This window comes from Lepidochelys kempii, chromosome 6, assembly GCF_965140285.1.
Source record: "Lepidochelys kempii isolate rLepKem1 chromosome 6, rLepKem1.hap1, whole genome shotgun sequence".
Lineage (NCBI taxonomy): Eukaryota > Metazoa > Chordata > Testudines > Cheloniidae > Lepidochelys > Lepidochelys kempii.
Window position 1 is genome coordinate 65,729,153 of NC_136385.1, and position 288,358 is coordinate 66,017,510.

A 288,358-nucleotide genomic window follows, 5' to 3' on the forward strand; every position below is an offset into this window, starting at 1 on the left:
CTGCAGGACCTAGCAATAAGAAAATCTGCCAAAGATGGTCCAGCAATTGATATGCAACAGGGCACAGCAACACCACCCAACGCTTTAGTACACAGACTGAAGAAGAATATTGGATCCAGCTGAAACTGAAAGAGGAATGTAGGAAGGCAGAGTGTAATGGCCCACAGTGGAATCTGACCAGGATGGGAGGACTGAATCCCTACTCTTGCGAAGGGGACAATGGAACTCATAAGACCACAAGTTCTCAAGACCTTGGCTTCACGTCTCACCAGAAAGCCAGCACGTCCAGCCAGCCGTGTAGCATCCCCTATCGTCATGCTGGGCATGTGCTCAGGCAGCTCTGACTCAGAGAGAGGAGTGTGAGTCACTGACAGCACAATTGCTTGCCAAAGGCACGGAGGGCAGAGGCATTCCATCTGTAACCACTGGTCCGCTTCAGGACACTGTAGAAGCCTATTTGACATTAGGTTAGTTCTCTTCTCTTCTTTTCACCTGGACCCACAGGCCACGGGAGACAGAGTCCTCTGCTCCACAGACCCTTCATTTGTGATGGTCCCAGGTAAATGTCTTGATGTATGATTTCAGAGTAACAGCCGTGTTAGTCTGTATTCACAAAAAGAAAAGGAGTACTTGTGGCACCTTAGAGACTAACCAGTTTATCTGAGCATCCGATGAAGTGAGCTGTAGCTCACGAAAGCTCATGCTCAAATAAATTGGTTAGTCTCTAAGGTGCCACAAGTCCTCCTTTTCGTCTTGATGTATGTTTGAAATGGATCCCAGGCACCTTCTCTCCAGCCGATTGTTACCTGTTGTTGTGCAAATCATAGGGTACGCCCTTGTACCCATAAATGCAAAACTACCCCCCCACTCCCACTTCTGCGGTTGATAATTAACCCTTAGCTCTCGTGTCCCCTAAAACACCAGCACTAAACCAAACCCTTATACAGTCCCGCCCACTCCAGGAGCTCCAGAGGGGCCGCTGGGGAGGAGATCATCTGAACTCGGGGTGGAAACGCCCCATTAGCGCGTTGGGTCCATTCCCGCCACGCGAGTCCAGTGCTGGCCTGGCACCGCGCGGGGCTCGGCTCCCGGCGTGCGCCTGATCCCAGCTGTGCGCTGGAGAGTACAGGGCATTAGGACCCTGCGGCTCTCGCTCTCTTTTTCTGCTCCGCAGGACTGAGCCGCGAGAGCAGAGCTAAAACAAACAGCTGTGACGGGGTAAGAGCCGGCCGAACGGGGAGAGGGCGAATCCTGTCACCAGCACCCTCCTCTCCCCCACCTCCCTCACACAGAGCGCGGACCCTTCCCTCGTCTGATCCCTGGGAAACCTCTTCTCCAGGTTATCTGGCTCCCAGGCTCCACTGGGGCTTTCGGGATGAGGCGGATCAGGGCTAATGCCATTGCAATCCTGACGGTAGCCTGGATCCTGGGCACTTTCTATTACTTATGGCAGGACAACAAGCCGCATTCGGCAGCCTCCAGCAGATCCCCTAGCAGCAGCGGCAGGAATGGGCAGAGATCAGCTGCGAGGCTGGAGAGCCACAGGGAAGATGGGACCATCCCCCTCATTGTGAGTGAGACACGCTCGCCGAGCGGGTTACATTTTAATTCTTCAGCAGCGGTTGTTGCGGGGAAATTGCATTGCGCGTCGTGCCGGGTGAGGTGTTGTGAGGACCATTCATCTAGTTTGTCAGAGATTGGTGGGGGCTGGTGAATGGGGGGGGGGCGGGGATACATTAGAGGAGGTGTTAGATGTGCATGGGTTTCTTTCTATTTATTTTAGCATTCTGGCTTGTAACCATGACAGCACTTGCAATTGGGGAGCACTACCCAAAGGCTTGGAGAAATAGGCTAGCGCTGAATGTAAAGTCATGTCCACTGGATGGCCAGGGTCTGTTTCTCTGGCTAGGAGCTGGATTTCCTTTTTGGCTAAGAAAGGGGTGGATGAAACAGCCGTGAAGGCTTGTTGGGTTGTGTTCAAGCTGCGTGTTTTAAATGAGGCCAGAACGATTTGCATTTGCAGAAAACAGTTTCTTAGGTCCTGGGCTCCATGATCCTTGCTCTGGAAGGATTGTGAGGGTCAGGGCCTGGGGGAATAATGTTGCAACACCCACACTGCCATGTGGCCGGTTTGGTGGTCTCAGCTGCATCATCCATTAGTTGTTGTAGGTCCTAATGTGAGAGCACAGCAGAGCGTGCGAGCTTGGAAGTTAAAACTGAATTGAGCCAGAGGAAGCAAGACTCATATTTCGGTTGAGCTCAGAGCGAGACAGGAGGGGTAGGCAGCCCTGGTTTATCCCTGCTTACATCCAAACTGGCTCCCTCCCCCGTTTTATTTCTAATTTGAGGCACTGTATCAAAAAGACCTGTCCTCCACTTTTCCTGGGGATGTCCAGGGGTTTGGCAGGGGGGTCAAATAGAGCTTCTGCTCTCTCTATATTAGGGGAGATGATAACCATTCAGCTCTATCAGGTGGAGAAGGTTTTTCCTCTTTCAGGCTACAAGGTAAAAATAAAAAGCCACTATTTACTGTAAGAAAAATACAAGTAACCAAATAAAAAACTCATTGAGCCCATTCTTACTGGAAACCTGGGCAAGACCACTCAGAAATTGGGAGATGTGTCATTGTTTATGTTTGTCTGCGAATCATCTGGTTGCACAGACATGGAAAGGAACAGAAACAGCCTGGTCTAATAGTTAGAGCAGAAGCCTGGACACCAGGATTCTTGTCTTTTCTTAGTGACTTGCTTTGTAACTTTGGCCAATATCTCAGTTTTTCCATCTGTAAAATAGGGCTGTGTGACCATCACATGGGGGTCATGATGCTTAATTTATTAATGTTTATAAAACACCGTGAGATCCTACAATGAGAGATGCTTTAACAAGTGGGGTGTGTGTGTGTATGAGGGAGAGGGAGAGAGAAAAAAGAGGGGGTGGGGGGAACCCTACAAACACATAAGAACAGCCATACTGGGTCAGACCAAAGATCCATCTAGCCCAGGATCCTGCATTCCGACAGTGGCCAATGCCAGGTGCCTCTGAGGGAATGAACAGAACAGACAATCATCAAGTGATCCATCCCCTGCCACTCACTTCCAGCTTCTGGCAAACAGAGGCTAGGGACACCATCCCTGCCCATCCTGGCTAATAGTTATTGATGGACCTCTCCTCCATGAACTTATCTAGTTCTTTTTTGACCCCTGTTATAGTCCTGGCCTTCACAACATCCTCTGGCAAGGAGTTTCCCTGGTTGACTTCCATGTATTGCCTTACAACCCAGGAACTCTACAGGAAAGGTCATGTGGTGAAGGCATAGGGCTAGGAGTCAGGAGACCTGGGTCTGTTCCTAGCTGGGCCACAGAGATCCCAATTTCTGGTGTGCTCTTGGACAAGTCATTTTGCCTGTTTCATAGTTTCTCCATCTGTAAAATGAGGGAAATCATATGAACTTAGCTACCTCTCTGAGGGGTTGTGTGGCTTCATGCCTTCATGTTTGCAAAGCCCCTTGAAATCCTCAGAGGGAAGATGCTGTAGAAGTGCCAAGTCTTATTATATTACTAATGTGTGGTATGTAAGTGCACATGCTCATACACATACACAAATGGTGTGATGATAAGCTTTAGTCATTTTTGAGTCATTATTATTAAAATATGGCATTACTGGTGGAGTACCATAGACATTGTCATTAAAAAAAAATAGGGATGGGTCAGCCTGACCTGGGCTTCTGTCCCAAGCCCATTAATAGAGCGGGATAATGCCGCTCTCTGCCTCCCCATTCCTCTCTGTAATTGGGGTCAGAGGATTTGCTACCATACTGGTCTATCTACTCCAGATTCTTGTCTCCAGTAATGGCCAATAGGTAATGGGAGAAAGGAAGGTGAAATGTAATGCACTTGACTGACTGTGCAGTGCTGTACATGGAATACTCCTTCCTGACCCCTGCAATGATCAGTTTATACAAGGAAGCAGGAGAATGGAAGCAGTTGGATCTTCTGAGTAACCGCATTTCTCAAATATATTCTATACACAGTGTGCTTTCCAAAATGTTCTGTCTGCTGCTGTGAGAGTCAAGCCAATCAAATGCCGTATTCTTGCTGATGTGACCCCTTGCAGTGGCATTACTGTTGATTTGGCACCACAGTGAGAGAGTAACGGGACTTTACTGTGATGGAATGTGAATAACAAGCAGTCAGCCCCATTTGTAGCAGTCTCATTGGATTGCTAGAGACAGCTCTGGGAGGAGGTGAGGCAGAGAAATAAGCAAGGAGCCAGTCTGGGGTGGGAGGGGGAAGATCTGTGGGCAGAGAAGCTGGAGAGCAGGGTGGTTGACATGCATTCCTGCAGGCTCTGTCCTAGGCACACTTGGCATAGGTTCTGATTTTTCAAGGCATATAAAATGTGCCTTTGTAGTTGCTTTTATGTGGGAACAGAAGCTATTAATATATAGAGAAACAGGTGCTCCTGGGTTTGTAGTGCGGTCAGCTCTGGTCTCCTTAGGAGTTAATTACTTTGCATAATAAACAATGTCAACACTATTTGTTTACTAGGTGTATCTATTGGCTGTTAACTTTTCCAAAGTTCCAGGGTGTTTGGATCTGCAGTTTTGGTTTGGCCCATGATAGAATTGTTAAGGTAAGCCACACAGTTTGGCTCCAGATCCAGATGTATCTCTGGTTTTTGTGGTTGGCATCTGGAGATTTGTTTGGGGCTTGTACTAAGATTCTTTGGAAGCACATTGTTTTGCAGTTTTAAAACCCTCTTTGTACTGATTTTGTCTGCAAATCTCTTCTTTGACCAAGTGAGTCCAGAAGTTCTGCTCTGTGCCATTGCAAATCCCAGGTGAATGACATGTTTAAAAAATGGAAATGCCTTTGGGGGTTTTACAGGACTCTTTTTATCCCCTCTTGAGTTGGAAAATAAAAATCTACAGCTAACTAAATGGAGAATGAGCAGGTAGGAAGGCCACTAAATAACTGCCTGACTTCTGATGGCCAATGTGAGCCTGACTTTCAAACTTGGATGCCTAAAATTTTGAGTCTGCTATGGAAATCTCTATATCAACCCTAATCATTAGCGGGAGGTCAGGTGTTACAGTGATGGGTCTCCAAGAAATACCTGAGATTCGATAATGTTGGACACTCAAATCCCTGTTCTAGGCACAGAAGTTTTAAAAATTTGGCCTCTCTGGGTCAAAAGTCATCCTTGGTTTCATCCCACTGAAATCAACAGATTTAAAAAAATAAATGAAAAGACTGACTAGGTCAGCTTTGGAAATCATCTGCAAAGCTGTGTCCCCTTTTGAAATAAACATGGAGATGAACTAGTAAAAATCTGCTACAGGCCATGTCTACACTACGCAGCTTTTAGCGACACAGCTGTGCGTGCCGCTACACGGTACACAGTGTAGCAGCTGTTTGTCGGTTCTCCGGCCGACAAAAAACTTCCACCCACAACGAGCGGCCAACAGAGCACTGTTCACACAGACGCTTATCATCGACAAAACTTTTCTCTGTCGGGGGGGGGGGGGGGTTAACACCTCTGAACAACAAAAGTTTTCTTTCACTTGCCATTGTAGACCTAGCCATAGTTACAGGCAAAGCTCAACTCCTGTGTGTTTGGCTTTCCAAATTCCCTCTCCAAAGACCACAAAGGATCTGCAAATAGCTGGTGGTTGTTCCTCTAGGATGGGGGAACCAAAATACAGCCCAAGGGCCAAAGGCAAATGCTCAGGGCTGAGTTGCTGTTATTATTTAGTATTAAATACAGCCCACAGAATCCAATGGGGCAAGCTCATTCCCATGCAGTTATCACAAAGCTATGGGCACCACTGTGTAGTGATGAGGCGTGTGTAAACGAAACAGCTGCATGAAGAGGATCATGGCATTCCTAGAGAGGCTGTAGAGGGGGCCCTGCACCAATCCCAAACAGGCTAGCACAGAGTGGTTATTGGGGTAACTGTGGGAATCCATCCTTACCGGATGTCAGTGGTCCAGAAGAGCAGTGGATGATACTGACTCGTAGGCTGAAAGAACAGCAGTGAAAGGAGTGAGGTGCAGCCCTGCTGCCTAGGTACAGGTTGGGGGTAAATTCCAACCCTCCTTGGAGTAACCCACCCACAGCTTGATTAACCCAGACTAGTATGAGGAGGATTAAAAGTTCACCCAAAATATAGTCTCTCTGGCCACTCTTTTTTTAATAAACTGCAGGCTGAGAACAAATCAGAATCTGATGAGCTGAGCCCCAGGACTTGGTTGCTGGTGAATTGAGCCAACAAGCACTCCCTGCTCATCTCTCAAGGAAGGCGCAAATACCACAGTCCTGGGTATTTATTTTTTATGTTTAACAACGTGGTACTTTTTTTAGGAGTAGCCCTGGGGCTCCTGCACGTTGCTCACATGGCTCTCTCTGTTGCAGCGTTTGGGCTTTTCTGAAAAACAGCATTCCAATACATGTGCCCTCCTTTCTCTTTCTCCCCAGTGGGATGTTGTCTTCAGCTCCCCATAGGTCTCCTTTACACAGAAGCTTTAAAATGGGTGATCAAAGGGTTCTTGGCAATACTTACACACTGAATTTCAATGGGTTAATCATTCGCCTCTTTTCTTCCATCTCCGTTAGCACAGATGTGATGGACGCTTGCTTCCCTTTCCAAAAGACTGAGAAAGCTGCCCAGTACATTTATTCCATGTAAAATCCGTGGTCCTAAACGTGAGCCCATTGAGGAGAGTAAAGACCCTGTTGTCACGCAGCGAATGCTGCCTGCATGTCAGAAACATGGCTGATGCACAGTTTTGAAAATGGAGCCCCACTGCTGTCTCTCCATGTGGTGGTGGTGATGATGCAAAAGGCATAGTAATAATAGCTCACCTAGACCACTGACTAGAGAATTACTAAAAAGAAAAGGAGGACTTGTGGCACCTTAGAGACTAAATGTGTTAGTCTCTAAGATGCCACAAGTTCTCCTTTTCTTTTTGTGGATACAGACTAACACGGCTGCTACTCTGAAACCAAGAGAATTACTGAAGATTGAGATAGGAAAGACTTGTTGGATGATCTTGTCCAGTGATGCTGGAATGATTTGTATAGGTGCTGAGAGCCTTTGAACCAAATAGTGAACCCTCTATATTATGGAAACCACTTCAAGCCATGGGTGCGGTAGTACCCCTGGTTCCAGCATCTATGATCTTGTCTGTCCTGCAGGGCTGGTAAAGGATTGTTCCCTATGGTTTGTTCTCCCATTCTCTTGTCCTGTCCAGTTTTATACATCCTAAGCAATGTCCCTCACATCCCTTAGGAGACTATTCTACAACTGATAGATCTCACTGTCTAATATTCTGTCTACATTTCCTTCCATAAAATCCCATTACTCTTTGGTGTGGTAGAAAGAGAGCCTGAGACATACGGCTTTGTATCCATTTCCATTTTGTATCAATATCAATTTTGACCAGCCTAAATAATACATCTCCCCTGTTGGTGTTTGTTAACAAAACCTTTATCCTTCTTTCCTTCCATCTGAAGATTTCAAAATACTCTGCAAAGATTAGTGGATTAAGCTTCACCACCCACTGTGAGATAGGGAACAGTATTATCCCCATTTTACAGATGGGGAAAGTGAGGCATAGAGGTTAAGTGACTTGCCTGAGGTCACATAGTGAGTCGGTGGCAGAGTTGGGTAAAGGACACAGATCTTCTTATTCCCAGTCCTGCGTTTTAGCTGTAAGACCATTCTCTCTGCTCTCCCCTTTACTATCCTCTTACACCCTTCAGATCCTGATAGATTTAACTGTAATTTAGCCACGCTACCGATAATCAGTTTTATTTATTTTTAACACATTATTGGGGAAATAGAGTGTGTGTATTTGCATTTTAAAAAGCTCCCTGCTAGATCTGATACTCTCAAACTCATTACACTTCACACATCTGAATCAGCTGTTTCCAGCTCCTGAGCTCCCTGACAGTCCTGTGAAATGGTTATGTCCCCCTCTTCCCACTTGCTGCTGTCAAAACCAGATATGATATTTCACTCACAACTGAGATAAACTGCATCTTTCATGGTTCAATAGCTGATCTCTTTTATTCTGCAGAGGTTTCTATCCCACTGGGCTCCCTAGGGTTGTGTGCCTGCCTGGAGGCAGTTCTTGTCAGTTTCAGTGCTGTAGCTATGGGAATACAGGTGGCTTCCAAATAAATAAATAAAATAACTGCAAGAGAAAGAACTCCCTGTAGTGGCACTTTGCCATACTCATGATATACAGGTTTTATTTCACGTCCTGCTGTGCTGCTAAGGAGGTAGAACCTAATAATTAAAGATATATCACAGCTCATAAAAGCGTCCTCTTGAGCTGGGGGAAATCTGGTTTCTGTAGAATTTTACTCTTCCTAGCTAATTTGTGACTGACCGTCCCATAGTCAATAATTTGCCTTGGTGTTCCAGTTTAAGAATTTAACCAAGTTTCTTCTTCTACCCCTCTGGGTCGATACAAATTGATTTTCATCTGTACATGATCATAAAGTGGCAGTCCCTGCTAGACTGTTTGATCTCTTAAAGGCTGCTCATTGAATTTGTATTTTTGTATAAGATGTGCTCTACAAAGTAGGTGATCAGACTCTGGATTCGGAGAGAGTCCAAAGCAGTTCAGGCTTTTGGGCAAACCTTTGAACGCCTCATAATATTCAGTGTATTGTGAACTATTGATGTTTCTCTTAAAATGACTTTTTCCCCCACAGGAAATGATTTCTCCTCCTGCATCACTAAAGGAAAGAGGAATGTTGCAGAGTTCTTGGGCTCTTCCTCGTGCTAGAATGCAGGACTGTCTTGCAGGAGGAGTTGTTCGGCTAGTACCTGCATACCTTCACAGATTCTGCATTCTAGAACCTGGCCTGCTTTGATGGAGACCTATAGTTCGGATCTCAAATTCTTCCCTTCTTATAGCTGGTTCACCAGAAGGCATAGGACTTTATGAGAACCATCCCTAGAGTCCAAATCCTGGGTGAACGTAAACTGATCTGTCCATACTGTTGCTAACACTGTTGCCCACAGTTCTGCTAGTGTCCTTCACAGAATTCCTGTATCATCTGGATATGAAGAAGGGGATTCTTCCCTGGATACCAGTAGGATCAAAAGAGCATTTTCCCTTTCTTTGGGTTTACTCCGGTAGTATAGCTGAGGATAAGTGTGTGTAAACAGAGTTTACCAACTTCTTGTTTGGGGAATATGGTATTTACCACAGCCAAGTCTGGAGTGCCAAAAAATTTATTAATCTTCACCCACTTTTTTTTTTTTTTTAAACCTCTACACTGCTGGTCTATCCTGTTTAATACTTGGTTGGGAGACCCCTCTGGAAAAGCAAAATGCTAATGGGAAACCCTCATGGAAAATCCAGATGCCACATGAAGTTGTGTTGGTGATTAAGTAGGTTTTGCTCTTCCCTTGCATACTGGATGGGGCCAATGTCCCAGCGCGGGAAGAGGTATTGTGCTGCTGATGGAGGTACTGTCACGTTCTGGGGTGCAATCCAGACACGTGAGAGGTTGTATCACCACCTGCCCTATAGCCCTGAATGTCTCCAAATGCTGTGCTGCCAAAGCTCTCTTGTCTGGACGCTTCCAGCTAGCAAACAAGCCTGCACTGAGTGCCGGTGAGTTAAGCAGCCCTGGTTCAGTGCTCTGACCCCAGCAGCCTGCCTACAATACCACAGTCCCACTCTGGTAACACCTGGCAAAATGGACCCCACTGCCCCCCTGTGACAAAGTTCCTCCTCTACCTTGGTGCGTCTTGTGCTTATTGGCGGATTTGCTCGCCTTGGAGCTTCACGGCAGCCCTCAGCTTGGCCGTTTTCGTGAACCCACAGTCCAGTTTGACTCATCCTGCGTCTGACCAAGAGTTGGGAGGTTTGGGGGGAACCCGGGCCCGCCCTCTACTCCGGGTTCCAGCCCAGGGCCCTGTGGAATGCAGCTGTCTACAGTGCCTCCTGGAACAGCTGTGCGACAGCTACAACTCACTGGGCTACTTCCCCATGGCCTCCTCCCAACACCTTTATTCTCACCATAGGACCTTCCTCCTGGTGTCTGATAATGCTTGTACTCCTCAGTCCTCCAACAGTCCACGTTCTCACTCTCAGCTCCTAGCATCTCTTGCTCCCAGCTCCTTCCACATGCACCACAAACTGAAGTGAGCTCCTTTTTAAACCCAGGTGCCCTGATTAGCCTGCCTTAATTGATTCTAGCAGCTTCTTGATTGGCTGCAGGTGTTCTAATCAGCCTGTTTGTCTTAATTGTCTGCAGAAGGTTCCTGATTGTTCTGGAATCTTTCCTCTTACCTTACCCAGGGAAAAGGGACCTACTTAACCTGGGGCTAATATATCTGCCTTCTATTACTCTACTGTAGCCATCTGGCCCGACCCTGTCACACCCCCAATACTAAATTTTCCCAAATCCATGTGCTCTGCAGTGTCCAGCCCTCTCCTAGAACACTCAGAGGAATAATAAGGTCCGTTTGCACCTTTAAAGAGACAAAGTTGGGGATTGGCCCTGCTTTAAGCAGGGTGTTGGACTAGATGAGCTCCTGAGGTCCCTTCCAACTCTGATATTCTATGATTCTAAAAGAACATCACAGCTTATTAAATTAACTGGGGTAAATAAACCCTTCCCTTCAAGTACAGCACTGACTTGGTTTATTGTAAAACAAACAAACAAACAAACAAAAGGACATAGGATAAGTGATACCAAGTAGAAGAACTAAAGTTAGAAAGGATTACAAACAGATAAAATCAAATACACTTTCTAATGGCTAAGACCTGACTTAAACAAGCTATAGTCTTTGTTCAAGGTAGTTTCCTTACCAGTCTTCCATTCCCAGAACTTTGTCTCCCTTGGCTGAAGGACCCATTTTTATAAGCTTGCAGAGCTCAGTCCAGTGATGTTGGTGAGATGTGAAAATGTGTCCCTGAGCAGGGCTAGTCATTAATGTTTTTATGGCATCTTTTGCAAGAGTAGAGGTACTAGAAATTTCTGCAGAACACTAAATCTATCTGTGTAATTAAATTCTCCTTGTGTTTTCAACTGCATAAAATATACTACATTTTCTGTCCTGCAGATCTATAAGTGTTGCATTTCATCCCAAAGGTAGTTGGCTTCTTTTCAGAGGTGGTTGAAAATTGTTTACCTCATGGGAAGGCCCATGAAGTCTGTGGTTTATTGTAGGCAGATATTCACTCCAGGGGACAAGGCCTCTAACACTTAAGGTTTGTTGTATATATTCCTGTTGCGGCAAGGCCCACAATGCTTGTGGTTGCTGCTGTCCTTTGGATGTTTCTCACAAACCACAGGTGAGTGGGCTATGCCAGCTCCGTAGAATAAGAATGGTTGATAAATGCGTCTCTGGGAGTGTTACTGCACAAGAAAGATTCTGTAAGAGTTTGACAGCTTTATATTTTATTTACAGTGCTTACATTTTGGAACTGTGGAAATGCTATTTGCCTAAATGGCAGCAAATTATTTCATATTTAATTTGTTCCAGTGGTATACATGGGGCTTAAAAAATTAAAGTAAAATAAACAAAACAAACCCATCACAAAAATGTAAAAAATCCTGTCAGCTGTGTCTGAGGGCTTCCCTCAGTAACTTAATTCTGAATTCAAGTGGCTAGGTGGTTCTACAAATATTCTGTTCTTGAAAAGCGTGCTGCTCTGCCTGTGGCATGATTTTTTGGTGAGGCCAAAGGTGAGGTGCTTCTTAAATTAATCCCACATTCTACTTATTATTTATATTTTAGCAGTGTCTAGGAGCATGAGCCAAGGACCAGGACCCCTTCATGCTAAGTGCTGTATGAACACAGAACAGAAAGATAATCCCTGCTCTGACCCTTTCCACCTAAGTTGGTGGGAGCATATGGGGTAGGGAACACATCCTTTACTTGCTCCAAAGTTTAGGTAGCTTGTGCTTCAATAATACACAGCCACTTCCCAAGTGAGGCTCTCCCGATGGTCTTTGCCTCAGTCTGCAAAATGGCCCCCATCAGAGATCATAGTACTAAAACCTGGTAATACACCTGCACACATGGAGTCAGGGAGCTTTCCAGTTTGCCTTACAATCCTGATTGGATGGAGCATAGGCGAAGGGGAGGATTCCCAAATCCTTGGCTCTTTTAAAGGAGCCTGCAATAGCGTAGTCATTACATGTAATACTGTAATACCAGATCTGCTTGCAGGCACTGCAAAGTGAAGCCTGGATCCTGTCTCTTGATGCTCACTTGAGGAGAATATGAACTGCCATATGCCTGAAGATGAAGTCAGGACAGGAAAAAAAAAACACTCTTTCCATTTTAACTGAGCTGTATTATGGTTGTCAGTGTTGAGGAGCTTTCCAGCTCTGAAATATGACTTAATTATCCTTGCTGGCAAAACACAGCCCAGCAGAAAGGGAGTAAAAGAAACAGAGTCAATTGTGTTGAGGATGAAAAAATATTCTGGCCATTTGCTTACTGTTCTTATTTTTGTCTGTGTCTTTCTCTATGGAACTGAGCTGCCGTATCAGATAGGAAGTAAATTCAGTGGTTGGAACTAGCATCTACCCTCATAATGGATAAAATAACTTTCTAAAGGAGAGGCTGACTCGGCCTGTTTCTGTTTGTCCTGGGAACTGCTGCAAAACACCTTCACAGCATAGGAGCCTCTCTAGATCCCATCTTCTAAGAAGTTCTACATGTCCCAGGGTCTAGTTGGTTCTAACTTGGTAATCCTTTCCCTCTTCTCTGGCTGGCTTTATTCTCTTGCACTTCCCTTCCTTTCACTGCTTCAAACAAATCTTCCATTGTTTTTCTCCTTCCTCCTCGTTGGCTTTCATGCCATGAAGTGTGATAAGGTGTGAATTGATCATTCTTAACCTGTACCTCAGTTAGGTAGAAATGCAGGATGGTTTTGTGGTTAAGGCACGGGACTGGGAATCAGGAGACCTTGCTTCTGTTCTTGGTTGAAGTGCAGACTCGGACTGTGACAATGGGTAATGCCTCAATTTTCCCATCTGTAAAATGGAGCTGTTGTGAGGCTTAGTTCATGAATGTTTTTTAAGTGCTTTGAGATCTTCAGGTGAAAGGAGCTTTACAGGGCTGGCTAATAGGTGAACCTGTGTTGGATGGCATGAGAGTGGCTCAGCTGTATGTGCTGTCATCTTAGATGCTGTTTGTCTGAGCATTTCCAGTGCATGCTCCAGCAAGGTTAGAGCTGGTCAGCATTTTTCCAGCAGAATGTTTTTGCATTGGAAAATGCTGTTTCATTGAAATCAAAACTTTCCTTGGGAACATGTTTATTTTGACTAAATTTCCTTTTGAAAAACAAGAGCTGGAAAAGTATTTTGATATAACTGAAACATTTCAACCTTCTCAGAATGGAACATTTTGATTTTTTGTTTAGAAATTACTTTTTGTTTCAATATTTATTTTATATGATAAATTGTAATTTAAAAAGAGACAAAGTCAGAAAGCAATGTTTCAGTTTTCTCAAAATGGAACATTGCGATTGACCTGAAATGAATTGTTTTCAAAAAAATTTATTTCATGAGAATTTTTTTTTGTTCTGATTTGAATGAAAACAGATTTTGAAATGCTGGAATTTCCTGTTGAACAGAAATTCCAGATTTCGAGCAGCTCTTATCAGGTTATTGGTGTGTTCGCATCCCAAACTACTACATCATCTAGTATGATTGTTGTAAGCCTGAGCGACCATAATACTGAAAGCGCTGCAAATCAGAATGGAGGTGCACTAGTAAAGCTGGGGGTGGGGGCGGCAGATGGTGTCTCAGCAGCAGAATAGCAGAGGCTGCTGCAGGTCAGGAATGAAGTGCTTTGACAGAGCTGTGTGAAAAGCCAAGGACTGCATTCAAGAGGGCTGACAGTTGAGGATTGACTGGTAAAGCTTACACACTGCCTGCTGGTCTCTACCATTCACTACTATAGATCACACTTTCACTTTTGTGAGCACCTTTTTTGTTTTTGGGTTTGTTTTTTTTTTTTAATCCAGAAAAGGAAAAGAGGGATTAGAGCCTGGCCATTCCCCACTGATGCTCACGAGGCCAGATTGTGCTTGTCGTTGTATGCCGTTATTTAGACAGTGAGATGTGTGTGTGTGCTCACGTATGTGTATACATAAAAATGAGAGAGAGAGGTCTTCAGGGCCCCATTCATGCAGAGAAATTGCCCATGGTGTGAAATGTGGTTTCAGAGCATGGGCAATTTTCCAGTGCCGATTGAACCTAGTCGTTTGATAGGCAGCTGTGTGTTCCTTTTGGAATTGCCTTCTCTTGACTGCTTATAGAGGGGTCCTTTCTGCTCTTTTGAATTGGGTAATGCAAATCTGGCAGATGTGTCTGTTTCTTAGCTACGTCCTACTTTCTGACTTGAAAGAAAAGAGGAGAGGGCTCGCTGTCTGCAGAGAAATGGTTCTAGTCAACCTGAAGAGGCAATGTTAGACTTTCCTGGTGTGTTGTGGAGGGGCTCTTGGTTATAAGATTTGACTCTCTGGATACTTGGCCTCCAAAAAGTCTCTGAGCTCTTTGGGTTAAAGCCGTACTTTCTCATTTAATTATATGAGGGCCAATAGTGACCACTCTGTTAGAGCTGCCTGAAATTTTCCATTACCAGCCCCTTGTTTTCAATCTCTTATAACTTCCCAAATTTGTCACCTTTTGAGCTGAACGTTTCCAGTCTTGTCTCTCTGTGCAGGTGACTAAATTTTTTATAATAATAATAATAATAATAATAATAAATAAGTTAATAATAAAACAAACGTTATTTTGGGGCACTGGGAAAATGGGGGAATATATTTTCCTCACTATTAAAGCAATACAAATTAAACCTTTTTTTGAACAGGCCTTTTGTCGAAACAGCTGTGGGTTGAAGCTTGGCCGGGGAAAGAGCTCTTATTGAGGAGAGGTGATATTGAGTGTTCCCATAAAAGTTCTTTTTGATAGACTCAGTTATGAATCATTGAAAATTGCACTTTGTCCATGTGCAGAATGTTCTGAATGGAGTTTTCTCACTCACCTCAAAGTGCCTGGCTAACTTAAGTGAATGGTGAAAAATCTAGTGAATGGCACAATGAATGCAGTAAGGCTTGTGCATTTCGTAAAGAGACGAGTGCATGGCTCCTAAGGCTTAGCTTACAGGAGAGGGGCTCTCTGGAAAGTGAATGGGATGGGGTGTTCCAGCCAACTAATTCCATATAATAGAGTTTCTTTTTTACATCTATTTTTCTTAAGAAATTTCATTAGAGAATTGTAAAGATGGTAAAGCACTCCAATTAGGAACGTTGAAGTTATATGTGTAACCTTGTCTAACCCATGGCATACCTATATAGCACAACAACATGGTAATTAATTACATGATCACATACTATTTCTCAAACAATATAATACAGGCTTTTATATTGTCTTAGAGTACGTCTTTGCTGCAGAGTTAATTCAAGTTATCTGCATTTGAGTTACGTCTCTTACAGTAGCCTAGCTTGCATCAGAGTGGCCACACTGAAATAACACTTGAGTTGCCAGGGCTGCCCTGGTGCTGCACTCACTTGTGTGGCAGGCAGTAGCACTTTGAGGGCCATATCCCATGGTTCTTTGCGCTGCAGTAAACTGATCTGCTTGAGGAATTCTTTCCAAGTGCATTATGGGAGAAGCTGCTTGTCTTTTCTGGGAACATGGGGGGAATTGTGGGAAGGCACTGGTGCATTAGCAGCACTCCCGGGGCGCTAGTCTGTGTCCACCCTGCAGTGCAGTTGTTTTAGCATCTGCTGAGTTGTGTTAACTGAAGCTTTAGGCTATACCCCCCCTGTATAAGCCACCAGACTTGAGTTAAGGGTTTTTGTGTGTGGATGGGACTCAAGTTTGGGGCAACAATCAAATTATAACTTGAGTTAACTTTGCAAAAAACAATCTCCTGGATGCACGTGTGTTGCATCTGACAGTACTGTGTATGCTAGAGATAGTCCATTTAAAGTAATTGTAAATGAAAATAACCAATAAACCATATTTACACTACATACTACAGATTAAACACAACCACATAGAGTAGTAGTGAAAACTTGCTGGTCTACTTAGGTCACCTAAGCTTGTCATTAAACTAGTTTTGTAGCTAACTTCCTCGTGCTCCAAACTGCATCCAAAGAGAGCTGCGCAGTGAGCCGAAAAGGAAACCTGTAGGCTGGAATGAGTGGCTGTGCTTGGGGCGTGCCTGCTGGGAGATAGCTCTGCTGAGACGGCTTCCTCCTTTTCCCCTCCGGTAAAGTCATCAATGCAGCAGGTGTTAAGAGCTCTCCACCATAGAACTTGCTGGGACAACATGCTGAGTGGACATCTTTTGAGGCATAGGATATCCCTGGACTCCTTTCGATGAATCCTCTTACCATTTTGAATCTTTGTGTCTTAGTTAATGGGGATTTAGTCCTCTCAATTTGTCCCAACTCATCTCCGTTTCCTCCTTTTCTTGTTAAAGAGTTATACTGTCATATTAAGCTTTAAAGGGGATTGGATTGTTGTATATCTTTCCTCTCTTCTAAATGTCTGCTAGGAGACCTTATGAATTAGGGGCAGGAATGGATAAAAAGATGACATCACTGTCTCCTGAAGGAAAAGAGGGCAATTAGATTCTCTAACCTTTTCTTCTCCTTTACATTCTCCTTGCAGCTACTGCATTGGATACTCTTTGAGCTGCTAACCAGTGACAACACCATGTCAAATTTCCTATAAGTCATCCTCCGCAATTACATTACACAGAGGGAGGGATTCCTTGCAGTCAGCTGGGGGAGAATTCTTCAGCACAGGCACTGCATGGGGCTACTTTAGGCGGCCCAGTGCAAACCACCTCACCAGCCTCCAGGGTAAAAATGTGCTAGGGACATGACTGTGTGTTGGAATGGCTTTCCCAAACTGCATGCTCTTACAGAGATTCTGGGGTGCAGATCTTCCCATAAGAGTCTGACATAATGTAGAGTAGCCACCCCATGTGTGTCAATCTGACCCCTCACCAGCCCAGACTCCAGAGGGCACAAAGGTAACCTAAACCACCCTTGTGCCTTCCATCTCCCGGGCTTCTCTCATGCGTGCTGCAACTCCTAGAGACACAGCACGCAATCTTACTTAGTGTTTATAGCGCAGTTTCTTCCATTTGGTTCAGTGGAATTTTAACATTGAATCATTTCATTTAAAATGAAGAGATTTTAATTAAAAAGAAAATCTGTGGCAGAATCTTCACCCGCATTGGAAAACAGAATTCCAGGACTGCAGGATGACAGTTAAAAAACTCCCTAAATAGTGTAACAGCAAAATTGAGCTCTTGGTACATAATGCTACCATGTGCAATCTTCATTTATTAGGTGCACCAGCACATCCTGAAACTGCGTCTTGTGACAGATTAAGTGTTTGGAATCCACATTACATCATCATATCTTGCTCTCCTGTAATACCTCAGAATTCCGCCAAATTATGTCTCTCTCTGCTATGCCTAACTCTCCAAAGTGGCGTAGAGCTTTTGTTGTGGCTTTTATAATTCTCTGTAACAAGGACAGAATTATGAAGCGTGGAAGCGGAAGGGTATTTTGAAATATCAGAGCAAAAGATTCACATCTTTCCAGACCTGACGAAGGCAGCTGAGTCTCAGTGGAAAAGATTTTTAAATTTTGGATCAGAATTTTCTTTTATCTAAAGGTATCAATTGTTTAGTATTTTTCTTCCAGGTAAACTCCAGGTCATCATCACTGGAAACGTTAGTAGCATATAAAAAAAGTTTGGATTGATGGTGTGAAAAATAAATCTTAGAAATAAAAATGACAAAATAGGCGATCTGTAAGCAAATGTGTATATATATATATATTCATATTTCCCACATACTTGTGTGGCTTATTTGTGTATAGTCTTCATGTTCAGTTGTGTTTTTTGTGTATCTGGGAATCTCACTTGGATCCCTTTTTAATAGAGATATTTTTAAGCATCGAGACTGGGGACCCCCTTGTACTAGGCGCTGTATGTGCAAAAGAGAGCCTCTGCGCCCCCACCCCCGCCCACCAATTTACAATCTACATGGACAAAGCAGACAAAGAGTAGGGGAAAGGAAGTATTCATCTCCTCACCTTACAGATGAGGAGCTGAGGTTAAGTGGCTTGCCTGGGTTCGCACTGGAATTCAGTGCTGTTGCAGAACCAGCAACAGGACTCAACTTGCCTGAGGCTCAGTCCAGTGCCTGGATTGCAAAGCCATCCTTCCTTTCTAAGGTCATGGTTAGGCTAGGAAAATAGGTCATGCTTCAAAACATGTTATCTAATATGTTTTAATTAACATTTTAAAATACTTCCTGTTCAAGAGGAATCTCCATGGGCCTGCTACCATTGGAATCTGTTCCATTTGTGCTGGAACAGACCAGAAAATCTGTATGCCATTGGCCTACAAGTATTATCTCAGGCATCCGTGGTTGTGGCATGGCTTACTGAAGGAGAATGTGAATGTCAGCTTCTCTACAATGCCAAAGGGAATGTTTTATGCACATTGTTGCATGGACAAATTTCTATCTGAAAGGTCACTTGGCCACTAATCAGAAAGCAATAGTTTATGTGTCAAAAATTTGAAAATAGGGGGCTGTTATCACGTTAGCTGGAACTAATTGGCATTTAACAGAGCATTAAACCAGGAACCTAAGGGTATGTCTACACAGCAAGTAGACACCTGCGGCTGGCCCATGCCAGCTGACTTGAGCTGGAGTTGTGGGACTGTTTCACTGCAGTGTAGACACCTGGCCTTGGGCTGGAGCCTGAGCTCTAGGACCCTCCCACACATCACAGAGTCCTAGAGCCTGGAGCCCAGCCTGAGCCCAGATGACATACAGCAATGGAACAGCCCCGCAGCCCAACCCTGCAAGCCTGAGTCAGCTGGCATGGGCCAGCCGCCGGTGTCTACTTGCTGTGTAGACATACTCTTACTGTCTCAGGATGTATCAGTTGAAGTTCAATCTGTAATTTTATTGTTACCTGATCATGGTAGATTATTATTGGCACTGTGCAGTGGTTAGTGGAGGAATAATTCCAGAAGGCAATAAGTTTTAGGCGCTTCAGTATTTGCTTATTGCTAACATAATGATGCTTTGCACTTACATATTTGCATGAAGATCTCAGAAAATGCTTTACAAAGATGGTAAATATCATTCTATTTTATAGTTGAGAAACCAGGGGCACAGAAAGGTTAAGGACCTGATTTACAAAGGTGACAAGCACTCGCAGATGCCATTGATTTCACTTTGACATCTGTCATGCAAATCATTTGATTGACATCTCTCAGCTGGAATTTAGGCATACTTTTGATTATCCATAGTTCTATGAAAAACTTCTTTAACTTGCTGGCAAGAATACTATGGGAAACTGTGTCAAAAGCTTTGCTAAAGTCAAGGAATAACACATCCACTGCTTTCCCCTCATCCACAGAGCCAGTTATCTCGACATAGAAGGCAAATAGATTAGTCAGGCATGACTGTCCCTTGGTGAATCCATGCTGATTGTTCCTGGTCACTTTCCTCTCCTCTAAGTGTTTCAGAATTGATTCTTTGAGGACCTGCTCTATGATTTTTCCAGGGACTGAGGTGAGGCTGACTGGCCTGTAGTTGCCCGGATCCTCCTCCTTCCCTTTTTTAAAGATGGGCACTACATTAGCCTTTTTCCAGTCATCCGGGACCTCCCCCGATAGCCATGAGTTGGCAGCCGGTATCAAGCGGAGTGCCCCAAGGGTTGGTCCTCAGGCCGGTTTTGTTCAATATCTTCAATAATGATCTGGAGGATGGTGTGGATTGCACCCGCAGCAAGTTTGCAGATGACACTAAACTGGGGGGAGGAGTGGTAGATACACTGGAGGGTAGGGATAGGATACAGAGGGACCTAGACAAATTAGAGGATTGGGCCAAAAGAAATCTGATGAGGTTGAACAAGGACAAGTGCAGAGTCCTGCACTTAGGACGGAAGAATCCAATGCACCGCTACAGACTAGGGACCGAATGGCTAGGCAGCAGTTGTGAAGAAAAGGACCTAGGGGTTACAGTGGACAAGAAGCTGGATATGAGTCAACAGTGTGCCCTTGTTACCAAGAAGGCCAATGGCATTTTGGGCTGTATAAGTAGGGGCATTGCCAGCAGATCGAGGGATGTGATCGTTCCCCTCTATTTGACATTGGTAAGGTCTCATCTGGAGTACTGTGTCCAGTTTTGGGCCCCACACTACAAGAAGAATGTGGAAAAATTGGAAAGCATCCAGCGGAGGACAACAAAAATGATTAGGGGACCCAGAACACATGACTTATGAGGAGAGGCTGAGGGAGCTGGGATTGTTTAGCCTGCAGAAGAGAAGAATGAGGGGGGATTTGATAGCTGCTTTCAACTACCTGAAGGGGGGTTCCAAAGAGGATGGATCTAGACTATTCTCAGTGGTTGAAGATGACAGAACAAGGAGTAATGGTCTCAAGTTGCAGTGTGGGAGGTTTAGGTTGGATATTAGGAAAAACTTTTTCACTAGGAGGGTGGTGAAACACTGGAATGCGTTACCTGGGGAGGTGGTGGAATCTCCTTCCTTTGAAGTTTTTAAGGTCAGGTTTGACAAAGCCCTGGCTGGGATGATTTAGTTGAGGATTGGTCCTGCTTTGAGCAGGGGGTTGGACTAGATGACCTCCTGAGGTCCCTTCCAACCCTGATATTCTATGATTCTATGAGATAATATATCCCACATGCGGCATGAAGGATTTCAGTGTTTCATATAAACCGATGCCATTTTTCCAGATTTGATGGCTTTTGGATCTGGCATTCCAAATCCATTGCCTCTACTGTATGTGTTACAAGGTGAAAGTTCTTCACTCTTGACTGGAACAAGATGAGCAATAGTAAGTCATTTCAGGTATGTTTCACTGGCATCTACATAAAAAGACAAAGGTGTCAATGAGAGGCTTATTTACATAAATGTACGACCGTATTTATCTTTGAGCCAGTTTCCAGATTAGAGTAAAATCCTTCAGGTGAGACATATGCCATTTGCACTGAGTTTTTAATTAGAAAAAATGCAGCATAAACACAGTTCTTTCTCTCTCTCTCTTTAATATGGTGTGGGATAGGGATTTTGTATATCAGCAGAAGTGTGTATTTCATCCTGTTGTTGTTGTTATTTATTACTTAGCTGTATAGTGGCAGAGCCTAGGGGCCCCAGTCAGGGATAGGGGCTCCAAGTGATCTCTCTGTGCTGACACACACATAATTTTTCATTATTTAATGAATGTACTCAATAGCTGTCTTTGAGTTGGGACAGTTCCACGAGACTGTTCTTTGTTGAGAAGATTTTTAAAATTTGCACATTGAAAAACTTCTTGATCCCAAAAGTTAAAAATGTAAACTGTGGGGAGAAGTGGGATCTTAACAACAACTCTTTAATAAAACAGATTTGCCCCTTCCCCAAGCCTTGCCCAAGGGGGGGAAAATACACTACCAAAGGAAAATCTTCCTCAAATTTAGTAGTTTAGGTTTGGTGCTAAGGTACCTACCAAATTTAATTGTATTGGACAATGGCTTTCAGTATTATGACACCCTAAACACAGAGCTGTTCACCAGAGTTTAAAAAGTCCAATTTCTTTTAGCACTTTATAGCAAAAGAAGAAGAAGAAGGAAAGAGATTAAATGTAGCTTACTGGACTCATCTAGTTGAAATCTAGTGCACAGCACTGAGCAGTAATTTATTAGACTTCTAATTTGAAAAGTTATTACCATTTTAAAGAGTCATGTAATAATGGCTCACTGACGCCAGGGAACTTAAAACAGGACTCTACATGGCTACAGGAGCTGTCGGGTGAGATTGTCAGAAGCACTCAGCATTGGCCTAACTCTGCTCCCATTGAAGTCAGTGGGAGTGCTATCCCTGACATCAGTGGGAGCAGTTAAACCAAAGGAGAGCACATTTGCAAATCCTACCCTTAAGTGCTTATATTTATTATTTTAGTGGATGTTTTTAGCCCTTTCCCTTGCAGAGACAGACATCAAAGTATAAACCAATTGCTAAGCAGACTTGCCAAGGGTCAAAAGAGAATTTTTCTAACAAAATTGGATCAGACAAGCTGAGTTTATTAAGACATTTTCAAAAATAAAAAGTTACCACATTTAAACACTGCTAAGATTTATTTTTCCCCTGATCTTAGCTGAGAGTTTGGGATGTGCCTGGATATGCCTCCCTGCTGTTCAGTGTCCCCTTCACCCCACCCTGCACCCAAGATGACCTGCTAGCCCCAGTGGCCCCATTCTTTGGGCTTCTTAAGGTGTTCACTTTCTAGGTGACTCTTAAGAGATGTATGTGGTGGTAGGACTGGTTAGAACACATAGGCAGGGCCATCCTTATCCATACGCAAAGTATGCAGCTGTGTAGGGCACCAGGAAATTTGGGGCATCAAGTTTCCTGGTGCCCTGCACAGCTGTGAGTTGCTCCAGCCTTTGCTCTGCCTCTTCCCCATGGCCCCCACCCCTTCCCCGCCTCTTCCTGCCCCTGATCCACCCCAGACCCACCCCCACTCCCCTGAGGACTACAGCAGGGCTGGGCCTGCACTCACCGGCGGCGGGAAGTGCAGCGACCTGGCCCCAGCTGCGCTGCCGGTGAGTGCTGGGGGGTGGTTCCCCCTTGTCCCCCAAACCAGCCTCCACCCTGCGGAGGTCTGGGGCCAGCTCCCCCACTCTAGGGGAGGCCTGCCCCCCCCCACACCCCATGGGGGGCCTGCATAGGGCCCCAGAATAGCTAGAGACGACCCTGCACATAGGTTAGGAGAGCAGCAGAAAAGAGGAACATGAATGGTGTCAGCAGAACAAAGGGCAATGGAAAAGAGAGGAAGCGGTGTGCACCAGAGCGAGGGGAAATGGAGAAGGGTAGCCTGGGGGACAGCAGAATGGGAGGCATTTCTCCCCTTCTACGGCCCTTAAGAGGCTCATTTGCACCCCAAACAGCTACCGCCTGCAAGCTTTGGAATGCTTGTTGGAGTCTTACAACTATTCTGCAAGCCTTTGTTGGCTTGTCAGGGGCCTTAACCCTGCCCCTGGAGCCTTGTGGACAAACTCAAGATAGGGGTGCTGGATGCAGAAGGGGTGGTATACAAGAAGTACAAAGATCGTTGTGGGAGTAGTGGACAAACGGTGTTTCAATGCTGGCTTTGTTGGTGGAGTGAATATGGGGACAAATCCCTTTGGCCTTGAGTCCTGTGAGCTGGACTGGGGCCATCACCAGAGTTAATTATTATCAACCTGTGCTTGTGTGCTAGGGAATGGATACGTGATACATATTACTAATGGAGAGGGAGAGACGACCTCTCCCTTACAGTGACAGAATGTTTCACCATATGCTTTAATTCAAGTTGAAGTAGTAATTGAAAAGTATATCCTAAGAGGAGTTTTTCCTCTCTTATGTTGGGATTAAAGGCTTGAGAGCAATTTTCTCTTACCTAAGAAAAAAGTTAAGAGAGGGTAAAAGTCCCTTCTCCACCAGTCTTGATATTCAGTAGGTCTTGGCTTTCAGGTCTTGGGAAGATAACTTTGAGCACAAGTTATTCAGCTCCAGTGGATAAGTAATTGTTACCTGTTTGATTTGAGAATATCTCTTCAGCTCTTTATTCCCCAAGAGAGTGGCTCTATTACAACTTATACCACTTGGAGAAATGAAATGGGAATTCCCCATAACTCTTGTTCTCAGAAGATGTGTAGTTATACCAACGCTGCATTCAGCCACCTGCCTTCCCAAGAGAGGAGTGGATTGTCGTGTGGTTTTTACATCGCTTGAAAAGGAACTGCCATTTGGGTTCTGGTGCATTCTCTCTCTGCTCTGGAGTGGCCTACGTGTGGCTTTGGCTGCGGGTTCTAATTTTGTAGCTTACAAGTCAAGGGGCATGGACATAGGATTGTGGTGGATCTAGACATACCTTGTGAGGACAGGAGATACAGGTCAATAATTAGAAGTAAATAGGAACTTATTTATACTGAATAGTCATTTGTTATGAGGCAGGGGGGCACCACAATTTCTTTTTAATTATAGGACATTAAAGGACAAGGCTGTCCTTAGAAAACTGGACAAGCCAAGCCTCTCATATCTTAAAGTTAGAGTGTATCAATTAATTAAAACAAATCTGCATGGGTTTTATATTTGCAGGGTCTCTTGTGCTGAAGGACCCAGGTGAATCTGAAGAGGGATGCTGCACAAAGCTGTATCCTGGCCCTTCCCACAACTGAGAGTGGAATGAGAGTTCTGATTGTTAATCAGCATTGCCTCTCCAGTTAAGGGGAGAGAGCTGCAGCTCTGATGTCAGCCTTGTTCAACGTCCCTGATAATGTTCTCCAAAGTTCTGGTCAAGGTCCTCTAGCTAAGAGAAGAGCGGGAGGACTCTGATATCTGTAACATCAGAAGGAAGAATAGTTTTAAAAAAAGTTAAGGCAACTGTGTGGTGAAAAAGAAGCAAAAAACCAGCACTGTTGTTTTTGCTTCACATTGAGAATTAGCCAGTTCTACAAGGTTGCCTGTGGATACTGGTTGGGGTGGTCATGCTTCTGGAAGACGTGACATGTCAGGACTTACGGGAGAAGCTGGCTTTGACAAGCACCCACTTTGGACACCCCTGCCTGCCTGGTCTGTATGTGGTGTGCCCTGCTTTCCCTGCCACTGGGTACTCCCAGGTGGAGATATCTGATTGGGGACCTATTGCCCCAGATTAATTCCTCTCATTCCAGTCAAATCCAGCCACTATGCTGGCTCCGAGCATTGCCTTGGTTTGTGGAGGGGAAGAGTCTATAGCTTGCCCAGCCCCATGAGAGTGCCCGGCAAAGGATGAATTTAAATTGCTAAGAAGTAAAGGGACGAGAAGGGATCTCTTGCCTCTTGGTTTAAAATTTCTTTCCTTGGTATAGGTGAATGCTTTGTTCTGGGAAGAGGTGGAATTGGGGTGTGTAATGTGCACAGGTAGATGGTGGGATGATGTTTCACGGCTTCCCGTGACAGAACATATCAGTCATTTGGGGATTGGTTCTAGTACATTGGTTTTTCCTCGCTGAGGAAAGCTCTTAAAGCCACAGCTCTGGTGGGTGATGAAAGACCCTCATAAGCTTGTTTTTCTAAAAGACATTATCAATTTTAAGATTTGAAACTGCTCTGGAATGGTAATTGTCCTGAGATAGGTTTTCACTCAGTGTCAGGTGGAGCCAATAGGCTGCTTTTCAGCTTCAGGATCTCAGTTCAGTTCCAAATGCTGAATGGATAGCCTTGGATGAAATGACCTTGTTGCTTGAACAGCTACCATGAAGACTCACAGTCCCATACCACAGCCTTCAGTGTGCAGTGGGCAGGGTGCAAATAGAGGAGTGCCATTTATGACAAACAGGGCAATCTCCTGGATGAACCTTATTGAATTAAGTTTAATATCTTTGGAGTCTATTGTATTAAATGAATGGTTTACATAACCTTGTGGGTCAGGAAATTATGTATTTTAGTTTAGTAAATTGGTAAATACAGCTCCTCCAGGAACTGAGAACAGAGTGAGGTGATTAGTCAAAGTCACCCACATTGTAACATCTCCAGGGAAGCACCACCTCATGGAGAAATTCACATAAACTTGTTCAAACTGGATTCTACAGGGACCAACAGACCCAGAAAGCATTTTTGAATCAATAGCCTGGCGGTAAACTGACTGATGGCCTCCTTTCTGATCCAGCAAATAGACAGGACCGTTAGTCCAGGGAGGGCACCAATCTTTAGGGACGGGTTGGAAGGACTTTGGCCTGCTGAGGCCCCATAGGACTATGTGCTTGTTCTTGTTCTGAGCAAAAAGTGTTACAAATTTGAAACCACAAGAAAACCTCTGTGTGGGGTTTGAAGGCCTGCTGACCTGCCAGAGCCCATGGTGGAGTTGGGATGATCTCTGGTAAGCTCATTAGCATGCATGTTCTCTTATAGTTTTTAATATGTTTTCTCTGTATTGCTTTTACCTTAAGATTAAAATGTGCTTGCTTAGAAAGAGTTGTGTGGTAGATTAACTATGATGTTTACACTGTTAACCATCTCTGAAGAGAAGGCAAAAGAAGCCTACTTAGGCAGCCTGTCTTGGCTAGTATATCACAATGAAGGCAGAGATCTGTTCATCCTGGAAATACCCTGCTCAGAAGGGAGAGAGATGCAGGTCTCCATCCTTGAGAGGCAAAGGCTGGGGAGCCGGAAGCCTGAAGTGGGTGCCCTTGCTGGGCCATCGAAAGGGAAATACCCATGTAGTTGCCCTGTAGTGCGACACCAGTCATGAGCATCAGAGATGGAGAAGACTGAATGGCCACAGGTTCTTCTACCCTGACCTCAGTTGCAACTCTACTGTATATGTCTCTACTGCTCACCAAGGAACACAGCCAGGCAGAACTCTGAGTTTAGCTGGTGCTGCAATGCTTAGGAAGGTTGTAGGCAGGGCCTGTCCAGCACTTTCCTACCCTATCTTCACTGTCACTGTTGCATGTGGCACAGTTCTCTCTGGGTGGTGCATGGAGGCTTCAGCTGCAGGGGAAGGGGTGAAGCTCAGAGTACAAAGCAGAGGAACATTATAGCATCACCACCATAGCAGGAGGCTTAATTAGTGGTGTTTCCCTCAGGACAACATTTATACCTCTTTTAACTTAGGTCTGAGTTGGTAGTAGGGTTGCTAGGCGTCTGGTCTTCGACTGGAATGCCCAGTCAGAAAGGGACCCTGGTGGCTCCAGTCAGCACTGTCGTTAAAAGGGAGTGCAGCGGAGCTAAGGCAGACTCCCTGCCTTCCCTGGCTCTGCGAGGCTCCTGGAAGCAGCCAGCATGTCCCTGTGGCCCCTAGGCACAGGGGCGATCGGGGAAGCTCTGCATGCTATCCCTGCCCTGAGCGTCGGTTCTGCAGCTCCCATTGGCTGGGAACCTCAGCCAATGGGATCTGTGGGGGTGGTGCCTGCAGGCGCAGAGTTGCCTGGCTGCCCCTGCGCCTAGGAGCTGGGCTGCACATGCCGGTTGCTTCCAGAAGCCTTAGCACCCCAACCTCCTACCCCAGCCCTGAGCTCCCTCCTGCACCCAAAACCACTCATCTCCTGCCCCACACCCCTAACAGGAGTCCACATCCCCTCCTGCACCCCAACCCTCAGCCCAGAGCCACCTTCTGAACCCTGAACCCCTCATTTCTGGCCCCACCCAGGAGCCCATATTCCCAGCCGGAGCCCTCACCCCCTCTTGCATGTCAACCCCCTGCCCCAGCCCAGTGAAAGTGAATGAGGGTGGGGGAGAGCGAACAATGGAGGGAGGGGGGATGGAGTGAGTGGGGCCTCGGGGAAGGGGCGGGATAGGGGTTGGGGCAAAGGTGTTCGGTTTTGTGCAATTAGAATAAAAGTTTTGTAAATGCGGCCACCAGGGGCTTTTCTTGCAGACACAGCCTTCTTGGTGGTGATTGTGGAGGGGAGGGCAAAGCAGCGTCCCCTCCCCCAGGGCCACCAGCAGGTTGGGCCCTGCCCCCTGTGGAGCTAGCTTGTGTGAGTTCCCCATCTTCCTGGGGGCGATGGGGCTCAGGCTTCCTGCTTCAGCCCTGGGATGGCGGGTGGCATGCTCCCACTGTGCGGTGGCAGGCTCTGAGCTTTGGGCTCCAGTACCGGCCCTGGGTTTACCACCTCCCTCGTCGCCGCTGGCCCCTGCTGCCTCCCTAGCCACTTCCCCATCCAAGGCTTAATTTGTCCCCTGGCTTGCTAGGAATGAGTAAGTCTGCTGAGAAAAGTGACATTTGTATGTTTGCTGTGAAAAGTGATATTAACAAACATACAAATGTCACTTTTCATAGAAGCAGACTTACTAGCTAGCAAGTCTGAAAAGAAAATGCAACCAAAAAAGCAAAAGAAAAAAATAACAAAAAAAGACAAGAACACGCAAAGCACCTGAATTGTGTTTCTATTCTGTTTAGGTCCAGTAAAGAAATAGAGACTGCTGTATGTTATTTTTATTATTGAGTCTGCAAAAAAACCCTACATAAATAAATTACTTTGATGTGGACATATATATGTGCATGTTTATTTGTCTTTCCCAAAGTTAATTAAGTATTTTAGGAAAAATTGTCATACCGGCCACCAGCAAGAGTTCCTGGCTGCACTCTGAGGCCACCAACGGTTTGTTCTTGGTGAGAACCCTGACTAGCCTAACCTCTAAAGAGCAAAGGACTTGCCTACATAAAAGACTTCACCCAGTTCATCTCTTGTGTCTTTTTCTTACCTATCTCGGGGTGGAATCATGCGATACTTCTACTCCTAGACCGGGACATGGCTATGGCACCAGGTGTATACCAGCCGCTTATCACCCTGCAAGTCTAACTGGGTTTCACACACCTGCATTTCTTCCCTTCAGTGGCCTGTGACCAGTGATATACTGACCAACAGCCTTATTCAAACAAATAATGTTTTCATTTAGCAGTTGGAACAAAGCATTGGAGAAAAAAGGATTTTAAAACAATAAACACCCTTCCCCCCCCCCCCCATTTAGTCTCATCTAAACTTATACTTCACTACAAACAAAGCTAGATGGGCTGTCCTGTTAGGTTACAAGAAGTGCAGAACAGAACCAACTTTTATTTGCAGTGCTCTAGCCATGTTGATCCCAGGATGGTAGAAAGACAAGGTAGGGGAGGTAATATCTTTTATTGGACCAACTTCTGTTGGTGGAAGACACAAACTTTTGAGCCATGGAAAAAGTGAGTGACTCTAGAGCCAGGTGGTTGGGTCTCTCCCCTCAGACATACGAGATTGAAGTCCATGCTCCAGTGACTAGTTTTTTATAAAAAATGGAATGGCTTCAACAAGAGGGACTGAGAGAGCCTCTTTCCAGGGAATCTCATAGCCCAGTTCTTAGGGCACTCACCTGCACTGTGGAAGACACAAGTTCAGAGCCCTTCTCGACCTGACAGGGGAGGGGGCCGAGGGAGAGTGAAACCCCACTTTCCACATACCAGGTGCATGCTCTAACCACTGGGCTCAAAGATCTAAGCATGGCTGCTTCTCCTCTGCCTGTCCTGTGAAGGGCATGTAAATTCTTTTCCAAAAAATTTGCCCAAAACTATTTGACAAATTTGTGTCAAATCTGCAGATAGTTCTGGGTTGACCAAAACTACATTTTTTAGGGGGAGAAATAAACTCTTTTTCAGAAGGCTGGGAGAACGGTAAGTAGGCCTCATCTACCTCCCCAAGCCCCATGTTGAATGCAGCTCCATGGCATGCAGAGGGGCTGCTCTCAGAGACCTCTGTGTTTGGGGAATCAGGACCAGGATTTGGCCTGGGACGTGCCAAACAGGCACATAGATTTAAAGAAGGGAAGGGTGCTGGGGAAGGAAGAGTGATTGTGCCTGGGGGATGGAGTTCCTGTTTAATACACTTTCTACCTTCAGCTTTGGCTCACCCCCTTCTTGTTTTGGGTCACCTAGTGCATCACGCAGGGCCAACGCAGGGTTGTTCTCTAGTGCTATTTCCAATCTAGAATCCTATGTCTCAGGCAATGGAGCTTCCTTCAAGAGATTATCCCACAGTCCAGTGAATTTCACTGTCAGGAACATTTTCCTGAGCTTTAGCCAAAATCGTCCTTTGCTCCATTTAATGTCATTAATTTGAGAATGCTCTTCTGTGTTGACGAGCAGGAGACTCAACAGGAGCAAACTGAACTGTTTGTTGGTTTGCTAACCTTCCCCAGTGCTGCTGCTTGGATAAATGAGGTGTCTTTGGTTTCCGTCGCTCACACGAGCACGCAGCTGTTGACCAAAACTGGGCTGGGTGTGAGATGTGAGAAGGAAAAGAATTGAATGAAAAGTTGGAATAGCAGTGTATTTAGAGAGAGAGAGAAGTTGGTTAAAATAAAGAGAATAGCAGGAAGATTTGCTATTGAATAAGTTTATACTTTGTTAGTGCTTTCCATCTGAAGATCTCAAAGGGCGCAATTTAAGGAAACCTCTCCTTTCAGGGCGGCATGTGCTGAGGTGTGTTCCGGAATGGGGCCAAAGTGCTGAGCAAACATTAATGATTTAAGCCCTCACACCCTAGCCTCAGGGGCAGGTCAATATTCCTGCTCCTAGAGGTGGAGAAAATTGTCCAAGGTGAAATTAGGAATGCTGTAGCAGAACTGGGAATGCAGCTCAGATCTGCCTTCTAGTTCTGTACCTATGCAACAAGACCATCCTTCCTGTAACAAAGGGCTCCTTTCTGACTGGAATTTGAAGTGCCTTCTTGACTTCTTTGGGTGAACCATGTGGCATCTTCGAGCCTTTTAACCCTCAGCTATGAGGAAAAGGTTTAAGAAGCCCTGTTGGCACCATGTCAGCAGAACGTGTATCTTCTAGGAACCCCGTGGCTATGTTGGTAAAGTTATTAGCTTTAGTGAGGCCTGAAATGTGAAGCTCGTAGTAGAAACAAACTCAGTGGGTTACGCTGGTGAAGCATGCATCTTCCATAAGGCCTCAAATATGGTTTTGCTTACACAGAGTGTGCCCTCAGAACCACAGCTGAGGCTTTAGGGAAGTTACAAATTGTGGTATTTTAACCTGCCCAGCTTGTAATCCACATGACTGCTAGTGATAAAATAAAGACCTCACTGTAATTTATAAGTATAATTAATTTGGCTAACTTTGTTATGTGATCACAACAAATGATTTTTCTTCACTTTAATAAAATCTAAGGAAATTCCCAGACAAAAAACTTGAAAGTAGTTATGTTTAAGAATATATTGCCCTTTACAGCAACAACATATTATGTTTAACACCCTCCACCGCAAAAAGCGTTAGAAACGCAGGAAATTCGTATATAAACTCACACCAACCATACACGCTAAAAAGCTTAGAGGAAACTTAGATTACAGTATATATTGTTATATTACACTGCTGTTTTAACGGCAATCACTTCCTGGATCCTTTCATCTGCTTCCCCATATGTATTTAAATAAAACAAGAAATTTATTTGTAATCTTGTTCTCCAAGTGATGATTCACAGAGACCTGGTTTCACTGCTGGAGTGTTGCTGCTGTACTGAGTGATACATATAACAGATTAAAAACACTGCCGGTCAAAGGGCTGCTTCCTCCTTAGCTACAGAGAGGACATAGCTACTGACATAACTAATGAAATGGGATTGGTTTGAGTGGTGTGGGCTATGTGCCATACAACTTGTTTTCCATTAAAAGCTGCTGTCATTCTGTTCTCATCACCTGTTTAAAATAGGTCTTTGGCCAGAATGTTCTTGCTGGGATCTGACAGACAGGGTAATAGGTGTGCTGGTGTGTGCTTTTGTGATAAGGATAATTGTCTACTCGGAACCTGACTGAGCCCAACAACCCCTCCACACTGGCCACTGGATGATGACAGCTTTGGCTCAGTATCACCTTGGAGCCAGTTTTGAACTTGCTGTCTAGTGTGTAAGGCATTATAGCCCATTGTCAGTCCCCTTCCCCCCCTTCTCCTCCCCAGCCTATCTTTTAAATCTATCTGTTTCAGAATCTGTGGAGTGCTGACAGTGTAGAGCGGACTCAGTCCTGAAAAAGGTGACATAGCTGGCAGACCTGCCCTGCAATACTGAACCCCAGAATGTTGCTGCACCTGGCAGAGAAGCCCCCTGTAATTCTGGGAGGGGGAGTCCCTAGAATGTTGATGAACCTGGGAGGGGTAACCTCCCACATCTTCCAAAACATGGGCAGTAGAATAAAGGGCTGTCTGTTCAGTATTTTGGTCTTTAAAAAAAAAAAATTGATAAGGCTTCCAAATGGCTTGACAGGGAACTTGGTGCCCAGGTATGCAGCGATAGCACTGTTTGGGGTCCTATGATCTTTACCTTAGTTTCCAAATATACCTTCCCAAAGATTCGTAGACTTTAAGGCCAGAAGAGACCATAATGATCATCTAGTCTGACTTCCTGCACATCCAGGCCACAGAACCTTACCCACCCACTCCTGTAATAGGCCCATAATCTCTGGCTGAGTTACTGAAGTCCTCACATCCTGATTTAAAGACTTTAAGTTACAGAGAATCCATTATTTACTCTAGTTTAAACCAGTAAGTAACCTGTGCCCCATGCTGCAGAGGAAGGTGAAAACCCCAGGGTCTCTCCCAATGTGACCTGGGGGAGAAATTCCTTCCCAACCCCCAAAATAGTAATCAGTTGGACCCTGAGCATGTCAGCAAGACCCACCAGCCGGACACCTGGGAAAGAATTCTCTGTAGTAACTCAGAGCCCTCCCCATCTAGTGTCATGTCTCTGGCCATTGGGGATATTTACTACAATGCCTACAATGGTACGTGGCCCATCTCATCATACCATCTCTGTGATGGGTTGCCCCCCCTTTTGGGGTGCCACCTGCTGTACTGGGGTACCACTGAGCCTGCCTGTTCCTCCAGCCTGGGCTCTCTCACCCTGTCCTGCTAATCAGGCCCTCAAGCCTCCTCTAGCATACACACAGGTAGGGACACACCCAGCTGCAGAAAGACACAGACACTGAAATCAGTACTGCATGGGAAGGCTTTCCGCTAAGGAATTGCCCAGCACTCAAGTGCACTCCCCCTCTGGAGAGTAAACCCAAAATTGTATTGTCTTGCGCTGCACAGAGAACTGTACAGCATAAGCTAATTGAAATTTGCCCTCTCCCTCAGTGTGGAGAGAGATACGCACAACTTTTTTTGCTGCTCCCAGTTATGAATGACACAAACTGGGTTTAAAACAAAACAAGTTTATTAAGTACAAGAAGTAGCTTTTAAGTGATTATAAGGGATAGCCAACAGATCAAAGCAGATTACCTTAGTAAATAAACAAAAAACGCAAATTGAGCTTAACTGCCCACACTAGATAGGTAGGATATACATTAGCAAATTCTCACCCTGAGTGATAAACAAGCTGGCAGACTCTTAAGGCACAGGTTGCCTTGGCTTTCCCAGGTTTTCATACACAGGCTAAAGACCCTTCTAGCCTGGGACCATCACTTCCCACAGTTCAATCCTTGTCCTTCAGGTGTTTTCAGGTGTGTTGTTGCAGGGAGAGTGAGGTCCCATCATGATGTCATAGTCCCCCTTTTATATCTTCTTCCCACTTGCTGGAAAGTTCTTTTGCTGTGACCTTGGTCAAACAGTTCCCACTGTATAGTGCTATCTCTGAGAGGTTTCTATTGTACACAGTTCCTGGGGTAATCCTGTGTTTGTGTGAATTTCCTCAATAAGCCATTAACATTGTTTGGCCTTTTTACTGTTGTACCTGAAAGGCTGCTTGTGGGTGTTTTCAGCCTCACAACATGTTTCAGTAACACATACACAGCCAAACTTCATAAAGTCACACACAACAATAACACATACTATCCAACGAGATATTAATGTATAGCAGATCAAGACTTTTAGAATGATACTTCACAAGACATACTTTGTACAAAATATATCCTAGTTACATGACAGTGGTGAATACTGGGGTGTCAGGGTGTCACAATCTCCTCTATAAATTTATCAAGCTCAGTCTTAAAACAAGTTAGGTTTTTTGCCCCCACTGCTCCCCTTGGAAGGCTGATCCAGAACTTCACTTCTCTGATGGTCAGAAACCTACATTTAATTTCAAGCCTAAACTTGCTGCTGGTCAGTTTATATCCATTTGTTCTTGTGTCAACATTGGCACTTAACTATAAATAATTCCTCTTTCTCCCTGGCATTTATCCCTCTGATGTATTTATAGAGAGCAATCAGATCTCCCCTCAGCCTTTGTTTGGTTAGGCTAAACAAGCCAACCTCCTTGAGCTGGGTCTGGTAAGGTAGGTTTTCCATTCCTCTGATCAGCCAGTAGCCTGTTCCTGTTCCAGTTTGAATTCATCTTTCTTAAACGTGGCAGAACAGAACTGTACACAGTACTCCAGATGAAGTGTGACCAATACTTTTGTATAAGGGTAATAACACTTCCTTATCTCCACTGGAAATACCTCCCCTGATGCAACCTAGGATTGCATTAGCCTTTTTCTCAGCCGCATCACCTTGGCAGATCATAGGCTTTATCTACACTAGAGAGTTTACAGCAGCACAGCTGTATTCATGCAGGTGCAGTGCTGTAAGATATCTACTGTAGCCGCTGTATGCTGATGGGAGAGAGCTCTCCCATCAACATAATTAAGCCACCCCCAACGAGCTTTGTCCACCGACATAGCGCTGTCCACACTGGCACTTATGTCGGTGTAACTTATGTCACTAAGTGTAACTTATGTCACTAAGTGACATACGGTATACCAACGTAAGTGGTAGTGTAGACATATCCTTATTCATCCTGTAACAGACCACAAGCACCATCCCAGTGGAGCCCCTGTAACCTTTCTTCCACAAAATGATTTTGACCCAAATAATTCTGTTTTATCCATTCCATCACTTCTAATTTCTTTGCAGTCTACTTCATCATTAACATGCAATGCTACTCCACCACCTTTACCTTTTATTTCTGTCTTTCCTGAACAGCACATACCATTCAGTACCTGTACTCCAGTCATGACTACTATTTCACTATGTTTCTGCTATCCCTATAATATCTTGTTTCACTTTCTGCACCAGTTCGTCCTTTTTGTTACCCAGGTTCCTTGTATTGGTGTATAGACATCTTAGTTGTTTCTGTTCGGCTTTGCCCAGATTTCTCACTCAATTAGGTACAATCATTCTACGTCCGGTATCGCCTACCTGACTGTTAATGTCACTGGTATTAGCCTTGTCTTTCCTCTTGATGCCCATTCGCCTACCCTCTGTTGTTCCTTTCTCTATTGCTGTTTCCTCTTACTTGATTTTCCTTCTGCTCAGTGTTAGAATCAGATATGGAGATTACATAAGCATCTCCCAACCATCTCCCCCGAATTCCTAGTTTAAAGCTTTTTAAATCAGTTGTGGCCATCTCCATCCCAGAAGTCTATTTCCCTTCCTACTCAAGTGGAGTCCATCTCATGAGAACAGTCCTCTGTCTGTGAATACCTCCCAGTTGTCAAACATCCCAAAGCTCTCCTTTACCTGAGCCATCTGTTGATAATCATAATCTTGTCTCCCCTTTGTTCTTCTCCTCTAGGGACAGGTAGAATTCCACTGAAGATCACTTGAGCCTCCATTTCTTTATTGGTCTTCTCCAGCCTGGCATAGTCTCCCTTGATGCATTCCAGTGGGAATCTAGCTGTATTATTTGTTCCCACATGAAGGACACTCATTGGATTCTTTCCAGCTTCCATTAGGATCCTGTTCAGCCTTGAGTCCACATCCCGTATCTTAGTTCCCGGTAGACAGCACAGAACCCTTCTGTTCTCTGAATCTGCTCTCGTGACAGGCCTGTCTGTTGTTCTTAGTAGGGAGTCTGCAATCACGCAGACCTGCCTCTTCCTGGTGTTGGTGCGATTCTCCAGCTTTCCCTTTCTGTTCTTTCTGGCTGCAATTCCTCTTGTCTTTTGTTCTCACTGGCAATCTTGCAATTCATCCTCTATCCTCCTGGGGCTCCAAACTCTGGTGATCTCCATTGACACTTTTGCTCTTCTTGTAAGACTAGCTGCTCTTCTCTTCTTCCTTGCCCTCCCACCTTCCATCACTCCTGCCTCTCCCTTTCCTTTTCCAACTCAGCAAACGTTCCTCAGTTCTTTTTCTCCTTTGCTAGTCAGTCTTTTCCTCTGCCTGGTTCTTGTAGTCACATGCTTCCACTGGCCACTTTCCTCACCTGCCAGTCTACCCTCACAATTCTCCAGCCAAGCTTGCATCTGTGAGTCTTGAGTTTTCCCTTCCACCTCCTCTCGCCTTCCCTCCATTATCTGCTCGACTCCCCTTTGAAACTCAACCATAGTTTCTACCCGCGTCTCCAAACCTCGGAACTTCTCTTCCGTCAGCTCTAGCAGGCCTCACGTCATACACACAAAGGACTTTTCAGGACCCACGCCAGGATAATGTTTGTGCCACAGCGTCCACAATCAGTCATCTTCATTGTCTCTTCCATTCCTTGGGTCACTACTGTGGCTGCCTCTGTAGGTGTCCTCGCCTTCCCGCCTAAGCTCCTGTCAAGGAGAGAGAAAAAACACACACACACAAAACAGAAACACAGAACCCCACATAGCCCCTCCTCTAAACTCTCCTTACAAACGCCCACTCAAACTCCCCTGTTCCCATCTCTGTTTACTGGTTCCTTGGGTTGCCAGTTCTGGTCGGATGTATTCCTGGAGGTTTCATCACATGACATAATATTTAATTGAATATTAATCTTTAATTCCTGGAGACCCCAGGACAATCCTGGAGGGTTGGCAACCCTACCAGTGGTTCCTGTGCCACTGCTCCCAGGGACCTTCTTGTCTTGCCCCGAAGGAAGTCCCCAATTTCTCAACCACGCTCTCGCAGTGCCTGTCTGTCTGGTGGTGCAGCAGGTACGCATACAGCAGCTTGACTCTCAGATATTATTGTTCAGGGGTCATTTTCCTTTTGAATGAAGCTCTGTAGACCTTCACAAGAGGCCTGTCTTTTCCCCATAGCCCTGCCTGTGAATGCTATTTCATCTATTGACAAAAAAATAGCTGATGTGGAGGAGGATGTTGACTCATTTCTAACCCCTGGCTGGCAGTCAACACCATCCTGGAAATATTTACCTTACCAGCCATCGGAACTCCCCTGGCTATTCTGAAGAAATAGATCTCTGCATAAAGCTACTGGAAGGAGTGTTTTCTGCTTCCTTCAGTTCACTTGCTGGTGCTGAGAGCATAGGGGGTCCACCACTCTGGGTGAAAGAAGCTGCAGTGCATCATGTTTTTTAGGACCCGCAAAGTGGGGAGAATTTCCCTTGGGTCTGGGGGGTTTGAAGGTGTGGTGTCTGCTGGGGATGGGCAAGGTTACAGCCACATACTCTACACATGTATTTGTCCATGAGGGCCTTGTTGAGTTGTTTGCATTTTCTAATACAGCCACTGGCGTAACAATACTGGGTTATATATGCAGGTCCCAAACTATTCTGAGGCAGTGCTCTGTGCTGACCGTGCTGGCAGGAGTTCGCAATGACTGACCAGGGTCTCCCAACTCATGCAGCTGTTAAATAGCATAAGTGCGCTTTCACTACTAGGTCCCTTGGGAGACTGCACTAGTAGGGACCAAACTGTCATGGCTTCTTTCTTTCTTTCTTTCTTTCTTTCTTTCTTTCTTTCTTTCTTTTCTTTTTCTCCTGTTAAACTGACCACATGTTACAATCACCTCCTTTTCCAGAACTTGCAAGCCAGACCCCATTTTCAGGCTTCGGTCTAGCATCCTTCCAGTCCAGCTTGCCCAGTAATTATGCATTTTGATGGGTATAAAACATGTTTATCCTGTAGGTTTGTACAAAACTCAATTAACAATACAGCAAATCTAAAATTGGGCCAATGCCAGTTAGAGGGCTCCTAACTAATTTTGGACATTGCCATATGGTGATATGACATCCTAGTGCTGTCTTCCTGATACAAGAGAGAGACTGAGGAAGAGAAGATGTTTTCTAGGGAACAAGGAGTCAGACTCCTGGGTTCTATTCCTAACTTGGCTGCGAATTAACCTTTTGGCCTTTGCAAGTCACTTAGGACCTGATTTTTAAAGGTGCAGAGCCCCTACAGCTCCCATTGACTTCACCTGGAATTGTGGGTGCTCAGCACTTCTGAAAATCAAGCCCTTAACCAATCTGTTTCTCAGTGACCAACTCTGCAAAGTGGGGATAACAACCATGACCTACCTCAGAGAAGGCACCACTGATCAAAACTTGTAAAGCATTTTAAAATGTGGGGATTAAAGGTGGCTACAGATGGGCATATTTTTGGTTGTTATTATTCGTGGACTATGATAGAGGGACAGATGCAGCACCTCAGCATGTGAGATTTTGTTTGTTGTTTCAGCTCTCCAGGGTAATGAGTCTGCTTGAGCTAGCTAGCAATTTGCCCAACATCCGCCATCAAGTTTCAAGGCTTCTTGGGTGGGAACTGTATAAATGAGGTTAATGGTTGTGATATAAAATTGCTATTACATTGCCTTCTCCACAGTGCATGGACTGTGTCCATTCAGGTCACCACACTTTGGGAATCTCAAATGCAGCTGTTTTTATGAGCAGTCCATTGTGCTGTGCAAATACAGTTTTGCTGAGGAAGATCTCTTGTTGCCTCTGAAGAGAAAAATGTGGTCCAAGCACAGCACTGGGAACCAGGAAATTAGGGCTGGGGTTTTAAAAATGTAATTTCCTAGTTTTCTTTTAAAGAAAATACAAATGCTATCATGTGTCAGCTGGGTCATCAGCAAGGTTTGAGCCCTAGGCCTTCAGCACTGCGGTACAAACCTCTACCACTTGCACTTAAAGACTGACTATGTTAGGGAGCAGCAGAAGTAGCTATTATTCTCTGTGAGTGAGGCATGACAGTAGTGGGGGAGAGGTAATGGATGCAGGAGTAGCCCCATTTTACAGAGAGTATATGTAACATTGGCCCATACTAGACAGTTATTTTCTGTTCTATCCTTTGAGTTAGTTGTTAGCTTGTGACTTTGAGAACATCTTGCTGGCATCTTCTTCTGGCCCATTGAATTGAAGGGTGTTTTGGGAAAGAGGTGGGTTTTGGAGTGCAATGAATATGGTAATGGTTTGGCTCTATCTGATCTCTTTTTCAGGGAGACTTCTAGGGCCTTGGTTCGGTTGTTGGGGCAGTTCTACTGAGGGGTCCCTCAAGTCTGAACCTGATCTCTGTTAGCTGTAATGTGCTAGATGCCCATAGCTTACATAGCAGTTCCAGAAGACCTCTGCCTTGAGATAGCATGGATCTGTCCTATTAAGTGCTTTGTAGATCATTCACTATTAGATGCACTTCAAGGTTCTGTAACTGAAGAGCCAGTGAAAGTTGTGGAGACCCATGTGACATGCCTTTTCTGGCTGGTCCTGCTTGGGAGAGAGGCTGCTAATAGGTGTACTAGCTGCAACCTTGTGATCTTCCCCTGTAGTCCTCGGATGAGTGACTTGCAATAGCACAGTGGGGAGGTGATGGACACATGAACCACGGTAGTCAGATACTCGTCAGAGAGTAAGAGGTGGAGTGCTTTTGCTAACTGTAGATGGGAGAAGTGCTTCTGATGAGGGTGAGATAGTGAAGTTTGCCACCTCCTCAAAGCATTCCTCTCTTCCATTTAATATCCCTTCATGCTTTCCCAGATTTAGCATGAGCCAGGAGTTCTTTATCCAGGTGTCAGTTTCCTTCATGCAATGGCATAGCTCTGGCTGCACTGTAAGAGAATCTAGATAACCCCCACCCCAGGTGGTTATCGCTATGGTAACTAAGCACCTAAAAAAGAACACCAAGCTCTGCATCATCTGCAGACTGCTGGCTTTGCAGCCCAGGCCCTAGCAATTGCACATTGATGTGAAATAATATCAGCAACAGGACTGGGTGTGAGGGGAGGAGCTGCTAGCCATCATGACTCTTTGGGATCTCTCTGTAGGAATGAGCGTCACCAGTTTAACCATTACCATTGACTCCTAGAAAGTCTTGTAGGTGGATCAGCAGCTTCTCCTGCTTGATGGTGTCAAAAACAGCTGAAAAATATCAAGCAGTGTGGGAAGTGTTTTCCTTCTGTCAGTCACTGTGGCGAGACCCTATGTTACAGCTAGCAACATCCTTTTAGTGCTCTACTCTGGCCTGAAGCCAGGCCAGGAAGGGTTTTAAGATATTAATAAAAGTTTGCTACCACCGTGTCAGTAATCATGCCCAGGATTGTGAGATTTGAGACTGAATTCTACTTAATAAGATTGCTTGGCCTGAGCAGTTGTGGGTGTGGATGGAGGAGACTGTGGCTTATTGTGTTAATGTTTTAATAGAACGGGGATCACATTTTTAAAGGCAGTTGGTAGAATGCCTACTCGAGGGAGGCACAGTTGATCTTTGTCAGCATTTGCCAAGGCATCTCCTGCTGGTTTTGATTAGCCAGGGAAGGCATGAGTACTGTTTGCATGTGGTGTGTCTTCTTCAGCTTCCAGCACCTCTATCAGTGGGACTGTGCCAAGTTCCAACAAGGTGGGCAGTGTGAGTCCAGTGGGAGAAGAGCTCCTAGCAGCCAGAGGTGAGAGGTGATGAGGTCTGTGGGTGATATTTCAAAGTACTTCAGACTGTCCAAAGGATCACTGCATTCATCACTGAAATGCAGGCATCTCTGGAGTGGAGTAGGGCAGTTGTGTTCAAGAGCCCATGGCAACAGTGCATAACACTGTTGGAGAGGACGTGAAGAATTCCACATCCAATGAAACTGCAGTGGTGTCTGGGAAGCAAAATGTAATTACTGAGGTAGGAATTGAGTTGGGAACCTGACACTACCAGAAAGGAGGGACGCTGTCCTGGAAAGGGCTGCCATTGCAAAAGAGGAAAGAACTAGCGATTATTAACAAAGTTGGTGCCATTTTCAAATGCTATCCTGTGAAAGGATTTATGTTTCTCTGAAACATTTCCTCTTGGGATGATTCTGACAGGAGCACAACTGTGTGTGTGTGTTGTGTAAATGACACTGTCTCTCCTTTGAGTGCCAAGAGTTCTGTGGCCTGATAGATCTGGGATTGCCTCTAGGGACCCAGTGGCAGGGTGATTCTTCCTCATTACAACTTCTGGCATCTAAATAAGTTGAAGATTCCCAGTCAGATGCCACTTGGGGATTTGATTTGGATATATTGGCTCTCCACTGCTTTCTGTTGTATTTTGCAGGAGATAGGAAGAATCCATGATAGGAGAACTCTATAGGGAATACAGTCTCATGGCGGAGGGAACATGTTGGCATGTAACTGCATGTGATCATAACGCATGGACATAAGGGGAATGAATTAAGGTTGCATGGAGGGTCTGAATTCTGGCCTTTCCTTACTTCTGAGTGCTCAACTCTGCAACCTAAATAACATTATTGGGGGGATTGTATGTAATTATACATTGATTGACAAGACCCTCAGCATCCCTACTCTCTGACTGGGAGAGCTCCAAGACTCCTGATTGGGCTACAGCCCCTATTTAATCCAGAGGAGAAAACAAGAAGTTCTTTGTACAACTGGATTTCACCTTGATCTGGTGTTTACCTGGTCCTGCCTTCTGATCCTGACCTCTTGGTATGCTGACTTAGCCTGACTCTTGGTAACTGCTTCCTGGTTTCTGTCCTCTGATTCCTTTGCCTGAACCTGACTTCCTGGTGTCCTGGCTTGCTTGACTCTAGGTAACTGATTCTTGATCCCTGTCCTCTGGTTTATCTCTTGTTTTTGATCTCCTGGCATTCTAACCCGGCCTGATTCCAGGTGATTGGATCCTGGATTCTGGACCCTGGTCTTGTGCCTCATGCAAACTCTTAGGCTAGGCAGCCCATGGTCTGGTCCTGACAGCATTACATGAAATTCACCCCACCACATTGAAAATGTAATCCTGAATGGGGCATTCCAACAGGAACTTAGTATGCCACTCCTTATTAGCTTGTGACATTGGGTGAAACCCACTGCATTGCTTGGGCCTCTGGTTGTTGTTTTTCCTGAAGGATCCTAGAACACTTTACTTTCGGACAGAGACATCCCTTAGTGGAGGATCTACGAATGGAGAGTCTCTATGTCCTAGTAAAGAGGAGAGGATGGAAGATGATGAAATACAGGTAGGATTTGATGAGAAACAGTCAAATGAAAAAAAGTCTCATTCAATTACATCATGTAATGGGAGACAGCTAAAAAGTAACAAGTTTTTAACGTGCTTATATACCAATGCTAGAAGTCTAAATAACAAAATGGGTGAACTAGAGTACCTCGTATTAAATGAGGATATTGATATAATAGGCATCTGTGGAGGGGTTTGGCCAGGGCTCGTCCCTCTCCGGGGCGGCGGGAAACCACACTGCCTCACTACTTCCTTCCAGTTGTTGACGGGGAATTAGCCTGGCTGCGGGAATTTCTTGCTGCAGCAGTAGTAGAGGCAAACACAGACAGTTATTCGTGCCTGGCCTGTGGTCGGCGAGCAATAGTGAGTCAAGGGCTCAGGCCGGGGCTGAGCAAAGAGTTATGTAATTAGCAGGCCCAGGCCCGAGCCCTGGCTCCGTGCAGGGCAGCAGAGGGTCAATGGTTCAGGTCCTCAGGCAGGGGCTGACCAAAGGCAGGTAAACAACAAGCCCAGGCCCTCAGCTCAGAGGGGCCTGGGAGAGCGGGAGACTGCCACCCACAAGCTGGGTGGCAGGGGGGATGCAGGCCCTCCCACTCCACTGCATCCCAGCCCGGGGCCCTAGCAGCGGCAGAAGGCCTACTGCTGAGTCAGTGTGGATACTGGTCGCAACACACTGACATAGGTTCTGGCAGTGCTGCAGCCAGACTAGGGTCGGCTGCCCCTGGGCTACTTCTGAACTCCCCCTCTGGAGGTACCTGGGTCTGGACGGTGTCCTCCGGTGGGGTCAAACACCATGGGGTCCTCTGGGTAACTGGTGAGGGGCAGGCTGGGCAGCTCCTCCAGGTTTTGGTCAGCGTCAGTCATCAGCAGGTCAGGCCAGACCTCGGGTCCACCGTAGGTTGCCAGGGTCTCCCAACTGGGAGCTAGGCCAGAGGCATCTGGCCTCTCCAGCGGCTGCCTCCCGAGTGAACTCTGGGATCGGGCTTTTATATTTCCTGTCCTGTGCCTTGACCTCTGGGGGGTGCGTGAGGGACTTGCTAGCTCCACCCACTTTGGTGTCGGTGGCTTGTCCCTCTCCAGGGCAGTGGGGAACCACACTGCCTCGCTACAGCATCACAGAAACTTTGTGAAATGAGGATAATCAATGGGACACAGTAATACCAGGGTACAAAATATATCAAAAGGACAGAACAGGTTGTGTTTGTGGGGGAGTTGGTGGGGGAGTGGCACTATATGTGAAAGGAAGCGTAGAATCAAATGAAGTAAAAATCTTAAATGAACCAAACTGTACCATAGAATCTCTATGGATAGTAATTCCATACTCGAATAATAAGAATATAGCAGTAGGCACATATTACCAACCACCTGACCAGGATGGTGATAGTCACTGTGAAATGCTCAGGGAGATTAGAGAAGCTATTAAAATTAAAAAATCAATAATAATGGGGAATTTCAATATCCCCATATTGACTGGGTACATGTCACCACAGGATGGGATGCAGAGATAAAGTTTCTTGACACCTTAAATGACTGCTTCTTGGAACAGCTGGTCCTGGAACCCACAAGAGGAGAGGCAATTCTTGATTTAGTCCTAAGTGGAGCACAGGATCAGATCCAAGAGGGGAATATAGCTGGACCAGGTAATAGTGACCATAATATAATTAAATTTAACATCCCTGTGGCAGCACAGTGGTCCAACACTGTAGCATTTAATTTCAGCAAGGGGAACTACACAAAAGTGAGGAGGCTCGTTAAACAGAAATTAAAAGGTACAGCACCAAAAGTAAAATCCCTGGAAGCTGCATGGAAACTTTTTAAAGACACTGTAATAGAGGTTCAACTTAAATGTATACCCCAAATTAAAAAACATGGTAAGAGAACCAAAAAAACATGGCTAAACAACAAAGTAAGGAAGCTGTGAGAGGCAAAAAGGCATCCTTTAAAAAGTGGAAGTTAAATCCTAGTGAGGAAAATAGAAAGGAGCATAAACTCTGGCAAACGAAGTGTAAAAATATGTTTAGGAAGGCCAAAAAATAATTTGAAGAACAGTTAGCCAAAGACTCAAAAAATAATAGCAAAATTTTTTTTAAGTACATCAGAAGCAGGAAGCCTGCTAACAACCAGTGGGCCCTGGCTCATCGAGATGCTAAAAGAGCACTCAAGGACGATAAGGCCATTGCGGAGAAACTAAATGAATTCTTTGCATTGGTCTTCACAGTTGATGATGTGAGGGAGATTCCCAAATCTGAGCCATTCTTTTAGGTGACAAATCTGAAGAACTGTCCCAGATAAGGTGTCATTAGAGGAGGTTTTGGAACAAATTGATAAACTAAATGGTAATAAGTCACCAGGACCAGATGGTATTCACCCAAGAGTTCTGAAGAAACTCAAATGTGAAATTGCAGGACTACTAACTGTAGTCTGTAACCTATCATTTAAATCAGCTTCACCAATCTACTAGAATTCTTTGAGGGGGTCAACAAGCATGTGGACAAGGGGGATCCAGTGGATATAGTGTATTTAGATTTTCAGAAAGCCTTTGACAAGGTCCTTCACCAAAGGCTCTGAAGCAAACTAAGCAGTCATGGGATAAGAGGGAAGGTCCTCTCATGGATCGGTAACTGGTTAAAAGGTAGGAAAAACAAAGGGTAGGAATAAATTATCAGTTTTCAGAATGGAGAGAGGTAAATTGTGGTGTCCCTCAGGGGGTCTGTACTGGGCACAGTCCTATTCAACATATTCATAAATGATTTGGAAAAAGGAGTAAACAGTGAGGTGGCAACATTTGCAGATTATACAAAACTACTCAAGATAGTTAAGAACTATGCAGACTGTGATGAGTTACAAAGGGACGTTATGAAACTGTGGGACTGGGCAACAAAATGGCAGATTAAATTCAATGTTGATAAATGCAAAGTAATGCACATTGGAAAACATAATCCCAACTATACATATAAAATGATGGGATCTAAATGTTACTACTCAAGAAAGAAATCTTGCAGTCATTGTGGATAGTTCTCTGAAAACATCCACTCAATGTGCAGCGGCAGTCAAAAAAGTGAACAGAATGTTGGGAATCATTAGGAAGGGGATAGATAATAAGACAGAAAATATCATATTGTCTCGAAATAAATCCATGGTACAACCACATCTTGAATACTGTGTGCAGATGTGGTCACTCCATCTCAAAAAAGATATACTGGAATTGGAAAAGGTTCAGGAAAGGGCTACAAAAATGATTAGAGGTATGAAATGCCTGCCATAATCAGGAGAGATTAATAAGACTGGGAATTTTCAGCCTGGAAAAGAGACAACTAAGGGGGAATATGATTGAGGTCTATAAATTCATAATGGGTGTGGAGAAAGTAAATAAGGAAGTGTTATTTACTCCGTCTCATAACACAAGAACTAGGTGTCACCAAATGAAATTAATAGGCAGCAGGTTTAAAACAAACAAAGGAAGTATTTTTCACACAACGCACAGTCAACCTATGGAACTCCTTGCCAGAGGATGCTGTGAAGGCCAAGACTATAACAGGGTTCAAAAAAGAACTAGATAAGTTCATGGAGGATAGGTCCATCAATGGCTATTAGCCAGGGTGGGCAGCGATGATGTCCCTAGCCTCTGTTTGCCAGAAGCTGCGAATGGTGACAAGGAAGATTACCTGTTCTGTTCATTCCCTCTGGGGCACCTGTCACTGGCCACTGTTGGAAGACAGGATACTGGGCCAGATGGACCTTTGGTCTGACCCAGTATGGTCGTTCTTATGTTCTTACAAACTACTGACTGGATCCTGAGAAGTACACTTAGGCATTGGAGGTGTGCCACATCTTCAGGATCAGGCCTAAAATATACAAGAATCATTGTGGCAGCTATTTTAATGTTATGTTAATGTGGTACAGTAACTCTTTGTTTTGTTTTAGTTTCTTAAGAAAATCCCTTCGGATGCAGTCTTGTCCCATTGACCTCAGTGGGAGTTTTGCCTTTAAGCCAAGACTTCACCCTTAATCTGCAACATAATTCAATTTTACATTGTATTCATGTGAGTAAAAACAAGGTCTGTGTTTTTTGCCCCATTCAACTCCATCTGAGGAGATGGAACAAAAGAATGCAATGAGCCAACTTCATCCTGGAGAGGACCCCACTGAATTCTGTGGAGTTCTAGCCGGGATGAATTTTTCATTTCCTTCTTGGGATTTTGGAGGAGTCATGAAGGCCCCCTATGTTGGATTTAGGCTTCAAACCCCTGCTCTGACCCTCCCAACACCAGTCACTTTCGAGGGCTGGTCAGTCTCCTCAGTGAAATAAGAGTGTTTTAAAAAATATCCTGACAAACTCACCAAAGAAGGAAAAACCCTGTTCATCAGCAGCAGAATTTGCTGGATAATGCAGCCTTCACACACACACACACACCCTTCCCCTTCCCTCTTGGGAGATCAGAATTTGGAGTTGCAGCCTCAAATAACTGGACTAAGTTACCCATCTTGAAACAAGCATTCATGTTGTTTGATTTTAATAAATGAACAATCTTTTATTTGAGGAAGCCACTGCAGAGCAAAATGAATGGAAACGGTCGCTGCTTAGTGGTGATGTCTGCTGTTTTAGATTGTGGGTCCTGCATTAAATAGTATGGTGACAGGCATGTTAGAAATGCTTCTAGACTATAGTGTTTGTATTGTACTGAAGGCGGCTGCAGTAAAACAGTAAAATTACTGTCCTCCTGGGACCCTTATGAAAATGTGGTTTGTACAGGAATTCATTAGCTACACTAGTAAACAACATTTTAAGTCCATTTCCTTTGATGCCCAAAACTCAGGGCTCCCAAACTTAGCATGATCAAAACCCTCACTGACAGCTAGCCAGGAGCCCAAGGGCTGCCTGCATCTACAGTACTGACGGCCCCAACCTTTCAAACTTCATGATGGGTCAGGCCCTGTCGGGGTGAGGGAGGATGGGGGGGAAAGGGGCTGGTTGAGTGCTCTGGGCTGATAGTGCCACCTAATGGTGATGCTCCAGGATATAATGCCTAAGGTGAGAGTCCAAGGACTGTTTTGCCTAGCCGCATATCACAGGGGTAGTGTGTCACCCACTGCTGAAAGAGGGGAGGGGAACCCAGATCCACCCTACTCCACTAGGTTCTGACCCAGGGCCATTCAAAACAGTGGACCCTGACAGAGGGTTCAAGTCCTGATCCCACCAAGCATGTTCCATGGGTCACTTCCTACCCTCGTTCCAGTCCCTCTGGCGTCATGCCAGGGTTGGACGTGGGGTCCCTTTTGTGTTCCCTCTGAGTTGTCTCCAGAGTCTTCTCTGTTGGCAACAGCGAGTCGTTCTTGTGGTCGACTGGCTTCCTACAACGCAGCTAGGAGGCTCAACCCCAGCAGCTTGGAGTCATGGTGGCTTCCCAGCAGGAGGCTGCTGCACACAAGTGCTCTCCTCCTCAGTCCACCCAGACTGAGCTGAGCTGCTCCCTTTTGAATGCTCCCTCCACCAGGAGCATGCCCAGCAGGGGTGAGGGCTGTGTGGCCTCTTGGGCCCAGAGCAGTCCATTAATCCTCACCTCTCCAGTGTGGGATTGGTTCACCCTGGCACAGGCCCCCAAAACCATTGGCTTCAAAATAATGAGATTTTTAAAATAATAAATTTGGGATCTTTATATTTGTCTTCTATTTTTTTTTTAATCTTTAGCTTTCACCTTTCCCGGCTTTATTCTACAACACAGAGGGCTAGAAACTTACTTTTTTAAAAAGAAAGCTGATATTCTCACATAATCTTAAAAAGAAAAGGAGTACTTGTGGTACCTTAGGTTTCAGAGTAGCAGCCGTGTTAGTCTGTATTCGCAAAAAGAAAAGGAGGGCTTGTGGCACCTTAGAGACTAACCAATTTATTTGAGCATGAGCTTTCATGAGCTACAGCTCACTTCATCGGTTGCAATTTATTTGAGCATAAGCTTTCGTGAGCTACAGCTCACTTCATCGGATGCATCCGATGAAGTAGCTCACGAAAGCTTATGCTCAAATAAATTGGTTAGTCTCTAAGGTGCCACAAGTACTCCTTTTCTTTTTGTGGTACCTTAGAGATGCATACGATGAAGTGAGCTGTAGCTCACGAAAGCTTATGCTCAAATAAATTTGTTAGTCTCTAAAGTGCCACAAATACTCCTTTTCTTTTTGCGAATACAGACTAACACGGCTGCTACTCTGAAACCCGTCACATAATCTTGTGAAGTTTTAAGAAAGACACCAAATATTGCAAGACTCGCAGTTAAAATTGCAAGAGGTGACAACACTGTGACTTGTGTATACTCAAGTAGATTGCTCAAGTAAAACTCCTCATGTTGAATGGGGGTTAATAAATTAATAGATTTTTAAGACTGAAAGAGGCCATTCTGATCATCTAGGACAGTGGTTCTCAACCTGCAGCCCGTGGGCCGCCTGCAGCCCAATCAGCATACAGCTGCGGCCCATGTGACATCCTCAGGGCCAAATCGGTAGTATATATAATGTGTGGATGTCACCCACATAACACACAGAGAACTGCATATGTGCCCACAGTGGTAAATAGGTTGAGAACCGTTGATCTAGTCTGATCTTCTACATACCACTGACCACAGAATTCCTCCAATGATAGCTTGTGGCTCTACAGTTCTTAACATGCAGTGTTCCCTCTTGAGCTGAGATGATTGTAGAATTCAATTACCCATATTTTGGTCACACCAAAATGTCTCAGAACTCTGCCAAATTCTTGAGTTTGCTGTTAACAGCAACTCAATAGTTCTACCCAGACAATGGGTTTAGGAAAGTACCAACTCTTTCTTAGTTGACAGTGATTAAAATGCGGAACAGGAATGCAGTTATGGGCCTTTGTTAATAGTGCAACTGAAATCTGGTGTGGCAAAGGCCTGAATAGCATAACAGGTTTTGGGGTTTTTTTTTAATCTTTGACAGGCATATATGAGCCCATTGCTCTGCTTCTTATTGGTATGCACCATCCTTGATTAAATTTGCAATGGGGTTGGGTGGATTTAATGCCATTGCAAATGGAGACCCAGGCAAGCACAGAACGCAGCACTGAGGGTCTTGTCAGTTCAAATTGATTGCCTGGAATTGAAGCAGCAGAGTAAGTGAAAAATTCAATCAACTCCATTGAATTTCATTTGGCTTCTAAACAAAATGCCAACGGCCTGATATTCTCAAATCTCTGCTGACAAATGGACAATGACCAGTGGGAAAATATGCTGCATGTTACAAACCTAAGCGCATGTGAGATAATGCATGTCAGAGCACATATGGAAAGCCTTGCACCAGAGTGTTCATTGTGTAATAAATCCATGGCTGCGTATGCACAGTCACTATGGTCATCAGGATAAATAGCATCTACGCAGCACTGAGGATAAAACCCAGGGCTTTTGGCTCCCAGAATGCAGGCATTTACCACTTGTGTTAAAGGATAGCCAAGGGCTTGTCTTCACTAGAAAATCAGAACACAACTTTGAGGAGTTACAAGGGTTTTTTTCAGTATAGACCAGGACAAGTTGTGTTTACCATTGTCAGCTTCTTGTGCATAAACCTGTGGTCCAAGCAGGATTGACCCATAGCCAGCTGACATGATGTTAAAAATCCCCTTGCTCTGTCTACACTTACTGCCAAAGTTGTGTTTAACATCATGTTAGTTAACATGACTTCTCCAGGTCATGTTCTAACATGACCTAATTTTCTAGTGAAGACAATCCCATTGTTGGCAGTAGTGGCAGATTGGCCTGTGGGCCAGCCTCTAGAGCAGGGGTGGCCAACCTGAGCCTGAGAAGGAGCCAGAATTTACCAATGTACATTTTTGCCAAAGAGTCACAGTAATATGTCAGCAGACCCCCGTCAGCTCCCCACCCCCCTGCTCCCAACGCCTCCTGTCCACCGGCAGCCCCGTCGATCAGCGCCTCCCCTTTCCTCCCCATGCCTCCTGATCAGCTGTTTCATGGCTGCAAGAGGCTGGGGGGGAGAGGGGGGACGGGGCAGGGCAGGGGAGCAAGGGCATGGCAGGCTTGGCAGGGGGCAGGAAGGGGTGGAGTTGGGGCAGAGCGGGGGGTTGAGCAGTGAGCACCCCCTGGCACATTGGAAAGTTGGCACCTATAGCTCCAGCCCCGGAGTCGGTGCCTATACAAGGAGCCGCATATTAACTTCTGAAGAGCCGCACGCGGCTCCGGAGCCACAGGTTGGCCACCCCTGTGCTAGAGAAACAACTGTGATCTCTCTCACTGAGCCAGGACATAACAGTGGCTCCTGGAAGTCGGTGGCCACTGTTCCCCATGCTCAGGGCATGTCATATTGCGTGCTGCATAGAGGGGTCAGAGGGATTATCTGTGGTGGGCCAGTATTTCTCTGGTGGCCCCAGCAATTAATTAAAAGGGGTGGGGGAGTAGTCTCCAGCCCTTATGATTTTGAATGTAACCTGATGCTGCTCTCTCTGACTGAATTTATAAGACCCTCAGACAGAAACAAAGCAATAAGAGCCAAATTGTGGTCCCACTGAAATTAGGATTGCCAGGCGTCTGGTTTTCAACCAGAACGCCCAGTCGAAAAGGGACCCTGGCGGCTCCAATCAGCACTGCTGATTGGGACACTAAAAGTCCAGTTGGTGACGCAGCAGGGTTAAGGCAGGCTCCCTGCCTGCCCTGGCTCCGCATGGCTCCCAGAAGCGGCGGCATGCCCCCCTCCGGCTCCTAGGCACAGGGTCAGCTAGGGGGCTCTGTGCGCTGCCCCCGCCCCGAGTGCCGGCTCCACAGCTCCCATTGGCCGAGAACTCTGGTCACTAGAGCTACAGGGGCAATGCCTATAGATGGGGCAGGGCGCGGAGCCAGAGGGACATGCTGGCCACTTCTGGGAACTGCTTGAGGTAAATGCCATCCAGAGCCCACATCCCGTACCTCCTCCCACACCCCAACCCCTTGCCTCAGCCCAGAGCCCCCTCCAACACCCAAACTCCCTCCCAGAGCCTGTACCCTGCACCCCCTGCTGCACCTTAACGCCCTGCCCGAGCCTGAAGCTCCCTCCCGCACTCTGAACCCCTCGGCCCCACCCTCCAGCCCGTAGCCCCCTCCTATGCCCCAAACCCCACATCCCCGTCCTCACCCCAGAGCCCGCACCCCCATCCCAAGCCCTTACCCCCTCCTGCACCCCTGCCCCAGCCTGGTGAAAATGAGTGAGTAAGCGAGGGTGGGGGAGAGCGAGCGACGGAGGGAGGGGGATGAAGTGAGCAGGGGCATGGCCTTGGAGAAGGGGTGAGGCTTCAGGGCAGGCAGAGGGCGGGGCAAGGGTGTTCGATTTTCTGCAGTCAGAAAGTTCACAACCCTAACTAAAATCTATGGCAAAACTCCCTGATTTCAGTGGGAGCAGTCCGGTCCCTAAGGGTATGTCCACACTGCAGTCAGGGGTGTGTAACTGCAGCATGTATCTGAGATAAACATAATCTAGCTAGCTGGTGTGCCAATAGCTGTGAAACAATGTCACAGGCTTCAGTGTGGGCTGTACAAGCCCTCCTGGAACCCTCTGTAGTTCTTCGGGCAGCTTGCCTGCACCGAAGTCCGGGCTGCCATGGTTTTACTGCCATTGCTATGTTAGTTAAAACTGATGAGGCTTGGGTATGCCTACCTGTAATGCAATTGCATGCCCCTTCCCAACTGCAGTGCAGACATATCTGAAGAGAGACGTGAGTTGGCCTGCCCTCTCCCCCTGCCAAGCACGTGCACGCATCTCTGAGAGGTGTGATCAACGTTGTGAACTCTTGCTGTGTTACTAAAAAGAAAAGGAGGACTTGTGGCACCTTAGAGACTAACAAATTTATTTGAGCATAAGCTTTCGTGAGCTACAGCTCACTTCATCGTCTTTCAATATTGAGTGTTTTTCTTAAGGCCTCGGCTGCTGGAGACAAGTAATCAAGGGAATATCTCAGCTTACTTTTCTAACATCACAGTTTCTAGCCCTCACAGTTGCAGAGAAAAACTTCAAAATGTGACCCCAGCGCACCCTAAAGGAACAGAAAGAAAGCTCCATACTTATTCATTTTAAATCTCATTTTTGAACACTTGGGGTTGACCTGGCCTGTTCACCTCAACTGGTGTTAACTTAACCCTATGCGGATAATTGTAAATGCCTATATGGTTAACTATTTCACTGCTGATTACGTTAGGATGAAGTATCCAGCTACTCTGGGACTAGAGACAGATAGTTAGCAGAAAAGCAACACAATATTTTTTTTCAATTACTCCCTGGGATTCACAGTCTAGGAGACCTCACCAGAGAGCTTTCGTGGACCTGTAGTATGAAGAATGCTTTGGGACATTTTTTTTCTGAATTAAAATAAAATATCTTTAAAACATGAACATATGTTTGGTTTTTTACTGCACTTCCACTGCAGTCCTAGGACAACGTGATGTGGCTATTAAATTGCAGCTAGTGCATTTGCAATGCTATAGATATGTTACATTCCCTAACTTGGCCTATTTTATCCATTTGAATTTCAGTGCAAAAAGAAACCAGAGGCTAAGCTTTGTCTCTCTTCTTGACTCAAGGATGCATGCAAAACCTACTCTGATTTCAGTGACTGCGGCCAGGTCTACCCTACAAACTACATCGGTATAACAATGTTGCTCAGGGGTGTGAAAAATCCACACCCCTGAGTGACGCAGCTATACTGACATAACCCCCAGTGTACACAGTGCTAAGTCGATGGGAGGGCGTCTCTCGTCAACATAGCTACTGCCTCTCACAGAGGTGGCACAACTGTGCTGGTGCAACATTTAAATGTAGACCTGCACAGAGGTGTGCTTATTTCCCTCTAGGAGGCTGTCCCCTGCTACACCCGTCTCTAGTCAGTCAGTCATTCAGACTGACTTTTACCCTCGGCTGCATGTAGACCTGCACAGAGGTGTGCTTATTTCCCTCTAGGAGGCTGTCCCCTGCTACACCCGTCTCTAGTCAGTCAGTCATTCAGACTGACTTTTACCCTCGGCTGCCAGAAGAGTACAAGTTACCCTGAATGATCCTGCAGCCTGGCAGGTCTGAAGTAGCTTCCACCTTATCTGTGAACCAATACCTCTGGGGACAGCTGTCACTCTAGACAGTCATGATTCAAGCCATTTGAGTTCAAAGGGACTAGGTTAGTAAAACAGCAAGGGAGATACATACATACACTGTGTCTGTGCAGGCAGTGTGGGTGGGGATGTGAACATACATCTTTCATGACTGATACTTTTAACTGTTGTCTGCAGTGTTGTTGCAGCTGGATTGGTCCCAGGATATTAGAGTAACAAGGTGGGTGAGGTAATATCTTTTATTGGACCAACTTCTGTGGGTGAGAGAGACAAGCTTTGAGTTCAAAAGCTTCTCTCTCTCACCCACAGAAGTTGGTCCAATAAAAGATATTACCTCACCCACCTTGTCTTTCTGTCCTAGCCCTCATTCATGGGAGTTGCCTTATTGACTTCAGTGGGACTACAGACATGATCATGCAGTCCTCATTCAGGTGGCAATAGTGGACCAAATCCTACCACCCTTATTTAGCTCCTTACTCAGGCAAAACTCTGGCTTGGATGGGGCTGCAGGATTTTGTCCATGATGTACATTTTGAAATGGGAGCACCCAAATCTGGGTTGAGGAGCTCAGGTCCAGCATATGGGCACTTAATGGCCATTTAAGTGTCAAACATTTGGAAAACCTCTCCCCTGCTTACAAATTCATTTTGAAAGAACCCACCCTGTCTGGTAAAACCATGTGGATGTCTCATATTTAAAAATGAGATGCACATTCTGTGTGTGTATGTAAAACATACAAGATTGATAGATTATCCCAGAAATAACTTCCCTTTCTATGTGGCCTTTTGTTCCAAGGGACCCAACACCACTTTACAGATTTTATATATGGAATACAGATAAACATTAAATAAAACATCTCTATACCATAAAACACATTAGTACGTCACAAGTGCTGGCAGTGTAGTTAGACTTTGATAAAAGGTTCTCCATGTGATGCTTAACAGATGTCTGAACTCAGACAGTTCTCTGGCTAAAACCTTCATCTTTGAAGCTTGTACTCAGTTTGTTCCCACCGAGATCTCATTTTGATGGTGCTGGCAGGGGTCTTGCTGAAAGTTTTGTTCTGTGTCCAGTGTGGATGGTCTAATCCCTTAGTTATTCCATGTGTGCACTTTCACCTCAGTCTTGCCTTGCTGTGGCTAGCTGTCATCAAGGAAATATACAGTCTAGAGAGGTGTCCTCAGACACTGGCTCTGTGGATGAGGGGAAAGCAGTGGACGTGTTGTTCTTTGACTTTAGCAAAGCTTTTGACATGGTCTCCTACAGTATTCTTGCCAGTAAATTAAAGAAGTATGGGCTGGATGAATGGACTATAAGGTGGATAGAAAGTTGGCTAGATTGTCGGGCTCAACGGGTGGTGATCAATGGCTCCATGTCTAGTTGGCAGCCGGTATCAAGTGGAGTGCCCCAAGGGTCGGTCCTCAGGCCGGTTTTGTTCAGTATCTTCATAAATGATCCGGAGGATGGTGTGGATTGCACCCTCAGCAAGTTTGCAGATGACACTAAACTGGGAGGAGAGGTAGATACGTTGGAGGGTAGGGATAGGATACATAGGGACCTAGACAAATTAGAGGATTGGGCCAAAAGAAATCTGATGAGGTTGAACAAGGACAAGTGCAGAGTCCTGCACTTAGGACGGAAGAATCCCATGCACCGCTACAGACTAGGGACCAAATGGCTAGGCAGCAGTTGTGCAGAAAAGGACCTAGGGGTTACAGTGGACGAGAAGCTGGATATGAGTCAGCGGTGTGTCCTTGTTGCCAAGAAGGCCAATGGCATTTTGAGCTGTATAAGTAGGGGCATTGCCAGCAGATCGAGGGACGTGATCGTTCCCTTCTATTCGACATTGGTGAGGCCTCATCTGGAGTACTGTGTCCAGTTTTGGGCCCCGCACTACAAGAAGGATGTGGAAAAATTGGAAAATGTTCAGCGGAGGGCAACAAAAATGATTAGGGGACTGGAACACATGACTTATGAGGAGAGGCTGAGGGAACTGGGATTGTTTAGTCTGCGGAAGAGAAGAATGAGGGGGAACTTGATAGCTGCTTTCAACTACCTGAAAGGGTGTTCCAAAGAGAATGGATCTAGACTGTTCTCAGTGGTAGCAGATGACAGAACAAGGAGTAATGGTCTCAAGTTGCAGTGCGGGAGGTTTAGGTTGGATATTAGGAAAAACTTTTTCACTAGGAGGGTGGTGAAACACTGGAATGCGTTACCTGGGGAGGTGGTGGAATCTCTTTCCTTTCAAGTTTTTAAGGTCAGGCTTGACAAAGCCCTGGCTGGGATGATTTAGTTGGGTCCTTCTTTGAGCAGGGGGTTGGACTAGATGACCTCCTGAAGTCCCTTCCAATCCTGATATTCTATGATTCTATGACTCTATGAAACAGGAGTGAATTCAGATAAAAACAAAAGAAAAACCATGACACATGCTTCCTTTTCATGTTGTTACTCAGCATTTTTGAAGAATCACCCCCGCTCTGTTTTTCAGTGTCTTTCCATGTTTCTATTTTTTTCCCACTAGATAGTTTTTTTAAAAAAACCTTTAAACTATAAGAAATGAATAGGAATGGCAACCTTTGTATAGGAGCAAGAATTTACCCAAACCAAAAGCGCTTATCCCCATCAGTATGTTCAAAATCAAATATGTATGAACTATATTTGTGTGTGTGTATATATGAAATACACATGCACTTTTTACATAATTAAATTAAAAACTCAAACATTGGAGTATATACAACAACATGTCAATGTGTGCATTGGAGATAGGTGCAAAGACTGAAACAGACCTTAGGCAGTCACTTAACCTCACCTGGCCCCTGAACCTGTGAGGTTCTGAGCATTCTCATTTCCCACAGAAGACATTTGTAGGTAAAGGCACTAAACTATCTTGCAAGTTCTAGCCCTTGCTTACCACCCAGGCCGAGGTGGTGATTAAGCAGCTAATGACATAAGATAGCAATGGGTAATAATGATGTTAATAATGTTAGAGTCTGTATCATTGAGCAGTAAAGCATGGCATAGACAGTACAGTGTGTCTACTGCATGTAAGACTCCCTTCTGATCTTATACAACTTCAGCTGGTGTAACTTACAAACCGAGGAGCTAGAAGAGCAAGGTTGTAACAGGAAAATCAGATAACGGGAGGATGGAAGAGAGCCAGCCCTGTTTTATTTTCTTCTGACTCTTCGGAGTGCAAGCCAAACGATTCTTAAAAGGTGACTTGATCATGGGTGACCTATAGGGTGACCAGACAGCAAGTGTGAAAAATCGGGGGAGGGGGTGGGGGAGACTATATCAGAAAAAGACCCAAAAATCGGGACGGTCCCTATAAAATTGGAACATCTGGCCACCCTAATGGTCTATAAGTATCTAGATGGGGAGAAGTTTTCTGATAGTAGAGACCACTTTAATCAAGCAAAGATATAACAAAATCCAGTGGCTGGGAGTTGAAGCTAGACAAATTTAAACTGGAGATAACAGATTTTTAAGAGTGAGGGTAATTAACCATTGGAACAATTTACCTAGGGACGTGGTGGATAATCAATCACTTAGAATCATAGAATATCAGGGTTGGAAGGGACCTCAGGAGATCGTTTAGTCCAACCCCCTGCTCAAAGCAGGACCAATCCCCAATTTTTGCCCCAGATCCCTAAATGGCCCCCTTAAGGATTGAACTCACAATCCTGGGTTTAAGCAGGCTAATGCTCAAACCACTGAGCTATCCCTCCACTCTTGAAGTCTTTAAATCAAGACTGGATGTTTTTCTAAAAGATAACTTCCAGTTGAACTAGGACATATGGGCTGCATGCAGGAATCATTGACTGGTGAAAGTCTGTGATCCGTGGGAAATCAGACTGGATCATGAGAGTCCCTTCTGTCCTTAAAAATCTGTGAAACTTGTGACTCCCTTGCACCCACTTGTGGGCATAGACTGCCTCACATATCACCTCTCAATCTGGTCCTTTAGTTTTAGTCCTGTGCATGAGGCCTTGGAATTAAGGTTGAATATTAACTGCATTTCCTGATTTTGAATGCATGCTTTCCCTCTACCTGAATGCTGTATTGACCTTAGGGGTGAAATCCTGGCTCTACTGAAGTCAAGGGGAGTTGTGTCACTGACTGTAGTGGAGCCAGGATTTTACTCTAGACTTGTGCGTGTGCAATTTTCTTGACTTGTTTTTCTTTTCTATATAAAAAAACATGTAACATATTACTGTCACACTGTCGGGATGGCTCAGAACCATGAGTGCCAGCCTCAGGACAGACTGTCAAAAAAGCAGAGCTGAGACTGCAAACTGGTTGGTTTCAGAGTAACAGCCGTGTTAGTCTGTATTTGCAAAAAGAAAAGGAGGACTTGTGGCACCTTCGAGACTAACCAATTTATTTGAGCATCCGATGAAGTGAGCTGTAGCTCACGAAAGCTTATGCTCAAATAAATTGGTTAGTCTCTAAGGTGCCACGAGTCCTCCTTTTCTTTTTGCAAACTGATTGTGTTCTGTAATTAGATTTAACCAACCTAGTAGCAAGTGTGAACTCTTAAAGCACTATAACAGTCTTACCATGGAGCCACAGACAGTCCCCTTGGGCTCTCCAGTCTATCTTGCCACCCAGGCAAGCTGGACTTAGTGATAGATGGTTGATTTACACCAAAAATCACAATAATAATCAGGGCACTCCCAATCCCAAAGGACTAGTCGTTTACCCCAGGTCAATTTGCACCTTAGATTTTACTGCAAAGACAATGCTTGTAGCCAATCCTATAGTAAACTACCTAAAGATTTATGAACTAAGAAAAGAAATGAGAGAGTTATTACAAGGCTAAAGCGGGCAAGCATATATATACAAATGAGTTACAGTCTGTGGTTTCAAAAGGTGACAGAGTTGTAGTAATCTGTCAGCTGTGAATGTCTTTTAGGGCTAAAAGACAGGTTGACCCTAGGGATCTCTACTTCGGTTTCATAGCTCCGGCCCTGGGAGAGTCCAAACAGTAAAAGAGGTGAAACATTTTCTTATCAGCTATTTTTATTTCCTTCTTCCAGAATTCAAGCTGATGGCATGAGCCCCTTTGCAGCATCCTCTTCATGGGTGTGAGGTGGGCAATTTAAAAAGTCTTTGTATTGTGAAGTCCCACAATGGCCCATTTAGTTTTGATGGGCCTTCTTGATGGTAGGAGATATTCTTCCTGACTGGATTTGCAGCTTCAGAGCAAACATTTTTACAGTTACAAAGCAAAACTTAAATATGACCTTATAGCATGTGAGAAAGATATGAGATTAATGCATGCAGCAGCTTACACGCATTTCATAACGTCTAAACACATTGTTATAAGTCCAATACTCATCTTAACCATACTAAGACACAAGTGAAACAGACTGGTTTCCAGTAATGAATTTGTCAGTGCTCAGCAGAGGCCTAAAGCCTTGGCAAGAGCTGGCATCTGGTCTGCTGGCCTCACACCTCTGGCACCAATTTAAGTGACCTGAAGGATGGCCAAAGGGCAATTGCGTCCAGAAGGGACTAGACTCTGGGGTGCCTGTGTCACGTCCTGCATTTTCTTTGCCACATCCTCTACAAATTGGGCTGGGAGAGGGAACGGTGCAGGTGCCAGTCTGACATTCTGCGCCCCAGCAGAATCCGCCAGGGCCCAGCTCTGCCTGTTCTAGCCCTGCTTTGCTGTATTCTCTGTGTAAGGGTGCAAAGAGACGTGTGCACATGCGCCAAAGAGAGAAATGAAAAAGCATAACCCCTCCCCACAATGTGGTGTGCAGTGCTGGCAGTTTGCAAAAATCGAATGCAAGTTTAAACAGCTGGCACTCTTCACAACCATTCTCTGCTCCTATGCCTGCTGCACCATGCAGATAATCATTTACAAGAAACTGCTAGCAGGGAGCCTGTAGCCTTAGCTGAACAGCTGGCTGTCCTCTTGGTCACCATAGCAACATCTGTCTAAGTGAGGTTGGCAAGCTCTCTCGTCTGAGGTAATTTATTAAATCAAGTAGTTTGTCAGGGTTGCAAAGCCGGGGGATGTTTGGAAGGATTATTATTTCTGATTTTGTTTGTGTGTATGTGTTCATTTGTAGGGGAAGGATGTAAGGTAGGCCTGTTCCTTTCTTCCTGGCAAACCGTGTTTATTGGGGCAGACGCACAGCAAATCCATTTCATGTTCTCTGGTCCAGCAGACCTGCTGCAAGCATGACAATGAGCTTGGGAAGAAAAACCAGCTTTCATTTGTTAGCTTGGACAAATATAGGGTTGATAACTTTCTATTTGCAGAAAACCAAACACCCTTGTGCTGCCCCCTGCCCCGCCCCTTCTCCGAGGCTCCACCCCACCCCTTCTCCAAGGCCCCGCCCCCACTCACTCACGCTCCCATCCCTCCATTCCTCGCTCTCCCCCATCCTCGCTCACTTGCTTATTTTCACTGGGCTGAGGCAGGGGGTTGGAGTGCGAGGGGGCTGAGGGCTCCAACTGGGGGTGCGGGCTCTGGGGTGGCACCAGAGATGAGGGGTTGGGGGTGTAAGAGGGGGCTCTGGGCTGGGAGTGTGTGGGAGGGGGTACAGGCTCTGGGCTGGGGTGTGGGCTCCGGAATGGGGCCAGAAATGAGGGGTTCAGAGTGCAGGAGGGGGTATTGTCTATGGGCTGGGGATGCAGGCTCTGGAGGGGGGCCAGGGATAAGGAGTTTGGGGTGCACAAGGGGGCTTAGGGCTGGGGCAGGGGGTTGCGGTGCGGGAGGGGGTGTGGGGTGCAGGCTCAAGGAGGGAGTTTGGGTGCAGGAGGGATCTTAGGGCAGGGGTTTGGGATTGGGATTGGGCTAAGGATTCAGTATCTGGGCGGCACTTACCTTAGGCAGCTCCTGGAAAGCTGTTGGCATTTCCCTCTGTCTCCTAGGCTCAGGGGGAGCCAGGCAGCTCTGCGCGCTGCCCCTGTTTGCAGGCACTGCCCCTGCAGCTCCCATTGGCCAGGAACTACGGCCAATGGGAGCTGCGGAGCCGGCGCTGGGGTGGGGAGCAGCGCTCAGAGCCTCCATCACCACCCCTAAGCCTAGGAGCCAGAGTGAGATGCTGGCAGCTTTCTGGGAGCTGTGCGGAGCCGGGCAGGCTCCCTGTCTGCCATGCTGCAGGCGGCCAACCAAACTTTTTACGGCCCAATCAGCAGTGCTGACCGGAGCCGCCAGGGTCCCTTTTCAACCGAGCATTTCGGTCCAAAACTGGACACCTGGCAACCCTAGACAAATGCCTACCAGGAGGACGGCTAAGAATTCCAAAGGATATATTCTGTCAGAAGTGCTCACTAGAATCAGGTTGGAACTGAAGTGTTCGGGGCAGGGGGGAGCAGGGCATTGGTGTGGGGAGACAAAGCGGCAAGGTGATTAGAACATTGTACACTTAAAGTCTGAAATCTTACCAACTACCAGGACTAGACTATCTATACACCGTTAAAAAAAACGGGGTTCCCAGGTTTCTGGTTGTGCTTGGCACTATTCGTTTCTAACTCTGTATCTGCGATGGTTCAGATAATTGTACCTTACAGTGGCCTCTTGGGTCAAGCAAAAATACGGTCTGTTTTCCATAGAAGCTAGGATGCTTTCAGCAACCTTAACAGCCAGCACCATTCACCGACTGCTCTTCCAGTACTGGCTGGAACCAGGAAGGGGAAAGTCCATGCAAAAATAAGAAATGATGAAGGGGGAAGGGAATATTATACACATTTTTCTAATCTCAAAGTTCAATATTTGAATTCATTTGGAGGTTTGGGTCAGATCTGACTTTATCCAAATTACTTTGCTAATCCCTAGTTTAGACACTCAGATTTCAAGCACCTTGTGATCTGTACTGCTATTCTCTAGCTATTCTCTCTCCTTTGTCACAGAGAATGTTCTACCCATCAGTCAGAAGAAGCTGCTCCCCTTCTATTGCCATGCATCCCATTAATGGTTCCAGACTTGTGGCCATGGATACAGGTCTTTGGATAGAGACAGACCTTTAGGGTATTTCACAAGCGTTGGCTGCACGGTCAGTTTGCTAACAAACTTAAATTTGTACATAAGTGCACATATTGTGCCCCTTAAACATCAATATAAATGCACTCAACGCCAATATGTGTTCATACTGACTTCTTCCTTGAGCAACAAATAGAAATTTCTGGTTGCTTGAATTCACAGCTCTCATCAACCAGCTTTACAGGAAGTAGTTAGACTGTCATGTAGAGAAGAATGGGGCCTCAAAAAATTGTGAACAGAAAGTGCCCACAGCCTCCCAAGAACAACAAAATAGCAGGGTCTGGGCTATTGCCCTTAATCTTTGTGGATTCATGAATAAAACAGAACAAAATTTGAGGGCAGTTGCAGGCCACATTTTTGGGCCTCAGTGAGCTCTAGTGAACTATCTAATTAATCCTCACATTGTGGCATGCTGGGAGTGGATGTGTCATTACACAAAGTAAAACTATTCCCCCCCTCCCTTCCTCACACATTCTTATCAACTGCAGGAAATGATCCACCTTGATTATCACTACAAAAGGTTTCCCCCCCCCCCAGCTCTCCTGCTGGTAATAGCTTACCTTACCTGATCACTTGTTACAGTGTGTATGGTAACACCCATTGTTTCATGTTCTCTGTGTATATAAATCTCCCCCCTGTATTTTCCACTGCATGCATCCGATGAAGGGAGCTGTAGCTCACAAAAGCTTATGCTCAAATAAATTTGTTAGTCTCTAAGGTGCCACAAGTACTCCTTTTCTTTCTGCAGATACAGACTAACATGGCTACTACTCTGAAATGCTGGATTGGGTTATCCCTAAACCATCCCTAACTGGGTATGTCTACACTGGAGCTGGGGGTGTAAATTCCAGCTAGAGGTGACATACCCGTGCTTATTGAATGAACATGCTACAAATAGAAGTGGGAGGGAGGAGCTGCCATGAGTACAGTCCCCTCAGAGACCATAGGTACGTACTCACAGTGGCTAGCCCCTCCCATGGCTTGCACCACAACAGCTACAATCCTGTTTTTAGCACATTAACGCGATCATAGCTAGTGTATATGTCTCCTCAAGTTGGAATTTACATCTTCCAGCTCTAGTGTCTTTCTGGCATACCTAGGAAGTCTTGTTTCAGAGTAGCAGCCGTGTTAGTCTGTATTCGCAGAAAGAAAAGGAGTACTTGTGGCACCTTAGAGACTAACCAATTTATTTGAGCATGAGCTTTCGTGAGCTACAGCTCACTTCATTGGAAGTCTTGTCACTTGAATCAATGCAGGTATTGCCTCCGAGCTTGTGTGTCTTTTGAATTCACAACGATACCTGTGGTGATACGTGCTGTAGTAAAACATCTACATTCCAGGGACACTGTTTGACAAATCAGTTTCTCTTCATTTTGGATCGTGCTTTATTCGCTTTGCTGTGCCTGTCTACTGCACTTTGGTCACAGGGTATTCAGGTTTATGAAGATCCTGCAGTCTTGGAGAGTCTCATCCATCATTTTGTAAGCCAGTGCTCTGGGTGTGTTTTGGTAGAGTTTCCCAAGAGAAACATTTCAGGATATATATTAACACCGCCTCAGTTCTGAGGAAGCTTCAGTTGTCAGAGATCAGGAGAACTGGGTAAAATAAGAACCAACCGGAACCTTCACCTAGTGCTGAAATCCAAGCCAAACCCTTAATGAGGGTCTGAAAAGATCAGAGAACTTTTTTTTGACAAAAATGATAAGTTATAGTTTCACCTGCCTGTACACTGCATGGACAGGATCAGAAGTGATGACCCACAGCAAGGGGTGACTGGTCAGGACTCAGGTATGTTGGCAAAGCTGTAATGGATGGCTCAGGACTGGAATAGCACTAGGTGCTGAGAGCAGAACTATTGGTAAAGAGGTTGTGGTAAGTATGTAGTGCATATGCCTGCTTTATTTCTGCTCCAGCACTGTAACAGGGTCAACGGTAAAAAAAAAAAAAAAAAAAAGTTTGCAAACAAGGTATCAGGAAGGAGTAGTCTTATCAAATGCCAACAACTGCATAAGCAATGGGTACTGAGTTTCCTTCCCTGCTGTGGAAGTGACTCTCTTAGGAGAGGATGTTGGTGCAGGAAGCTGGATGGAATGGGGAGTCTTGCAATGTTGCCCATGTTGTAACTGTAATAAATGAGATTTCAAGGTCCAATCCTGCTTCCAATGGAAGCTTTGCCATTGACTTCAGCAGCTGGAGGCTCAGGTGTTTTTGGGTATGTCTATACTGCACACTAAGCTTGGGCTCAGGCTCAGGTTCAAGCCCAAGCCTCCCTTCCAACCACACAGAAATTAGTCCGACTCAGGCCCGTGGACCCTGGTAGGGGGCTGGGTCAGATCCCATGTCTGTGACATGGGTCAGAGTCCAGGCCCTCTGCAGTGTGAAAGCAGCTCAAGTCTGGGTTGTCAGACTTGGGCCTGGAGAGTCCGCCAACACTATCCCACACTCCCCTGGGACTGGGATACCCATTAGATTACAAAGCTTGTCACTTGCTTCCCAGGAACCGGAAGCAATCTCCTGATTAAAAACAGCTGCTCCGCGATTAACCCTTTATTGCCACACAGACTGCTCAATAGAAACAACAAACATAGTCAATGCTAACTATTATCTGTGGCCAGCAACAAGGCGAAGTCCTGCCTCAGGTGCACTGCTAGCTGACCAGGTAACCCAGCTGGATTCTGGTTAACCTCTGGCATGAGGCAAGCAAGGCATTGGACTGCAGCAAGAGCGTGAGAAATGAGCATGCGTATAAAAATGATATCCAAGTGACTGGCAGCGTTGAGGATTGACCAGACAGCCAAACAATGCCAACAGCAGATCACACAGTAGAAGACAGACTACTGGAAAATCAAGGATGCTAATGGCATCTCTGGGAACTCCCTATCTTTCAGCCACTTCTGAGGAATTTGACTGGGCAATGGGAATGGCACCAAGCACTGTGCCCCACATGATGCATGACCCTCTGCTGAGTGACGATGGTGATCTTTTATTCCTCCTATCACTGGCACCACCAGAGGAGAGCTAGGCGCTGGATGAGGCCAGTAACAGAAGAGGCTGTGTGGCTGGAATAGGTACTGCATAGCCTGGATATGTACTGTGAGGACCTTTTTGGGCACGGCCCTGGGGAGCAGCCCACTGCAAAACTGGCATCAGAATCAGCACTGGAGCTGGAGTTGAAGGCTGGTAAGTTTCAACCACTATGCTTGTTTTTATTAATGGATGAATGAGAGAGATTTCCAGTTTATGGACCTATTTAATTTTTAATACAAACCAGGATTTTGGTGCACTTCTGTTCAGGGCAGGACCCATGTCATTCTCCTATCTCCCTTCACCCCCTACTGCCACATGGGATTCAAAACGGACACCACAGAAAGATGAAATTATACAGGCAGTTATCATGACATTTTTACTAGTTACTTGCAGATTGGTTTATGTATGGGTTGGTATGCCACAACTCATTGCCTCACAAACCTCTCCCATGTAATACAGTGCACCGTACCATTCTGCCACACGCTCACTGTTCCCAACTCCCTGTTGAGACAGGCAGCGACAGAGGCTGCACAGCATGAGGGGAGATTGGCAGACAGATTCACGGAGCATGACTGCCAGTTGAGGACGAACAACAGAGCTCAGCAGCAGGAGCTGTTCAAGCACTTACTGCGGGAGGTGGCTACCAGACTGCAGGCTCCAGTGCAACCAGTATCTCCTTCTCCAGATCCATGGCCCAAGTCCCCTTAGCACTATTGCACCCTGCAGAGCGTCCATCTTTTGGGTAATTCAGGGGGTGGATGGGCCATGTCACAGGAAAACAGTGGGTCATGGAACGGACAAGTGCATCCTGTACACTCATCCATTCCCATCCAAGTGTGCCTACACGCACAAAACGTGCCAGAAAGGACAAAGAAATCATGGTCCTTTGACTGTTTTTAAACAAATTTTGTTTCACTATTCCAACCAAACCAGCTGCCATTATGATATGCAGTGCAGCATCCTGTACATACCCATGAGAAATAAAATCTTGGATTTGCACAGAAGGCAACCATAAAAATGCTTATTGTGTGTAATGGTAAAAGTGGCACAAATGTTAATGAAGGTCATCGGATACCCAATGTCAAGTTTCATAATAAAAATTGACAATCTGTGGTCACAGTAATCCACCAACTGTGAATGGCAGTACATTGCTAATATGGACAGAATGCATAACATGGAAGTTTTTATGGAATTCATCATGACACACAATACCTACACATGTATAAGAAATACCACAAACACACACACACCTCAGATACCATTTCATTCCCTCTCATGGATAGGGCCATGCATACCCATTATGTAGGCACACAAAACATCCCCGATTTCCATTGCATGCCAGGAAATCAGGACTGGCACCAGTCTTGACAGGCACACTGTCTGGCTAGGTGTACCAGTTCAGAAATCCAGCAGTGTCCTGAATCCATTCCTGGCAAAAAGAGTCCCCCTTCTCCTCACAAGCAGTGTGTAGGGTGCAGCAAGCCACAATAATGCAGACTGTGTGACACTGGCATCCAAACGGTTTGGAAGGCAGTGCCAACAGGATTTAATCGGCCAAATGCACATTCCACCACCACCCTACAGCTACTGAGTGTGTAGCTGAACCTTCTTTTGCCTGATCTTCTGAACTCAGGGTGTGGTTTCATAATGGTGGGGATAGTGACTCCATTTATAACCAAGTCATTTGGTGGGAATAATGTCCCAGCTTCTCCATGAAGGTAAAATACCCATTTCTGGAACACACTGGCATCATGCACCCTGCCGGTGCCTCCAACGTGAGGGTCCATGAATCTGTCCCTGTGGTCAACCAGGGCCTGCATAATGATGGAGTAGCACCCTTTGTGGTTTATGTGCTCCTTGTAGCGGGCAGACTATGGGCACATGAGTCCCATTAGTGGCCCCAGTGCAGTTTGGAAAGCTCAGTCTCAAAAAGCCAGCAATTATTTCAGGAATGTTTGTAAAACCTGCCCACAATTGGTAAATCTCAGTCCTGATCACCTCACAAATTTCTGCCAACAACAATCCCACAGCTGATTTGCTAGCTCCAAACTTGTTAGCCACAGACCTGTAGCTGTCTGGGACAACCAGCTTCCAGATGGCTCTCATCGACCTGCTTCTGGGTGGACATAGCTTGCCTCATGTGAGTATCCTGACACGGGAGGGTAGTGACAAGCTGATCACAAACCTCCAGGAACATCCGCTTCTTCATGCGAAAGTTCTGACCATGCTATTGGTCATCCCAGGGCCGCATGATGCTGTGATCCCTCCAGTTTGTGCTGGTGGCCCTGCTCTAGAAGTGCTGGTCGACAGAGAGGGAAATCTGCAGCTAAGGCTACAACAGGCATGAGCAGCACCACCTGGTTCACAGCCGGTATGTCAGTATCCCCCTCCAGAGGTGCCTTTGGCAGTTCAAAGACTGCTGCCAAAATGTTCACCAGCATGTTGCAGATGCTCCGCCTGTGTCCTGAAGTAGGACTGAGAGCATGAGGTGGAGCTGTTCTTCCAGCAGGGCGGGATCCATGTTGACTCTGGCTGCAGGGAGTGTGTGACACAAAATGGCTCAGCTGGATGTGATTGTGGTCAAACATCACCCAAACTTCTTTCAACAAGCTCCCGCGGGCAAGTTCTCTGACGACTCACTGTGGAGGGCTTGCAGCAGAGGGCCCCAAGAATCTTGGGATAAGATAGTAAATGCCCACAGATGCTGGAGTTCTGATTCAGGTCTGCAGAGTACAGTATGGACATACCAGCGCAGGTGCAAGGCCTGAGTTTCCACTGCAGTGCGGATGCTCGTAAATACAAGTTCACAAACCTGGGCACCGCAGACTCGGACTGTGTGTGCAGTGCAGACGTACTCTCAGTCTCCAGAGCTGACAATTATCAGCATTAAATTGACTTAAAAATGTTTATAATGAAAACAGAGTAGGCAGAGAGCCTGTCCATTTCCAAGCCAAGATAAGATCTGGGAAGGGGACACCTGAACCTTCCACTTTGCACACCTTCTCTACGTGATAATGTGTGGGTGAACCTTGATAGGTATGATATGAAGGGCATCTGAAACAATGTAAAATATTATGCAAACAATATTGGAACCTCAAGGTTTTGGTTCAGTGTTCAGTTTAAGTTCTGGGTGAAGGACGAAGACAGATTTCATTATATTTCAATAGGTTTTCCTGGCCTTACTAATTTAGGATCTGCTTCTGTTCCTACTGAAATTAATGGGAGATGAGAACTCCTATTTATTTTCCTAGAAGTTTTGGTTGTGCAAAGAAAATATAATCAGACTCTTAATGTTACATATGGGATAAAAAGATACTGACTGAGGATGAAAAACTAGAAACAATTTTGGCTAAAAAACATTCCAAACGTTTTTATTTATACAACAGATTTAAAAAGTAATAATGTGAGACAAACTCTAGATGACTTACTTGTAGCCATTTATCCTTAAATTAAATGGCTCTGAAAGGGTTGTTACCACTGGCAGAACCATGTGCATTGTTCATGCATCTATAACGCTAGAGAATGAAAGCAGTTGTTACTCTGCCAGGGCATGGAAGTGCAAGACTAACTATTGGAGGGACACTGAGTGATTGCAGAACATTTAAAGAGACATGCTCAAATAGCTTGTTCCTGGAATTTAAGCTGTGTTTTTGGGGAGTATGTCAGTTTTACCAAACCTAATAGGAATGGAAATTTAAAAAGAAAAAAGTTTCTAAGTTTTTTATGACTAGTGAAAATTTCCCTTCCAGTGAAAGTGAAATTCAAGAGTAAGAGGTTAGTGTTTGAGAACCAGGAAGTGAAACTGACTGTATACATCTCTAATATTTTTTTGAATCACACTACGCTCTTGGAATCAATTATATCTTTTGGCAATGAGTTCCACCAGTTAACTATGCTTTGTATTGAAAAATATTTCCTTTTATTGATAAGTGTGTTGCCTTTCAATTTTATCAAACATCCCCTTGCTCTTGTAGTATGAGAGAGGGTAAGCTGAGCACCTGACTGATCTTCACTATAGCATTCATTGTTTTCTGGACCTTTATTTTGTTCCCTCTTCTATTCATCTCCTTTCCAAACTAAACAATCTTAATCCTTTTAACTTTTCCTCAACCCTGTAATAATTTTTGTCATCCACCGCTGAAAGTTTTCTGTTGCTGCTATATCCTTTTGGAGATTGGTTTGACAAAACTTACACTCTCACCATGAAAATACTTATATAATGGCATTGCAGTAGTTTCAGTATTCTCTGTCTCTCTCTTCATATATCATAGAATATCAGGGTTGGAAGGGACCTAAGGAGGTCCACCCCCTACTCAAAGCAGGACCAATCCCCAAATAAATCATCCCAGCCAGGGCTTTGTCAAGCCTGACCTAGAAAACCTCTAAGGAAAAAGATTCCACCACCTCCCTAGGTAATCCATTCCAGTGCTTCACCACCCTCCTTGTGAAAAAGTTTTTCCTAACATCCAACTGTAATAGAGCCAGACTCACCCGGCGGCACCTCCTGCTGGTTGTCCTTGGGAATTAGCTTGTCAGCCTCTGGAGCGCCCTCTGCTGTCTGGTGATCTGCTTTACCGCCAGCCCCAGTCCCTCCCAGGACCCAGTGCCTCCTCCCACTTGGGTGCTGCCCCCTGGCAGTAAACCCCAACACTCCCTGAGGGTCTATCGTCCCCAGGGAACCCCCACCAACTACCCCCACCTCGCCTCAGTCTTGGCTACTGCCAGTCATCGCTTAGTCCCGCTCCCCGGGGCAGCCTGCAGTATATCAGCCACTCATCACAGATGAGGGGGTTTGGACCTGCTGCCTCTGTCTGCCCCCTTGCAACACCAGTACCTAATAGGCCCTAATCTAGGCCTTGCAGCCTGGGGTTTTCAGGCCAGAACTCCCCGGCCTTTCCCCCTCAGCCCTGCTCCAATCTAGGTACTCCCTCAGGTCTCTGCAGCCAGGTCCTTCCCTCTCTGAATGCAGGGAGAGACTGGCTAAGCTTCAGCCTAGCAGCCCCTTTTTGGCCCAGCTGCGGCCTGATTGGGCCATGGCCCAGCTGCGGTCATTTCCCCAATCAGCCTAGCTTTTCTTGCCCTCAGCCCTAGCTCTCTCCCAGGGCGGGTTTTTAAGCCCCACAGGGCAGGAGCGGATAACCACCCCACTACACAACCTAAACCTCCCCCACTGCAATTTGAGACTGTTACTCCTTGTTCTGTCATCTGGTGCCACTGAGAACAGTCTAGATCCATCCTCTTTGGAACCCCCTTCAGGTAGTTGAAAGCAGCTATCAAATCCCCCCTCATTCTTCTCTTCTGCAGACTAAACAATTCCAGTTCCCTCAGCCTCTCCTCATAAGTCATGTGTTCAGGGTCCCCTAATCATTTTTGTTGTCCTCCGCTGGACGCTTTCCAATTTTCCCACATCCTTCTTGTAGTGTGGGGTCCAAAACTGGTCACAGTACTCCAGATGAGGCCTCACCAATGTCGAATAGAGGGGAATGATCACGTCTCTCGATCTGCTGGCAATGCTCCTACTTATACAGCCCAAATTGCCGTTGGCCTTCTTGGCAACAAGGGCACACTGTTGACTCATATCCAGCTTCTCGTCCACTGTAACCCCTAGGTCCTTTTCTGCACAACTGCTGCCTAGCCATTCGGTCCCTAGTCTGTAGCGGTGCATGGGATTCTTCCTCCTAAGTGCAGGACTCTGCACTTGTCCTTGTTCAACCTCATCAGATTTCTTTTGGCTCAATCCTCTAATTTGTCTAGGTCCCTCTGTATCCTATCCCTACCCTCCAGTGTATCTACCACTCCTCCCAGTTTAGTGTCATCTGCAAACTTGCTGAGGGTGCAATCCACGCCATCCTCCAGATCGTTAATGAAGATATTGAACAAAACCGACCCAGGACCGACCCTTGGAGCACTCCACTTGATACCGGCTGCCAACTAGATATGGAGCCATTGATCAGTGGCTGTTGAGCCCGACGATCTAGCCAGCTTTCTATCCACCTTATGTCCATTCATCCAGCCCATACTTCTTTAACTTGCTGGCAAGAATACTGTGGGAGACCGTGTCAAAAGCTTTGCTAAAGTCAAGGAATAACACATCCACTGCTTTCCCCTCATCTACATAGCCATTTATCTCGTCATAGAAGGCTATTAGGTTTGTCAGGCATGACTTGCCCTTGGTGAATCCATGCTGACTGTTCCTGATCACTTTCCTCTCCTCTAAGTGCTTCAGAATTTATTACTAGAGGACCTGCACCATGATTCCTTGACGACCTGCTCCATATATTCCAATACGTTGCTTGCTGTTTTCCCACCTCTGCACATCAAGTGCAGGGTTTCCTTGATCTGTCCATGGGGATGTTCAGGTACTTACTCTGAGTGGTTATAGTCAATTTAGAATCCATTAGTGTTCATGAGTAATTCAGTTCCATTCCAGGGTTTATTACCTTGTACTTGTCCACATTGAATTTCATTTGTCTTCATGTTGCCCAGTTATCTAGCTCTTTTAGGTCTCTCTGAAGTCTTGGGGTTGCCTCCTTTTGGAAATGGCAGGAAATTTGGCACCCTAAATCTTCAGAATCCTCCAGGATCTGCAGAGGTTTTAGGTCTCTGCATTGCTTCCCATCCCACCTGTATGACAGCACAACTCCTGCAATAGCTGTGCTACTAGGGACTACTCCTAGGCCATTGCCCTCAGGCACCCTCTAAAGGGGAGTCCCATTGCAGAAGCAGAAACCTGATCAAGACTAACACTGAGGAAATCAGAATTAATGTAGACAGGGGATCCCAGTATCCCTGGATCGCCCACCTCTGTGGGGTTAGGAGAAGGTGGGAATGATGCCATAGAATCCACCCATGTTTTCCCACAGAGCTGGGATCCTACAGATTTCAATCGCTTCTTCACACGGAAGTAGAGGAAATTATTTGGCCATTATATCCAGCTGTGCATGGCTTGGCTTGTGCCATCAGATTCTGCTGCTGTATATAATTTGTTCTGGTTTTTAAACTCCTAATGTTGCACAGACACCAATAGTCCCTTTGTGTTTTTAAGCAAATAGTTTACCACTGTTTTTTCTCTTCAACCAAAACCTCTGTCTGCTCCAATGTATTTCAGTGGGGGTTGAAGCTGTGTCCTTGTCTTGTTCCACTCCCAGTGTCTGTATTACTAGTTGTCAAATGTCGGCATTACGCTGTGTTGGACATGTAATTGTGTAATCTACATTCTGGGGAAAGCAAGCTAATACCTAAGATTGCTAACTAAGGTAGACAGAGGAGGTGAAATCTGTACCCATTCCATGAACAGAATTCAGGTGCAGGGCTGCCATGCTGGCACCTGAAGCCCAGCATTAAATTCACTCCATGTGAATGTGGGAGCCGTTATTGACAACTGGCTCATCAATGGCTTTTCTCAACCACTTTAACAAATATTTTTCTTTGACCCTATCGCCTGGAACCTGCTGGCAAAACCACATCTCCTCTGAGCTGGGAGAGCGTTCAGGCAAATGGAGTCTAGCCCACTCTGTGTTATAGGTGCTAACCATGATTTGGCCCTGTCTACACTGGCAGCCAAACTATTTTCAGCCCAAGTGGGAAGTGGGATATGATGCTGACATGTCAACTCTGAGTCATAGTGTTGACAGGACTTCTGTTCTGGTTCTTACACGGCCCTCATGACCATTGTATCTGTGCATCTGCCAGAGTGCAGTGGGGGTTTGTGCACTTGGAGATGAGTCCCAGCTCGAGGAGACATACTTGTGTGAGCTCTGATCAAGCCAGCATGCTAAAAACAAAATGTAGCTGCAGCAGTGCGACTGGTGGGAGGCTAGCTGCCCTGAGTATGTACACGTCTGAAATGCTTGGCACATACTCAGGGTGGTTAGCCTCTCCAGCTGGTTGTGCTACGCTCTGCTTTTTTGTGTGCTAGCTGGATGAGAGCCAGCGCAGGTCTGTCTCCTCACGCTGGGAATCACACCACCAGCTCCAAGTATAGAAAAGCCCTCAGTGACGTGGCTGTGTGTGCGATTGTGCATCACGCTGAATTTACTTTTGACATGTTAGTACGCCTCTCTCCCATGTGCTCTGACACTTGTGTCTGTTCTAGGTGACCAGAGTCCCACAAGCAGAGAAGAGCAGCCTGAGGGGTTTGGATGAAAAGGCTTACCTGTCCTCCAAGCTGCTGAAGGCCGGAGAAGACCCATACCGACAACATGCTTTTAACCAGATGGAGAGCGACAAACTCAGCAGTGACCGGCCCATTCGGGACACCAGGCATTACAGGTACCACACTACCCTTGTTCAAAGCCAGGGCCACCTTCTTGTGCTGAGGCCTCTCGGTTCCCGTTACCCCTGCCATCCCTGTGTTGTTATGCCCCCTGTTAGTGAAGAACAGATTGTGTGCATTGGCAGGGTCTCCCTTTCACCTAGCTTTCTGTTTCTCCAACAGGATCTTGTGGGTCTTGAATGAACACACACAGACTCCTGCTATTCCAGCCCTGCACCACCCCCCATTGCCGTGCTGTGCCAATAGCCTTAACCCAGACCTAGAGCTCCGTCTTGTTATTTCAGCCCTGCATAGACCTGCCATGGCGACTCAAACCGCCCAGCCTGCACCTGTCCTTCTTGCCTCCTTCCACAGATTTCCCAGTGAACATCCATCCCGACCTGCAACACACTCTGTTAGTGCAGACCTGCACTTCTTCCCGAACACGCCTCGCCTCTCAGGCCCTAACCGTCTCTGGCCTGTAGTGTTCTGGAGCAGTGAGAGCCAGTGTTTCCACACTGTGTGGTGGGTTTGGGATGTATGCAGATGCGGTTCAGATGAGACCAACACGTTTATTTACTACTCACACCAGACATTTTTTATACATTTTGCAAAACACCCACACTCTTGGCTTTTTTCACGGTGGGGAAATTCATTCTGCTGACTAACACCCTCCTTAAGCCATTAATATCTTCACTGTCTTAAACTGTTATACATTTGGGTGAAAGGTACTACAGAAATAGAAGATCATTGTAACACAGGGCTTTGATGATGTATGTTTGATGATGGCAGGTGTGGTGTAAGGGCCTGAACAGAAACAGACCCACTCTACTCACTTCTGAAATGAACCTTTGGGGTGGAATGCAGACGCTGCCTGACACTGCACAGCAATATAGGGCAAGAAGGGAAACTGCACAGGGAATGTGTGGAGCCAAGGAGTAATTACCTAAACTGGAATCAGCACTCCAGGGTTAACAGCCACAGCCTTACAGTTGGCACGGTTGGACCTATAGTGACTGCAGGTGGTCAGGATCTTGGCTACATACCTCCTCTGAAAGATGGCTCCTCCAGCAGCACAGAGCTCTGCTCCAAGCACCATGCTAGGGACTGGTTCCTTCATGACCCAAAGGCAACAGTGCCACATATGGAATTAACAACACACCACTTCCTGCTGGGTAGAACTGCTGTTCTCTGATAATCAGCTATTGTGCTCTGTCAGAGAAATGGGTGCAGTTCACTGGTGAATTATTATTTATCTATTTTGATTGCTGTAGCACCCAACATGTAGTAAGTGCCTCTAAAACAGAGGAAGACAGTCTTTGGGCTTAACAGCAAAAAGTCTAAGGGCTTGGCTACACTTGCGAGTTACAGCGCAATAAAGGAGCCCCAGGCGCACTAGCTGACTACCCGTCCACACTGGCAAGGCACGTAGAGCGCTCTGACTTCGCGGCTACAGCGCTGCTGGTACTCCACCTCGGTGAGTGGAATAACGTTTGCTGTGTCCCCACTGGTGCGCCGCAGTGCCAGTGTGGATGAGGTGTTGCTTTACTGCGCTCTGATCGGCCTCCGGAAACGTCCCATAATCCCCTTAATACAGTGGCCACTCTTTTCATTGTTGTGAAATTGGCTGCAGGAATGCAGAAATGCCGTTTCAAAGCTCCATTTCGGAGAAGCCGGCTGCTTATCAGCTCCGAGAAAAAGCAAACATTTACTGTTTGCTTTGAGTGAGTGAGAGAGAGGAAGGGGGTCCGAACTTACAAGACAGCACACTGACACATTTTCAGCACCCCAAAAACCCACTGTCTCTCCCTCCACATACACATAACACACTCCCTGTCACACTCCACCCCACCCCACCCCACCCTCATTTGAAAAGCACATTGCAGTCACTTGCATGCTGGGATAGCTGCCCATAATGCACCGCTCCCAATGCCGCTGCAAATGTGGCCATGCCAGTGCGCTGTCAGCTGTCAGTGTGGACAGATTGCAGCGCTTTCCCTACTGCACTCTACGAAGGCTGGTTTAACTCACAGCGCTCTACATCTGCAAGTGTAGCCATGCCCTAAGGAAGAGAATACACAGTGATTTCTGTAAACCTAAGGCCAGATCCAAGGCCCCTTCTTCATCCACTTTGTGCTGCTCTCACGGAGAGCTGCAGGGCAGCTGGGGATTCCTCTTGCAGAGGAGAATCCCTGGGGCTAGGTCCACACTGCAGGTGGGAGCTGCAGCTCAGCTCGAGCTAGTACCTAAATATAGCAGGGTGGATATTGTAGCACAGCTGGCAGCTTGGGCTAGCCACCCGACCGGCCCCCTGGGTCCAAGCTTGGGCGACTAGCCCAAGCTATCACCTGTGTCACCACTTCCACACTGCTATTTTTAGGCACTACCTTGAGTTGAGCTAGTGCAAGTCTGTTTACCTAAGCTGGGAACCGCAACTCCCAGCTGCAATATAGACACATCCCGACTGGCATCAAGTCAGTGTAGGTGGCTGGCCCTCCCCTCCAGTGCAGTGGTTATTCTGGAGGCATGTTGGGGCAGAATGGGGCATGTCAGGTTACACTGTGCTGTGGCACTGCTAGGCTAATGGAACACCCCCTGAAAGTCATTTCAGATTATACAAGTTAGAAAATCCCTGAGGCTGCTCTTGCTTGTGCCAGGAGAGGAACTGGCCCCTGGCTGCCTTAAAGGTCACAGGTCAAAAGGCCACCTATGACTCTCCTCTTTTCTCAGGCACAGAAGTAGAGCTGAGACATGCCTGAACTTGTGGCCCATAGTTAGTTCATACAGTTTTTCAATCACTTTGGGATCCTTTGGATAAAAGAGACTAATATTATTCTACCCTTTCTACCCTACAAAGAGAGGCCGAACCTTTTTATATCAGCTTCTTCCTCCCCTGATGTGACTCTGAAATTTGCTGAGGAGCTGGGAACCCCTTTCCAAATAAGCATAGACAAATCTCTGTACTTGCCCACATCTTGTCACCTTAATAGTCCTTAAAAAAACAACCCACCCAGTTATTTTAAAGCAATAATAAATACAGTATGTCTCCTGCCTGGTCACAAGTCTTCCACTTTGTCTTGATCAGGGCTTCTTTATATGCCTGAAAATTGCAGTAATAAGCCACTGTCCCAGTAGTAACACTCTGTAAGGAACAAAATAGTCAGCACTTAGAATAGTTGTAAACAATGGCAATAAATGTGCGGGGAAAGAATGGCAACAGTTTAAGTAATAGTCATAAAACAATGGTAATAAATGCTGTAATGAACATAGAGCTAATAAGTCATGGGAAGAAGTCAGTTATTTCCCCTAGGTCCTGGGGTGGATTCAGTCTAAATGTGGCCTTGATTAGCCAAAAATGTCAGGCCCCAATCCTAAGGGTGGGAATTTGATCTGAAATGTGAGAGTCTGAACTGGCCGATGTTTGTCATTGCCACAAACTTGGGTGGCGGGGCTATGGAGGAGCAGATCAGCCCAAATCTGTCATTCCCAGAACATGGCAGAGGCTGGAGCTAGAATTCGTGGGCTCATGCTGGATGGGTGGGGTGGATCCCACAGTCTTTGCTCGTGTAGCAAAGAAAATTCAAAGTCTTGGATGGAGGATATAGTGCCCTGACCTAATGGTTTTATGAAATCTTGATACATTACCTCATAGAGGAAGGTCTGGGAGAGTAGCCTATTGCTACTAAATTAGCAGTGGCCGGGAATACTGTGGCTGCAGCATTCTCAGACCCGGAAGGAAGGAGGAGCACCCCATTTCACTTAACAGAGACTCCTCTGGCTTGATGAGCTTTGAAAAAATGGTTGTTGCAAGGGCCTTTATGAAGAGGGAAGTTGCGTGGGGGGAATCCATAAGGCTTTGATAAACCACCCCCTCCAGAAGGGAAGAGCTCATGTAGAGTACATTATTGTTGCTTTGCATTAGCAGTGCTGTTGGTATATAATTCAGATTTTCAGGTTCCCTTCTTTTCTCATCTCAACGTTTTATTTGTAACTACTATAAATAGCCACACATTCCACATCAGAACACCAAACTGGAATTCTGGCACAAACCGAGCTGAGTTCAAAGGTTACAAGCAAAACATACATGGTGAGCTGCAGGAGAAAACAGATTCTTGGAGTCATGGGAATGAATCCTTGTTCTCCTGGGGTGTAAGAAATCCTGGCACAAGTTCACCCTAGGCTAAATCTTGGCTCTTAGTCAGTGAATAGATTTGTGTGCTTGTCATGCAAGTAAAGTAAGACGAGAGAGTGTTTTTCATTCAAAGAAATTTAAACCTCCTCATCCCCTAGCATTTTTTTGTGGTTTCAGATTTTATGCTGGCTTCTAGTGATACAAATTCAAATTTTGATACAACCTTCCATTTGGCAACACTGTAATATCTTGATCCTGATATTTTCCTGGTAGTGTAGGGGAATCATTTTCCATTGCCAAGCAGAGATGTTGGTGGTTGAAAGAGAAGCCATTGCCCATGGGCAGATCTTTAACAAATAATGACAGTGCTTTCCCTTCTCTAGGGCCTGGCATCCAAGGATCTCAAAGTGCTTTACAAACCCCAACCATTGAAACCTCCCAACTATGCTGTATAGATACTGTGACGTACCAGGGTACAATCCAGACTAATGAGTAGCTGTGTCACCCCTACCCTCTAACCTGGGGTGCCCTTTACAATGCTTTGCTGCTGTAGCCTCTAGCCTGGACTGCTCACAAACAACCTCCAGCCTGCAAGTCACTCCCAGCAATGTCTGTGTGTGTGCTGCAGCCAGCCAGCCACATCTTGGCATTTACCAGCCTAGGTTATAGTGCAAGGTGACCCCAACACACTCCAGGTCCTAGATTTTCCCCCAGAAGTGTATGTCCTGTACTACCCAGCCCAGCCCTCTCCTGGACAATACAAATTTATCTATAGTCTGTTATTTCTTTAATAGAAATAATATGCACATAACTTGAAACCCCCAATGGAGTTTCCCAATCACTTCAGTTTAAACACACTGCATTAGATAAAACAATAAAACAAGTTTATTAACTACAAAGAGATACATTTTAAGTGAGTACAAGTAATGAGGTATAAAAATCAGAAATGTTTACAAGAAAATAAAGTTAAAACACTACTGGTGCCTAGCTTAAAAGCTATTTCAGATTCAAGCAGTTTCTCAGCATATGCTTTCAGCAGTCTTACTGATCAAACTTCATAGGTCAGGACCCCTTCTCTCATAGTTCAACGAATGCTTCCTTTGTTGCTTCTGGTGCTGTGAATGTGATGGGCAGGGAAAGAGAGGGAGGGTGCCTTGGGATGTTTGTCCTTTTAGTGTCAGTCCTCCTTTTGAAAAATATTTCCAGCTAGGTACCAGGAGAAAAAAGGTCTATATGGCAGGATGTTCCCTGCTGCTTTTTTCTCACCTGTTTGAGCTTCCTTTATCTCCCCTTCCTGCTTGATGACTGTTTACTGCTTAAATCAAATTACGCAGAGCACACATTCCTTTGTGTGAGACAGATCAATTTTCCAACCAGAGGCTTGGTCTACACTATAGAGTTAGGTCGACGTAAGGCAGCTTACATTGACCTAACTCTGTAAGCGTTTACAGTAAAATGCAGCTCCCACTAGAGTAACTGACCCACTAAACCGCCTTAATAACTCCACCTCCGTGAGAGGCATAGCACTTAGGTCGATGTAGTTAGGTCAAGGCAGTATCAGTGTAGACACTGGATTGCTTCCATCGACCGTTGCGGCCTTTCAGATGCCATTCCACAATGCCCAACCAGACAGTTAAATTGGTGCAAGCATTCCTGGTGAGGACGTGCACTGCTGACACAAGGAGCCTAGTATGGACATGCAAAAGAGATTTAATGACTGCAATGGCTGTACGTCGACATAACTTAGGTCCACTTAATTTTGTAGTGTAGACTGGTCCTCAGTTTGGAACATGTGTTAATAACACCATACAGTGGAATCTTATAACTTCAAAAAAAGTATTGCCACACATATTTTATCAGGACAATAATGAACAGCGAATTATGAGTTTTCAAATGATACCTTACATGACCTATTTTGTACAAAGATGATTACAATAGTGTGTAGCGTGTGGATGCAGGGGTACATTCTGTCACAGATACTTATTGTCCCTGTTCTACACAGGGATAAACAGACTTTATTCAACTCGCTGAATATCACACAGCAAGTTAGTGGCAAATCCAGTAGTCATGAGACCCAGTCCCTTGCTTGAACCACTAGACCTCATTCACTCCTAGTATTGTCGGTCAGACTGCAGTACTGTCAGTGTCTTTTTCTTTTTAGTAGTGACTGAACTTTTATCCTGTTGTCCTTCTTAACCCCATTGAGCTCAGCAGAGGGTCCCATGGTAGGCAGGCAGTGTGGTGGTTGCAACCCCTGCGCCACACTCGGCTGTTTTTCTTTGGGAAATTCCAGGCATCTCTCGCAAAGGGCTGCTGTGTATTGTATCTGGTTTGAATGTTTGCCCTCCCATGTTTCAGATGTGCCTCTGTGCACTATGATGCAGACCTGCCAGCAACCAGCATCATCATCACCTTTCACAACGAGGCTCGCTCCACCCTGCTCCGCACAGTGAAGAGGTAGGTACCGGTGGGAGAAACGGCTCTTAAACCACAGGAAATTGGTTGCTGGTCCTGGATCTGAGATGGCTCCTGGCAGTAAAGAGCAGGGCGGAAAAGTCCCCAAATGCAATGCCCCCCCCCCCAGGTGGTTTTTGATCTGACCATGAGCTCAGCAACCGGCAAGAGGCCAGGAGGTTGGCCAGGTGTACGTGTCTGCAAGGGTCATGCAGGGAACTGTGTGTTTCAGGGGGGCAGTTAGACAGGGAGTTTGAGGGAATTGTTAGCAGCAGGGAGGAGGCTGTTTGGGTTAGGCCCACAAACACTTTCAAGGGGCATCCAGGCAGGGAGTGTGAGGGAAGCTGAAGGGAAAACAGACTATTGGAGGTGCTTTCAGGAGGGAGATAAAGAAGTTGCGGGGGGGGGGCAGTCTCAGAGAAGAATCAGCAGCTAGGTCCTAGCCGGGTCATATATTGTAGTAGTGGTTTACACTGGGATGCAGCAGGAGTCTATTTCATGGGAGGAGGGCGGTGCACAGACGGCATGTCCGAGTGTTTGGAGTGAAAGGTGATGGCATTGAAGTCTGATGGAGACTAGGCCCCTCTCACCTGATACAACACTTGGAATCGCTCACTGATGGAATAGCACTCGAGTCCATGGCAAACCCCTGGCTAGGCTTGTGTGCACAGCCCCTGCCAACCAGAAGCACCCCAGTCCAACAATATATGTGGCTCTCTCCCCTTAGTCACAGTGGTAGCCAAAAACAAACAGGTGCATCAGGTGGGGTGGCTCTGAGTGTGGGAGTAGCCCCAAGCAGGTGGGAGCATGAAAATATCTGCTGCTATTCATACAGCAAAGAAATATTTCCACCAGCTCCTTTCCTTCCCCAAATCCCTTTCTCTGCTGCAGAGCCCAGACAGGTTTTCTGCCTTTATTTTTCCAGAGACTGTGTCCTCTGCCGTCTCTGAGATACCAAATACTCACTCAAAAGCTCCCTGAAGCAGGCAACCAGCCCAGGGAAAAGCCTCCCTCTCCTGTGGAGACTGGCCGAAGAGAAAGAACAGCTCAGCTGGAAGGTTCAGCTAAGGGTACCTGTAGCACGAATGCAGCATTCATTGGCACTCATTCTCTCACTGAGTCCCAAGGGCTTGCAGAAGTTTGCTTTGTGAATAAATAACAGACTCTTTCAAGTGTGCCGGAGCTGGACTCATGGATAGAAGGCTGGCTTTCTAAGTCTCTTCCCAGTTTGGGGCCACCTGCTTTCCAGAGGTCTGAATGTGCCAGGCTGGGCATGAGCTATTGCTGTGTGTATAATTGCTGCTGAGTTCGCCTACCCAGGCAGTGCACCCACCACTGTGTCATTACGGTAAAGCACTTTGGGATATATCAAGTATGAAAGGGACTCTTCTAGTCTATTTATCACTTGTTGTGAGTCTGCAGAGGACCACAGTGATATTAAGCAAGAGGAAGCATAAAATTGTATCAGCTACTTTTTTTTTATGGCATCTGGTCAGGCTTCCAGAACAGCTTTAGATTTAAAATTGCAGCAGGTGTGTGGGGCCCAGGATGACAATTAGAGCTTGATTGGTTAGATAACTAATCAAAATTAACCATGCAAGGAGCACCTGTTGAAAGTTCTATGTAATTACATGGTTATAACAGAGTACTTATTTTTTCCCAAACAGAACTTAAGGGATTTTAGTTGCACTTTGGGGATGATGAATGAGGAATTGGGAATGAAGAAGAATAACTGATGAAAATAAATGACAATAAGGACATTTTTAAAAGCAGCCATTGGGTTGGGTACCAAACTTGCCATTTTGGGCCTGATTTTCAGAGGTGCTGAGAACTTGCACTTACAGTTGACATTCATGGGAGCTGTGGATGCTCAAAACCTCTGAAAATAGGGCCCAGATATATCAAGTTGGGCATCCAAAATGGTGGCTGCTTTTTAAAATTTCAGCTATGCACTAGCTAGTTTTAAGAAGAACTACACAAGGGTGGTACCACTAATTCGGCTGAGCCTGTGTGAGACGGGTGGGAGCTCTCCTGTAGACAAGGTCCCACAGCCAGATGCATTTGTACCACATGGGTTTAAATTGTCTACACAGGGGATCCCATCAGGGCTAACGCAGATTCATGTGAATCGGTGGCACTGTTGGAAGGAATTTTTTCCTAAAGTTCCCTAGCATAGGGAAGACTGTTGTGTGCATGGCCTTGTGATTTGTTTAGCCGGCAAATGCTGCTGGTTCAAGGCATACAACATGTTTAGGCCACAAGGATTTGTTTTTAGCTTAGAGGTAGCTGAGGAGGAAGATACAAAGTCTGATGCTTGGATAAAGAGACCAAACAAGAGACTAAATGAGAGAGGGAATGCAGAAAAGAATTAGAAATAGCCTGGATGCCAGCAGCTATTACAGTGGCATCTTAAACAACTTGCCTGCTGGCATCCTTTGATGTGCAGGAGATATCTGTGCTGGTCTGCTTGACATCTGTTGCTTTGCAGGAGACAGTTGTCACTCATGAACTGTTTTCTCACTTGACATGCCCTACTCTGCAGGAGATGGCTATCATTCATGGACTGCTTGCCTGCTTGGTATCTCTGCCTTGCTTGTCATTAAGTGAAATTACCAGTTTCTGCCATGCTGGCCGCTCTCACTGACACAATGAGGCCTTATATAGAGGGAAGACAACAGCTGTGTTGTCTATATTTTATTTATTGATTTTTAGGGTGTGTGGATACCATTTGTCTGTGAATACAAATGTATGGGTGTACATTTGCTGTGTAAGATAACAGGGCTGTCAGTAGTTCAGTGCCCAATCTAAGTGATTGTGTAAATTCTGGTGGAAACAATGCTGTAGAATACAAACGTATTTTGTGCAGCACCTTTCATACAAGCTGCATCCCAATATGCTTTGGCAAATTCAATAAATAAGGGCAGATAAAGAGAGAAATTCAGAGTAAAAGAAGAAAGGGATGTATTTTCTGGTGAGATTTGAAATGAAATGGAGAGTCTGTGAGCCAGAGAGAGATACAAAGGAGGATTATATAGATGGTCAGATCTGCAGAGGAGAAGACTCTCACGTCAGCATTGCTGATACATCCATGATGAGGCAGCAAGAGGACACTGGTGCTGAATAAACAGAGGGAGCAATGAGAGGAGTAGAGAGACAAGAAATGCATTGGAGGGGGGAGAACAGACTGAAGTTGGTCCATGTTTCGGACACAAGGAAATTTAGAACTGGATTTTGGAATAGTAGTAATGTTTAGCTCTTTTATAGCACCTTAAGAACGTAAGAACGGCCATACTGGGTCAGACCAAAGGTCTGTCAAGCCCAGCATCCCGTCCCCGGCCAGCGGCAGGTGTCCCAAAGGGAATGAACATGGATCAAGTGATCCATGCTCTGTCACCCAATCCCAGCTTCTGGCAAACAGAAGCTAGGGACACCATTCCTGCCCATGCTGGCTAATAGCCATTGATGGACCTATCTTCCATGAATCTATCTAGCCCCCTTTTGAACTTTACATCTGAATTAACATTAACTAATTTTCATGGCACTCTTGTGAGGAAGAGACATATTATTCCCTGTTATCTACACTGGGGAAATATTGGAAGTGTTATAATCCCCATTTTGGAGATGGAGAAAATTATACACAGAGAAGTTAAGTGTCTTGCTGGAGGTCACACAATAGGTTAGTTGCAGAACTAAAATTAGAACTCAGGAATTCCTGACTCCCAGCCCTATTTGCAGGCCACTAGACCATAGTACCTCTAATGAGGAAATCAGTGGAAGTGTTGATGAAAAGGGTGTGATGTGTTTGTTTCCTTTTGCACGTGTTGGAGTCTGGAGATCTGGAACTTGTGGACAAAAGTGTTGTGGAAGTTGTAGTCATATAGGTGAGAGGAGGAGAATGCAAAGACAAGGATTTCAGAAGAGGTGGGATAAGGGAATACGCAGGCAACACTGTAGAGGAGGCAGGAAAATTTAGATGATAGGTGGGGTTAGACCAGTCTTGTTAAATATTTTCTCTAACAAAGTGGTAAACTGCCTGGGGCTGGTTCTCCACTGCCTTTCGGCTTGTGGTCACTGACACCTACGAAGAGAAGGTACAAAATGGAACCGTTTTGATTTGGGTGCATTTTACACTCACTTTACACAGCTGTGAATTACTACACAAAGCACAAGGTAGTCCTGTACATGAAACTTGCAAATGACAGTGATGTGGGAGAAGTTGCAATCATCAGAGAAAACAGAAAAGTAATGCTATGGGACCCAGAGAGGGCTGAGATGTGAACCAGATGTAGCAAATGATATCTGGCTCGCAAAAATGCAGGCTGAGACATCTAGGGAAATACAAGCTGAAACCCAAATATTCATGGGCGGTCATGTGGAAACATAACTCTGAAATAGAGTGGGGTGAGATAGTGAACAGCAAAGCGGTTATGTGTTTGCAGGGTGAGATAGCAGTAAAAAAAACACAGCAACATTAGGCTCTGTTAGCCTAGATGTGGTGGTTTTTAAATAATAATCTCACGCTCCTCTCCTCTTTATGGCCCTGATCCGGCAAGGTACTTGAGAAGGTGCTTAATTTTAAGCACATGAGTAGTCCCATTGAAGACTGGGAGTTTGTTTCCTGCTTAGGGGGCATTATGGAAGAAGGCCTGAGTGGGCAGAGGAAGCAAAGCGGTTGGTGAGGCCCGCATTGTTGACAGAGAAAAGCAGGTAAAGGGAGACATAAGGAACGATGTAGATCCAATTGGAGCTGCGCAGGGGCTTGAAGGTGAGGATGAGAAGTTTGAACTGGCTGTGGGGAGTAACGAGGTGCTAGGGGAGGGATTTGAAGAGGCGAGGGAGATGGTTGGATTGACAGGTGAGGAAGATAATTTTAGCAGTTGCATTTTGGACAGATGGGAGGGACTTGGGAAAGCCAGAGAGTTCTCTACACCTCCCTACCAGAAAGATATTGACAAGTTAGAAAGTGATCAAAGAACTGCAAAAATCATTATTTGCGCTTGAGAGAATGGCTTATGAGGACAGATTAAAAGAACTTTGGTAAATTCGTACATCTGAACTGAACAATGATGACTAACTCTGATCCCCAAGCATGGTAGAGCCCCTCATTCCTCCATCTGCAGAGGGTTGGCGACTCTCCCTAGGACAATGGGGCCTGACTGCCTTGTGCACAGTGCTCATCTAGTGGCTGGATGGGGTCCTGGTCCATGACTGCATCTCCTATGTGCGATGACAATACAAATAATAAATAATAACAACTACCACCCATGGAATATTATAATATATAACAGGACCAACAAAGAAAGATAAACAACACTTTATTTCCAGAAAGGATGGATAAACTAAAAGAAGGGCAAGGGAACAGGCAAAGGAGACAAGGATATCAAATAAACAAGTAACTAATCAATCCTGCAACACTGAAATCCCACAAACTAAGGGAATCTTTGGAGCGAGCTCTCCAAATTCTCCCCACAGCTTTATTTGGGTGCTGGAGTCAGAGCTCAGAGTGAGGGGTTAGTGTCAGTGACATAGCTACAATGGTGCAAGTGGTGCAGTCGCACCAGGGCCCACGAGGTTCTGGAGGCCCAACCAGGCAGACTGTTGCTCCAGCACTGCACCAGGCACGTGGGGTTGCAACGCCACTTGCTTAAATTTGGCCCCACCTTCCCTCCAGCACTGCTCAAGTTTAGTCAGGACAGGGGTTGGCCGGGCCAAATTCAAGTGAGTGATGTTGCCACTCGACAATGGGGTCACAGAGCCACTCAGGTGTGATCCGGCTGCGTCTCTATCATGATACTCCAAACCTGAGTAATGTTATGGCCCCGTGTGCCTGGTCACATCATTACTCATCACTCAACTTTGACCCGCACTGTGTGAATGCTGGGCGGGTGATGGGAGCCAGCATTGCTGCTGAGTGGCCAGGTTTGGGAGGAGCTGCCCTTGCCCAGGATGGGAACAGAGTGCTGAGTCAGCAGGGGTGCCAGTGAGTGGCCAGGAAGATCCTAGGGGTGGTGGGTGAGGGGCAGAGGCAAGTGGTTGAGGGAGTGTTGGGGGTGGGTGAAATTAAGAATGGGAACATTTTGGCTGAATATCAGGAAAAGCTGAGTGACAGTTAAACTTATAGGGCTGTGGAACTGTCTCACCCAAGTGATGTGACGGAAGTCCCGTCATGTGGGAATTTGGATATACAGTACATTGGGCAAAGCACTAGAAAATGTACTGCCGGCCGCAGTCCTGCCCAGGTCACTGTACGACCGAATAACTAACCCTCAGCAGGGCTCTTTACCTCTTATAGGTATGGAAGGAGAGAGGCAGTGCGGGATGCGCAGTATCACAGGTACTGGGCTGATTGCACCTCCAACCCCTCCTAACCTTGTTGAGTGCATCTCTCCCCGTCCCAGACCTCTAGCCATCACCTACCTCTGAGTGGAATCGTGATTCTTGCATTCTCAGACTGGGCCCTGGGTTGCAGCCCCCTGATATCAACTGTGATTACTTCAGCAGGTCTGACTTGTGTCCAGACCCAGCAATTCTCCTCCCTTCTCTGGAGCAATGGCAATGGTAATCAGTGACCAAACAGATTCCTTAAAGCAAAGTATTAGCTGTTTAGAACTAAAGCATTTCAGAGGAAAAGAGATTTTAAAGCAATAAAACTAAGCTTATTTTCCCTAAGGCTTACTGGTCCCTGGATGTGGGGAGCCCTGTGTCAGCCTGTCTCCCTAGACAGCTGTTGACAAGTGACTCCCTCTTCTCTCCCTGAGAAGCGCTACTTATCTCTTGCCCTGTAAAAAGAAAAGGAGTACTTGTGGCACCTTAGAGACTAACCAATTTATTTGAGCATAAGCTTTCGTGAGCTACAGCTCACTTCATGGGATGCATACTGTGGAAAGTACAGAAGATCTTTTTACACACACAAACCATGAAAAAATGGGTGTTTACCACTACAAAAGGTTTTCTCTCCCCCCACTCCACTCTCCTGCCTGGTAATAGCTTGTCTAAAGTGATCACTCTCCTTACAATGTGTATGATAATCAAGGTGGGCCATTTCCATTACAAATCCAGGTTTGTGCTGGAAATGGCCCACCTTGATTATCATACACATTGTAAGGAGAGTGATCACTTTAGATAAGCTATTACCAGCAGGAGAGTGGGGTGGGGGGAGAGAAAACCTTTTGTAGTGGTAAACACCCATTTTTTCATGCTTTGTGTGTATAAAAAGATATTCTATACTTTCCACAGTATGCATCCGATGAAGTGAGCTGTAGCCCACGAAAGCTTATGCTCAAATAAATTGGTTAGTCTCTAAGGTGCCACAAGTACTCCTTTTCTTTTTGCGAATACAGACTAACATGGCTGTTACTCTGAAATCTTGCCCTGTAGTTTTTCAGGTGTATGTTGGGGTGTCTTTATCTAAATCTATTGTGTTTCTTTGTGGTTTGCTGTTCCCACAGCCCCCTGTTAAGTTAGATCAATAAAGTCATACAAGAAATTCTAATAACCCACCATCTTCTACAGTAAGTTTACCTCACTGAACAGGTCATGGACAGTATTCATATCATTATCACATATCAGTATTCCCAAAATAAATAAAAATACAGCTTCTTGTCCATCACACCCAGGTTTAGGGTGACCAGACAGCAAGGGTGAAAAATCAGGATGGAGGTGGTGAGTAATAGCTGCCTATCTAAGACAAAGCCCTGAATACTGGGACTGTCTCTGTAAAATTGGGACATCTGGTCCCCCTACTCCGGTTACAAACAGTCAAGCAAAAGCGTTTGTTTAATAATGATGAGGTCCTTCTTTCCTTCTTGGATTCCTGCAGTGTTATGAACCGCACCCCTGCCAATCTCATTCAGGAGATCATTTTAGTGGATGACTTCAGCTCAGATCGTAAGTATCAATCCTCCCTCTCTTTCTTTTGCTTTTCTCTCTGATTTTCTCCTTCACTCACTCTGTTCTCTTTCCCTCCCTCTCAAAGATTCTCTCTCTTGCTCACTTGCCAGTTGGCGAAAGAAGAAAGAAGAAGGAAAGGAGAGAGGCTTTTCTGCACCTAGTTTAGCTTTCACCCATGGCAAAGAGGCCGTGTTTTCCTCTTTCCTGTTCTCCTTGTGTGAGGTTGGTAGTTCTGGCCAGGTTGCCAGAGTACCCAGTCTGGTCCCATTAACCACCTTTTTATGTGGTGTTTAGCCCAAATATGGTGAGTGGTGTAGGCCAGTAGTGTCTGATTATATGGGTTAAAGCAGTGGTTCTCAACCTGTTTATTATTGTGGGCCGCATATGCCCAGCACCCCAGCCCACACCCAGAGACCCCTCCACAGAGTGGGGCCAGGAGCGTACTCCGCTGCAGGGCTGAGTGGAAGGGCAGCCCCAGACCCCGCCATCGCACAGGGCAGCCTGGCAACCCGGACCCAGCATGCAGGCCCTTCGGCCTTTAGCACACAGCTAGGCCGCAGCTATGTGCTAACTGGGCCACATGCGACCCGCGGGCAGCAGGTTGAGAACCACTGTGTTAGAGAGAGAGACCACAGAGAACTGTTGCAAACTCTCATGTTCTACAGACAGACTGGCTTTTGCCCTAGGCCCGGGCTGGGATCGTCATGTAGCTAGGGCATCCCTGGAAGTAGTTCTGGGTGAGATTTTGCTTCAAGAGGCACCCGACTTCCTCCAGCAACCTGGTGCCAAGCAGGAGTGTATGCTGCATGATCCTGGCTAGCTCCACAGACTAGTGGCTGTGCCGTGACTCCGCCATGCCACCTTTTGGGTAATTCATTCCCCTAAAGGCACTAGGAGATAGTAATCTATGCACTCCCCTGAGCACAGTGCTTGCATTTGTTCCTGGCTGTTGTATAATGGGGTTGGGGTACAAGGGGCTTCCACAATGGCCCAGGACAATCTAGCACCATGTTTATTATAATAATTAATTACATCTTCAGACTATTATTAGTTTTTTACAGCATTTTGTAATGAATGTCTGCAGTGCCCCTGTGAGTTAAGGAAGTGATACTGGCTGCATTTTACATATAAATAGCTTTGCCCAAAATTTTCAAAAAGCGGCCACTGAGTTTGGGTGCCTGAGTTCCTGGGTGCCAGCTTGAGACTCCAAGAGCCTGATTTTGAGAAGTGCTGAGCACCCACAACTCCAGTGGGAGGCAATGGGAGCTGTGGGGCTCAGCACTTCTGAAAAGCAGGTCCTAAGTGTCTCAAGTTGAGCACCTGACAATTCAAACCCAGACTCCGTTGCCACTTTTGCAAATGTTGGCCTTGAGCAGCTTGAGGCCAGTTTTTCAAAAGAGCTCAGCCAGAAACTCCCATTTAGGCCTCTAAATAAATGGCAAGATTATCAAAAGTATCCATCTCCCAGATGTTCCCATTATTCTCAGCGGTAGCTCTAGGGTGTTGAGCACTTCTGCAAATCTGGCCCTTGGCGCCTCGGTTTCCCCAAGGACACACAGAGGTTAGGGTCAGAACTAGGACGTGGATTTCTGGGCCCTCTCTTCTTACATTCCTGGCGGGTGAATAACCTGAAAAGAGATTCTTGCATTCACCTGAAATGGACCTGTCCAGTGCTGGGACACAGTCTTCCCTTGTGACATCCAGCAATATCTCAATAGTTCTTTACTGAAGAGCTTCTGCCACTACATTTGAATGATACAGCAGCTGCCAAGCTGCCCACAGAAAAGCAATATTTCAGATTTGTGTCCTTGAAAATGGAAAAAGAGATGCCAAGAGAAGCACTTTGGCTGGTGGCCTTAGCGTCTCTCTCTAGAGCACTGAGGCTGTGGGAGGATGATGGCAAGCAAAGGGCTCTGCAAGATGTAGAAAAGTGCATGGGATAAAAGAGCTGCTTGTGGGGGGAGGGAGGTGGAGAGGGCTCAAGGAAAATGGGCTTGTGATGGAAACTTTTGCCCCAGTGATATCTGTTAGAGCAGGACTTGCCAAAGTGTGGCCTGTGGTCCAAATGTATCCCACAGAGTTCTAGAGCAGTGGTTCCCTAACTTTAACAACCTGTGAACCCCTTTCAATAAAATGTCAAGTCTCACGTACCCCATCCTAAAAAGGAATATTTCCAGGGATTTTCTCCTTTACCTGAGTATAAATTATAAAAGCAGTGATCTTGGAAATATAAAATTGGTTTTTATGACATGCTTGTACACTCTATTTATTATTAATTATTATTTATGATTACAGTATTTTTATTACATTATGAAAATGGCAACACGCTTCCAAGATCTCACTTTCATAGCTTGTTTCACTTTGAATGAGCCTGTAATAAGCCAAGGTTCCTATGTTTCATCAAGGAGTATCAGATGTGAAACAGCAGGAAGGTATTTAAGAAGTCAACTCAAAGAGTTCCTCCTACACAAGCCTTCAGGTCTTGAGCAGTCCAGGCAAACAACGCACTTTACAACAAAGCTTAAACTTGTTTTTCATAATAATTTTAAAAACAATACTAGCTGCCTATTTAATTTTAAAAACAGCAAAAAATATCCACCTCCATTTCCATTCCTTATAAGGAGTCTTGAAGTTTAAATCTCCTGAGTATGATAGATATGCTTGCTTTGATCTGCTTAGCTCTTGGAAGTCCAGGGCCTCCGGGCTGCTGGCCCTGTGCTGCCCAGGGTCCCTATGGACAGCTCTGTTCGCCATTAGGGAGTTTTTTCCCAAGAACCCCCTGTAACATTTCGCAACCTCCCAGGGGTTCATGAACCCCAGTTTGGGAACCACTGTTCTAGAGGGAGCCCTGTGCCTTATCTCCTCTTTCATGTGGAGATGTGGCCTTCTGAGCCTACATGGCCCAGCATGCATTGCTCCACTGTGAGCTGAGCAGAAGGTCCCTCTTACCAAATGCAGTCTGGGATGGTTCTATAATGTACTTCATTTAATGCAAATTAGGTGTGATGTGGGCTCCCAGCAAGTTACCAGTCAGACATCCCTGCATTAGACAGTGGAAAAGTGTCCCCAAGAAAGATGGTTGAATCACTATGGCTTGGATTAATTAAAACTAAGCTGAAAACTATCCCAGAGAACAGATTGTAGGGAACAACCTTGCATGATCTCGTGGGTGGAGGAAATGCACTAGATCACCTAATAGAATAGGTCTCTTTCCTCCTTAGCTTCTTGGATTCTCTGCACTTGCTCCCTGATGTCCCTCAGTTTCTCCTGCTCTCAATTCTACAACCTACAGCATATGCCCCTTTGTTCTTCTGCAGTGCTGATCTCGAGCTGGCTGCAGCCTCAGCCTTTCAGCGCATCTGGGGAGCTTTGGCTCAGCTGCCAGGGAGGAGGACTGTCAAGTGAGATCTCTTGGGTACACTTTAGACAATGGGATTAAGGTATCAGGTTGATTAAAGTGATATTAAGTGAAAGCAGCACTTTCCCTGCATGGAGACACATGAGAGCAGTTAATTGGAGCGCTCCACGGAAGCCAAATAATTCATGCATTTGTGCCAAATGTTTTCTCCTTTCCTAAGCTGAGGACTGCCAGCTCCTTACCAAGATCCCAAAGATCAAGTGTCTACGCAACAGTCGGCGAGAAGGTGAGTGTGGAAAACTTTGCAGGTACCATCTGCTCACAAAGTCACCCCTTCTGCCCTCCACTCCCCTAGATGGTATTTCTCATGGTTACAATTCATACTTGCAATACAGGTGAAGCTTTTATTTCCCAATCTGGAGGCTTTGGCAGAGCGAACCTGGGTTATCAATCCTCATGCTTCAGGGCATTTGTTGTTATTTTAAATATTTACGTTATAGTAGTGCCCACAGTCCCCAGTCAGGATCAGGACCCCATTGTGCTAGAAACATATAGGTAGACATGGTTCCTGACCTGAGAGAAGAAGACAATCAAATATACATTATATATACACACACACACACAGTTGGGGAAAGCTAATATTTCATATATATAATACACCTACAAAACGAAATGTTGACTTTCCCTAGCTGTCCTAACAGCTGTCCTTCCGCGCAGCCATTTTGTGCTGTCTGATTTCTTATAGCCAGCACAGCACAAGTGGATCTTGAGAAGGGATTTGAAGGAGGTGAGGGTAGCGGCCTTACATGGCATCCCAAGCATCAGGGGGTGGTGTGGAAGATGGAGAAGCATTTGTGGGAGAGACTGGCATCATAAAAGAGAAGAGTGAAAAGCAGTGAGGGGCCCTGAAAGTCAGGACAAGAAGCTGGAGCTCAGTACACTGGAAGGGGTGAGGGAGCTAGGTGAGAGATTGAGAGATGGGGGTGACTGAGCAGAGTGATAGGCAAGGAAAGTGATTGTAGCAGCTGTGTTTTGCAGGGAATTGAGGGCAGTGATGTGAGTGTCAGGGAAGCTGATGAGGAGGAGGTTCCAGTAATCAAGAGTGGAGGTTTAGTGGTGTAGACAGAAAAAAAAGAAAAAAAAAGCCCATGCTCCCTAGCATGTCTCCTACTCCTGTGGTGTCATGGACCTGGCTAGGGCAGCTCTATGCCATCTGGGGAGGCCCCTCTGGTAGGGGTACGTTTATGACCCATTTACACTGTTAGAGCAGTGTAAAGGGTCCAGCTTGCCCTGGAGAATCAGGCTCCCTGCACCAGTATAAATGGCTACACAAGGTGCAAGGTAGTGGAGAATTTTTATTTTTTCTAAGTTGTAGAAGTTCAGGGCTTTCCCTCCCTTATCTCACCTTTCTTTTACTCTCTGGCCTTTCCACTTCCTTCCCCTCCTCTGCCTGTTCCTCCTTTTAGGGCTGATTCGTTCTCGAGTGCGAGGGGCCGAGGTGGCAACGGCTGAGATTCTCACCTTCCTGGACAGTCACTGTGAGGTGAACAGCGAGTGGCTGCAGCCGATGCTTCAGAGAGTGAAAGAGGTGAGACCCCTTCCCCATGTCATCTTTCTCTCTCCACACAACTCCTGCCAGGATTTAGCTTCTTTTTTCCTGGCCCTGCCAGGCAGCTGACAGACAGCACCGTACACACTGTGAGCTTCAGCATCGAGGGCAAGCACCCAAATGCCTCCTTGTCCAACTCAGATGTTTTTAAGAGGAGTACGGAGCCTAAAATATTCCGTGCAACTGGCACCTGCTGTGTATTACCAGGACTCTTACCGTAGGGCCCCAGCACTTTCCTGTTGTGGGGGCGGGGATGTTCATAGATGGCAGGGGAGATGTGTGAAAATCCTTGTGCTGCTGACTGCTACTTTAACCTTCCTGGATACCTCTTCCACGTCCCCTCACATGTAGACAACACACACAACCTCTGCACGGACTACTGCTCCCTTTCCACAACCCCCTTCCATCTGTTGAACCTCTCCCCTTCCCACCCCCCAAACCCTCCTGCCATTAACACCCTCTGCAACAAGCACCGGGCCCACAAAACCACTTCCCAACACAAAGTGCCCCCAGGGACTTTCTTTCTGAGGTTCACTGGAGAAAGGATTAATCCCAGGGCAGATAGAGTGGAATATCAGACAGCAACGTTGGCAGCTCTCGCCCTGAATTCACCATGGGGTCGAAGGGAGGATGTGACAATGCTACAGTGAACCTGCAGGGAAAGAGCAGGGGGGGTGCAGAGGGGGACTGATCTCTCTGCCACCTGCAAGTGCCGCATTCTCCATCTCTGAAGAAAGGAGCCCATGAGGTAATGGGGTCCAGGAGAGGAGTGGGAGGCACTTGCGCTGCTGTACATTTCATATGTCTGCTCAGTTTAGTATCAAGGGGAGGAAGAAGGTGAAACCTTAGAACTTCTTTTTAAGCCTGCTCAATAAATCCTCCATCTCAGTAGCCCGATATAAATGTCTACTTTACTTCTGCTCGTAAAGTCAAGCTTCTGGCAGGAGCTGCAGCAGCAGCTCAGTGATGGTGTCTCTGCAGCTGGGTCTGAGTGGTTGCTAGCAGGGATGGATCTGAGCTGCAAAGTTTTTGGACCCTGATCCAACCTTTTTAGAGTTCTGGGCTGGCCTGAGCTCAGATTTTGGTTCAGCCCATTATAGATATAGGGCTCAGTTGCCACGTTCAGATCTAGGTCCAGGTTCAGATTCCAAACTTGCCCCAAATTTTGTAGTTGTTTCGGTCCGGGGGTTTGGTTCACACCTATCTCTAGCTGTGAGGAGGCTGGAATATCAGGCCACCTGGATAGATGGTAGCAGAGCACAGACCATAGAAGGGATGAACTCTGACACGGCTGTTGACAGCGCTCTTGCACGGGCAGAATTAACTCATGCCTGTCCTGTCGCTGTCGATGAAAAATCAAACAGCACACCCAGGCTCAAGGCCTGAATACAGGCCACAGCAGAAGGAACTTGTTCTGAGAATAAGTGGCTGTGTGATCAGAAGGCAAGAGGTAGTAGTGACAGATGGATGGCTAGGTACCTCTAGCATTACCGACTCTCTCAATTTTATCGTGAGTGTAGAGATAGCAGGTGTTTTTCTTAAAGCCTCTGCTCCTGGAGTCAAGAATCTCAGCTTTTTTTTAATATAAAGTAAATTTCTAGCACCCATTGTTGCAGAGAATAGCTTGAAAATGTGACTGGAGTGCTCCCTGAAGGTTCAAAAACCAGAAGGCAAATAAAAAGCACCCAATATTTCTTTCTTTATTTTAAAAATCTCATGATTTCCAAGCCTGTCTCATTATTCTCAGGGACTAGTCAATCATCATGAGTAAATACTGTCCCCACCTTTGTGGTTTATTAGTTGGCTATGTGGTTGTTTTGGGTTGGTAATGAGCATTTTTTTATTGTATTGGCCTTTTTGTTTAAAAACATCGAAGGAATGCTGGATACTGATTCCTGCCTGTGTGACAGAGATATTAACCTTTGAAACTGGGACCCATGTCATGTGATTGGGGCCAGAAAATAAAGAGCTATCACTTACCAGTGCTCCTGTGTGCTAAACCCATATTACAAGAGGGCCCTTAGTTCCATTCCCCGTGTCATAGATATAAAGTTGAGCTGACAGTTTCCCTATCTGTAGACATGTGCAGCAGCCATGGATTCGTTACCCAGCTGCCACACAGGAGGTAATGAAGGGTTGCAATGTAATATGCTGATTTATTTTTCCCTGTTGCTCTGTACATAGCCTCTTGTCTCTGATATCCTATTCTTTTGCCAGCCCCCCAAGAGAGGCCTGATTGTTCTCCCACTCTTCTGTTCTTACAGGATTATACCCGAGTGGTGAGTCCAATCATCGATGTGATCAGCCTGGATAATTTTGCCTACCTGGCAGCCTCAGCCGATCTGAGGGGAGGTGGGTAAGGCTAATGGCTGGGATAAGTTAGACCTGGGGGGGAGGTAGGCCAGGACCAGATAGTGAGTGGCAGCAGTAACAGTGCTCTGCTCTTTCTGACCTATGTGTTTTACTCCTTGGAATGACCAGCTCCAGTGGAGAAGAGGCCATGGAGCAACTTGGGGGTATCCAGAGAGGCTCTCCCCTCACTCTGTGTAACTAGCCCTGCATGTGGATGCTTCAGACACAAGACAGTAGTTTTTTAGGACTAAAGATGGCTCTCTAGGAAAGATCTGCAGGCAGATTGCAGGCCAGGCAGGTATTCAGGAGATGTGCCAGAGTCTGACCCTTACAATGCTCCAGACCAGAATTCCCAGCTCCCAGTGACACCCACAGGGCACCCAACCCAGCCCCTCCTGCTATTGCTGAGCCCTCCAGTAACCCTGCAGATGAGCGATCAGAATGCACCCTGCTTGTTCTCCAAAACTCACCACACACACACCTGCCCATCCCAAAGCATGCAGGCCAACCCCCCTCGCAACCACTAACATCACCCATCACCTGATGGATAAATGATGCAAACAATCCCTCACCAGCTCATTAGCTCTCCTTCTACTCAGCAGTGCCTAAACCCACCAATAGGTCCCTCAGGTTAGTCCCCTAACCCAACCCCATTCCCTGCTGCACCCTCTGCCTGCCTGCACCCTCTCCATGATTCCCCCAGACAAATGCCACCATCAGCTGTTGAAACCCACTGATATCGCAGATAGACTCCTGACAGCTGCAGAGCCCTCCAGCCAGCGCACTGTGCTAAGCAGACATTAGAGCTTCCTTCTATCTCTTGAAGAGCATCCCAAGGTCACTCCTCCCAGCCGCCAAACCCTCCCACAGTAGCCCCTGAAAAACAGTCTCAACTCTCTTCCTAGCTGCAAAACCCTTCCACTACCATCCCTCCAACGTCATCTGGCTCAACTCTCTCTCCCTTTCAACAGTGAATCCCACCTGCCAACACCTCCTCTCACCACCTTCCCTGCCTTTAGAACCCACCCAATTTGTGGGTGTCGATTACCTGGCAGCATTTTCAGGATTACACTGAGCTCAATTCAGAAACGTGGGGCAACTCAACAAGTGATAGACTTGGGAAAACCAATGACAATGCACTGGGGCCTTTGTTCCCAGAAATACACCGTCATCCCACCAAGAGTGCTGATTAAAACCTCATAACTTTGTCAGCCAAAGAGGCATAAGACACACTGACCAGACTGCACCAGCCTTGATTATCACCTCTACCCTGACAACACACTCAAGAAGCTCTGGAAAGTAGTTGAGCACAGCCAAGTATTGCTAAGGGAGGGGAGAGCCTGGAGGGACTCCAAATGGTACAGCAATATGTTTACATTTTGATGCAATGTAGAAGGCTCTTGCTACTTTGGGGCACGTGTGGGGTCACCTTGGGACTTCTGCTCACTTGGGTCACTGGTGGCCTCATGCATTTGCAGGTCCAGTGTGCCCCGCTGCCTCCTGCTGGTTGATGTGCAGGATAGTACTTGCAAATCTGGTATGGCACCTGCCACAGGTAGATGGGGCTGAGGGGGGCAAAACAGGCACCCTCTCAACACCACCATACAACGAAGGTGTGGGTCTGTTTCCAAGGCTAGTGGAAACCTGTGTATGCAAAACAATCACCAGGACCATCAAAAAAAAAAAAAAAAAAAAGGTGGTTTGCAGCATCCTGATAGTTTAGTTTGTTGTCCCCTAATGCCCTTGCTGCAGATTTCCTGAGTATTCTAGTAGCTGGCATTGTACTCTTACTCTATTGGCATCCCTAGTGTTTCTTTTCTTCTCAGGGTTTGACTGGAGCCTTCACTTTAAGTGGGAGCAGATCCCTATAGAGCAGAAGATGTCCAGAACGGACCCAACCCAGTCCATAAGGTACCAGTCTGTGTTGGGCTTGTGTTGCCCTCTCTTTGAATGCCATTGTTAAGACTTCATCTTTGCATCAGGAGTGCACAAGAACTTTCCTTGTGAGGACAAGATACCATCACCGTTGCTGCAGATGCTGTGCGAGGCATTTGTCCTGTGAGATGTTTGAAGCAGTCATGTGACACGGGTGAAAGCTGTAATTTATCAATTCGCTACTCCCTGAACAATGTAAGAAGTAGTGATTTTAAGTTAAACACATTTACAGACTGTTGCAGTCAGTTCAATCTGTCTACTTATGTGGCCCCTATCACTCTAGTATCTGAGTGCCTCACAAATTCATGAATTTATCCTCTTGACAGCTTGTGAGGTCTGGTTGTGCTATTATCCCCTCTTATGGATACAGAATTATGGCACAGAGGCTGAATGACTTGCCCAAGGTCGCACAGGAAGTCAATGGCAGAGTCGGGAACGAAACCCAGTCCAAGGGCTTAACTACAGAATCATCCTTCTTTCCCAGCTTTGAATGTTCAAGTTTTTGACTGAGATAGGGGTGAGGCACATAATGGCTTCTCTGTTGACCGGTGTAGTCACTAGGTGGTTCATTACTGTGTACAGAGCGTTGAGAAAACTAAAGTGTGAAAAATGCTGACAAAACCCCCAAATTCTTGTCTATTTAGACGGCAAGGTTCTTTAACTATAGCACATAGGAATTGGAAAGCATCCAATAAATAGTTTGTGAGCCCTGTAGTGGTCCTCACTGTCTCTCATGTTTCTGAAACCATCAGAACCCTGACAGAACAGCAGTGGATATATGTAGCTGAGCCTTAGTAACAGTCCAGCAGTTGTTTGGACCCCACTGTGCCCATGTGGTTCCTTCATATTGAGTATGTTGTGCAAAGAGCAAAAGACACAACACAAACCTTCTAGTGATAGAATCTAACATGGGGAGGAAGGCGGGTGAAAGCACAAGACTTGCAGCCAGGAGATTTGTGTTGTATTCCCACCTCTGCTGCAATCTCATCATGTGATTGAGGTGCGGAACTATGTCTGGCCAAATTTTCCCCATCTGTAAAATGGAGATAAGGATAATGGGGGTGGTGCATGTTTACGAGGCTTAATTAATGAATGTTTCTAAAGTGCCTTGTGATCTTCAGATGACAGATCCTGTGCAAGGACAAATTATTATTATTGTTTTGTTATGTATTTGCCCTTTCTTCCTTCTCTCCAGAACACCTGTCATAGCGGGAGGCATCTTTGTGATCGATAAGTCCTGGTTTAACCATTTGGGAAAATATGACACTCAGATGGACATCTGGGGAGGAGAGAATTTTGGTGAGTGGTGAAATTAGTCATTGCCCTCTCTTTCCCCCTACCATCTTCCTCCTCACACAGAAAGTGACGCCAGGAAATCTTTGTCAGACAAAATATGCTTTCCTGTGGGCATTTCATGTAATTAATATAATACTTGCATATAGATGGGACGCATTTCCAATCCACAAAAACACCCCACTCCAAAGATCTGTGTATCAATGTAAGGTTCTAGACATCAGACAACCACAGTGTCAGTCAGATCTATATTACTGGCTCATGTGTATATCAAAGATATAAGCTCTTCAAGGTAGGGACCATCTTTTTGTTGTATATGTGCACAGCACCTAACAAGACAGGTCATGATCTTTGAGTGGGGCCTTCTAGGTGCTACAGAAATACACATAAATAACAATTACATCTGTGGTACTTAACATCAGATCTTCGGGAGAGATTCTCTTTTCTGTCCCACTCCACAAGTCTTCAAGTGGAACATCACCACCATTCAACCTTTCTATATACATCCCTTCTTCCCCTAGTAAAGGTGAGTTCTTATCCCATGACAATTGCTTTGAAATGTAGTGTTCCTAGTATGTCAGGCCTCTTTGGGAGTGAAAGCTGGTACAGATACTCATAATGAAGACTCTTAAACTGGGACCAAGATCTAAAACCCTCTGAGGAATATCTCCCCAGGTACTGTTATTTCACATAGCAAAGCACTGAAATCTGTTTCCCCAATACTACCAAAGGTGACAATTGGAGTCATCTCTTTCTCCCAAACGAGATGATGCCATGTGCTGTAGAATCATCACATGTAGATGTAAGCAGTGTCAGGATGAGCTCCACCCTGACATCTGGTGGTGAGGTGTGGCAAGTTGTGGAAAAGAACTTCAGGGGCCGATCTCATTTGCATAGGCACACCCACCACGCCTAGAATGAGACCATAGCTGCCCAAATGGTCACTTTGGCTGCTGTGGGATCCCCAGTGTCTCTGTTATTGGGGCAGGAAGAATAAATTGTTATTACCCTGATTATGGGAACTGTGCTTGGAACTGTACTTGGCCTTTTGTTACGATGGAGGGATTCACCATCATCTAAGTAGCACTCGCTAGGCAAGGGTCATGGGTTCCAAAACTGTGTGAATGAAGAGAGGCTGGGGACAAGTATTAATACTTGGTGGCATGGGCCCCTTGGTGAGGGCCTTACATGCTGATTGCACTTCCTCCTCTCTCCACTGTGGAATATCAGAGCTAATTTTGATTTCATTAGAAGTCTAGTTATAGGCTGCTGAGCTCACTTTGGGCTGACAGTGCACTAGCACTGGGGCTCCCCTACTACAAGCTGAATTCACCTAAGAGCTGAAATCACTGAGTGTTGTGTTAAGCAGTGGGGGAGCCTGAAGATATATTGTGGAGCAGTTTGCGGGACGGCTGGTGAAGCAGTTCGACACGGAGCAGTGTGTGGATGGCAGGAGCTGCTTGTGGGCCGTGGAGCTGAGTGAAGGAGTTCGTGGGGCGGCTGGCGGAGCGGAGCGCAGCTGAGCGAAGGAGTTCGTGGGGCGGCTGGCGGAGCGGAGTGCAGCTGCGCGAAGGAGTTTTGTGGGGCGGCTGGCGGAGCGGAGCGGAGCGCCGCTATGGAGCTATGGGGCGGTCAGCTTCAGATCACATAAGGTGCCTCTTACCCCCGTCCCATTTCCACCCAGGTTGGGAGGTAAAGCTCCGCCGATAAACTTTCGAACTCTGGGGCTGCCCTGACCAGGGACAGAGACTTTTGGGGCATTGGACTTTTGGGGTTGCTGGACTCAAGAACCAAAGGGAAAAGGGCATGCCCCAATTTGCCTGGGGTGGGGTTGCTTTTGCTCATGGGTTGTGTTATGAATCCGGTTGGTGGTGTTTCCCCAACATAATGCCACATTGTTTCTCTCTGTTATTAAAAGACTTTTGCTACACTCAGACTATGTGCTTGCGAGAGGGGAAGTATTGCCTCTTGGAGGCGCCCAGCGGGGGTGGTATATATTTGTCCCAGGTCACTGGGTGGGGGCTCGAGCCGGTTTGCATTGTGTTATTGGAATGGAACCCCTAGATATTGAACCCGGCCCTTGTTGCTGCCAACTCTGACGGGCAGAAGGGTTACATAAGTGAGGGTTAGAGACAGCAAGAGAACTGAAAAGAGGAGCACAGAGAAATCAAGTATTTGGGACTCGATTAAAATGAATTGCTGGTGAGGGAGAGTGGAATTAAAATAACTAATTTATTTGTCTTTCCTGTTAACTGAAATGAATCTGTATATATCTCTTTCTGTATTTCAATACCTCATGTTGTAATAAAACTACTCCCTCTGGCCTGACTCTCTGGAATTATAAAGTGATTTTGCTCACTATTTGAGCAGTTCCAAACATGGCCTGTCTGCAGTACATATTTCTTGGGATTACCTAAGGAGTTCAGAAGAGTACTTTCCATTAGGCGGAGAGAACCCTCTCTAAGACACATAGGAAATGATGATCTGTCAGAATTCAGACATGTGGCAGTAGGAGGATCATTAAGAATGTGATAAAGCTGCCACAAATTTATTCTGTTTGCATTATTAATTAAATTGCAGATAAATTCCATTCAAAAGAATAATGCATCCCGTGCTTTCGGCTTCTGAAAGGATAAACTAGGAACAGGGAAAACAAAGTTGCGAGGTGGAGTCTTTGTTGTAAAGATCTGATGTCGGGTTACTCAATGTGATATTTCTTCAGATTTCTGTAAACCTCTGTTGGTGCCCATCTCATCAATTAAAATACAATATAAAGCTCATTCCACCTTGACACATAAATTATATATCTATTAGATAATAGGAGGATAATAAAATAGAAAATGGTAATGGATATTTTTCATTTTTGTTTTGTTTATTGAAAACCAGGTTTTTGGTATATGACAAATCTTGATGTTTTTTTATAAAATTTATATTAAAAATGCCACATTTTTTCATGAAAAACAAAATATTTTACGGACCAACCATTTTTTGTGGATTTTTTTTTAAAGGCCATTTTTTGACAAATTTCTTGTTTGAAAATTTCTCCCAGCTCTACTTGTGAGTGAGCAGGGTGAAAAAGGAGGCAGAGTGTGGGAGGCAAATGTATATCCAAAGGGATATGGTAAAAGGATGCTTCACTACACACTCCCCTACAGAATCTTGCTCCAGCTAGGAGACAGGAGTAACTTGGTCCCTAGATGCAAGCACTCCAAGCACGTTTTCATGACAGCGAGATATATTAGGTATGTGGGGTGTGTGATTCCCAGCTTGAGGACACATACCCATGCTAGCTCTGATCAAGCTAATAGAGTGTAGCCATGGCAACATGAGCAGTGGGAGGGATTAGCCATGCTCAGTACATACACATCCAAGACTATAGGCATATACTTGGGGCTGCTAGCCACTCACGCAGTTACAGCTACATTATTTTTAGCACACTACGTCGATCAAAGTTAGCGTGGGTATGTCTCCCGAAGCTAGGCATCACACTCTCCTCTCTAAGTGTAATTGTACCCTTAGTTGGTAAAAGTCTCTTAGGGGAAGTGGAGAAACTCACAGTGCTTGAGTCATCTAAAACTGCAAAGCACTTGGAAACATCCAGTACATAACAATCCAACATATGCCCCAGGAGATGGGCTAAATCACCTAGTAGATCTTCTCCATCTCCAATTTCTATTCCATATCTGAAGGAAAGAAGTCAGAATAAAATGATGTATTGTTGTGTGAACTGCATCATCTTTTTGTCCTTTTCACCTGCCTTCAAGGATCCTGCTGCTTTACGGATATGGAATAGATACGCTCTCTCTCTCTGGATGTGCATGTGTGTGCGCATGGCCGTTTGTGTCCTTCCACGTCCACCGAAAATCAAGACCTGTCTTGAAACCCATACATCAGGTTAACTGAACAAACTGGCTTCAGGATTTCACAATGGATATATTTGATATAGTTATTAGGATGCAACCTGGCCCAGAATGAGTCAGAACCTAGTTCCAGGAGTGAAAAAGCCAGTTGGACACAATGCCAAAAGAAATGTATAGCTTGGCTTTTTTCAAAGACCTTCCCTGCCTATGAGGTTGGGGAGCTTTCTTCTGCTGTTGTCTCTCAACTGATCCCTGTTGGGCACAGACTGTCTGGGATGTGTGAGAGGAATCAAAAGATAGCAGTGAAAATGTGACTTACTAACATTTTCTCCTTTATTCAGAGGCAGAAGTAGAAGCCATTTTAAAAACAAATAACCCACTCACGTTAAACAATCCTGCCCACTCCTTCCAAAGGAGCTGGACTGGCAACCTGGGGGTGGGAGGCCTGAAGTATGGTAGCCATGGGGCCTGCATGGCAGATTTCAGGCTGAAAGGATTTTTTTTTAACTTAATGTTGTATCTCCTGCCCCATGGCCTGAGGAAGACCCCAGGCGAGTAAAATTTTTGAAGGAGAATCTATATGACCTGAAGTCTGTGGAGGGCCCCATTGTTGTAGGGAATCTTATGCAATTCTTTCCAACTCCTTAGTTGATTTTTTTGCCTACTACCCTTCCTCTTTTGTTGCTTTCACCTCCACATTGAGTGCAAGTGGGGAACCCATCCAGTCTGGCACAGTGATTCAACCTGGGGGGGAGACAGACAACCCATAATCCTTAACAAGGGCCTGTCTCTTCTGTGATGCAATGAGCTTCTGCACATCAAAGTCCCCGTGTTCCTACAATTCTTTAACAAAATGTTGAATTTGACTTCTGGATCGGTTGGGTTTCTGTCAGCAATGTGTGTGTGTGTGTGTTTCTCTCAAATAAACCGGACGGAATTCTGCTCTTGCGAGAGGTAACTGTGAGCTGCGGCCCAGTGTTTTCACTCCTCTACCATTTTTGGCAGAGCCAGGTGGGTTGGGAGCGTTATAATGAGACGGTGTGAGACAACTGAAGCATTAATGTGAGATGTACTGCAACTGCTGGGATTCCAGGGGCCAGGAGAGAGAAGGGAAGGGGAGATACAGTGTTTAGATGGGCAGTGGTGGCCAACTTTGCCATGGCAAGGGGCCACAAGCACCTGAGCTAAGCAGATATATTTAATTGGATATACATAAACCTGATCAGCTGGGTCATTGCCCTGAAATTAGAGGGAGAGAGCAACCCTGGCCCACACTTGGCAGCTGTGTACGATATGCTCTGTTTCGAAACTGTACTTGAGTGATTTCAGTGGGGGCGTGGCAAAGGGAACAGGACTCCAGGCATGGACCGCTTAAGTAAACCAAAGGACCTCCCTGACTCCTCTTCTCTCTGTCATTTCCTATTCTCTCACACCTGTCCACCTTTTTCCTCAATCTGTTCCTTTTCTCCCATGCACCTACTCTTCCCTATAGACTTGGCACCCATTCTGACTTCTTCAGGGGTGTCTATTTTCCTGGGGCAGCCCCATCTCTTGTAGACAGGGCTCGTGGGCCACTGAAGTCCAGTGTCATGTCAGCAATATCTGTTGCCAGAAGCCATTCTAAGTGTCTGACAGCCAAAAGGCCCAGGATAAATGAGTAGGTCTCTTGCTAAAGGGATGGTCTCAGAGAGAGGAGAGGGACGTGAGGAAGGTTGGGAAGTCTAAGAAGGATCAACTCAATTTTAACAAAGAGAGACATGTTTTCTCTCCATCAATTCGTCCCTTCTGGTTTTGCCGGGAACTGTGTCTATGGCATCTATGCAGGGAAAGGAGGCAAAGCCATTCAGGTGCCGGGTATGAGGCGGCTTTTTCTGGCCGGTATTCTTGGAAGTTTTACTTGTATTGCTTGTCTGGCTGTACCTTCTGATGCTTGGGATCTCTTCCAGAGCTCTCCTTCCGCGTGTGGATGTGTGGTGGCAGCTTGGAGATTGTTCCCTGCAGTCGAGTCGGCCATGTGTTCAGGAAACGCCACCCCTATGACTTTCCAGAGGGCAATGCACTGACCTATATCAAGTAGGTGTTGGGATATCGCAATGGCAGGTGGATCATCTTGATATTTAGCATGTCTAAATAATCCTATATCTTTCTTTCCCCCTTTCCCTTTTTTTTTTTTTGCCTGGGGATTCAGGGAGGATGGCACGTGATTGAACATTTAACAAGATTCAACCTGAAGCCTCCTGCCTAGGCAAAGAAATGGTGCAGGTGCCCACTGCATAAAGCATATCCCCTTACTCTGGAATGCTAACCCAGAAGGACATATCCTTTGTGTCCCTTGGAATTCCAGTCCTGGGTATTCCTTGCCCCGTCCATCTCCTTCCTTCCATCTGAACCTGCCACAGGACTCAGGAGTTCTTTGTCACATTTTTTGTTACTGATTAGGAGATAGCACATGAGAGTTGCAGGTCCAGATGTACTACAGAGATGTATCTGCTGTGAAAAGAGCCAAATGGGCAGCTTCCATTGTAGCAGAGAAGGGAAGAGAATAAAAATGAGAGAAGTTGGTAGACCTGTTGGGAGGGAGAAAGAGGTTGTTACAAAAAAGCAAAGGGTGATATTGATCTGTGACTAGTCACAAAGGGCACATCTAGTCAGGGACAAAAGTGAATTAAGCTAAAGTGAACTACAGCCACCTCACTTCTGAATGAGCGTGTCCACATAGGCTTAATGCACTTTAACACTCTTTAACTTCACAACACCTTTAGACTTGGTCTGTGCTTAAAATTTAGGTCAGTATAGCTACATCAGTCAGAGGTGTGAAAAATCCACACCCATGACCAATATAGCTATGCTGACCTAACCTCCAGGGTAGGCACAACTAGAGAAACAGAAGAATGCTTCCGTCAACTTAGCTACCATTGCTTGGGGAGATGGATTACCTACAGTGATGGAAAAACCCCTTCCGTCACTGTAGGTTGCATCTACACTGTGAGTTTATGCTGGCATAGCTGTGGCGATGAGTTAACTTTCCCAAGACCTGGTCTACACTTAAAAGTTAGGTTAATATAGCCATGTTGGTCAGGGATATGAAAAATCCACACCACTGACCGATGCAGCTATACCAACCTAACCCCCAGTGTAGGTGCAGCTGTGTGGACAGAAGCGTTTTTCCATTGACAAAGCTACTGTCATTTGGGAAGGTAGTGTTCCTACACAGCCAGAAAAACCCCTTCCATCATCTTGGGCTGCATCTAGGCTGCACTGGCTGAGCTATGGTGCCATAGCTATGTCAGTATAATCTCCATAGTGTAGACATACCCTGAGTGTCTCCATGAGTACATTCCTAAGTTGCCAATGTTCCTTTATCTCCAGCTCCTGGGGGAGCTGCCACAAGCTACTAGCACTCAGCATAGCTTCTCCTTGCCTACCTGCAGGAACACCAAACGCACAGCAGAGGTATGGATGGATGAGTACAAACAGTACTACTACGAGGCCCGGCCATCTGCCATCGGGAAATCATTTGGAAGGTAAGCAGTCCCTGAGCCTGGCTAGCAGCCTTCCTGCTAATCAGCTTGTTCACTGGAAATGGCTTTCGCACTTTCACTGGGAGAGGGTAGGGAAAGGCTAAGGGCAAAGATGCCCTGCCCAGCGCTATCTCAGAACCACAGTTCATATGGCTGGTTAACGAGATTTACTTTTAATTTACTTTATTTTAAATGGCAGCATATGTCCTTCCTCCCCTGCAGTGCCCTATTTAACTTGCTCTAGAATACAAGGCCAGAGGGACCCTTAATGAAATTAAAAGGCAACACATTAAGTGGATAGAAGAAAATATGGTTTTTTACATAGCAGGTAACCAGTCTATGGAGGTCTGAGTTGAGCAGGTAACTGATCAGACATTCCTGTGCTTACGCTGCATCCAGAGCCAATGGGACTGGCTTTTATTGGTATGAATGGCCATTAGGCATTAGAGTTAGACAGGCTGTCTGCCCCACAAAAAGGTTCACATAGGTGTGGGGTAGAGGGGAAGTTGCATCAAGAACAGTGAACTTCCCAAAGAAATTTAAAAACCTAAAGCATATTTATTAACTAGGAGAGTACCCTGAAACCAAACATACCTCTGTGTATGTATCAGTTTATGGACAGCACATGGATATTACTGCATTGGCTTAAGAGATCCACGTTTGTGGTTGTCTCTCAGACACATGTACGTTCAATACTGATGTATCTCCAATATGCACTGAGCTCTGTAGATGCAATATGATGTAAGTGCCACTCTGTGTTTTACATCATGTTTTATTTCTCATGAATTAATAAATTATCTTTTTGAAATGTCTTTGCCTGCCGAATGTTTATCCATCTCTGGTCTGCCCTGAGTGCAGCCCTTGGGCCAGAGCCCAAAAACAGTTCCAATCCCCGTCCCTCTGCTCCCTGTCTGTTTGTGATGGAGAGCTCTCTGTTACACAGAGTACTTGAGCCCCTCTGAGCCCAAAGCTTACAGCGCCATTCATGCAGATCTCCTTATGGCTTCAGTAGCAGCTTTGTGTGAATAAAAGCTGAGTCAGGGCTGCAGGATTTGGCCCTTGGTAATTACATAATGTATAGTAATGGCTCTGTAAAGCTAACATGAAATGTACTTTTAGAAGGCTTATGTCACTGGTTAAAGGGACACCATCAAGGTTAATTGGGCCCTAAATGTGACCTGCTTCCCCACCAGTTACATCAGTTTATAAGATCTATGTAGTTCTTTATAAGGTATGGGCTGTATTATGGCTGATCCCAGTTGGGTCCCTGAGGATGGCAGGAGAAAGAGGATGCATAAAAACAGACTCTTTCCCTTCCACTCACCACACCCACAGAGGGTGAGTATGCTAATGAGGGGGAACCACTAACTCTGCCAGCAGCATCGCACGCCCCACGGAAGGAATGTTTGACTGGACTGGATGTGGGGCCAAAGCCCCGTTCCCCCTGATTCCTGCACACCAGCTAGAGCCAAGAGAATCGTCTGTGGAGGAGAGTGCACTGAACAGCTTTAATACAGGGCTATGGAGTGCAGCAGCAGAGGACAGTCCCTTGCTTCCCCCCCAGCCATATGGAGACATTATGCCCCCAGTGCTTTGTGCCTTCTCCACTACTCATGCACTATAGCTGCTCATCTACCCCATGCCAATAGCGCACCCTGGTCTGTAACAGCCATCATTTAACCCTTGATGTATTCTTTCCTTTAGAACAAAAGCTTCACGTCTCCTCTTCCAGGGAAAACAAAATCAGTGCCAAATGCCAGCTCCCGAGCTACTGGACGCTGATGAGCCAGTGCGTGCAGCACAGCCATAAGGAGCCCTAGAGTGACAATGCAGTTGTTTTTTTAAGTGACCATTTACATTTAAAGTTTCCAAGGAGTCACTGTGAACACAGGAAAAAATCAATTACAAAAATGATTAAACACACCCTTGATCATTGGGAGTGACCTGTTTAGCTTCCCAAGCCAGTCTGGGAACCAGCCGTTGTCTGCGTCTCTCTTCCAATAGAGCCCGAAAGGGACATACAACAGTGAAGACACCTTCTCAGCTCTCCAGTGGTGCCACTGTACTGTGCTGTTTTTCCCTGAGCTAGAGGAAGTGCAAGAAATTGCCAGAGTGTGTGTTCGTTTCTTCAGTCCCCTCCCACATCAGGAGGCCTCTGCACTCGCCCCTCCTTGTCTCTCACTTACTTCAATGTCCCTGCTCTGCCCCCATCACATTGGCCAGCAGGCCAAGGGCAAGGGGGCAACGTTATACAGCTTCACACATCCCGAAAACTAGTCCTGCCCTCCCTGCTACCCCTCATCATCTCCATTCACTGTAGCATTCTGAACAACATGCTTTTGTTTCCAGTATTGCAGACCGCATGGAGCAACGCAGGAAACTAAACTGTAAATCCTTCCAGTGGTACCTGGAGAATGTCTACCCAGAGCTCAAGTGAGTTAATCCTCAACTCTTAGAAAGCTGGAAACCAACTCTCTGAAAGGATGCAGGATCTAGGCCAGGGAGGAAAGCATTAGCCTCAGAATTGAGGAAGATCTGTGGCAGCTGGGAAGTAGGAAATCAGGACTCTCATGTTCAGAGTAAATCCTGCTCACCCCTCTCTTTTTGGCGAGAAACCCTCCTTGATTTCCTGGCCTGCACTTCCTCTTGACCCACCACCAGTTCCTGCTTGGACATTTGAGCTGGGACCTGGGAACAGGGAGGTGGAAAAGGATCTCTACAAGGGAAGTGGGGAGAGGTGGCAGCCAGGAGGCGGGCAGGTGGAAAGAGTACATTTTTGGGAGAGGGAAGGAGTGGCAAGGGCAGGTGTTTTCTTGGGATAGAGAGCTCTATTAGGAGACCTTCAGGAAGCCAGGTGGGGCAGCACCCATTGTTCATAGGGAGAGAGGACATGCAGTCCAAGGAAATCAGGATGTGTGTTGATGGGAGAAGAGCTGCAGACTAACATGCTCTGGAGCTCTGGAGAAGAGCTCCAGACTCTGGAGATGAGTCTGTTAAGATCTTAACGCTCTGTTGTGTGAATACCTGTTTCTGAATTTCGGGTGCCTCAGGGATCTGAAATAAAGTGGCTTGTTAAGGTATGGTTTGTATACATGCTTATGGCATTGCTGGAAGTGTGGAGTACAGCTCCCTCTAATCTAAGGCTCCAGCATTTTTGCTGCCCACTGTACTGAAGTCCAGGGCCAGATTAACCATTAGACCTAAGACTAGGGCCTCTGACTCTGGAGTCACAGTGACATAATCATATAGAGCCTGGAGCTCCCAAGGAACAAACTACATGGAATTGGGTCTGCCGCAGGACTTAGATGGGAGATTTTCAAGGAAAATCCCAGATTCTGTAGCAACTGGTCTTTGTGAACTGGTAACTGGCACTCTTCCTTCTGAGTCAGTACTGAACCAGTGCCCTAGCCCCGTGTTAGTGAGCAGCCATGTCTACACTAGGGCTGTGTTATTAGAACATGTTAGCTAACACAATCTAAGAACACCCCTTTAAATCCTAGTCTAGACAAAGCCTAAGACTCATTAGGGTTAAATGATGGTGGTTAAAAAGTTGATAGCCGTCTGGAGCCCTGTCCACACTAGCGGAGTGCTAGTTGTTACCACAGTGGAGATGAACTGATGGTAGCAATGGGGAAATTTGGGGCAGGGGAGGCTAGCATAGACATAGCTTTTTGCTGGAGGTGCTGTCTTTCAGAGGAGATGCAACCCTGAAGTCCTAACTCGTTGGGGATATTAAGGATCCCCCAGCACTTTTTGAAAGTAAGGGATACTAATACAGAGTTCTGGCCAAATCCTAACTCACATTCTGCCTCCTCGAATTCCCACAGACATTTCTATTGGGTATAATATTCTTCATTTGCTGGCCCCAACTATTGTGCGGTGTAACTGCATGCTGTATTCCACTCGAGAGGTGGACGCTCGATATAAATGCATACAGTGTATTGAGACATTTCTGGCTATAAGGTGCCATGCAACTGTTGTTATTTTTCTCCCAGGGTTCCTGAAAAGGAGCTGGTTCCTGGGATTATCAGACAAGGAGGACAGTGCCTGGAGTCTTGGGGCCAGGACACAGCAGGAAATTCTGTGGCTGGTGTGGGAGGCTGCAAAGGGACAGTGAGCAATCCCCCTGTCAGCCAGGTGAGGCAGGCTTGAATTTGGCTCTTTACTCCTGCTTGCTGCTTTTTAGCAGCTTTGACACAGTGGTACTGGGAGGATAAATGTTTAGGAAAGGTGTGTGTGTGTGATCTTTGGAATATCTGAGACCCTCGGCAGTGTGTCCTGACAGACAACAGTAGCCACTTCTGCACAGCCTTATAATAAGTTACAGTCTTTCTGCTGTAGGGGGTGGACAACATGCGAGTCAGAGTTTGACAATATGGCCCACAATCAAACCGCTCAGATTAAGCTGAAGCATTGCATGCTGGGACTTGTGTTCTCCACTGGCCACATTTCTGTTTCCAAGCTGGGGTGGCCTCAGGCGTCTCCATTTTATGCAAACTTGATGTGGGCTTTGGGCTTCGTGGCAAATTGTAACCATGGCCTTCAGTTTGACAAAGTTTGGGTGCTCCTGATCTACTGTATTAGATATTGATTCAGTGAGATGGACATTAATGAACATATACAGATTCACAGGCAATGCTCCATTAACCCTTGAGTGCTACAGTGAGCACTCAGGAGTTGAGCTACTTCTCATTCTCTCTGCCTATCTCATCCTTATAGTGTGAATTACCATAGTATCCAGGCACTGAAATACAGTAAAGAAGGGACACATTATTCCTGCTAAAGGTGAGCTGCACTAGGGTTCATGCATTATACTGGAGTATTTGGCCTGAGTCCATGGGAGCATACAGACACCACTTTCTGAGCACAATACAAACATTCACAGGATTTTGAAGTGGTTAATATACTCTTAACTGGCACAGATGCTGGTGGAAATTGAAATCTTTGCTATAATTACTGGAAGAATATATTTAAATACTTATTCAGGAAAGAAAGTCTGCACTTAAATAAAAATGTTGAAAGTACTTTTTAAAACAGTATTTGTAAGGGGCAGTGTCTGGTTAAAAAGCAGTTTTTAAAGAAACCTCATTTCTTTATGTTACTAATAAGACTGAACATAAATAAAACGTAAATAATTTTCCAATGCTAGCAATTGCAGCTCTGCTACCAAGTGGCATGCTACCAGAGCCATCATAGATTCTCCCCCCACTACCCCAGAATCTGTGTGGATCTGCAGGGTGTGCTTTGCAGCCCCACAGCTTATTCCATGGAAGGGGACAAACCAAAAAAAAAAGGACTTTTCCAAAAGCTACATTCTGGATCAAATTTGACCCAACACTGTCCTCTTTAAATAAAATCATACCAAAGTGCAATCCTAATCTGAGAAGTGATTTAGTAAAACAGCATTCTGGGTTATGAGAAAAAGATGTGTGGGTTGTTTCCTAGCTGCCAGCCCTGCAAACTCCACCTGGGGTCTGAAAGTCATGCACGTCACCACATGTAACGGAGATTCTCTAAGCCAGAATCTGTCCTTGATGGATTTGCTCAGGTGTAATTTGAGGGGAGAATTTGGCTCTGCAGTTGGAGTTTAGCTAATAACTCTGTTGATGATGGGTGAGCCAGAATAGAACTCAGGTCCTGCTCCTGAAGTTGTGTTGGCTCCACAGAGCTAACAAAATGTAAGACATAGGGGGAGAGAATACTTGTCACTAAAAGTCAGCAAATAATACTTAGAGGGAAAAGATCTGTTAAGTAAGAAGATGCCATTTTTACAGTGGCTTTTCTGAATAAAGCCACACTTTATGGTAAGCAGCCAGGACCCCAGCTGCTGTAAATTGGCATAGTCCCTGTTACTTCAATGGGGGACTACATTACACCAGCCCAAGATTTTCTCATTTGACAGCCTTGCTACAGCAGGGAAGCAGCCTAAGTGAACAAAGGGTCCCAGTAAGCTATTTCATGCCAGCAAATGCTCATTCACATCTGTTATCTGTTGGGAACAAGTTTGCAGCCAGCATCCAACATGCCATTTAATCAGACTCACTGTGCCATTTCACTATTGTTTAAAGTCACTGAAATGTATTGCATTCGGTCCCTCTGCTGGGCCACTGTCCCAGTGAATAATAACCTTAATACTTGATGGGATGGGTGTCTGTCAAGTGGCATGATGGATCAATGCAATGGCTTATTTTCTATGGATGTGTGTGTGCTGTATGGAAGCGTGTGGGTTTAAATGTATGTGTTTTGCCTAATTTGATAAACTGTCTGTTATCCACATTGGACAATTGCTGTTGACTCCTGGGAGAAGTAGGCAGTGCATTTGCCTATTATGTAAAATAATCAGAAACTGTTGCCCATTACCTCAATTAGGAGACAGGGTCTTAGCTGCTTTGCAGGCCAGTAGAACCCTGGTTACGTAAGGGTGCTGTGCAGGGAGACACTTGGAACCCAAGGATAATCTGACTATTGGAAGCCAGCTGGACAGGTTTTGAAGTTCACATGTCAGGGTTCCCCAAACCTGAACACAGACTTCAAAGCCTGGTGCCAGACCTGCCCAGGACCTGCCAGCTCAGTCCATGGGAGTCTCTTCTCTGGTAAGGACTGAGAGAGGACTACAGGATTTGGCTCATTTTTCTGTTATATCATTGCTACCATAATGATGGAATCTGTATCTTTTTGTTTTCTCCTCCAAAGGAGTGGGTCTTCAGTGACCCTTTAATTAGACAAGAAGACAAGTGTCTCTCCATCACCTCCTTCTCCACCGGATCTCAGATCACACTGGAAGCATGCAATCAGAAAGACGGCAGACAGGTACTGTACCGCCTTCATAATGCTGTCACTGTCCTATGTTGGTATTAGTGTTGCCTAAAGACAAAGAATTGGCACTGGCAAGGTGACCATATAAACTAAAAGGTCTCTTCCATCTCTAGATTCTAGGATTCATCCCCCACATGTACATCTCTTGTCTTTCATAAACTCTGATGTGACCCTTCCCGTTACTAGGGATGGGATACAGATCACATTGCTCTGAGATACCCAAGGGAAGTGGTGAATGCGTCGTCATTTACTTATTTAGAAATATGTAAAATGTGCTTATCACTCAAAGCTGACCTCGCCTCTTGGGGTGGGGAGACAGGTGCCTCACACAGCCAGGACCAAATTGGGTTTGAGGCCTGAGTTGTTAACTGGAATGGACAAAGCACAAGAGGGGAACGATCCTGCACTTCTAGAAAATGAATGGGACTTACTAGGGCTCTTCTATTCCTGACTTCTGTGCTTCCCTCAGCAGCAAGGGAGAACAAGCATTGCATCATCCAAGGCTGTGCTGGCATCTTTGCTAAGGTACCTATTGCCTTGGTAGCTCAGAGGCATGAAGCTGCATAGCCTATGACCAGTCCACAGCACCATCTGCTGTAAAGTACTACACGTGTCGAATTTAGCCCTTGCCAAAAGGAAAGTGATTTTAAAAGCATTCAGCCAGGCCCATCTATGGGAAATTCAGCCAGGCCCATCTATGGGAACCAGGAGCATAGATGTCTCCAGAGCGTTGGTTAATGCAGGAGTCTCTCGAAGAGCGGTCACTGTGAATATGCTGGGACAACTCTCACTGTCAAAATTAACCCTGCAAGGATAACCCAAGAGGGCTGTACTTTCCTGGGTCTTTCCCCCTCTGGGCGACCACATGTATCCCGAGCTGCATAATTAGGTCACTCAGCTCTCTGTAAGTGCCTTCCTGAGTCCTCCTCCCAGTCGCAGAGAGGATCCTTGCAGCTGCCAAGATCATCAACTGCCCCCTCCTCCAGGGAGGGGAGAACCGGGGGAGCAGTGGGGCCTAGCACCCTAACAATGGCAATATTGTGGGGGCTGATCTATGTTTCCCTCCCCACAGTATTTCCGCTGTACCTAGGGAGAGTGCAAGACAGGGCAGCCCAGGCCTTGCTCCTCCTCCAGCTCACCCCCCTCTCCTTGGCTCCAGGAAGAGGGGACTGGAGCTGGGCTGGGTGAAGAACAGCAGCAGGGTGGAGCTGCATCATTTCGGGGCGGTGGGGTATGGGGGAAGGCTGTTTCCACACCAGGGTTAAATCTGGGGCAAGGAGCAGGATGTCAGGTGTTCGTGGTGCCCGGGATGAGGCAGCAGGGACCGTTCTGCCACAGCCACCCTAACCACCTGCTTCCTCTGCCACGTGTCTCCGAGGCCAAGATGAGTGCCTGCCCTGCCACCCTCCCCCACCCCTGCAGCTGCCTTTGAACCACTCATCTGCAGCTGCGAAGCCCAGATCCTGAGAAGTCCAAATCTCTTCCTCCCCATTCACCATAGCCCTGTGCTGAGGGCACTAACAGAGAACATGTTCCTTGAGGCTCACCCTCAGACACCTTCAGTGGTGTACATCTCCCTGTTCCTACCATCTTCTCCCAAGACATTATTTGTATTGTCTAGGACCATCCCCATCAACTCTAGAGAGCAACTGAGTTCTCTTGCTTTGCTCCTTCCCCTCTCACAAAGTACCTCAATTCTCTTTCCTCTACTCTGCCCCTCCCACCTCTCCCCACTTACAGGGGGTCAGAGTGCCGCTGCTGAGCCTGGGGCCACAGAGCCCACCCCCAGCTCTCCTCCTTGTTTGGATGGCAGGACACTTGATGCCCAAGTTGCACCCTTCTTGTCCTGGACTTCTGGACAACAGGATTTTTCCCAGCCTTCTGGGAACTATATTTGAACCTAGTGGTGGCCAATATAATGCATACCTTTCAATACAGCCCCCAGCCTTGAGTATGTTAGCGGACATGGGAGTGCAGTAGAGTGACTTTGCTCAGTGCATCTTTCCCATCTCATTCTGCTCTTTAGTGCTTACAGCACTGAAAAGTTATCAGGTAGCTGACAGCTGGAAACTGAGTTAGGAACAGGGTGACCAGATGTCCCGATTTTATAGGGACAGTCCCGACTTTTGGGTCTTTTTCTTATATAGCCTCCTGTTACCCCCCATCCCCTGTCCCGATTTTTCACACTTGCTGTCTGGTCACCCGAGTTAGGAAGGCGTGGAGAGAAGCCCACTCTGCCATATCTCTGTTCCCAGACACTCTCCTTGTTAGCCCAGACTTTCGCTCACACATGAATCACCTGGTAGCTGCCAGCTTCAGTTTCCACTTGATCTGGGAGCTGGGAGAGACAGTTCCAGTCCCCAAAATGAAGTTGAGGCATTGTCTCAAATGGAAAAGGGGGAGCGTGCGGATGGGCAGAGAGGGTGTGGGGAAGGGAGGATCCTGCTAGTTAAAGATCAACATCAATATTAATAGCAGTGGTTGCCAGACCTATGGGTGTGGTTACACAATACCCTTTGTCATCCCAGGACATGCAGCCAGCTTGGACACTGCTAGTAGAGAGAGCTCCAGCTGCAAGAATCCTGATCTGGAATATGAATCCCCAAAAATTCAGAGCTGTTTGGATCTAGGGTTTACCATTAGCCCAATATATAGAGATGGGCCCAGATTCAAAATCTAGATCCAGGGTTGGATTCAGGCCCATGTATCCCATCCCCTCCCCCACAAAATTCAGGAGTGTTTGGAACTCGAGTTTTGGTTCATCCCCATATTTAATTATTTGAAGCATTTAAACAAAATCCTTGTTAACAGACTGTCAGCAAAATCATCTGCTGGGTCAAGCCCTTGATTTGAGTCCAGCTTATCCACATAAGGTAATGGAAAGCAATGACTCACATCCTTAGCAGACTGGCTCCAAAGTTTGTGTTCGCATCTTTGTAATGAGACCACTATAAAACTGTCACATCAACACTCTGTAACTCACTCCAACGGCACAGTGAATCCACGGGTGTTCGTGTGCACTGATTTTTCACTTCTGGGGAGAGGAGCCCATGTGCCTCTCTGCCGCAGAGAGGACGCTTGCCCTGCAGGGCTAGGGAAGCAGGCAGAGGTGGCAGAAGCTCGCTTTGAATGGGGGAGGGGGGGGGGTAGCCTGAAGTTTGGGACAGAGTATGCACTGAGGAGCCTGTGGTCAAGGTGCAGATAGAGCTTGGGCAGTGGCAAGTGCTCTGGCAGCTGCAGAAAGTCAGAACAGAAAGGTGAGCAACTGTTTCATTCAGTAGCCAAGCCAGAGTAGACTGTGTCACAACACTGGGAGCCTTGCTCTGTTACTGAAAGACAGTTTGATTTGACTGGTTTCAGAGTAGCAGCCGTGTTAGTCTGTATCCACAAAAAGAACAGGAGTACTTGTGACACCTTAGAGACTAACAAATGTATTTGAGCATAAGCTTTCGTGGGCTAAAACCCACCTCATCGGATGCATGCAGTGGATTTGATTTGATGTTCAGAAAGAGAATAAAGGCTTGCAAGCTGTGGGCCAGTCGGATCATTCAAAGACTGTTGTTTTTGCCAGAAAGGCAAGCAACAGTTTAACTTGCGAGCCACATCAAAATAGGCTTTGTAAAAACAAATTACTGAGTCAGAATAAGTCCATGTACATATATGCAGGAAAGCACTTGATGGAGAGATCAGAGAATGACCCAAGTCTAAAAGCATTCCAGCCCCATCAGGCTATTCTGTACTGGGCTAAAGGAGACCAGGAACAACATATATTTGGCAAAGCCATGATCACTGAACAGGAACAGCTGGTTGCTGGCAGCACTAATGGAGAGCTAGCCAAGTGCTATTCTTTATGATCAGAACTAGATTTCAAACCAGATGGACATTATCCATAATGATATTTAGATGTTAGCATTTCTACTTGAATGTCAGATAAATTATTACATAGTCTCAGACTGGTGGTGGACGTGGCATTTTAATTTGTAATAAAGTGAGGACAAATATAAGACCAAGTGAGAGTCAGACACTAAAAACAAGAGAATAGAATTGAGAAAACCTGGCATAATATTCCAAGACAGAACAAAGAGAAATCCCATTAGACAAAAGTATTTCATTGTAATTTACCTGAGAGAATGAGACCCCAGCCTGAAAATTAGGACAGTCGCGTTTTTTGAGGGACGACCAAATCTGAAGCCATAGCTGTCTGCCTTTTTCCCCAGCTTGCTGCTCAATGATGCATATTATCTGAGATAAAGACAAATGGAACTATGTGCAGACAATCAAAAAACAGAGTGAAAACCTTACAGTTTTGTAGGTGTCTGAGCCAGCGTCTTGACAGTAATAGCCAAGTAAAATGTTCCTTCAGTATACCACAGCTTGAAAGCAATTTTCAGGAGACATGAGATTTTCTCAGCTCCGATTTCCTTTTCGTTTCAGTTTTGTGAATTTCAGAGCTCACAGGGAGAGTGACAGCACTTGTTAGATTCTGGCCTAGTGCTCCAACTGCCATACAAGCTTTCCTATCAAACACCTCTGTTTACGCACAATCTTCTGTGAAAGATCTCCTCTGATTCCAGTCCTAGGCTCCCTGCAGCTCTGCAAATGCACCTCAGTCATGACCTGCAGTACCCTCTATCTCAGAGCTGGCTCATGGGCAGCCGTGCTTAGAAGTCAGAGCCAGAGCCCACAGTCATAAGATAGGAGTCAAAAGTCAGCCGAGTCAGGACACCGGAAGGTCAGAAGCAGGAGATAAACTAGAAGTCAGGAGCCACAAGTCAGATGCCAGGAAATCCAAGCTAGCGGAGCAGAAGCAGATGGTAGCAGGAGTGGGTAGTACGAGACTCACAGACCAGAGGGGAGCCCAGTTGTTCAGACAGCTTCCTGTTCTTGCTGCGGGCTTAAGTAGGGCCAGCAGGCCAATCTGTCACTCTGGGACTCTGCCAATCGGGCGTCAGGGGTGGACCCTCACACTGGGACTGGGCTTCCGGGGTCTCAGGTAAGCTGCTGCCAGGTAGATGGTTGGAGCATGGCTGCTTCCATGAACCTTGCAGACCCAGGTATGAGGCCTGTGGGTCATAACACCCGGCTATTCCAATTATCAGCTTCACCTACTGTACCTCAGTCCTGTGTCTGGTCTACACCTAAACCCTAAGTTAACCTAGCTTTGCCACTCAGGGATGTGAACAATTCAGTCCCCTAAGAGCTGAAGTCAAGCTGACCTAAGCCCCAGTGTAGACACTACTAGGTCAATACCTGTGCTGCTGTAGTGTTTCTAGTGTAAACATACCCCTAATATATAACACCCTGCTGTTCTACTCTTACTTCTTACCTGACTCGGCTGCTGCCAGTAGCTTCCTAGGTTTACTGAGCTATTTTTAGTCACTTGCAAAAATTCCAGACCCGCTAAGACCCATGATTTGCCTGTAAAATTATTTGGACTGACAGAAGTTAAAAACCAACTTGTGCTCACACTGAAAAATTATAGTACTGTTATACCTTGGGCTATATTTTACACTATCAGAGTGGAAGGACTGAATGACTTTTCCTTCAATATTATAGTAATAATATTTGCAAGACAAGGTGGATGAGGTAATAGCTTTTATTAGACCCACTTCTGTTTGTGAAAGAGACAAGCTTTTGAGCTCTGTGTGGCTCAAAAGCTTGTCTCTCTCAACATCAGAAGTGGGTCTCATAAAAGATACTATCTCACCCACCTTGTGTCTCTAATATCCTGGGGGGACCTATTTAGCTACAACACTGCAAAGAGTAATGATATTTGGCACTTACAGCACCTTCATTCATATATTGCAAAGCACTTTAGTGCACAGTAGGGCTAGTGGGACAGTTTCAAAATTTTGATGAGATTTTGATGGGTAAAAAAAGAGATAAAATATTTGTGAAAATCATGACATGTTGTCCAACCAGTTCTAGGGGGTAATCTGTATTATCTCCTTTTGACAGAAAGAGAGGCAGAGGTACAGAGAGATTCAGACCAAAACTTTTTGAAAGCTTGGCAAGCCCAAAGAGTCATTTCAGAACTGGTAACCCAAAATCTTGAGCTGGCACAAAGTGTATTTTCACTCCATGCATCTGAAGAAGTGGGTTTTTTATGCACGGAAGCTTATGTCCAAATAAATGTTAGTCTTTAAGGTGCCACCGGACTCCTTGTTGTTTTTGTGGATCTACCCCTTGATATTTGAAAGTATGTGTTGTTTCCTCTTAGCCTCAATCTCTCATTACATGTCTCTTTGCTTCAACAGGGAGTTCTTTGGGACGGGCTGCACCTTCCTGTCTGGCTGGAAAGTGCCTAGTACGTTGTGGTTGTACCATAAATAAATAATAGTAATAACATGGGTTTGAGAGCTCCACCAGGATTCTCTGCCATTCATTTACTCAGAGATGGCTGATTTCAGCAGCTACATTGAATGGAGCGCTCCAGACTGTTGGGATTTTCCTGTCTCCCTCTTCTCAGTCAAGCAGATGGCCCAGTTAGGACACAAGGTTTGAGTGCTCAGTAGGCTGACAGCCTGGGGATCTGAAGAGGATGTTTGGCCTGACTGCCTGATTGATGCAAGAAAAGGGGGACAGCCTGTCAGGCTGGCTTGAAAGGTCTGGAGCAATTGCAGACGCACCATATTCAGGGAGCAAATATCCCTAGAGAAGCTGTCAGACTTGCCTCCCCTTTTAGATTAATGTTAGAACTCTATAGGCCTTGGGTCATTCATGGGTAACTGACCCAGTGAACAGTTTTTAGGTTGCCACATATTGCAGGTATTAGGCTCCCAGCCACATTCAGTGAAAATCCAGTGGTTAAAGTTTATATCAACTCGCTAACACAGCATTTCATTACGGCACTATTTATAATTCCTACCGCAACAGTGTCCGGGTGGCTCCTCATTGTCTTCTTGCTTATCTATACACTGATTATTATTCTCGCATGACAGAGCAATTGTGCAATGTAGGGTCTTCTCCGCTCAGTCCAGTTAGACCTGAAACAGCCTGGACGTGATTTTACAAATATTAATCCTCAGCTTGCCACTGTTACCAGCTCTGACTGAGGGGTCTCCTGCTGGGGGACTGGCCTTTGCTTCACTGGGAAGAAGTCAACATGATCAGGGAGGGTGCTAGGAGGGCCAGAAATATGGTGGGGGTGGAATTATAACCCTTCCTGAAGCACAAAATGGAGCTTACAGTGCCATCAACACCTGCTGCCTCCTAGGACCCAAAATCCACGTTCCAGGTTAGGCTGGCTATCACCTGGCAGAGGCCCACTGTGTAGAGAGCCAGGGAGGAAGTAAACCACAGAAAGCAGACACCATCATGAAGGACTGGGAGAAGGGTACACCTGCTCCTGGGAATCCCCAAGAGCACATATTGTGCCTGCCCTCATTTCGGTAATACCTCTGCATGTGAAGGCCTTCTCTCCACCTTGCATCTCCCCTGTGGATGCCTTTCCTCGTATGTGCTATGGCTTCCTGTATTAGCAATTGCTGCTGTGAAGGAGAAGGCTGCAGTTTACCATGCCTTGAATATTAGAGATCTGTGACCATGGCAATTAGCAAGGGACATTTTCCTTCCTCTTCCACCCAGGAGAAACCTGGCCCCATCGGAGATTCTGTGTCATGTGATTTCTCCAGATTAGAGATCCACTGATCTGTGAGCCTCTGTGCGCTGAGCAGATGCCAGCCACTCCGTCTTCAGCAATGGCCTGCAGCAACAGCAGCAGCAGGAGGACACACAGTGAGCGTTCAGCACCACACATTTCTTCCTGCTAATAAACTACACCAAACAAATGAACTTCTCAGTTAATTGCACAACCTGAAAACCCAGCAGTTGTTTCAGAGTCATCCTGAATCTCTCAGTGCAGTAGAAAGTGGTAGGTCAGTTGTGGGGGGAGGAAGTACAGGCGTGGGATTTGGCTGTAGGAATTTTATGCAGGTAGCAGTTTGTGTGTTGACAGTTATAAGCGGAAGTTGTTGGTTCTTTTCCCTAGATGACGTAAAAACAGTGGTTTTGATCTCATTAATTTTGCCCCATACAGGCCTGGAGTTTTTATGCCCCCCTCCTCCCCTCATATTCAGGAGGAAGCAGTAAAGTGGCTAGAGACTCACTAGGCTTCACTTAAAATCTCTTATCTGATCACTCGAGGCCCCACAAGAATTATAAGAACAATCACAGGCTGTGGAGTTTGAGTGGGCTGCCCAGCTGTGGCCTGATCGCTTTTTGGCTGAGCCAAACCTGAATGGCACTGCTGCCCCATGCAACAGGTCACAATGCCACTCACTCAAATTTGGCTTGACCACCCCTCCATCTGATGGACGAGCAGCTGGGCCAAACCTGAGTGGTGCAATGCCACCCATTCAAATTTGGAGGATGTATGTTTAGGGGCTCATGAACCTCAGGGTTTAGGCTGCTGGTAGGGAAAGAGGGCGCCTGAGAGGGGAAGAGGAGGGTCAGGCACAGGGACAAATCTATCCCCCCCACCCCGGCACACTTTAAATGGTGCTCTACAGCCCCTGAGAACAACCTTGTGTTGGGGCAGCGCAGTTGGGCGTGATATCTCGGATAGATAGATGAGTAAAGGTACAGGGAGAGGGTGAAAACTGAGTGTTTGGGGGGAATCTCAAAAACCTTCACAGGAAACTACATGCAGCCTCAGGCTGTGGTCTTCCCAACTCTCATCCACCAAGCACCATTTGGCCTGGTTAGCACTTGGAGGGGAGCCTCCTATGTATACATAGGAACACCTGTGTATTGTGGGAAGCGATGCTGATGACTCAGTAGAAAGCACTCTTCCCTAGGCCCTGTCTATGCTGGGTGAAAATGCAGGTGCAGCCCGTCCCAAAGAACTCACTGTTGAAGCAAAGAGGCAAGTAATGAGAGATTGGGGCTAAGAGGAAACAACACATACTTTCAAGTATCAAGGGGTAGATCCACAAAAACAACAAGGAGTCTGGTGGCACCTTAAAGACTAACATTTATTTGGACATAAGCTTCCATGCGTAAAAAACCTGCTTCTTCAGATGCATGGAGTGAAAATTACAGATGCAGGCATTATTATACTGACACGCGAAGAGAAGGGAGTTACCTCACAAGTGGAGAGCCAGTGCTGACAGGGTCAATGCAATCAGGGTGGATGTAGTTCACTCCCAATAATTGCTGAGGAGGTGTCCATTCCAGGAGAGGCAAAATTGCTTTTGTAGTGAGCCAGCCACTCCCAGTCTCTATTCAAGCCCAAATTAATGGTGTTAAATTTGCAAATGAATTTTAGTTTTGCAGTTTCTCTTTAAAGTCTATTCCTGAAGTTTTTTTGTTCAAGTATGTATGGCTACTTTTAAATCTGTTACAGAATGTCCAGGGAGATTGAAGTGTTCTCCTACTGGCTTTTGTATGTTACCATTCCTGATGTCTGATTTGTGTCCATTTATTCTTTTACATAGAGACTGTCCGGTTTGGCCAATGTACATGGCAGAGGGGCATTGCTGGCACATGATGGCATATATCACATTGGTAGATGTGCAGGTGAATGAGTCCCTGATGGTGTGGCTGATGTGGCTGGGTCCTCTGATGGTGTCGCTAGAGTAGATATGGGGACAGAGTAGGCAATGAGGTTTGTTACAGGGAGGTTCCTGGGTTAGTGTTTCTGTGGTGTGGTGTGTAGTTGCTGGTGAGTATTTGCTTCAGGTTGAGGAGCTGTCTGTAAGCGAGGACTGGCCTGCCTCCCAAGGTCTCTGAGAGTGAGGGATCATTTTCCAGGATAGGTTGATGAGGTGCTATAACAAATTTAAAAGTAGCCATACTTGAACAAAAACCTTCAGAAACAGACTTCAAAGAGAAACTGCAGAACTAAAATTCATTTGCAAATTTAACACCATTAATTTGGGCTTGAATAGAGACTGGGAGTGGCTGGCTCACTACAAAAGCAACTTTGCCTCTCCTGGAATGGACACCTCCTCAGCAATTATTGGGAGTGAACTACATCCTCCCTGATTGCATTGGCCCTGTCAGCACTGGTTCTCCACTTGTGAGGTAACTCCCTTCTCGTCGCGTGTCAGTATAATAATGCCTGCATCTGTAATTTTTACTCCATGCATCTGAAGAAGTGGGTTTTTTACCCACAAAAGCTTATGCCCAAATAAATCTGTTAGCCTTTAAGGTGCCACCGGACTCCTAATACATACTTTGACCTTTCAGTGTAAGCATCACAACCACAGTGGGCCACCAAGAGAATTCTTTGTGGGTGGAGACCTTGCGGATGAGCCCAGGAACGTTGCTCCATGCATGGCAGAAGGCATAGAGGCATTTATTGAGATGCTGACAACGTGGCAGTCAGGGTGGAAATGCTGGCAGAGTGGAGGAATGCTGGGGCAGCATGAAGTGAGATCAGCTTGGATAAGTAGGGAGGGGCAGAGTTATAAAGAGCTTTCTAGGTGGTGATAAAAAGTTTGAATTTGATGTGCTAGCGGGTAAGGAGCCAGTGGTGGGCTTTAAAGAGGGCAGTGACATGATCAGATCAATGGGCAAGCAGATGATGACTTGCTGTGGCATTTTATATGGAGTGGAGAAAGGCAAAGTAGGCTTTGGGGAAGGCAGAGACAGAGATGTTGCTGTAACTAAGATGAGATATAATGAAGGCCTGGATCAGAGATTTAGCTGTGTGAATGGAAAGAAAATGATGGGTCTTGTCGGTACCGAGGAGGAGGAAGCAACATGATTTGGACGTAACCCAGATGCAAGGGAAAGGGAGCAGCCAAAAATACCCCAGGTCATAGGCGGGAGTCAGAGGGAGGGTGGTGATGTTGCAACAGTGACAGAGGAGGTAGAAGTGGACAGAGTTTGGGAAAGAAGATAAGGAATCTGGCTTCTCCCATGTTAAATTCAAGCCGACAAAATCTTCCAGAGGAGATGTGGGATGGGATGGAAGGGGCCTGGCTAGGACTGGAGAGATAGATTTGTGAATTGTCTTCAGAAATTAGACAGAGGAAAGAAAGGTTCTTACTTTGAAGTGACAGTTTGACTTTAAGGCAGCTCCATTGGCTTTTAAAGCCCTTAATGGAAAAGGGACTTGGCTATATCTGAGACTTCTTCCTTGAGCTGCTGCTTCATGGCAATCTGCATTGTTCGGACCCGACTCACCTTTCAGCTTTCCCCATCCTGCATTGGCTCAGCAAGGTGAAGGGCTGTTTGCAGAGGTGGTTCTGAGGGTGTGGAATTCCTGCCCTTGCTGCCTCTGCCTGGGCCTGTCCTTCCCCATGGCACTAAACAGTGATAGAACAAACACTCCCCTGCAAAACAAAGTATTCAAATGTAGGGCCAGGTTGCAGCCAGCCCCCTTTTAATACCACTTTGGCTTTCTAATATCATAGTTGGTTTTATATGGTATGTTTTATGCCATTGTAATTATTATGTGTGCCAGATTCTGCTGTGTTACAGCAGTGTAACCTCAGAGCAGCCCTAGTTTACACTAAGGTAAGCGTGAGCAGGATTTGGCCTGCACCCTGCAGCAGAGGGATTCTCCGTGGGCCAGCAGGTGCCTAGAGATGCAGATAAGGAAATTAGGAACATAACCCGCTTAGGTTCCCTTGAAAATCCCACTAGGTGTCTATGTGCATCGTTAGGCTCCTAAATACCCGTGAAAACCTGTCCCTATAAGTACAGGTGAACTCCTATCAGCCAAACCCTGATTATGGAAAATACAGAGGATCCCAGATTTTGGAAAAGTCACCACAAACCAGAATTCCAATTTCCTGAAGTTCCACTATGTCCCCCCGCCAATTGTTCCAAACCCTGCCTCCTGTTTCAAGCTGGGAGGAGCAGCCTCCATGGTGAAAGTAGGGGGAGCCTTTCATCTCACTACATTGTTTCTTCTTTCTCCTCCCTTCTTCCCACCCCTTCTCTCAGAAATGGAAGATGAAAGGCAGTTTCATTCAGCACTTTGTCAGCGGCCTCTGTCTGGAAAACCAGTCCAGCAGGGTGGTGACCAACCCATGCCAATCGGATAGATCCGGCCAACAGTGGGAGCTGCTACAAGCCACATGATGGTAGCCCGGAAACTTCTCTCTTTCTTTTTGCATGAGACTTGGGGAATGGAAGGGGTTAGGGTGGGGAGTAAAGGTTTATTATTTCTAACGCTAATGTTTCGATTGTGATCATCAGCAAGTCACCATTTCAGCTGAACATTCACTGCTTTTGAACTTTTAAGGAAGAAGTTAGGGGAGGGGGGATAAGAAGTGGCACTGAAATTGATCCATCTGTTTCTTCTTTGCGGTGACTGACATCCTCATACAACAGCAATCAAAGGTAAGAGAGGGCACAACCCAATAGCCGAATAGAGCTCGGAGCAACAAGTACTGAGTAACAGCTCTCTCCTTTCTTTGCATTGAACTTTATGATTTTCAGTCCTGTGGATTCCATGTAACCAGTGGTCTTGACAATGCTTCTACAAACTCTTGGTGGCTCCTGGGCTCCACTGACTTTCCTCTATAACATCTTGTGTTATTTGTGTGTGTTGTCTCGAACTGCTGCAATGAGGTTGCTTTGTGGGAAATGCAACATAACTAATGCATGGGTTGGGAGATGGGCAGTGGATCTGAGGGGCAGGGACTGTGTTGGGACAGGGCCTAGCACACTGGGGCATCATTCTTGGTTGGTCAGTCTGCAGACACTGCCATTGTACACATAATTTGTAGTATGGATGGAGAATGGGCCGAGGAGGGGTAATGGATGCAGGGGGGGAAGGTTTGTATTTGTGCAGTGTTCCACTGGATCATGTCAATGTCATTCCTTCCAGAGTTTCTTTTTACAGCTTCCCATTTCCTATGGGAAATAGCCATGATGGTCAGGAAGGCTTCTGTGGTGAGATCTTAGAGAGGCCAAATACCATTGCTGTAGGTGGTAATCCAAACCCAACTCTCATTAACCAGTCAGATTGGTGTGCTTCATATGACGGAGTCCTAGAATAGGATGCAAGCTTATTATGAAATGCCAGTATCTGTATAACAGCCCCTGCTCTTGTACCCTACACCCAGGGAACCGGAGAAATAGCCAGGCTTTAGTTTGTGCATTTCCTTCCTCCCCCAGTGTTACTCTGCTATGAGTTGACCTGACATTCAGAAAATGACTGGCTAAATTCTGGGATATAGGAGGTTGCTGGAGGTTACTCTGAGACTGATAGATCTGATGCTACAACCGCTAGGAAATGTCCATTAAGCCCCACCCCGAAGGCATTCCACGGCACTGCACTGACAGCGTGTGTTGGTGTATTCGGTGATGACAGGCCAAGCAATGTGGAGGGAGCCAATATCGCTCCCTTCTGCCTTTCCTCAGCTGGGATGCACTAACACAGAGAGAGTGCAATCCCCTGGGTAATTACTGTGTTCTAACTGGGGGTTATGCCAAAGGAGCGCAGTGAAATAGCAAAGAGTGTGTGTGTGTGGGTGCGCGCGCTGTCCATGTGAATACAGCCCGGGGTAGCAGCTCTCCTTTTACTAACCTTCACCCTCTCTCAAAGACAGGCAGCTAAAAGGTTTGAGGATTTTGCTGCTCTTCTTTCATTAGCTCTTCCCAGCCGAGAAGACCAGCTTTTCCCTCCAAAGGGTTAGTACTCACCCACCCACCTTCCCTTTTCTGAACCCACTCCCCATTCCATTAGTGCTCACACTAAGGCATTTCCTTGTGTTCTCTCTCACTTCTAAATGGGGATGCATACAGTCCAAGTGTTTGGTCACTCGCACCCCAACCCTTTTTGTTTTCATCCATGCATAGGTGGAGAGGGAGGGCAAGAATTCACCCTGCTGCTGTTGGCACAAAGGGGCTCTGATCACCAGAATCTGCCATTCCTAACCCTTCACTACCAGACAGACAAGGTGTGCCCGTAAAGGCCTCCAGTTCTTCTTTTACTTAAATGAATATGGTGTGGAAAGGCCTGGTACTGAGAATACTTGTGTATCCCAAGTTGTGAAGGCGTTAGCAGAGCTGAGCCTTTCTCTTTTTCATCCAGGAGACCAAAGGTCTCCTAAAGAAATAGCATCAGGATACAAATCCATACATTAAGAACTATCAGTCTGTGCTACATACCTGAAGTTATAAAAATAGGGGAAACGCTAAAAATCTAGTGAATTTTCCTTACTTATGCTGTTTGCTTTCTGTAAATAGAACAGCCAGTTTCACTTTCTGTTTCTAGTTAGTATCCCTTTTTGTTTTCTGGGAGCCCTCCAGTTGTGTGTCAGGTTTGAGTTTCCAGAGTTGCAGGAGGTGGTTTACATCTGGAAAAAAGCCAAAATTGTTTTAATTGACAAGCCTATTAAACCCTTTGTATTGCTGTTGGATTTTGTAATCCCCACAACCACCACTAGAACAGGGCAAATATAGCAAAACAATGAGCGTATTTCTTTAAATTCTAAACAGCTGTTTGCTTTGACCATATCTGTGTCTTCTTTTTAATTCTCTATTCACAAATGATTTAGTTGCACACTGGAGAATAGTAGCTCTTTGTACCTGTATCTGCATGTGAATAAGATTGCTGATATGAAAACAAGAGGATTCATCATTTGCTATTATTCTTCTGTTTAAAAAAAAAAAGTTTGTCATCCAGACAGGTGGCAGAATCCGTACCTGAGCAGTAGACAAAGCAGCAGGAGTCTGAACGTTTGGGTTCTTTTCTGGCTCTGCCAAAGTGTGTGACTTTGAGCAAGTCACTTAACCTCTCTACACTTCAGTTTCCCTATTTTAAAAATGGGGAAGAAATACAGAACCTATTTCATATGGGTGCCATGTGAATTAATTCATTAGTGTTCATAAAGTGCTTTAAGATTTTCAGATGACAGGTGCTCTAGAGGTGCAAAGTATTTATCCTTTATTAGCTCTTGTTTTGTTTTTCCAGCATATTGAAAACTGGAAGTCCTTGCTGGTTCAGGATAACATTCACTGGCTGATATTTCATTTCAGTGTAGCTAGTCATCTTAGTAATGTCCTTGGATGAATCTGATGAGTGATCTGCGTAGCGAATGAAAACTCAGGCGGCCATTCCCCACTCCCAGTTGGGGCAAGTTCCATTTGGTGCAGCACTACCTGTATGGGAGGAGGGAGTGCTGGGCAGAGTCCAGGGGTACTGCTGCCTTCTCCTCCTGTGTCCTGCAGAGATGCTTCAGTGCCATGCAAGTGCACATCAGAAGGATGAAGAAGAGCAAGGGCAAGGTCTTAGAGACAGAGAAAGAGAGAATGAATACAGGGAAAAAGAGGAAGAGCTAGGCATGTTCTTAGGATTTATGGGGCCCTATGCAGTATTATTAAACTGGTGCCCCTATGCTCCACTGAAGGAGGGCCCCAGCTGGCTCCAGTGTGACCCCAGTGTGTCGAGGGGGCACAGCCACCACCCCCACATATGGACCCCCAGAATCTCCCCCGCCCCTAGCCACTCCTGGCTCACCTTGAGCATTTTGACAGAAAGTACCAAGCAGTAACACCACCAACAATAATACAAGTGTGTGTGTGTGTGTGAGAGAGAGAGAGAGAGAACTAGTGCATGTGAGAGAGACAGAGAACCTGTGTGCGTGTGAGAGCGCGACTGTGTGTGGGGGAGTGCGAGACTGTGTGTGTGTGACAATCTGTATTGGGGGACTGTGACTGGTGAGAGGCAGAGTGCACGTGGGTGTGAGAGCCAGCCTGTGTGTGTGTTAGGGAAGTGTGAGAGACAGTGACCGCACTGTCACTTGAAGCCTCCCCCGCTCTCTCTCTCCCGCTCAGCCACCCGCCGCTGATTCCCGTGGAAGTTTCGCTCCCCGGCCCGGCCCCCACCGGAGAGCGAGCCGCGCAGGCAGGCGGGGTCCAGGGAGGGACTCCGCTCTGGGAGAGCCGGAAGCGGGAGCCCTCAGCCAAGCGGCTGAGAAGCAAGCGAGGGAGGGGGCGGGGAGAAGCCCGCCGGCTCAGCGCGGGGGGGGGGGGGGGGGCGGAGAAGAGAGGATACCAGCCGCGGCCCGCGAGGGGAATGGTGCTGCACGCAGCCGCGTGTGCCTAAGGGCGGCGCTGGGGCGAGGCAGCATCGGGAGAGGGGGCGGAGAGAACAGAGGGAGAGGAAATGAGAGCAAGGGGGAGAGGAAAACTGAAAGAGCGAGCGAACGTGGGACAGCCAGGCCCTCGGGAAAAAAGATAAAGTCCTTCGCATCCCAGCCACAGGCAGGAGGCGCTGCTTCAGGCAGTGGGGAGCAGGGAAGTCACTTACCTGGCTGACAAAACTAAAAGGAAGAAAGATTGAGAGGAAGTGGCTGGTAATTTCTTTGTGTGTTCAAATGCTTGTAGACTGCAGCTTTTTGTCAAAATATTGCCTAAGGAGACCCCCTGCGCTTCCCTATTTTCCCACCCTGCAGGTTAATATTCCTTGCTAGCAACTTATTCGTACCCCTGAGCGACCTAAGTTATGCCAACATAAGTGTTAGTTGCATCCGATGAAGTGAGCTGTAGCTCACGAAAGCTCATGCTCAAATAAATTGGTTAGTCTCTAAGGTGCCACAAGTCCTCCTTTTCTTTTTGCGAGTACAGACTAACACGGCTGCTACTCTGATAAGTGTTAGTGTGTCCATAGCCTTCCGCGTGAGACAGGGAGAGAAGCGCTGTCTTACTTGCGGTTCCCTTTTAAGAATTTGTCTGGTATCTCCACTGGGGGCTAAAGCCAGCTCTAACTCCACCTCCTCAAACAAAACAATTGTGGAGGGTTTCTCTTTGTGAGGAGACCCTCTGAAGAAACGTTGCTGCTGGCTCTGGCTCCTGAGCCCTGTATGTATGGAGTCTCCACGTTCTGAATCTTCCAAGGTTGCTGTTTGACTAAAGGTCAGACCTGGTTCAAGAGCTTCATTCACCAATAAATATTCCATGCAAAATCAACCCCAAGTGATTTCCTCATTGCCTGCGCTGGGTGTCAGGCCCAGAAGTACCTGCAGCACTGCATGCTAACAGAAGGCTGAATTCCAAAACATAACTCCCTCACACATCTTTGGTGATTTACATTACAATCAATCAATAGTTTGCAGATCTCCTGTTTGATTGTCATGATCCTTGATAAGGAACCAGCACAGAGTGCTACTTCTTTCCATTTCAGACAAACCAACCACCTTCCCAAAGCAGTTGAGGACTCGTCTAAATCGGTTATAAATGTATTTCCTCATAGATCTTACGTGAGGGATGTGATCATCACCCTTTCCACACAGGGTGCTGCTTCTGCTAGTCCAATTCCATTAGTGCCATATCTTGAAGCCCTTTCTCAGTCAAAGCTCCCACTGACTTCAGTGGGAGCTTTGGCTGGTAAAAACCTCACGGTTTGCCCCTCACTTTGTAAAAACAAACAATCAGAACAAGTAGTGACTGGTTGTTGTTTTGCCTATTGACTTTGGACATACATCTAGACTATGAGGAAGAACTTTCAGATTAATAGAAGAGAATGTCCTTAAGAAAGCGCTTATTAAATCAGATCATCCAGTGTAATTTCATGTGCAGTGTGCCAGGTGATTTAGAGTTTATTTAACAGGAGCTAAAACTACAGCTGTACAGAAATCAATTTCAAAGAGTTTATTTTCTTTCACTTGGTTAAAAAGTTTTCTTTGCCAAATGTAGTTTATGTGAAACACAGGTTGTTTTTCCTTTTTTTTCAACAAAGCATGTGCCAGAACTTGTCTATTTAAATGCCTGGAATAAAATCCACTTTGAAAAAAGCGTTCAGACTCTTTATTTTCTTTGCTTTCCGTGAAGCAGGGGTTCCTTCTCTGCTCCCCTTGCCGTTTAGCTACGTTGTGGCACTTGTAACTGCTCCTCCGCAGATGCATCCCAGAATCCTTTGCCCGGAGTCCCAGGGCACTTCAAAAGAAACACTGCGGGAGTTGACTTAGCGATTTATAGGGTGCTCCTGGCAACTAAAGAGAACTAATCACAAATAGCATAGCAAGTCCCTTTTAACAGGCTAGGAAGAAGAGCATCCTTTCTTTCCTGCAGCACAGAAGTAGTTGTGGAGAGCAGTTAACATTAAGCTACTACATCAGCAAAAAATCTTCCATGAACAGTATTTTCACAGAGCCTCTCCTCCTTAGACTGTCTCCCCTTGCCACCCAGATCCTCTCACCTAAAGCTGCGAGCCTGTCCCTTACCAGGCCATCCTTCTGCCCCTGGCTTGGGGGAGAGGAGACATGACTTACCCCTGTGGAGCTGCTTAGAGACATACATTAGGTGCTCAGGCCTTTTCATGCAGTTTGATTCCCCAGTTTCTTCCAGAAGTAATTCTACAGGATTCCTCTTGCCACCACCAGCTTCCCTGAATGGCTCAGCCAGAGCTTCCATTTTGAAATTTTGGGTTTAGAATCAGGGCTTAATCATGGCTGCCTGTTGCTACACCTGGGTGGCTCTGGCCCTGTGCCAATGGTGGCCACTCCAGGAAGTGACTGCCTGAAAGGGGGAACTGGTTTCAAGCTTCCCTGGAACTTAATAGAAGTGAGAAGACTCAGCAGTCCCTCCTCAGGCTGGTAGGTATCATATCTTGTATTTGATGTTACATGGGTGTGCTGAACAGCAAATGAAGGTGTTTTGAAATGCAGTGGGAACTCCAGGTCTTGGCTGGGCTGCAGGATATTAGCCCAACTTCTCTACATGTGTACTGAGATTTGCAAGCTCCTTAGAACCTAGGAAGCTGAGCAAACATTCACTGAGCCTGAAGGCTTTTAAAAGGCCCTATCCAAGGAAACAGGCACGGCTTTCCCAAGGGCCAAACTGGCTGCATCTGACCTGGGGAATGTGGGAGGATGATTCCCTCCTCCTTGTAGAGACGGGTTAGGCATATAGAACAGTGTAGCACAGGCACTGCTTGCAAAGGAGTATTACTCCTGTACCAGCTTCCCTGCCTGGGGGGAGGGCAGGGCTCAGCTCGGCTCTGCTCCATTTCACTGTTGGTCCCTTAGGGATGTTATAGCAGTGACCCCAGTTTGAACAAAGTCATGCTGGGGCTGGGCAGGCTGAGAATCAAGGGGCTGTACCTGGTTCCCTGGCAGCCTCCACCCTACTGCTGCACTAAGTGGAGTCTAGGCACAGGAGAGACTCAAGCTCATTGTCACTTTTCTGACAAATTAATCCATAGGCGTCTGTATCTCACCACTAAGTAAGCAGTGTGGCCAAAACAGCTGAGAAACTTAAGAGTGAGGTAACCTCCTTCATACACTGGAAATCACTCTGGGAAATGATCAAAGTAGCACTTGGTAACCTGCAAAGCTTTGGGTCAGAACTGTCCCTTCTTTGAATGGCATCTGTGATTTCTGGTTGGGATATGCTTGGTACTGTGTAATGCAAAAAGGCAGAATAAACTCAACTCCATCAATATCCTTCTGTTCAGTCACCATAGGAGAAAAGACAACAAAATAATCCACGCGGGGGAGGGGGGAACTATTTTTTAATAATGATTTCAATGGATACCAACTACTATGGTTAACATTTCCATGGAAACCAGCACAAAACACTTACTGCCATCTGACACTGAGCTAAGCCAGTATAAATACAGACTGTATCCACTTGCACATGAGCTGACCTGGGCATAAAGGGATCCTCTCATAAAATTAACAAAAATGAGTGACCAGGGCATAATTTTTCCTCCAATCTAAAATCACATACGCACAAACCCCTCTTACCTTTTTGATGCCTCCAGTCCTATGACTTTGTCTCCACTTGCTCTTCCCCAGGCCTTTTTTCCCCACCACCACTCACAGACTGGTTTCTCCAGCCACCAGGATTCCCTCAGGTCCCCACACCCTTCTCACCAGGCTCCTGAGTCTTTTCGAACCTCAGTTTGGCAGCAGGATCTCAGTGAGGGCTCTCTTTCTAAATGCCCAAGGCTTTCTTCCACCTCACTTTGACTGCTGGCTGGGCCATGATTTCTCTTGTTCTTAGCACTGTTTTGTGCTCTCACAACCTTTGTTCCAACCTCCTGATATTCTCAGTCTTCAGATCAGCTGCTGGCACATTGGTTCATTTGTCCTTGGTGCTGCCTTAGGCTACCACAGGTGTCTCTCCAGCCTCATGAGTCTCTCCTGACTTTTACACAGGATTTCCTTAGTCCTACTTCTCTCTTCTATCTGTCCCACTCATCTGTTCCTTCAATAGCTGGGTTACCATAATTGGTCATCTTATAAACCAACCCTACTTGCAATGAATGATTTACACTGATAGATTTATGCTCACATTTTAATATTGAGGAACCCTCTTAAGTTTCAAGGACATAGGACAATTGCATAAGAAATTCAGAGGACCAGATAACTTGTATCACAGTGCTTGATCTTTTGCAAGATTATTGCTCAAATACAAGATAAAGTGTTTCCTATCTAGTCTTGACTCCAGGTGCACGACAGGCAGTTAGGCACCCTGCTGTATACACAAGCATTTACTGTTGCATTTGGCTGAAATGAAAAAAGGTGGGAAATGTCAACGTGAATAGCTCTGACATTATCCAAATGAAACGTTTTGATTTTTCAGGCTAGATTCATAAGGGGATTAAGGTGCCCTTCACAAAACAGAGGAGGCAGTGATGGTAGTGCACCTCCCTCCCCACCCTTAAGAGAACAGACCAGTGGTTAGACCTCTCACCTGGGGTGTGGAGACTCAAATTCCAATTCGGGAGCAGATACTGGAACCCGGGTCTCCTCCCCTCTCACCTGAGTGCTCGAACCACTTGGCTACTCTGGAGAAGGGGGTCGCCACCATCTCCTCCTCTCTGCCTAGTCATTCTAGCTCTGCTTTTCCTTTGCTTTTGTCAAGAAGGTTTAAAATGCCAAAAATAAAACGTCTCATTTTGCGATGGGAAAAAAATATTTTGGTTTGACCTGAAACAAAAACTTTCTGACTTTTTTGATTAGCCAAAAATTTTAAAAAATCGGTTTTGGCTCCACCTGAACGCTAGGCTAACAGAAAAATCAGTTATTCACCCAGCTGTCGTGTGTATGTACACACACTCATCCATACAAACTCCCATCTACACAGCCTGGGAAAAATTCTACTCACTTGCTTTTGATAATTATAGATTATCATGGAAAAGGGCAGGCATGTAAATCTTATTCCTGGCAATTTTCTTGGCAATTTTGTACAGCTATATAGGTGCACACAGAGTCCACACTGAAAGATCACTGTGCTACGGCAGAATCTGTCATAGAAATGAAACACCACCTAGCATATGGCTTGCATTGTTCAAATAGTAAACAGAGAAGCAGCTTATGCAACCATCACAATGGTGTCTGAGTGCCTTAGAACCAGCAATAAACAGAAGAGGTACCAACCAGCAGAGAGAGATTTACATTTATTATTTGCTGTAGTGGCTGGGACCCCACTGTGCTAGGCGCTGTGCAAACTGAACAAAAAGACAGGCTCTGCCCCAAAGAGCTCACAATCTAAGTATAAGACAAGAGACAACAGATCAAAAATACATTTATTTCTATGGTATGAATCACTTTGTGAGGCTCTGAAACAAAGCAATGGTCAAGTGAGTGCGTCCAAGTCATTTTTATATAGTGCTCAAGACCTTTGTCTTCTCTCACATTGGAAAGACTGCACCTTGACTAGCACGGCACCCCCTAACACCAGGCTGGGACACAAGAGCTTCCCCTACTGAATAGCCAGTACCACTTCTTGGAGCACATGGGGTTTGCCTTGGAAGTCTCCCATCCGAGTACTGGTTTGTGCAATCTGAGAGGATTAGTCCAGAAATATTAATGGCTGAAAAGGATGTTAAAAATTTGACAGCTGTAGCTGTGTACAAAACCATACTGAACTGTTTACCTAATGCATAGAATTACAAAGCGTGAGAATTCAAGTTGGTTCTTTCAGAGCCCCTCTCAAATAACTTAAAGTGTTTAATGCAGGAATTTTTAGCTTGTTTAAACACACTATTCCATGGTTTTGTTTGTTTACTTTAAATGTAGTGGCTGTATGTTATAACACCATTGACAAAGACAACCCAACTATGTCCTTCTAATTATCCCAAGTTAAAGGGTCTTCTCTCTTTTCTGTCTAGGGAGACAAAAGCAATGTTCAAGGAGACCCATTTATTACCAGAGCATTTTTCAAGGCAAGGAGTTGCTGGAAGCTTTTTCCCTCCTAAGCAATCTAAATGCTAAATAGATCTTTAAAATAATTACTTTACATAAGACAAGGAGTCATTTTCCCCTGCAAAACACCTGATGCTCATTAGCAACATTTAATGTATCACACATCACCTCTGTGTAAACGAAACTTTCTTGGCTTGGGTTTGCCAGGCATCTGTGAAATTCTGAACCTTTCTTGAAATGCTAGGAAAGCCACTTAGGCACCAACCATTACTCGTCAAAGAAAGACTGGTTGCAAATGTTCATTTCCTCCAAATTGTCTTGCATTTTGTCTCCCAGCCCTGTTTTTATTCATCAAAGTTAATTATTTTTAGTGAAAGATGCCAGATTGACTTGGAGCCCAGTTCATCATGGTGCCAGAGATGAACTCAATACAAGGGGGTAGATCTCCCCTTTCATAGGCCAGTATAGACATAGGATTGGGCACCGGGGGCTGCCTGTGGCCCCCATGGGCCATTGTGGCTGCCAGGAATAGCCAGAGTGAAGCAATACTTTGATCACGTCTCCTTTCCTCAGGAATGCCTCTAACACACTCCCTGTAGGTGGGACTACTGTGGAATTGAGTAGAGCTGTTATTCTGGCTTGATCCCAGCCAGGCAGCCCCCTATATCAGGGAACATCCCCAGGAGATGGCTCTGCTGGCTGTGCCATGAGATCACAGGGCAATCACGATTCAGGCCCCCTGATGTAATAATGGAATACATTAGTAGGGAAAAGGGCTCTCTGAGGAATTTACGAATCTTGTCCTGTAAAACAGGCATGGCACAAGTGGCACCAATGCAAAGTTCCTCATGCGGCCCTGCAAGTTACCCCAGACCTGATCCAACAGTGGGAGGGTAATTTGATGTCTGTGCTAAGATGACCAAGAATTATGTCAGTTAGCCCTGGTGGCACCTGTTCATTAGGAACAAGGACTAAAACTTCCACCAAACAGGTTATCAGCCTATACCAGATTTGAACTGGATACCTAAAGGTAAAAGAATCTCTGTTCTGTTATCAACCCCTCCAGCTCTGCAGTGCCACTTCCAAATAGGAGGAGAATTCCTTCCACTGTAGGCTCTCTATATAAAACAAAATCTTACTGTCAAACCCCACATCCACACAACCTTTCTGTTTACATGTCAGCAACTCAAAATGCTTCTCTAAACAGAAAGAACTGGTGTGGTGTGAAGAACAGTCTGTGACTGACATTGCAACACCTCATCAAAAATTAGAGCTGCAATTGCCCTAGATCTTCTCCTTGTGCATATTTGTACAGTAGGTGACTAGTCTCATCCTTTTGCAGATTGTAACATTCATCAGCGCTTGTAATCAGTCCTCCTCAGGTGCACTCAGAATCCCTTAAACATGTTCTCTGAGTGTTTCCAGGGACACCACAGAGAATAAATTTGTTGGCTTAAGGAGCACTTCTCAGGAAGACCAGGTTGTAAGTGGCTGAGACAGTTGCTCCAGCAGAAGAGCAGAGACAAGGAATGTGAATGAGAGAGTGAACTTCCAATCACGGCTACTACTGATGACCTACATGGCTGGGGAATATGATCCCAGGTTCAGGACCACAGCTGTACATAAATTATAGTAAGGACCCCTTAGGGACACACTATGTTGCAATAAATAAATACCCACACCCTTTTCAATAATTGGACATAAAACTTAGAGGAAAACATTTACACTGACCTGTGCATTACCCGAATAACCCATACTGGGGTGAATTCACAACTCGTGTAAGATTTTGATGGAGCTTTGCCACTACTCATAACATGGAGGACCAGTTTTTTTCAAAGGGATCACACAATTCTGCCTCCAGTTGTATGAATGCAGCTTTGCACACACAAAGTCTCATGCACACATTTTTAAAGCATAAGTATTTACACACTCAACTGACAGAATTTACATGTGCAAAACCCATCACGTGCATGTACCATCATGCTCAAAGTGCACAGGCAGGTGTTTATGTACAAAATTGTCCAATATACAAGCAAAGGGCAGATGATAATGATTTCCAGAAGTTCCATCCCAATATGTATATCTTAAAGCCCCTGCATGCAGCACACTGAAGTTCAGTTGTGGTAGCCTGGAAGTAGAAATCACCAAAACGTCACTAAACTGAAGAGGATTTTCATTCCTTTGTTTACACCTGGGACTAAAACTGCCCTGGGTGGATCAAAAATAGAGTCTTGACTGCTCCTGCTAAAAGGTAATGCTTTGCACTCCTGGACCATCTTGTGTCTAACGATCATGCCTCCCCCCGCCCCCAGTGACATAAAATATTATTTTTATCCCCTCCCATGGATAGGAAAACTGAAAAACAGAGTTTGTGACTTGCCTGAGGTCACATAGCATGTCTGTGGCAGAACTGGGAATAGAACCTAGATCATTTGGCTTCAAGTCATATCACTAGCTATGCTCCCTCCATATATCTTCATGTACAACTCCTCAAAGTTTATTTAGTTGAGTAAAGTGTGCTTGACTATCTGGGTTGGGGGTGTAAAGCATTGAAGGCAAAGTAGTTGTGGTTTTCATCCCAGTCTAGATACTCTGTGAGATGGCTGAAGCTTTTATCTGAATCGAGTTCATGGGACACTTTCGTTATTTTGCATTTACATAACTGTGTTTGTAATGCTATCTGTAACCTTCAAACGAGTTCAGAATCTCCACATAATATTGTCTCAATAATAAAAGTGAGTATAAAACCTGAAAGACCAACGCTGCTCACATGGGGGTGGGTTGGGGCTACTGGAGAAAGATGTAGGAGGATGGAGTTGGTACTGACAAAAACAACCCAAAATGTATTTGTGTGTGGGAGGGGGCATATTCAGGGCTTCTTTCACAGGCCAGGGCCCATGTCAGCTGATCTGTTAAATTGTGTCTTAATCTACCCCTAGTTCTAGCAGTATAAAGAAAGGGAAACAGCAGTAGAGGTGCAATGTGTTTCCTAGCAATGAGCAAATGATCAGAGAGATACAGAAAGCTGGAAATCTTTAAAAGGTTTTAAGATGCAGATCAATTTTCTCTGTGCTTTCACTTCTAAGTGGGCAAGATGCATATCTCTGGGTCTTGCCATTCATTACATGGACCCAGATGATGTTTCCATAACAGAGTTTAAATTCCCTAGACATAGGAGTCAAAATATTCGCAACAAGCAACTGCCAAAGCCTAGCCAATGCCAGCTGGACAGTACCTGAGAGAGTGCAAGTATTAAACTTCAAAGAGCCATGAATTCCTTTTAATTAATTGCCTTTAGTTTTCTGTCCAGCAAACTAAGAGCTGCCACATTAATAGCCCAGACACTTTAAAAACCACTTAATGCCACTTATTTGTGGTACCACTTACAGTACTATTAAAGACTCTTGGAGGGAGGGAGGGATTATTTTTTGTCTTTCTCCGGCCTATTAGTAAATGCTACTTTGATCTCTAACGGCACCTGCTCAATTAGTGATCACATTGGCCCCAATGGTCCCTTCCACCACCTGATGCAGAAAGAAATCAAACCAGTGGAAAAACTATGAGAAAAATGTACAGAGAAAAGGCAGCTACATCATGTGCAATAATTCTGCTTTACTCTCATCAAATCTATCTATGCACTTTATTGCCTCTGTGAAACATCTGTGGAAGCCATCAGTCTAGTGAAAAATGGAGGCAGGTCCAGGGAGCGTTGGGCAGGAAAAGTCACTTTAAGCGCTATGTCCCCACCTCAGTGGCTCATGTGAAGTAACAAGGATTAGTTAATGCTACTCAGGCCTGGTGGTGGCCTGCTAATCAACAGCAATGATGCCATTGTGTGTGTGATAGGAATTGAACCGAACCCAAAGAAAAGTCCTGGGTGCTTAGAGTTTGGGGCAAGGTTTCTTGGCCATCCCTATTTCCTCCCTGCTTGCACTGCAGAGCTCAGTGCACATAGCAGCCACACACACGGGGAAGTGCTGTTTGTTCGTTCTCCAGGTGTTTTTGCTTTGGACAGAAACATAAGGACCATGGCAATAGAATAGCAGGTTTACTTCAGATTATGCGGATAGTGCAGGAGGTGGGATGACAGGACTGACTAGCATATGTACAAAGTTCATATTGCTAGGTAAACTCCCGCTGATGCTCTAGCAATGAGCTGGGCTAAGAAGCAAAGCTTGTTGTATTTGTATGTGTCGGACTCAATCTGAGCACGATTAAAAAGAAGAAAGAGAGCTATAAAGTGAAGCAGTGCCCAAAACTCAGCCCGCTAACCTGGTCACACAAGCATAATTCAGATTACAGTAATAAGAGCACTAATTGCTGATGTCCCATGTTTCCTTGTAACATCTCCAGATGGGCCTTTAATTAACTTCAGTGATTTTCAAATATAGTGCAGGTGAAATGATTAACAGATCATAATAAAAGCTGTCACTCATCATATGCAAAACCAAACATTTCCACTCAGGACAAGTGATGAATCCACTTCTTTGGTGTTCGATCAAACATCAGCTATTGCTATTCATCCAGTGCTAAATAAAATTACAGCAGACAAGACAGTGTGTGAAAAAAACTTTATAGGACTAGTAGCAATGCTTTAAAAGCAGTTTCTATTTCAAGTGATCATTCTTAGGCTAGCTGTAGGAAGTAAAAATATGTATTTTACAAAGATGCACCGAGGTCAATATTTTAATATCTTGCTTAAAGTTAGGCATCTGAATAAGTGGATTTTCCAAGGGGCTAAGCACCCACAGTTCCCACTGCTACTAGTCTCAGCAGAAGTGTACATGCTCTTGCATTAGTTAATGACACCGCAGGAAAAGATCCTGCGAAAACAGCAAGATTGAGAAACCAGATATCTTTATGCTTCCACCATTCTACTGGGTCAGCAAACCCCATGGGCTCCAACAGATACAAGGATGGCTCCATAATGGTTGAGGAAACCGGAACCTGAAATTACATTTGTATCCCAGCAACCACTGCCTTTCATTGTCGATCAGAGTTTTCTTGATGGGCTGTTGGATTGCATTTATTTGTCCAGCAAGGCTCTGAGTGTGATTGCATTGCAGAGATTTGTGCTGGACCTGAAATATTATAATTTAATGTGGATTATAAGAAAGGCCCTTCATTTTTGTTTTGTTTAAAATGTCTAGGGAATTTCAGTGAAAAATGAAATAGATGAAAATTGGTGCAAAAAATTAACCAGAATTTTGGGGTAAATATTGGGGGGAGGATAAAAAAAAGAGGGGGAAAAAAGTTTACTACTGTGGTTTATTTATTTAACTGTATTTAGCTGCCTAATACATATCACCACTAGATGGCAGCCAAACATATTGAGATACTGTAACAAATAATTTAATATAGTTTGCTGTTGAATTTAAATTGAACTCACACACACTGCATGCCCCCTATGAGTTTATGAAACATTATTTCTAAGCCCCCTTACAAATAAAACTTTTCTTTTCTAATATACCAACAGTAATCTGTTGACTTGATATAAGGCGCTTCACTGTTAATTCCGGAAGTCCTAGGTAGCATAGGCCCCAAACTTTGGGTGAAAAGCAGTAACAGCTACTAGCTTGCACAAAACCAAGGAAATTTTTGGTAAAAATCAGTAATATCTGAAAACAAAGGGCCTTGATTATAAATAACTGATATACTTTATTCTAATTCAAAATGGCTGAAGACAGAAGTATTAATTTTTTCTGGTTTCAGTGTAATTTTGCTTGTCAGAAGTTTCCATGTTTAAATGCATGTTCAGTGTCCACACTGCTAGTAGCGTCATAGAAATGGTCTCTGTGTAGGTCTAGTTAATGAGGTGATGCAAGTGCTGTTTATAAAACTGGGTTGTGCTTTTTCTGCTTCCTTGTGATGTATAAAGAAGGTTGGAAAGCTATTTAATTTTTCTGCTTGGTTGGTTTGTTTTTTTTTAAACATTAGAACTGTCAGGTATGGTCCACCATGGGGTTGCTGGAGTTTTCCTTGAGGTGCACGTATTATAAGCTCTCTCCTTTGAAGATGTAATGTTGAATCTTTAACAAAGGCTTCCTTTCTCCAAACGTTAGGCATTGGAGTTACAAGTAAAGCAGACTGGCAACAACTCCCTTCTCCTCAGTTGCTCTGCTTTCAGTCTCTTGATACTTGTGATGGCAATTTCACAACCTCTTCACTTACTATATTCTTCCACGATATTCCAGATTTAAATTTTTTATTTCCATCTTTCTTTATCCCTCATAAAGCACTACAAAGGGGACAAACCCAATTTTGTTTCCTTTGCAGGTCACCTTTACCTCTTCAAAAGACTTGGTATGCTGCCTACCTCTGCACTACTGCAATGTGAAGGGGGAAGCTAGGTGGCATTTAACTCTTCAGAATAAGACACTCAAAGCCTGTGGTATATGGTAACTTGAGTTCTATGTTGAATGACCTGGTTTATGGGCAGGCTTAGGGCTTTCTGCAGGCGGCAAAATTTGGAACGATGGCAATGATGTAGCTAAAGTGGCTGACAATATTCTGTCCCCTTCTCAATGGATTGCTGATTAATTAAAGCATCATTAATACAGCACAATCTATCACTTCTTGGGCACCCTGTAAAGCATCTGAAGCAGCCATACCAGTACATGCTTATTCTTGGATGTTTACTTTCCTGTTACTGTAATTAACAATATACTGTAGAAAATGTGATTAACATTGATTTGTATTGAAATCAAATGATTTTAAAAGTAGTTTTGTCAAATAAGCAGAAAAATCAATTGCAAGATAGTTGAATTGAATACAAATCAAATTTGTCCCATCTTGATAAAATTTGTGAGATATGCAACAGTGATCTTTAAGGTTATGGTTGCTACAGTCAAACATTAAAGATACTGCCCACTGAAAGCTAATTAATGAAGCAAAATCCAGGACTACGGTACTTATTCCTTTTTGAAGCTTGAGACAGTGAGAGAAACCTTGAGGCAGCACACCTGAATGAGGACATAACATTAGAGGTAACAAGTTGTGCTTTTTCCAGATCTCAGACTAGCAATTCAGGCAAGGCAAAATTACTGGCTGTGCTTTGAAAGGCGCTTGGAAATACAGAAGTTCCTCTGCAACAGTGGCTCTCAAACTTTTTTTACTGGTGACTCCTTTCACATAGCAACCCTCTGAGTGTGATTCCCCCCCTTATACATTAAAAACACTTTCTTATATATTTAACACCATTATAAATGCTGGAGGCAAAGCGGGATTTGGGGTGGAGGTTGACACCTCGCGACCCCTGAGGGGTCCTGACCCCCAGCTCTACAACTTTAGTTAAGCATGCAGTACTATGACAAAATGAGTTTTTGGAATAATGTAGCTGGAAAAAGCAGACAAGACTAGAGAGCCCATGCAAGGAAGACACTGACAAGGAACAAATATGATTTCTGGAGATCAATCAGGAGAACATGTTAAATTTAGACAAACATGCAAGAGCAACGTTTACTAATTATGGTGACCAATCCTCTCAGTGCACTTTCTTAGTCAGATGATGCTGTAGCCTCTGCAGCAGGACTGATGACAATACTTGTAACAGTTCCTGATCTGCAAAATGTCTACTCGGTTTGATACAAAAACCTGAGCTGAATTTTCCACAAAAACATGATGTAAACTACATGAATCAAGAGGGTATTGCATGGTGGCAGGAGATGGGAGACTGCATCACAGTTTACGTTCTTCACTTAAACAGAGTATGGTAAGAATATTGATATCAGAAGTTAAGGTATTACCTGCTAGAAAGCGTTAATGAATTATTTGATGCATCTCCCTAGAGGATCTTCCCATTAGTAGTACAGATAGGGTGTTAGCTGGCAGTTTAGTCTGCTCTGGGCATTGACACCTCAACCCATGCAGTGTAGCAGTGGAGTTCTTCCACCCCCATCAAGTACACAACTACAGTGGTATGGTCTGAACTGATCCAAAATATTGTTGCTATGGGGAAAAGAACTACGAGCTGCAGAACAACTTCCCAATGATGTTAGGTGTATGGGAGAAAAAACAAAGTGGCTTTTTTGCAAATTGTACTTCGAATACATGAATTTTCTAGAGCTGAAAATTGTCAGAATAAATAAATGAAAGGAGGCTTGGGCTGGAGAGTTCAGCGACCCACTGGAGAGGAGTGGCAGAATACACAGCACCTGAGCTTCCTGCATCTCCAAGAACCTAGAGCCCTTATTTCTCCCATCATAGCCTTGAAGCAGCGATCAGTTTTATGTAGTTGGAAGAAGGCTTTCTCGATAATCCTTTTAGCCATTCATAGCAGAAGATGTAGCAGTAGTTTTTCAACTCCAAAGGTGTTCTCCAGTCAGCTGTACAGCTAAGCAGTTAGTGTTAATAGGCCAAAGATTTAAAATGCTTTGTTTTGTGAACAGCTGATTGTAGGAGGCAGCTCTGAGATTACATGGAGAATACTATTTCGATATCATAATAGTATAAAACTTGCTATTTGGCTTCTCAAGCCAGCAGCCAAAAGTTTGTTTCAGGAGCAAGGGACTCACAAGAGAATCTTAGATCAGTCAGAGAAAGCTGGGACTTGGGGGAGAATTCACGCCTGTTCTGCAGCCACTTTGCTACCTATAGTGGCTCAACGGCCCCCAGGGAATTCTCCTGGCACCAAGGGGTCTCTGGCTCTGCATCCCCCTGTTCCCACAGGAGTCCTTGGCTCAGAGGATGTTCTAGAGTAGAAATGGTCATGGACTTGTTACAGCAGCCGTAGCCAGCATCTGAGCCCAAACCAGCCCCAGCAAACCCAGGATCTGGGAGGCACAAACCACCTCCCATTGTCTGGCTCTGCACCAGCACAGGGATGAATCTAGACTCAAGAGAGCAAGAATGCAGAGAAGAGCAGAGAAGGTATTATTTTATTATTTATTTTTATCTTTGTATCGGACTCCTCATGCTGAAGAAGCCATAGTCTTTGGAAACGATAGGGAAAAAAAAGTTGTGTGCAAATTAACTTTATTTAGTTCCTCTGGTGAGCAATCATTCTTTAGCTACCATAGTTAAGCCCCAATGTGTCTTCTCAAAGTGACCTGCAAAAGGAAAAAGGGCTTTTTTTTTTTTGCACTTATTTATTATGTATAAAGGCCTACAAGGTTTTCCTTCCAACTTTTTCACATTAGAAATTCAAGTCCTGTCTATGCTGGAAGAAATTACTTCAAAACTAGTGCAATGTTGCCCTCATAAGAGCAAAGACTGAAAGCTAAACAAATGAGGGGAAGGGATTTTTAGTCACTATTTAGCAAAAATGCCTTTTCTCTAAAATGTTACAGACCCAACACCTTCACCCCTTCAGCTGAAGTGGTAGAGCTCCCAATGGAGCAACAAGATGAAGGAAGACCAGACTTGACATTCCTGATTATTCTAAGTTTACAGAAAACTGTAGGGAAAAAAAACCACCTTAAAAAAAGGTTTCAGGCCCTTTACCCATAAAGTAGCAAGAAAGGACAAGCCCTATTTTAAAAAAATCCTCTGCAATCACCTTAAAGAAAGCTACATTCTATGCAGCATCCCTGAAAGACAGTCTTCCAAAACACAATGTGTCGCAGAACTTTTAAAATACATTTTTGGGGCCTCAAAAGGACACTTATCCCTCTAACTAAATTAGTATACTGAGCAGAATGTTCAAGCACTGTTTGTTTCCTCGATAGTTTACTTTGTTTATAAATACATTAAACCTTTCAACAGATAAAGGTGAGCCCCACTCATGGCAATCAGACCCCTCAATATTAAAGAACTGCCAGTTCTAGTATAAATGTAAGAGTGCTTCAGGCAACACCACTATAAACATGATGTTCTTTGTCACCACATGACCCATTAAGTATTTAAGAATTTTAGTTGTCCTTTTAAATTGTGCGTTACTTTAACCAGCATACACTCCTTCCAGACTGTTCAGTCCTACGTGTTTCAAAGATTTTTTTCTTGCATACCACATAGCTTTATACTAACAAACCTTTTCCTTTTATACTCCAAGTGGAAAGATTTTCACCAGCAATAAGTATAAATCCTGGGCGCTCTATCAAAGCCATAAGCACTCAGTCCAAGAGACCCATCAACTTTGTTTACAGACCTTGTTGTTTTGCAGCACTTAGGAAAAAGTTTGCTCATATGAAGCTATACACTATGCAACAGAAAATCTTTCAGAGTTCAGTCCACGTACTCCTTCCAATCCCTGTTATACAGCACACTGACCAGTAGGATTTAAATTACTCTAAAGTGCTTTACAAGTCAGATAAGAAGTCCAGTACACATAAGATTTAACTAAAGAGCATTCATTTTATTTTCCACTAAGTCTTTTGTCTCAATGACATAACTAATAGTTGGACATCCTGCAGAAGGGCACATACAGTGAATCTGGTGAAGCATATGAACAGCCCTAGGGGGTTGAACAAAAGTAGGATTATTAGCTAACCAGAAAGAAAGTTAAATCCCTGCCAAAGATGTTACATTTTCTTCTTCATTTACACTAAAAAGAGGGTTTCAAACTGAACAAAATCCTTGCATCTCTAACAATACATTCAGTCCTGACTAGTTTAACAAGATGACAACAGGATGACTATAATACAAAACTTCTACTACTGTACACACCTGTTGTCCAGCCCTCCCCAAGCCCCATAATGAGGCTGCCCCATTATTTGCTTGCTTGCTGAGCCTGCCTGCGGAGGAGGACGTAGATCTTCTCCTTTATCCAGTCTTTATTGTAGGGTTGGTATGTCTGAGTGTCAGCACGGTAACTAGGGAAAGAAAAAAACGGTTAATGTAACATTGCTTTGTCCTTTGGTTTTACATTTCAGAAGAGGCTTAACAACTGTTTGTAAAGCTCACAAAGTGTGTGAGATAGCAAAGTAATTATCCATGTTTTACAGACAGATAGCTGAAGCCTAATCATGCTTCCATTTGACTGAGTGGGAATTTTAGCTGAAGTAACCTTGATCAAGTTACACAGCAAATCAGTTGAAAAGCATGGAACAGAACCCAGATGTTTCAAGCACCAGTAACTACTAGATCACATTCTCTCTCTTTTACATTAAAATTCAGGAAAATGATTTTCCTCCATCTACAGAAAGTAGAAAGTGAAGAGAGAAAGCCTTTAAAAAGTGTTTAACACCTCAGAATTTGAGAATTGTACACAAGTCATGAAACATTTTAAAAAAATCAAAATGCTGGTCCTCCTTGAATTTAAGAAACAGCAGGCAAGGTATTAATTTTCAAACATTAAATAAGTGAGAAATTTGGAATTTAAGACCACAGATTTTCTACTTGTGCTTATAATCTTTAAAGAAGTTTTTTTTAAACCAAAGATCTTCAAGTCATGTGAGGCTTTATAGAGCTCTTAAGTGTTTTCTTCATTCTCCCTAACAAAAGATCAAAGCCAAGAGAATAAGGAAGCAGCTCCAGCCAGCAACCCATTCACATATCATCTGGCAATGAGAGTCTAGATCCCAGAACAAGCACGCTCCCCAAAAAAGAAGGCTGCGATCTAAGTTCTCACACATTCATTCTCTCTTTACAAGTCAGGGATTACAAATTTATTTGAGCTCATTTACTGTATAAAGTAACACAAAGTTCATCACCAAGCTCTTGACAGACCCAGGAAACATTATATTAAAACACTGCCTCCACTGCTGCCAGTCCTAGCTACTTATAGCAAAAGCAACTCAGCAAGCTGATGCATGAAGGGAGGTATCTGTGTAGATGCAGTACTAAGATTTCTCCCTTCATGCCCAGTTTTAATACTTAAATCTGGGATGTGCCTTTTAAAATATACAGTGCCTGACCTGGATACTCCAAGAAAGTGTGGTGTAACAGGATTAACAGAACATCTCTGAACACAATCCTTTCTACCCACGTGACAAGGACAAGAAAGGGATCATTAGCATTTAGCCGTGGATGAGCCAAAAATTAAGATCTGTAATGCCATTTGATTCAGTCCAAGATACTTTAGAGGTTTTACGGAACAAACAGAAAAAAAAAAATCTCACCAAAGACCTTTAAAAACCCAGCAAGACTGTGACAAGTGTTTCATTATCTCTATGCAATTGTAATAGATACATTCAGGATAAGTTACTAGGTTTTTACTAATTCTCAGAGCACTAAATGTATCTTTAAGAATCAGTAATTAAAGCTGCATTGAAAGATCTGGTATCAAGCAGCATAGGGATTTGTGTAGTCAAACTGTGCACAGTACATTACATGCTAAGTATGCCATCTGGTGGGAAACTATAAGCTAAAACAGAATTTGGCTCAAACACACTTTGGCCTTACTAGGTTTGACTAGGCTCCTGATTTAAAAAACATAACATTGTATTAGAAAACAGAGGCTCCTTTTTAAAAACAAGGATCATATCATTAATCTGTCAGAGGGGAAAACAAAATATAGCATGATTGGTCAACCCTGCACCACCCCAATACTGCTGTAGCTGGGGATCAGGCACAGCAGGGGGAGAACTCAAGGACAAGATAAAACTTCCAAAACTAGTATTAAGTGATCTTTTCATCCTTCTCGTCAATGACTTTGGCTGATGAATCTGAAGGGGTAAGGAATCCAAAGCCTGCAGGCTCTTTTCTGACTTCTCAAAATAATACGTCATAAAAACAAGTAATTGTATGAGAGAGGTAGGCACCTATTAAAAATAGCTTCACTGTGGCTGGATCAAGTTTTATAGAAGACTTACAGACCTGCACACATACTACACTCCGTAACTTCCTACAGTAGTTATCCAATGCTTTGACAATCCTTTTACAGTTAACTTCTACTCTGATTATGAAGAGCAGTTGCGCCCATGTCAGTTGAATAAACAGAAAAAGGTAGTTTAACTGAATGTTAGACTTCTTGTCTTATTCTACAAAATTTAAGGATGCAAGTCAAAAAGTAGCTGAATATTTATGGTATGAAAACCAGCTGTTAATTGCCAGAAGTGCTGAGATTTAAATTGCATTTTCCAGAGCAGAACAGTAGGGGAAATGGGTCTAGTCACCCACAGGTGAGGAAAGCATGCGGAACTTACAATGCCATCTTGAGCTGCCCTCATCTTTTATATACAGAGGAGAACCCTGGAGACTGCAGGTGAGATTCTCTAGGTGACTTAAGACCACAACTGTTACTGAGAATCAATGGGACTTGTGTTCTTAAGTCCCTTAAGTAATTTTTTTTTAATATCCCACCCCGCATTTCTAACGTGCAATGCTCTGTCTTGATCCAGGTAAATTGACTACAGCGTACTCCACTTTAGGAAAGTTAGGTGCAGCCTGTAGGCTCCCTAGCACATTGCCAATATGGTCCTCAGTAGAGTAAGATTTACCAACACTGTGGCCTCTTCAGAAACAAACCATGCTAGACAAGCTTTAGTAGCATTCGGAACTCCAGTACAAAGTTTTCTTATGAAGTTTTTGTTAAATGAGGGATCAAGCACTAGTTCTGGGCAGTTTATAATGCAATTTGTAATCTTACTGAAATGTGTTCGGGTACAAATACCTGAACTGTTATAAGCATTATTGTGGATAAAATCTGAAATGGAACTGTCAACTTCAAAGCTATGTGTACTTACTCTCAGACAAATGTTATGTCCCAGTGCAACTCTTGCTAAGGGTGATATGGAATGCCAGTCTGTTTTATGGAACACTGCTGCCTCACCAACACAGCTAGTTACACTTCACAGAATATAAAGAGCATTTTAAATGGAAATGACACACATTTCTGGTAAGCAACTGATAGGTACAGGTGAGAATGGAAAATATTATAATATTGTCAAGTATTATATCACTGATTTTGTACACAGGCTTAAGTGATTCCTTGTTACTTTTAAAACCGCTGTTTTCCCAAAATGGGAGGGAAGCCATCCCTTCATCTGCAAAATAGGATGGGTGTTTTGAAGTACTACCTTCCATACAGCAGAATAGTACTTACACAAGACAACTGAGGTCTGCCAGGTCATCAATAAAATCAAACAACTGGCTGATGTCATATGTAATGGATGGGCTGTTGGGATTCATTCTCTTCAGATGTTCTTCATACATTTTACAAACTCCTGCAGAGAGATAAGAACTTTCAGTACCATCAATAATGGCATTAAAAGGCTAGTGGTTTCAGTTTGCCATAAGTTCCTTCTGGTATTAAAGTTATAGGCAACAATAAAGTTTATAGAAGCACATTTGGAATGGGAACATGCAGATGCTATAGAATTGTTTTAAAAGACAATACCACTCAGCTTTAATATTTTTTCAATTTTACAATGTTGACTAGTTCTCCTAATTGTTTGTACAGCACCCAGAACACACTGATGTGGGAAATGGGTCGCTATTATTTACACCTTTTTAAGGTATCACAGTTAAGGAAGTACTGTCAAATAGTTCAAGAACATATCTTATGAAGTAGTGAGAAGTGTCTTCTGGATTTTAATTCTACACTTAGTTCAAGGCATAATTTTACAAAAATGTACAATATACTTGTTTTTTTACTGAGTACACAGGTCAAATATTGAGAATTATCTCATTGCTGGTTCTAAAGCAGCAAAGTTGACAAATCCTAGCAACAGAGCTGTACACTTGCCTGCTGTGCAACAGGATCAGACATCAAACAAGGAAGTAAATATTCTCAAATGGAGCAATGGACTTTCATACATAACAGGCAGAAAGTCACTTTTCCAAATGTAAAGAGATCAGATTACAGCAGGGGTGAAAATATGATTATTGCACTTTCTAAAAAACCCACAAGAGTTCAATATTTTATACATTAATTTAAGATTCCTCTAAGCAGCAAATCAACATTTCCCATCTTGGAAGAAAAAGTCTTTTAGAATTTTTTTTTGGTGAGCAAAGAATTATCTAGCTGAGGAAAACTTTAATGCTGTTGGTACAATAAGATAATTCTTGATGTTAGAGTATAAGAACTAACGTGATATACCAATTTTTTTAAATGTTAACCCAGTCAACTCTTCTTTATATTGTGCTAAAGTGTAATGCTAAATTAAACACCCAAATTGCTTCATGTGTGGTTATGCAGTCTGAACAGTCAGGTTCTATGTCTCACAGAGCCTGGTCCTGAAGTGCTGAACACTCATTCTATTGACTTGAATGAGAGATGAGTGTGCTTAGCACCTCAGATAATGATGCCACCAGTGAATCCATATAAAATCAGCCGAATTTACAAATAAAACATTTTCTTCCATCTAGCCTGCAAACCAGTGTGTGTCTGAAAGTCAAACTGGTTTCTTTCTGGCTCACATACTCCTAGTAGCAGAGTTTGTAATTAGTATTTATTCAGTTGATTATGTGCAAAACAATGGGATCTAGATTACCGCTCATAGCAGTATTTGCTTTGTAGGGATTAGTAGTTAGAAAATTGGGATCTGATCCTGCAATGAGATGCACACAGGCAGACCACTTGCACAGTGCACATCTCATTGCAGTTTCAGGGCCTTAGTCAGTAAAGTCAGAATAGAACACTGAATAAATACAGGAAGAAGATTTGTGAAGCAACGAAGAGTCTTTTTGAAATAACTCTTTCGCCCCTTGCAGGAAACTGTTACACCTATAGGGCACTTTTTGCTAAGTTATTTTTATACCTTTTTAATTTAAGGAAACGTGTTCAGAATGGATTCTCTCAGCAGGTGAAAGTTTGGAAAAAATAATCAAACTAAACTGGCCTTAACAAGAAGAGATTGTCTAAAGCATCTTCATCCCAGAGGCAGCAATGCTTACCTTCCATGCACTCATTCACCGATTCATAGTCAGCATATGTTCTCCCTTCTGGCCTCTTAGTAGGCTGAACAAGCAAAATTGTGTGAGACTGCACAAAAACAAGACAGTGACTCAGACTTAAAAATACTCATTAAATACACAAAGACTAAACTGAAGTTTAGAAGACCAACCCATAAGACACAAATTCAGCTGTATTTCTAGTAATCAGATCTTATATACTTGTAACATATAAATCTCACTGTCTAAAGGAGAATCAGAGTAAGAGTCTTAAAATCACTTTGCATTTCTTTCTAAAAAAAATCCTATGAGGCCTATAGTACAGAAAACAAATGTCACATTATACCATGAATTAGAAACTGAAAAGAGGACTGCCTCGTGGCACTGTTTTGGCCAGCAATTTTTTCTTCCAATCACAGTTGAGACTTGTCAATGTACACACGTGCTTCTCTCTGAGATAAGCATCTTGTATTATTTCACACTCAAATGCACTGACTGCATTCAAGAAATAGTATGCAAGGCCCAGGCTGTTCCATTGTAAATACAACACCAGCGTAACAAAAGAAATGAGAATTAAAAAAAACCTACTATATTGGAGATTATATTGATTTGCTTATTCCATTGTAAATGCTGACAGTTACTGGTTTTGTTTTAATACCCTAAATGATGGAAAACCAGGGTGGAATCAAACTTTCATTTCACTAACATTAAAAATCTCACCTCAAGGTGAAAAGCCAGCACATGAAACATGAGACTGAGTATTCACCATCAGTTACAAGTGAACACAAAGTTCCACAATTATAGTCTGCAGTTAGCTATTCAAGGATGAATGCATTTTAATTTCTAGGACCTTCTAGCTCCTTGCACCTTTCTCCAAAGCACCTGATACTGTCCACTCTAAACACGGTACTGGACAAGATGGAACTTTCATCTGATCTGTTATAGCAAGTCCTACTATGTTCCTGTCAGGACTTTTAAAAATGGCTTTAATTACCACCTTTTAATTACCAAGCAAAACATGTTTAACATAGTGCAGAAAGCCAAAGTACTAAGGCTCAGACATCAGCATCTACTCAGTACGCACGCAGAAAGGCTTCTACCAACTATAGATTGGTTTCAGAGGAACAGCCGTGTTAGTCTGTATTCGCAAAAAGAAAAGGAGTACTTGTGGCACCTTAGAGACTGTTAGTCTCTAAGGTGCCACAAGTACTCCTTTTCTTTTTGCAACTATAGATTAGCTCTCAGCACATGACTAAGATGCTGCACCCATAGTGAACAGTGGACATCGGGGAAGCAGGAGATAGAAAGAGGGCAGGGCCAGAGCACTGATATAAGTACAATCAAGTGAATGCAGATGGTATGTAGCAGGCTTTTAAGTTACTCCTACTGCCAGCCAGAAGTAGTAGTTTGCTTGAATTGGCTCAAGAACTTCACTTAAATGAATGTCATAGTAGCATTAGCCCTTACAGAAGTGCTTCAAATATATCCTCCTCCTCACCGGCAGCTGTTAGCTACCAAAGCACTAATCAGTAGGCTTCCTTCAGTGTAGTTCACTTTCACATGAAAGTAACAAAACACTAGGATTATCATCTCTTTTTGCATTTCACTCAGTTTAACCAGTGAAGCAGTACAGATCAATTTCACTTTCTTTTCCTAACATATAAAGAGGGCTCTGGGTTCCAAGTGCTACAAGAAAACATTTGAATAAAAAAAAAAAGCTGTTTAATGGCATTATGTTCCACAAAGTCAAGGTAGCGGCTCTTTGAATAAGAGTTTATATTGATTAAAAAGTGACCTGCAAAGGATTTTTTAAAAATTGGACTTGACTCTCCCCACGTGTGATGTATACAAGCCTTTCACTCCCTTTGGGGATTTCATTTACACTAGTTCTCCTGTCATCGCAGACTTTTCCAGCCTACAACAAACCTCGAATTTCTGGTGTATAAACAAACGGAAAACGCATCGTGAGAAAACCCGCCTGGGCCCACGTGTGCAGCACAGAGAGCCAGACAAAGCCACAAGCCCAGCCACGGCGCGTGCAGCTCGGTCACCCTAAGGCTAAAACCCCTGCCCCAGGGGCCAGCTGCCTGGGCAGACACGTGCTGGGGCTGTGGGTGAGGAATCTACCCGCGTGGATAAACACGGGCCTTCGCCCCTCCCTGCGCAAGGAGCAGCCGAGGGCTGGAGATGTCCGCTGGGGAATCAGGGCCCCTCCTCCACCGCGGATGGGAAGAAAACTGCCGCCCCCGGGTGCCGCGTGAGGGTCCCCGTGATCTTGCCCCGCGCGAGCCAGACTCGCCCCCGCCCCTCCCCCCGCGGAGCTCGTGCGGTCGGGAAGAGGCGGGGTCTGTATCCCGCTCGGTCCCCAGCCCTGGAGCGGGGGGCGGGAGGAGACACGCGGCTGGGGACTCCGCCAGGCCGCAGCGCTACGTCGCCCTCAGCAGACCCATTCCCGCCACCACTACGTCGCGGCCCGACCGACCCAGTTCCTCCCCGCACCCCGGGATCCCCCCCCTCCTCACCATGGCGACTCGTTCTCCACAGCCCCGCTGACTGTGACGGTCCCGAACTAACAGTTCCCAACGGTCACCCGCAATCCCCTGCGCTAACCGGAAACACTCCACCAACCGCCAACCAGCCCTTAGTTCCCGACCATAGACATCACGGGGCCAGACCAGAGCGCCTCCAGGGCGAGAGAGGAACTCTCGCGAGAATATCACAAGGCAAAGCGTCACCGGCGTTGCGTATGCCGGAAGGGGCACAATGGCGCCGTTCTTTGAGACTTTAGTAGTCATCTTTGAAAGGGGCATCGTGTCCTATCAGAGGCTTTGTGCCTCTCGCCCCTTCCAAGATGGTCCCTTAGCGATTATTTGTCCGCCATCTTGGAATCAGGCGGGAAGTGGCGGCAGAAAGTGAGTCACGTGAGAAAGCCCCTCCGTTCCAGCCCCCCCCGCTGAGGGGAGGCTCAGGCGGCTAACCCGGAAGCTGCTCGCGGGAAGGGGAAGTGTCTGACTGCGGAGCTGCCACTTGGCCTCCATGGCAGCCGCGGGGGACGCCGGGCGCAGAGGGGAGCCGGAAGCCTGAGGGACTGAGCTCCCCGCGGAACCGCTCCGCGCCCGCCTCCGCCAATCCGCTGAGACCAGGGGCCAGCAGGGGAAGGTGAAGGCGTTGCCGGCGTCTCCCTGCGGCCGGTAGGAAGGGCCGGGCTCCCTCCCCGCTGAGTCTCGGGGCGAGCGGCCTTTCTGTTGCCCCTGGGGCTGGCGTCGTCTGTGAGCGGGGTGGGCCCTTCTCTCACCCGGGCGAAAAGGTGCCCCCTGCCCCCGGGCTGTGGGAGAGAAAGGGCCTTTCCGCTCCCCCAGGGGTGGCCTAATCCCCTGGGGCCCTTGAGAGGGGAGGCGGCGAGAGGGAGAGAATCGTGGGATCCCAGCTGCTGTTGACAGATCCAGGGATCAGGGCCAGGAAAGCCGGGTGTCTCTCTCACACACTTAAGCTCTTGGGGGAGGGAGGGAGTTTGTGGCACCACCGGGGAAGAGGCGCCTCTGACCTTCATGACTCTGCTGGAGCCGCAACACCTGAACAAGTTGAAAAACTACATGTACTAAAAGCTGGAAAAGTTGAATTTCACTTTAAGCGAGTGGACAAAAAGCAACAACATGGATGATTTCATGTCCATCAGTTTGCTGTCTCTGGCTATGCTGGTTGGCTGTTACGTGGCAGGGATTATCCCCTTGGCAGTTAATTTTTCAGAGGTAAGCAGGTTCCACCAGACTGTCCATCCCTTGTCATGCAAGAATCTTGGGAATGAGAGAGACAGACACTTATCAACTCGTCTAGCTCGTCCCCTTGGGGCTACTGCTGGCTTGTTACCAGTGACAGTTTAAATTAGGGAGATTTCAAAAGAAACATTAAGTGAAATATTAAATCTCATTCAACAGTACAGAATCTCTGATGAATGTAAAATGTATTTTAAATTGCTTTAAAATGAATCCTACAATTAATTTGGAACTGCAGATCTGAACCTCTCATTGCCAAAGTAGAACAAAGACTCTGCATGAGTAGGAGGGAGGTGGCAGAAGCTTGATGTTTCTTTTTCAAAATGGTTTTAGATTATAAACTCTTGAAGGCAGTGACTGGTTTTTACTATGTCTGCATAGTGTCTGGGTAAGGCTTCTAAAAACACTAGTACAAATAATAAGAGAAATTCTCTACAAAACTCAATGTTTCCCTCTTTAATTTTCCACAATAATATTCCAGAACCTTCATCATGGTTGCTCTCCCTGTGCCAAAAGAAAATTGGGTTTGATTACTTCTAGAGTTCACAAAAATCTTCTGAGCATTATGTAATCTATTTTGATACTTATATGGTCCACATTACTGAAGTATTTGAGGAAGATGGGGTGATTTAATAACCCACTGTTCTCTCACCTCTTATGAGCTGAATCTCATATCTTCACAGTTCTCCATTGTTCAACAGTGACCCCACCTCTCCCAGTCCCCCAAATAGTTTGTTTTTTATATTGGGGTAGCACCCAGAACCCCCAGTTAGGACTGGGGCCCCATTGTCTTAAGTGTTTTACAAACAATAAAAGTTCCTGCCACAAAGAGTTTATGATATAAGTATAATATAGTGTTAGGAGCCTTATCCTTGATAAGGCACATTAAGTACACAACGTTGATTTGGGGGTTTACATGAATGAAGACTGTCATAGAGACATTAAGATGAAGGAGTATCTTCTGGAGGAGAGAGAGAAACTTCTTTTATTAAATAAAACACACGTTAGGCACTAACGGATTTCTTCCCATAATTAAATGTTTAATGCTTGGCTCTGAGTTCCCTTTTTGCTTTAGATATGATGTATATCAGTGGCATTACACTTTTTTTATTTGTGATTGTAATAATGGAATGAGTAAACGAAAGGGGGAGTTTAGAAGTGAATGTGATATTGAAAGTTTGTAGAGAAAATGTCTTAATAGGAATTATGGCCAGCTCATAGTCTCATTAGCAAGGTAGCATCTTATGTATTAGCAGTAATGGTTTAACTAGTAAATCCTTTCCTCATTTTTCTTCCTTTGCTTGTTACAAGAATTTGGCCTTTCTGGAATATTCACTAACCTGGTGTGCAAAAATATTGAGTTTATTTCCCTTTGTTCAAGGTTTAATTCCAAACTGTAATCCTGGGGTTCTAAACTAGATTAGTTTAGGGGTGAAATTACCTTTGCTTAGAATGTTGTGAGATGTGGGTGCAGACAGTCTCAAAAGAAGGTTCCAAAGTCTGTATAACTACAGATTTTTAGTGAAGCAGTTTGTTTAAGGGATGGTTTAGTGAATTGTTGACTGAAAATCTGTTTACCTAATTAATTTTCAAATAAGGACAAGTCAGTTTAGACCCAAATTCTTTTTAACTTGACTGACATGAAGACACTCTTATGACTGCAAGAAAACTGTGGATTTTATGGTTCTCTTGTTCTGTGCATATTTTACAGTAACTCCTCGCTAAAAGTCGTCTCGGTTAAGGTTGTTATGTTGCTGATCAGTTAGGGAACATGCTCGTTTAAAGTTGCACAATGCTTCCTTATAACATTGTTTGGCAGCCGCCTACTTTGTCCACTGCTTTCAGGAACAACAGCCCGTTGCAGCTAGCTGGTGGGGGCTTGGAACAAGGTTAGATCGGCAGCCCCCCATCCGCTACCCTAAGTTCCCTGTGCAGCAGCCGCCCAGAAGGCTTCCAATTGCCCGCAGTTCAGCCCTCCCCCCGCTGCCATGTGCTGCTCCTGCCCTCTGCCTTGGAGCTGCTCCTCGGAGCCTCCTGCTTGCTGTGCAGGGGAGGAGGGAAGGGGGGGGCCTAATGTCAGGGTGTCCCCCTCTCCCCTACTCCTGCCCCCTGCTTACCCTTTCTCCATATAGAGCAGGGTGGGGATAGGACAGAGCTCAGGACAGGGAGAGGGAGAGACCAAGACTGCAGTTGCTGTCTCAACTTCCTGATCTTTTTAAAGGCAATGTACTTAGAGTTTGGTCGGCATACTTAAAGGGGCAATGCACATCTCTCTCTCTCTCTCCTACACACAGGGTGTGTGTCTCTCTGTCTGCCACGCTGTCTCCCCTCCCTCCATTTGTGCTGCCTTGTGGAGTGTGAGGCTACATTAACAACGAGTTAACCCCTTGAGGGCTCAGCCAAATGCTAGTTCATCATTTAGCAGTAAGGCATTCCCTGGGAAATATCCCACCCTCTTCCACCCTCTAACTTCACCACCTCAACCAAGCTTCACAATCATCATTGCTGGGTACAGTATTAAATTGTTTATTTAAAACTTATACTTGGTGTGTGTAGGTCAGGTCTCCGCTACTGGTGCTATAGCTCTCCTACTGTAGCACCATAGTGTAGACCCTTCCTACAGCAATGGAAAGGTTTTTTGTGTTGTAGGTAATCCACCACCCTCGGTGGTGGTAGGGTAGGTCCACAGAAGCAGTCTGCTGTCAAACTAGCCATGCATCCACACTAGTGTTTGGGTTGGCATAACTATGTGATTACCCCCTGAGGGAGCGACGTAGCTATGCCTGTCAGAATTTTAAGTGTAGGCTAGGCCTCAGAAACATGTTTAAGCTAAATTATATAAGTTACTCTTAAAATGAAATGTGTGTCCACACGGTGGTTTCCATTAGTTTATCTAAACCGGTGTACATTTGTGTGTGTAGGTAAGACCCTAATGTGGCTAATCTAATGATTCTGATTGCAACATGTTTGTGTTGTGAGGTGTCACTATACATTATTAATTTTCATGAAATTACTTGTTCTCTGGTATTTTTTTTTCACTTTGACCTCTGACTAGCTGATGATTATATTTTAAACAAATAAGTTGTTAGTTTCATCACGAACTAGCACTTGGCCTTGTTATGTATCAAATTAGGATGATGGTGACTGCTTTTTCACTGCAGTTTGCTAATTGTTTAAGAAAAACTAAACTTTTGCAGTGACATCTTTGTAGTTGTGTAGAGAGTAGAATACCTTTTTATAATCCATTGCAATTTTTATTTAATCCTTCTAGTCAGACTTTCAGATCAGTATAAGGGCCATGGTAAATTTTTTGAAGAAGTGTCATAAAACAGTTGGGGTCATTCTGCATTTATGCATCTCCTGATCACACTTCTTTTTTTTCTTTTTTTTTAAAATCAAGCTGACATAAACTGTGTACTGGTGCTTTTGAGAGCTCCTTTGTTATTTTTGACTATTACAGTGCCATAATTCAAGCTTTCCTTTAAATAAACCCTTTTAATGATTTTCATGACTTCTCTTTAAACCTACCTTGGGGATTGAATCCCTTCTGTAATGTGAAATTTTAGATGCTTGCAAAACAGGAATTTCACTACTTACTCCAGTTTTAATCCTTTACTAGAATTCATATTCATTTTTTTAATGTGAAAAGTTTAAGCCCTGGCAAGGTTTTAGGTTTTTTTACATGGGTCCATCTATAGTAATTTTCACTTGTGCCATTTTTTTAAAATTAAGTCCATTTGTCTGATGGTATGTTGCTGGAGAGGGGTCTTTAAAGCAGAGTTGTACTCAGGAAAGTGTAGTTAGGACAACTTCTTGCACATAAGAATGGCTATATTGGGGTGGACCAATGGTCCATCTAGTCCTCTAGCCTGTCTTCTGACAGTGGCCAATGCCAGGTGCTTCAGAGGGAATAAACAGAACAGGTAATCATCAAGTGATCCATCCCATCGTCCACTCCCAGCTTCTGACAAACAGAGGTTAGGGGTATGTCTACACTACAAAATTAGGCTGATATTATAGAAGTCGATTCTTAGAAATTGATTTTATACAGTCGATTGTGTATGTCCACACTAAGCGCATTAAGTCGGCAGAGTGCGTCCTCACTACCGTGGCAAGCATCGACTTATGGAGCAGTGCACTGTGAATAGCTATCCCACAGTTCCCGCAGTCTCCGCTGCCCATTAGAATTCTGGGTTAAACTCCCAATGCCTGATGGGGCAAAAACATTCACGGGTGGTTTTGGGTACATGTCGTCAGTCACCCCTCCCTCTGTGAAAGCAACGGCAGACAATCGTTTCGTGCCTTTTTTCTGTGTGGATGCCATACTGCTTTCAGCAGATGGTGCAGTAGGACTGCTAATCGTCATCATCCACTGCAAGTCTGCTCTGCTGCTGTTGTCTCAATAGCGAATTTCTCCATGTTGTCTGTCATGGGCTCCCGGGTACGTGTGTTCTTCCTCAGGAAACGTGCGCAGTGCTAACTGTCGTCCTCCACCACTTCTGCTGTAACTCCACCTTGCAGGTCCTCTCGTCGTTCTCTATAAATACCTATTCTCATGTCATCCATTGTCAGGCACTGCTTCCATTGCAACTCTGCTCTCCTGCAGACGCCATACCATGGCAAGCATGGAACCCGCACAGATCACCACGGCAGTTATGAGCAGTGTAAACACCTTGCGCATTATCCTGCAGTATGTGCAGAACCAGAACCTGCAAAAGCGGGCAAGGAGGTGATGGCAGCGTGGTGACGAGAGTGATGAGGACATGGACACAGACTTCTCTCAAAGTATGGGCCCCAGCAATTTGGACATCCTGGTGGCAATGGAGCAGGCTCGTGCCATGGAATGCTGATTCTGGGCCTGGGAAACAAGCACAGACTGGTGGGACCGCATAGAGTTGCAGGTCTGGGATGATTCCCAGTGGCTGTGAAACTTTCGCATGTGTAAGGGCATTTTCATGGAACTTTGTGACTTGCTTTCCCCTGCCCTGAAGTGCAAGAATACCAAGATTAGAGCAGTGCTCATAGTGCACAAGCGAGTGGCAATAAAAAAGCCCTGTGGAAGCTTGCAACGCCAGACAGCTACCGGTCAGTCGGGAATCAATTTGGAGTGAGCAAATCTACTGTGGGGGCTGTTATGATCCAAGTAGGCAGCGCAATCACTGAGCTGCTGCTATCAAGGGTAGTGACTCTGGGAAATGTGCAGGTTATAGTGGATGGCTTTGTTGCAATAGGATTCCCTAACTGTTGGGGGGGCGATAGACGGAACACATATCCCTATGTTGGGACTGGAGCACCTTGGCAGCCAATACGTAAACCGCAAGGGGTACTTTTCAGTGGTGCTGCAGGCACTGGTGGATCACCGACATCAACGTGGGATGGCCAGGAAAGGTACATGACGCTTGCATCTTCAGGAACTCTGGTCTGTTTGAACAGCTGCAGGAAGGGACTTACTTTCCAGACCAGAAAATAATTGTTGGGGATGTTGAAATGCCTATAGTTATCCTTGAGGACCCAGCCTGCCCCTTAATGCCCTGGCTCATGAAGCCATACACAGGCAGCCTGGACAGTAGTCAGGAGCTGTTCAACTATAGGCTGAGCAAGTGCAGAATGGTGGTAGAATGTGCATTGGACATTTAAAAGCGCACTGGCACAGTTTACTGACTCGGTTAAACCTCAGTGAAACCAATATTCCCACTGTTGTTATTGCTTGCTGTGCGCTCCACAATATCTGAGAGAGTAAGGGGGAGACGTTTATGGCGGGGTGGGAGGTTGAGGCAAATTGCCTGACCTCTGATTATGTGCAGCCAGACATCAGGGTGATTAGAAGAGCACAGGAGGGCACGCTGTACATCAGAGTAGCTTTGAAAAACCGTTTCATGACTGATCAGGCTACGTGTGACAGTTTTGTTTGTTTTCCTTGATGAAAACTCACCCCCTTGGTTCACTCTACTTCCCTGTAAGCTAACCGCCCTCCCCAGTTCCATCACCACTTGCAGAGGCAATAAAGTCATTGTTGCTTCACATTCATGCATTCTTTATTAATTCATCACACAAATAGGGGGATAACTGCCAAGGTAGCCTGGGAGGGGTGGGGGAGGAGGGAAGCACCGGGTGGGGTGGTGGATGAGGAGAGGAGGGAAGGACAAGGCCAGGGCCACATTGCACTTCAAAACTTATTGAATGTCAGCTTTCTGTTGCTTGGGCAATCCTCTGGGGTGGAGTGGTTGGGGGCCCGGAGCGGGGGGCCCCCCACCGCGTTCTTGAGTGTCTGGGTGAGGAGGCTGTGGAACTTGGGGAGAAGGACGGGCGGTTACACAGGGGTTGCAGCTGTGGTCTGTGCTTTTGCTGCCTTTCCTGCAGCTCTACCAGATGCTGAAGCATATCAGTTTGATCCCCAAGTAGCCTCAGCATTGCATCCTGCCTCCTCTCATCACGCTGCCGCAACCTCTCATCTTGCTCGTCCCTCCTGTCCTCTCATTCATTTTCTGTTTCCTGGACTCTGCCATTGTTTGCCTCCACGCATTCTTTCAGTGCGGGAGGACTGCATGAGCTCAGAGAACATTTCATCGTGAGTGCATTTTTTTTCGCCTTCTTATCTGCACTAGCCTCTGGGACAGAGCGTTGAAATATTTGCAACTGCTGGAGGAAAAAAGGGGAGAGCAGTATTTAAATAGACACAGTTTAGAGAACAATGAGTAGACTCTTTCACGGTGAACCAAGCTGTTAATATTACATAGCACATGTGCTTTTGGTACAAGGTCGCATTTTGCCTCTTACATTGAGGGCCTGCTGGTTTGGTGTGAGAGATCACACACGCAGGGCTGGGCAACAGAATTCGGCTTCCAGGCAGCCATTGTAAACCACAGTCTTTCAGCTTCTTCAACCTCCATAACATGTGGGAATGGTTTCAAACAGCAGCGCCGTCCTTTCCCATACCAAGCACCTCTCCCTACCGCGTGACTAATATCAGGGAAGATCCCTGCCAGCCAAACACAAACAGCTCAGCGTGAACGGGCCCCCCCTCCACCGTTTGGCTAAAAGCAGGGAGGATTTCTTTTCAGCCACAGGCAAACAGCCCAGCAGGAAAGGCCACCTCTGAATGTCCCCTTAATAATGTCCCTGGCGGATTTCCGCTCCATTCCCAGACATGTTAACAGACTTTTCCAGTAGCTGTACTGGCCGCGAATGCATCCCAAGTCTTCAGGGCAAATTAATCATTAAACACGCTTGTTATTAAAACATGTATTATATTTACAAAGGTACACTCACCAGAGGTGCCTTCTCCGGCTTCATGGTCCGGGAGCCCGCCTTGGGAGGATATTGGCTCCAGGGTGATAAACAGTTCCTGGCTGTCGGGGAGAACGATTTCTCCACTTGCCTGTTGTGTGCTGTCCTCCTCGTCCCGTAAATTCTCATCCCTGTTGCGTGAGACTACCACCTTGGAGATTTTTTTCAAATATATTGGCATTTCGTCTTTTGAAATGGAGTTCTGATAGCGCGGATTCATCTCCCCTTACAGTGATCAGATCCAGTACCTCCCGTTCGGTCCATGCTGGAGCTCTTTTGCGATTCTGGGACTGCATGGTCACCTCTGCTGATGAGCTCGCCACGCTGGGCAAACAGGAAATGAAATTCAAAAGTTCCCAGTGCTTCTCCTGTGTATCTAGCCAGTGCATCTGAGTTGAAAGTGCTGTCCAGAGCGGTCACAATGGAGCACTCTGGGATAGCTCCCGGAGGCCAGTACTGTTGAATTGCTTCCACACTACCCCAAATTTGACCCAGCAATGTCAACTTCAGCGCTAATCCCCTCGTCGGGCAGGAGTACAAAAATCTATTTTAAGAGCCCTTTAAGTCAACAAAAATGGCTTCTTCGTGTGGACAGGTGCAGGGTTAAATCGATCTAACGCTGCTAAATTTGACCTAAACTCATAGTGTAGACCAGGGCTAGGGCACACTCGGAACATACTGTTGCATCCCTGACCATCCTGGCTAATAGCTATTGATGGATCTATGTTCCATGAACTTATCTAGTTCTTTTTTTGAACCCGACTATTGTTTTGGCCTTCACAATATCGTCTGGCAATGAGTTCCACAGGTTGACTGTGCACTGTGTGAAGAAGTACTTCCTTTTGTTTGTTTTTAAACCTGTTGCCTATTAATTTCATTGGATGACCCCTGGTTTTTGTGTTACATGAAGGAGTAAATAACATTTCCTTATTCACTTTCTCCATACCAGTAAAGATTTTATAGACCTCTATATTCCCTCTCAGTCATCTTTTCCAAGATGAAAACTTTATTAATTCCAATCTTATTAATCTCTCTTCATACGGAAGCTGTTCCATACCCCTAATCATTTTTGTTGCCCTTCTCTGTACCTTTTCCATTTCTAAGGTATCTTTTTTTTGAGATGGGGCAATCAGATTTGCACACAGTATTCAAGATATGGGCTTACCATGGATGTATGTAGAGGCATTATGATATTTACTGTCTTCTTATCTATCCCTTTCCTAAAATGGTTCCTAACATTGTTAGCTTTTTTGGCTGCCACTGCACTCCCTACATATCTGAGTTATGTACATTTGTTTTTGTTACTGTTACCACTGCTATTCAGCACCAGTATCATCTATAGGTGAACAAGCTATATTGCATATTGGTTCATTCACCAGCAGCAGTCCTACAACCTAGGTGTCATTTTCATCTCCATCCTCTCTAAACCTGCACATGTAGGCAGCATTCAAATCCTGCCTTATCTCCCTCTATAAAATCTCTAAAATCCTACCCTTTTCTCTCTGCCCATGCTGCTAAAACTTCCATCCAAACCCTCTTCATCTGCTGCCTTGGCTATAGAACCCACCTTCTCTCTGGCTTTCCTGATAACCATTTTGCTCCCCTCAGCTCCATTTAAAATGCAGCTGCTAATCTTCCTGGGTCGTCATTCTGTTCATGTGGCTCCCCTCTCTGAAATCACCTACTGGTTTCCCTCTTTGCTGCCACATCAAATATTGACTTCTGATTCTTAGTTTTACCCTTCACAATTTAACACAGCTGAATTGATCCTCTCTTGATTTGTGTGGTGTCCATTTTACTGTCAGTGTCCGCCTTGGTTATCCTTTTGTCCACTCCTCCCATGAAGACTTTTGGGCTTTTTTTTTTTTTTTTTAAGTATGCTGTCACTCATGCATTGAGTACATTCTGAATTGGTTCGTAAAGACACTATTCTGTCCTCATTCAAATATGTCATCAGGACTTCTCTTTAGCACAGTGTCTGGGGAAGCTGCTAGCTATGTTGCTCATAAGCTAGGTAGATGGTCAGTAGGTACCTCTGAGATGTCTTCTCCCCCACCCCCTTTTTTTAAATATAACTGTCAGCTATTTAGCTGTGTCTGGGTTATCTAATAACTATTTCCCTTGTCTGCTTTCTCCATTCCTTCTGGTTGCCTCACTTGTTGCATCTCTTGTCATTTAGATTGGAAGTTTTTTGGTATTAGGACCATTTTTTTACACTTTGTACTGTGGTTAGCACAAGATGTGAAACGCATTTGGAGATGAGGAGGGCAAATCCCCTTATACAGCTATGATCAATGGGCAGAGAGAAATTCAGGGCTATATATTCCTAATAATTCAGAGCAGAATGCCCACTCTTGTCAATGGGAGGTTTGCACAGGGTTCAAAGGGAGCATGTGGCCTTCATGTAGTAACTCAACATATTATTTATTAGCTGTTTAGTGCCTTGTTACATTAATCACGCATTGAGGCAGTATGCTCCCTTTTAGGCCTGCTGCTATTCCTGATTTGTTTCTTTTCCTTTCTTATCCTCCATCCTCTTTTTCTCTCCCTCTTCCTTGTTTTTGTGAGTCTTCTCTGTTTTTTCCTGTACATTTCCTTGCTGATAGCAACCTTCAGTTGCCTCCAGCATGGGGCTTTCAATCCCAGCTCCTTCCCAGTCCATCTATTAAAATGATCAGCAATTAACAGTTAATGTTGACATTGAAATGTCATGATTGGGGTGTAGAGTTGACACTCTAGATTAATAGAGAACAGAGGATTTCCCCCTACATTGTTGTTTCAAACTGGATTCAGGCAGATATCACTTTCAGTTACACTCTGTTTATGTTTAGAAAGTTATCTCTGCATCCATGAAGTCTAGAAATTTCCTTTGTTTTTTAAATGAAAGCTGAGTTTCTGCACAGTCTGGATATATCCTGCAGGCTTTATAAATACACCTTGCTGGCCAGGTGTATATTTGACACCCTGGTCTATTACAGTTGGGCTCCTGATTCTGATCAGGGTTTTTAGGTGCTACCATAATTCAAAAAATAAGTTATAAAGGGTATTTTTTACTCTGTTTCTATAATCTAGCCTCATTAAAGAGCAATAGTCAACAAGTTGTACACTGTATTAATAGTACATTATTATTTTTTGGTTTTAACATTGCAGAGTAGGTTTTGGCTTCATAGGGCAAAAATTTGGATTTTTACAATGGACAAAAATAAGGAGTATCATTTGTAGGGGGACACCTCAAAAATGGCCTTGCTTGAATGGCTCTGAAAGTATAAACCTGAATCTGTCAAAATTGGGCTGCTGATCCTTCAAATTTGATCCTTCAAAACTCATACATGCATAAACAGTATTCACCTCAGTGGATCTGGCAGCCGAGGTTTAGCGTAATCTTCATTATCAAGTAAAATAGTCCTTTCTACTGCAGGTATTTCCCATTTCATTGCTTGTCAGCTGCCCTTATTTATCAAAGAAGAGGACATCTTTCATTTTCATTTCCTGCTCAAAATTGTCTGAGTTAGAGATGCTGACAGTACACATTGCTATTCCAACTCTTTATTAACCTTTAAGAATGTAAAGTTATGAAATTCAGTTTCTGGAAGGAAAATATATATCGTAAAGTTTTGTGGATCATTTTTTCCCTACTCTTTTATAATTTTTTTTATACTGCTTTGGAATCTATCAGGCATACATGAAAAGCAGCTAACTTTTTCTAAATCCATATAAATTAGAAGGGATCGCAATCTATTCATCTGTTACCACTCTCTTGGGGAACTGTACTGTAGACTAATAGACCTCACTTTTGTAGGGGGAAGGGAGGGAATCCTAAATGATTGGCAGATTTTAATGCTTTGTGTTTTTCTGACAGGGTAGATTGATATCAATCACTGCTTTTACTCATGATTTAAATCAGCAAGCAGGAAATTTTGATTTAATCAATAATAATAAATTTTAATCGTGATGTGCATTTGTACTTTTTATGATTTTTCTAAAAAAGGTGATTCTTATTGTTTGGTAACCATTAAAACACATTAGTTTGCAACTAAATATAACCTTTACACTAAATTTGGTCCTCTCTTTTGCTAACCAGGAGGATACAGTATATCTCTGCACATGTATTTAACCAATTATATAGCTGAACATACATTTATTCAGATTTTTAATGTTTATATTTTTATTGCATTAGAAAACAGTGAATGTTACATTTCTTCTTTACTAGATGATTAAATTTTTGCTTCTGATTTGTGTCAATCTGCATTTGGATGGAAATTGGAATTCAGTTAAAATTCACAAACGGCATTTTAATTGTTTTTATTAAATAAAACTACTGTAAATGTGATGCATACATAAAGTTTATCAAAATGTTTTGTATTTAAAACTAACTGATTTATTAAACTATATTATCTGTATTTAGTGAATTGAACTTATTATTTCTGGTCATCACATCCTTCAAGATTTTAGAACTAGTAGGTCTCACCCTCTTGCACCTCATTTGTATTCACAAGCTTCCTTGCTTTTCAACTCCCAGTTATGTTCTTAACATTGAATTAATTAGTCATCGAACTGAGCTAGTTGAATAAACTGAAATGAAGAAAATACTCTCTCTGTACCTGCAGAAGAGGATAGTTCTGTCAAAAGTTGGTTTAACACTTCAACAGACTGGTTCCAGGTGCTTAGCCAATGACTTCAACCAGTTCAGTGGTTTTACTTTCTTTAATACTTCAGCAGCAAATGTACTTCTTGAATATTTTTTATTTAATCTAAATTATTTTAATAGATTATGGTAAAATTAGGCCTTTATGTCAGCTATCGTAATTTCAAATAGGTTTAGTTTTAAAGAGAAAAATGTATTTAAATAAAATAATCCAATTATATATTTTTTTAAAAAGCATTGTCTTCTATCCACCCTACTTTGTCATTCAAAGTAACAAATTTTATGAAGCACTGAGTTGTTGAGCAGAACTGCATGAAGTAAGTTTACTCCAGCGTAAAGTAAGTAGTGTGTGTTAAATAGTGTTTGGCAGTGTATGCAGAAAAAGCTCAGAAGTGAGTCTGTGGATGACAAATCTCACTTAACACTGGATTAAAGTAATCTCTAAAACATTGCAAGGGAAACATGCATTGCATCCATCCTACCTTGATCTGTGGATCAGGAGCTATAATTTCTCATGCTACTGGTCTTTTCAACACTCTTGAGCAAAAATATTGATCCCAAATGTTAAAGTTCTTGGTTTTTGTTGGGGAATAGGAGAGGTTTTTTTTCATTACTAAAGAGTGTTACTTGTTTTATGCTTCCTTGCAGGAAAGGTTAAAGCTGGTGACAGTTCTGGGTGCTGGGCTCCTCTGCGGAACTGCCTTGGCGGTAATTGTGCCTGAAGGAGTACATGCACTTTATGAAGACATTTTGGAGGGTGAGAAAAAAACCAGCCTGATATATGTCCTTGTGCAAGACAGTTGATAAGCCAGAAAGGCACAAGTAGAGTTTCTTACTCTGAGAATAATTAAAGTTGATCTCTTGCTTAAACCTCAAACAATGGACATAATGGACAAAAGGAATTGCCTTTGAAAAAGATTTAATTTGTGTTTATAAGCTGCTGCTTTCTGTGGTTTAGGTCCCTTTTGGTTATTGCAGTCACTATCAGTGGTGTTTTATAGATCTCCATATATTTTTATCTTGCAAAAGAGTCTCACTCCCTTGTAGCTGAAGAACTTTCTAAGCTCAGTTGGCCTCAAACAATTTTGCTAATTAGTTTAACAGGCCAAAATTGCTTGTTAAACTAATTGGCAAAATTGTTTGAGGCCTACTGATTTTTTTTGTTAAGTGAAAGTACATGTCTTTAGAGAGACATAGGCTTAGGGTATCCTTGAAGCCCAAAAGTCTTGGATAACTGTACCAGTTATACCATCCCTTAGTTATATCAGGTAATGCCCATCATCTCTCATTCGAGTGCATTCTAATCCTCATTGGAGCTTGAGGTGCTTTTACAGTTGTATGACACAGGTTTTGAGTAGATTTAAGATCAGTAATTCAGTCAAAGGTGGGTGGCAGCAGCGCACTGGATCCTAATACAAAGAAATGTCAACATGTGGAAGATGGGACTCTAGAGGACTTTTCAAACATGTTTGAAGTACCAGTTCTGCTACTGCATATCAGTGGGTGAGAACTATATGATACCATAGTAAGGTGTTTTTTTGTTTTTCTTGATATCTCTGTGCTTTCCTCTTACATGTTTTGGAGAAGAATATATTTTTTATTTTTACCATTTGCACTTATTTAACCTACTTTATAGTCTGTGTATTTTAGGCTTGTCTAGTGCCTTTCATGTAACTTAAAATTATTCGTATTTAATAAACATAGAATCTTGCAATAACATTAACTATTTATTCATGTGTTCATACACTTTCCAATCTGTATGTTTGTTGTAGCATCTCACTATACTGCACTTCAGTTGAGGGTTTGTGATCCATTCCATTTTAATCTTAAGAGGGCAACACATTATTTCTCTTGTTATGATTAGCAGCAGATAACGTTATTGGGAGCACTTATATTTTTCTCATTAAATTTTTGGTCGGTTTATTGCCAAGGCTTGACACCTTCAGTGAGCCGAGCTGACCCATTAAACTATCAAGTAAATCAGAGGCATTTGAAAAATTCTGTCTCTTCCTATTTACACAGCAGTTCATGCATATTGTCCATCCATATTGAAGTAAAATACATAACTGGGAAACTTACAGTATGCATTAATGCTATCTTAAACTAAATTTCTAACATGAAATGCCCTGCACAAAGCCAATCTAGCCATAAAGAAATTATTTAAGTAACATTAAGAGTTATTTTTTTCAGATACAGTGATTTCAGCCCAGAATTTAGGTCCCTTCAGTGTTGCTCAGGTTACAAATCAAATCTTGATCCTTTGTCTCCCTTTTTAGGGCAAATAGAAGAGAACTAGAACTAATAAATCAAGGAAAAATGAGTTAATCCTAATATTACTGCAGAAACTGTGTGTATTACGTGTGAAGATAAAGTTGTAGAGAGCTGCACCCACTTACATAGACTCAGCCATGAAGGTCGTTATAAAAGATAGAGTCCACTTACAAAAGTAAGGCATTCAGAATTAAGCATAAGAATCTGATCTGGCTTGTTTTCCTTCACTCATTAAGTCTGAAAGGTCAGCTAAGAAGATTTTTAGTCTTAGCTCTAAATTTATTTGATTCTACTTTCACATATGCAGCCATGTTTAACTAAGTTTGAATCTGATTTTTGCATGACAGAGACTGCATGTATCTAGAAGGATATTTGTATCTGTCATTGAGACACAGAAATTATTCACTGATGCCTCTTGCTCACTATGCTAACATAACAAATTGATTAATACAGCAATGTTCACTGTGCAGTGATAGGCTATTAGTACAACCTTGGGTATGTTGTGAGGCACAAGATCAGTGGCCTTGTACCATCAACTGTTGGAGAAGTGCAGTCAGTAGCCTATTAATGCACGCTCTGGAGTGGTCTATGATCGTCTGGCTTATTAGCTTGACCCACCCCCAAAACTGCTTTTATGTAATGTGTACCACCGCTATTTTTTTTTAAAAGTTCCTATTAGAAGAAAAGAATAAAGAAAAGATGTGCTGCTCCAGGTCCCAATGCATCAGGTGTTCTTTCTCCCCTGTGTTTTAAAAGCAGAATTGTTTTTAGACATAATGGTTTATAGGGATTCTCTTTTTAGTGGGGTGGTCCAAACTGTGAGTTGGTATATCACTGGAAAGGCCTGACTGGTGCAATCATAACATGGCTGTAGACCAGGGGTGGGCAAACTTTTTGGCCCAAGAGCCACATCGGATTTGTGAAACTGTATGGAGGGCCGGGTAGGGAAGGCTGTGCCTCCCCAAACAACTTGGCCCCTGCCCCCTATCCCCCGCCTCCCACTTCCCGCCCCCTGAGTGCCCTTCCACAGAACTCCCCACCCATCCAACCCCCTCTGCTCCTTGTCCCCTGACCACCCCCTCCTGGGACCACTGCCCCAATTGCCCCCTGAGAGACCCCACCCCCATCCAACCCTCCCTGTCCCCTGACTGCCTCGACCCCTATCCACACCCCTGCCCCCAGAGAGGCCCCCCGGGACCACACCCTCCATCCAACCCCCCCTGGACCCTGTCCCCTCACTGCCCCGACCCCTATCCACAGCCCTGCCCCCTTGACAGGCACCCCCCTGGGACTCTCATGCCTATCCAATGCCCCCTGTTTCCTGTCTCCTGACTGCCCCACCCTGAACCTCCACCCCATCCAAACCCCCCCCCCCCCAGCCCTGTTACCATGCTGCTCAGAGCAGCAGGAGCTCGCAGCCCCACTAGAGCCAGCTTTGCCACCCCGGAGGAGCAGCGGGCCAGAGCGCTCGCAGCGCGCTGAGGCTGCGGGGGATGGAGGACCACGCGGGAGCAGGAGCTCAGGGGCTGGGCAGGATGGTCCCGCGGGCCAGATGTGGCCCACGGACCACAGTTCGCCCACCTCTGCTGTAGACAGTCAGTATTCCCAAGCGTACTCTGCTGTAGTGTGTCTGCAGAGTGATTAGGTATTGTGAGCATTCCCCGCCAACCCACGGAACTATTACTCACAAATCTTACAGATTTTATTAAGTAAAGATGAACTATAAAGCTTTTTTCTTCATAAAGTCTGTGATCCCAAGCAAAAAACAGAACATATATTTAAACTTCAAAACTTTTCAAATACATCTTAAAACAAAATTGATTTTCTCTTTAAGAGGTCTGTTTCTATGGCAATGGAGTTGATTTACTAATCTAAACAGAACAGGGAATGTTTTCTTGAATTGAACATTGTAGCTCACCTTTTTTTGAGAAGGTTCATGCACACAAACTGATCTGGGCTAGATATAAAAAAAACACATGCTGATTGACAGTGTATTTTCCGAATTTTTATTTTTGACTTTAAATAGCAAAGTAACGTACAAGAAAAACAGCCTATAAAAATCATTTCTGTTTATACAGCTAAAAGGGAAAAAAATGCAGAAAATAAACCTTGATAAAACGAAACATTGGCTTATATTGTTCCCTTGGAATTGTGTGTGATTATATTTTAAAAAAATTAAATGTAGAGGAGGGCTATCAATTGATCGCAGTTAACTCAAGTGATTGATGCAAAACAAATTAACTAGATTTTAAAAAGTTACAATTAATCAGTTTTAGTCAAACTGTAAAACAATAATAGAATACCAATTTAAATTTATTATAAATATTTTTGGATGTTTTTCTACATTTTCAAATATGTTGATTTCATTTACAACACAATATAATATGTACAGTGCTTACTTGTTTATTACAAATATTTACACTGTAAAAAGATAAACAAAAGAAATAGTATTTTTCAGTTCACCTCATACAAGTATTATAGTACAATCTCTTTATCATGAAAGTGCAATTAAAAAAGTAGAATTTTTTTTTCTCATAACTGCACTCAAAAACAAAACAATATAAAACTTTAGAGCCTACAAGTCCTTGTTCAGTCAATCGCTAAGACAAACAAGTTTGTTTACATTCACCGTCGATAATGCTGCCCTCTTCTTCTTTACAATGTCACCTGAAAGTGAGAACAGGAGTTCTCATGTCACTATTGTAGCCAGCGTTGCAAGGAATTTATGTGCCAGATATGCAAAACATTTGTATGCCCCTTTTTGCTTTGACTTTTTAAAAAAATTTTTACAGTGCAAATATTTGTAATCAAAAATAATATCAAGTGAGCACTGTACTCTTTGTATTCTGTGTTGTACTTAAAATCAGCATATTTGAAAATGTATAAAAACATCCAAAATATTTTATAATAAAATTAAATTAGTATTCTATTATTGTTTAACAGTGAAATTAAAGCTGCGATTAATCATGATTATTTTTTAAAACTTGCGATTAATTGCGATTATTTTTTTTAAATAATTTGACAGCCCTAATTAAATGGAATATACTCTTTCAGGGAACCTTTTCTAAAATACCACACAAAGAATTAAAGGGGGAGGAGAGGAAGAGTGAGAGGAAAAGAAGGGGCAGAAAAGACTGAAGAGGAGGAGAGGATAGGTGAAAATAAAGTGCATTGTTACAGATTTTGGCATTTGTCTTTGAAAAAAGTCCAAGGAAAATAAGTGATACAAGTCCATTTCTGTAAATTGATCCATTCTAAGATCCGTAGAAGGAGCAAAAAGAAGGTTCAAAGCTTTTTCAATGACATTCTTTCAGCCAGTGCAGAGTCCTTTAAAGAAAGATCTGTTAACACTGTATTCTTAGAGAGGAGGAGAGAGAGTGTGAACACAGCTGACTCATTATTTAAACCAAGTACATACGGCATGAATGCAGGTGCTATACAGAGGAGGTAAGAGAGCCTAGTTCTCTCCAAAATGGAGAAACAGTGGTTCAAATATCATCTGGTGTAAATCAGCATAGTTGAGTGTCTGTTGGTCAGTTATGTCAGTATCAGAAAATTCATGATGTTGCTGTGAAGAGCTGGGATTTCCAATTTTTATTTAAAGTGGCTAGAATGGAGCAGGCAATTGGACTGACTGGGATTAAAAACTGTATAACTAGACAGTATGCATACAAATAAAACAATCTAATAATATCAGTGAATAGTATGGGACAGCGTGGGGCACGGGTCACTTGCTGGAGGATTCTCTGCACCTTGAGGTCTTTAAACCATGATTTGAGGACTTCAGTAGCTCAGACATAGGTAAGAGATTTATTGCAGGAGTGGGTGGGTGAGATTCTGTGGCCTGCGTTCTGCAGGAGATCAGACTAGATGATCATAATGGTCCCTTCTGACCTTAGTCTATGAGGTCAGTGCACAGTTAAAATAGTATGTAACTAACTTTTCGTGTTTGATCTCAAGGGCTGAAAAATGAGCATACAACACATCATGATGTGTCTAGTTTTTATTAATGAATCAATGCACCTGTTTGAACAGCTAGTTTCACTGTATGCTACCCAGAAGTAACCACATTCTGCTTGACTCTTATCTAGTCATCCTTGTCTTTCCACTGAAAAATTAGTGAAACACTTGATAAAGACTTCATTTGTGTCTTGAAGTGTCCTAAAGGGACACTAATTCTTGGCCATGCTGATGGCAGTAATATCATTTGGCCTAAAATTGGTAAATCTAATGAGTTAATCTTTGTGCAACAAATGTATCACATCTGTGTTTATCTAAGCCCCCAAAACTCCTCCAAATGCAGCATTTTCTTTTCATAACAGTCCTTGGGCCATAATTTCAGTATAGAACATTGTGCACTTGGATGCCAAATCGAAGATGACCTTCACAAAATGAGACTTTGTTAGAGTGAGATGGGATTTTGGAGTTAGTTTCCAAGAATTTTGGACAATTTTAAAGGAAAACTCTCAACTTCAATTAACTTAAAGTTTATTAAAAAATAAACCAGAAAACTAAAGGATACTACATCTATCCCTGAGGCCCCCCGGTAAGTGTTGTGGTTTACAGATGCTTTTTTGCTATATATTTTTCTCTCCTCTGTTGCTGTATGTAAAGCCCAGTAAATAGGAAATTGACAAACTGAACATATAGAGGAAACAAACAAATATATTGCTTTCTCAGCTTTTCAGTTAAGTAATGGTGGTAGCAGACCCATTCACCATCTGTAGCCAAAATTTCTTCAACGCTTATTGATTGTGTCAAAGCCAGGTCCGTTTTGCTATTGAGAGAGAAATTCCAATGCTCTGATCAAATAATCCGCTCTGATTAATATCCCTATTGCTGTTAATTTCTATGTGCTGTCTAGCAGGCCTAAAATTTAATTCTTTTGCTTTTGTCCTCTATCTAAAACTTATTGAAGTGCTAAATTAAGAAATGGACTGTGTTCTCTTCTCTTTATTCCAGTTGAATGTTCATACCTTTGACTATTTTTAAAGATACACAGTCAGGTTATATTTGGCCCTAATGAAGCTTTTGTAAAAGCCTGAGAGTCTTACAAAACCAAAGCAAATAAAATGTTTTCCTTACATCTTTTAAAATTCCAGTGGAAAGTTTGCTTAATCAATACACTTTCCACTGCAGTGTTCCAACACAAACTTTGCTGTCTTGTGCTAGTGTATAAGTACCAGAAAGTTAAACATAGTCTGTTTTCCCTTAAAGTTGGTTTGTATTTTGTTTTTGGGTTATTGTTTGAAGGTCTTCCAGAAGCAGTGCTTTTAAGGAAGATTGAAAGAAGAAAAGGAGTTTTAGTGGCATGAAAAATCAAGGAGACAGTTCCAAGCTTAGGGAACAGCATAAGAGAAGACACAAAGACAAGACAGAGATTCATACAAGTGTAATGCCTGAGCAGTGCAAAGGGACCAGATGGAGATATAGGAAGAGTGGAAAAAACAGCAATAAGCTGGACAGTGTCCCTTTAACTGCAAATTAAAGGATCTGTACACAGGGTATAACTGAACATTTGCACATAGTGTCCCACTCCCTCCCCCTGAAGTGATCTGTTGAAAGGTCCATTTAATTCATAGAAAGAGTAGCAGTGAGACATCATTATGTTTTGCTCAGGTTGTCCCAGATGTCTCCAACGGTGGCTGCTGTCCTCAAGAGGCATTAGTATTTAATTAAGCCAGAAGACCTCATAATAGAAAACAATATTCAATATTATTCAATAGTTTGAACCAAAAAAAAACCCACCCAGACTTACCCAATGATTTCATCATCCACAGCTAACTGTTTCTTCAGGAGGCTGTAGAACGTCTTGTGTGCCACAGACACCTCTTTGTTCAAAGTCACCATGCATACATTTTGCAGGGCATTGAAGCGTTGCAAAATGCTTCATTTAAATTCATTTTAAAACAAATCCCCCCTAAGAATTTTCATGAAAATATGGAGTCGCCCTTCTGAATATACATTATGTATTCTGGGGAAAAAAACCTTACAAAATAATTATAATAATGTTAAGAGACAAAGGTTGGATTCAGCACAATATCCTACTTAGCACTTCTGTTGCACCTTTTCCTATGAGGATCTTGAAGTGCTTTACAAATTCTAAGTAAACCTAGCAAACACACTCAGAATTAGTATCCCTGTTTTGTGATGGAGGCATCAAGTTCTATCTAGGGGACTGGGAGTCAGGACTATATCTCAGAGCTTCTGACTCAGTCACTGATTTGGCAAGATAGCAAAACAGGTGCAGCTATCTATAAAGTACTTTTTAGAGATTCAGGTGACCTGTGCTATGGAAGTGTACAGTGTTTTTATAGATGAGTTAGCTGAGGTGCAAAGAGGTTAAATGACATGCCCGAGGTCACGTTGTAGTCAGGAACAAAACCCAAAACTTCTGACCCCCCAGAACTTTGCTCAAACTAATCACCATGCTTCGATTATTGTTTTTTTCCCACCTAAACAACGAAAGGGCAGCTGAGATGACTAGGGTCATATTATCAAGAAACTGAAACAGCTTCATTTTTGTGAATATACTTGGGGATATTAAGTATGGTTAAATGCATGTTTTAGTAAAGTCTGACTTCCATACTTTGGGCTATATTATAACTTCAAATGTTTTGACGGGGTCGTTGGGGTGCAACCTGGATTTTGGGACCACTGTGCCCTTCAAACCCACCAACCTGGGCTGCTTCTCACACTCATGTTGAGGTCATGCTCTGGTAAGCACTGCACTTATACAGACATCCACAGGCGGGGACACATCCAACTGTGTTACACAAATGATCTCCCAGCCACTCATGAACTATCAATAGGGAGGCTCCAGCCAATTCCCCTGAGCTCCCCAGCTTTGCACCCCAGAACTAAATTGTCTTGCACTGGGGAACAGAGGGAAAATTACTTTTGTAGTGCGAATGAGGCCAATTCAATCATAATTTTCCCTCTGTTGATATTCACCCTTTCTTGTCAACTGTTGGGAATGGGCCACATCCACCCTGATTGAATTGGCCTCGTTAGCAATGACCCCCCACCTGGTAAGGCAACTCCTATCTTTTCATGTGCTGTATATTTATACCTGCCTACTGTATTTTTCACTCCATGCATCTGATGAAGTGGGTCTTAGCCCACGAAAGCTTGTACCCAAATAAATTTGTTAGTCTCTCTGGTGCCCAAAGGACTCCTTGTTGTTTTTGCAGTGAGAGGTGTTTCTCATTATCAATAAGCTATGAAATATTTAAAAATAATGGGTTTTTAACTTAGCTCCTGTATTTCTGCTATTGCATCTGGAGAGCCCAGTGTAAACCCCATTATTTAAAAATATTTCAGAATGAAATGAGACTGGTGAGGTTCTGTTTTAGTTTCCCTTTCTGGTTCTCATGTACCAGCTGAATGTTCTTCTATTATCTCTGTCCCTTTCCTGCTCCTCAGGAAACTCTCTTCATTGAAATTTGCACAAAATAAAGAGAGCTTTTCTATTCATACTAGGCTTTTCTAAAACATTTGTAATCGCAAAACCAAAAACTTATAACCTAACAGGACAGTACCATCAATTTTATCCCGTCTTGGTGTACTCTGTTGTTTGTGCACAAGTATCACTGATGTCAACTCGGTTCTGGGAGTAATTGAGTTAACTCCTGCCTCGGTGGGGACTGATGCTTGGAGTTTGGTTTGGTTAGTCTCATTATAAAGCTTTTTCTTTTTTCAAATTTCATTAAAACTGTTAGTGAACAAATAACATAAATGTGTTTTATGGGATGTTACAAGGACATGTCCTTCACCGTGTGTTGTTCTATTTAAAAGTAGGTCAAATATATGGCCTAAAAGTGCTTGTGTCCCTTTAAACCTTAATAGAGTTGGCAACCTATGATTTTAAAAAGTAATACAGCAATTCTTATAAATATAATGATTGTATTCAAATGTTGCATTTAGGTAACATAGAGCCTCCTTGCTTATTGAGGATTCACTCCTCCCCCTCCTTGCACTAAGATATTAAGGAAGGGGATGAGCAAGTATACGAATTCTGCCAGTGTTGGTCCCCAAAGAGGGATAATCTAGGACATTAAAAACAAAACAAAAAATTCTAAATCTATTTTTCTTTCCCGCTTTATATTATTAAGTTCAGGTATGAAGAAAGCTCTCAGTGAAGGAGTAGAAAATATTAGAACATCACCTTTGGGATCCTCACTTCTAATCAACCTGTTTATCTGCTTTAGGGAAGCACCATCAGGCCAGTGAGACTCAAAATGTGATTGAATCTGAGAAAGCAGCAGAAATAACAGCTGAGCATGAGCATGGTCATGACCATTCAAAATTACATGCGTACATTGGTGTTTCCCTTGTCCTTGGTTTTGTCTTCATGCTTTTGGTGGACCAGATAGGCAGCTCCCACGTGCACTCTACAGATGGTAAGTAAAGCCTCTCCTGCCAGACTGGCACTTGCCTTGGAGCCATTGCAGCAACTAGAATGAATGAACAAAGTGTATTTTCAGAATATGATTATTTATTATGTATTTTTAATACAGTAGTGCCCAGTCAGGATGAGGGCTCTATTTAACTAGTTGTATTCTACAAACATAAAGGTAAGCATGGTCTGTTACGTGAAATAATAAAGCAGTGTTACTGTCAATGCTGGAAGCCAGCGTAATGTGAATATTTGCTTCATAATGCTCAAGTGTGTGCTCATGCTGACAGAGAAAGTCTACTTAGAAATAATAGATGATCAACAGCTTTGTGTGTTAAGGCTTTAAGCAGTGTAGGTTTTAATATATGACAAATAGATTAGTCCACCAACATAGCATAGCAAAACTGAATAGCCAGAGCCTTAACTTCATTAGCTACTTTATTGTCTTGCTTTGAATTAAACATTTCAGAGAACAAAATATTGGCTTAGTTCAGGCTGTAAATTTTCATGGAAGAAAGGCCTCCCCTGTGATCTGCACAGACTGACTGTTGGAACCACATGGAGTCCTGTTGACCTCAGTAGACTTCACATGGGCCACAAAGCATAAGAGCTATGGTGACTTTCACTGGTAATTTTCCTCAGTAGTTTCCCTGTAAGTGCATGCTGGTTTTCTGTGTACAGCGGAACAAAATGTAGGTAATCTTTCCTGAAAACTAAATCATTAAATATTTGGTTTTTTATGTGAAATTTTATTCCCCAATAAAAACCTTTTGAATAAAATGTGGCTCAAAATACTGTTGAAATGACCGTTCTATCACACTTCACTTACATCCTTATTTCTTGTCAGTGTTCAGCAATGTGCTTATGTTTAGATTTTGTTAATGTAAATATTTTATACTTTTTATCACACTCTCACTTTTCTAGCTTTCCCCTCCTCTACACATAGGCTTCTCACCTTGATTAAAAGTCTTCCCTACAGATGCTCTGTGTACTGACTCTGTTAGCTTATAAGCTTAGCTTCTCAAATGGAGGCTTGGCAAATAGGTTAGCAAGAAACTCAGTTGACCAACTTGTATTGAAATCCTTGTTTTCTATATTTTACAACGCTTTTTTTTCTCTTTCCTGGTTAGGAGAAAATGGGATACCTTGTGTCTTTGACCTATTAAGATGCACAGACTCAAAAACTGAACAATATAGGGAACAATTTTTCTGAGCCTTTGCTTTATCTCCCACATGAAATATAACCGAGTAACTGCAAGTGTTGCCAGAATAGTTAGGGATTTATAAAATGCCTTTTCCTGATTTGAACCAGTGGTATTCATTATCCATTAATGTTATCTCAGTTGACTAGATTTTCTGTTCCCTTAAAATAGGATAGCTATAGAGGTTAGAATGGAGTATAACCTTTAAATGTGATCATCTGTTTGGGTTTGGTGGATAGTCCAGAACTAAGGACATAGGTTTAAATTAAGAGGAATTAAATGATAGAAGAACTTTATTGTATATTGGATATTGTAGCTCTGTTGGTCCCAGGGCTTTAGAGAGACAAGATGGGTTAGATAATATCTTCTGGTGAAAGACAAGCTTTAGAAAACGTCTACTTTCACAACAGAAGTTGGTCCAATAAAATATATTACCTCATCCACTTTGTCTCTTGAACTTGAGTGTGAATAGATGGAATAGGCTTCCAGTTGAGGTAGCAGAGTCAAGTAGCAATATAGTTAAAGTTGTCTGACCACTTGAAATTTAAAGGATCAGATATTTTTATATTTTTTCCCAGTGGCCTGTCAACTACTGTTACAATTTTCACTGATTAATTCCCCTTCTGTTGGATTTATAGGAGTGTTGGTTTTTTTTATTTCTCCAGAAAAAGTTAGTTTACAAATAGATGGTGAGGTAAAAGTAGATATCAAACAATTATGGACATGAATGGCCCATCATCTGCCTTCAATCCTAAGCAGTTATGCATGATGTTCACTTTCTACATTAAAGAGTACGGGAGGATTCTGCCATCTGCTTCAGTCTGTATGACCGCATATAGGGTTCATAAACAGCCCACAAGGAGCCAGCAGGGCGTTGTCCATAGTCCAGTCACTGCCATAGGTGGCCCTTCCTATCAGCCCCAGCTCAGGGGGCATAGTGGGAGGGAGCAGGCCTGGATAGCACATAATAATGTGGGCATTCTGTACTGCATCAGACTGTGGAATAGCCCAGAGGCAGTATTTGGGAGGCTGATGTAAACTAGAGCAAATCTTGGCTGCTCTTATTTAGGCTGGGAGATGCACTAGCCCTTGGAGTAGCCCAGAATCCTGAGTACAAAGGTGGCTTAAAGCTATCTTTCTGTGCTGAGTTGGGGAAGGTAAAGAATCTCAAATGATAGTTTCGTTTCAGAAGGATGAGGGAAAATGACTGTTCCATATCCCTGTCAATGTCCCCTTAAATTCTGAAGGATAGTATACAATGTCTTGACTAGTTTGCCTGGGAAACCTATGGTAATTGCTTAACTGTTTAAAAATGGGTCACAGCTGAGAAATTATGCCTTGGTGTTTGTAATGTTTTCTTCCAGCATGATACATACGCTTGTTAATATCTTATATTGACTAATGCTTAATTTCCTGATGATTATTTCAGACCCAGAAGCGGCAAGGTCAGGCAATTCCAAAATCACTACTACACTAGGACTAGTGGTCCATGCTGCAGGTAGGCTGAATAACTATAAGATCTGTAAGCGGCAATCTTCTGTCACTGTCTTTTTTCCTGTCTAGCTTAAATAAAGCTTTTGAATTTTAAATTGCAATAATTACTGTATATTCACCAAAATAGCTAGCTCTGTGGGCATTTTTTTATGTATTTAGAAGCACATTTTCTATCTTTTCCTAAGTAAGCTAACTGAACATGGTTTAAAAATGGTTTGAAAAAAATCCACACAAGGACTGGGATATATGTCTAGATATGAGCCAGATAAGAAGGATTTAGGGAGGTTTTTAGAATTCTTAATCACAGTAAACCTGATTTTTAACTTTGTAGGAGAGAAACTACTCTAGATGCTAAGAAACAACATAGAGAATTTTTTAAATGTATAAATAGTTGGGGTTAAGTGTTAGCAATGCAAAATAACACTTCATCCAAAAATTTTAAGGGGCAGGGGACACCAATTTGTCTATTATAACTGCAGCTGTAACAGTATTATAGTATGTTTAATCAGTCATTTAGGATCTGGTGAGTCCCCATTTGATATATTTAGTAAATTACTTTTACTGTAAAATGAAGGATATTTTGAAAGCTTTGAATTTTTTGCATCTTCTGTTTCATTTTAAAACAAAAGCAGAGTGATTGGCTTGATTAAATCCGAATATGAAAATAGTATTCTGCCTCCCGAAAATGTCCCTGGGTGTCTTAATTAGATACAATATTTTTCTTCATTTCTTTTCCTGAAGACTTGTGGTGCATTGTTAACTATCTGCCGCTCCAACTCCAGTGGTGGCTGCTGATCAGTGATGCATGAAGCAATACATACAAATATTTGTTATGTCATACATATGGAGTTGAAATCTTTTGTAATGAATTATTTATTCATTTATTTGGATTTTAATTGTGCACAATGGGTTAGGCATCGTAAACACATTTAATAAAAAAGATACTTCTTGTTCCAGGGATTTTACCACTTAAATGCAAGTTAGATTTAGCTATTTGTTTATATTGAACCTTTGGCTGCCTCATCTTCAGTCTGCCCACTAATCTGTCTCCGCTGGGACCGCTTCTAAAATTCCAAACCTCTGAGAAACTTTCAAAGAGCAGCCACTTGGCGAGGAGTGGGAAGAAAGGTGTAATTTTATGGGGGGAAAAAAATCCATATTTGGTGGAGAGGAATTACTTGCATGCAGGATGGGCAATATTCAGTGCTGGACCGGTGACTGATTCTAGGTCCAATATTTTGCAGACCACGGGGGTTAGAAAATGGTGCATTTAACCACTGGAAATGTAGGTATGTTCTCCTACAACAAACAATGAAATGGCAACACTTAATTCTACTCCTGGTAGGTTGGAAGATATTGGTCATCATTAGTTTTTCTCTATAAAAATGTATATCTTAAGTAACTTCTAGAAGTTTCTAAAATGTATTGGTTAATACTTTTCCCCCTTTCTTTCCAAGATCTTTACAGTTTGGATTCATGGTCATAAGATAAGCCATTTTTACAGATGGGAGTGGGAGATGTTGTGAAAAATAGTATCAATTTTAAAGTTCTCTAAAACTTCTTTAAAGCAGTTTTTCCTTTAAAAATCTGTTCTATAAACAAAATATTTGTCTGTTTCATATAAGTGTTACGGTTTTGATTCACACTCATTTGGGATGATCTTCCTTTTAACTCCTTCATTACTTTATTATTTATATATAATTTGTTTAGCTCAAATGCTCATGAAGTAATCCTCTACACTTCAGTGTGTGGGTGAGGGGGTGTGGATGTGTGTGAGAGAAGTAAATGCATACATATACACACAATGTTTTCAGATCTACATGATAAAACGCACTGTGTAAATGTACATCATAAAACTGATTTTAACCAAAAAGTGTTGTTTCATTAATGCATGTGTTTTATATAAAAAGAGAGAAGTTTTTTATGAACGTCCAGTTAACTGATTTGTATGTTTTTCTTTTGATTTTTACCCAGTAAAAGATTTCAAAATTCCAAAAGTAATTACAGGTTTACAAAGAATTCTAGTTAAGATTAAAACTGATTTTCAGCTGTAAGTTTAGATAAGAAACACATTCCGTAACTTTGGAAATTAGTTACTAAAACTCTGTTCCCTGAATTATTCCAGTTTTATATTGGGACATACCAAAGACTGAGCCGACTCAGTGTGAAATCCTTCTGGTATTGAAGTCAGTGGCAAAACTCCCATTGACTTCACTAGGACTAGGATTTTGCCCTCAAACCTCAGAGTGGCTTTGTAAGTAAGGGGAATTATTTTTAAAGCAATATACAATTTTATATTGGTAGCCAATGGAAAAATGAGTAAACCCTGTGATGTGTATGAATAATCCATGAACTCTTATGCATTCTTTTGGCTTTCTACCCATTAAGCTGATGGTGTTGCATTGGGGGCAGCAGCTTCTACTTCCCAGACCAGTGTCCAGTTAATAGTGTTTGTTGCAATTATGTTACACAAGGTAAGTCCTGATCATAAAATCATACTTTTTTTTTTTTAAATAAAGAAAAGTCCATTTCTACTGCATATATGGGAGGAGTTAATTATTTGGGTCTCTTGCTTGAGTTAACCTCAGTATATGGAGCTGCAGTGAAGTGATCAGGTGGTAATATAAAATAAGGGATTGGAGAACACAAGTATAATATTGGGGTGGCAATAGGTATCAAAGGAAGCTATACCTCCACCCCGATATAACGCTGTCCTCCGGAGCCAAGAAATCTTACTGCTTTATAGGTGAAACCTCATTATATCGAACTTGTTTTGATCCACTGGAGCGCACAGCCCTCCCACCCCGCAGAGCACTGCTTTACCGCGTTATATCCGAATTTGTGTTATATCGGGTCCCGTCATATCGGGGTAGAGGTGTATATCCAGTCAGTCTGAGTTGAGGAGGATGAATTTCAGCTGTTCATTGACAAACCCAACCCCCTGCTGCCCAAACAACTGACTGTGACCTACAAAAATGGGGCAGAGAGAGAAAGGAGAACAGTATATTTCCTGGAGGAAATGTAGCAGCCACACAGGGCTGTTGAAGGTAGAGAGGGCAAATAAAGGTTTTAGCCTTGGGACTCTAAGGCTAGTCTACCCTACCACGCTACATAGGCCCAGCTGCACTGATGCAGCTGTGCCGCTGCAGCATGTCTGGTGAAGATGCTCTTTGCTGATGTGCTCTCCTGTTGGCATAATTACTCCACCTCAACGAGAGGCGAAAGCTATGTCAGCAGGAGAGTGTCTCCCACCAACATAGCGCAGTGTGGACACCGCTTTAATTCGATGTAACTTGCATGGCTTTTTCACACCCCTAAGCAGCTTAAATTACATTGACTTAAGCGGTAGTGTAGACCAGTCCCTAAGGATACTTGAAGTAGCCCTGGGGATATGGCAAGGGGTACTTATGTATGTTATGTTAAAGTATGGAAAACTGTTTCCTCCTGCTAGGATTCATTTCTATTTGTATGTGTGGTTCTCAGCACTGTGGGAACAATATATACATATTACTCCTGGGGAAATGCTGTGCACAATATTTTAAAATTCTGCATATTTTATTTGTCAAAATAACAAATCATGCTATTTTCAATTATATTGGAAATTTATTTCAAAATACCTGTCAGCAAGTTTGTCTGTAACAATACAGACAACAAAAAAGATCCAGAAAATGTTTTTTGACAAATAGATTCCTTATTAGGCGTATTAGCACATCTATATGGCTTCACAGAACAGATGGCCATAATATTTCCATGTATGTCAAGCACAAAAGACTTTAATTATATGGCTACACATATGGCTACACAGCAAACAAAAACCCACGGCTGGCCCGAGCCGGCCAACTCGGGCTCATGGAGCTCAGGTTGTGGGGCTGTTTAATTGTTGTGCAGACTTCTGGGCTCAGACTAGAGCCGGAGCTCTGGGACCCTTCCATTGGGTTGCCAGGTGTCTAGTTTTCGACCACAACACCCAGAAAAGGGACCCTGGCGACTCCGGTCAGCACCACTGACCAGCCCGTTAAAAGTCTGGTTGGTGGTAAAGCAGGGTAGGCAGGCTCCCTGCCTGGCTCCCAGGAAGAGGCTGGCATGTCCTTCCAGCTCCTAGACCAAGGGGCGGCCACGTGGACTCCGCGTGCAGGCCCCGCCCTGAGTGCCAGCTCTGCAGCTCCTATTGGCCAGGAACTGCGGCCAATGGGAGCTGTGGGGGCAGCGCCTAAGGGCAGGGGTGGTGTCTACAGGCAGGTGCAGCACACCTAGGAGCCGGAGGGACATGCTGGCCACTTCCCGGGAGCCGCCTGAGGTCAGTGCCACCCAGAGCCTTCATGCCAAAACCTCTCCCGCACTCCGAACCCCTCGGCCCCAGCCCGGAGCCCTGTCCCACACCCAAACTCCCTCTTGGAGCCCAGGGCCCCACCTGCACCCAAACTCTCTCCTGGAGCCCACACCCCACTTTCCTGCCCCAGCCCGGAGCCTCCTCCCTTACACAGAACCCCTCATTTCTGGCCCCACCCTGGAGCCCACACTCCCAGCCCAGAGCCCATACTCCCTCCCACATCTCAACCCCCTGCCCCACCCCAAAGCCCCCTCCCACACTCCAAACCCTTCAGCCCTAGCCTCAAGCCCACTCCTGCACCCCAAATACCTCATCCCTGGCCCCACCCCAGAGCCTGCACCCCTTACCGTCCCAGCCCCCGTCCCAGCCCAGTGAAAATGAGTGAGTGAGGGTGGGGGAGAGCAAGCAACGGGGGAAGGGGAGATAGAGTGAGGGGGCGTGGCCTCAGAAGGGGCGGGGCCTTGGGTCAGGGAGCAGGGCAAGGAGTTGCGTTTTCTGCTATTAGAAAGTTGACAGCTTTACCCTCCCACCCTGCAGGGTCCTAGCACCTGCGCTCTAGGCCCAGCCCAGAAGTCTACACTGCAATGAAACAGCCCCACCCTGCCCAAGACCCGTGAGCCCAAGTTGGTTGTCTTTGCTCTGTGAACATACCCTAAAGGGCAGTACATCCTTAGGAGTGAGGTTAGGCCATGATTTGGCACAGCACTTAAATATGTCCATAAAGTTCAGCGCCTGAGTATCCCCAGTGAAACTAATGCTTTGCCAGATAGGGGCCTTAGTGAGTGGCATAGTTAAGTAGTACTCAGCATGTCACCATATAGTCACTGGACTAGAATTGAAATTGTTGTAGACACTGTGTTAGACGGGCAGTGGGTGTGAAGGCTCCAGCATGGCAGTGGCGAACGCAGGTCACTGGCTACATGGAGGTGGGGGATCCTGCTGCCCTTGCCCCCTCCCTGGGACACGGATGCAGTGGTGAGGCTGCACCTCACCCTGACACAGCACAAGGGCCAGGCCTGCCACAGAAACACCATGTGGCCCTCCCCCTCCATGTCAGCACACCATGATAGTGAGCGAGAGGGACAGTCTCTCTCACACACGCTGAGCCCTGGTGTGGGGCAAGCAGGCTCCGTGCAGCAGGATCCAAGTGTGGAAGGGTTTAGTGTGGGAGGATCCAGGTGTGAGGTGTCTGAATGGGACAGTGCAGGTGGGGGTGGGGTCCGGGTACGAGGGAGATCTAGATTCACAGGGACTCCTTTGGGGGGTTCCGGGTGCAGGAGGAATTGGACTCTGCCTGGCGATGGGGGGAGGGGCTCCAGGTGAAAGTGGTTGGGATTCAGTAGTGGGAGTCTGGGTGTCACAGGGATAGGGCTTGACCGGGAGGTCTGGGTGTAGGGGGCATGAGGCTTGGTAAGGTGGGGGTCGAGGTGCAGCTGGTTGCGGCTTAGTGGGGTGGGGGTCTGGGTGCTGGGGATTTGGCGGAATGGTTCAGGTGCAGGGGGAGTGGGGCTTGGCAGGATAGGGGGTTGAGTGCAGGGAGCTCAGGGTTGATGTAAGTGCAGGTGTGGGGGTCAGGATGCAGAGGGGTGGGGTTCGGTGGGGCATCTGTACTTGTGGGAGGTCCTGGGCACACCATGATAGCAAGCAAGAGGGACAGAGTCTTGCATGCATGCCCAGCCTTGCCCCCCAAGGCAGTGATTTATGTCTCCCTGGCTGTTCCTAATGCCCAAATCAGACACACCTGCTCGGGACTGCTGCCTGGAAGGGGCACATGAATCAATTATTCTGCAGGGGACATTAATTCTGTGCAGAATTCTCCCAGGAGTAACGTATTAAGAGGTCTGCAGTCATTTTGCGTCATTAAAGGATAACAGGTTGATAGGGTTACAGCATCACAGACATCTGAAGCAAAATTGAATTCAGTTCCTTTGTACTGTAATAAGTGTTTTGATATGTCTTCTGCCAATAAAGAAGACACACCAAACTCCAAAGTTGGGGCAGTAGCCTTTCAATTTCCCATTAATACTAAAGTAAACATGTATTTGTTCAGTCCTTATTTGTACATGGTATGGAAAAGATTTATTGGATCTAGTTTTCAAATACCTCAAGCACACAGTTGCACACCTAATTTGTATGTGCAATTATTGCACCCTACTGCCATTCACAGTAATTAGTCATGCATTTTGTTCAGCTCTTTTGCCTGTGTAGATGCATGCCTAAAGTGTTTGGAAAATCAGGTCTGCTGTGTTTGCACTTTTCACTTGTATAATAACTGATATACATGGTAACCATGTTCTGGGATGATAACGTTGAGGCCAAAGGCCATGGTGTTTTGTAGGTCAGGATCTGGTTATTTCCAAGTAAAGGGGAAGTGCACACTTATTATTCTGACATTTTAAATGATTATTAACAATATTTTAAAAGTGTACAGTAAATATTTTTAAATGAAAGAAGAAAATTTTTTTAAAAGTGGGTTGTCAATGAGATGCTGAAAGAATTTTTAAAGAATTTAATTTTTTTCTCTTCCTTACCCCTTCCACAATTACTGCTACTTTTTCCCCCACCTATCTCCTTTCCCCACCTATATTTCACTTCCTACAGATCAGCAAGCTTCTCCTGTAGGCAGCCGCAATATATTTTAGTTCACATTGTGTTTCAAAACTAAATTGGGATTGTCCCGATGTAACCACAAAACTGATAGTTCTTGTGGCTTGTACAGAAGGGACTGGATTGATGGGAGAAGGGAAGAAATGTCTGGTCTTGCTTCCACTGAAGTCAGTAGCAAAGCTCTCATTGATTTTAGTTGGATCAGAATTAGGCCTGAAGGAGGGAAATAAATCAAAAAGATTGGTAATCTTTTACTGACCGTTTGACAGACCCTTTTTCTTTGCTTTGATGGCATTTCTTCTCTCATGTAAATGCTGGAATTTTTCCTGCCTTAGTTGAAGAAAAGTCACTCAAGAGGCAAATCTGTTTCTTGCAGGTAACCTAAAAATTCTGATTACAAAAGTTGATCAGAACAAATTTTGATCACCAAAGCTTTTAGTCAGAACAAAAGGGTTAAAGTTACCCATGAAATCTGTACAGTAATGAAAATCCTGGCATTCAATAATAATACGTGGATTCATATGCTGTATTGTTATTATGAAATAACCATCCAGTGATTATGCAAATAAGATAGCCAGAACCAAAAAGAATGCAGAGAGTGGCATAACTGTTCTAGATCAGTAACTGGAGACTTGCACTCTGATTGGGAATATTCCACTTCAGTATAGTTAGTAGGAATAATACATATTTACCACACCTTTTTTTTTTGTCTTTGGACATCTTAAATTACAGGGAATCCTAGCCAAGAAAATATTGCACTGACCATTGTTCTTTTGCAGGCACCAGCTGCCTTTGGCCTGGTTTCCTTTCTAATGCATGCTGGGCTGGAACGGAATCGAATCAGAAAGCACTTGCTGGTCTTTGCATTGGCAGCACCTGTTTTGTCAATGGTGACGTACTTAGGGCTAAGCAAGGTAAATGTTTGGGATTTAATTTTGCCGGGAGCTTAGCAATTGGATTTGCGGGGGCATGGAACTCCTTACTGGGTTTGTAGAACACATAGCTCCAAACTGCTTCACCCACCGCCAATACGTTTTTCCATACTATCCGCTGTAGCTGGGACATTCCCGCCTTATGGTTGCAAGTTTATGAACAAAATTCTCAAAAAAGGATGCTTCTGTTTGTTTTAACTAAACAAAAAACACTTTTCCACAATTCTGTGGCAGTTGAATCTGTCATACAATTGTGCTGGGGAATCTAAGCTTTCATTTTAAGAAGCTAAATTGCTTTGTAAGTTTCACTTTAAGAAACTAACCTGACAAATACAAATGGATGCATTGTTGACCTCCTGAGTCTGCAAGCAGATATGCTGAAACAGTAGCTCTGACATGTGGAAATGTGTCTCCATTCATCTTGAAGGGATTTTACTGCTGAAACATGAGAATTTAAATCTTAACGTTAACGGTTACAGTGCTGATAATTTTAATGGAAACATTTAGTTGTTGTGCGTATCCATCCATACTGGATTCAGTGGAAGATATTGGGACAGTGGTGTGGCTGTCACTGTCAAGGGGTCGGGAGTTCAAGCCTCAGCTCCTTGAGGGACAAACTGTTACCTCTAGGAAGAGGGAAAGAAGAGATGCATCCCCTCCTTGGTGCCCAAAGCCTGAAACAGCTCCTGGGAGCTCAAACTCAAGTCATCTCCCTTTCCGTCTATGATGACAAAGGCCCCAAATGCTGCCCAAAGCTTCCAGCTTTCCCCTTTGACAACTTCTTACATTGTCAATACAAAAATCTGCAGCACATCAAAACTGTAGTTGAAGCATACAATATACAGTATTTAATATTAAAATATAATGTCACAAGGGACACTGTACTTCTAATAAGGTAAAAAAAAATCTCATGTTTTGAACATACACTGTAAATTTTGCAGCATTATCAAGTATCACTTAATTCAGCATTGGCGTGCCATTCAAAGTTGAGGCCTTGCTGCAGAACTTGGGTCCAGATCATGACAGAATCCCTGGGACTTTGCTAATGCTTCACATTTACATGGTGCTTTTCATCCGAGACAATCCATGTCCTTTAAAAACGTACGTCATTAAGTCTTACAACTGTCCTGTAAATCAAGCATAGGAAAACAGAAGCTCGGGCTGAGTTGCTGGTAAAGCCAGGAACAGGAAAACTAGGAATCGCAACTCCCAAGTGTGCTGGTACGACTATTAGACAACTTGCCCACCCATAAGGTTTGGATTCTTGACTATAGCAGTCCAAACATTCAAAGTGATCTGTACCTAAACATTTCTAAAAACATTTAATATTTATTTACATAATGAAGTCCTGATTGTTGAGTTGTGTATATGCAGGATGTACTGTGTGTGTATTGTAGACTCTGATTGAGACAGACCAGGTGTTCCCTTGAAAAATCAAGTTTTTCCAAGGCAAACAGACTTACAGCAATAAATGATGCACTGTTAGTGACCATACATCCTCCCCAAGGAAAACCTCAACATCTGCCTCGAATGAACACCCAATAAGATACTCATTAGGCTAAGCCTCATTTGTTCATCTTAACTAGTTTGTAGTAAATATATTTAAATGTACTAGTGCAGTGGCTCTCAACCTTTCCAGACTACTGTACCCCTTTCAGGAGTCTGATTTGTCTTGTGTACCCCCAAGTTTCATCTCACTTACTTGCTTATAAAATCAGACATAAAAATACAAAACTGTCACAGTGCACTATTACTGAAAAATATCTTACTTTCTTATTTTTACCATATAATTATAAAATAAATCAATTGAAATATAAACTGAAGCTTTCAGTGTATAGTATATAGAGCAGTATAAACAAGTCATTGTATGAAATTTTAGTTTGTACTGACTTTGCTCGTGTTTTTATGTCGCCTGTTGTTTAAACTAGGCAAATATCTAGATGAGTTGATGTACCCCCCTGGAAGACCTCTGTGTACCCCCAGGGGTATGCCTACCCCTGGTTGAGAACCACTGCACTAGTGTACACGTGTAACGCAGTCTTTATATAAGTGCCTGTTAACTTATCTGTAGAACGTAGGATGTGGGAGGCTGATTTGGGTAGTGTATTGTATTGTCTTCAGAGATCTGTCACCGAGCCCAGTCTAAGATATAGCTCAATATGCAGGGCCTAAGTGGAGACTCAAAATGCACCAAGTGTAGAAACTTCAGCAAAGTTCTTAGCGCTATAGATATTTCAGAACTTCCATCCTCCAGTTGTTCAGTATAGTTGATATAATGACCTAAGAAACTGGCCTAATACAGAGCCTGACACTTCTTGCAGTGAGTAAAAAGGTAAAGACTATGCAATTTGGATTTGAAGTCTCTGTTGTGATGTGAAGGAAACACTTGGTGATCCAATCTCTGGCTAAAATAGAAGGGTTAGGATGCATAAATCTGTTCCCTAATCCAGTGTTAAAATTGTAACGAGAACTAATCAGAAATCAAGGGATAAAAATGGTAGTGCTATCTGTATGTGAGATGTGAAAAGAAACTGTCCTGTTCTGTGCATACCACAAAGTGACACTCCTATTTAGGATTATATGCTATTTCTCACCAAGATTTTTTTTCTAAGCGTTTGGTATATTTTTCTGTCATGTCATGCCTATTCAGGTCCATTCAGAACACTGTGACATGCCTTCTTGCCTGTATGTGTGCCATCATCTCCAATTCTTAAAGGTCTCCTCTTGTTCCCCTTCCACTACAGTTTGCTCTCCTCAGGTTCAAGAGCTCCTTCTCTTTTCAATCTTTGCTCTTTCAGTTTTGATCATCCCTCCTGTGTCAGGTGCTGAATTTTAGACTCTCTCTCTCTCTAAAATAGCCTTTTTGCCTTATTGATTTCCCATCTCTTTGTAAAAAGCACAGCTCAAAACCCCCTCATCTAGGCTATCTACAACCAGTGAGCTGTCAATTAGGTCACTGCACATGTGCTTATCACACCTGTCCCAATCTGAATGTTCCTGTCTACTGCCACCGTTCTGTAACAAATCCACTGCTGTAAATTGCATAGATGATGTGCTATGAAATTGTATAAAAGGATTCTAGAATAAAGGACAGGGAGAGACTTTGAGTAAATAGCCTGGGAGACACGCTAGAAAGGAACTATGCTAGCTGCAACACCATTTACACAGTAGATGGTGAGAGGTTTGATGGGTTTGTTAATAAAAAACACAGATGAAGGATCTTTGTTGATGGGTCATTGGTTTTAGGCAGGCTCAGAGCTGAGTTTTGAGCAGCATTTTAGAAGAATGGGGGATTGGGAAGGCAGAAATAATTATGGAGCTAGTGCAGTTGCAGATGCAAAGAATCAACCTCTGCTTGCCAATGTTGGCTTCCTCTCCTATGTCAGAGGGATAGGTTGAGAATATACCAGGAAATAAGATCACAGAGATAAATGGGAGCTTGACCAAAGAAGGACTTTAAAAATGAATGGATAAATTTTGCATTTTATTATCTATGGTGTAGTGTGATCCTAATCCCAGTGTGGCAGAACCTCTTCTATAAATGGAGAGACATACTAAAATAAAATGAACAGAAGGATTCTTGATCCTTCTTAACATGTTAGATACAGCCTATGTATGTAATAATTTTGTATAGAACCACTGGAAAGTGCACAGTGCTCGCTGTGCTTACAATTTAAATACAGCTGGGTGGCATCTATGCCCTGAAATCTGATCTCATTGAAATGAGTAGTGAAACTCCCATTGACACAGTGGGAAAAGAACCAGGCCTTTAAAGACTTGAGGTCATCCTGAAATCTAGTCATTTAAAAAAAAAATTAACTTCAGTGTGTGAGTGCCAAATTTTGTGGTTTTACAATTTAATTTTCCCATTTTAAAAAGTATATTTTGCTCCTCTTTTGCTGTGTGGAAGACTCTCACAAACAGGGGTAACTAACTATACAAGAGAAACAGTTCAGTTTGCTATACACACAGTACTGCCAAATGCACAAAGTAAACAAAGTGGGGGGAAAAATATTTAATTCCTCTAATCTTTGTCAATGATTATAATATAAGATGCTACTTGAAAGTATAAGTCGTTAAAACATTTTCAGACGCAAGTGTGGTATCTTTTTTTAAGAAAGATTGTCATTTTGAAAGAATGATTGTTGACTAAATCATAATAAAGCTGGAATGTTAAGGCCTTTTATTTGTTGAATCTGTTGTAGTTTGGATTCATTTTCACACACACACCCCACCCCCGCTTTTTTCTCTTTCACAGAGCAGCAAAGAAGCCCTTTCAGAAGTCAATGCTACTGGAGTTGCCATGCTTTTCTCTGCTGGGACTTTTCTGTATGTTGCCACAGTGCACGTCCTCCCAGAGGTAGGAGGAATGGGGCATAGCCACAAACCTGAATCAACAGGTGGGAAAGGACTCAGCCGCCTGGAGGTGGCAGCCCTGGTCCTAGGCTGCCTTATTCCTCTAGTTTTGTCCATCGGGCACCAGCACTGAAGGTTCAAAGTCACTGTTCTTCTCCTTGATCTGGTGTGAGCAGTAAATGTCAGCTGCTCTTTTCATCGTTGTCTCTCTTACCCCATCATCCACCTCATCTGCGCTGTGGAGTTCAGAGGGAAGCTTGATTCCAACATGAGGAATTCTGGAAAAGCTTTTAGTGTAGCAAAATGTACTTTGGCAGCCGGACATAAATTTTGTGTAATTTTCTTTTCTGAAGACATTTGATATTTTAATTTTGATTTCTGGCCCCTATTCTCAGGGAAGATGGACTTTGAATTTTAAGAAAGGTGAGTGGGGAAGAATTTAATGGCTCGTCATGAAATTGCAATCACCAAAGTATCTGTAACTCAGCATTCACAGCTGAGAATAAAACAATGGATGGATGCCTTTTAATATGTGGAAATCTTCTTACCAGTAGAATAGGGAAATCTCCCCTACAGTTTTTTTATGTTGTCCTGACATGTGTGACTGATCCTTGTAATATCAGTGCCACAAGCCTTGCTGTAAGGATGTAGTACTCAAAATTCTAGGTAATGCACTTGTTGCAAAAGACACTAACTGTTGATTGGAAGAAACATTATTGGACAAAGATTAGAGGAAGTCTAGGATGAGAATTCAGCTAGTTTAGTAAGTGGAGATGACTTTTACATTGCATTCCCTAGATTAACACAAAGGAACCAAGGAAGTCCTAGAAACAAGGAAATATTCTGTTTTTACTTAGTTTATGTAATGGCTTGTTACGTTATTTAACAAAAAACAAAAACAAAGGCAGCACACTTTGGAAGCAAATCTCCCATCATGTCCGTAAAGAGTAGCAACCAAAATTGTAGAGACATTTAGGAATGTAGCACCAGGGCTGCACTGCTACTATCCTTGAGAGAGAAATACACAGTGTCTTTTTAAATCAAACTGTTCAGGGCTTTGACTGGAGATCTGATGGAAATGGATTTTGAGGGACCAGAGAACTGTACTAGCTCATTTACAAAGGGCTGAAACTAGTGGTCTGGTTTTCCTTTCTTTCATTAAATAAAAAATATTAAGGTTAACAAAACAAGATCTCTGGTTAAATACTCATACTCTGTGCATGTTGGTAGGTCCACGGTGTGTCTAAACTAGTTAACTGCTCTGCTAAATCTTCATACCAACAAGTAAGAAGCATTTTGTTTTTTGTCAAAACTTATTAAAATCATACCTTTCTCCTTTGGGAATCTTGCAATCCACCACCTCTTGATTATGGTTGGTTGTACTGATGCTACTCTGGGATTCAGTGCCGTTGCAGCTGGATGATAAAAGATTCTCTCCTTATCAAGACATGCCTTCTCTTGTCAGGCAATGTTTTTGTTTAATTATGCAAGAAATGGTACATTTTAATAACTGTAATGCATACAAATTCAGAATGAAAACACAACTCTTGTTTTACAAAAATTTCTTTTATGCTACATCCATTTTAAGCCGTAGTCTGAATCTATCTGCACTTCTTAAATATAATATTGCCAACATGTTGTTTTTGTTTTTAGTCATTTTCATTGTTTGAAACAAATCTTCAAAGCTTGAAAACACTGCTTTCTTAAGGAACTTATTGTCTCCTTGTGAAAGAGAGAGCCCCTTTCTTCCCTCGCCATCTGTTTCTTATGGTACACAGGCCATCATGGCTCTGACTTCATTACATCCTCATCTTCTAGCTCAGCAGTGGGTATCAGCATGGCTCTTGGAACAGGATTTGTTAGTTTAATTAGCGATCACTCTGTTCAGTGGCTTTGTAGCAGCACAAAAACAGTAATCCACAATCAGATTTTAACAGTGGTGACTGCTTTTTTGTTTTTTACCGTTAGAAAGGTGGATTTGAAAATCAGTGCAGAATTATTAGAATGTAGAAGACCTTCCCACAAGACTAATTATTTTAAGGTAGATAAAATATTGACCTAATATTGTCTACATGACACTAGACTTTTAAAAAGCTATTGTGTTCTGAAAAGCAACAGCAAAAATAGCACCACCTAACTAACTAGATCTATTCCCTCTATGTATTTAGTCATGCCTAGTTTCTCAAGAGACAAATACAAATCTATTTTTACTCCCGTTAGCTCTGAAAAGCCAACACAGCTCAGCTAGAGAGCTGGATTCTGTTCTCTGTGTACCACCACAATTGTGTAACTGTTTGCAATTGACAAACCTGTGTAAATCCACTGAAGGCAGTGATGGTGCACAAGTGTCACTGAGGGCATAATTGGGCCTGTAGAACCTTTTTGACAGGTGGTAGTGACAGGCAACGTATAAAGAATCCTGCACTTAGACCTCTTGGTAAATTTGCAGGGCTGGCAGTTATGAAAAAACACCAATTCTGTTTGTAAACTGAGCAAATCTGATCTGTAATCATTGGCAGACAATTAAACTAGACCCTCCCTGGTGACACTTCTGCGGTTACATTTTGGGGTAGAACCACACTTTACGTTTACTTCCATTTTTCCCCAGCACGTTCTTACCGTTATCTTTCAACATCTGTGTTCAGCTTCAGCCATCATTTTATTTCATGTCACGTCACTGTAATGGTCAGAAACCTATATATCCACTGTAGGTAGGAGTATCATTTACCATCTTTTCCTGCCAGTGTGCAATATTCAGCCAGAACCTTTCTCTATGGACCATTTTTTATTGAGGAGGAGACATTTGACCAAATTTCTCTCCCCTGCTGACATAGCTTCTGGCAGGTTTACCATAGTGATAATCATCTTCCTGTTGGCATTGCTAAGAGGGTTTTATCAGACTTCTTGCCACAGACACGTCATAAGATCAAGTCTCCAACTTCTGGGGCAATTGCCAGTGATGATAATGCTCAGTTTAGTATTGTGTAAACTAAGCTTGTGAGGCCAGAGCATTAAGCATTATTGGCCAAGATAGAACAGTGCAAGAGTCTGAAAAGGGTTCACAGGTTAAAATATCTACAAACAAAAGGGGACAGAAGGCCCAGTAATGTGCAATTTTCACTTTGCAGTTTGACTAAGTGGCATAAGTTTTATGTTTTTTCCTGTCCGCTTTGAACGAACTTCTTTGTTTTGGCTGCCTTAATGGTATATATCCGTTGAACTGTTTAAACTTTACGTGGCTGAGACTGCCCCAGTTACCAAGGGAATTGGGGGTTATCAGAGAGATGCATATTGTAGCAGAAGGTAAAGTTTCGTTCTTCGAGTGCTTGTTCATGTCCCTTCCAATCAGGTGTACGATGGCCACGGGGGTTGTAGCGAGCTGCAGGCACTGCTGGCAGCGGCACCACTGACAGACACGCCAGCACTGCTGTTGCCCCCTACAGCTCCGGCACTGACCCTCCTGGCAGCGGCACCGCCGACAGTGACAACTTCGATTCCACTGGTGTCGACCATATCGGCACCACCGGAACCAGCAACTTCAGCACCGCCTGCCTCGGCACCGATATTTCCTCCTTCAGCGGTTCCGGCACCGCGGGCTGTGGAATACCGCATGCCGCAAGACCCACGGGGCGCTGAAGGGAGTGAGCAGGGTCCGCTGCCAGGCTGCTCCTCCTTATCGTCCCTGGATGAGGTGGTCGCAGGACGTCGACGTCCCCAGCTCTGGAAGATAACAGGGCACTCCAGCAGCTCTTACACCATGCTGCCCAGACCTTGGGTACACAGCCAGAAGAGGTGGTGGAGGAATCAGACCCAGTCGTTGAAGCAGGGGTCTGCCACAGCGTTTTGGTCGTCTCTACGATAGTCTTTATTAAAGACAAGGCGACACTAGAGGGACCAGAGGGTGCCAAGGCAGGTGCTGAATGGCTGGTTCCGGCAGTGCCAATATCAACGCCAGTGGAATCGAAGCTGTAGCTGTCAGCAGTGCCGTTGACAGGAGGGTCGGTGCCAGCGCTTCTGTCAGCGGTGCCACTTCCAGTGATGCCAGTGCGGCCTGCAGCTCATTACAACCCCGTGGCCATTGTGTGCCTGATTGGAATGGACATGAATAACCCATCTCAAAGAACAACAGTTACGAGAAGGTAACTGTTTTTTGCCTCAGGTGACCAAATCTATCCTGATCGTAGTTCCTCAGCAAATTATTTTCTTTCAGCATAGGATTTCAGTTAAATATGAGTTGGGGTGAAAACATCTCTGATCATACCTCCATCCTCCCTCTTTATCTGCCACGATAAAATCAATTATCACATGTAGTCTGGGCCATCTCTTGTCCGTTTCCATTCCTAAGGAAAATTAGTTGCAAATCAATTCTTCATTACTCTTCCATTTTTGTCTGTAATGTCCATCTTATATAGGCTTTCAGTTGTGATGGGATGGAAAATAGGTACACCCAGACAACGCTGTAACTGATTGGCTTGCATTTTTCCCTTCTTTTTCCAAATCCCACCCCCAAACCAGAACTCTCCACATCAGCTAATTTATCAGTTCCTGATGGTTAAGTTGATACTAAGAATCAATTAAGATTACATCTGTGTTAGTTCCAATGGGTTCAGCTATTTCACTGACTCTTCTGATATCATTTTTGTTCCTCGTAATAGAAGCAAAATATTTTTTTCAGTACCTGATGACAACTGAGATACAGGAGCCTCATTTATATTTACAGATGTGAGAATGGCAGGGCAGTCACACCAGGATAAGGATGTTTTGATGGCTGCTCCATATATTAGAAGTTGGCCAGGAATTAAGCACGAGAACCTAGTGACTACATCTGAGCTTCAAAGAGCACTCCTGCATGGAATATCTTAAAACCTTAACATTATCCAAGAGACCCAGAAGAACAACAGAATTTGTTCAGGAACTAATGTAGAGGCTGGTGATTGTTTTATAGGATTCCTTGGCAGTGGCTGACTTGTGCCCTTATTGTCAACTATACTCAGAAGAACATGGAGAGGCTATGGAATAACTATGTTGCTGTTGGCCTCTTCTACGTCGTCTCCTTGATCATCCTCAGGAAATCTGGAAGGAGGAGTTTGGTTGCTTTTGTCTGTGGTGTTGTGGGGAACCTGTCCAGTGAATTTCAGATTCAAACTTTTAAAAATATCACCTTTTCTCATTTTCCTTTGGTTACATCTTCCAGCAACTCAGGCTTTCTAGGGAATAAAATTGCCTGGTTACTGTAGTTGAAGTGACTTTGCATACTGAGCTGTAATTTTAATGTCTTTTCAAAACCATTTGTACACATGAAATCATTCCATGAATGGCTGCCTTATAATTTTTTGTTTTTTCCCACTTTAATTGTGAATGGTTTAAAAAAATGTTGTTGGTTTTTTGATTTGTTTTATTATATTAAATTTTTATTAGGTGCAGTGCTTAAGAGTTGGCTTCTCATTTATCATATGAGGTTTTGTTAGCGAGCACGTGAAGAGCAGTGGCACTTCAAGGTAGTGCTGCTGAAGACTAGTGCATTTTATTTTTATGTACAGTAGAACCTCGGAGTTACGAACACCAGCGTTACGAACTGACTAGTCAACCACACACCTCATTTGGAACTGGAAATACACAATTAGGCAGCAGCAGAGACCAAAAAAAAAAAAAAAAGCAAATACAGTACAGTGCTGTGGTAAACATAAACTACTAAAAAAATAAAGGGAAAGTTTTTAAAAGAAGATTTGACAAGGTAAGAAAACTGTTTCGGTGTTTTTCATTTAAATTAAGATGGTTAAAAACAGCATTTTTCTTCTGCATAGAAAAGTTTCAAAGCTGTATTGAGTCAATGTTCAGTTGTAAAACCATAACGTTTTGTTCAGTGTTACAGACATTTCAGAGTTACACACAACCTCCATTCCCAGTGTTCATAATTCTGAGGTTCTATTGTATAGGCATTTCTGTGGGCTCGTAGCCATAATGTCAGAGTACCCACAAAAATTAAAGCTACAAGGGAAAGCTGGTGAGAGAGGGACTGTCATGTTATGTTGGTATGAATGATTTTATATAAAGATGTAAGCAAGGGCAGAATTTGACTGACTTAACGGGAGTTTGTTGCCAGTGTCCCCCTCCCTCCCCCTAAACTTTAGGAGCTGGGACATGGGGAAGGGGTGAGTTGTGTTACTGGGGCAGCCCCAGAGAGCGTCTTCACCCAAGATTGCCACTAGCCAGAAAGAAGTTGGGATTACAGTGAGGGGAATGAGAGTGGGTGTCAGGAGCAGTATTGCCAACCACAAGTATTCAATAGTCATGAATTAGACACCTCTGAAACCATGACTGACTTAAATATTCAAGGCACATTGGCTTTTGCCTGTTTCTGATTTTTTGAGCCTTGAGGGGGAAATAGCCAGCCCCCAACTTGCGTGTGAGCATTTCAGATTTAAAAACTCAACAATAAATGCGCAAACAAAATGTGAGCCCCTCTGCTGGATTTTGAACGGGACTGTACTTAGCCTCTCCTCACCTTTGGGCTGTGGAGAAGCTGCAGTTCTAATCTTCTCCATCTCTCTGTGTACACCACACTTGGCTGCAGACTAGTTTTCCATCTATCTTCCACATGCTCTTACCCCCAGCACGCATGCCTTCACAGCACCTCCGTTTCCCTCTGTGGCTCCTGGCAGCAAAGAAAGGTGCCATCTTCCCTGGCGTCATTCCCACTAGCAACAATGGAAGGCAGTGGCCATCTCTGCTAAGGGCAGCCTAAACGTCCTCTTTTCAATACAGTAGGGAAATGGGGGCCCTCTTAAATGAGGGCAGATTGTGACCTTTTGAAAGAGAGTTCTTCCTGAGTTTCTCTTGAAAAGAATATATTTGCTGACACACATTTTCAGTTATAAAGGCTAATGGAAAATAACCTGTGGACCTACATCCAAGAGGTTGTCAGAAATTTGAGGACGTGTGAGAGAAGTTTTGACATGGTTTTTGAGCAAAAAGGTACAAAAAAGAGGATTTACCAGGACATACTTCTTACAGATTTGCAGATTTAATGGGAGATCATCAGAAAATTCAGTCCTTTCTCAGATTGTATGCCATGAACTTGGGGGAGGAGACACTATATTCGTCATACAAAACAGGTTGAATCGTTGCTTTAAGTGAAAAACTTAGTGCCACCTTAACTGTGTAGTCACAACCAATACCTCCAGGCTAACAACTTGTTTTTACCAGACTTCAGTTTGGGGCCAGATTTGACCTGAGTGACCCTTTGAAAAGGTAATAAAATTAAGATGAAATGTTTGTATGCTGTGTACAACTAATCTGTATGATGTTAATATTTGTTTTACAGTACCCTGAGTGGGTTAGCCTCAAGAGATTTTCCCTGTGCTGAAGAATTTACAATCTGCAGCCTGCAATTTGTAGTGCAGGATCCATACATGAGGACCCTTACATCTGTGCAACATCCCATAGAAGTCTAAGGGACTTTGTGCATAAGGTCAGAAGGTCCACAGGATCCAAATAAAGACATGACTTTCTATTACTGAGGCAACATTTCAGTTTTTTCCAGAGTTGTACATGGATATATATATATATATATATATATATATATATATATATATATATATATATATATAAATTTTTATATAGCATTCATTATAAGCCAGAGAGATCCTTCAGTCCTTATGGCTCTTCCCCACCAGAGGGGTGATATTATATTATTCCTGCTGCCAACAATGTACAGTCCCCCCTTCACAATCTTTGTTCTGCTGCTATTCTCCTCTTGTTGCTCAAGCTGAGACTTGAGATATGTGTGTTGCACAGTAGCTGCTCCAGCGCCCATAGCAAAGAATCTGTCAGCATTTCTTTTTGAAAAGTGAAACCTATCCCTGAAGAGATTTTATGATGTTTGTTCTGCATGTTATTTATTTATTGGTTTTTAGTACATCACCCATTGTGGCAGCTCTGTAACAGTTAAAACCCACAAACATAAGTCTCCATCTTAACAGTCTGCTGTTGTGCTTAAAAGTCCCATGTAAACGAATACGCTTTGGATTGTTCCTTAAAGCTCATCGCACTTGGTTCTGATAGTTGGAGAGATAATGGAGTGAGTTCCACCAGCGAGGGATCCTCAACCGAAAATATGCCATTGCTGGCCTCAGACAGTAAAATTCACCATGAAGAACAACCCAGTAGATCTTAACTGCTGTAATGCAACCAAGTTAGGTGCCCTCTTAGGTAGCTGACTCCTAGACTATTAAGGATTAAAAGAGCCTAGTCAGTACCTTGAATTGAACCTAGAAACATCGGAGTCCACGTCTAAGGTAACTGCACTTAACATGCCTTGCAGTGATACAGATTAGGAGTATTGTACGGAGATCAGTGTTAAGAGAGGACAGGGCTGCATTCGCTTGGCCTGATGATAGGAGTCACTGCCAACTTGAATCACATCCTATAGAGTCAAACTTGGTAAGCTTTTTTTAAAAAGTGCTCAAGGGGTGAGTTTTTTTGGCTTACTTCACTGGTTTTACAAGCCCCTTTTCTATTGCATGCACCTAGCCGCCATTGGGATAGGTGTGATATAAATACATATATTTCCAGAAGAACTGGGGGGAAATTAAGCTCTTGTAGGAGGTTCAGGCGTAGCCTCCATTGTGAAAATGCCTTGAAAGCACCTCCCATTATTTGCATTCCCAAAGCAAAGCATCTGCTCTTCAAAATTATTTTCATGGATCGGGTTAAAAAAAAAATTCCTGGGCAGAGACAGTTTAGCAGTAACTAGACAAAAGCGGGATTTCTTTCCTCCCATCTCCCCTTCGGTTCAATCGCTGCACACAGCCTTCTCTGAGATCCTGTAACTTCAAAACTTACCGTACTTATAAAACCATTTTCCGGTCCCCGCTCTCCGCAAGCAATAAACCCATGATGCTCTGAACTAATTGTTTGAGGTGGTTGACTTTTCTGCTAGTTCAGCTTAAAATTTAAAGCTGACTTATTCAGTTAATAAAATAGTATTTCTCCATGCACACTTAAGTAAAATAATGTATGTTAATAATTTATCGCTATTGTATGCTCACCAGTGGGAGATCCAAGGTACATTACTGATTTTTGCAAATTAGCTAGTGAACAAATAGAAAGGGAACTCCAGGCTAAACGCTTGACAAAATGTACTTTATTCTTTTAATTAACAATTGTAGCTCAGCTTTAATTATTTATGATGCTTCATCATATAGTAGTAAATGTACTGTTAGTGTATTTTGTAAAAATGTCTGAGGAATGCAAGACTTAACCACTTGTTGAAATCCTACAGAGAGTTGAGCAAGAAGAGACCACCTTTTGGTTACAATAGTTACCACTCACAAGTTAACATTCACTACCCCATCATAGTTTAACTTACTGCAGTATTTTCTATAAATACAAAGTAAATGTTACATTTGTTTTAGGGGCAATCACTGTACAAGGTGTGTGTATTCATTGACAGTTGTATTTTTATCAACGTTTTTTCAGATGCTGTTAGGGCATGTGCACAACAGGAAGAATGAGCTGAGCTGTTAGTTTGTGTCAAACTAAATCATATTACTGATGTGTGCAAGTCTTAACAAAATATCCCTCCAGCCAGAAGTACAGCATATTCTACCTTCTTTTCAGAGCATTTTCTCTGTTGCCTAAGGTGTCTAGACATTAACTATCAGCTATATTAGAAGGCATAATAAAAAAATGCCTTTTGCCTAAGGCTTGCAGGGGCTACATAAACAATAAAAAGTGAGCTAACAATGGCTAAAATCTAAAATATACAGAATTTAAACCTAAAAAGCCAAACAATGTGAAATAAGGGAGAAGTGTTAAGATATACAGTATGTGTTTTGCACAGTATGTTAATCCAGTGACTCAAGTGATTATATCAGTGTGAACACAGTCTAAATTGGAGTCCAGGGAGCTCCTGTGATTTGCCTACTGGAATCTGGGGACAGTAAAAGGACATACTGTCACAATTAATGTGCTAGCCTACACCATTGCCACTAGTCTGGTTTGGAGTTGACTTGAGAGCACCATTCCCAGGCTGGTGGAAGTGACTGGCGAATAGCTAATGTTGTGTCTGTGTTTAAGAAAGGGGAAGACAGTGATTTGGGCAATTGCAGGCCTGTTAGTCTGACCTCAGGAGTATGTAAGGATTTAAAACAATTTGTGAAGGAAAGAATAATTAAATTCATGGAGGTAAGTGGTAGAGGAATGTAATGCAACATGGATTTACCAAAGGTACATCATGCCAGTGTAACCTGATTTCCTTCTTTAAGAAAATAGCTGATTTTTTTAATCTTAGATAAAAGAAATTCAGTAGATCTAATGTGCTTGGACTTCAGGAAAACAGTTTACACGGTACCCCACATGGTACTAGGGAAATTATTCGTTACCTTAGGGAAGATGGAGATCAGTACAAGAATTGTAAGGTGATTAAGGAACTGGCTAAAGGGGAGAAGGCAATGGGTTGTGCTGAAAGGTGAATTATTAGACTGGAAAGGGGGTTACTAATGGAGTTCCTCAAGGATCAGTCTTGGGACGAATCTCATTCAGTATTTTTATTAATTATATTGGCACACAACATAGGAATGTGCTAATGAAATGTGCTGATGGTACAAAGTTGGGTGGCATCGTCAATGCAGAGGAAGATCAGAATATTACACAGAAAAATCTGGATGCCCCTGAAGACGGGAGTGAGAAATGGGATGAAATTCAGTAGTACACAGTGCAAGGTCATGCACTTAGGCGCTAATAAGAATTTCTGCTACAAGCTGGGGTCTCATCAGTTGGAAGCAACGGAGGAGGGGAGAGACCTGGGTGTGCAGATTTATCACAGGATGACTATAAGCCACCAATGTGAGGTGGCTGTGAAAAAGGCAAATACATCCTACGATTGCATCAGGTGAGGCATTTCCAATAGAGAGAGAGAAGTATTAATGCCATTGGGCAAGGCACTGGTAAGACATCATTTGGAATATTCTGTACAGTTCCAATCACCCACGTTCAAAAAAGATGGATTTAAATTGTAACAGATGCAGGGAAGAGCTACTAAAATGATCAGGGGACTGGAAGGCCTATCTTTTGAGAGGAGACTAAAGGAGCTTGGCTTGTTTAGCCTAGCCAAAAGAAGGCTGAGAAGGGATATGATTGCTCTTTATAAATACATTGGGGGGGGAGGGGTAAATACCAGGGAGGGTGAAGAGCTTTTAAACTAAAGGACAATGTTGGCATAAGAACAAATGGATAAAAATTTGCCATGAACAAATTCAGGCTAGAAATTACAAAATACCTTCTAACCATCAGAGGGGTGAGGTTCTAGAACAGCCTCCTAATAGGAGATGTGGGACCAAACAACTTAATTAGTTTCAAGAGAGAGCTGGACATATTTGAATGCAATTATATGACAGGATTGCTTGTGATGGTAGGGGGCAGGGCTTCCAAGCTCGCCCCGTGTTCATGTCTTATGTTTGTAAAGCTTATGTGTCAAGGTTTCAGCCAGCCAGGGATTTTTCCTCAACCAGTACGTTGTTTGTTTGTTTTTTCTTTAAATCTCCTTCCCCTGAAGCATCAGGGATGGCCACGGCTGGAGTTGGGACAGTGGGTGGGGAGGGCCAATGCTCCAAGGTGACACCGAGTATTCTCTGTCTCTCAGGTACTTGGCTGACTGGTTCTTGCTCACAAGCTCATAGTCTAACATCACCATATGTGGGGTTAGGAAGGAATTCCCCCCAGGTCAGATCAGCAGAGACCTTAGGGAATTTTCGCCTTTCTCTGTAGTGTGCAGGAGCAGGTCACTTGTTGGGATTATCTGGGTATATTACTATCATTTTCCTGCCATTACGGGGGCCGCAACTGCTGGTGCCCCTCAAGCTTTCCTATTCTGTGCCTCTGGTACAGAATAAATGACTCTCCTGTGAGCTATATAACTTTAGTCTAATTTTGGTTGCTGGGTTTGGTGTGTGGGTGGCGCTGGTGTCCTGTGATACACATGAAGACAGACCAGATATAGTGCAGCAGTTCTCAAGTTGTGGGTAGGGACCTCAAAGTGGGTCGCTACCCTCTTTTAATGTGTTAGACTTGCTGGGTCCTGGGGCCGAAGCCTAAAGTCCAAGCCCCACCCAGGTCTGAGCTCAAAGCCTGAGGACTTCAGCCCTGGTGGCAGGACTCAGATTTTAGTTCCCACCCCCCCATGGCTGAAGCTCTCAAGCTTCAGCTTCACACACCCTGCCCCCAGAGGGGCGGGGCTTGGGCTTTCTCCCCCATGCCCGGGATGGAGGGGCTCGGGCTTCGGTCCCCCTTCCAGGGGTCATGTAGTAATTTTTGTTGTCAGAAGCGGGTCGCGGTGCAATGAAGTTTGAGAAACCCTGAGGTAGTGGTCTCTTGACTCACCGACTGACTGTTTCAGTCTCTTCCCATAATGTTTGTTCTGTTTTTAATAGATTTCCCTAACAAAATGCTAACCTTCAGTTGGTGCCTTTTGATTCTGCAACACATAGTGAGGAAAACGTGCAGCGGCTGGCAATTACTCTGTCTGTTTTTTAACTAGAAGCGTTTCAGATGTTTTGGGTATTTTGTGTTTCTAAACGAGGAAGAGTGAGCTGAGGTAGATGTCAGAGGGAAGATAGCCTCACCCTAGGGGCCACTGTCATAGCAAAGACACTAGTGCTGGCTGACCTGAAATGCAGGAATGAAACCCCTAAGAGATGGATGGAACCACAGAATGCAGGTGGAGGTCAGCATGGTGTTCAGGGAATAAGCCTTCAATATAGTCAAGTTCCTAATTGTTAAAGGCGACCAGGCAGCCATATGCTCCCTTTTTTTTTTTTTTGCTTCTTTATGATGTTTAAGGAAGGCTTGAAGTTTTTTTTTTCCTTGATTTAGGAATCTCATTAGGTATATTCCACTCTTGTCCTCCCTCTTTCTAGAGGTCTACTTGAAGGCTCCAGAGATGTGGACTTGAGAGGGTTTTCAGCCTAACTGAAGGGAACGGAGTGTTGAAAATTTAACAAGGAAATCTTTTCTTCCAAGTGCTTGACAGATGTTTGATCTAAATCAGCATTAATAGAGACAAAATATTTGAAACAGTCTGGCTGAAAGTCTCGCTCGCTCGCAATCAGATTTCACTTTGTAGTTGTGAAGTCATTAACCGTCTAGTTCTTTAGTCGTCCAGGAAAAACAAGGTAGATGAGAATCAAATTTATGACTATGAAATGTAACCACTTAAATATAGGCCTTTATATTCAATAAAATAGCTTTTGCTTTTTTTATAAAAAAAGCCCAAACTCAAATTTGTTTCTTTGCAGGTCACCCTGAGGAGCTAACATGTCAATGTGGCACTTCACCAAGTTAGATGGAAATAATACAATCCCCATCAGCCACTCAGCTGAGTAAGTGAATTCCTGCATCCTGCTCAGCTGCAAGGGTTCTAGGAGCCCTGTGAAGAGGGGGTTAGGTTAATCCCAAATGACCTTCGTTCTAACACCTCTTTATAAGCTTTCCCTTGCTTGCCTCCCCAGGGTCAGGCTGGGACAAGGGTGCAGCCAACTTCACGACTGCAGCAGGTCTATTTCCCTCTCTGCTTCCCAGCACTTTATAGTTTGCTCATCTATAGAGGAGGTGAGGGGACTAATGGTCTGGGATAAAACATCATACTCTGTTACCTTGCCTCCCGTAAGCATTTAATATGGCAAAGCTCTGGCAAGACGTGGCCGCTAAGCAGTGAGGATTCTACTGAGAATTGCTGCTGTGCACAACAGCAAACCATATTTTTAAACCAGTGGGTTCTGTCAGTGATGGGCCGGTGCCAGGCTACAGTGATGATGAATAAGCCCCATCCCCGATTACCACCTGCAAAGGTTTGCGGCTGTGTGAATAGAGCAGCCAGAAGAGAGGAAATGGATTGGTTGTAGTGGGGTGCATGTGACCAGGTGCCTGTGCTGTGAACCATGTCCTCTATTTTCTGCACAGTCAGACATAGTCTTAGCCTTTCACGTGGCAGAACATTCTTCCTAGGGGGCATGAGCAGTGGTGGATTTCCCTATTGGCCACTGGTAGATAGGGTTTGGTATTGGTGAGGCCTTTGCTTCTACTTAGGCATCTGAGAGCTGAAAAAAGACAAACAGGCTTTGGATGGGAAGTAGCTCTTTCCAGTGCATGAAAAGGAGTTTGGTTTTGTCCTTACCCAATGTATCTATAGCACAAAACCAGTCTATGAGATGGTCAGCAGGGAGGTGCACGCTGATCTGGATAGCGTGGGAGTGGGGAACCAAGACTCAAATAGTAGGGGCTGCTGCAGATCAAGATTGAGGGGTCTGGGAGGAGTGTTGTGTGGGTGGAGTGGAGAGTAGGGGGTGTCCAGGACTTGGAACAGAAGGAGTCACAACACCTCAGTCCTGTTTTTCAAGCCCTTACCTTCAACTAGTCTAAAAGTAAACCTTTTAAATGGATACTGTCAACTCAATAATGTTGTTTATCACATTTCTTTACAGATGTTATTACTAATAAAACCTTAGATAACTAATGATGCTTTTTAAAATTACTTTTCACTACTTTATGCTTTGTTTAACTCTGCCTCCATAATGAAAACCTATGAAGTCACTTGCAATGTTGTTCATTTATTATTTATAGTGTGTCAGATTCTATGATGCAAGGTTTGGGTTGCAAACACTGTAGGGAAATGTTTTAGTAAAAGCCATTATTTATGTTTAAATTGTTCTGGGGGAAAAAAGGAACGATTTCTATGGGGTTTGGATTTTGAAAAAGCATGTTTTAACAAACCCTACTTTCCTGGGCTCCATCTAGTATATTAAAACTCCAAGCATACACCTCTATTCTGTCCATACAATGGAAGACTTTATTGCTCTCAATGTCAGCACAGGAGAGAGAAAATAGAAGGGAATCAGGAATCATGGTCAGCTTCTAAACTAATCAAAGCACTTCTATTGTATAACTGGCCTCCAGATTTGAAATCAGTGATTGACCAAGATTTAGTAATTTAGAAACAGAACTCAGTTCTACTGACTCCACCATAACTACTAAATAAAGTGTTTCCCATCGCAGTTTCACAGGATAGTTGTCATCTGTCCTGTCACAGGTCTATCATTAGCCCTGTCTACCACTAGCAAGTTTCTGCACAGTAAAGCAGCTTTCTGCACTGTGATTCCTGAGGTGTACACACTGCCAAGCCACTTAGTGTGCAAAAACTGTGCAGTTGCAGTGCTGTAAAATAACGACCCTGACGAGAGGCGTACAGCTTTCTGCGCCGGGGCTACTGCACTGCAGTGCCAGTGTAGACACAGTGGTCGATTACAGCGCTGCGATTGGCCTCAATGCCTGTTCTCACCTCTCTGGTTATCGGTTTGAACTCTATTGCCCAACTGTCATTCCCACCACTTAAATTCCTTTGGAATTTTGAAAGTCCCCTTCCTGTTTGCTCCGTGATGTGTGCAGTGGTCTCAGCGCATCTTTCCAGGTGGCCATGCCTGCTCCATGCACCAGGCGATCCCCAACTTGGAGCAATGTTGAGCTGCTGGACCTCATCGGCATTTGGGGAGAGGAGGCTGTCCGGTCCCAGCTGCGCTCCAGACGTAGGAATTATGATACCTACGGACAGATTTCACGATGTGTGACAGAAAGGAGCCATGACCGGGACGCAGTGCTGTGCAGGGTCAAAGTGAAGGAGCTGCGGAACGCCTACCACAAGGCACAGGAGGCAAACCGGCACTCCGGTACTGCGCCCACGAGCTGCCTATTCTACAAAGAGCTGAACGCGATACTTGGCAGCAACCCCACCTCCACTACAAAGAACACTGTGGATACTTTGTTGGCTCGCGTGCCAGCTGAGAGCGGACCAAGCCAGGAGGAGGAAATCTTGGATGAGGATGTGGAGGGGGACTAGGAGGCAGAGGATGACTCAGAGATCAGAGATGCATGCAGTCAGGAGCTCTTTTCTACCCTGGAGGAGCTTAGCCAGTCACAGCTGTCGGATGTTGGTGAAGCACAAACAGGAGAGGAGGCCCCTGGTGAGTGGATTTGATTTTGGGAATCACTGAAGCAAGTTGTTGGGGGCAGGAGGGTTCCAGAAACAGGCTTGTCTCCCACCCCATGCCTAGTCAGAGCGGCGGAACAGGCTGTTGATTGACTCCCTCACTTCACAGGAATCTCCCTCAGAGATCTCTAGGAAACTCTTGTGGAGATACTGGGCAATCCGCTGCCGCAGGTTCTTGGGCAGAGCTGCTTTGTTTCTTGCCCCATTAACGGTAACTTTTCCATGCCACTGTGCTGTCACGGGGTGGGGGGGTGGGGACCATTGCTGCACACAGGCGAGCCTCAGAGGGGTGAGGGCAGAAGCTGCTGCAAGCTTGGAGAAGATCCTCCCTTGATTCCCCACTCACCCTCAGCAGTGAGGTATCTTCCATAATGATCACATCCTCTGGAAAGTATGGGGACAGGAATGATTATCGAAGAGGGGCCAAAAGGAGAACATGGCACACCAGAATGAAGCCACAGAGAGGCTCTTAACGGTTATGGAGCACCAAGCAGACACGGCTCCAGGTGATACTAACTCTGCAAACTGAGCAGCTCTGTGCCTGCCCTCCCTCCCCTACAGCCGCTATCACAAAGCTCATTCCCATTCTCCCCCGAGACGGTGTTATCAACCTCCTGGCTCCAGCCTATACAGGTGGCATTCCACTTCTCCCTCCTTACAGTCCAGCACTGTGGGCTCCCACTGCACTTAACACCCATCCCTCTGCAGTTTGGCCCTGCTGAAATACAGCACCCACTGCATTGTACTCCAAAGGAGAAGGTTGGATATGATCCCTGGACACCCACAAATCTTTAGCCATCCTGGGACTCCACCTCTTCCTGGGACCTTCCCTTCCCCCATCACCCTCACTGCTGATGTTGTTTTTTTTGTTCGACTCTCTTCTCCGGTTGTTGTTTTTTAATAAAAGAATTGTGTGGGTTTGAAAGCAATCTTTATTCTATTAGTGAAAAGCAAACAGAGCCCTGCAAAGCAACAGACAGTTATGTTAAACCTTCATACTGCATCGTCTGCATCAATCACAATCATCTCCTAGCATTATGAGCATTGCTTTCTTGAGCATAGCAACAAATATTAGTAGCTTTCAGCTTCAAATTGCAGGTTAAAGGCATCCTTGATCCTTATGGCCCCGTGCTGTGCCCCTCTAATAGCCCTGGTCTCTGGGTGTTCAAACTCGGTCTCCAGGCACTGAGCCTCTGCAGTCCAGCCCTGAGTGGAGCTTTTACCCTTCCCTTCACAAATATTATGGAGCATACAACATGCAGCTATAATCACAGGAATATTGTCATCGGCCAGGTCCAGCTTCCCATAGAGGCAGCGCCAGCGGGCCTTTAAATGGCCAAAAGCACACTCAACAGTCATTTTGCACTTGCTCAGCCTGTTGTTGAACCACTCCTTGCTGCTGTCAAGTTGCCCCGAGTATGGCTTCGTAAGCCACAGCATTAAGGGGTAGGCAAGGTCTCCCAGGATCACAAAGGGCATTTTGACTTCCCCTATGGTGACCTTCTGGTCCAGGAAGAATGTCCCTGCTTGCAGCTTCCTGAACAGGCCAATGTTCTAAAACATGCGTGCATCATGCACCTTTCCGGATCAGCCTGAGTTAGTGTCTGTGAAACGCCCACGGTAATTCACAAGCACCTGGGGAACTGTTGAGAAATACCCCTTGCGATTAATGTACTTGGTAGCTAGGTGGTCTGGTGCCAGAATTGGAATGTTCATGCCATCTATTGCCCCTCTGCAGTTAGGGAAGCCCATTTGTGCAAAGCCATCCACAATGTCAAGTACATTGCCCAGAGTCATGGTCTTCCAGAGCAGGATGTGATTGATGGCCCTGCACACTTCCATCAACACGAGTCCAACTTTCCCACTCCAAACTGGTTAGCGACCAATTGGTAGCAGTCTGGAGTAGCCAGCTTTCACAGTGCAATCGCCATGTGCTTCTCCAATGACAGGGCAGCTCTCATTCTCGAGTCTTTATGCACCAGGGCTGGGGCAAGCTCATCACACAGTCCCATGAATGTGGCTTTCCTTATCTGGAAGTTCTGCAGCCACTGCTCATCATCCTAGACATGCATCACGATGTGATCCCACCACTCAGTGCTTGTTTCCTGAGCCCAAAAGCGGCTTTCCACTGAGGTCAGCACCTCTGTGAATGCCACAAGCAATCCCGTGTCCTAGCTAGTACGTGTGACAAGATCAATGGTGCACTCTTCTTGCCTTTGTAGTTTAAGGAATAACTCCACTGCCACTCATGATGTGTTGGTCAGAGCAAGCAGCATACTGGTCAACAGTTCAGGATCCATTCCTGAAGCCTGAAGAAGCAGGGTGTGCAGTACACAAACCATTGAAAGATGGTGCCAGATGTGGACGGAAGCACAGGGATTGCTGGGTTGCGAAGCAATGCATCATTGGGCACTGGGTCAGGACCAAGGATGCCCCTGACCCCCATCCACCTTCCCACAAGTCTTAGTGGTAGAAGAGGAAGAGATGATCTGTGGGATAGCTGCCCAGAGTGCACTGCTCCGAATACTGCTGCAAGTGCCGCAAATGTGAACACACAACAGCGGTTTCCCTTTAGTACTCTCTGAGCTGCACTGTAACTCCCAGTGCTGTAACTCTGCCATTGTAGACATGCCCTCAGATGCTGCAAGACTAACTTGTCAGATTTTTTTAAAAAATCCCAAATGGAATCTGATGACATACTTGTCACACTGTGATGTCATGTAATTATGTAATGACATTCACTATCAAAAACCGCATGATCTAGCAGTTGTCCTGCAAGGAAACCCTGGAAGGTGGAAGCCCTGACATTTGCAAAACCTGTCTTTAGCAAAACAGTGTCTGAGGTAATCCAACACACTGATGAATTTATTCGCACAGAACTCCTGGGAACTAGGGAAGTATTTTAATTTCCATTGTATAGATGGGGAACTGAGGCACAGAGAGATTAAGTGACTTGCTGTAGGTCACACATACAGTCTCTTTGGTAAAGCTGGGAACTGAACCCAGATTTACTGAGCCCTGAGTTAGTGCCTTCACTGCAAGGCTGTCCATCTTCTTAAAGGAAAGCTGGACTGGAAATGAACAACAGGCTTGAATCAACAGTAGATGCTCCTAATACTCACGCTCTTCCAAATAAATGACTGCTATGAATAGCAAGCTTGCCTTTATGATTTATTCATTAGATCCTGGAGCGTTCTGGTCTCCAAGACAGCATGGGATATGAAAGCCTCTGGAAGCTCATTGCTGGGCTCCAGGTAGCTTTGGGAACATTATGACTTGTGTATTCTTTCTACAGAAAGCTTCCACTGGTGTTCACTTAAGTTATTACCCCTGTTCTGTTTATCCTGTTCAATCAGTTTCCTTTTGTACCTGCCACCGTTCCTGATGCTGCTGTAATTCCTGGAGGAGGGAGGAATAGCATTAACATCAAGCATAGGAAGTTTGGGTAAAATTTATATTTTTCTTTCCTACAGCATTTAATATACATGGTGTGCTTGCTAGGTAGAAAATGTAACAGTCATGATTATCGTTTTAAAGGTTTGTCCTTGGGCTTTTTTTTTTCTTTTGCATGCTGTTGTTCACCACTCATCCCCAAGGTGGAGTGCTTTGATTACTGGAACACATTTCCCACAAATTGAAAAAATCTGCTGACCAGATCATGCCCTCCCGGGCTTGAATTGTGCATGATGGAGCAGACCCTTTGCACAGAGATCTCCTCACTTTCCACAGCACCATCCTCCCCTGTGCCCACTGGAGAGGGCTCTCCACTAGTCCAGCATCCATGCTGAGGGGGAGAGATGAGAAGGGAGAGCCTGGAGCTGGAAATGGGGCTCCAGGCTGTGTTGTCAGTGTTCCTCTGCCTCCACAAAAAGAAAAGGAGTACTTGTGGCACCTTAGAGACTAACCAATTTATTTGAGCATAAGCTTTCGTGAGCTACAGCTCACTTCATTGGATGCATACTGTGAAACTGCAGAAGACATTATATACACAGAGACCATGAAACAATACCTCCTCCCACCCCACTCTCCTGCTGGTAATAGCTTATCTAAAGTGATCACTCTCCTTACAATGTGTATGATAATCAAGTTGGGCCATTTCCAGCACAAATCCAGGTTTTCTCACCCTCCGCCCCCTCCCCACACAAACTCACTCTCCTGCTGGTAATAGCCCATCCAAAGTGACCACTCTCTTTACAATGTGTATGATAATCAAGGTGGGCCATTTCCAGCACAAATCCAGGTTTAACCAGAACGTCTGGGGGGGGGGGGGGTAGGAAAAAACAAGGGGAAATAGGCTACCTTGCATAATGACTTAGCCACTCCCAGTCTCTATTTAAGCCTAAATTAATAGTATCCAATTTGCAAATGAATTCCAATTCAGCAGTTTCTCACTGGAGTCTGGATTTGAAGTTTTTTTGTTTTAAGATATCGACCTTCATGTCTGTTATTGCGTGACCAGAGAGATTGAAGTGTTCTCCAACTGGTTTATGAATGTTATAATTCTTGACATCTGATTTGTGTCCATTTATTCGTTTACGTAGAGACTGTCCAATTTGACCAATGTACATGTCAGAGGGGCATTGCTGGCACATGATGGCATATATCACATTGGTGGATGTGCAGGTGAACGAGCCTCTGATAGTGTGGCTGATGTTATTAGGCCCTGTGATGGTGTCCCCTGAATAGATATGTGGACACAGTTGGCAACAGGCTTTGTTGCAAGAAGTCACCTACTACAAGACAGGCCTAACAAAGAAAATAACAGAACGCCACTAGCCGTCACCTTCAGCCCCCAACTAAAACCCCTCCAACGCATTATTAAGGATCTACAACCTGTCCTGAAGGATGACCCAACACTCTCACAAATCTTGGGAGACAGGACAGTCCTTGCCTACAGACAGCCCCCCAACCTGAAGCAAATACTCACCAACAACCAGATACCACACGACAGAACCACTAACCCAGGAACCTATCCTTGCAACAAAGCCCGTTGCCAACTGTGCCCACGTATCTATTCAGAGGACACCATCACGGGCCTAATAACATCAGCCACACTATCAGAGGCTTGTTCACCTGCACATCCACCAATGTGATATATGCCATCATGTGCCAGCAATGCCCCTCTGCCATTTACATTGGTCAAATTGGACAGTCTCTACGTAAAAGAATAAATGGACACAAATCAGATGTCAAGAATTATAACATTCATAAACCAGTCAGAGAACACTTCAATCTCTCTGGTCACGCAATAACAGACACGAAGGTCGCTATCTTAAAACAAAAAAACTTCAAATCCAGACTCCAGCGAGAAACTGCTGAATTGGAATTCATTTGCAAATTGGATACTATTAATTTAGGCTTAAATAGAGACTGGGAGTGGCTAAGTCATTATGCAAGGTAGCCTATTTCCCCTTGTTTTTTCCTACCCCCCCCCCCCCGAACCCCCAGACGTTCTGGTTAAACTTGGATTTATGCTGGAAATGGCCCACCTTGATTATCATACACACTGTAAGGAGAGTGGTCAGTTTGGATGAGCTATTACCAGCAGGAGAGTGAGTTTGTGGGGAGGGGGCGGAGGGTGAGAAAACCTGGATTTGTGCTGGAAATGGCCCAACTTGATTATCATACACATTGTAAGGAGAGTGGTCACTTTAGATAAGCTATTACCAGCAGGAGAGTGGGGTGGGAGTAGGTATTGTTTCATGGTCTCTGTGTATATAATGTCTTCTGCAGTTTCCACAGTATGCATCCGATGAAGTGAGCTGTAGCTCATGAAAGCTTATGCTCAAATAAATTGGTTAGTCTCTAATGTGCCACAAGTACTCCTTTTCTTTTTGCGAATACAGACTAACGTGGCTGTTACTCTGAAATCTGCTTCCACAGTGTTCCTCTGCCTCCCTCCCAGCCTGAGAAAGTTTCAGGGAGTGGCGGGGAAGGCCTTTCTGCAGATGGCCCTAGCCTCCCACAGATCCCAGGGGATCCACCAGGTTTATGGATGTGGACAGAGCCCACAACCTTTTCTTTGGGGGCGGGGGAGAAGGAAGCTTTTTGCTAATCAATAGGGCAAGATTGGAATTCTCGGTGGGGATTTTCACTGAGATTTCCTATCAGAGTCCCCAGCTGAGGATTTTACTGTAGGAGGAGATGACCCAGGCCTATCTGTTTACATGGTGCCTCAATGTTTTGTTTTGTTTTTTTTGTAGGGTGGGATGTCCTTTGGCATCAGGGCCAAAGAGACTGTAAGACAAAGCCGAACAGATGCTATCGTGAATGAGCTGTGAATAAGAGTCCCTGTCATGAGCAAGGGGACTAGTCTCTGGCTATTTGATATGTGTACTCTAAAGAAGCGATTGTCAAGCATTAGTCCTCCAGGCTTCTGTCACTGGTACTCTGGACTCCACTACCATAAAGGTGACATGAAGAGGGAATGATGAGTCGACCAGCTAACATTTTAGTCCTTGTCCACATTAAGGGAAAAACCATGTTTAACAGTGTGCTTGTTAGAAAGCCTGGTGGTCTAGTTACAGTTCATTTTGTGCTGTTTGAAATGTGATGGGGAAAAGCCTCTTATGAGAATTTGGGGGTATCTTCCACAGAGCAATTTTTTTCAATCCTTGACTCTGGGAGCCAGCCCTGCTCTGCTTTGAGAACCCCCACTCTTGGGCTGTTCACGCACAGCCTTGGCATGTAAGCTGCTCCTTGGATTGTGCAACCAAATGACACTAGCCAATATCTCTGGTCCCAGACACAACCCTAAGAATCTCTGTCTTGTAGTGTCCTGTTATGCCCGCTGTGTACGGGGAGATTTGGCAAACCAGTAAAGTGCCTGAAACCACTATTGCTTATTCCTAAAAGCAGCCAAGTCAGCAGACCATAAATTGGCCATGCAGCAGCCTTAGCTTAACCAAGGCGGGAGGGGAGGGGATTTTGGGTGCCACAGAAAGGGCAGCTTGACCCTGAATCCTTCCTGATAAGAATTGTGTTGAAGTTGCTGATACATGCATTTTAGAGGTCGCAAGGCGTGCAAACTCTGAAAAAAATGCACCTGCTTAATAGATGACCAGAAGGAAATCTCTTGGCTTGACCTTGAAACTGCTTGCTTAACAAATTTTCTTTAAGTGACATGTCATTGTATTACTAATGGATAAATAAGGGGAAAAAGTTTGAGGTAGGGGGACTCTCCCTCTGGATACATCTTGTGTTTCCCACCAGCAGATGGAGGATTTGGCCACCAGAAGACTGCCGTTGTGCCACTTGAGAACCACACTCAGCTTCAGTAATTATTGGGAGTTGGGGGTGTTTTACTAACCTGTTGCAGACTTGTGTAAGTGTTTGAGACTAAAGTTTATCTTTAAGTGAAAGCACTCTTGTGTTGCTGAGTTTGTGCCAGCCATCTATCGATCGGAGGGCTGCGTCTCCCTTGATTTATTTCCTGACACCACCTCGCACAGAGTAAAAGTTACCAAGAGCTTTGGTTGAAAGAACCCCGGGTAACAGCTGGACACTGCAAGCTTATATGAGTTCATCAGTTTAACAAAGAAATTGATATGTACCAGGCTTGTTATCCCAAGGGGAGTCTCTGACACACTTCAAACCAAATGCACTGCTGCAGGTAGAATAAACAAACAAAGTTATTAACTACAAAGATAGATTTTAAGTGATTATAAGTCAAGGCATAACAAGTCGGATTTGGTCAAATGAAACAAAAGCAAAACGCATTCTAAGCTGATCTTAACACTCCCAGTGCCCTTACAAACTTAGATGCTTCTCACCACAGGCTGGCTTGTTGCCCTTCAGCCAGGCTCTCCCCTTTGATCAGCACTTCAGTCGCTTGGTGTGGTGTCTGTAGATGTAGGGGGAAGAGAGAGGAAGAGAATGGCAAATGTCTCTCCCTTTTATAATGTCCTTTCTTCCCTCTTGGCTTTGCCCCCACCCTTCAGAGTCAAGTGAGCATTACCTCATCACAGTCCCAAACTGACCAAAGGAAGGGAGGTGACTCACTCAAGAGTCCAACAGATCCTTTGTTGTTTCCTAGGCCAGTGTCCTTTGTTCCTGTGAGGCTGGGCTGGGTTTGTCCCATACCTGCCCTGATAAGATGTGAACTGCCCCTCTGCTCTTGGAGAGTTTTTGTCTGGGTTGTTAAGCCATGAGGACACATTTTCAGCCTCATACTTATATACATGAAATTACAACCTATAACATTACTATGACAACAGTGCTCAGTGCATCATGAGCCTTCCGAAGACACCCAACGTGACAAACTTTGCATTGGATACCACATAATCATTTTATAAGGATGAACGTGGGGTGCAGGGTGTTCCCACAAGGTACAGAACGTCACACAGACCATATGTTCTCACTAGAGAAAGATGTCAGATGGGGCTGTAAATTTACCTATCTCTGTGTGTTGGGTGCAGAATGCATTGCCAAAGGCTTTTTATTTTTATGACTATTTGCTGAATAACCTTCCTCTCTGAGCTCTGCAGGGCAGCTGTTTTTTTCTTCCCATCCGAGGTATTAAAAATTAATAATGGTGTGCAGAACAAACTTCATCTATCCATGTGTCACATGGGAGTGGATGGATTGGCAGCATGCTGCCTTCCCCCCTTTTAAACCTTCCTCTGCACAGAGCTAAGCACTTGGAAGGCTGGAAAATAACTTTCAGAAATAAATATCCAACTTTAGCATCAAATGGGGACTGGGCTGCTGCTGCTTCTGTTTTTTTAAAACTATATTTGTAGCATCAAATATATGGTAAGTATCTCCATTTATTTCATTAAGCTGGTTCAATTGCTAATGGCTCCCTAGTTGGAAACGGCCACAATGTCCAGTTGAAACTAGGAAGACTAATCCAAACTGAAACACCAGCTCTAAACCCTTTTAGACTTTGTGGTGGCTCAGATCCAGATCCAAAGTTTGTGGCACAAGCCCAGAGATCAGTAGAATACAATTTCTTGATTAGGCAATGCACCTTTGCAACACTAGGCAGAACAAAGGTAACACTCTGTCTCCTACAGAGAGTGCTGTGGAATCTTTATTGACTACCGTTAGTGAAAGATTTTAGCTTTATCTTTCAACTGAAAGACAGCTCCTCCAGCAGAGGAGTGGCCCCACCATGACAGGATATTAGACCTGAATCGGTGCAGAATTAATCTGCTCTTAAAAGTTTTGCCAGCATAGCTTTGCCAGTTAGAAATGTGGGGGGAAAAATCATCCTCTAAGCAACTTAACTATGCCAGCAAAAGCCACAGTGTAGACACAGTTATATTGGCAAAAGTGGTGTCCCCAGTAGGAGGATTTGCCAGCATAGCTATACTTTCTAGTGTAGACAAGGCCTCAGATAGATGAGTACCACCTACTAAATCTTGCAATAAGTGTTGTTTCTGAGACTTAAAGTTTGGCTAATGTTTTCTATTTGTCCTTTTCACTAGGCTGTCTCCTCTGCTAGATACAGGGAGCAGAAATGTGGAAGTGTCAGGTGACATGCAGCTCTCATATTACTTCTTGCTCACAAGGGGAATTATTTGTTTCAAACCCAGACATTCATGGGGTCTTATCTGAATCCAGCTCCCAACCTTTCACAGTTCAGTTTTCATGCCTAGTTCACAGGGTTTGCAGTTTCCAGTTGCCATAGATTTCACTCTGATCACCAAGCCAGTGACTTCACCCTATAGCAGACATACTCAGTGCACACAGTTGACTTGAAAAAATACGTATCTGTGACAGCATACAGCCTGCTAGCTTCTCTCAGTATTGGTAGGAGTTAAGAAAGGAAGCAAGGAAGTAGACCTCTCTTCCAGAGAGTTCGCACAGTAAGTTGAAAATGCTGAAGTTCTCAGACCTCAGCTAGTAATACAAGAGAAGAGAGCAATTATGAAGAATATTGTTGTACTTGGGAGCCTGAACCAGTCCTACCCTGTCGAGCCTCATCAATACTAATCACTGTGTGAAGGGAGATCTAGTATCCAAAATCATAGTCACAGTGATTTGGGCCAGCGAAGAACCTAGACAGATAGATTGGACAGACTACTTTTCCCCCATGTCTGCCTGGGGTTTACTTTGCACTTTCAGACACCTGGAGTCTGTGGAATGCATGTGTGGATCATGTTTTGTTTTGTTTTTTGTTTTTTACACGATCTGATTGGTTAGTAATAATCACTGATACACTTTATAGCAGAGGAAAGTGTGTGTTTATTTTCAAGTGCATTTCACCAGCAAGGATGCAATATTCTAATTAACGTAACAGACATGACACGATGTATTGCACCAGTCAAAATGTTGAATAGTTGACGGGTTTGGAGGCTATTACTACTACAGACTGTCAAATATCATAACATCATACAAGCAGGATTGGGGTTGGGCAAAACTTGGATGGGAGAGCTCTAAGGGAAATGCCAGAACTGATGATTTGGTAGGTAATATTCTTCCCTCTGACACAATAGTGAAGTGATGCCCTAGTGTGGTGCTTGGGTAACCTACATGCTTGCATTGCAGCATTTAGTGGTGTAAATAAGGGAAGAAACAGTGGGGAGGATACATAGTTCTTGTGTTTGTCTGCCTATAGACTTGCCAGAGCCAGATGGAGCAGAATCATACAGAAAGCGGGTGTGGTGGGCAGTAGGTGGGCTCATCAGCTGTTTAAAGCTACTTCTGTGATTCCCATTGAGGGAAAGCACCTGACAGGACACACACTGAGTCACTCTGAGGGTATGTCTACACTACGAAATTAGGTTAACTTTATAGAAGTCGTTTTTTTAGAAATCGTTTTTATATATTCGAGTGTGTGTGTCCCCACAGAAAATGCTCTAAGTGCATTAAGTACATTAACTCAGGGGAGTGCTTCCACAGTACCGAGGCAAGCGTCGACTTCTGGAGTGTTGCACTGTGGGTAGCTATCCCACAGTTCCCGCAGTCTCCAGAAATGAGATTCAAAAGTTCGCAGTTCTTTTCCTGTCAACCTGGCCAGTGCATCTGAGTTGAGAGTGCTGTCCAGAGCGGTCACAATGGAGCACTCTGGGATAGCTCCCGGAGGCCAATACTGTCGAATTGTGTCCACAGTACCCCAAATTTGACCCGGCAAGGCCGATTTAAGCGCTAATCCACTTGTCAGGGGTGCAGTAAGGAAATCAATTTTAAGAGCCCTTTAAGTCAAAAAAAAGGGCTTCATTGTGTGGACGGGTGCAGGTTTACATCGATTTAACGTTGCTAAATTCGACCTAAAGTCCTAGTGTAGACCAGGGCCGAGTGTGGAACCAGTGGAAACTCAAGGGGAGGGGTTTATACATAGGAGGAGTTGGAGGCAGTGTTGGAGACTCAGTGGTGGAGCAGCACAAGGCCCGGAAAGGTCTGCTATAGGGGTTGTATTCTAGGGATTTTGCCAATTTGTTGGATTTAAATTATAGGCTCCCTTCACCCCACTGGAGAAGAAGAGGACTGGAACTGCTGCAGACTGCAGATTAAGACTGTCACTGCAGAGCCACATAGGGAGTTTGAAGAGAGACCGTAGCTTGTTTCCTGGACTTTAAGGAGGTTGCAGTCCCCACAGAGGATCAGGACACCATCCCACAGTGACTGAGAAGTGTAAATCCTCTCGGAGAAGAGCCCTAAGGGACTATATTTGAGTGTGTGTGTGTGTGCGTGTGTGCATAATTATATTTGGTATTTGCAATTGTGATAGTAACAAGTACAAAAACTTGGGGAAACCCCCCTCTAAAGTGTTCTCTTTCAAGAGATATTAGTGACCATGTTCATAGTGGTTTCAAGGGGTATAAGTAAACATATGTATTCACAATTGATATTTAGTAAATATTTTCCTTTAGAAATCTTGTGTCACTCTCCTATTGGAGACTTAATTCTGCATAACATATTAAGTCCTGATAAGGCTAAATTTTGGTGTGTACCACAGCAGAAAGGTATGCTGAGGTACTATACATGATGTTAGCGTATTGCTGTCTCCAAATCCATTACATATGCAGTCAGTACTGTTGGATGTGCTATCAGCTGATGCTGAAGTATGAAGCCAAGGTTTTGAGTACTTGTGGTCATTAAATGACCTCAGAAAACTTTTTTTTTTTAAGAATATAGTTTTAATTCCCTTGTGCTGACCACATTCCCAGTTTGAGAAAATGGGTTCTTCTTGTCAAAAATTGCCCATGTTGTTTGAGTTTCACACCATATTCCTTTTCACTTCCTGCCCTAACTCATTGTACAGAGTGCGATGCACTGACCAACAGATTTGACAATCTACCCCAGAGATGGTGAATTGGTTCCAATATTTTTTATTTCAATGTATTTGTGCTCTGAGTTCTTTCTAGATGAAAGACCCTGCCACAATCACTGAGCTAACTGCAGCTCTGACCGCTCTTGGTCTCTTCAAGAGCTCACCCTCTCAGACTTCTAACCGTCACCTCTCTCTTGGGGTGGAATCTTATGATTCTCCCATTTTCAGGCTGAGCTCTGGGCTGCAGTCCCGTGATTACCTCAGGAGATCTGACTTATCTTCAGCACCTGCAATCTGTCTCCTCTGGGAGCAATGACAGTGGTAACCTTAAAGCAACATTTCCTTCAAGCAAAGTATTTAGAACAAAATAATTTCAGATAAAATTCAAGGTAAATTCAGATAAAACAGATCTTAAAAGAATAAATGGTCTACATACTTGCCTGTCTTTCCCAAAGGCCATCTCAGTCTGTTCTACCTAGGAACAGCGGCCAATGGGAGCTGTGCGGGTGGTGCCTGTGAGTAGCGTGCAGAGCCTCCTGGCCACGTCTCCGCCTAGGGGCTGGACATACCAGACACTTCTGGGAGCCACGTGGAGCCAGGGCAGGCAGGGAACCTGCCTTAACTCCACTGTGCCACCGACCAGGAGTTGCCTGAGGTAAGCACTGCTCAGGCAGTGCCTGCATCCCAAACCCACTCCTACACTCCAATCCTCTGCCCCAGGTCAGAACCCCCTCCTGCACCCTAACTTCCACCCAACCCTCCCACCTGCCCCCAACCCTCTGCACCAGCCCTGAGCCCCCTTCCACACCCAAACTCCCCCCAAGAGCCTGCACCCCAAACTTCCTCCCACACCCCAACCCTGAGCCCCCTTCCACACCCCAAACCCCTCAGTCGCAGCCTGGAGCCCCCTCCTCTATCCCAAACCCTTCATTCTGGGCCCCACTCCAATGCCCACACCCCCTCCCACACTCCAACCCTCTTCTCCAGCCCTGAGCCTGCTCCCACACTCCAAACCCCTGGGCCTCTGCCTGGAGCCCCCTCCTACACCACAAACCTCTCATCCCCACCCCAGAGCCTACACCCCCAGCCAGAGCCCTTACCCCTCCCATATCCCAACCCCCTTCCCCAGCCCAGAGTCCCCTCCTGCACCCTGAACCCCTCATTTCTGGCCCAACCCCAGAGCCGGCACCCCCAGCTGGAGCCCTCACCCCCTCCCGCAGTCCACCCCCCTGCCCCAGCCCAGTGAAAGTGGAGTGAGGGTGGGGGACAGCGAGCGACTGAGGGAGGGGGGCTGGAGTGAGTAAGGGGCAGGGTCTTAGAGAAGGGGTGGGGCCTTGGGAAAGGGACAGGGCAGGGGCAGGGCAAGGGTGTTTGGTTTTGTGCAATTAGAGAGTTGTCAGCCCTCCTTTCCCTGACTGATACCAATCCTATTTTGAGGGCTGATCCTTCAAACCCTTACTTCTCCAAGTAGTCCTTACACGAGTTTTCAGTGGGGCGCGGGTAAGTAAAGATGGACGTATTGGACCCAGTATTTTTATTTACCTTGCATGCAGTAGGCTTCCAACGGAAGTCCTCCCTGTTTTTCTCCCAGATCCCCACCCCAGCACAAGCAATCGCTTCTTTTCAGAACAGCATCCTGAAGAGTTGCTTCAGGTCTCCACATTTCAGGTGCAGTCAATGTAGCAGCCCACCTGAGTGATGTGCTTGCCTGCTCCACAGGGACCCAGAGGCACCCAGCACAGGCAAAGGATGCACAGGAGGCAGGGCCTGCTTTGGTTTTCAGTGGTCTTCACACACCTCATTGTGGGCCTGATCCTGAGGGGGGCTGAGCACTCAAAGTCCCATTGACTGCAGCTGGAGCTGCATGTTCTTGGCACTGTTCAGGGACAGGTCTAGAAAGAGATGTAAAGTAATGCAACAGAAGGGACTCAACGTAGAGAGAATAGGAACAGTATGCTGGGTTTGCCTACCCCGACTAGATGTCACCAGCTTTCACTCTGATTTTACCAGTTCACAAAACTTATTAATATAATACTTCTAACTTCTTTTCTTTATCATTTGTTAGATGCTGCCATCAATGTGCCCTCAGCACTGGGCAAGATAAAACCAAGGTAATCCCTCCTCAAAGATCTAACAATGTCAGAGACAGACAGAGAAGGCAGGATGCGGAATGCAGGAACTTGGAACAACATTATGCTGTGGTTTCTTGTGAGCCCTGGGGAAGAAGTGTTTCTTGGAGGGACTTTGTGTGGGGTGGGCAATGGCTGGGGAGCTGTTCATTGGCGATGGAGTCAGAGGAAATGAATGGAGTGGTGAAGCTCTCCAGGGAGCAGCAGAAAGCCTAATGTGTCCCAAGTCCCAGAATTGGGATTGATGAGTTGTACAAGAGATTATTTTATTGCTGGCAATGGCCCTTTAAGGAAGAATGAGACTGGTGTCATGGACAATACCCATTCAAACCAGAGCAAGCATTTGAACCCTACCCACTGGCTTCCAGGCTGGCACAGAAAGGAAACCTCTCCAAATAGATGAGGAAGTCTGATTGGAGCTCACTGATTCACACCCACTCTGCTCACCTTGCCCCATGAGCCAATCAGAAGAACTCATGAGCAGGCACAAGACTTTGGGGGCATGTGTCACAGAAACAAGCCTGGCAATTTGCAGACTGTCTCCTCTGACTCCGATCTGGGGCTTCTGAGTGTTCAGTGCAATAACCATCCTTACACCCTGGCTCTCACTCAGATAATTAGGCTTGCTGCATTATTTCTGAGTGTGCGCGCTCTCTCTCTGTATTCCTGGTCTGTGGCTCTATTCAGCCCTCTGACTCATGGGCTGGGACCTTTGCGCTCTCCGTAATGCATCACAAAGTGATACAAAATGAAGACACTTTCATCATCTCTGCATCGGGGGAGAATTATCGCCTGAGCATTGAGCAGTCCTGTTATTGATTTAAACCATAGCCTCAGTCTCTCTGTTGGAGTGGCTGGTAATGTCCTTCTGGGTCGTTGCATTTAATTGGATTCCCTGAGCTGCCAGGCAAAGGGGGAGAGTTAGAATAAAATCCATCTACGATGTTCACTTCAAAATCCAACTCTGTCTCCCCCTCTCCATCCATGGAACAGGCAGACTCGGATGTCTTGGATATCAGCACCAAAGTGCAGCTGTATGGCGTGCTCTGGAAGAGACCCTTTGGGAGGCAGTCTGCCAAATGGTCCAGAAGGTAAGATGCAGGATTTGGCTGTGATGAGGTGCAGTCACTGCAGGACTCTCTGTCTGTTCAGTGGAAAATGCAGAGTTCAAGGGGGGAGGGGAGGGATAGATAAGCAGCTAGACCCTCTGAGGGGTTGACAAGCTGGGGCAGAGAGGATAAAATTAAGTATTCAGTTAGATGGGTTTGGGTGAATCTCTGAAAGAGCCATTGGGTGAGCAGGGAAGGATACACAGGCAGGCTCCAAGTGGGATAGGGAGGGCTCAGAGGCAGGGGTTAGATTAGCAGTGTGAACCTCTGGGGACAGCTCCCCCATTCTGAGACTGCTGTACACACCGGGCATCTCAGCCAGTTTCCTTCTAGCCCTGCTTCACCCCTGTGCTGTATACACATCACTTCAGCATTGGAACTGGTTCCAAATGTTATAGTGTGATATTATAGTGTGTGCATGTGATAAGCTCATGCTCAAATAAATTGGTTAGTCTCTAAGGTGCCACAAGTCCTCCTTTTCTTTTAGTGTGATAATTGTGTGATAGCGGCCGAGGTTGCTTCTCTACCTTGTTCTGGAGTTGAGGCTTGATTCATTAGTGTTTGTAAAGCTCCTTGAGATACTTGGCTAGTGTGTATGTGTACTGCTGCTTTCTGGGGGTTGCAATCAGAACTGCTTCACTCTGAGTCATAGGTGCTATACTGCTAACAGCAAAAAGAGATTCTCTTTCTGCTTCTGAAGAGGGAGAGTACAAGTTCTATCCTCACTGTTGCTATAAAGTTGGCATAGTGTGTTGCATACTGGTGACCAGGAAGTTTGTAGGTGGCTATACCTTTGTTACTTATTATCTGGGTAAAAGTGTGTACTTTACTACAGAAGCAGTGGGTGGTTTTTTGTTTGTTTAAAGTTGATGCTATTTCAGTGTAAGTTTCACTACATTTTTAAAAAATTTCTGGTGACCTTCAAATAACAAAAGGTGACTATTTACATATATATGCTCTTCTTATAACACTTCACACTTTTATTGCACCTTCTGTTTAAGGCTCTCAATATGTTACACACTCAAACAGATTAAGTCTTTCAACACCACGAGAAGCAGGGAAATACCATTATCCGTCCGAATTGTGGTCTAACAGTTCAGATCTCGACCTGGCAGTCAGGAGACCTGTATTTCTCTCCTGCTACTGTCAGTGATTTGCTTTGTGGTCTTATGCAAGTGACTTAACCTTTCTGAGTTTCAGCTTCCCCTTCTGTAAAAAGGAGATGACAGTTCTTCCCCAGAAAGGGGTTTTGCCACCACCTGTGGGAGAGCACTGTAAAAGGCAGAGTTATTTATTTATTTAGTCCCATTTTACAGCTGGGGAAACTGAGGCATACAGTGGTTAAGTCTTTTGCACAAGGCCGCAGAAGGCCACCCCCCCCACACACACACACACCTTTGTGTGTACTTCAACATTTTTCTGCAAACTGAGGTATTATTTTCTGGGAGGTGCTTTGTGATAAGTAACCGCAGCTTCGCCTACATACATTTGTTACATGAATTATTTGTTTCAGAGTAACAGCCGTGTTAGTCTGTATTCGCAAAAAGAAAAGGAGGACTTGTGGCACCTTAGAGACTAACCAATTTATTAGAGCATAAGCTTTCGTGAGCTACAGCTCACTTCCTCAGATGCATATCGTGGAAACTGCAGCAGGCTTTATATATACACAGAGAATATGAAACAATACCTATTCCCACCCCACTGTCCTGCTGGTAATAGCTTATCTAAAGTGATTTCCAGCACAAATCCAGGTTTTCTCACCCTCCACCCCCCCACACAAATTCACTCTCCTGCTGGTGATAGCCCATCCAAAGTGACAACTCTTTACACAATGTGCATGACAATCAAGCTGGGCTATTTCCTGCACAAATCCAGGTTCTCACATCCCCCCCACCCCCATACACACACAAACTCACTCTCCTGCTGGTAATAGCTCATCCAAACTGACCACTCTTCAAGTTAAAATCCAAGTTAAACCAGAACATCTGGGGGGGGGGGGTAGGAAAAAACAAGAGGAAACAGGCTACCTTGCATAATGACTTAGCCACTCCAAGTCTCTATTTAAGCCTAAATTAATAGTATCCAATTTGCAAATGAATTCCAATTCAGCAGTTTCTCGCTGGAGTCTGGATTTGAAGTTTTTTTGTTTTAAGATAGCGACCTTCATGTCTGTGATCGCGTGACCAGAGAGATTGAAGTGTTCTCCGACTGGTTTATGAATGTTATAATTCTTGACATCTGATTTGTGTCCATTTATTCTTTTACGTAGAGACTGTCCAGTTTGACCAATGTACATGGCAGAGGGGCATTGCTGGCACATGATGGCATATATCACATTGGTGGATGTGCAGGTGAACGAGCCTCTGATAGTGTGGCTGATGTTATTAGGCCCTGTGATGGTGTCCCCTGAATAGATATGTGGGCACAGTTGGCAACGGGCTTTGTTGCAAGGATAAGTTCCTGGGTTAGTGGTTCTGTTGTGTGGTAAGTGGTTGTTGGCGAGTATTTGCTTCAGGTTGCGGGGCTGTCTGTAGGCAAGGACTGGCCTGTCTCCCAAGACTTGTGAGAGTGTTGGGTCATCCTTTAGGATAGGTTGTAGATCCTTAATAATGCGTTGGAGGGGTTTTAGTTGGGGGCTGAAGGTGACGGCTAGTGGCGTTCTGTTATTTTCTTTGTTAGGCCTGTCCTGTAGTAGGTAACCTCTGGGAACTCTTCTGGCTCTATCAATCTGTTTCTTTACTTCTGCAGGTGGGTATTGTAGTTGTAAGAAAGCTTGACAGAGATCTTGTAGGTGTTTGTCTCTGTCTGAGGGGTTGGAGCAAATGCGGTTGTATCGCAGAGCTTGGCTGTAGACAATGGATCGTGTGGTGTGGTCAGGGTGAAAGCTGGAGGCATGCAGGTAGGAATAGCGGTCAGTAGGTTTCCGGTATAGGGTGGTGTTTATGTGACCATTGTTTATTAGCACTGTAGTGTCCAGGAAGTGGATCTCTTGTGTGGACTGGACCAGGCTGAGGTTGGTGGTGGGATGGAAATTGTTGAAATCATGGTGGACACAAATAAATGGACATAAATGGACACAAATCAGATGTCAAGAATTATAACATTCATAAACCAGTCGGAGAACACTTCAATCTCTCTGGTCACGCGATCACAGACATGAAGGTCGCTATCTTAAAACAAAAAAACTTCAAATCCAGACTCCAGCGAGAAACTGCTGAATTGGAATTCATTTGCAAATTGGATACTATTAATTTAGGCTTAAATAGAGACTTGGAGTGGCTAAGTCATTATGCAAGGTAGCCTGTTTCCTCTTGTTTTTTCCTACCCCCCCCCCCCCCAGATGTTCTGGTTTAACTTGGATTTTAACTTGAAGAGTGGTCAGTTTGGATGAGCTATTACCAGCAGGAGAGTGAGTTTGTGTGTGTATGGGGGTGGGGGGGATGTGAGAACCTGGATTTGTGCAGGAAATAGCCCAGCTTGATTGTCATGCACATTGTGTAAAGAGTTGTCACTTTGGATGGGCTATCACCAGCAGGAGAGTGAATTTGTGTGGGGGGGTGGAGGGTGAGAAAACCTGGATTTGTGCTGGAAATCACTTTAGATAAGCTATTACCAGCAGGACAGTGGGGTGGGAATAGGTATTGTTTCATATTCTCTGTGTATATATAAAGCCTGCTGCAGTTTCCACGATATGCATCTGAGGAAGTGAGCTGTAGCTCACGAAAGCTTATGCTCTAATAAATTGGTTAGTCTCTAAGGTGCCACAAGTCCTCCTTTTCTTTTTACATGAATTATGTTTCAAAACAAACGTGATTGTGCTGCTGAAAAGAGCCAAGGATTGGTGTTTTCCCAGCAAGAGAGAATAACCAAGGGCAAGATCTCCTTCAAGGCAGATTGTCAAGGTTCCTTCCCCACTCTGAATGCTAGGGTACAGATGTGGGGACCTGCATGAAAAACCTCCTAAGCTTCTCTTTACCAGCTTAGGTCAAAACTTCCCCAAGGTACAAAATATTCCACCCTTTGTCCTTGGATTGGCTGCTACCACCACCAAACAAATACTGGTTACTGGGGAAGAGCTGTTTGGAAACGTCTTTCCCCCCAAAATACTTCCCAAAACCTTGCACCCCACTTCCTGGACAAGGTTTGGTAAAAAGCCTCACCAATTTGCCTAGGTGACTACAGACCCAGACCCTTGGATCTGAGAACAATGAAAAAGCATTCAGTTTTCTTACAAGAAGACTTTTAATAGAGATAGAAGTAAATAGAAGTAAAGAAATCCCCCCTGTAACATCAGGATGGTAGGTGCCTTACAGGGTAATTAGATTCAGAACATAGAGAACCCCTCTAGGCAAAACCTTAAGTTATAAAAAGATACACAGACAGAAATAGTTATTCTATTCAGCACAATTCTTTTCTCAGCCATTTAAAGAAATCATAATCTAACGCATACCTAGCTAGATTACTTACTAAAAGTTCTAAGACTCCATTCCTGGTCTATCCCCGGCAAAGCAGCATATAGACAGACAGACCAGACCCTTTGTTTCTCTCCCTCCTCCCAGCTTTTGAAAGTATCTTGTCTCCTCATTGGTCATTTTGGTCAGGTGCCAGTGAGGTTACCTTTAGCTTCTTAACCCTTTACAGGTGAGAGGATTTTTTTCTCTGGCCAGGAGGGATTTTAAAGGGGTTTACCCTTCCCTTTATATTTGACACAGATTAAAAAGAGTCCTTAACACGCTCATTTCCTCTCAATCAGAATCTCTTGCAACCAAACTGTCCAACTCTATCCGACGTTTGAGTCATTATTTATTTAACACTGTTCTATTCCTAGAAGTCACCCCCTTCGGCAGCGAGTTGTAAATATTTTAGTGATAGCAGGGGGCAAGAGGTGACGCTCATGAGCCAGCAATGCGATGGGATGGAATGTTTGCTGCAGCTGGAACTCTGAGGTACTCTGGGAGAAAAGAAATGGGGAGGGATTTGGGCTTGGAAGGAAAGGAATTGATTGGGTATCCTGAAGTCAGGAGGCTGGGGTAAATGGTGAAAGGGAACAAGAGGAAGCCAGGAGGCATGAAGAGAATGGGGAGATGCGTGAGGGTATGGCTTCATGGCAGTTAGCGTGGGTGATTACCACCCAGGTCTGAGCACCCAGGTTCACTTAGCCCGGGGGCAACTGGCCCCATTTCAAAGCCCTACTTGCATTACTGTGTCCTCACATTTCTGTACTTGCCCATGTGTGTCTGTGGGCATAGCCCATGGTTCTTTGCACTGAGATGCTCTAGGATTCTTTTCCAGTCAGTTATGTCAACTGCAAGAGAAATTGTCTATCTTCTGCAGAGAACTGTGGGAAGGCTTTGGAGGACTGTCAGCACTTGGGTGACTCTTTTGCCTACATCCTCACTGCAAAGTGGGTGAGTTCCAGTGAATGAAAGTTAATCCCGGACTTTCACACCCCACTCTACCCAGCCGAGTAAGCTAGCTCAGTCTTAAAGGACTGCCAACCCTGGGTCAGGTGGTTTGCTGTGTGGTTGGTAGGGGGGTTGGGGCTAGAACCTGCATAAGAGCCTGGGCTGACTCTGGTGCAGTGAAGACGTACCCTAGGAAGGAAAGGGAGATGCCTGGAAGTGAAGCATATGGAAGGCTGGGGCATAGGAGCAAGAGGTTACAGGGGACTTGAAAGCAAGGGGTCTCGAAGAAAAGCAAAAATGGAGTGGCACTGGGGTCCTGGAAGACAAAAAGAGAGTTTGAGCAGGGGAAGGGAAGTCAGAGGAACCGTTGGAAGAAAATGGGACATAAACTTGCTGAGGCTTTCAGGTTCTGCAGCCTGTTGAATCTTTCTCAGACTTTCCCATCCCGTGTTTCTTTTTGCTGTCTTCCCTCCTGCAAGCCTCGCAGTTTGGATGTGCATTTGCATCAGTGCACATTACAGATGGCAATTCCTTGCAGAGCTCTCAGGGCTTTTAACATGTCAGGATTTGCAGAGGGCTGGATTTTAAGATGCCGTGTCACCAGTTTCTGCTTAAAGATGCTAGCTCTTGAAGTTCTCGGTAGAACTAGCATTACTTTCTCAAGCACAGAAGGGTTTTACTGTGAAATCATCTCTTGCAGGCTTGTGTAAACTGATCATACTGAGGCTCAAGAAATAATCCACCAACCCCCAGTATAACAAAACATCCTTGGTCAGGTATATTAGGTCAGAGGGTAGGGGGACCAGGTGTTTTTCATCTTAATTTAATTCAATGGATATTATTGGTCAATGCTGGAGACAGGTGACTTGATGCACTAGTGGTCTTGTTGATTATGGCGAAGGCTTTGTTGTTATGAAATCCTATTATTATTGTTTGTTTGTTACTATTTGCATTGCACCTTGCATAAAACCTAAAGGCCCATTCCCTGCCCTGAGGTGCCTACAACCTAAGTGAAGTATGACATCATGTGATGTGGGGAGAGACCAGATCAGGAGATGAGGGAAGAAGGTTTACACAGCTAAAGGTGCGCACCTGCTAGAGCTGCATGCTTCACGTGTTGGTTTCTGCTTTATAGGGTTGTACGAAGGTCATTGCTGGAGAGACTGGAAAGAAACATATGTAGAGGGGGGGACTCAGGGATGTCCATGGGCTACTTGATCAGGCAGGTCACTCCGGACATGGGCAACAACATTTTACTGATTGGTTGGGTGAAACTTTGGCTATGTCTACACGACACCACTTATGGAGGCGCAGTTGCCTCTTTGTAGCGTTTCTGGTGAAGATGCTCTAAGCTGACAGGAGAGAGCTCTCCCACTGGCATAATTAAACCATTCCCAGTGAGCAGCGGTAGCTATGTCAGCAGGAGAGCATCTCTCAGAGGGGTGTTTTTTTACACCCCTCAGCAACATAAGTTACACCGACAAAAGTGCTAGTGTAGACATAGCCTTAGACAAGTGGTTCTCAGCTGTGGTCCACCACTTGTTCAGAGAAAGCCCTTGGCGCACTGGGCCAGTTTGTTTACCTACTGCGTCCACAGGTTCGGCCGATCGCGGCTCCTACTGGCCGAGGTTCGCTGTGCCCATCCAATGGGGGCTGCGGGAAGTGGCTCGGCCCGAGGGACGTGCTGACCACCCTTCCTGCAGCTCCCATTGGTCTGGAGCAGCGAACTGCGGCCAGTGGGAGCCACGATTGGCCGAACCTGTGGACGTGGCCGGTAAACAAACCAGCCCAGCCCACCAGGGCTTTCCCTAAGCAAGCGGCGGACCACAGTTGAGAACCACTGCCTTACACAATAGCTGTGTGTGCACCTGCCTTGGTGCTATGGGCTGAAAATGGTTTTCAGTAGGGCCATGGAAGGTGGGGAGGAGAGATCTCAAAGATGCTGATCTTAGACAAGAACAGATTCAGAGGCAGCCTGAAGGAGTAGCTAAAAGCATGTGGCTGACCCCAGAAGAAACCTGAGGAGAGGTTTTTGGGTCAGGTAGCAGGCTGAAAACAGTGTTCTTGGTGCTGTGAGCAAAAGCAGCTATTTCCCACTATTTGATTCCTTTTGAGTTCAGAGACACAGGAATTTAGTGCAATTTGATTTACAAAGAATGTACAGAGAAATACCTGACTACCACCAATTTCTGCTCCAACTGGAACACCCACCGGGCCCCCAACTTTGACTAGCGCTCGGGTCAAACAGCAGCAGCTGGCATTTATACAGCACTTATCACCACGATGGCTGAGTGCCTCACTCACATTTGATTCATCCTTGCAACCCCCTCTGTGAGGCAGGGGAATATTCTCATCAAGCCTATATTGCAGACCAGGAGTTGAGAAACCAAAAGGCAAAGTGACTTGTCCAAGGTCAACCAGGAAATTATATTCCAGCATAAGGAACAGCCCAGATCTCCTGAGTCCCCTTTGCTGCCACTGGAGTGGAGTGTGGATGTGGATCCGGCCCTGAGCTGGTATGTATGAGGGGACCATCTAAAGTCCTGCTTCTGCAAACTCGTATGTATGGGCAGGCCCTTGCACCTGCCCCCTGTCCTATTGACTTCAGTGGGGCTCTGTGGGGCTGCAGGGGTTCACCTGCACAGAGCTCCGTGCAGGATCAAGGCTCAGTCATACCTTGTATGGGGATGGACTTGATGATATCGAGCCCTGTCCCACAAGACACTGAGTGTCCTGACTTCCCTTTGAAATTAGGTGGAGTAGGTGGCACTCAGCGCCTGACAGGATCAGGACCCTCATTATTACAGTGGTAATAAACTCTTTCATGTTGTGGACCACTCCTTCAGAAGGACCTTCTCATGCACCATCTCCTGCTCCACCCCCAATGTCACCTTCCTCCAGGAAATGTAATATCCCAGTGGTAAGGAGCTAGGATAAATTCAATGTAATGAGTCACGGGCAGTTACCTACCTCCACCTTGTACCTCTGCTGTTTATTTACTCTCCACGTATAAAGGGCTTTAGATCTATTAGGACCAAATTTACCCTCTTTCCAGCAGTGCTCAATGCTCCAGTCTTCCCAGACAACAGAAGCTTTTTGGCTCTGTCCTTTTCTGTGGTTTGCTTCCTCTCACTTTGAATCATGGTTGAATTTACAACAAAGAAACAGTTGATTAAGGGAGCCGTGAAGCTGCTGCAGAGGATGCAAAAAAGAATTAATTTTGTTTGGAGTCTAGTTGGCCTAAACAGTCTCTGGAGGTTTGTTAGAAGAGCTGCATCTAGTAGGAACTGTCGTTGCCTGAAGACCAACACAGGTTCCATCTTTGTTTCAGAATCAGCTGTGTGGGCCACCTGGAAATATTTATTTTGCAGATCACCAGCCCTTTATGGACCACACTTTGAGAATCACTGCTCTAATGGGATCTCATGTCTGATTACTATGATCCCATAATGGGGCAGGGCAGATGGGGTTCCTATTTGGTGATTCCACACGTGGAATTTGACATACAATTCACCTTTTTGCCACAGAAATGTGTTCAAGCATCCAAGATTTCATTTTTTAAAAATTCTGGTCCTTGTGGTTCTGAAAATAATCTTGAGAACAGGATATGTAGACTGTAGCAGTTTTTTCTTCCTGAATTTGCAGACAGCCTGAAATAATAGTTTGGAGAGGTGTGAACTGCCCCTAGGCGTCTCAATGGGTTAACAACTCTGAGATCTGGTTTCTACATGGTTAACTATTTCCCTTATCCCTGTCACAAACAACCCTCTCCTGGAGGAGAATTTACTATTAAAAATAAACAGAAGGGATAGAGAACTGATTTTATTATTAATTTTTCATATTTAATTAAAAACTTCAATTTTAAATGTAAAGGAAGATGCCTTAGAGCTCCCAGCCTGCTGCACCAGAGAGCTGCAGAGCCCAGGGACCTTGTCAAAGAAAGTAGGTCTAACTGGCTGCAGAGTGCAGGGGGACTTGGGAGTAATAATTAACACCTTTTATGTTGGAACGCTGATGATAATAGCCACCTTCCACCTCATCTAGACCCTGTGCAGTTGTTATAGCCAGATAGCATAGAGCCAATTTGGGTGGAGGGGCAAACAGGGTTAAAAAGCAAGTAGGGGGAGACCTTCTGAAGTCAGAGCATCATTTGTAGCAGAGTGTCAGCAAATGTTGGATGCAGGCCAGCTGGAAAAACAAGTTTTCCTAGATGAGTTCCCTTAGTTAGCATTTTATTATGCAGCCCTCCCATCACTCTCCATATGTGCATACACCACACTGCCCTCCCCACCTCCTGTCTCATCATCAACAGCGGAAATGCTCTTTCCTGCCCTGGGACTATCAAAGACAGGGGTTGGAATGGAGCAAACACAGATTAATGGTAATTAATCCATCTACCAGTATAAGGAGGAATTCAGCTTCTGACCCCCTGAAGAATCTTCATTGACAATACCCGGCTCCATCAAACTAAGTGCTTGTGACTGAATGAGTTTAGGGACAAGGAGTTGGGGCATGTGGTCCAAATCCTGCAGTGCTGGCTTAGGCAAAATTCCTGTTGAAGTCAATGAGAGCTTTGCCTGTATAAAGACTACTAGATTTGGCCATGTGTGTATAAATGAGCGAGAATGGACCTGATTCTTCACTGCTTTGCCCCTGGTGTAGCCATTTACATAAGATCAGAACAGTACGCTCACTTTGCACAGGTGTAAATAACTGCTGAGGGTACAAGGCAGTGGAGAATCAGAGGGCTATAGGGAAAAACAGCAGAGAAAAGGGCTGTCTCAATCTACCAACCTATACTGTGGCAAAGACCAAGTTATTTCATTTGGTTGCTTGTCTCTGTTACTGATCCACAGTGGCTGAGGGAGGTCTGGTACTGGAACAAGGCTGACAGCCTGAGTTCATCTGTCATTATTGTGACATCTGTGTGCTGTGCTTTGTATAAGCAATAATCTGAAGTGATATTAGCAGCATCCTCTCCAGCCAGGAGGAGAGGGAGAGATTAATGCCTCAGGCAATGCAACGTCTTTCAGTGGAAAAGAGCTCCCTTCCCAGCAGCCCCCTGAGAGAGAAGCAGCAGTCTTGGTTCCCTGACTGGACACTGGTGGCGCTTTTGACCGGTCAAGTCCAAGTTGGGTGACTGCTGTGGTACAGAGCAACTTTGGAAAGAAATTTCTGCTGCCTGACTTGTGATTTCCCCCCTCTTCTCCCTGCAGCTGCTTATTCCTCCCATGGTTCCCAACTAGCAGCTCAACCCCTTTCCCTGCCACGGATACTACAACACTAATGCCGACGGCGGGAGTGGAGCCAGAGTGAAATGCCCAAGACCTATTGCTGCACTGAGGGGCTCATCAGTAGGAGAGCAGGGCAGGAGCGTGTGTCCTTTTCATCCCCATCTCCAGCGTTACGTGTATGCTCCCCGCAGTCTGACCATCCTGCTACCACCTGCTGAGCAACCAGACCCCTGCCCAGGACTCCAGGACTCCCAATACCTCCAACAACTAAATCGATCCTCTCCTGCCTGCTGACAGTGGCTGAGCAGACCCAGGGAAGAGGCAGTCAGGGTCCCAGGCTGTTGCTGAGCTGGAACATACATGGAGCAATTAGGAGGGAGTACCAAGTCTTGCTTGCCCTAGGGAGCTAATACTGCTGAGGTTGCACATGGCCTGGTTTCCAGCAGGATGGCTACTACAGGTACTGGCAGCTCAGAAAAAACAGTGGCAATGAGAATGTTTATTCCCAGGGGACTGAAGGGATTAGAAGCGATGAAGAGGCTTTCCCAGCTTAGTTTGCCTGTCTGACTGCTGCCTAGGGCTCTGACCCTGCAGGTGGTAGCACGTGGGCCAGCCTGCTGTGTCCAGGTGGAGCCCCTTGCAATAGATGGGGCTCTGTGTAGGGGCAGCAGCCCACTGTGCTCTAACTATTGCAGGATCGAGGCCTAAGCTGGCAGCGTCTGCAGGTTGTTACCATCTCACACCTATCTGGTGATCTACAAGGAACGAAATTGAGAGCCAGGGGGTGTCTCAATCTAACTCCTAGTGGACAAATGTGAGCTCCCCATCCCAAACCCACCAGCACTGACTGGCACCGTGTGGCCATTTCAGCAGAGGTCAAGGTCGTTAATGGGCCTTGGAGATTGAACTCCCCTCTCCTTGTTGGATGTGGTCCCTCCAGCTCCGGAGTCAGGTTTGAGCAGAAGCAGGGTTGAGAAGTGCTGCTATTTCTGTAGCTGCTCTGTGGATAAACAGAAGCCATCAGTCTTCAGTGCTCTCATCAGCTCTGAAAATCACAGGCAACCTGCAGGGTGATTTTTTTTTTAAAAAGTGTTACTTAAAAGCACACTGTAAATGTCCAAATGTATGCGCTGCAAGGACTGATTTTCACTGTGTGGCTGCCCTGAAAAGGACTGCCACAGTGGGCTCCCCGCCCTGGAGGGAGAGAGAAAAATGTTAGTCAAAAGCCCGCCCTTCCTGGTGTGTTATTTCGGTGATCTGTGCACCTGTTCCCCATAGCATGGCCTTCACTGCGGTCTCCTTCTCCAGCTGGAACTCACCAGCATATAAGACAGACAAAGAAAGCCTATATCTATCCCGAGGGGCAGAAGAAATTACAGGTGCTGCCGCCTCCGAGTTAACTTGTTTTTCAGGCCGCCACTGTCCAAGTGTTCCTGGGATAGCCTCAGGGAATGCCAATCATACTGGTCCAGCATCTGGGACTTGCTGTATTTAATCCTGGACCAGTGCCAAAAAAGCACTGCGAGACTAAAGCCCCAGTGATGGTTTTAAAGTCTGATGATCCTGATACTTAGTGTGTGGCATGTTATCGCCTCAAAACACTTTGCAGACATTCACTAACCAACCTCATTAGCCATCAGTGCTAGAAAAAAGGCACTTTGTCAGCAGAGATCAGGAGCCTCAGCTTCTGAATGGGATGCAGCTTTGCTTTCTGATCCTAGAAGAGCACAATGCCTCTGACCTTCACCTGAATCCCCTAACTCTGATTACTATAATTTCTTCTCCTTCCCTACTTTAATTGCAACATGATTTCAGCAGCTGTTACCTTGAGATTGGCTGGAGCTAGAAACAAATATGGCAGCTGGAACCAATCTGAGAGCTGGGCATGCGGATTCCAAGTGACATAAAACAACCGGGTCAAATTGTTCTTTCAGTGACATTGATGTGCAAGGGGAACCTTGCTCACTGAGCCTAATTCAACCCTGGTGTAACGCAAGAGAATTCAGTAAAGTCACACTAGGGAGACATCTAGCCAATTGTTTCTGACATTCGTAGTATGGGCCTAACGCTTGAGATAGGATTTTAGGGACTCATCTGCTGTAACCTACAGGGGTGGATTTAAAAGAGAGGTTCTGCAGGCAAATGGCATGAGGGGCCCAATGGCAGTGTTTTACATTTGGGGGATAGGGAGCCAAAGAGCCCAAGGTGACTAAACAGATACAAAGGGTGAATGTTTCCATTGTGCAACATTTCATGTTTTTCGTTTGTTCCATGCTCTTCTCTCCTGTCCCTCACCTTCCCTTTCATTCTCCTGCCAGTCTGTCTGTCTCCCTTCCTGCTCCTCCCACAATCTTGTCCTGTCTCCCCACCACCCCGTCTTTCCCTTCCATTCCCCAAGATGCCCCTACTTACTGCCTATGTTCATTCTGTGTCTCTCAGCTCTCTGCTGGGTGTCTCTCTCACAGCCCCCAGGCTTCTCTGGGTCTTTCACTCCCCTCTTCACACTGCCTTAGCCATACTCCCCTTCAGGGTCTCCCAGGGTCCTTACATAGTGATGTGATGACTGTGTCCTAGAGGCCAACGATTATAAAGTGGCAATCTTATTGATGATGGTCTCTCCCTACAAGGGAGGCTATGAGATAAGCATGTAACATGTCATGAGGTGCCCATCAATAATCCAGGTTTGAAATGGTTTTCTTTTCCTTTATTATTATTCATGTGTATTGTATTATTTATCATTGAATTCTATTTCATGTATTTATCATTCCAAATCCCCCTGGATTCTGCCAACCTCTTGGAGGCCAGGACTTTAATCCCCCAGAAGCACAGCACTGCTCAGAACTCAACTCTGTTTTCTCAGAGCAAAATCTAAATCATAGGGATTATTGGGAGCACTAAGCAGCCGAAAAACTAATACTATAGAGCTTGGATTTAAAGGGGGGGCTCTGCTGACTTTTATTAATTATATGTACATAACAATAAAATGTCCTTACTTGTGTTGCAAATAACACCTGATGTTGAAACTGAAATAATTTTTAAAAAATTAATGTACTTTTCACCATTTACACTGTTTGCTGCTTGCATTTTTCTTAGTGCAATAGACCACTCCATTTTGTATTTGTGGGCAGTCAGTTTCACATTCTGATTTCCATGCGCTAGCAGCAGAGTGCTGCAGCATTTGAGTTGCAAGCCCTACAGGAGAAGATATGTTTAAAATATATTTTTTTAAAATTGTTGCAGAAGTGGTGTGAGATCCAAATCAGGCATCGAGTCCTCACAGTGCTAGACACTGTAGAAACTTGTAATAAAAAGACAGCTCCTGTGTGATGGGTTTGATCACAGAAACCCCCTTTTGGACTGCCACCTGATGTGCCGAGACTACCTCTGAGCCCGTTTTCCCTGCCAGCTTGGGACTTCAGTGCTCTGCCTGATTTGAGTCAGACACTCTAGCCTGCTACAAACACAGACCCAGGTCTGAACAACGTCCCTCAAAAACTGCAGGCTTAACTGAAAACAGTTTAAGTGTTCCTGTCTCCAACACTCAGATGCCCAGCTCCCAATGGGGTCTAAACCGCAAATAAATCCGTTTTACCCAGTATAAAGCTTACAGAGGGTAAACTCATAAATTGTCTGCCCTCTATAACACTGATAGAGAGATATGCACAGCTGTTTCCCCTCCAGGTATTAATACATACTCTGGGTTAATTAATAAGTAAAAAGTGATTTTATTAAATACAAAAAGTAGGATTTAAGTGGTTCCAAACTTAGACAGAACAAAGTGAATTACTAAGCAAAATAAAATAAAACACTCAAATCTAAGCCTAATACATTAAGAAACTGATTACAGATGAAATCTCACCCTCAGAGATGTTTCAGTAAGCTTCTATCACAGACTTGACACCTTCCTAGTCTGGGCCCAATCCTTTCCCCTGGTACAATCCTTATTCCAGCTCAGGTGGTAGCTAGGGAATTTCTCATGATTGCAGCACCCTTTGTTCTGTTCCACCCCTTATATAGCTTTGGCACAACGCGGGAATCTTTTGTCTCTCTGGGTCCCCACCTCTCCTCCTAAATGGAAAAGCACCAGGTTTAAGATGGATTCCAGTACCAGGACCCCAAGCCTTCATTCCTCCCAGCCTGGCTCATAGAAAGACCTGCCTGCAAACAGAGCCATCCACAGTCAATTGTCCTGGTTCATGGGAGCCATCAAGCTTCCAAACCACCATTAATGGCCCACACTTTGCATAACTACAATAGGCCCTCAGAGTTCTATTTCATATTTCTAGTTTCGGACACAAGAATGATACATACATACAAATAGGATGACCACACTCAGTAGATTATAAGCTTTGTAATGATACCTTACAAGACATCTTTTGCATGAAGCATATTCCAGATACATTATATTCACACTCGTTTGCATATTTTCATAAAATCATGTAGAGTGCAATGTCACACCCTGACCTAAAGAGCTTACAGTCTGGGTTAATGATCAAGGGTAACAGGTGGAGGAAACAAGCAAATAGCTAGGATGCTGGCATGCAGTGGAGAAGAACAAAAGACTGGGGCAAAGAGCTGTGGGATCAAAACGAGCTAGTCAGCTGGTATGGATATTTCTGATGTCTTGCCTGGGCACCATGACAGGGCACTTTAGAGTTATCAAAGTAGAATGAATCCCTGGGTGCCAGCAGGTCTGGAACTGCTGCAGCAGTAAATGCTGATGCATTTTCCATTAGTGTAAATGTATTGGAAAATCCCATCACCCAGAGGTGAAACCTAAATGGAATCACTGCATCAGGAGGGGTTCACACAGAGCCATGTTCAGCTTTGGCAAATGGGCTTTGATCTTTTTGAAACAGTAATGGCAAAGAGTGCTAGAGGCATGGGGATGTCTCAGCCCCCTCCCTTCTCTGAGTCTCTCAGTCCCTCCCCGTGCTTTCCCCAGGGATTAGTGTAAACCCTGGTCCCTGACATGGGTCAGGAGGTAACTCATGGGATACACATGAGATTTCTAGAGACACCTGTGAGGGCGTTGTCAAGATCCACCGAAAGTGTGGTGAGCTAGCTGGGCAGTCCAGCATCTAGCACATCTTGGGCATAACTTTAACACAATAATAATCATTACCAGGATAAGCCTGAGATCTTTAGAAACACTGAGGGAAGAGAAAACATTTAGTCCTTTGTCATTTCTCACTGGCCTCAGGACTGAGATTTTCCAGTTTCAAGATATTTCTTATGCCACTTCTTGTGCAGTTTAATTTAATCTCACTCAGTGAAGGCCCTTGTTTTTTCTAATTCTAATTTGCAGGTAGCCTACTAAATGCTTGCACTCCAAGCACAAGAGAGAAGAGCCTAGTAAGAAGAGCAGCGAAGATATTAAATGAGCAACTTTAGAAAACAGTTCAGAGGTCAGCACCGAGGTACTGTGCTGGTTCTGTGAGCGTGTGTGCTAACTGCCTTGCCCATACATCGCCATCTGTTAGCTAGTGTACAACAAAGCATTGTCAGTGGCTACAGATCAGGCCAGCCATCGCTTTACCAGCTGGAGGAATGGTGTTACTAAGGCTCCTCTGAGAAGTTGAGAAATTAGTAACTGCTTGGAGGGGAACAGGTGCATGAGAATGAAGCGGTGGTCAACAGGTTCTGTTCAGATGATTTGTTGTAGAGGGAGCTACGACCCGTCTTTGACCCTATGATCAGTAAGCAGTGAGTTTACCCTGAGTGGTGCTCTTAGATCTAGAAAGATACTGCTGGGCTGAGTGCAGGAGCAGGTGCTTGTGTGGGGAACAGAATGCGGAGCAGCCAGCCAGGCCTGAGGCTCTGGGAGTGTGAATCAAAAGGGCTATGTTCTGCTGATGCAGCAAACTGCCTTACCTTGCCTAACTCTGGAAATGCACACAGTCCAAAATATACTCCTGGGCAGGAGTGGCTGGAGTCTGAGGTTTGGCAAGCCTCTCAAACTGTTTGTTATGTTCACAAAACTTTTGGGTGTAAAGCCAGGGCACTGACCCACTGGCCATTGTTAAAGATCACATGGCACTTTTCAGAAGATGAAGCGCTGACCAAATTCTGAGCTGGATAATTACATTCTGCCTCATTCAAAATTCTCTCTGCAATTTCAGTGCGGTAGGAGATTATTGTTCACTTGTTGTCTTAAACGGCTGCATAGTATTGCTGGGCTGTCCTGTACTAGGACACGGCTGCTTAGTTCCACCTGATAGACGTCTGCATTGCAGTGGTGGGCAGAGTGTGTTAAATGGGAGCTGGCATTCTGGATCAGAGTTATTGTCCATCTAGCCCAGTATCCGGTCTCTGATACTGGCCAGCACCCGATGCTTCAGAGGAAGGTGCAAGAATTGTTCAAAGAATGCAGTTATTAATTATTATTATTATTAATTATTATTTAACAGGCCTATGATGCTAGGGCTCCTCTCCTCTTTACACTAGAGGGAGGGGGTAAAATGGGGCCCAGCTGGATCTACCCCTTCCCCAGCACAGAACCGTGTAGGGGAGACCCCACACACAGTGTGAGGGCAGTAGTGTCCAGGGGGTGCCTCCCCCAAGTGTCTTTGGGGAAAAACCACAGAGAGAATCCAGCCTGACTCCAGCTGGCAGGTGCAGAAGAGGCCAAAGCAGGGACCTCTGGACATTCAAAGAACTTTCTACGGTGTTGACTGGGCTTTCTCTGTCCCTGTCCTGATTGGCTGTTTGCTCTAAACCTTCTTCCCCCACCCCCAGTCTCTTCACCCTCAGCTTCACTCCACACCTGCCCCTCTCACCTTCTCCTTCCCTGTCCCATCCCCCTCACCTCTACCCTTCCCTTCTCTTTTTTTCCATTTAGTTGATCCCCTCCTAACACCACCCCCCCAATAAAATCAGTCCTGGCACTAACAGGCCATTTGCTGCCATCACATTATTCACTCTGTCTGTGTCCTGTCCCTTCCTCCATCCTACGTTTGTCTTGACTGTTTAGATTGTAAGCTCATCAGGGCAGGGACTGTGTGTTCCTCTCTATCTGTACAGCACCTAGCACAATGGGTCCCCATCTTGTTTGGCTCTTAGGCACTACTATAATAAACATTATTATTCATAAAAATCAGTATGGGATTAGCCTGCCCATAGGGGGAAGTTTCTTCCTGACCCCTCTCTGTTAGTGGCGGGTTTATGTCCTGACACGTGAGGTTATAACGCTTCTCATTTTTTTAATCCTGTCTAATGGAACTCAGGAATATTTTCATTATTCATATAAACATCTAATTCTTTTTTTGAACTTTACTAAGCTCTTGGCCTCCAGACCTTGCGATAGTGACTTCCATAGGTGTGTTTTGCAATGTGTAAAAACATATTTCCTCTTATCAGTTTCAAATTTGTTGCCTTTCATTTTCGTCAAGGATCCCCTGATTCTTGTATAAGGAAAGGCTTACCTTCTTTGTGCCACTAATTATTTTTTAAACCTCTGTCATGTCCCCATAAATCTGCTCTTTGTATGGCAGTCTTTCCATGCCTCTCATCACTGGAACCCTTCTATTTCTGTTATGTCCCATGTGAGCTAGAAGAGAACTCAGCATACCAGAGAGAGTACCATCGCTTTATAAAAGGGCCTTCTGATACTTTCAGCATTATTTTCTATCTCATTCTTTACATATGTTAACAAACATGCTAAAAGGAAATAAAATATATTCAAAAAATAAATAAAGCCCTGTAACAAACAAATCAACAAATAAAGCAAACAAAAAATACCCAGTCAGAGGGGATTTTCCCCCCAAAAGGAGAAAAGCTAGAGATTCCATTAAGTCCACTAGGGATTTTGCTGTTCTGACTGTTGTGTCACATTGATCACAGGGTATTGTTGAGCTATCCACAGTGACGCTTCCCTCCCACCACCCACCTCAACCACCTCTACTAGCCTCTTCCCTGAGTAGTTACATTTAAATTTGAACTGCTCATATGGGAATTAATTATTCCTTACAATGTATATTGCTTACCATGGTTTTCAACACTGGATTCCATCTGCTATCATGTTGTCCTTTCCCTTAAGTTTGGCGGGTCCCTTGGAAGTTCCTCACAGGTTTCTCTAGATTTGACTGATCTACATAATGTTGTGTTGCAATTTTTGCCACTTCACTGTTCACCCCTTTTTTGCAGCTTATTGATAAATGTACTGAAGAACACCAGTCCTAAGACCAGATCCTCAGCTGGTATAAAGCGTCATAACTTCTCCCCGGTATGAAATGTTGGGCCTATGTTTTACCATGTTGAAAATTGACCATTTAACCCTGTTCTCTGTGTTTTGTTTCGTAGCCAGCTTCTGCACACTGCAGTACCTTATCTCTTAACTCATGGATTCCTAAACAGAGGGAGGCTTTTGTCAACAGCATTTTGAAAGTCCCAAAAAATTACAACTGGTGCTCCTTCATTCACAATTTTGAGGCAATGCTCAAAGAATTCTAATAGATCAGGGAGGCCTGATTTTTCCTTTACAGAAGCTGTGATGTTTTGCGCCTATCATACCATGTTCATCTGGGGATAGTGAAACCTAACCAAACAGGGCAAGAAAGAGTTAATGTGATACATATTTCAAAGACTTTATTTCCTTTGTATTTCCGGATGACAAAGAATGACAACTTTGCCGGGATCTCTGCTTAGTAATTCCTGGGAAACTATCTTCCATTCTTTAATGGAGTGAGCACAGGACAGGGCACAAGGAATTTTGAAGTTCTAATCCCACTTCTAATGCTGATTCACCGGGTCAACTTCACTCCTAGCATATACTACTACAACTCTATTGTCCATGACAGTGGCCAACCCTCTTATGCCAAGCATAAATTTGAGTTGCCCAATGACCTGGAGCAAGTCACTTAACCTCTCTTTGCCTAGGTTTTTCCATGTATAGAATGGAAATAATAAAACCTCGCAGCTGAGAGAGCTGTTGTAAGGGTAAATTAGGTAATGTTTGTTCAGTGCTCTGATGAAGTAAGTGCTTTTTAAAGGATGACTATTAGTAGGAATTTATTGCTTTCCTTCTCTTCCCCCTTTCAGGTTCTTCATCATCAAGGAGAGTTTTCTGCTTTACTATTCTGAGAGTGAAAAGAAGAGCTTTGAAAGCAATAAGTATTTCAATATCCATCCCAAGGTGAGCACCCCCCAGCTATTTCCCCTCTGACTCCACCTGGCCTCTCACAGGCACCTGGAGAGCATAACAGGCAGGTTCTCTGACTCCAGCCTTGTAATTAAATCCAGAGGAACCTCCAAGAAGCATGGGGACATGGAGTAACCCCTTCTGAAAACTGAAATTAATTCAGGTTCCCCACTACCACACCAGCTGCTTGGCAGGGTATAAATCTAACATGATACTGGATTTATACCCTGCCTTGTTTTAGCGATTTTCTCATCATACCATCGATCCTGCAGCCACTTGAATAGTCTCTGCGAGGCTAGCCTTAGCGATTTTCTCATCATACCATCGATCCTGCAGCCACTTGAATAGTCTCTGCGAGGCTAGCCTGCTAATCAGGAAGTTTATTGCTTTACTTATCACTAACTGTAATTAATTCATAGTCACATATGTGGATTAGAAGCCCACTAAACCACACACCTGCAGCGTAGGGAAGAGGACTCAGGATCTTTAAGCTCCCTGGGCTTTATCACCTGAGCTGAAGCAGAATGTGTATTTCTGTTAGTGGTATTAGTCTTATTCTCTGTGGATCTCCAGCTTCTCCAGGACAACACAATCGCATGCCCTTCAGCAGGTCTGATTCCATCCAGCACTGGGAAGCAGTGACACACTAGCCATGGGTGCATTATGTACGTGGGAAACAGAATTATGTAGGGAAATAAAATGGGGGGGGGCTACACTTGAGGACACTCCCTCCTCATTTTAGCTCTTGTTGTTATGCTCTCCAGGAGAACTTTTAGACCATTGGGAAAATCTGCACATCCCTGATAAAACAGCTCCTGTTCCCCATCGCCTACGTATCCCAGCCACCAATCTCCCAGCTCAGGTGGATGGGATGAGGCTCTCTTTGATGTGCGCAAACACTTCTTTTTAGTCAGCTCCAGGGAGTTCCCCTGGGTGATGTGAGGCACTCCTGCTTCTCAGGATCTCAACATACTGCCTCCATGATGCTTCCAGCACAGGGGAAGAGCCAGCAGCAAAAACTGGGGCTAGGAATCAGTGTCCAGTTCCTGACGTTTATTGTTTATAGTTATGCCTTGTAGTAAAACCTCACTGACCCGTTCAAATTCTCTGGTTCATCGCTAGGGCGTCATACCTCTGGCCGGCTGCATCGTGGAAGCCAAAGAAGAGCCCAACATGCCTTTTGCCATGAAGATCTCCCATGAGGACTTCCATGTGCGTGAACTTTTCCCTTTTCAGGCCAATGAACTTGGTGCTGGGGAAAGGTGTTGGATTGACAGCCCTGGAAATTCCTGTCCTTTGTTTTGCAACCCTCCTCGCCATGCCCCACTGCCCTCCCAGTATGCCTCAACACCCCCTCCCACCACCCCCCGATAGTCTCCATGGCACCAAAGCAGCAAAATGGGCTAACAGGAGGAAACGAGTTAGTACCAGTTGCAGTGGTGGCAGTTCCTGCATTATGTCCACTAGGAACCGGACTAGGGATGGGGGTTGTGCATGATGGTGGGCACGTCTGCATGTGCTCACGTCAGCATCTCTCGTTTGATTCTTCTTTCCCAGGGTAACATTGTGCTGGCGGCGGAGTCAGAATTTGAGCAGGCTCAGTGGTTGGAGATGCTGCAGGAGTCTGGAAAAGTGTAAGCACCGGGGATATATTTCCCTTATTTTCTTCTCTTTGAAGCATTGCGGGAGGTGCTGGGGTTTTGAGGAGAACAAGGCCCAGCATTGTGGGAGGTGCTGGGATTTTGAGGAGAAGAAGGTCTAACAAGAGTGACAGGAAGAGCTGAGGTGCTCCTTCATGGCTCCTCGCTTTCTGCTTCCAACAGACACCAAAATGTTTCAAAGTTCAAGTGAAGCATCCTCCATCATACTAATGTTTCACTGTGTTGCTAATACAACCTTGGTTGTGGTCAGGACTGAGAGTGATAAAATGCCACATGGCCTCTGCTGTCCTGCTCCTTTTCCTCAGGTGTGGAGGTCCTTGGACTTTGAGAAAACAGTGCAATTCTGCTGTGTGGGGGGAGCAAGATCCTGCTCTGGGGTTATGCTTCACAGAAGCTCCCTGCGCATCAGGGAGAAGGACTTTTGGGTGAGATGGGGGCAGGATGAAGGAGAGCTAGGGGTCAAATCATGACTATGTAGATGTACCAGTCAAACTTCCCCATGGACAGGGAGCACAGGTGTCACAAGGGCTACTTCCACCCTGAGGCTTCAATTGCAGCTGTAGAATGGATCTGTGGTCTTGGGGTCCTTTTGCCCAGATCCCAGTAGGCTCAGGCTGTGCAGAGGGAGGTGTATTTAGCTCTGAAAATCAGGAAGTAAAGTAAATCCCCTGAAAGAGTCTGTTATCATGGGATTTCCAGCCCACTTCTACAGCGTTCCGATGCTGTAAGTGTCTGGATGTTTGGTTGCTTATCTGGCTGGAACCTTTGAAAGATTTAAGGTTTGGCCAGCACTAGCCCTCGCATGTTGTCACTGCTAAGTGCACTGCAGAGGAAGTAAGCAGCTGGCTCTAATACTAACATGCTTCTCTTTGGTCTTAGCAGCAATATCAAAAAGCAGGGGCTAGGAAGGGAGCTGAGTGACAGGAACTTTCCCAAATCACATGGGAAATTTCAGAACCTCCGGAGCCTGGTAATCAGCTAAGCTTCTTAGAGGAAAGAGATCTTTGCAGCTTTTCCTCAGGGAGCTATTACACTTGACTTATTCTTTTGAGCCCCACTAGAAAAAGGCTTCTCCTTCAGATAAGTTTATCCTTGGGTATCAGCATGTGCAGATGGGAATGCTCATTTCTGTGAAGAGGAAAGTGTGTGTGTGTGGGGGGTGGAATATCACAGTCAAGTGAAAAGTGCTACAAAGGCTCACTTTTTATTAGTGGTGACCACACTACAAAGCACCCCGCCCAGGGCTGCACGGAGTATGTGCCCAGCTCAGCCCTAACCCAGCATCCCCCTCTGAGCTCAGTCCTGCCCACCATCCATGAGATCTCACGCACAAGACGAGAAGAGAGGCCAACTTGTATGTTTCTCTTTGGCTTTGTCTACTCTACACTACCATTTTTGTTCCACAGTCCACACCCGGCCCTATCCCCAGTGCAGCTCCCCTTGTGCTAGCCACAGCTGGGATGCTAGTGTCGATTGGCCATTGGGGTTTTTTATCTCCTTGTTTTCTAATACCACTCAGCTCAGGTGTAGCTGACACGGTGGTTAATACCCCTTGAGAGCAGCACTGTGGACAGGGAAATGGGAGGGAGACTTTAACAGGAGTGCTAATGTAGGCAAGGGGTTTGATCCCTGTATGTACTGACCAGAGATGAGCTGGGTTTGGCAGGACAAGGTGCAAGATATGCCAGGCCTGAGGCAGATCTCTATGACCTACATAGTGTACCTGGGGGTGGAAGCGTTTGGCTGCTGGAGAGGATGAGGGGACCAAATTCAGCCCTAGTGTAAATAGGAGGATTTTCGTAGAGCTGCACTCACTTATATCAATGTTGAATTTAGCCCTGGGACTTTTCTTGCTGGGAGACAGGTAACTTTACCTTTTGGTATGCAGGTGGGAACATGGTAGGGGTGGCTGTGGGCACAGGTTGGGAGGGGCACTAATAAAGAGAGGGCTCCCAAAAGGATAAGGCCCTGTGTGCTTTCAGCTTTATCCCATACCTAGAACCAGCCATGTTCTAGGCCCCGACTCTGTTCCTCCAACCCGTTGTGTTTGATACAGAAGCTGATCTGGCTGCTGGCACATTTCTAGCAGTGCAGCAGGGTAACCCACTGTGCTGGATGAAGATAGGCTTGTGGCATCTGTCTTACCTCTCCATGCACCATCGCTGCAGGAAGGATTTGGCTCCAGCATTCACCTAATCACTTTCGATGAGTGTGTGAAGAAGAGCGGAGATAACGTGACTTGTGTTAGCAAGGTTGGGAGTGGAGCTGAGCAACAGCGAAAAAAGTGCAGACCAGCCAGTAAATTGAGCAGTGATGAAAGGGAAAGTTAAAAGGACACTGTTTGAGTCATTTAGGCACCACATTTTACTGCCCTTTTGTTCCTAGAGGAAAAGCATGCTGCTTATTCCACTGTAGGGTTTATAGGGTTTATCATCATTGCAGCCTATCGCTTCATAATAATAACGTAAGAAAGCATAGATAGACAAGGGTTACAATAAATAAGGAAGGAACATAGGAAAGAATGAGACTGGTATGGGGTAACATCCTCTCCCCAGAATCTTTTGTTTGTGCTGTGTGAGAATACGTGTACTGTTTCTTTAAATCTGGAGCAGGGGGAGTGTGCAAATATACTGGGGTATAGATCGTTTAAAATATCAGAAAGATGGGCTAGTCTGGTGTCTCAGTGAAAATGCACTGTCACCTGGGGGTGGTTGAACTGATTGCCCATCCTGAGCTCTCATTCCCTAGCTTAATGACTAATCCCAAAGCCATCTGATTAATTAAGGACTAGAGTTTATGGCTTCTCAAAGGGAAGCCTCCCTTCACTCTGTTGTGGCCAGAAGGACAGCAGCCACAGTGCACATAAGGTCCTGAAAGCTTTTGAGTGTGAAGTTGTGCAAACAAGATAGGGATCTTCTAGCTCTGACAGGCATTCAGAAGACTCCACCGGTCTGGGGAGGGGGCCATATACCCATGGTGCTAGGGTGATGCATATTATTTTTCAGAGTAGCAGCCGTGTTAGTCTGTATTCGCAAAAAGAAAAGGAGTACTTGTGGCACCTTAGAGACTAACCATAATATTATTTTTGGAGCTGCTTTTGCTATGTTCTCTTGGGTTGGTTAGAAGTAGCTCTGGTCAGAAAATAGAGAAAGTCACAAAAGTGTTGATTAATAAATACCTTTCTCAGCAAAAAATATACCGACCGCCAGTAATTGGGAGTGTCTATGGTCAACTGTGAATAATAGCCAGGCTAGTTCTACAGGGGCTGACTTTGCAGGCTGGGATCACAAGTTCTCATCATATAGCAGGCAAGCCTTCGTAAGATCAACCCATAAAGTTGAGATTTTCAAAGGCATGAAGGGTAGTTAGGCTCCCAACTACTATTGATTTTCCAGTGGGTGTTGGGAACCTTACTGGCCTTTGTGCCTTTGGCTGTCTCTCCCTGAATAACTTATTCCTGCTACAGTTTAGTGTGTAGCCCTTTCACTTTCCGATCCATGGCAGCCGATTTTCATGGATCTATTCTGGGTTCCACTGGTGGCCATCTAGCATTTGTAGGGCAGCTAAAGAATCTGCCACTGATTTGGAGCAACAATGGGCCAGTCCATTACAGTAGTAGGGAGTGCATGTACCTATTAAATCAATTCAGATGAATAAATAAGAGGTTAATCGATGGGTAAGGGTGGTAACCTCACATGTGATTCCAATTCAGATGATCCCCTTTTGTAGCTGGGTCCTGTCCCTTCTGACCACTGGCCTTTTCCTAAGCCTACTCCTTTCAACTCTTGACCCTACCACTGCAATGTCCTTTTCTGACCTTTGCCCTCTCCTCTCTCTCTTTCCCCTTCCGATAGTTTTCCCTATCCCTTCAAGCACCTCTTTTTTTGCCCCATGAACATCCAGAAGTTGCTCCCTGCCTAGGCTGTTAACCGGTAGGAACTCGTGTATAGCCTGGAACCTGGAATGGTTGGCTGATGAGTAGCTAAAATACCTGACATGAGCGATTTGAGAGTAAAATGATTTTTAAAATAAGGGATTATTATAAATAAGTGTGATGTGTAATAGGTATGTGCGGAGCCTAGCACAGTGGGGTCATGATTTCACATAGAGCCCCTATGTGCTATTGCAGTAATAATAATTGTCATTATTGCTCAAGTATTATAAATTTTATTTCCTCCTCCAAAATAGGCTAATGCTAACAGGGCCAACTGTCATTCGGGAAAGCATGCAGGTACGCTGTCTATGCTATAACTGATTTTAAAGTAAACAGTGCATCCGATGAAGTGAGCTGTAGCTCACAAAAGCTTATGCTCAAATAAATTGGTTAGTCTCTAAGGTGCCACAAGTACTCCTTTTCTTTTTGCAAAAACAGGGTTAAGACCCCAATTTAGCAGAGCACTTAAGCATGTTTATAACTTTAAACACATATGCAAAGCTTTGTTGAATAGGGATGGACTTAAGCGTGTGCTTAACGTTCAGCATGTGGTTAAGTTCTTTGTTGGAGCAGGGCCAAAATTCTATAAAAGCCAAGATTTGTCTAACTGAAAGTGATGCCACAAAGTGCACAGGCATTCTTTCCCCTTATGAAAATAGTCTAATGTAACTAATTTCTAAATCCATAAGCAAACAACCCCTAAACCAGCTAAACATGCATTCATACTAGTTGATATAATATTTGATATAAAACAACTCACCCACACAAGCACAGATTGCAAATACCAACAGAGGTTCTCAGTTGTCTGCCAGCTACAGTAGAACCTTAGGTATCAATTATTTAGTGTCCCAAAGTCCTAAGGGAAGTTCTTTGAGAAATACATAGTTGGTTTCTGATTGACCTTTCAAGGCAATTGGGCCACTGGTCATAAGACTGCAGCTTTCGTTTATAATGCACATAAAATAAACATGTTGATTACTTCTGAAATATGAGCCAGGTTATGCAGACATGGGAGACCCATCTGCTTTTAAGTTCAGCTTCAATGGGCTTAAGATTGTATCATAGGGACAGGGTGAGGGGATGACAATTTCAGGGCAGTATTTGTGAAAAAGTTAACCTAAATAAACAGACATTCTAAATGCGTTCATCATTTTCAAGCCATTAGTATAACAATGTATGAAATCCTGGCCCCATTGAAGAAAATGGGAGTTTTGCCAGTGACTTCAATGAGGTCGCCCAGTGTCTCAGCATTTCAGAAACTACCCACACCCCTTGTGCACATCTCTCTCTCTCTCTCTCTCTCTCTCTCTCTCTCTCTCTCTCTCTCTCTCTCACACAGACACACACACACACACACGGTTCTCTGGGTACCCAAGACTGTGAGTCATCTTGTTAACCCCCTCTCCCCCCGCGCTTTCAACATGAGGGAGACCTGCTTGTACTTAACTGGTGTCAGCTCTCTGACTCCTCTTCTGGGCTATGCCAGCCCATGGTTTGCCTTGTGGGTTAACAATTGGTACATCCCAGTCCCCAAACCCCTTTGAAGCATTACCCTGTAGTGTTCAGCCCCTTATCCACTGAACAATCCTAGTAATACAAAGTCTGCTGTCCCCGAGGGAACAGTACACACCAGCTTGAGTGATTCAACTCAGAATCAGCTCCTTGTACAATACCACAGCACTGAGATGTATCTATAGTGAAAACAAGAATAAGTTTATTGTCAGAGATTCAAGATTCAAATGATAGTGAGTAAGAATATTGGAAACAAATGGTTAGATACAAAACAAAATCATAACATGCTTTCTAGAGACTAAACTTAACTAACAGGTTAACCTCCTGTCTAAAGAAGTTTATCTCATCCCCAGGGTTCTCTGCAGTGTTTCCCCCAAGGTTGGCTGAGATCCTGTTTTCATGAGTGTAAACAAGCAGTCTGTTTACTTCTAGATGCAGGATAAGGGGATGTCGTCTTTGACTTCTATTTATACACCCCAAAGTTCATTGTCTGTACTCAGAGACAGTATAGCCACCTGTGGCTTGTTTTTCCTGCATGCTCCTTCCCTGTTGACGTCCCATGCCTTTGTTGATATTGCATGTAAAGTGACGTCCATTGTGTTAGCTTGCAACGCTTCATTTACATTTGACAGAAAGAGCAGTGAATAAACATCTCTTGTTTGACAGAAATGCGGTTTCTGCTGGTGACTCGTACCTCGATACAGTATCTAAGAGCGTATTTTCGGTCTACATAATAGCTCCTTACGTAGTATCGGCACGTGCTTTTCACAGTGACATTAATGACGAGTGTGACCCTGGCTTTCATTTGAAGCCTCCCATGATTTTCTTTGGTGAACCAGAATGTACAGACCAGTATCAGGACATTCCATAACCCCAGCTGGCATTAACATGTTCTTGGGTCACATGGGCACACATTGACATATTTTGCACATAATTGGATGCTGAAACTGTACATTTTTATTAATTTTCTTCTAATTTCTCAGCATTTTAGATATCATGGACACACATTAGCTTAAAAGAAATCCAGTTGTGTGCAAATAACAGTTAAAGCCATACATTTTTACTAATTCTTTTCTAATTTGCTGTTAGAACAATGAGCTGTCTCAGTCTTCTCTCACTTTGCTTTTCCTGTGGATTCAGATGCAAATGAGCATCACCTTGCTCAGTTTACACTGGAGACACACATTGTCTCTGGCATCATCTTGCTCATTTTACACTGGAGACACAGGCCAACAGGCAAAACAACATTACTTTGCCTGGGGCAAACTTGTTTATCGCATCTGCCCCCAGAACACATTGTAGGAATATGTTTCTAGAACACTTTACATAACTCCTTACACTCCATCTGTACATGTATCACGCGGTGATATTCATGACTAATGTGGCACTAGTGTTTATGATACTTTACTCGATACACTTCTATAGTACAATAATACTGTGTCCAATCAGCTGATTTAATTGCTTATTTTTGGAGTTCAGATCCCCTGTTCTCCCGTTGATGTGTCTGGACCCTGATTGTCACAATGGGTTAGTAAGGATGGTAAAGAACTGAGAAATTCCTAAATGGGGCATGCTATTCATATGTGCATATAATTAACTGGTCTGCATTTTAAGTATAAAAAGGCTGTGTTTTTTCTAGTGGTTGAAGCCGAGGACTGAGAAGCTGGAGCTCTGCCTTTGACTTATTATTAGTCCTTGGGATTGTCACTTAAGCTCTGTACCACAGCTTACTGTATCTTTAAAGTGTGGCCAGTGATGCATACCAGGAGGATTGTGTGGCTTTATTTAATAATGTTTGCAAAGCACTTTGAGGTCTTCTGGCAGATACTGCATGCAAAGTATTGTTATAACGCACCCCCTTCTCTCTTTACATTTTAGCTTTTCTTTTGATGTTTAGTTATGGCTCTTCATTGTTTCTAGAGGTAGTAACCATGGGTTAGGCAGGAGCTCCAGGACATACATCAAATCCTACTGGCTAATTGCCCATCAGGGAGAGATTTCCAGTTGGTCATGGGATACCAAAAGGGATGAGGACAAAAATCAGAAGGGGAGGAGTTGGGGACAGGGTAATGCCCAAATGGAAATTGGCAGTGGTGGGGCAAAGCGTTGGAAAGGGGTGGAGCCAGGGGAGGTACAAGTGGCTAGAAGAGATGGGTCTTAGACAGGAGGTGCGATGGCATTGGTCATCATCCTCATCTATTAATCAGTGTCTTACCAATCCATCAGGATCAATTTGACAGGCCCAGTGCACATCCTACTACCAGGTACCTGGAAAATCCCTCTCTATTGATTGTATGCCAGGAAATTTTACAACTCATTTTAGCAGAAATAATATTTTATTTTTAAAAAAGATAATTCATCAAATGCATGGGACTCTGTTTGAAGTTGTAGACAATTTAAGCCTGAGTTTTCCTCCTCACTCAATAATTCCTAGCCCTGCTTCCTTCCCAATTCTCTTTATTTCTGTTCATTCTCTTTTTAGGACCTGGAAGAATGCTCAACTGGGAGAAGCCATGATTGAGAGCCTGGAAGCTCAGGGGCTCCAGCTGGCCAAGGAGAAGCAGGAATACTTAGGTTAGCTTGAGCAGCTTTTTGTACTGGGGACTCTTTAGGTTCAGAAGTGCCCAAGGGTTGCAGAATCCTAAATAGCACCCCTTCTCCACTTTCTGTAACTGCTGGTGAGGTCCAGGCTGGTCAGCTGCAGGCTTTTATGAAATCAGCCATTTCTATTCAGCTATCAAGGGAGATGAACATAAAAGCAAATACTAGGGTTGAGTTCAGGACATTTATTGTAGGTGCTTAAAAGTATGCATGTGTCCAGTCAGATGTGATCCTTTAGCTCCTAATAAATGGACAATGTGACTCTTGTTCTTGAAAAGTTTGAGGGTCCTGACTCTGGGAGTTAGCGCATGCCGGGCATACATAGGTACTCGTGTGCCAGTTTTAATTTCTCAGGAGTGGCATTTCTTATGGTGACTACAATTTTGGGATTGTTGTTTTTTTCCATCGGGGTTTTATTTTCACACTGCTGAATCCCCATCTCAATTCACCCCTGTGTTAGTGGTGATAATGTGTATGGTGGAAATTCTAGCCTGGTAGATTATGGGTTCATGAGCAGGCAAATGGCTCAGCTAGTGCATGTGTACATTTCAGATAATTAGTGGCTTCTCTGGGTAATTGAGACTACTTACACCTTAAGCTAAGGCACCTGGTAAAATAATAATTAATATGAATGCTGTGAGCTACACTCTGTCATCCAACTCCTGCTAATAAAACTTTAATATATTTAGATATTAAGAACAACTTGTTAACTATAAAGGTTGTTAAGCTCTGGAATAGGCTTCCAAGGGAGGTTGTGGAATCCCTATCACTGGAGGTTTCTAAGAACAGGTTGGACAAATACCTGTCAGGTATGGTCTAGGTATGCTTGGTCCTGCCTCAGTACAGGGGACTGGACCTGATGACCTCTCAAGATCCCTTCAGCCCTACATTTCTGTGATTTTTTTTATGGAAATCTGAAGATGAAGAAATATTTCTGTTTTACATTATTGCATTCACTGTGCTCCAGGATGATCTCAGTACATTGCCTGGGATTTAATAGTAGTAACAATAATTAGAGCTCTAAAGCACTTTTAGTGTGAAGATCTCAAAGCCATTTATAAAAGTTTTATTTATTTATAATGAATTAATTAAGCCTCACAACCCACAAGTGAGGTAGGAAAATAATACCATCCCCATTTGCCAAAGGGATAAACAGAAACCCAGAGAGGATAACTTGTAGAGCTGGTCAAAATGTTTTGGAAGAAAACTTTGTCTAAAATTGCCAAGATTTTTTTCATGAAAAGCTGGTGTGTATTTCAAATCTTGTTCATAAATTTTGGGGTGATATCTTTATCAACACCTTTATTGTAATTTTTATTTTAAAAAGTTATGGAAATGGTTACTGACCATTTTCATTTACATCACAGTTCGATAACATTTTCAGTTAAAATATTGATGAAACAAATTGGTGCAAAAAATTCTCTTTGGCCCCTGTGCACCAGAAGTAGTGCTGACAGGAAGTTATTAATGACTTTTAGTTAACAAAAAATTTTCCCCCCATTTTTCAAACAAATCTGATGACTTTGCCCACAGCCACACTGTGAGTCTGTTAGAGCTGGGAACAGCGCCCAGATCACCAGATTCCCGTTCCCCTGCTCTCATCCCCGGCCTTGCTTTCCAACCTTCCAGGGACTGACCCAGGACTGATCTATGGGAGGATTCTCTCAACCAACCCCTCTTTCTCCAGGATGTGTCCAGACACCTGCATCATAGTCTCTCAGTTCCCTCCCCACCCCACTTCAGGTGCTATAATACCATTACCAAATTCTGGAGGGAGGCTGCAGAACGCTATGCAGCTCTGTGGGAGTGGAACCCTAGCGGAATGTGGTAGCTATGAGAGAGATTCTCCCTGTAAGAACATAACAGGATCTTAGCGGGAAGACCTGTCCCTCACTGCTGAATGTCACAGGTTAGCGGGTTTTCACTATTAGTGGCCAAACATCCCCTTCATAACCCCCAGGATAGCATAAGAATTGTTAGTCCTTTCCCAGGTTGCAGTCCTATACGGGGGAGGAAGAGATATCTTCTCCGCTAATTAGCAGCTATGTATATACAGGGATCTTTGATCCATAGCAGGGACATTCAGGCTGACTATTCAGTTCTGTCATGCCTGGCCACTTTCATTTGACAGCTTTTGCTTTGGTTTGCTTTGTTCCAATATAACTGCTGAGGTTTCTGCCTTATTATTAGCATCCTGGTCAGCGCTCCGTGTCCCTCCAATGGTTAGTGCTTTGAGGACAAGAGAGTTTCTGGCCACTGGGAGATCAGGTCAAGACTCTGGGAGGCACGCATACTGCTCTACCTCCCTTCTATTGGGAGCGTCTGTACTTCCCCCGACCCCCTCCGGAATGACCATCCATCTCCTACCCTCGCCCCTGTGCCCAGTTCTGCCCCCAGGCTGGGAACCACAGGGATTGGTGGACTGCATCAGAAGGTCAGACCCTGCAGGACCTGGTCCTCCCAAGACGGGCAGGAGTTCGAAGAAAGGGAAGAACTGGCACATTGCCAGCAGTGTGGCACATGGGGCAGGCAGCATAGGTTCTTCAGGCTACAGCATGGGTGGGGAGCTGTGGTTTTGGCAGCATCTTCCAGCGCTCACAGGGAGATAGTGGAAGGGTCTGGGGTTTTGGATGGGGGAGAGGGAACAGGAGGAAGGAAGGAGAGGAGTAGAGGTTCTCAGAAAGAACAGAATAATGATATTATTCATCTGTATTACTGTAGCATCTAGGAGCTCTAGTTGTAGATCTGGATCCCATTGTGCCCAATAATAATAATACCTAGCTGTTAGCTCATGCTTTTAATCTTTAGATCTCAAAGTGCTTTCCACAGGAGGTCAGTATCGCCATCCCCATTTGACAGATGGGGAAACTGAGGCACAGAGCAGTGAAGTGACTTGCCCAAGGTCACCCAGTAGGCCAGTGGCAGAACTAGGAATTGAACCCATTCTGCTGAGTCCCACTAATGCTCTCTAAGAGTTAATCTCAGAGTGCGCAGGAACTCTGGGTACTGACCTTGTTAATAAACCAATAGGTGCTCTTTTCAGCATGGCCAAAGTCCAGCTGGAGACCTTAGGAAGGGGCAGGGCTGAGATACTTCGTTACTCACAGAAATCCCTCTGAGGCTTAGAGCTTTTCAAGACAACTGAAGGAACCCAGTTTTAGCTGGGGCATCATAACAGTGCAACCAGTTTCTTCACAATGTCATGCCACAGAGATGGAAATGGGACACAGATGCTATAGTCATCTCACTGGATGGCTGGTGGCATTCCTGTTAGTAGTGAGCAGCTGATTATCAGCATGACATAGGCAATGGCAACCTCAGAGAGAGCAAATTTTGTTGAATAAACAGGTGGAGTGAGCACAATAGTGAGCATTAAAGGAAATGAGGGCTAGACAAGTGTGTCTAGTAGCTGATGGCTGAGATCATGACCCAGAGTCTAGTCCTAGCTTAAGAACAGAATGTGGCCTGCTAGTTCAGGTAAGGGATAGGGAGTCAGGACACCTGGATTTTGTTCTTGGCTCTGCCACTTTGTAAAACTTTGGGCAAGTCACTGAACCCATCTGTATTTCAGTTTCCCCAGCTGTATAATGGAGAGAATGATATTTTCCTACCTCACATGAGGGTTGTGAGGGTTCCCTCACTGATATGCTCTAAGAGTCTTAGAAGGAAGACATCAGAGGGAGTGCAAAATATTAGTGTGTGTTTGTTTGTTAAAAATTTGGCAGGAGAAGGATAACAGAAAATCCAACTTAAAGTCGTCTTGGCCTTAGGAAACACTCAGACAGATGTATGCAATGCAAGAGGGAAGTCTGCATTTTCCAGCTCTGTGTGATCAGTGCCCCAAGATCATAAACACCCCACTGCATTATCAATTGCTTTTCTTCCTGCATTTGGCCTAGGGTGATCAGATAGCAAGTGTGAAAAATCGGGACAGGGGGTGGGGGGTAATAGGTGCCTATATAAGAAAAAGCCCCAAATATCGGGACTATCCCTATAAAATCGGGACATCTGGTCACCCTAATTTGGCCTATGTTGTGTGTGTTTGCAGATAAGCTGATGGAAGAGACAGAGGAGCTGTGTCTGCAGAGGGAGCAAAAAGAGGTGGGTGCCCATTCAAAGCCAATCAAATCATACCCCTTCCTATTCCCTGCAGAGTGTAGGGCAATCTGTTGATTGGAGGGGCTAGCACCATGCAAAGCCCAAAGGCAACCATGCTCCTGGATGCCCCTTTGATGAGTAAAGGGATGACAGCCAAGCCCTGTAGATGGATCCTGCACACTTTTGGGTTTCATCTCACTGCACCATCTCGCCTTCCTTGATGTTAGCATCTAGTCACATGTAGGAAAGGTTGAAAGTTGTTGTGAGAGGGAATAAGGATGCTATTTGAATTACAACCTGGACCAGGAGGGGTTTCTGCTGGTCAGGACTCTCTCTTTCTAGTCCTTGCCCCTCATTGCCGGTGTACCTCAGTCTCGACCTGCAGTAGTACCCTGGCCCATTCTAGTCTTGAGCAGAGACAGTTAATTATGGGTGAAATTCAAGAGATTTGGGGCTTTGGGTTCAGTTCAAATAAATACCCAATCATTCAAATGCTACTATGAAACTTACCCAAATTATTAGAACCGATTCAGCACTTGCTCTCTCCCCTGGCATCACCACAAACACCTTTCAAAGACCCCTCCTACTTTATTATGTCTTCTTGAGGGGTGGGGGTTTCAGAAAGTTTCTGCTCCCTTCCGGGGTCTACAGAAGTGGCGGGTCCACTTCTCCCTCTTTTAGGGCTAATCTACTGTCCCCTCTAGCTCCTTTGAGCAGCTGGCTAGTAGACCTGCAGTGGAGAGGGAGTAATTTTGTCCGAGAGCACTGGGCTGGATCCCTACTCTTACAAAGCCTGCCATGGGTGCTTTAACATTCACAGATAGCAGACAGGAGCAAGGGCAGTTTTGAGGTCCTTTGTTCCTAAAGGAGGGAGAAAAATATAATCTACAGGGAGCGTAATTGGTCTGACATTTTACAGGCCTGCAGGGCTTCACAGGAATGGTTTGGGAGTGCACTTTGTTTGAACTGTTGGATCTGCCATATGGATGTACAGTCTTTATTATTAATTTATCTTGTCAGTTTCAATCAATGGTTCTATGACACTAACGGAGCCACTGTAAGAGCTTCACCTAGTGGCTAACTCTAGTACGTTTTAAACCAAGACTCCTGAGACAAAAGTCCTTTGTTATTCAGTTATTGAGCGGATCCTTCTCCTGTGCAGTGTCCACAACACTGGTGTAAAAAAATAGCCATTTTGACTGGGGAGCATAAGCTTGTTGAGACTGGGAAGATGGGTGATGTTACTTATCAGCCTTTTTAAACACCACTTGTCACCAAGTGTAGACAAAGGCAGTGATGATTCATAGATACTAAGGTCAGAAGGGACCATTATGATCATCTAGTCTGACCTCCTGCACAACGCAGGCCACAGAATCTCACCCACCCACTCCTGCGAAAAACCTCTCACCTATGTCTGAGCTATTGAAGGCCTCAAATCGTGGTTTAAAGACTTCAAGGAGCAGAGAATCCTCCAGCAAGTGCCCCATGCTACAGAGGAAGGTGAAAAACCTCCAGGGCCTCTTCCAATCTGCCCTGGAGGAAAATTCCTTCCCGACCCCAAATATGGCGATCAGCTAAACCCTGAGCATATGGGCAAGATTCACCAGCCAGATACCCAGGAAAGAATTTCCTGTAGTAACTCAGATCCCACCCCATCTAACATCCCATCACAGGCCATTGGGCCTATTTACTATGAATATTTAAAGATCAATTAATTACCAAAATCATGTTATCCCATCATTCAAAATGTTAGCTGGTTATGGATAGCAGCTAGCACACATTTCAAACACTACTCAATGCCAATACTCAGAAGCAAACTAGGGAAATGTGGTCTAGATGAAATTACTATAAAGAGGGTGCACAACTGGTTGAAAAACTGTATTCAGAAAGTAGTTATCAATGGTTTGCTGTCCAACTGGAAGGATATATCAAGTGAGGTCCTGCAGGAGTCAGCCCTGAGTTCAGTACTAGTCAATATTTTCATTAATGGCTTGGATAATAGAGGGGAGAGTATTCTTGTAAAACTTGCAGATGACACGAGGCCAGGAGGAGTTGCAAACACTTTAGAGGAAAGGATTAGAATTCAAAACAACCTTGACAAATCGGAAAGTTGGTCTGGAAGCAACAAGATGAAATTCAATACAGATAAATGCCAAGTACTATACTTAGAAAGGAAAATCAAATGTACAACTACACAATGGGGAATAACTGGCTAGGTGGTAGAACTGCTGAAAATGATCTAGGAGTTATAGTGGATCACAAATAGAATATCAACCAACAATGTGTTGCAGTTATGAAAAAGGCTAATATCACTCTGGGGTGTATTAACAGGAGTGTCATACATAAAAGCACTGGTGAGGCTTCAGGTGGTATACTGTGTACAGTTTGGGGCTCAATACGTTAAGAAAGATGTGAACAAACTGGAAAGAGCCCAGAGGAGATCAACAATGAAAAAAGGTTTAAAAAATCTAACCTAGGAGAAAAAGTTAAGAACACTGGACATGTTTAGTCTTGAGAGGAGATGACTGAGGAAGGACCTGATAACAATCTTAAAATATGTTAAGGGCTGTTGTTTAAAGAGGATGGTGATCAGTTGTTCTTCATGTCCACTAAAGGTAGGACAAGAAGTAATTGGCTTAATGTGGAGTAAGGGAGAGTTAGGTTAGATATTAGGGAAAGCAACCTAACTACAGTACAAGGAGAGTTAAGCTCTGGAGTAGGTTACCAAGGGATGTTGTGGAATCTCTGTCATTGGAGGTTTTTGGCAACAGGTTAGGCAAACACCTGTCAGGGATCATCTAGGTTTATGGGGTCCAGCCTCAGTGCGGGGGGTGGAGTAGATAACCTCTTGAGTTCCCTTCCAGCCATACATTCCTATGGTTCTGTGATTTAATAATTATGTATTTCATGTCTTTACTGTTTTGGATTTGGAGGCAACACTAGTGCTCATGTGGGATGGTGGGGAAGGCCAAGTTAGAAAAGGGTAGTGTGACTATAACATAAAATGAATTGTTACTGCAGGGGTAACCATTTAACCCTCTGTGCGCTGCAGCCGAGTGCACTTATTTCCCCATGTTACCTCTCAGGAGCTGGAGCGTCTTAACCAGGTGCTAGAAGCAGAGAAGCAGCAGTTTGAAGAAGTGGTCCAGGAGCTGCGGCTGGAGCAACAGCAGATTAAACGGTAATGAATCCAAGACAGGTACGAAACCAGGTGGGCGACAAGACAGCTGACACTTCCACAGGTGAAGAGAAGCGATCTCAGTTTCACTTTGCATTCAGGACCCCAACAGCCTTTTTAGAGCAGTGCAGGGAATAGGATGGAAGAGTGACCACCCCATAAACTCTGAGTACTATGGCGATAAGCACACACATGGGTGCATATTCCAGACTAGGGCATTTCCCATGGCCGGTCATGGCATGTGGGAGCATATGTACATTATTGGCACATGTGTCACAATTCTAGACACTGGAAGTCACCGTGCCACAATTGCACTGAAGTCAGTGGAGTGATACTGTGGATGGATTTGAACCCTAAGTGCCTAGAATTTATAAGGCACATATGCCCATATGCAGTGGTTAAAGTCAATTGAAAGAGGCTCTCACCACACTGGCCAAGGAGGGATGGGAGCTGGGGGAGCACTGCCTACCCAAGCCAGGGAGAGGAGGAGGAATGCTTCCTCTGTTATGGTTGTGTCCCCCAGCTCCACCTTAAGTTAACTTGTGCCTGGCATTTCTGATTCCTGACAGCACCCCTTCCAAATCAATACTAGAGCATCCTATGGCAATGGCCAACTCTACAGCCTATGGTAGTGTGAGTGCAGTGTTTGGGGCTATTATTCCCCCACAAAGTGCATAACCATTGTCCTTTTAGGGAGCTCGAACTGACAGCCCAATCCCTCAAAGGAGTGGAGGAGGAAAAGAAGGAACTGCGAAGCCTGACAGAGTCCTTACAGAAAACACTGGAGGTCAGTGATAGATTTTTCTCCTCATGGTGACAGCCTTTCAGGGAAAGTGCTATAGAACTAAACAGGGATTAAACTAATAGTATCCTGTAGCAATTACTCTAAAAGCCTATAGAGTTTGACAGAGAATCAGATCCTTCTACAGGTCAATTGATCCAGCTTATAGAACTCTTTAGCAGGGACATATGTCAAGATCCTCTCCTGTGTTGAGATCTCTTCAGGACAGGGCTGGAGCTGTCAGGGACCCAGCTATAGCTCCCTGATTCTCAAGCTGCAGCTTCCCTCGTCTAAATTAGAGCAACCAGGTGGCAGCTCTAATTTACAAAGCTGCATATGGTCTCGGAGAAATCATATACCAGCTGAGAATGTGGCACAGAGTGGAGCTCCATCACACCTCTTCCCTCCCCTATTATAACCCCTATGTCAGGGTGGCTCCTCTAGCTTTATGCCCTCTGAGAGATCCCTCCCCACACGCTGGGAATTCTCAGCTAGGCAGTAGCACCCAGAATATGGCCTATAATTTTCCACTGAACTCTGCAGGATGGTCCAACTATCCTATGGAAAGGATCTCATTCTATATTACATTCTGCGGGTTTTTAGAGAAATGGCCATAGAACCCTGTTGATTTAATCCCTTTTTGATTCTACAGGACTTTCCCATAATACAGATCCTCTCTCATTTGCTCTTGCTCTTTAGTTTTTTTGCTGGGTGGTTTGGGTTTCAGTTTGAGCACTGGGCAAAAACCAGGAGTTCATGGTTCAGGTCACTTACATTGCCCGACCTGGTCTGCTCCACCATTGTTGCAGGTACTGGTCAGACAAAGTTTGGGAATGACAGTATTAAGGAAGGAATGATTCTGTCCTGACTACAGTCAATAGGTTGAGCAGTACAGAGGAAAACAGTGTCGTGTGCCCTCCCCCTGTAGCTGATAGGGATTCATCAGCATGCAAGGGGAGAGTCTGCTGGCACGCAAGGGTGCAGAGAGGCCTGGAGGGAGGAGGAAGAAGGGCAGTGAGGTTGTACAGTATTAGTGATGAGTAGAGGAAGTAAAGTTCCCCTTTCTTGGAGTACTGTCTGCTGAATAATCATGAGCCCACATTGGCAGATTCCTTTAGAGAAGCCCCAAGTGATGGCCCGTCTTCCTGCATAAAGAGAGAACATTAAGGAGGTTATTGCTCCCAGGGTTGCAGGGGAGAAGGGGAATCCAAGGTTTAAGTGGGTGGGGAAAGGAGGGCAGCAGAAGGAAGGAGGGGCAATAGGGAGCCATTGGAGAGGAGTCATCTGGGAAGGTGCCTAGCCTAGGAACCTCCATGTCAGAATGTCGGTGGCCTGGCTAGTAATTACATGCTCTGTTCCTTCTCTGTCCCAAGGAGCTCTCCTGGGAAAAGCAAAGAACCCTGGAAATGCTGGAGGAGAATGAGAGCCAACTTCAGCCCCTGGGCAATGCTAACAAGCAGCCAAACCCCACCGGGTGTCTGCACAGCAACCTGCACCAGATTGAGGAGAAGATGCACCAGCTCCTGAAGGAGAAAGTCTTGGCAGAGAGAAGGTAAGGTGGGGAATGTAGCTTACAGAATCCCAGAAGAGGAAGGATGAAGTGTTACTCCTTGCAGAAGGAACGTGGTGTTGGGAAAGGAGCTACCATTACTCCTGCAGAGGGAAGGTCATAGTAAGAGGAGACACTGGAATAAATTCCAGACTTAGAACTGTAATAATTTTAAAGCATTTTCTCTATTTTCATTAACATTGGCTATTTCCTGGTGGCCAACAGCCTTCTGCAGAGTTGTTAGACCTTTTGTCGTTTCCCCTCATGGATGCCGGCTGAGGAGTGGGAAAGTGCTAGTCAGGCAATTCAGATTGCCAGGCAGGTTCAAATTCGTCCTGGTCAGTGTGGCCATCTGTGGCCGTGCTGCTTGGTTGCCAGTGTGAAATGAGCTGGTTGACCTTTCTAATTCCCTGTGGTCAAGTGTTCATATTGCAGACACTTGACAGTCTAAGCAGAGAGGCCAAGGATTCCAGGGGCCATGGAGAATGAACTCCTCTTTGACTCTAGAGCTGCTCCTTTCAGATCAGGATTGGGGCACATTAGCCCAACAATAGGCCAGAAGCATGTGCTACTGGTGGACCTGTTCTGTTCATAGAGAACTTCACCCTCCAGAGCTGTCAATCTGGGATCACTGCATTTACCTGTTTCAAAAATGGAGATAAAGTTCTAAGGGAATGCCACAGTGAATATGTACAACTAAAACTGAGGCCAACTGGATTTGCAAGACCAGCCTTGCTCTGTCTGACCCATCAGAGCAGCTTTCAACCAAGGTCTTCTTTCCCTTCCTTTCTGGGAGTTGTAATGGCCAGGGAGAGGTCTTCTCTAATGCTCTTTTGTCATGCTGTGTGGTAGGATGAAGGAGAATGAGGAGCGGTCCCGAGCCTTGGAGGAGGAGCGGGAGTTTTACTCATCTCAGTCGCAGGTGCTGCAGAACTCGCTCTCAGAACTGACTGCAGAGAAACAGCAGACAGAGAGAGACCTCAAGGTACTGCATATGTTGCTCACTAACTCTGCCCCTGCTTTGGGCCCAACAGATTATCTCCTTCTTCTCCACTGCAGACTTCTTCAGGGATCTCAGAGTGTTGTAGCTTTTCTTTTGAGGCCTAAGATGGGAGTGGGGAGAGCTTTGGGGCCTGCACTTGGTCAGAGAGATGCTTATTGGCAATGTCAACCTAAATGAGCTCAATCTCTGAAGAAGAACATGATCAGCCCTTCCACTCCAGAGGCAAAAAGCATGCATGGGTAGAGTAGAGACTTATACCAGACCCTGTAGGTCAACAGGTTTAGGCTCTGATGGGACAAGCAGTTGAATTCCACTAAGCAGGGCTATCCTCTGAGAGATTGTCCTGCCTCTGCAACCAGTTGCTCATATCCAGGGACTCCTGGACTCTCCTGATGATCTCAGCTGTCATAGTGCTGTATAGAGGGACTCCTCTCAACTAGCCAGCACCCAGATCTTGTAGGTATTTATAGATCAACACCAGAGCTGAACAGGATCAGCACAGTCTCTGGAGAGCGGGGCTTAGATGTTCCTGACTGCTGACATGATTGGGCTGCAGTCTTCACCAAGGGAATCATATGAGTGGTCTTGGCTGTCCCATGTCAATCTCATTGCAATAAATGGACCAAACATCACAGTTTGGGAATCACTGGTCTATTAGTCCACCAGACACTTCTTCTTGAAAAAGTGGGATAGAGTATCTGATTTTAGCCAAAGGGCAAAGGAAAATGGATTTCCACCTATCTTATCATGATGGGTGAATGCAGAAGGGCTGGCGGTTCAGTTTGGATAAACACGCAGAAGTCTCAATGTTTTTTACCCTTATCTTGAGTCAGTAACATTTAGCTAGAAATGTCACAAGGACAGTTTTTTTTCCCCCTCCATGAGATTCCATATACTTCCTGTTCTTTTTCAGCTAGCAATACCTTCACAAACAGCCTTTCTTATGGTATTTAAACACCTCTGATTCCAAACAGAACCTAGAATGGTGGGGGCAGCTGTGAAATCAGGAATTTGGAGTAATAGACAGTTACCCAAACACTGCTGAGCCTCAAGGAGGGGTTCAGTTTGAGGAACTGATGAACAGCTTGCATGGTTTCTATCTACACTGGCAATCCCTTCATATTCAATGCCACCCTCAGCTTTGGCTTCCTTGCAACTCCTGAGTCAGCAGCAGTATCACTGTTGTGTTGAATGGTTTTCCAGAGTGACTGATTTCCTTCCGTCCTCCTCAGGCTGAGATGAAGGTGCGTATGGATCTAGAGAAGAGACTGAGGGAGGCTGAAGAAGCCCTACAGAGCTTGGAGCAAGGCTTGAATTCTCTGGATTGCAACAAAGAGAAGGAGGAGAAAATGAAAACAGATGTCAGCAATTTGAAAAGTAAGTCATCTATCCTCCATCCCCCTCTCTGCTGGTGAATACGCTCCACAGAAGGGTCCATCTCCACAAGTCAAGCAAAGTGGTGTTGAGTGAGTTCTCAAAACACTTTGCAGCTTCCCTCTCCAGATTGCAAAAGCACTTTGCAAACATTAGTGAGTTAAGTCTCACTCTCCTGCGAAGGTCAGTGTTGTTCTCCCTTGTTTTATGGATGAAAAAACTGAGGCATAGAGAGGTTAAGTGACTTGTCGTAGGTCATATAGGAAAGCTGTGGCAGATCAGGGAACAGAACTGAATGGAGCTCAGCATCTCAGTCCTGTGATTCCACCACCATACAGTCCTTACAATCTGATCCTTCTGTATTTGGATGACAGCAGCCTAAGGAGCATTCAGCTTGGTGCTGGATGATTCAGTAGGTTTGTGTAGTGGGGCAGCTGCCCCACTGCAGCGGAACAGGGGTTAAAAGCACCCCTGGAGAGAGCTATTGCTGGATAAAAAGAGTGAGAGCAGCTGAGGGAGTAGCTGACCACAGGTGTGGCCAGATCAATTAGGGCCCAGCTGGCCCTGATAAGAGGGCTGGGGGCCAGGAGCTTGAAGGAGTTTCACTCTAGCCTTGGAGTGGGAAGGGCTAGCTGCCTGGGAGCAAGGTACCTGAAGCAGAGCAGTTCTGGGGAAGGGCATAGGGAGCTGGTGAGCTCCAGCCTGGTAAACACGCAGGCTGCAGGCCTTGTTGAAGGCCTACGAAAGGTACTGGGGCCGCAGAGGGGCATCCCAGGGATAGGCAAAAGCAGCAGGTCCTACCCCCTTGCCAATGATGAGTGGCCATTATAGACTGCAGTCTGCCTCAGGCAAAGGGAGCTAGATGATGACTGGCAGTAGCCACTGAGGCAAGGTGGGCTTAGAGGGTTGGGGGTTAACCGAGAGGGGAGACCCAGAGTGTGTGGGACTGCTGTGGGGCAGAACCCCAAGATAAGAGGGCACTGGGATCTGGGATGGACATGGGGCCCTCAGGCGAGACACCGGCCACCAGGAGGTGCTCTGAGTACTGAGCGAGCTAATTCCCAGGTGACCAGCAGGAGGCGCCGTGCCAGTGAGTCTGCAATCTGCTACAGTTAACCTTGTACTGTGACTCAGTATTGCATCAGTGCCCCAGCCTAGCATTACAGGGTGTTGTGCTGTTGGAGGTGCAGTCTTTGAGATGAGACATAAAGCTGAGTTCCTGACCATGTGTCACTGAAGTTCCAAAGATGCTTTCAATAAGAGATAAGGGGGTTGACTCTAGGGTCCTGCATGATTGAGCTTTGGGTAATTATCCCTTCCTCAACTCCCTTGCAGCTCCAACTGAATGCAGTATTCTTCACTTCCTGTCCTATAATGTTGCTGGGAGCTGTTAAAGAACTGCCGGGCTTCATTTCAGTGCAGGGTGGGTGACGTGGGCCTGTGTATAGAGTGTGCAAAGTCCTTTGGGATCCTGAGAGTGAGATGCACCATAGAAATACAAGTGATTAGCATTCAGTCCATTTACGTGAATCAGTAGATTCCAAAGTAGCAGCAAAGCAAAGGGCATGGTTCTCCACTACATTGCTCCAGCAGACTGTGGTGGAGTGAAAACCAGGTCCTGGCTCACTGTGCAGCTGGATCCCCCAGTCATCTGTTCCCCCATACATCTCCTCCGCCTTTCTCGCTGTTCATGGCAGGAGCCTGTGACTTGGGCTCCTCAGACGTATCCACGGTGCTGTTGTGGAGGAGGGTCTCCACTGAGGATGGCATATAGTTCTTTGTAAAAGCAGCAGGTCTGTTGCTTGGCACCCGATTGTTTGTCAGCCTCCCAATATGCCTGCTGCAGCTCCTTGGCTATCACACAGCACTCCTGCTGGTCCCTGTAGTACCTGCTCTCCAGCGTCCCCTGAGCAATCTGTTCATAGATGTCTATGCTTCTATGGCTGGGGTGGGAGCTGTGTCTGCATAGCATCTCCCCACAGGTCCAGGAGAGCCAATATCTCCTGTCTGCTCCAGGCAGGAGCATGTCTGGAGTGTGTAGGTGGCATGGTCAGGTGGGCATTCGCACACAACAATGGAGAACTGTGAGGGGTGCTCACCAAGCTGGAAAAGGAATTTCAAAAATTCACAGGGCTTTAAAAGTGTCTATGTGGCGATGGGGGTGGGGTGGTTCTGGTCTCTGTGACCCCAGGCAGTGGAGTTTACAAAGGTGACCAGAGCGTTGAGGTCAACATAAGTAACACAGCATCTCTACTTGCACTGCATCAACCTAAGTACACTGACCGTGGTTCTACGTAGCTCAAGTAGGTGGTGTTACCGTGTCAGCACTTACAGTGGTGGGAAGCCAATTTGAGTGTAGACGCATTAACAATTAGGTCAGCATAAGCTGCCTTGCATCAAACTAACTTTGTGGTGTAGACCAGGCCTTAGAGAATGGAAAATCAGGTCCAAAATCTACATTGTCAGCACGGAATTCTACCTTGTGTTGAGTTATCAGAACAGAAACCTTCGCTCTGGCACAGAAAAGGCGGGTAACTTTTCGCACAAGGTAACTTTCCTCCCAGCTTTAATTTTCTGCCCTAGGTTTTACTGTGTCTCCTCTTAAAAGAATTGAAGAGTATGGGTGAATTAAGTGCTTATAAAGGTTAGGGGTCAATACCACACACCTCAAGCTTGGCCTGCAAACCCCATCTCATTCCTGTCCTTTCAGGTCAGGATCAAGATGTGGTAGCAAAGATGTCTGGGGGCCTGTGACTAGCAGGGGAGTTGCAGAGGAGACATAAGGTGTGTTTGTGCGGATGGGGGAGGAGAGCCAGGCTGAAATGGTCCAAGATGTAGCTGGCTAGGGCAGAGGAGGTGCGCTGGCATAACATGAAGAGAGCTGGGCCGAGGGCTGGAATAGAAGGGTATGTAGCAGGTCAGGATGCGGGTGCATTGGCAGAGCTGTGGGGTGGAGGGGGACTGAGGCTGGAATAGCAGGAGATGCTGCAGGTCAGGGAAGAAATGCATCAGCAGAGCTGATTGGCAATGTTTGCCCAGCATGTGTCCGTGTCATTAGTCCCTCCATTTCCAAAGCTCACTTGGAGAGAGAATAAAACATGTGCAAATTCTCTTTCTTTGGAGATATATGGAAACATTTGCAGGACTTCCCCTTCTCCACCTTGGGGAACCCCATCTCTTTGAAGCATTTGAGAAACAAGGAGTGCAGTGGCCAGGGGCACAGTCCCGCTCTCTGCTTCCACTGAGCCATGAAATATGGCTGTGCTCACCAGTGGCCACAGCGTCCATCTGTCTTGATTACTTTGCTGATTTCAGACTCTCTGAACCAAAGCACAACCAGTAGTGCTTCAAAGGGTTGCATTTCTGGAGACCCATGAAGAGAGACTTTCTCCTGCTAAATACCAAGGAAAGAGCTAGCTAGCTCCTGGCTAGTGACTGTGACGCTGAGATATTCTTGCTGCAGCTGTAGGAATAACTGAGGGGGGATTGAATGGCTCCTGTGGGACTGGTAATGGGCTCTTGTGCCTTCACTTCACCAGTCTGAATCCAGCCCAGATCTAATAGAGTCTGGAAGTTGCTACCCCCTGACAGTACTTAGAGTGCAAAGAGCGGGGATTGCCAGTGGGTGCAGACCTGGAAAAAGTTGGCTTTAATTGCATGGGGTCACTGTGGGACACACTCTACACAGTGTCGTACCAAAGCTGCTGTTCCTAGGTTGTGATCGATGCCCCACTTACTTTCAAACCACTTTAAGCACCGTCCTCTGGTGGTGATGTGGGGCTTTGTGAATGTGAGTGTCTGTGAATGTGCTCCAGGATCAGATCCTCCTCTAAATGGTGCTATAGACATGCAAGGTATGAGCACCTGGTCCATCTCTATGGGTAGTGCAGGACTGTTCTGAGCAGGACAGTGTAGCTGGTATCTAGTGTGCCCAACTGGGATAAGCTCGCTCTGGGGCCAATGTTAACGTTTAAAGTGCCTCCCTCACGTGGCTTCCTGGAATCTCTCCTCCCCAGAGTTCTTTGAGGAGTGCATCCGGAATGCCGAGCTGGAAGCCAAGATGCCCATGATCATGAAGAACTCTGTGTACCTCCACAAGGCTGCCACCCGCCGGATAAAGAGCTGCCGGCTTCACCGCAGGAGGTCCAGCGCTTCATGTAGGTGTTGGCGGCTCTTCCCACATTATGCTCTGGGGAGTGGGGATGGGAGGAGGTTTGCTGGAGGAGGTGAGGATTTTGTTCCACGAGGACTTTGTGTTTCTTGCCCCCTTGTGGCATCACCCACTCACGGGGCTGCTTGCAGAGAAACCTCAGGCACCAATTCTCCACCTGAATTCCCTGGCTTTTCACATACCTGGAAACATGGGGGTGAACCCCTTCAGTGCCATCGGCTCTCTGTGTGCATGCTGGGGAAGCATGCTGCTGCAGCTGGGTTGATTTGAGTGATTGATCCATAGGAAGTCCCCTTTCTGGGGCCCTTGTGCAACCTGACAGCAGCAAAGGGGGAGGGGGAAACAGGCACTGCCTTGCCCTCATTCTTGCCCCTCTCTAAGGAGAGCAAGATGGACTTATTCCATGTGCTCTCAAATGTCATCATAGGTTACTATCTCCTCCCCCACCAGAGTCCAGGGTCATAAAGATGGCACTGCTTGGCTCCAACTGCTCTGCATTGGCTCCCTGTTGAATCTGGGTCTTGGACAATGTTGGGGCGGTCTCCGGCATGGGAGCGCTCACCTGTTTTACTGCTGCTGTTGTTTCAGTGAAACAGTCCCAGTCGTTCATCTTCTCCCAGACAGAAGCCGATAATATTGAGGAGCTGAAGGAGGCAGCCAAGAGGCTCAGCCGGGACCAGCACTTCCGGGAAACCCTCTATCAAATCATGATGTCACAAAAAAATTCTGCTTCAGGGGAGGAAAAGTGAATCCTCGTCTCCTCCCATCAGCAGGGGGCTTCTGATCTCAACTCGTTGTTCAACTCATCAGAAGTTAAACCACTGGGGTCAGGGGGAGGATTTGCTCCTTTGTGGGGAAAGGGGAAGGATGGATGAATGCACCACCCTCCAGGGTTGTGGCTTTTAGTGTGTGTTCCTGAGCAGTGCCAATCTCTCTTTCCCCAGACTGCAGGGAGGCTCTGCCATTCCCCACAAATCACCTCTGTTTACTTCAGCCATTTCCACTAGGACATGTTCTGCCAAAATCCCACAATCAGTGTTCAAATGAATCGCACACTTTAGCTTAGAGAGTGTTGGGTCATTTCTTCACAGTCAAGTTCTGTGGCCAAATGTAGGTGCTGCTAATAAACCCCTTTCTCTGCCTAATGTCCAGCTAGTGAAACTAGCAGATGAGACACAGCCCAATTGGTCTGGCTCGCCTTCTTTCTCAGCTGGTCCAATACATCCCTCAGTATCTGTGCTGGGAAGGGGGATGTTCCTCAGCGTGTTGCCTAGACACGGCAGTTATATCAGTCTCCTGAGGTGTGCAATGATGTCAAGCCCGGAACAACCTCTTGATGTAGCACCCTTTAAGCAGGTAATAATGCAAGGCTGAGAGTACCATCCAGAGGCACCAGCTTCCTAAATTCTGGGGACGGGGGTTACTTGACCCCTGCTCTGCCCCAGGCCCCGCCCCCACTCCATCTCCCAAGCCCCTGCCTCTTCCCACCCCTGCTCCTTCCCTTCCTCCCCCTGCTCCTCCTGCATGCCACTGAACAGCTGATTGCAGTGGGCTGGAGATGCTGGGAGGGAGGGGAAGGAGCTGACTCATGGGCTGCCAGTGGTTGGGAGGGAGGGGAAGGAGCTGATCTGCAGGGCTGCCAGTGGGTGCTGAGCACCCACTTTTTTTTTCCATGCGGGTGCTCCAGCCCCAGAGCACTCACAGAGTCAGTGCCTATGGTGCCATTGTCATCAGTGGCAACAAGACAACATGGGGTGGGTGGGTGACGAGAACCCAGCAACAAGTCCTGCTACCACAGTCTTAGTTAATTAACACACAACCTGAGGAGCGCTAGCTTCCTCACTGCCCAGAATAACACCACCATTGTCATGTCAGCTACCTACCAGGTTTAAGTTCGGGAAACTATCCAGGTTACAGCAGGATGGACACCATCCATGGTTTATCCAAGTGTTATCAATGGTGGTGCCCCTATTGAGAGATCAGGGCTTTTCCTTCCATTCCCTTTCCATCATGGCCTGCATCCTTCCTGGAATGCTGTAGATGATGTGTTTGTCATGGAAGCCCAGACTTAACCTAGACTAGAAGAGAGGATTTGCCCAGAATTTAATAATACTGTAAACTGCTGAAGAGAGAGGAATCAATTTTTTTATACAAACCTGATGGCCACTAGCACCTTCTTTTAAGTAACTAGCCGTACAAGGCTTGTATCCAGAATACAATAATAATAGTCCTTAGCACTCAGATATAACTTACAAACATATGTGGTAGGTGAGTATGAATATCCCCATTGTATGAATTGGGAAACTGAGGCACGGAAAAGTTAAGCGACTTACCCAAAGTCACAAAATTAGTGGCAGAACCTGTATTAGAGTTCAGGGGGTCTTGGCTTCCAACTACCTGCTCATTCTAGTAGGCCACTTTTCCGATCTATGAAGTGTTGTTTATAGGTAGACAGCAGCAGTGAGGCTGGAACCAGGCCTCATGCTGTCCCAGTGAACATGGTGTTTGTTAAGCTTGAAGAGCAGGTCTGCTGCTGTAATTCAGCAGGGTCTGTTTTGTATATTTTGCAGAATTCCATTCTCCCCTCTCCATCCTAAAGCAGGGCCAAACAGTGATTCAGGAGATGCAGATGTTACCTGGGCAATAAGCAGGAAATTTGAGGGGAGGTCATGAAGGCATGGATCGTGTTTCATTTTATACCTTTGTGCAGGCAGTCGCAGGCATCCTTCTGCCAGGCAATGAGATGTGCCTAATGATTCCAGTGTCCAACATCAAAGGCATAAAATGTCATCATCAGATAAGTGATCGTGTCAAAATGCCTCCTTAACAGTTTTGATCCTTTTGTGTTTTCAACTCCTATTTGCTCTGCAGAGCCAGTCATAAGTGTTGGAATTAGGGGTGCTGCAGAACCCCCTAACTTGAAGAGGTTTCCATCATATACAGGGTTCACAGATTGGTTCAATGGCTCTCAGCACCCCCACTATACAAATTGTTCCAGCACCCCTGGAGCCAATACAGCTATGGGAGACCAAGCTGGAGTCTATTCTTCCTTGCACATTCCTGACTAAAACACCATTTAATTTCCAGTTGCAGAATCTTTGTTATTTGATTATGTAAGAGGGAGAAAGACAAATCTAGATCCCAGCAAGAGAATTTGCAATTCTGGCAGTTAGAAAAATCACCTTTTGATTTGTTAACACAACACCTTTCATCTGCAGTGTTTGGTGTTGATGTGACATTGCAGTATTGATCATTACTTCTCCCCTATGAAAATCAATCAAATCAGTCTAGCAGTGTTCAGTAATTACTAGAGTGAATTTATTGTTATTGTTGTTTATTATTATTTGCATTGCAGTAGTGCCTAAGAGTTTTGGGTTGTGGACCAAGACTGCACTGTGCTAGGTGCTGTACATTGCCGGACTGTGACAGGACTGCACCTAAAATGCCATCTCCCTGGCCTCCCACTTTCACACACCTTCCTCGAGTGTGGTAGAGACCTAGTGTTTAAGGCCAGAAGGGACCACTAGACCATCCACTCTGACCTCCTGTATATCACAGGCCACCAACGCCACCCGCACACTAAGCCAACAATGAGACCAAAGTGTTACAGCTCACAGGAGACTAGACTGCTGTGTGTCACAGACAAAGATGAGGAGGGAACAAAGTGTACCAGTACGTGAGGCCCCTGCAATGGCTGGAAATGATTAAATGAGCTATACCTGATGATTCTAGCAAGTGACCTGCACTCATGCAGCAGAGAAAGGTGAAAACCCTCCAAGGTTCTGGAGCCAATCGGATCTGGGAGGAAATTCCTCCCTGACCCCACATAAAGTGATTAGTTAGACCCTGAGCATGGGAGCAAGAACCAGCCAGTCAAGCAGCTGAGAGAGAGAGAGAGAACGCTCAGAACCCTTCAAACCCAATGTCCCATCTTCTGCCATGGTCTTTCCTGATGCTTCAGAGGAAGATTTAAAAAAAAAACCCCCCCCAAAAAAAAAACCCTCTTCCTTTGTCTTTGAGAAACAGGTTTACCTACTCCCCAGACTTGTCTGGTAAACACACTTGTCATAATTTCAGCTGATGTTCATAACTTTACACATACTGTTGCTATATGCATTTCACCATGATACTCTTGACCTGCAAGTTATTAGTTTTCAGGTGATACCTCACAAGGCATATTCTGTACACAGATTTTGACAGTGTGTAGGGGATGAATACAGGGTGCATTCTGTCACAATCTCCCAGAATACCCTGGGGAGGAAAAAAATCCACTTCTTACCCCTGCCAGTGGCCAGCTGAAACCCTGAAGTATGAGCTTTAGGAAGATAAAACAGAAATGGCCGAGCCCTGCCCACTACCATCACAAGCAACCCTGTCCTACAATGGCACTCATAAATGTGTCCAGCACTTTCTTAAAACTAATTGTGTTGTTTGCCCTCTTGAGGCCTAGTTGGGGGGCTGTTCCAGAACCTCACTCCTTTGATGGTTAGAAACCACCTAATTTCCAGCCTGACTTTGTTCCTGGACAGTTTATACCCATTTATTCACATGCCAACATTGTCCTTTAGCTTAAATAGCTCTCCACTCTGCCCCGGTATTTACCCCCCTGATGTATTTATAAAGAACAATCATATTCCTTCTCAGCTTTCTTTTGGCTAGGCTAAACAAGCCAAGCTCCTCCAGTCTCCTCTCATAAGATAGGCCCTACAGTCCCCATATCATAACAGCTCTTCCCTGCAGCTGTTCCAGTTTGAATGCATCTTTCTTAAAGTGACCAGAACTGTACAAAGTATTCCAAATGAAGTCTTACTAGTGCCTTGCCCAATGGCATTAATACTCCCCCCCCCACCCTGGAAATGCCTCACCTGATACATCCTAGGAGCGCATTTGCCTTTTTCACAGCTGTAGCACATTGGTGGCTCATAGTCATCCTGTGATGGACCCGGACACCCAGGTCTTGTTGCTCCTCTGTCCATCTCTGCTGCCAAGCAGTTTAAAATTTATTCTAAAATTAAAGTCAAGATACACTAAATCTAAACTAAAAACCTCAACCTGGAATCAATGAACTGCATGGCTAACCTATCAATTCACACCACAGGATTTTCTGTTGCACCCCAGCTGCCATCCTTCTTGGCTTATCTCAGGCCCTGATCCTGCAATGCAATCTGCTAGTGCATAGATTTTTGAGGCTGGAGGGCTCCCATTGAAGTCAGGGCAGGACTGGGCTCATAGATTATATGCTTGTCCTTGCAGAACCCTTGTCTTTTCTCTGTCTGCAAAGTGCCATGCTCACCAATGGTGATATGGAAACAATTATTCCAACCCTACAGCTTTACATGGATTTGCAATGTAAAGCAGTAACATCCGCCAATAGGTCAGCAGCTAAGGGAAATGATCCACCTAGTGCAATAACACCATTTATCACCATCAACCAGATTGGCCCCTCCCACAGAATAAAACCTGGCAGGGTCTTTGGGTGGGAGAATTCTGTGAGGTCTACTTTAGTGAGTTTTCCCTAAATTGTTCCATTGCATGTGTGAGGGCGGGAGACTTTGCTCCCCCCATGCAAAAGCAGGCAGTTCCACGCTAGACTATGCAGTTTCCCCAGATCTACACAGACCGTAGGCATTCAGGGAGGCCCTAAGCCCTCTACATAAAGTCCCATCTTTTGGTTCCCATGGCCATGCTAATAAGATCTTCTCCCACCCATGGCTGCCTCTGAAACTCCCTTCCTTCTTTAAGGTGCTCTTGAAGTATATTTTGAGTCTGCTCTTTTGTGTCCTTGAGCGTATCTGATGGTTTGAACAGTAAAGCCTGTTAGCCCATTTCTAGGGTACATCGGCCTCCATGTAACATGCTTAAACCTATTATGTGGAAAGGCTTGAAAAGGAATTCCGTGGCTGGCAAAGGAAGTTTTGTGATGACAAATCACTGTTTCACTCAGGGCATTTTTTAGAACGGTGGTTCACAAACTGTGGTTCCCTAGACAACTGTTGGCCTGCAGGGCAGCTGCTCCTCCTCTCTGCGTCCAGCTGCTTCTATGGTTGCCCAAGGTCCACATCGCACACAAGAGCCCAAGTGCTTAGAGAAGTAAATGAAAACAAGGAGGAGGAGCCATGCAATCTGCACCAGTGTCAACCACTCCTACATAAGAGGAGATGGAGAGGAAAAGGAAACTGTCCTCAGAGCCAGAAGCAGAACAGTTGAGAATAACTGTATGTAACCCACTGTCAGTGTATGTTAGGTGTCTCCCGCTGTGTGCCCCGTACACAGAGAAGAGAGGCCTCAGCTACAGAGCCTGGCTCTTTCCCTCAAGCTGTAGACATTTGTGCTTCTAGCTCTGGATGTTGCTGTGTCAATCTCTAGTTTCTGTCGAGATGGTGGGCACCCTGTAAAAATTGTCCTATGATTACTTTTCTATGCGAGCAATTGCTGTAGTTGTCATGGGGAGGGAAGGTGATTCTTGCCAGTGGGGATGTGGCGGGAGCACAGCACAAGACAGTCCCTCTCTCAAGAAGTGGGCTACACTCGGAAAGTTTGTTGTAGACTCACTTCAACAGAGCCTGAATACAAGTCCGCTGTTAATATTTGCCTTGAAAATCAATGAGTTCCGCTGATATGTTTTGCCAAGGGCTTTCCAGGTGGTTGCTAAAGTGATTGTTGTTCTTTAGGTTGTTGTGATTAGTGGAGGGATATTTCTGCAATCCGTGTGTTCATATCAAGCCGGGAAGGGATTGCTACTGCTCACCTTTTGCTTAATTCCATAGTCAGGTGTCCTCCAGGACTGCCTCTGTGACTGGAGGGAGTGACTGAGCCGCAGGAAACAGCTGCAGTCAGTGAGGTCTTTTCCCCAGGGGTTAATATGTCTAACCAGAAAGCAAAATGAGTTACCTTACCAGAAAGCTAACAGAAAAGCATCCCATCTTGTGGGTAAACCCAATCCTGTGGCCACCAGGTGCTGAGCCCCACAGGCTCTCTTCTACAGCTGCCCTTCTAGCCCTTCCCCTGAGCTTATACACAAGAGGAGGAAATAGTAGTGTTGGAGTTAACCCCTTGTTCACTGGTGAGCAGGCAGTACCACTGGTGCGCACTGCCCCCGTGATATAGCATTTCTTTCTTCAGCCTGCATGGGGTCACTAATGATCTTTCCCCGGTCAACTCTATAGTCACATTTCTGCTTGAAGTGTTTTCAAGGTGTTGATGTTTTCTGGAATTCAGGAACAGTTTTCTCTTTGAGCTGGTTGTGTGCTTTGGATGGGGCTTTGTGTAGAGTCACTTTGGCTTCTGCACTGCTAGTTTCCCTTCCCAGTGCCCTGTCCTAGCCTGATGGCGTGACATTCTGATACCTTGCTTGGGGAGCCTCTCCGAAAAGGAGTGGACTGCACTGCTGTTGTCTGAGAATAGGATTGGATGCTGTCATCTCTGCTTCATCTAGTCAATACGGTTTAATTGTTAAAACTCTAAAAGGTACGAATATAAATCTCTCTTGGGAAATTGCCCAGGGAGATTGGAGTGGCAGGAGAGTCACACCCCTTCCTGGGACTGCAGGAAGAGTCAGAGAAGCTGGGTTTGCCCGACTCCCCAACCCTGCCGCGGGGACAGGTAAACACTAATGGAAGTAGCAGGGACAGGTGATCTTTCCCTGGGAAGCACCAGAGACCAGAAGAGGGAGTGAGCAGGGACAGATGATTTCCTTGCAGTTGCTGCTGCTTTCCAGTCTGTTAGTTGGGTGGCTAGCAGGGCTCCTGGAAGCCCTTTGCAGGAGCTGCTGCTTGTTATGGAGTCCAGCCCCAGTCCTTTCCTGTGGGTCGCAAACAGCAGCAGGGGAGACAGAGGAAAATATTTTTCAAAAGCCCACACAAAACAAACATGTGGTAATAAAAAAGCAACCAAAAAAAAAAAAAAAGAAAGAAAGAAAAAAGGGCCAGGGGCCTTGGGGACAAGAGCTGCTTTTGTTAGGTTTGGATGAAACTCGTCACTTTGCAGTTGCTAATGTCCCTTTAAGAAAAATACATTAGATTCCATAAGCATTGATAAAAATGCTACCCCAAGGGAGCTTGTATTGTGGTCACTCCTGAAAGCGTATAGCCACCTGCCGGCCAAAGTCAGTATAAGTACACAGACAATAGTGCACTGGGCAGCCCTTCACTCGCATGCTAAGGCTCTCTCTTTGCTAAGTCCCATCGAGTAGCTAAGTCTCACTGATACCCTACTCACTTTCAGATGCAGCATGGGACAATGAGAAGGTTGGGAAAATTACCAAGAAAGAAGGTGCAGCCATCCAAAAGCTGAGCCCTCCTGCAGCAAGATTTAGGAGCAGAATTATTTGAGGCGACAAAACATAGTTCCAGTGGAAAGGGAAAGCATTTCAGTTCAGAAAAAGCCACCACTCCCATCTTATCCTCCCTCACCCCCTCCCACCGTACACTATTTCTTGTACATGGAGACAGAACACAATGCTATGACTTCATGCAGTACGACTGACAACTAAAAACAGGAACAAAACAAATTCCCTGATAGCCAAAGTACCCCTGATTGTGGGTCAGCATGTCTGTTAAAGGATGTCACCTTTTCCCACACATGACACATGCACATTAATAGGCAAAAGAAAGATCTTGCTGTCTGCAGGTGAACTTAAGTCCTGTTTCTTGGTTAGGCTGTTCTGAGAGAGCTGGGTTTCTCAGCTGTGAAATAGGAACATAAGAATTAACATCTCAGCCAGTGTCCAACCCCAGCTGCTTCAGAAAAGGGTATGAAACTGGATCACTAACTGGTTAAAAGATAGGAAACAAAGGGCAGGAATAAATGGTCAGTTTTCAGAATGGAGAGAGGTAAATAATGGTATGTTCAGGGGTCTGTTCAGGGACCAGTGCTGTTCAATGTATTCATAAATGGGGTAAACAGTTAGATGGCAAAATTTGCAGATGACACAAAATTCCTCAAGATAGTATCAGCGGAGTAGCCGTGTTAGTCTGTATCCACAAAAACAATGAGGAGTCTGGTGGCACCTTAAAGACTAACAGATTTATTGAAAGTAGTGGGTTTTTTTACCCACAAAATCTTATGCCCAAATAAATGTCTTTATGTCTTAAATGTCTTTAAGGTGCCACCAGACTCCTCATTGTTTTCAAGATAGTTAAGTCCAAAGCAGACTGCGAAGCGTTACAAAGGGATCTCACGAAACTGGGTGACTGGGCAACAAAATGGCAGATTAAAATCAATGTTGATAAATACAAAGCAATGCACATTGGAAAACATAATCCCAACTATATATATAAAATGATGGAATCTAAATTAGCTGTCACCACTCAAGAAAGAGAGCTTGGAGTCATTGTGGATAGTTCTCTGAAAACATCCACTGAATAAGCAGCGGCAGTCAAAAAGGCTAACAATGTTGGGAATCATAAGGAAAGGGATAGATAATAAGACCGAAAATATCATACTGCCTCTGCATAAATCCATGGTACGCCTACATCTTGAATACTGTGTGCATCTCTGCTCACCCCTTCTCAAAAAAGATACACTGGAATTGAAAAAGGGCAACAAAAATGATTAGGGCTATGGAACAGCTTCCGTATGAGGAGAGATTAATAAAACTGGTACTTTTCAGCTTGGAAAAGAGACGACTAAGAGGGGATATGACAGAGGTCTATAAAATCATGGGTGGTGTGGAGAATGTAAATAAGGAAGTGTTATTTATTTACTACTTCTCATAACACAAGAACTAGGGGTCACCAAATGAAATTAATAGGCAGCAGGTTTAAAACAAAATACTTCCTTTTGTTTTTCACACAACGCACAGTCAGTCTGTGGACTCTTTGCCAGAGGCTGTTGTGAAAGCCAAGACTATAACAGGGTTCCAAAAAGAACTAGATAAGTTCATGGAGGAGAGGTCCACCAATGGCTATTAGCCAGGATGGGCAGGGATGGTGTCCCTAGCCTCAGTTTGCCGGAAGCTGGGAATGGGCAACAGGGGATGGATTGCTTGATGATCACCTGTTCTGTTCATCCCCTCTAGAGCACCTGGCATTGGCCACTGTCAGACTACAGGCTACTGGGCTAGATGGACCATTGGTCTGACCCAGTATGGCCACTCTTATGTTCTTATGAAACTGTGCTCCTTTTCTCTCCTGCAGCTTCTATTGCTGAACAATAACATGGAGAGAAAAATGCTTCCCAACCCCAGCTAGTTTAAGCCCTGAAGCATGGAAATATGATGTGCTGTGTTCCACCCAGATTTGGTTATGTTTCAGTAGTGGCTGAAATGGTTGCTAGAAAGGGAGGGCGAGAACATGTGGGTGTTGGTGTATGGACTGTTTTTCAGAATGCTGATCCCCTGCAACTCCCAGTGAAGTGGATGCTCAGCACTTCTGAAAATCAGACCAGAAGCTTAGAAAGTGCTGTTAGGTCCCTCTGGATGGCCTCTACTTCAGTCTCAGTGCTACACCAGACTATGTATGGGCTGAGATCTCCTTATGCAGGTGTAGGGGGTGGCTCCCTTCCATTCTCTCCTCTCCCACTTTTAACCTCCCTGCACACTTGAACCCAGTGACCCCTTGTCAGCTGTCTCAGTGGAGAGGGTGAGGAATTGATGAGCCAAGCAGACTGAACTCAGGTGTAATTAAAGGGGAGCATGGGACACACTTGTCCCATTCAACTTCCTCCCACGGGAAGGAGTGCGGTTGTGTTCCCTTCTCCACTCTGCTCTATAGCAAGTGGGCCTCTTGATACCCCCCTCACCTCTGCCCCGCTCTTGACTGCAGTGCAGAGAGAAAATATAACATAGTCAGCAGAGGAACCTCAAGGGAACTGTCCCTGGCTAGTGCTCTCACACCTGGACCAGGACACGGGCTCAAGATTAGGGCCTCAGGGATAATGGCCAGTGAGTCTTGCTATGGAGAATAAACAGAAATCACATAGTGGAAGAGATAAATTAGGGGGGCATCTGGAAAGGGATGGTGTCACATTTTAGAGGAGGAGAAGGGCAGAAGAGTTGGAGGGTTAGAGCAGAGGAAAAGAGAAAGAACAATAAGAATATAGGCAAGAGATGGGGGCTCTGGGGAGAAGAAGAGGCAAGAAATTGGGGCTTTGTTGGAGCCGGAAGGGAGCAAGTGGAACTTCGGGGACAAGAGGGTGAGATCCCAGTAGGGAAGGGGAAGAGGGAAATGGGGCTTTTTAGTGCCCTGCATAGGAATAAAGTGGCCGTGCGACTTTTTTACTGTTTATGCTTCAGAGAGAAGGCCCAAAAGGGTGGTTTGGCTCTTGGTTTTTGTTTGTTTTTCAAGCTAGGAATTCTGCTCCTGCCTTCGCTGTCAGACTGTGGGTGACTGGAGAGCTGGCAGAATCATGCACGCATAAGGCAGCACAAGCTCCTGTGAACTAGTGAGAGGGGAAATGATTTTCATTCAAGCCACTTAAAACTCTCTCGGTTTGGTATTTGTAAACACCTATTTAATTAAGACAATTGGGAGAGAGGCTGTATGTTAAGGAACCTCCGCCCACATCCCGTTCAGTGAGGGCTACTCAGAAAATAAAGTGCACGGCTGAGTCACCCAGCCAACCCTTGAAGGCCTGGTCTCCACAGTTTTTGTGCCAGTGTAACTATGTCGATTAGGGGTCTGACTGATTTTTTTACCGATATAATTAGACTGGTACAGCCCCTAGTGTGGACATAATTATACTGGTATAGAAGGGCCTTACCCCAGTATAGCTTTAGGCCACTACAGACTTCTGCTAGCATATCTATGTTGGTCAGGGGTATGAAAAGGTGTGATTCATGACCAGTACAGTGGTGGCAGCAAAAGCCCCTAGTGTAGGTGCAGTTCTACCAGCAAAATTGCACGTTTACTTTTAGCTTTGTTCACCCATGTGGGGGTGTTTTACCGCTTATACTGCTACAGAGCGCAGCGTTGCTGGTTTGGCTGTGTCCACAGTAGGAGTGCTTTGCTGGTATCGTTTACTGGTATAGGAATAGCAGTATAGTGCTTCGTGTGTAGGCATAGCCTTATTCCCCATCCCATACAGGAATAGCTATACTGGTATAAAATTCTTTCTAATTGTGTCCACACTCGTGGGATGTTCTGCTTTAACTATACCTGTATTGTTAAAGTCATACACCTTGGGTGTGTAGACAAACCCTAAGCAATAAAGGCAAGACTTAACAATTCTGATATTTCCCAGCATGTCTTTTCTTCCAGCTAATTAGGACAGCTGCTGCAAAATTAAAATTATCCACTTGTGTGAATGTCAGACACTAATGTTCTTTTTTTTTTTTTTTCTAACAGCTGCTTGAGAGCCCATGATTATATTCTTACTCACCCACATCTTGGGATGAAAAGGAGAGGGGAGTTTTTATTTCTAGCTGGGGTGTGGGTGGATAATGAAAGGACCTGCCAATATTGTCTTTAGAAATAGTTGTGCCCCCCCCCCCCAGTGAATGGTGAAGATGAATCAATGACTAATTGTTCCAGCTGGATCCATGCACGGTGTGGGTAGGCCCTATCTACGTACCCCCACACGTTGTTCTGCCAAAGCAATTCAGTTTTCGATCTATGACACTATTCAAGGTCTAATCCCCCACTGGTCTGCCCGTATACCTCAGTTCAGATGTGTAGCATCCCATTCTGTTCCAGTCCTGAGTTGCCACTCCCTACAGCTTTTCCAGTGCATGACCTCCAGCACTCCAGGCTGTCTCACGCATATGCCCTCACATAGTTCTGCCTCACAGGACCTCTGGTACAACTTGCTGTTCCAGTCCATTGGTTGCCAATGGCGGAGGACATGCTAAGCCGTCCAACTTTAGATGCCGTTTATTTTTGTGATTTTTATTGGTTTTCTTTGCTTTTGAGCATTCTCTTTGTTTGGCAGTTTACTTCTATTGTTTAAAGTGGAGGACTGATAGTCACACTTCCGGGGTGGAGAAGTACTGGTCCACGTTGGAATATTGGATTGCATACCACAGATCATTTGGAATCCTTATCAACCAATCCTAGTGCTGTATTTTTTGGAATTGCTCTAACAAATCTCAGCTCTTCTTCAGCTGATGCTATTTTGCAAATGATTTAGCATAATACCCTGAATATGCAAGCACATGGGAATCCCTGGGGAAACCACTTACATCAAAGAAGTAACCATGATTTACTTTACTTAACAGTGTTGCTCTTTTTCATGTTTAATGGCTCACGTCCATGCTCTGTATCTCATCCTTTCAGCCTGTCTCTTTATGCTCCTATGTATTGATCCCTGCATGTGATTCTCTCAGTTACTATTCCTATTCCTGACTCCTAGCCACAAGCAAAATCCTAACAGTAGAAATCCAACTGAATGAAAGGTCATTGGAGCTTTGGGATTCACACATATGCAACTCTCTACTCTACCAGGGCATCTACACAGGAGCATCTACGGAAGGTACAAGGTCCCTCCTGTCCCACTGCCTGTAATTGTGCAGTTAGCCGTGCCTCTCTCTAGGGCTGGTGGGGCTACGTCCCACCAATAATACCCCAGCTCTGAGCCAGGTCTGACTAAAGTAGCTTTGTGGTACATCTAGGGTTACTAACTTTCTAATTGCACAAAACTGACACCCTTGTACCGCCCCGGCCCACCCCTTCCCTGAGGCCCACCCCTGCTTACTCCACCCCCCTCCCTCTATTACTTGCTCTCCCCCACCCTAACTCACTCAGTCATTTTCACCAGTCTGGGGCAGGGGGTTGGGGTGCGGGAGGGGCTGAGGACTCCGGCTGGGGGTGCCAGTTCTGGGGTGGGGCCCGAAATGAGGGATTCAGGATGCAGGAAGAGGCTTTGGGTTGGGGAAGGGGGTTAGGGTGCGGGGGGAGATGAAGGCTCCAGCTGGGGGTGCGGGCTCTGGAGTGGGGCTGGGGATGAGGGGTTTGGGGTGCAGAAGGGTGCTCTGGGCTAGCATTGAGGGGTTTGGAGTGTGGGAGGGGGATCAGGGCTGAAGCAGGGGGTTGGGGCCTGGGAGCAGGTCTGGGGGGCACTTATCTCAAGCAGCTCCCAGAAGCAGCGGCATGTCCCCACTCCGGCTCCTGCATAGAGGTGTGGCCAGGTGGCCCTGCGTGCTGCCCCATCTGCAGGCACAGCCTCCGCAGCTCCCATTGGCTGCGGTTCCTGGCCAATGGGAGCTGCGGGGCAGCGCTTTGGGTGGGAACAGCATGTGGACTAACTGCCCCTATGCGTAGGAGTCAGATGGGGGACATGCTGGCTGCTTCCCAGGAGCCATGCGGCATGGAGGATAGCAGGGAGCTTGCCAGCCCCACTGTGTGGTGCCACCAACTGGACAGTCAACGGCCCGGTCAGTGGTGCTAACTGGAACCTCCAGGATCCCTTTTCGACTGAGTGTTCTGGTCGAAAACCTGACACCTGGTCACCCTAGGTATATCCTTACACAGGGGCCCCCTGGCCATATGTCTGTGCTGTGACTCCACTCCTGGTCCCACTGTGGCCCTGCCAAACCTTGGGCTGGTGATCACATGGGCCACCCACACAAGAGCCAGCTATTGGACTGGAGGAGTGGGCTGCCACTGCTTTTCATCAGACTGGCTGCAGCCTCCTTCCTCCCTGTCCCACTACTTCCTGTCTTCAGGCAAACTAGGGTCTGTCCAGGATCCCCTTCAATCCTGCCAGGTGAGGAGGACAGATACCCAGTCAGACCTCCTGTGCAGTGACCTCAGGGGCTGACAGGTGACCAGGCACCAGTCCAGGGACATCAGCAGGAGCATGTAGGTGGAAGCAGAGGGTTCTCTTGTTCTTCCTCTTTTAACCCCAGTAGGAGGGCTCTGTGTGGACCTCTGCTCCTGAGGATCCATATGGAGATCCTCCTTTCCCTACTGGAGCACAGGACAGCAGTCAGAACTGGAGGCCCTAGATACAGGTCTACTGTATCTTGTAGTTAATTCGGCCCTGCTTTTATGGGGTCTGTCTGCTGGCACACATAGAGTAGACAGTATTTTAAGATGTCACACCTATGCATCTGAGGATACGGAAAAATATCTGATATTGTATTGTTTTTAAAAAGTGTTACTCATGCAATTAGTCTGATTGTATTATTGTGTGTGCATACACACAAGGGGGCAATCTTAAGGTTGCACATTCTACCTACTTTTTTTATTTCTTGACATTTGGATGCTTAGTTATGAAATAGTAATGCTCTCTAGCTTTTAAAAAGAAACTTCTTTGAAAGAAGAAAGATATTTCACAATGTGGAAATATTTGGCTGGCCACTGAGATATGTAACTGAAAAAAATCATTCTGTTTTCTGAACCTTCAAGTATAGGGGAAGCAGTACTGTCACTCCCAAGCATTTAAAAATCACAAGTCAGGCCCCAAAAATCATGAAAGTAGCTTAAAAGTCATGAGATTTTAAAAAAATACATTTGGGGTTCTTTTTATTTGTCTTCTGGTTTTCAAGCTTTCCTCTGCAACCCTGCAGCTAGAAAACTGAGATTTCACTTAATCACATGCCATTTTGTGTTTCAGATTCTGTCTTTCAGTGATTAATGTACGCTCCTCCTCTGCTACAAGCAGAAGGACAATTCCCCTTCCTCTCCCTGGCTTGGGTAGGAAGCGATCCTACCCACATTTTCCCTCCTTGTTGGTGTGATGAAAGCTTCTCCTCCCATTTCAACCTGCTTTAACTTTTACTGTCTATACAGATTCTTATACTGCACCCAATGCTGTTCAGATATAGACTGTGACAAAGCAAGCCGTCATTTTTTCCTCCAACCCTAGAGACATTACATTAGTTCTTTCTCAGCTTGTTAATGTTTTCCTTAGGCTGAAATAAATATTACCTTGGCACGATTTACTTTGTTTTGGTGTGTATGAGAAAACATGACAGACACAAGAGGAATGGTCAGTTCCTAGGAATGAGCCCTTCTCCTGTGGGTCTTAAAAGCTAGTCAACTTTTACCTTGTTGGATGTAAAGGAGCTGAGACAAAAACCTGTAGAAAACTGTATACAGCTGCTCATGCATTTTTAATGGTATCAGATTCCTGCCTGGAAGCTGCTATGCACTTAGCACATAAAGCCTTCAGAATTGAACATTTTATGCATGGAATTCATAGAATTATCTACCCAATGCGGTACAGCATTCACTCTGCACCTTCACCAGAGCTTTCACAGATCATCACACTAATCTGAGGTGTGATTGCACACTTTGGCCCTGAGCCTGCAAGGTGCTGTGCATCTCCTGGAGCTGACACACTCAGCACCTTCACAAGTTGCTCAGCACCTTGCAGAACTTGGTTTTTTTATGAGCTCAGTGAGAAAATTCAGTGCAAAACATGTGTGGAAGGCAATTTTCAAACCTTCATAACTTGGTCGAACCAACCCGGTTTTAATCAGAACACTCAAAAGAACTTTCCTTCAATGAGTCACTATGTTTCATATTTCCCTGTCAAATGTCAATTTCCTCTTCTCCTCTGGGTGAGGTTTGGTGCTACAGTGATTTTAAAAAAATCACAAGAATTACTTCATAATTTAGGGAAAAGGAAGGGGAGAAATCTTCTCATTTTCAAAAATGGCTATATCCTTTTTTACTCCCTAGAACCATTCCCCATCAGGCAGAGATCAGACCTAGAAAATTTCAGCCTGAAAAAAAATGAATGATTTAGAAGGGAAATAATTATAGAGCTGTAACGATGATGGTTCCTGCGGTTCCCTTGTTAATGAATAAAGGATCAATTCCGGTGAGAAAGCAGTGCTTAGGGAAACAATCCTGAGAAAGGCACCAACTAATTCTGTATTCATGTTAATGCCTGGTTCGGCATCTGCAAAACAACAAAAAGCAATTTCAGGGCAGTCATGGCCTAGCAATGCTACCAGTTTTCCAGTGGCCTCTGTGAAATGTGTTGGTGAGTCTCATTCCGGTTCCATATTGCAAAAAACACTGTTGCTACAACTGACACTAAGGTGACCTTCAGCCTGTCAGAGTGACAAACTAGGACGGCTTTTGCGAGAGGGAGGGTTGGTGCAGGGCTGGAGTCAGGAAGGGGGTGCAGTGGAGGATTTTGACAATGGCTGTGGGAAAGAGAATATAGTGCTCACTCTTCTCTCTCCCCTTCTTCTGCCAAATAACCCTCTGACCTTCTCCTCGTGTGTTGGGAAGTGCTGGCTTGAGGACTCCTTGAGAGCTCAATGGTGGGGAGCTGATTTGGGATGTGTTGTGAGGCAGTGGTGGAGGGCAAATTCTTAATTTGTGACAGGCCTCGTTAGGGAGTGCTCCATTTGTTCAAGTTTTATATGGTGCTCATTATCATGGTACTTCAGAAGTCCCCACTTGAGGCACATATGTGATCTTCCAATCTGTTGTCGGTTCCGCTGGCCCAGCTTGGTGAGAGTTCCTTCAGGTGGCCAGAGCCCACCGTGGCACTGCTTTTTGTATAGCTGAGAGACACACTCGGACAGACTTGGTTTTGTAGGATACATACTCACTCTGCTAAGGGCAGTCTTGGTACTAGAGGTCACTGTGTCATGGAGTCTGACTGTCCTATCCACTCACAGAGCTGGGCCCTGCAGGTTGGGGTTATGGCACATTGGCAAGCTAGCATGAAGGAACCATGATCTGTCACTCTCTGTACTGTACCTGTTTTGCAGTGGTTTACCCAGGTGCCACAAGGCTTTTCTGCACATGCGCAAAGTCGGGGAGGGAGGGACACATGGACCAATCACTTTCAAGGAGGGATCCTGTGCCCAGTCATTATAGCTGATGCTGGAGTTGTCTGGAGCATTGCTCTGGCTGCATGGTCACAACACCACTGAAATTTGACCCATCCTCCCCTTTGTCCAGATGGAGGGGGTGGCTGGGCCAAATAGCGCTGTGACCTGGTGCACAGAGAATCTCTTAAGAACATAAGAACAGCCATACTGCGTCAGACCAAAGGTCCCTCTAGCCCAGTATCCTGTCTTCCGACAGCGACCAGTGCCAGGTGCCCCAGAGGGAATGAACAGAACAGGTAATCATCAAGTGATCCAACCCCTGTCGCCTATTCCCAGCTTCTGGCAAACAGAGGCTAGGGACACCATCTCTGCCCATCCTGGCTAATAGCCATTGATGGACCCATCCTGCATGAACTTATCTAGCTCTTTTTTGTTCCTGTACAGCAGACCTCAGGGGAGACATCAAGAACTCAACTACTGGTGGTATCAGTTCATGTGTGGCATGGTAAGAGAGACGGGAGACATTCTGGCTGAGGGAGACCTGGCATCCCTCTGTGTGTGTGGTGGTGGTGGGGGAATAGCGGGGACCACAATGGAGTCCCTGCTGGTGAGGATGGAGAAGGACCAGAATTTACCCCTCCACCCTACTCAAGAGATATGTGATTGGTGCCACTGCTGTTTTGTGGATAAATAGAACGTGAATATCCAGGGCTTGTCAAGCCAGCATCTTTCACCAGCAATAATTTCACATAAATAAGACTAGTAAAAAGACCTGTTGTCAGGATTTCCACTTCCTGTAACTGATTTCTTTTTTGTATGCACATGGAGTTAAAAAAAACAACCACCACCCTTCGTATTAAAACACTGGAAAATTTTTGCCTCACACATGCATCAAGGGTGTTTTAGCATCTCTGAGTGTAACTTGGAACAAAATACAAGATAATTGGTTCCCTTCAGAATGTGTGTGAAGGGCTAGGAGACTCTGTATACGTATGTGGGGGGGTAGAGTTGGGTTTCTATGGCAACAATGCTGAGGGGAACAGGATTGGGTGTTGAAGGAAGATTTCATGCTTTTGAGGTGCTGAGTAGGCTGGGGCAGTTTTGCAAAGGTATCTGGGTTTGGCCTATTAAGGTTGCAGTGCAGTATCTACCAAAGTAAAACTACTGGCTGCTTGTTCAGAAGGAGGGAAAGACATTATTCGGTGCATTCTGGTTAATTAACTCAGAAGGGCAGTAGGGGAGAGGATCTATAGGACCATATGCTGCTTTTTACTATGTGTCCCAAATATTTGGAAGCAGCAAATCAGTTGCACTCCTAATAATCTGTGGGGCCCCAGAGAACAATAAAATGAATCCTGTCTTCTTTCTAAGGGAAAATGGGTCAGCTTTTGCCATGCCTGTAGTCCTGGTCCACCCCCATTCCCCACGACAGACACTAAATATAATGGCAGAGCTGATTTCATGGCCCCATCTTTCCTGAATAAAGCATTTGATGCAGTTCGATATGAAGCAGCCCTAGACATAGAGCTGCGGGGTCCAGGAGGAGACAATAGGAAGGAAGTAGGGAGTGAATCATCTTTGGATGAAATGCTATATCTGAAGATGATTCAGATTCTGCTTTCATTTCAATCAATCTATCTAATCTTTATAGATTTTTTTCATAGCGTTTAAGGCCAGAAGCAACCACTAGATCACCTAGTCTGACCTCTTGCATAAACACAGGCCATTAAATTTCACCCATTTATCCCTGTGTTGAGCCCAATAATCTTATACTGATTTATAACTAGGTTCTTTAAAGTCAATGGGATTGTGTGGATGAAATGGAGAGCAGCATTGGACTCCACTTCTGGGTGGCAGGAATGGAGATCAGGTGGATCCTGCCCAGGATATGGAAGCAGAGAGGGCTGCCTCTGCTGCGTTGTTCCCTTTTCACCCTCACCTTGAGAAGCCACTGCCCAGCTGGTCTGTGGGGAATGGGAGCCATAACTTGGAAGAGGGTGGGCAAGGGGCTGGAGCTGCACTGTCAGGAATTGTCTCCTGGACTCAGTGGGATTCCTCATGTAATTTAATGCTGACTGGACTGGCATGATCCTAGACAGGTTCCCAGTAGCAGCAGAACTAAGGGTCAGTGGGGGCAAGTGCCCCTGCAATGGAAAGATCATTGGAGATGATCTATGTTTTCATCCCCAGCCCACCCCCATGTTAATGTTCTTAAACAAGCTGTTCCATCACACATTCTGGAGACCAGCGTTCTCTGTCAACTGCGTGCACATACCGGGGGTAGAAGCAAGAACAGGCCCCAGAGGAGCTGGAGAGGCTGCCACAGAACCTGGGATCAGGCCAGGGGAGTGGGTAAGAACTGAGGTGATGGGAGCAGCTACCCCAGGGAGAGAGCAGATGCTAAAACCACTTTCCAGCCTGGAACTGACTTCTCCTTCCCCCATGTCTCACTAGCTTCCCTTGCTCCCATACAGAGTAGCAACCCTACTCCCTCTCCTATCTCTGACACCCCAACCTCCCTGCCCCCATTTGAGGAGTGGTTTGGTGGGCACAGGTTTGGGGAGTGCAGAGTGGGATGCGTTGTATATAGAAGGAAATGGGCTTTGGGTGGCATACAGGCTTGGTAGCTTAGTATGGTGCTTAGTACATTTAGGTTTCAGTGGGCACCTCCCCCCACATTCAAAGTGAGCTTCTGTCATCTATGCACGTTCGTCATCTGCAACAGGAGCCCCCCCAGCAGGGATTGAGGGGTGGCAGCCAACAGAAGAACCCAGGGGTTTATCATTAATGATTTGTAAAAAAAATTTGGTGGGCTAGGCTCTGTATAGACAGGCTAGAAGACACAGTCCCTACCCTGAAGATCTTATAAATTAAGCAGACAACACATTGACAGAAACAAGGTGCTAGAAAGTAATAAAAGCAACTATGTTTGACTGCAGGTATCCAGTATAGGTATTGGAAAAGTTTTGGCTCTGCCCTTACTCAAAGTTTTAACATCGTTGGCTCCATGTACAGAGATGAGAAGGAAATGAATAAGCTGTTTGCTGATTTGCATAAGCAGCGCATAGGCTGAGCTCCTGATTTTCAGTGGCAGTAATGTTGTTTTCACTTTGTAATAGGCTTGTTCAGCTTTAAGCTGCTATGGGCTATTGATTCAGGGAGAGCGTGCTCTTGTCCAGGCTTGTCACCCTCACATGTTAAGGTCTGCAGGAGAGTGAAGCCCATCCAGTAAAAGCCAACAAAAGAGATTT

At 44.9% G+C, this 288,358-nt stretch overlaps 4 protein-coding genes across 11 annotated transcripts; 3 read left to right on the forward strand and 1 right to left on the reverse strand.

Annotated features, from left to right (window-relative positions):
* The first annotated feature begins 1,177 nt into the window (after positions 1-1,177).
* On the forward strand, positions 1,178-127,127 carry GALNT16 (polypeptide N-acetylgalactosaminyltransferase 16). Of its 2 annotated transcripts, none has more exons than XM_073348460.2 (16): positions 1,178-1,570; positions 71,854-72,029; positions 78,503-78,601; positions 86,418-86,485; positions 90,067-90,132; positions 91,313-91,434; positions 93,720-93,807; positions 95,634-95,718; positions 96,938-97,041; positions 102,842-102,968; positions 104,327-104,419; positions 106,766-106,849; positions 108,412-108,553; positions 111,110-111,226; positions 123,131-123,270; positions 123,432-127,127. In XM_073348460.2, the coding sequence occupies exons 1-15, from the start codon at positions 1,376-1,378 to the stop codon at positions 123,266-123,268; spliced, it is 1,704 nt and encodes a 567-aa protein (XP_073204561.2). In that variant the 5' UTR covers positions 1,178-1,375; the 3' UTR covers positions 123,269-123,270; positions 123,432-127,127. The 2 variants fall into 2 exon arrangements, with proteins under 2 accessions (XP_073204561.2, XP_073204562.2); XM_073348461.2 differs by having other exon boundaries at positions 123,521-127,127.
* Positions 127,128-142,246: 15,119 nt separating this feature from the next.
* Positions 142,247-151,826, reverse strand: ERH (ERH mRNA splicing and mitosis factor). Of its 2 annotated transcripts, XM_073348467.1 has the most exons (5): positions 151,524-151,826; positions 149,005-149,092; positions 147,212-147,332; positions 143,893-144,038; positions 142,247-142,337 (listed from the first exon to the last, which is right to left on the reverse strand). In XM_073348467.1, exons 1-4 carry the CDS (start codon positions 151,809-151,811, stop codon positions 143,936-143,938), a joined length of 600 nt encoding a protein of 199 aa, XP_073204568.1. In that variant the 5' UTR covers positions 151,812-151,826; the 3' UTR covers positions 142,247-142,337; positions 143,893-143,935. The 2 variants fall into 2 exon arrangements, with proteins under 2 accessions (XP_073204568.1, XP_073204566.1); XM_073348465.1 differs by lacking the exon at positions 142,247-142,337 and having other exon boundaries at positions 143,561-144,038.
* A 78-nt stretch (positions 151,827-151,904) lies between these two features.
* On the forward strand, positions 151,905-195,727 carry SLC39A9 (solute carrier family 39 member 9). Of its 5 annotated transcripts, none has more exons than XR_012159428.2 (8): positions 151,910-152,750; positions 165,355-165,463; positions 175,188-175,379; positions 178,007-178,075; positions 180,460-180,545; positions 185,788-185,922; positions 190,199-190,719; positions 194,972-195,727. XR_012159428.2 is itself a non-coding variant. In XM_073348464.2 (7 exons), exons 1-7 carry the CDS (start codon positions 152,655-152,657, stop codon positions 195,020-195,022), a joined length of 693 nt encoding a protein of 230 aa, XP_073204565.1. In that variant the 5' UTR covers positions 151,906-152,654; the 3' UTR covers positions 195,023-195,727. The 5 variants fall into 5 exon arrangements, 3 of the variants coding, with proteins under 3 accessions (XP_073204564.1, XP_073204565.1, XP_073204563.1); XR_012159429.2 differs by having other exon boundaries at positions 195,017-195,727; XM_073348464.2 differs by lacking the exon at positions 190,199-190,719 and having other exon boundaries at positions 151,906-152,750; positions 195,017-195,727.
* Positions 195,728-221,259: 25,532 nt separating this feature from the next.
* PLEKHD1 (pleckstrin homology and coiled-coil domain containing D1) lies at positions 221,260-269,051 on the forward strand. Of its 2 annotated transcripts, none has more exons than XM_073348469.2 (13): positions 221,260-221,775; positions 241,472-241,565; positions 242,694-242,783; positions 243,129-243,205; positions 251,161-251,252; positions 255,328-255,380; positions 258,464-258,558; positions 259,249-259,342; positions 260,710-260,888; positions 261,738-261,870; positions 263,121-263,265; positions 267,279-267,419; positions 268,022-269,051. In XM_073348469.2, the coding sequence occupies exons 1-13, from the start codon at positions 221,627-221,629 to the stop codon at positions 268,180-268,182; spliced, it is 1,503 nt and encodes a 500-aa protein (XP_073204570.1). In that variant the 5' UTR covers positions 221,260-221,626; the 3' UTR covers positions 268,183-269,051. The 2 variants fall into 2 exon arrangements, with proteins under 2 accessions (XP_073204570.1, XP_073204572.1); XM_073348471.1 differs by lacking the exon at positions 221,260-221,775 and adding an exon at positions 240,613-240,656.
* Positions 269,052-288,358: the final 19,307 nt, after the last annotated feature.

Coding starts and splice junctions, on each gene's coding strand:
- SLC39A9 (XM_073348462.2), top strand. CDS start 152,655: ATGGATGATTTCATGTCCATCAGTTTGCTGTCTCTGGCTATGCTGGTT. Junction 152,751..165,354: donor TGGCAGTTAATTTTTCAGAG/GTAAGCAGGTTC, acceptor GCTTCCTTGCAG/GAAAGGTTAAAGCTGGTGAC. Junction 185,923..190,198: donor CGTACTTAGGGCTAAGCAAG/GTAAATGTTTGG, acceptor TCTCTTTCACAG/AGCAGCAAAGAAGCCCTTTC.
- GALNT16 (XM_073348460.2), top strand. CDS start 1,376: ATGAGGCGGATCAGGGCTAATGCCATTGCAATCCTGACGGTAGCCTGG. Junction 95,719..96,937: donor GACCCAACCCAGTCCATAAG/GTACCAGTCTGT, acceptor CCTTCTCTCCAG/AACACCTGTCATAGCGGGAG. Junction 102,969..104,326: donor AATGCACTGACCTATATCAA/GTAGGTGTTGGG, acceptor GCCTACCTGCAG/GAACACCAAACGCACAGCAG.
- PLEKHD1 (XM_073348469.2), top strand. CDS start 221,627: ATGTTCACTTCAAAATCCAACTCTGTCTCCCCCTCTCCATCCATGGAA. Junction 242,784..243,128: donor TCTCCCATGAGGACTTCCAT/GTGCGTGAACTT, acceptor CTTCTTTCCCAG/GGTAACATTGTGCTGGCGGC. Junction 263,266..267,278: donor AGATGTCAGCAATTTGAAAA/GTAAGTCATCTA, acceptor TCTCCTCCCCAG/AGTTCTTTGAGGAGTGCATC.
- ERH (XM_073348467.1), bottom strand. CDS start 151,811: ATGCCCCTTTCAAAGATGACTACTAAAGTCTCAAAGAACGGCGCCATT. Junction 147,333..149,004: donor GGTGAATGAGTGCATGGAAG/GTAAGCATTGCT, acceptor ATCTCTCTGCAG/GAGTTTGTAAAATGTATGAA. Junction 144,039..147,211: donor GCAGACCTCAGTTGTCTTGT/GTAAGTACTATT, acceptor TTCTTTCCCTAG/TTACCGTGCTGACACTCAGA.